General features: G+C 28.8%; 2 protein-coding genes and 2 non-coding genes across 13 annotated transcripts; 2 read left to right on the top strand and 2 right to left on the bottom strand.

Annotated features, from left to right (window-relative positions):
- Positions 1-39,372: 39,372 nt before the first annotated feature.
- Positions 39,373-64,717, top strand: LOC129989416 (wee1-like protein kinase). Its single transcript, XM_056097951.1, has 10 exons — positions 39,373-40,073; positions 54,804-54,867; positions 54,973-55,139; positions 56,669-56,790; positions 57,733-57,879; positions 58,647-58,757; positions 60,056-60,207; positions 60,328-60,435; positions 61,220-61,365; positions 62,947-64,717. The coding sequence occupies exons 1-10, from the start codon at positions 39,505-39,507 to the stop codon at positions 63,059-63,061; spliced, it is 1,701 nt and encodes a 566-aa protein (XP_055953926.1). The 5' UTR covers positions 39,373-39,504; the 3' UTR covers positions 63,062-64,717.
- Positions 64,718-64,812: 95 nt separating this feature from the next.
- LOC129989415 (inositol 1,4,5-triphosphate receptor associated 1-like) lies at positions 64,813-264,664 on the bottom strand. Of its 10 annotated transcripts, XM_056097939.1 has the most exons (12): positions 264,488-264,662; positions 261,314-261,410; positions 198,347-198,561; positions 84,189-84,219; positions 81,523-81,663; positions 81,213-81,344; positions 79,089-79,298; positions 76,229-76,360; positions 72,973-73,205; positions 72,182-72,322; positions 70,708-70,863; positions 64,813-66,432 (listed from the first exon to the last, which is right to left on the bottom strand). In XM_056097939.1, the coding sequence occupies exons 2-12, from the start codon at positions 261,389-261,391 to the stop codon at positions 66,228-66,230; spliced, it is 1,674 nt and encodes a 557-aa protein (XP_055953914.1). In that variant the 5' UTR covers positions 261,392-261,410; positions 264,488-264,662; the 3' UTR covers positions 64,813-66,227. The 10 variants fall into 10 exon arrangements, with proteins under 10 accessions (XP_055953914.1, XP_055953920.1, XP_055953921.1 ...); XM_056097945.1 differs by lacking the exon at positions 261,314-261,410 and having other exon boundaries at positions 264,488-264,661; XM_056097946.1 differs by lacking the exon at positions 76,229-76,360 and having other exon boundaries at positions 264,488-264,659.
- Trnak-cuu (transfer RNA lysine (anticodon CUU)) lies at positions 223,285-223,357 on the bottom strand. Its single transcript has one exon. It is a non-coding gene; the product is annotated as a tRNA-Lys (tRNA).
- On the top strand, positions 256,689-256,772 carry Trnal-cag (transfer RNA leucine (anticodon CAG)). The gene has a single exon. It is a non-coding gene; the product is annotated as a tRNA-Leu (tRNA).
- Positions 264,665-267,270: the final 2,606 nt, after the last annotated feature.

Below are 267,270 nucleotides of genomic sequence, written 5' to 3'. Positions count from 1 at the left end.
CTTTGTTTCTTAGAAATAACTTGAATTTTGTCTGGGCAACAACTAGTTTTTGAAATATCTCTTTGGATCTTCTTGCCTCAGTTCAGATTTGAAATCTGGTATCTACCATTTTAATTTTTTTAGTGACTTGGCTTTATGATGTAAAGTTCGAGAAATTTTACAAGTTAAAACTACCTTTTTAGGTATTAAGAATTAATTTTTTTGGTATTTGACAAGAAAACAGCTGATTTTATTAAATCGAACATATGATTAAAAATAAAATCAATACAAGATCACTTAATCGCTGCAGTCACACCCAGATTCGGTTTTGACTGTAGGTGACTAGACAGCCACAATAAAGGTAGCCTTTGCCACCTAACAAAGTAGCCTTTGCCACCTTCCTAGGGTGGTTATAATTAAAGTTCCACTTTGAAATGGTTATAAAAGAAAAACTACTGGACCAAATGTTATCAAACTTGGTAATAGTTTAAAAGAGAGCATGGGAATTTCTTTTCCGCAAAAAAAAAAAAAAAAAAAAAAATCTCATTATGGGGGGAGGGGGCAGTATGCATATTGTTAAAAAAATAAGACATGATACACCGACATGTGCATAACATTCCTCCTCGATATGCTAAGAATGTTGAGAATGCATTAATGCGATGTAACTTGCTTTCAGAACATGCTTTGTAAAACGTTTCAGAAAATGGTGGAAGCCACATTGAACATGCTTTGTAAAACGTTTCAGAAACGACTAAATACATTTTAAACCAATATCTTCCTGTGTTAGTTTATTTGACAATATTGCATACAGCGCCATTTTCCCATGGTGGTGAGTTTTTAAACTTTTTTTTTTTTTTTTTTTTTTTGCGGAAAGAAATGACTTTTTTTTTAAAACTATTACCAAGTTTGATAACATTTTGGTCAAGTTTTTTTCTTTCTTTTATGACCATTTCAAAGTGGAACTTTAATTATAACCATCCTGTATATTGGTTTGTGATAAATATTTAATCACAACTTTAATTTTATTATTAATTATATTAATAAACCATTGATGCTAAAAAAAGGCAAAGTAAGAAATATTATAGAAAAAAATATTTTGTTTTGGAGCAATTAAAATACCTTATTAATTTAATTATATTTATTAATTAAAATGTTAATTTTTGTTAATTAAAAGTTTAATTTAGCTTAATTAAACAATATTTTTTTTGATTAACGATATATTTTTATTTTTATTAATTTGTAGTATACTTGATAACGTATGTGACTAGGACTTTTCGAATGATTATACTTCTCTGAGGGGTGGCACGCAGAAAGATGAGTGGTTATTTTTCCTCATTTCCAAGAACATTTTGAGTTCACATTTTTGCTAAATGTAAAAATCTCTTCTTTCCTCTCACCTCTTTTTTTGATAAAATAAATCTCTTTAAGCATGCGCAAAACCGAGGGGGTTTCCGAATCGTGAATGAACAGTACATATCAACAATGTATGCACATCCTCCCTTTCGCAGAGGGTGCCTTTGTAATTATTTATTTATTTATTTTGGTTAAGTGTCTAGTGACTGTGTCTCCAAAGTACATACAAATTACAAACGTAAAAGTTATTATTGTCAATTGAGTTATGATAAATGTCGATATCGTAACTTAATTGGATAACTTAACATATTAGTTTATAAAATTTCTTTTTTCCCCCTCAGTGTAGCATTTGAAAAAGGAAACAAAACCAAGCAACTATGTGTGTTTTCAGCAGGCTTATAGTTTGCGCTTTTATCTAGGTGCATATGTTTTTCTTTTTAAGCAAAACAATCAATGATCTGTAGGAACATAAATTGGTGTTTTTTTTATTGATTTAAAGTATTTTTTTCAAGAAAAAAAATGTAGGGTGTAAAGAATCTCTTATATTTGTTAGTGTTTGTCTTTACTTTGATCGACACTTGTTGAGCTAAGAAAAAAAGGAATGTCCCCTCAATATCCTTCAAAACTAACAGAAGTGATCTCTCGAAATCTAAGGATGTACTCAATTTTTTATTTTCAGAATCCTGCTCATGAACATTTTCTGCTTCGTAGCTAGCAAAGAAAACAGAGAATTTTTTGATCGATTTTTTGTAGATTGACTGAAATCAAGAACTGCAAGTTTGGTGACGAGATTATCGACGAAATTTCGTTAATCTAAATCGTTGCATTTTTTAATATTCTCGTTTACAAGCAGTCGAACTGACAGACAGTCAATTCTTTGGAGGGTTTGATTCAAAATTTGATATAGATCTAACTTTAGGTGTTAATTTTATCGATGTAGTTCTCTGTGTTGTGAAGTTTATTTGGCTATTTGAATCTAAATAGATGGACAAGCAATCCTCCACTGAATATACGTTGCAATTTATTTCCACGAGAGGGCGCTCTGCATTCTTTGATGACGTTTAGCAAAAAGAAAATTAAGGTATCTATAGTTAAAATTATGTATAAGCAAGTAGAATTGGTCAGGTCCCCCCCCCCTATCTCTTCGTAATTGCTTTCTTAACTGAATTATTCTGTGCTGCCATCTAGAATAAACTTTTAGTTAGTGGTATTCGAATACCATTCAATACTTTAAAGAAATATCTTTTCTTCTTATTAATAGATGGCGTTGATTTCATGTTTTGGAGCCTTATTCGTTCTGCCACAATAATAATAATAAAACCAGAACCATTCAAACTAAGGTCGCAGCCCTAAGTAGGCAGGCTTCTATCAGAATATCCAACATTCATAAGTAAAAATAACTCATCACAGTACTTTTTTGAAGCAATTCATTAGAAATATCCATACACGACATGAAACCAAATAAAGCCGTAACAATTATTTTATTTTATTACTTGTATGTAAGGAAGAATTGTTATTAAATTCAACCTCAAAACTTTTCAAAGAAAGCAAATATCAAAACTTTGTTTCAAATCTATTTCTATTTGTCGTTTTCAAGGTTTTTTTTTTTTTATATAATCAAAATTTATTTCTTTGTATTGGAATTGTAAGTTTTGAAAGAAAAGAATATCTTTATTTCGGTGACTCGAAAATCTACTCTAATGGTTCTAAAATAATGATTTTGCCAAATACCAAAAGAACATAAAAGAAACAGAAGATGTGAGGATTTTTTTTTTAAATTCTGAATTCATAAGCTGTTATACATTTAAATTCGTTTGTTATACATTACAATTTGGGAATTATATTTCATACCAAATTACTTATGTTCCTCCGGAATTTCTCCTGATTTTAGGGCCATGAAGGATCCATTTTTCAGGCAAAAGTCTGACCCCCCATAGTATTTTTTTCCCTTCTTTTGAATCCCTATCTGAAGGTGACCCTTAATAAAATTTTCAGGTTGGATTCATTTTTATTCTCTTTTTAAAGAAAATCTTAACTATTTATTAATTCATATTAGTTTCTAGGATAATTCACAATTTGCTGATTTCAATTCCTTTTTTTTGTATTTTTTGTGCAAGAAAAAACTCAAAAATCATGCCATTTTTTAAAAAAATTGTTGCATTATTACATAAGCGGTATACAAATATGTGACATCAGAGTTGAACTATTTCATCAAAGGGCTACGGCCTTATGGAATTGTTCTCTTTATGGTCAAAACAAATAAATACTTATCTTGGAGAATGCGATTTGATAGAAGGGTCAGTTCGAAGGGTGATATTGATTTTTGACCAGGTGTTTCAATGAAAACTGAATTTTACGGATCAATTTAATGGCACTCGTCATTGTTTGTCAAGTTTCAACCAAACAGTCAATACGATTTTGAATTTTCTCTCTCGAAATAGAGAAGTTTCACAAAAGCAATGGCATCGTTCAAGCTGAGATTCTCAATATTTCTAATACGTGTTAATTTAAGTATAAATATTATATTGAAATAATATAGTTATAATAGTGGGATACTGTTATAACTGGATTATTGAAATGGTATATTGTTATAATAATAGAATATTGTTATAAAGGAAATATTGACATAATATGTTGATATAAAAGGATTATTGTAATACTATATTGTTATAACATTAGAATATTATTATAAAGAGAATATTGAAATAATGTATTGTTATAATAATGGAATATTGTTATACAGAAAATATTGAAATAATGTATTGTTGTAATAATGGAATATTTTTATAAATGGATTATTGAAATACTATATTGTTATAAAAGGAATATTACCATAATATATTAATATAATAATGGAATATTGCCATAATATATTAATATAATAATGGAATATTGTTACATATGGATTATTAAAATACTGTGTTGTTATAATAATGGACTATTTTTATAAAAGGAATATTGAAATAATATATTGTTATAATAATAGAATATGTTATAAAGGGATTAATGAAATACTATAATATTATATTAATGATTGCATATTGTTATAAGTGGAATACTGAAATAATATTTTGTTATAATGATAGAATATTGTTATAAATGGAATACTTAAATAATATATTGTTATAATGATAGAATATTGTTATAAATGGAATACTGAAATACTATATTGTGATAATGATGGAATATTGAAACACTATATTGCTATAATGATGGAATATTGTTATTAATGGATTATTGAAGTAATATATAAGTATATTGATGAATATTGTTAGAAATGGCATATTGAAATAATATATTGTTATATTGATGGAATATTGTTATAAATGGAATACTAAAATACTATATTGTGATAATGATGGAATATTGAAACACTATATTGCTATAATGATGGAATATTGTTATTAATGGAATATTGAAGTAATATATAAGTATATTGATGAATATTGTTAGAAATGGCATATTGAAATAATATATTGTTATATTGATGGAATATTTTTATAAATGGAATGTCGAAATGATATTAGAATGTGCATTTTATTTGTAGAAAATTATTGGGGGAATCCCTCATCTACTCGTCTTACTTTTGAACAAAACATGCAATTTTCGAGAACTATGGAACCTGTATTATTATGCCTTTATAAACCTAGCTACTACCAAATTGAATTGAAATTTGTTATGTGATCGTTCGACATTGTAGTTCTATGTCAAATATTATTTTCAATCAGTCGATAAAAACGGAGGTCCAAAATATACTTTCGGTCATCCGATACATGAATATTAACCGTATGTCATCGATTAATCACTAAAAAAAATCAAAAAATTACTGCAGTCATTATTACTTAATTACTACAGTATTATTGAATTAATAATATAGACATTTTAAAAATTTATAGATCCTTTTTTTTTTGCATTTATCTTTCTAGAAAATATTATATTCCATGTTTATTTCCTTTGTTATAAACACGTATTGAAGATTATACTTTTCTATGAGTTTGCTGTTAAAGTTAAATTGATCTTTTAACTTGAGCTTTTGTCAATGTGATAGCAACACGTCGATAAAAGTTAATTTTTTCTGTACACGCTTAACGTGATCGAATAGATTAAATTTTATTTTTATTTTTCGTGAAACAAATTGTTAGAATAACATGATTATAACATTTTTTAAAAACTTAATTAAAAGTAGTAACTTATTTTATATGTTAATATTAATATAATGTAAAAACCTTTTCAGTTCTGAAATATTTTTGAGAGTTACTGCGAAAAAAAGGTTAATATTTCACTTAATTTTTAATAAATTAAAACACTAATTAAAATTTCAAAAAATTCGCTACTAGATGCACATTTTTACCTTCCAAAATATACATATGCCAAATTTGGTAGTTGTAGGTAAATGGTTTCGCCTGTGGAATGGCAATGCTGTCATACATTCGTCTTTATTATAAGTAGAGATAAAGATGGTGATGTAAGTATTGGCATTACAAGCTCTGAAATCTCTTAAAATTAGCAATCACTGATCGTCTTATTTCCCAAGTTATTTCCTTTATCATTTCTTATTTTTATTGATTACTGAACGGGAAATAGAAAACTTATCTGACTTATCATCCAAGCCGATAACACATATCTTAATTCTTTTATTTCCCAAGTCAAGTATCAAGTCTTATTAGTTTCGCAATCTATTAAAAACATTCAAATGTTCTTGATTTCTAGATAGCATGAATGAACAAGTTGAAATACGGAATGTTCCGTTAGATTTGCGCAACGTGATCGTATGTATACCGTATAAACAAAGGTTACTTTTAAGAATTAAGTCAACAATTTGGAACAAAAGATAACAAGATGATGCGTATTGTTTGTTGGAATTGGATTGCAACTTAGGTCGAGATTTTAAAGAAATTCTTGATAGAATTTACAATGCGATAATTGTTCTTTTCAACAACTTGTTGATTCTGCTTACGTCTGAAGGGCTTGTAAATAATAGATTATCTATGGAAATATTTGAAATCTTATTCGATTCCAGTTGAATAAATATAAGAAAACAAATTCAGACAAAGGGTTATTCATGCGTCGTTAGATAACATTTTGACACTTGTTCTATCCTAAAAAACATGCACAGACAAGTAAATAGTCTAGGATGAAATAAATTACCACTTGAATTAATTTTCAAAAATGAGAAAATAGAGAGCAAAATTATTACCGTGAAGATTTGTTTATCTATTAAGATGTTAAGCTGCTTTCTATAGGTTTTTGTGAACCATGAGATACTTGGTCAAAAAATGCTAAGAATAGAAAATTTTAACATGACTTATGAGCAAAATATTTTTAATGTGATTTTAATATATTTTTATATAATAAGCATTTCTGCAGCTTTAATCACTTCAGTTTTTACAAAATTTATTGTTTAACTAATGTTTGCGAATATTTGGTTCTTATATCTATCGTGTGTATTTGGTGAATATTTCGGCAGTTTAGACATTAGAATCTGTAAGATTCACTTTTCCTAAAAAAATAATTCTCAAAATTTCAACCAATTTAGGCATATTACTTTTAAATCGATTTTTGCATAATTCATACCAAAAACTATTTCAATAATTTAATTTTATTTCAGTTTTTTTTTTCTCTTAGAAAAGACAAATTTATCATCTTTAATTGCAAAAGAAGATATATCCCTTTTGTGAATAATTTAATTCATTAAAATAACCACACATAAATACACAACCTACAAAGTAAATTTTACTACCTAAGATGCAGCCATTATTGATTTGTATAATAATCTCAACCTCCTATTTTTCCTTTAAAAAATTACATTTTCTGAATGTATTAAAAAAGAAAAACGTTTTTTTTTAAATCCAAATTATGAAAGTCAAAATAAATATCACAAGAGCTCGAGGCCCAAAAAGCTGTGTAAATAAGAATCTTTTAATCAAATTTTTATCTTTCCAGATCCCATTTCGTTCAGAATTATTTTTTCATAATTCCAAAATCGGAAATTAATAAGGAAAAAAATTATCAATGATAACTTAATGGAAATTAAATGAAAAATAATTTTCTAAAAAAAATTATCTTTTTAGAATTATTTGAGGTTTTCTGAACTATATTTATTTGCAGATATCAAAGAATTCGTAAACAAGTGTACCTTTAGCGCTCGCACAATTCTAAATATCTTTCTATTGAACAAATCAGCAGTTTAGGAAGTCATTATTTAATTTATAGATATTACAAATAATTTCTCTTCATGAATTTTAAAGCATTATATTGCATTTTAATCAAATAAAGGTTATTGTTAAGCCTTTTGAATGTAAAAGATACCTTGGATATTTAGTAACAATATGCCAAGAAAAAAAATAGTAATCAATTTAACTTATTTCTTAACACAGCCCTATGGTATCATAGAATTTAGCTTTATAAAGGCGCTTAGGGTTCTATCCCCTTCATTTTTAATTGGTTTCCTTGCACAGAAATCGGAGCTACCTGTTGGAAGTGGGGAGGGGGGGAGAGATAGAAGTCTGAACTTCAATCAAATACGAGGTAGCATTTCAATTGTCCTGAATGACTTAGCTGTCCACTTCTTGTCAAATGATGTTTCACCAAACATCCAGCAACAGGTTCAGCGTAGATTCTCCGATAGGCCATAGACAGGTTGACTACTGTCGGGTCATTCGTAAAGCCCTGTTCCGACAACCGGTGCCCACCTTGAGCCTGGCACATTTTCCCCTCTTTCCCCTCTCTTGTGGTTTTCCGGGGTTCTTTGATGTCTGTTCATTTTACCAACAATTTGTGAGAAGCTCCCGATCGCGGGTGGTGGTCCAACAATGGGTCAGTTGGCAGATTTAGGACCAAATCCGTAAGGCCACAGGTCGTCGGAACAAGGCCTACCATTGACCAACCATTATTGACCGACAAGTCAGTTATGAAAATCTTAAAAGAGAATCAGGGAGATAAGAAATTCTCAGACGGTGAGTTTACTTTTTACACAATTTCTAAAAAGATAAAAATCTTTTCGAGCTCAGTAACAGTAATAACGGATAAATCTATGATATTTATTTTGAGATTAGAAATTCTAATCCTTTTCTAAGAAGGGATTAGAGTTTCTGTATCATTTGCTATCAGAAGCAACTATTGACATTACTTTATACAGTGAAATTATATTATACGTTTCTTTGTTAAAATGTATGAAATGAATTATTGCATTATTTATTCAATATGTGAGTCTTCAAGTCTAATCAAATGCTGCATACTTATTATTTCTTATTTTCATTGATTATTCGATGTTGAAAGAAAAACAGCGAACTCATCTGATTTAATATGGAAACCAAAAACACAAATCTTAATTTTGTCATTTCCCAGTGTCAAATCTTTTTGTTTTCGCAATCCATTAACACTTGCAGTTAAAAACATTCCAGCCTTCTTGCTTCCTGGATAACATGAATGAACAAGTTGAAATGCGAAATGTTCCGCTAGACATGCGCAACATGATAATGTATATACTATATAAACAAATGCTATTTTAAAGAATTAAGTCAACAATTTGGAGCAAAAGATAATAAGATTGGGCGTATTGTTTGCTGGAATTGGATTGCAACTTAGATCAAGATTATTTTAAAGAAATTCTTGAGGGGATTTTCAATTCAATAATTGTACTTTTCAACAATTTATTGATTCTGCTTAAATCTATGCAGGTTTTGAACAATAGATTATCTATGACAATACTTGAAGTCTTATACCACTTCAGCTGTTTAAATATAAAAGTGCAAATACAAACAAAAGGCTATTCATGCATTGTTAGATAACATTTTGGCACTTGTTCGATTTCGAAAATGTGCATAGATAAATAAATAATCTTGGATGAAATAAATTTCCATCTTTGGTATAAGAATTAATTTAAAGAAATAGATAAAATAGGAATCAAAATTGCTGCAGATACTTTTTTTTTTTTTTTTGAGAAGATGAATTATTTTCTACATTTTTAATAGATCCTTGAGTCAAGATGTCATGAAAATTTAACCATGACTTATTATATGATCTTTTATAAAAAAAAATAATAGTTTTAATATGATCTTTTATAAAAACAAGCATTTCCTCTGATTTAGTCCTTTTGTTTTAGTATAACATATTGTTTAATTCATGTGTTTACATGTTTCATGAGCCGGCGTCCTTGCATAGGGGTAGCGCATCTTCCCCGTGTTCTGGGCTTCCCGTGTTCGAATCTCGGTTCGGGCATGGTTGTTCTTCATCTGTGTTCTATCTGTGAGGTGTGTGAATGTGCCCCCCTGTAAAAAGGAGTTGTGCAAGCGAATGTGTGTGAGTTTCATGAGCTAGAAGTCAGACTTCGTCCCTCGGGTGCTCAGGGGTCTTTACCCTCAGAAGCTACTGCTCCCCCTTTCCGTGGTAACGCGGTCACGTCATCATCACATGTTTCATGATATTTGACAAACTTTATAGTAGATACAATAAAATTTGTTTTTTTCTACAAGAAATCATATTTAACAATTAGATTTATTATGTTCAAATCAATTCACAACAAAAATTATTTGAATTATTTTACTTCTTCATTTCATTTGAATTATTTATTAATTTATCCCCCTAATTAATTCGTCATTTAAAGAAAAGGGAAACAATATATCTTTCGTGAATATTTTAATTCAATGAAACAACGACTTAAAATGCTGTGCGAGAAAATAACCATAATTTTTCTACTGAAGATAGAACCATTACTAATTTGCATAATAAATGTAAAACCTTTCAATAATTAATTTTTTTTGGCATAATAAAAAGGAAAAATTACTTTTTCATCAAAAGTCTGAACATCGAAATAAATGTCACAAAAGTTTCAGGTGCAGATAGAAATATTCTAGTAAATTAGAATCTTCTAATCTAATTTTCTATGTAAATTATGTTAGAATCTTTCACGACCCCATTTCGATCAGAATCGTTTTACCATTGTTCCAAAATTGAGAATGTATAAGAAAATCATCACCGATAATAACTGAAAGAAACGTTAATCAAAATTAAATATCTAAAAAAATTATCCCTTTAGAATAATGAGATTTTCTGAACTATTTTTGCTTGCTGATATTAAAGAATACCAAAGCCGGTAGTCCTTTTAGAGTTCTCATAGCTTTTAACATCTTTGCTCAACTAATTTTGGGATCGCTGAGAAAATGTTTAGATAGCCCTTATTTTAGGGACTGCATTTAAATGGTTTATTTCCTTAAATTTTAAAACATTACATTGACATTTAATGAAGTAAAAGTTATTGTTAAGTTTTTTAAAGATAGATACAATTTAGATTTTGGTAATATATCGCTAAAAAATATTGTGATCAATTTGACTTATCCATTCATTTCTTAACAGCAACCATATGGCATCGTAGAATTTTGTTCCATAACGGCGCCTACTGCTCTACCCCTTCATTTTAAATTTGTTTATCTTGCACGGAAGTCAGTGGTTACCTGTCGATACGAGGAGCCGAAGATAGAAGTCTGAACTGCAATCAAATACTAAGTAGCATTTCCAATATCCTGTATGACTTAGCTACCTGCGTCTTATCAAATGGCTTGTCACCAAACATCCGGTAACAGGCTTCTTGTATATTCTCCGATACGATAATAACAGGTAGATAGAGACAGGTTGACCACAATCTGATCGTTTCTAACATACAATGGTTTTTTTGACCAACAAACCACTCGAAGGGGATTCAGGGAGATAAGAAATTCTCAGACGGTGAGTTTACTTTCGACACAATATCTAAAAGAATAAAAAATCTTCTCCGGTTCATTAGCAATAATGGTAGACACATCTTGTATATTGATTTTCATAAAATTGTTAGTTGATGCAGATTACGAATTATAATCCTTTTCTAACAAAATGTGCTGCAAAAAGTTGATTTTTTATAGCAATTCTGTAATATTAAAAAAATCGCTTAGTTATCAGAGAACAGTGTTAGCAGAACTTTTATATATGGTTTTAATAAAATTAGTTTTAAAATTCTTTGGTTCTAAAGATTCCAGCATTCTATCTCTTAAATTATAAAATCCTATAAGAAAATGGAGTTAAAAAACAATTAAAACACATTTTACTTGTGCTTTAGTTGAATCACTTAGTGATGCTGGGGATAAAATTTTGATACTTTCATTGATGAAAAACTTAGGATGTTATTAATCATTTTAAAAATTTCATTTAAACCTCCTCTATACTTCGCAAATTTCAATTATAAATCGTGTACAAAAAAAAAAAAAAAAAAAAAAAGAAGAAGTATCCGCTAAGCAGTAGCATTTAATGGAGCTTCAATACATTTGTATACAAACTGTTTTTAAGTAGCTAATCTTTAATGCAAAATTTTATTTTATGTAGAATCATACAGTTAAAAAAAAAAAAAAAATCTCTATCGTTTGCATGTTATTTAAAAAAATATATTATGTTGAATTCTTTTAAAAGCAATAAAAACACGACGAAAAAGTTTTAAAAAAATCAATGAATAATTTAAAATATTTCAAAAATAAGCAATGAAAGCAATTTCAAATTCCTTCTAGCACTGAAAAATATTACTGAAAGTTATGCAAAATGTTTTTGTAAGAAAATTATCGAAACCCATAGAGAAAATTGAATAACGGCTAAGTTAGTCAGAAGAAAAAAAAATTATAATGTAAAAGCAATTTTTTTAGGATTTTATGACGGGAAAATTCCAAAATTTTGCTTAATTTACAATTAAATAAAATTTTTAAAAAATTGCTTGTAGATGCACATTCCCAATATCCAAAATATATCTGTGTTCATCTGATTGTTTTAGGGTAGATTGTTTGTCTAGTAGAACGCCACAAACACACACATTACCCTTTATTATTATTAAAAATGGAAGCATCATTCCTCATTTTATTTTTCTAAACTTCTAATTGTTGATTTCAACGCGTCCAATACTAAGGTATCTTCCTTTAGCGTTCATTTGTTGCCAAATGTTTTAACTATTACAGAAATTTTACAGTAAAATAGATAGTGCTATTTTGCCTTAATATGAAATTTTGTCCTTCATTTATGCATGAATAACATTTGGAAGCAGAACGAAAAAATGAATCTATGCAAAGAAAAAAAATTGCATCAAAAATTTCATGAAAAATAAAGTATTCGAATGAAATCCATATTATACTGAAGCTATGTTAAGCGGAACATAACGAGAGTTGTTAATGTATCCATCAAAACAATCAATAATCAATGGTTCTTATGATCAAATCCTTATATAATCCAATAAGTCCAATCGTTGGGAGCATTCGTGACTAAATTACATATCTAAGAAATATGCCATAACTCACTTTGCATTCTATGTACAAATATGTACCATTAAAAAGAGGTATTTCTTGTCCATGACTTTATCAAGCAACTTGGGGAGCATGAACGGCAACTTGATGTGACACGTGAAAAAGTACTGGCGTCAATGAGTTGACGCATCGGGCATTCTTTCCTAAAATTCCGATTGGCGACGCCACAAGGAGACATCAAGTACAGACATGATGTCGCCAAAAGGCAGGGAACAAGCAATTGTGTTAAATCGTTAATCCTTCCTCAATACCTCATTTTTACTTTTTCGTATACGTAGTATAAAGCAAATATAGTAATCGTCAAAAATTCTAAAGCGAGACTTTGACAAATCGTCACATTTTAGACCACCCTGAATTCGAAAAATACATTTCTGGAAAATGTCCGTCCGTGCGTCTGTCTTTTGTGACAAAGATAACTCAAAATCCATTCAGAGGAAGTCAGTCTGTCCGGCTGTTCGATTATAAGTTAACATGATACCTACAAAACGAAGAGAGCGGATAGATTAAATTTGGTACACATATTTAACATCTATAGTGTACCCATCATTCAAATTTTGAGAAAAATCCAAGAAGGGGTTGACTGTCTGTCGGTCTGTATCCTCTGAAGCATGTAAACTCGATAACTCAAAAAAGCAATGACTTAAATATATCAAATTTCATATAGGATTTTGTGACTACAAATGCAGTTGTGTGTTAAATTTTTGTTTCAATCGGTTGTGAAAAAAGTGTCTAAAACACAAATTCGATTTTGGAATATTATTAGTGCACGCCAGGGATTAATCGCCAAAGAATTCGCCAAGAATAACACAATAAACTCAATAAAAATGCTGAATTCACGCCAAAATAATTTCATAATTATTGTACGCCAATGCTAGACACAGCGTTCTCTGGGGCAACACCTCTGTTAGAGAGCATGCGAAAAAGTTTTTTTTTTTTGTGGGGAGGGGGCGGGAACAACTCCCATTGTTTATATAATTCCCTAATTTTCGAATTCATCGTATAACGCAAAGTTTCTCATTTTCACTTTGTAAAAAGACTATGCAAAGATTTTATTCCCACCAAACTGTGCATTATCATGTTCATTAAGTACTTTTATTCTTAAAATAATGGTGAGACGGAAATTTTAATTATGTAATAGTTTTCTTTCCCCTTTTTTTTGTGTGTATATTCATTCTGAATTTTTGACATTGACTTAGTATTCTCCATCTTATCAGAATTTCGTTTTTCTCATTGTTGGTAATGTGCTATTATTTTTTAAAAATTTCTTTTTGAAATACATCTGTACCATAAGGTTTAGGAACCACAAGAGTTCTAAAAACGCAGGTGTGGTGTTACGATGTTAAGAGCTATGCTGCTTATTTAATATTCGAATAATTGTGACTTTTTAAAATTAATTTTGAAGAAATTTATTTCTTTCGAATCTCATTAATATTAAATTGAATTTGAATGTGAAACGTGTGTCGGTAATTGTGAAATATTTGTAATAACTTTACGGTATTTTTTAAATAAAAAATAATAAGTAGTTAAATTTATGAAATTTGTATTTCATAATCCTTTTTATGATAATAATTTGTATTCAAAAAAAATATAAAGAGCTATGGTCAAATTGAAATAATTATGATAATTTTTTAACTTGTGCCTTATATGTTAAAAAATATTATTTGTAACAAGAAATTCAAAAATATAATTTTAAAAAGAATTCTATACAAAGTTCAACACGAAAGCAGAAGTAGAAAGTTTGATTTAAAAAATTATATAAGAAATTTCAATGTTGGTAAATATTTATTTGTTTGAAATATTAAATTGAATGATTCTTTTTTATACAATAGCTCACAGATTTTTAATAAAGTCGTTTTGAGCTTGACCAGTGACCCAGGTTCAAAAATAGCCCATAAGCAAAATCAGAAAAGTTTTTTTTTTTTTTTTTCCTTATACATATTTATAATTCTATCACATCCCTCAATTATTCTATCAATTTTTTTTTTACACTTTATATGCTTACAATTATTTTATACTTGATTTCTAATTTCTTTTTGAAATAGAACATGTAATTTGTCAATAAAATGATATCAGACGATATCATTTTATTGATTTATTGATTTTTTTGATAATTATTTGAATTATAAAGGTTATACTTTAAATTAAGTTAATTATAAAGAGTAATATCAAACGACCTAATAAAAATAAAAACAAGAAAAAAATGAAAAAAGTTAGGATCAAAATGAATTTTGATCCTAACTTTTATATACATACCCACAGAATTTTTTCATTTTTTTTAAATGTCTGTAAGACAGATTGAACACTGATTTTAAAATGCTTGTCTTTTCTAGCATAAAAGCAAATATGTTTGTTCTGTTTATAAGTTTATTGATCCTTTACAGAACAATCTGTTGGGTTTTCAGAAAACAAATTCAGTAAAAATAATTTTGGAAAATAAGAAAATATAATTTTGATAGATTTTTCAAATTTTAAATATAATTTCAATTAATTAAAAATCAAACAAAAATTTAGGCTTTCGGCCATAATTTACGAAATGATCCCCAATAAGAAAGATTTTTGGACTTTTTGGAATAAATTAAAAATAATAAAAACTAATTAATAAACAATAAATAATTCAATGAAGCACGTTTGATTGTCGATAAATTTTTTTACTTTAATTTCGGAAATATTTTTTAATATGATTTGCATCTATATTTTCATTTATTGTAATGAAAATCGATCTTATATCATCATTTCAAAATTCATTCAAATCTCAAAATGGCACATCTTTACTTCTTTAAAAATGCGATATAGAAATTATCCTTATTTTTGATACTAATTTTAAAAAGGATTATTTTCTTCCCTTTAATATCATGATCATATTTTGTGTATAATTTTAAAATTTAAAAAAATGATTCATAAATATAATGTATAACATTATCCGCATTTGTTACAACTCACTTTAACTCGATTTTTAATTGATTCTTTTTTTCTCGTACCTCTTTCTTTCGTTATTAACAAATGCAGTTTCAAGAATCTATTTAATTATAGATTTTGAGAGATACACTTAAATATTTTAGTCTTAAATAAAAGAGATGTAATTACTACAACTTAATTAACAACTATAAATGAATTAAATAATCTTAATTAAATGCCATATTTTTTTTGCGAGTCATCTTGTCTCACATTTTTTAATCGATTATTCTGGAAAAGGTTTGAATCACTACTAGATATTAAAAGATCAGGGTACAGTTCTAGTAACGGGTACCATTTGGCGATTTGTTTGGAGTCAAATTTGGCATACCCGTCCCTAGAATTTAGCCAAGATCAGTATAGCACGTTTAATCTTTTTCAGTCCATTTCTTAATATATTTGTGAGAATTGTTGCTTTGATATTACCAAAAATGAAAAAAATTTACTATTTTAAAGTAAGTGCACATAATTAAATGAATGTTACTAACATGATGTAATACTAGCTCACTATTGCACAGTAACTTTGTTTACTAAAACTCACTTGATCAATATCTAGTTATCACTCCAGAGCAATCAGTATCTAGTAATTGTACTGTAAAACGATAATGATCTCTTAAGGCAAACTTGTGAGTAGCGAATTGATAAGAATATTGTTACTTACATGAAAGGGAAAATGTATTGTTAGAATACTTACATCATGCAACAAATAAATAAGTGAATAAAGCACAAATTTCAGCAAACAATAACAATGGATAATTCATTCCTAAATTACTAACAGTGACTTTGGCATATTGTTTTAATTGTTGAATTAACAAACAATTTTGAAAGCAGTAATTCAGTTTTTTATTGTTGCATAAAAATTATTTAGGATACCTTTATTACACATTTTTCTATAACTTCTCTAGCTTCCTGTTTGTATAGACGACGAACTTTGTGACCATTTGGCGACATAGTGACGGATTTGGCGACCAAATAGGAATTACTGGACAAATTCAATTAATTAATTAATATTTGAAAAAACTGCATTAACATCAAGTTTCATCCACTACAAGTTTAAAAAAAATGTACTTGAACTTGAGTGGATGAATAAAAAGTATTTTATAAACGATTGAAAATTTGTACAAGATATATATATAGAGAGAGTGTGAGCTAATAGTGAATTGGAAAAAGAGCTTTGAATGTTTATAGACTGGCCTGTTCCTGTTGATAATACACTGTTTTGACATTTTCAAAGTTAAATTATCAATAAATCGATTAAATTACTTTACCTTTCGATGCCAAGAACTTACGCCAACTGGTTGGAGATTTTAGGAACAATCGATTTCTAGATTCGCAGAATCAATAGTATTGAATTATAAATAAATGGCTTGGATGAAAGTAATTAAAATAAAAAATACTGTCTTTCAATGCACTGAAGAAAGAGTTTTCCAAGAGTTTTCCTTTTTTGTTACGTTTACATTTCTTATTAATATTAAATTAAAAATTATGAAAAAAGCTAGGTAAACATAGTCTTAAAATACTTTGCATTCACTATCTCTAATAAATTTTCTCTAGCATTCTTATCAATAAAAGAATCATACTTTTTTTTACAATTTAAACAAAAAATTCATTTCAATAAAATAAAAATGAAGCACCTTTCAATTATGGGGAAAATATACAACAGAAAATTATCCGTTTCATCACGAAAAGTCAATAGCTTAAAATACTTAATAAAAGCCATTTTTTTAATTAATTCTTTAATCAAATGTATAATTTTTAAAAATTAAATCGTGCCTCATTTTAACTGTCCTCTTATCAAACACTAACTGCGAGCGATAATGACATTATCTATCTATAACACCGCTCCATTTCTTTTATGTTTCATGGGTATGAATGAAATAGGGTAGGATTCTAAAATATGCATCCGAGATTTCCTATTGGAGAAGACAGACGGAAGTCGTGACAAATCATACTGTTCTTATCGTTTTGCGTCTCCAATAGCTAGATAGAAATGGGTCTTAATCATGTTCCTTTGACACTGAACTGCGTACCTAATCCGCATTACGGCGAGACAGTTTAACAATAGTCATCCGCTGGTTCCTTTTTCGAGAAACCCTTGTATAAAGAAAAACCTGGAATGAACATTTGAGATAAGAATAGCCCCTACGGTACCATGAGATCGTTTTCATAACGTGGTTGACCAAAATTGATGAATGGCCATTGGTTAAAAATTTAAAATTCAGTGAAACTCTTTGTTACGTCGTTTTGACTTGGTCTCAGTGTATTGTGGAAGTTTCGAGGGGTGGTGGTGCTAGCTCAGGTATCGTCCTCGTCATTTAACCATGGCTAAAAATTACGAGGTACGTCCCAAAATATCCCTAGTGTTGCTTTAAATACGGGCAGTTAATATAACTGAACTGAACTGAACTTGATTTGGTCTCAGTTCATTCCAACTCTTACCAGGCGTCTTTGGTGACCAACGGATTTACCCTCTCCATATTAAAGATGATCAGTTTCAATTAAATCTCAACGTATAACTTGATGATCATTATTCTGTCAATAAAGTATTTTTAAACCTGAATTACCGATAATTATTAAAGCCGTGTTATTTCAATAGAATAACATTTTTCCTGTTTACTGCATAAATGTATTTTTCTGATAAAGTTGAATCCCATGGCATCTCATTGAAAATATTACTGTCCAATTCACTCTTCTTGCAAGTTGTCTTTCACGTTATTGTTACTTCACTTTCTTATTTTTCCTTTAAACTGCACAAATAATAACTAGAATCATTATTCGACAATCTTTGTCAATGAAAAAAAATCACGTGACCGAATTTTTGATAAAGTAATAAAAACAAATCCTATTTTATTACATCAGTTACATGAGTGATGGAAAATTATGCAATTTTTCTTTTCCTTTTTTTAAATCTGTCCGAATTTGTAGGGGGAGGGAGGCATTTTAACTAAGTCGATAACATTAAAATAATAATTTTATGAATTTTAAAATTATTTTGACAAATTATAGTTTAGGAATTTATCGCAAAGAAACACCAAAATCTTGTTTAAGTTTTAATTAATTAAAAATCTAATTAAAATTTTAAAAAACGTTTTAAGGTTCATATTTTCATCTCCATAGTATATTTGTATCAGTTTTGGTATCATAAGTCAAACAAATACATACACATTACTCTTTATTGTTAGTAGTGATATAGAGTTGAAAATATAATCAATAAAGTTTTCAATTATGTTTCGCTTAAAAGTCCATGATTAAAAAAATTTTTAAGGCTATATAATCCATTTACAATTAAGTAATAAAAATCCAAAATCCTAACATTTCAACAATGAAAATAAAAGTTTTTCGTTAAATAAAATGTATCTTAATTTTTTTTTATCTTATCTATTTATTTTAATAAAATGAGCCAAGATATTTCTTTATATCCAATGATGGTAATTTTTTTTGTTATGCATTAAAAGTAAGAAAAATATCTATATGTAACTACACCTACTAATAAAGGTTATTGAAATAAAAGCGCTGTAATTATCACATTATGCGATTAAATTATTTTTAAAAATGAAATTTAAAAGGGTTTCAAATATTCTAAACTCTATCAGTTAAGCTAATTACAATGCTTTTTCAATTTTTTTTTAAAAAGTTGAAATTTTTAAAAAATATTTTAAATATTTATATACTTTCTGAAATTATACCCAACTTGAACTTATCTTCTGTTGTTTTATTTGATTGCCTTAAAAGAACAGAGGACAATAATACTTGGAAAATAATTTATCGAAAAAGCAACACATCGAGTAGACTCCGCAGATTCAATTTCAAATTCCAAATAAATCGCGCTTAAAATATTGATTTTTGATGAACTTTTTCTAATTCCTTAAATTAAATCCATATAGTACTTTCCTAGGCCGATTGCGGGCACAGATAACTCGCTTTATGGGTGGGCCTATTTCAGAAACGTTCACTAACTCATTGAAAATTGTCGCCATCTTTGACTTGAGAATGTTATCTTGCACCATGTATACAAATATTTGACCTCAACTTGAGCCTTTTGTTCTAGATATTGTTATCAAAGTTGCATTTTACCATTATCAAAGTTGCATTTTACCATTAGTTTTTGGTATATGTAACATGTCGCTATGCATTATCAAATTAATGGCGCCTCTGAAGTTTTCAGATCTAATCTTTCAGTTTTTTCTAATCACAGACCACTAGCTTACGTGTCGAAACGTGAAGAAGTCTTTCATAATCATTGTGGACTTGTGATTCCAATTTTACGACAAACATACTCTCCAAGCCGAAATGTAAATGGTTTGCAAATTTTTTCGCAACATTTCTTGGAATCCTTTCTCTGTATATATATATTTATAATTATCCGCACGATGTTACCAGTGACATGATGGTCAAAGCCAGAAAAATATAAACTGAAGCTAACAAAAAAAATTTTAAAAATTATTTGTAACTTTACATATTTTCGTTGTGATGAGGGCATTGCTTGTTTATCTATAAACGATAAAACTTGATCAAAATAATTGAAAGTAAGGATTCTTTAAAACCAATCTACCAAACGAACCGAATTTCTTACATGTTCACAGGATATAAAAAGAATATAAAATAAAATGGAATATTATCCGAAACTTTCCACCGATTCAAACACGTAAACAATCCAAACTTGTGAACAGTTGCCAAAGGTCAGTTAACAAATTCAGCAAGATTTTGCTGAATTTGCCATATAAATTTTTTTTATATACAAATTTTAATGATCGTTGATTTCCTGTGCTTGGCAACATGCCAAATCAATGAAGAAGCAATAAAGCTAAAGGAAAGCCTTTCTTTCTTCGCTGACGACCGGATTAGTAAAAAAAAATCTGTCAACTCATGTGGAAAATAATCAATTGAAAATCAGTCAATGAAGATATTTTACAGAATTTAATGAATTTTAACACAGATTTAAATTAGAAATAAATGTTCGAGGGATCACCACAAAATATTTGAAAAATGAAATGGAAATAAAATGCTGGATATTTTAATTTCGGTAAAAGTTACTAATTTTTAATTTTTTTAAAAATTCAGTAAATTACGTCAGAAGTCGAAAATAAATAAATAAATCTCCATAGAACGACAAGTGTTTGCTCTTTTTGTGGAGCAAAAATTCGTTTTACACTTTTTTTTTATTATTATTTCTCACAATACCATTAAAGTGCATAGATTTTATTACCTCCATTTGATATGATTGCTATGTTTTGTTTGCAACAGAACATGTAGTTTATCAGCAAAATGGTAAGATATATGCATTTGATAGAACAAAAATTATTCTTTAATTTCAATAGTATTTAAAGGCAATGTCAAAAAAAAACTATAATTTTGGCTTCTTTTCTTCATGTACATACTCATAAGTATGAACAATAATATTTGTTTTCAACATAAATCGAATCTTGAATTTGACATCGTGCCACCACACAATGTCTGTATAAAACTCAGCAGGCCCCTTCATTTATGTACCGAGAATAATCGATGACAAGTTGACTTGCCACGGTGGTTCAGTTGTAAAGCGATAATGATCTCGTAGAGGGGAAGTTCGTGGATTATATTTCGTTGTAAAGAGCGGGAGCCTCTGTGAAAGTGAGAAACCAATGTTTGGGGGACAACTTATTGATATTTTGTTATTGATAATATAACCAGCTATTCAGTCCTTTAAAGACATGACTTAACTACTGTTTGCAGCCTGCTGTCCTCTTCCCTACAACATCCCTCAGGGGGCCGTCATTTGTTCAGAACGGATACTATTACTGCCACTGCGATGAACGGTTATGGGGAATGAAATGTTATGCCGGAGGTCCTTTGAGCCCTTTAAATCGTTATTGAGCAGTAGCGTTTACTGACTAGGCAACTGTCTAGGATCACAAGGCTGAAAAGGAGTCACAGGAAAACTGATTTAAAAAAACTGTTTTCATTCTTGCCAAAAAAAAAAAAAAAAAAAAAAAATGTAGAAAAAAACACACACACATTTGTTAATGATAAAATATTAAGATAATTTTAACATTTCGTCAAATAGAATTGGACTGGTTGCAGTGTTTAAATGGTTATAATAATACTCAAAATTGATGAAATAATATATATATATATATATATATATATATATATATATATATATATATATAGCCTTTTGGAGCTTGATTAAAGCCCTATCCTCAACTTTCAGAATCAGTTATTCCAATTAATTTTTGACTAAATGTGTATGTAAGCATTTTTCAAGTAATAAATATTATGACAAATTAAAATGACAAAATATTTTATTGCAGATCACCTTATTATTTATAATAAGTATTTCGGTATATGCCGTGTAAAAAAAAAATCCTTTATTTTTAAAAATTATTTAAAAAATGGGTAAAAAATTTAAAAAAAGTTTTAGTATAATCTAAATACTTTAATACATGTTTTCCAGAGCTACTGATTCTCGAATCAGTAAGTCAACTGCCCCTCCCCACAAAAAAATAGAATGAAGAGGGTCTTGAGCTAAAAACATGAAAAAAAAAAAAAAAACTCTAGAGTTAATCTTTTGAAATATAAACGATGTTTGATTATAATTTGAATGTTCGAGTAAATAGCTCTTGTTAATAAAATAAAAATACGGAATTATATTAACCTGAAAATAATATTAAATGAATCTTGACGCCTCGGGACCCCCAAGGTTGAGGGTTAAAGGATGAGAATTTGGAACAATTAATGAAGTCAAATATTATTCATTTTATATGGTATCAGCAAATAAAGAAAGCAAATAAAATTTGGAAATATTGAGAGAGAAAAAAAATCACTTTTTTGTTTAATTGCATTTAATTATAGCTTATTTATTTTGTAATTCTTCACTATACTGCATATTGGAATAACCTTTCTAAGTATTCTGAAAAATTTAGTTGAAATTATTAAACCCTCTGCAACTATACCGTAATCGCATTAAATTTCTATGCCTATCTGATGTGCGAATCTGCAGGATTAGTCATAAGTCTATATCCACTGCCGATAAGAAATATCAAGTGCGATTTCCTAAAAATAATGGCTTTCAAGAGATTTTAATCTAATCATTTTCTCAACCAAATTTTTATCTCAAAATTTCGTATTTTTATCTATCAATTATTCTTTAAAACTAATCCCATTCGCTTACCAGAACGTAGTCTACCGTTCTATATGTAAATATTTCACTTCATGATCGAGCATTTGTTTCAGATATTGTTATCAAATGGCATGTCACTCATAAGGAAAAGAAACCAGTTACATGGCGACGCCTGTTAAAAGTAACGGCGCCTCTGAAAATTTCAAAATGTGATTAAAGATAACGTCTAGGCCAGAATTTCCAGAACGCCAGAATATCAGAATTCCAGAAGTCAGAAACCATTCCAAATCCCAAAAGCCATTCCACACGCCGGAAGAATGAATCGTCTAAATGGAATATTGAGCACAACGTATTCTTGTTTCTGATATTTTTATTACAATTCTTAAGAAATTCGTATTTATTATTTTAAACATTTCAGCAAACCATCTGAAAAAAATTGCTTTAGACTGAATTTCCTTTTTATCTAGAATGTTAAACTCCACTCTGTTTCTTTCTATTTAATACGAGTCAACTGAAATTTCAGGAAGAAAATTAGTAAACACAGAAGCATTACATGATAGATAGAGATCTGAAACGATTTCAAATCATCATTATATTTGAAATCATGCCAAGTGGTCATTGATGGAAAAGTGGAGAAAATTTTCAAGTAGAATAGAGTTTTTTGACGACTATAGAATATGGGTACAATAAAAAAACTAAACAAACAAAAGAAAAGCAGTGGGAATAGTCTTTCAAAATTTTCTTGCATCTCTCTAAAAGATCCTCATAAAATTATTGACCTTGGGAAAGGCTGTGAGCACCTCAAGTGCTCAGATTTTTATTTTCATGCGTGAGAATTATGTATTTCGTAGTATAGTAAAATACTTCGTGGAATATATCGGTACTTGTGTATTAGTTCCATGACACTGGCGAAAAATAGATACGAAATATCGATTTTTTAGAGTGAATCTAATGTACACTCTATGGCGATTAACTGATGATATGCGTTTTATACATAAATATCAGAAAATCGAATACATATTTTGGATGCCTTTTTTTCAACACATTGAAATCATAATTAGACATAGAAATAAAAATGAAATCTCTAAATTATATAACAAGCTTCACTTATTTAAGTCATTGCGTTTTTAAATTATCTCGAATGAACGAAAAAGGACAGATCGACAGACGGGCAACTTTTTGTCGGATGTCAACTTTAATACGAATCTCTATAAATGTAATTCTATTTACTAAATTTTATTCATCTAGCTCTATAGCTTTTGTAATTATCGTGTTACGTGCCCTCGCTCAACAGGACAGACCGACTTCCTCTGAATGAATTTTATTCAAAACATGATAAATAATCACAAATTTTGTGCAAAGGCTACATACCAAATTTCATGTATCTAACTCAAAGCTAGAGCTATCGTGGTCACAGACAGATATAATTCCGAAAATGCGTTTTTCAGTCTCATGGGAATCTGAAATTTGGAGTTTCATCAAAATCTTGAGTTCCAGTTTTTTGACGTTTACAGTACTTTCTGTTTGTATACTTCGAATACAAGGAATTAAAATAACATTGAGAATCTTTTTCTTTCTGTTTTCTCCTCTAATGTAATACCCACCGAGAGGTGCCTCAGATTTGAGGATGATTAGCTTCCAGTATCAATTTTCAAAAGTTATTAATGTTTATTTCAAATATTGAAATTCCATTCTATTGCTATTGATTCGCTCCACCCGGGTGGGTACAGAAATAAATGGTGTGGGGCCGGCTACTCCCCTACCTATGACAGGACGTATCTCCCACAAAAGGGATTGTACCGTGGCCAGTGATGACTCTTTTGACTCAATCTCAGTCCCCGCCAATGCTGTCGTGGCAATTCAGTCATGCAGATAAAATTTGATATATAATTTTGATGCTGAAATTACTTATCAAATATCATGTATATGGGTCATTTGAATCATGTAAATGGGGGCACTGTCTTAAAATCACGGCCTTGTCGCTGATGATGAAAATGTTCGAAACTTGATTTTACTAAAAGTATACACTTCGTGCAAGTAAAATGTGATGTAGGTCTTGGGCTTCCTGACTTCCTGTTGCTGAAGGGCTGAAATTTGGAGGGGAGATGCCAACTCAGGAGTCGTTGTCCTCTTACAGGGACACACAATTATGAGGTCATTCTCTAAATAGCCCTTCCTTGTTTCAAAGCGTGACGTAAATATAAGTAAAAATACATGCACATTTGGATAGACAGAAAAATAATTTCCTATTTGGTGGGTTTCGTCTGAAATTTGATAGAAATCGAAAAATTGTATGTTTTTGAATTATTGAGTTCACAGGACATTAGAGTACATTATCTGCAAGTGCCGGTTTTTAGGTGTAAGCTACGCAAGCGCTCACTACTTTCTCTTTGCTCGGATCAGAGATAATTGTCAAAAAATCCGAACTCGAGACTTTTATGTATCTCCACGTTTCAGACATCCCAGTGCCTGAAAAAGCCTTTTGGAATTATGTCTGATTGTCTGTCACCGCTCTGTCTGCCAGTGAACTGGGTAACTCAAAACTGTTTTGAGCTGATTGGATAAAATTAACTCAAAACAATGGTCACTATACGACATTTGTAGAATTATAACGAATTTTCAACGAAATCCATTAAAAGGAAGTCTGTTCATTTGTTCGAATATACGTTGATACAAAACAGAGAAAGCTACAGAGATCAATTTTGGCTCACAGATTTAACATCTAAAATCGTGATACCACTTAAATTTGGAACCGAATGCGTCTAAAAATTGACTGTTTTTTGTTCTATACTTTCAAACGCCCGTAAACGCAATAGTTCAAAAATGCAATGACAATATTTGAAATCGGGTGTGCGATTTTGTGATTACAATTGTAGCTCTTTGGCAAATTTTTGTTCAAATCTATAAAAAAAAGACGTCCAAAATTGGAATTTCTGTTACTTGTGTATTAACCGCATCCCATAGGTTAATCAACAAGAAACGTAAGCTAATAGCCTCTTTTGTAACTATTATTCACTCTAGCATATGATTAAAGCACACAAGTGCATTTATTGGGGATTATACGAGAAAGTTTAGGGAGGCCACTCCCGCTATTTGCGTGTGCGTGCGTGCATGCGTGCGTGCATGCGTGTTTCTTTATACATTGACGTCCCAACTCAAAGCAGTATTTGATAGATATCGATATTCTAAATCTTTATCGGATGACGAGAGTCGAGCATAAGCAGGTAACTAACTGCCTTTCCAAGTTTTCACTCCATGCCTATAACAGCACCCCATTTGGCTTCGACGGATTTAACACGTGTCAGGGCCTTTTATATGTCAAATTATTGGTGAAAAATCAATCAGTTCGGTGAAAGCGTAAGTTTCTTCGAACTTGGAACCACCAAGCCTTTTCACTTTTACTAAACCCTCTCAGTCCCATCGTACAGCAGCTGGAAGTATAAAACAGAGTGTTATAAGCAGGAATGTACAAAAAAAAAAAAAAAAAAAAAAAAAAAAAACATCCTTAACATAAATTGTTAATCAGGAAAGACGTAAATCAGGAATTGACCTTACCACAAACCATCTGAGTCCCATCGTATAGCTGAAAGTAGAAAATGGAGTGTTATCAGCGGAAATGTAAAAAAAAAAAAAGAAAGAAAGAAAGAACGAAAGAAAAGACATAAATCAGGAATGTTAATTGTTAATCAGGAAAGACATAAATCAGGAAAACTGAGTTACCATTCAGATTAGTTCAAATTTACAAAAACCAGGATATGTTTAGCATCGTGAGAAACTTAAAAGAATGAAAATTGTATCAAAAAACTATTTTGAGATATCAAAACAACAACAAAAAAATAGGCGAAAAGAGATTTAAGGTTTATTTCTTTAAGAAGATAGCGACGATACTCCAGATACGTTTATTATCAGCAAAAAAGACACAAAATACCTATACACTAAAAATGATAATTGCACATCCATAGTGCACATGTAAATCAAGTATTCAGACAATAATATGGTTCATTCCTTCTTTAGGTAATGCGCAGTCCTAACACAGTAGGTATATGTATACACAAAAGATTATATTATCAACTGTGTTATCACTAACACTTCGGGATTTTGATCCTTCTTAAATTTGTACTGCTTCAAGGCCCTCTAAATTGTTGATATTGGGTTCAAGTACGATTCCTCAGACAGAGTGCAAGTACTCGTCACTAGAAATAAAGCTAGTGTTTAATCAGCGTACAGGTTTGGAATTCAAGATTCCTTATCTTTAAGGTGAATGTTGAATTCTGTTTTCGAATTTAATCTTTTAAGGATTTTCTGTTTTCGATCGTAGCAATCCTTTGAAAAATATTTTGAGCGAAATTTGAAAAATTTGATTTAAATGTTAATGCCGTACACAGAGAGTGGAGGGACTGGCCCTCGTCGAGAGGTGAAGAGCAAAAATGATCATTTATGAAGTTTAAAAACTTGGTATAATCAAATTCTTAAATAAGAAAAATTCGAAAATAAACTTTTTGGGATTGATTAAAAATTATAGATAAATCAAAAATGTTTTGAGAAAATGCATATAATTAATTTATTTACTGCAGTGATTCGTTTAATTTGTTGTCTATAGTATTTTTCATCTGTGTAGTTTATTAAAGTTTTATTTTCCAAGAATACATCATATTTTATTAAACCTATTTACAAAATTTATTAATTTATATAAAAGAAAATTTCACGCAGATAGTTTTTTTAAGTGGAGGGGCTAAAAAAATCAATAAAATTCCAGCACTAAAGGGAGAGGAGCGCAGTTTGGGAAATTGTACAAGGGGCGCAGACTCAGCTTGGTACGACCTTGTTTAAACATAATATCAATTTCTCAATATGCATCAAAATTAGATTTTTAATTGTTTCAAATCGAAGCTGGTATCATAATACGGTCAAAGAATGAGTAAACCAACAACAACAACAAAAAAAAATTTAAGTGACAAGACACTAATACTAAAAATGAATACACTAAACTTATTTAAGCTAAGAAAAATTAAGAACTCATAAATTATTACTTTTATTATATAACAGTAAATAGTAACAAATATAATAAAAGGAAATGTAGTTATTTGTGCTATTTTGAGACGATATTTTCTTGGCCAAAGATGGAATTTTAATTGTTACAAGAAGATTTAATTAAATGTAGTTAACATGCAAATATTTTATGCTATACCTCCTATAAACTTAGTCACGGGAAAAAATTACCGAACATTCCTATTCTTCCTTTTAAATCCTTTTTTTCTCCTTGTTATCCTTTTCGACACGAGACCACGCGTTTTCGCTGTTATCCATAATCTGTCTTATCACTGCCCATCTCTCAGACGCCCTTCACGATCATGGAAATAGACCAGAGTTCTCACGCGAGCCCATTTCACGGAAGTCACACGCCATAAACACAGGAATCCGAGGAAAACGCGGACAACCGCATTTAGAACACCAAGAAAAGACGGTTTTTAAATAGAAAAAACATGGGCGTGCCGTGTTTGTGCTGTACTCCATATGCAGATATAAAAACCTCCCTGATTTTGTGCGATTTGAATTTTGCTTTGTTCGATCCACTGTTAACTTATATGCTCGACAATAAAGCATGTTAAACTTTTTATATTAATTATGACTTTAAAAAATCTAACTTCAGCAGAATAAGAAAACAAAATGACAAAGCAATGCGTTCACCAACTGTAAATTTTAAAAATAAATGTTTTAATATGTTTAATCCTAGAATTTTAATATTTTTTTACTTTTTTATAGAAGGAATCTGTAAAGAGAAATTATTGGAATCTTCAGAAAAGTTGACTTTCCAAATTTCAGAATTCTTTAAAGTCACGGCCAAATATATATATATATATATATATATATATAACAGAGGAATTTGTTTGTGAGATTCATATATATATATAATTATGTAGATGTATGTTCAAAACTACTTACCAAATTTCATCCGCTTATTTCGTTTCATTTTTGCAAAGAGAAATTATGGAAATCTTCAGAAAATTCGAAGTCGCTTTTTTAATAAATCTCGAAGTTTCAAAATTCCCTGAATCTAAAAACGCCATTTTTGAAATGATACCTGTTGATCCGTATATGAACCCTATAATTTAAAGCACATTTAGCTAAATAGATGAAATTTGGTCTATGTAGGTGCATAAGTAGATATAATTATGTAGATGTCTCTTCAAAACTACGTACCAAAATTTATTCGTTTAACTCTTTTTATTTTTGAGCTATCGTGCCCACAGACGGACGGACTGACATAATTTTACAAATGTGTTTTTATTTACAATATCTGCAAATACAAACATATTTTTATCATGTGAAGATTCATCAAAATCTATTACTCGAATATTTTGTCAATTACAGAACTTCTTTTTCTCTTTCTTTACATTTCTAACTAAACAAATTAAAAAGAAGAAAAAAAAAATCATGGCCGGAGGATTCCCAATATTAATATCTTTAAATTTATAAAAAAAATTAATTAATGTCATTTTTCAAGAATAGTTTTTATATCATTCTATTTTTTATATCATTTGTAAAAGATTGAAGTGATAAATTTAAATTAACTGACATAAGGCAATCTACAATCAATTATCTGAATGATGACTTTGAATTTTTATCGGTTGAGAACGAAAGTGACTGAACATATAGAATTTATTCCTTTTTCTCCCTCTCAGTTTTGAAAACTTTCGCATTCTTGGAAAATATTCGAAAATTGATGAAGGTATCACTTTTTTACCATTTATTCCAGGTAAATTTACAAATTTCGTGACCCTGCGTTCCTCCGCGTCGGTTACGCAAGAACAAAGACTATACAGGTATTGGCACCTACACTCTCTATCTGTAATTTGCAATCCCGGACAACCGTTGGAAAGATCGTTTTCCAGCAATGTTACTGACTTCATGACTCAGATGAGCAGCGGATGATCCTGAAAGGCACAAAACGCGAGTAGGAGACGGCGTGGGTTTCAAAACCTGCTCCTTTTAACTGATTTCCCACGAAAAGGACATACAGGATTTCTTCTAATAACGACTATGATATTTTTTTCAGACATTTTCATTTTACCTTTCTGAAGATTTTGATAAAATCTGCACTTTTAAGAACTTTTTGAGTCCGATAAACACATTTTTAGAATTCTGTGTGTTTGTGAACAAGATAACATAATAAATCAATTAGGATAGAATTTGAGACTTTATACCGAAGTTTATTTGCGGATTTCTGTTAAATTTTGAACGAAATGCGTGCTCAAGAAGTTTGTGTCTCCGTCGGAGAGCAAAGCAACATGATAATTATAAAACATGTATATGGATAAAATTAAGTGTAAAGTTTTAGCACCTAATGTAAAGATCGATATCAAATTTTGGCTCATATCCGTTAAATTTCAGTAAATGTAGATCCGTATCAAATTTTGAACCATATCTGTTAAATTTTACCATCTTAAGTGTAGATCCGTATCAAATTTTGAAACTTATCCGTTAAATTTTACCATCTAAAATGTAGATCCGTATCAAATTTTGAAACTTATCCGTTAAATTTTACCATCTTAAGTGTAGATCCGTATCAAATTTTGAAACTTATCCGTTAAATTTTACCATCTAAAGTATAGATCCGTATCAAATTTTGAAACTTATCCGTTAAATTTTACCATCTTAAGTGTAGATCCGTATCAAATTTTGAAACTTATCCGTTAAATTTTACCATCTAAAGTGTAGATCCGTATCAAATTTTGAAACATATCCGTTAAATTTTACCATCTAAAGTGTAGATCCGTATCAAATTTTGAAACATATCCGTTAAATTTTATCATCTAAAGTGTAGATCCGTATCAAATTTTGAACCATATCCATTAAATTTTACCATCTTAAATGTAGATTCGTATCAAATTTTGAACTACATTCGTTAAATTTTATCATCTAAAGTGTAGATCCTTATCAAATTTTGGACTATATCCGTTAAATTTTAGCATCTAAAGTGTAGATCCGTATCAAATTTTGAACCATATTAGTTAAATTTTACCATCTAAAGTGCACACCCACATCAAATTTTGAAACATATCCGTTAAATTTTAGCATCTAAAGTGCACATCCAAGTTGAATTTTGAACAAAATTCGTCAAAAGATCTGTCTATTTGTGTATTCATATGCATGTTAAAATGGCACCCCAAAAACGCTATAACCTAGATCAATGGAATTTGGAATGTGATCTTGTTGTTAAAATCGTAGCACTGTGCCAAAATTTTGTTTCCTTCGGTCGACAAAAATATCGACATTGATAAATAAATAATAAAAAACGATGAAATATATCGACAAAATATCGACATCGGTCGACAATCAATCAAAACGCATATTCGTTATATATATATATATATATATATATATATATATATATATATATATATATATATATATATATATATATATATATATATATATATATATATATATATATATATATATATATATATATATATACACAACGAAGCACAAACTCTCATGTGGGAGATTATGAAAATAAAAATCCCAAGATTCATGATTTTATGTGGGAGGATTGCACCTTTATTAAAAAGTATGCGAGAAAGTTTCGAGGAGACCATTAACACTATTTCACACAATTCCTTTCTTTTAAATGTTATTGGTCAATATCATTAGTAAAGAAGAAAGTAATTTGCGTTAGCCAAATATTATATATGATCTAGATTTCCCTTTCTTTGCTAGAAGTAGGGCCAAATATTAAGCCTTCTGTGGATCTTGAGGTATTATTAGTTTCTTAGTTCTCTTTTCTTCTTAAATCTGATATTTTTGTATCTTTATTTAAAGTAGAAAGTAGGCTAATTTCTCAATTAAGAAATCGGCTTTGACATAGAGAAACAACAAAATATTTAATTGAGAATCATTTTCGTGAGAGTGATTTCGGCATCTTGCAAATAAAAAAAAATCATATTTTAAATTTTGAAGTAATTTTGTAGAGCGCAGTAAAAATAAGTTGACAAAATTTTTTGAGAAGTCTAAATGATATTTAATCGCAAGTCAAGACATTTTTTTAAAAAAAATCCTGAAAAAGATTTAAAATAATATTTTTCAAAAAAAAAAAAATGAAACAGCATAATGTAAAGTTTTCAAAAGTCAATTAATTATGTATGCTTTTGGAGAAATATTCCAAAAAAAAAAAAATGCCTTTAGAGTTGCGGGGTTCTTAGGCAATTGTCTATTTTTCTTACTTAATTATTCGACCCAGGGACCAAGTATACGAAAAATAGCATTTTTAGTGGTTAAAAAATTTGAAAAATTATGGTCTAGAAATTTTTATAAATTTCTATGTTGCAGATCTTCCTAGGTGACTCATTCGTATAAATATGTCTCTTTCTCTGTTCATGAATATGATAACTCAAGAACGGAGCAAGCTATAGAAATGAAATTTAGTTATTTGGTCTTTATACTAAAATTACATTAAATTTTAGAACGAGTTCCTATCTGAGAAGTTTGTAGTGTGTTTACGAAATTTGCGGTATGATTTTATTCCAAAAATCACAGATCTGAACTAAATTTTAAATCAATCAATCTTTGACTTGACTGTCTGTCGATCCATGTGTATGTGATTTCAAAAACACAAAAATCCAGAAAAGAGAATGTATGCAGTCTTGACATCAAAATTCACTCTCAATTGATCAATGAAATCCCTAGTTCATAATCAAATCTCTTCATTATACAACGAAGCTGCAAATAAAAAACGCTATAGTATACAAATATATACGAAAGTCGAAGGAGAACAATCTCCTTGGTTTATTTCAAAGACGGCAAGATACGTATAACCTTCCTCATAGTTTATTTTGACTTATCTTGCACCAACCACTAAACAACCGATAAGAGTGGAATTCCCGAGACTTTCCTGTTATTCTTGAATGAAGGCTTCATCCCTCTTTCTCCGCATGGAGACTGTGGATACCAGGCAAGGTTATGAATGCCGCAAGTGCTCAGATTTTTATTTTTAGAGTTTCACATATATGCATTTTGTACTTTGTAGCCCAAAACAGATAAAAAAAATACTGAGCATGCATTTTGAGCTCTCCCCACCCCTCAATCAATTCGAATAAATTAAAATTAGCATTGTAAAAACTTTCTGCAAACAAGACTATCAATAGGTGTGCTGTTATAATAATGTCTTTGAATTAAATGGAGCAATACATATTTAATTTTGAAATTTATTAATCTCGTAAGAACTCAACAATATACAGAATACAAAGAACCATACGGAGACTTCAAGTATCTAATAACGATGGGCGTGGTCTCCCCGAAACTTTCTCGCGTACTTTTTAATAAAAGTGATTTTTACTCTCCCTCAATTTAAAAATTGTGAACTTGGAGTAGTGTCGTGAAAGATATGCATGCACAAATATTTATTCCACACATAAGCCGTTTGTACTTTTTAATACAGTGAAAACAATTTATGCAATCTAGATACCTTTTTATCCAATCGATTGAAGCCAACATTTGACATAAAATAACAATTTTAGTTGCAAGATCACATACAAAATTCCGTTTACCTTATTCGTCACGTTTTTGAATTATTGTATTTACATGCATACGACAGATTTTGATGTATTTGATTTAGAAATTGATAAGGACCTGCATTTATTATACTGAAATTGTCAATGAAATATTATCCGCCTAACTTTTTACATTCTGTACTTATCGTGTTTACAGACACATGGACATAATACCAAAAAAATCTATTTTCGGATACAAATAGGTTCTGAAACATAGAAATTCTTGAAAATCTCGAGGCTTGAATTTTTTGACAGTTATAATTTTTATATCAATATAATTCGTATACCAGAAAGCAAAACGAGAAAAAAAAAAAAAAACCGTGTTATTACTTTTTCAGAATTGGCAACAACCCAGTTGGCGTAAATTAGGCGTTTTCCATCACAATTCCTATATATCCAGTTAACTCCAAGTGTGTAATCGAGTGGTGACGATAGCTCTGTAGAAGGTATGGAGCTGAGCTACTGTTAAGCGATCCCCCTTCTCTCTCGATTCTATAAACAACCCCCCACAGATGTTGAAAGACGATGCTATCACCCACCTTTCCCTCTAGGATCTCTGTTGAAGAGTTTTATAAAAGGGAAGGAGGTAAGGGGAGATTTTTGAAAAGAGAATTGTTTGCTATTATTACTTTCATATGGATGTCCTTTTAAAAGGTGCGTGCCCGTAGAATTACAACGTGCAATTATTGTGTATGTTTTTGATTCGAGGTAAAATGCTTCAGCAAAGGGTCATCGGAAATTTTCTATACACAAGAAATTAAACTGGAATCGTCAAAAATTTAACTTCAAGATTTCTACATTTTGGATCTCCTTGAATTTGAAAAAAACATTTTTGAAATTGCATTTATCCATTAATATGATAATTAAAAATCGTAAAAAGGCAGAAAGATGGAATTTGATTGTGATCTTTAAAACGGAAATTGTAGATTTCTATGAAATCTACAACAGGAAATCTGTCTACCTGCAATGGCGTAGTAAAAACAAATGGCGCCTGGGGCAAAAATCTTTATTTTAGCTTCAGTCATCATCAGTGGCCTAACAAAATAATCTTCACGGTTAGCACTTTTTGTTTTTTGTTTTTTGCACTTTGATCATATTTGACTTTTGGCACAAATGCTCTAATGTTTTTTTCCATGTCGTAAGATAGACGACCGGGGTGTCTATACCTACTCTGTTTGATACGCCTCTGTCTGTCTACCTTCATGCATATGATCTCAACAATGCATGTTACATGCATAACAAATTTGATGGTTGAAGTTTGGCATGTCGTTTTTATCTTCTGTTTTTCTAGATATAATTGGAAAAGAGAAGATATTCTTTTCTTTACTTCCCATGGCCATTACCTACATATCTTTGCCGTTTTAATTTGATCCCAAAGGCATTCTGCCCTTGCGGAAATCTTGATGCCACTCCGATTCACTACACAATAGAAATGTAACCTGATTTCTTCCTTCCACACGACCAAGCCAACTTCTGAACTAGAACAAGTTTGGCTCCGTAGTGTTGCCCCTTTCCAAGGATCCAGGATGACAATTCTTCAATAAGTGAATGATTCATCATCTTGGATTCATTCGCGCCTACCTCGTGATACCTTGGATTCATCTTGGATTCGTGTACCTTGGATTCATTCGTGCCTACATGGCCTATCGTGAATGTAAGCCATTACCTACATTCTGGATTCAATCGTGATGCCACTTCAAGATCTGTTTAGATTTACAGAACACTATTCCCAAGAGTAGTAATATACACACATATATTTATTTTCTGTTATTTTCGTGTTTGTACATAGCATTTATTTGTATTAGTCTTTTTTTTATTTCTTGTCCTGTTCTTTTTATTATTATTATTTCTGTCCTCATTTCAAACAGCCTTTTTTGTTAATAATTTTATTATTATTATTTTCCTGAATTTTGTAATCACAAACAAACTGTAAGTCTGGTTATGTAGATTAACATAAGTTTTCAGTTTCTCTCTGATAGTTTACTTAATAAAGCAAAGCCATTTTCCATTTGAATTTCAACCAGCTCATTGCTTTTTTTTAAAATCCAGTATTTAAACCCCCTTACCAAATTTTAATCAATAAATGTCAGACGCCGAACAATATGGGCGATAGTCACAGCGATGGATAGAACAGAAGCGTCTTTCGTTATCTGTCATGCTCATTACACTGTTTAAATAACCAGTGGGTTATAGTTGCAGGAGCATGAAGCGGTGTTGTGTGCTTTCTAGATATGAGCAAAATCTTAAACCGAATCCATCAAAGGGATGGCTGTGTATCTATTTGTGGGTTATCTGAAAATTGTAATAAAATATATAAATGAAATGACTTTACATTGAAGTTATAAGCACGCAACAAATGTTGGATCCAATTGACGAAAGGGGGGGGGGACTGAAAATGAGTTCCCGGGTCTATTCAGTATACAGCGAAATCTAGCTCAAATCACGCATTATTGTATTAGCATACTTGTAAATCAAGGAGAGGATCATTCCAACTGATATCAAATTGAAAATAATAAAAGAATTTATATGAAAAAAAAAGGACTATCATACATAAGATTTTTAGAAAATATTATGATCTATCACGCGATTTTGTCCAAAAAGAATGCAACACGAACATAGGAGGAAAACCAGAGGTAACGGTTTCTCTGAAACTTTTTCGCATATTCTCTAAAAAAGATGTTATTCCCTTTTCTCCGCCTAAAATTGTGAACCTTAGATAAGGCCGCAAATGCTTTTGCACGGCATTCAAGCAAAATAATCGTGAAGTATTGATGCATGGCGCGAATCTAGCATTTTTATTACATCTATTGTGTAATCTTTGGCTTTTTTCTTTTTTTTTCGATTTATGCCTGGCATGTAGTTGTAAATAATAACTTCAAAATCGCATTTGTATTTTGGACGTCTTCTTCTCAATCAATTGAAACCAAAATTGACACCGAATTACTGTTATAATTACAAGATCACATGCCGATTTATTTCAGCCATTGCACCTTTGTGCATGCAAAAGTAAAGACCAACAAGTGGTCAACACTCTGAGGGATTTGATTCAAAATTTGATAAGAACCTGTATATTAAATGCTAAGCCTGTGCATCAGATTTTATTTGCCCAGCCCATTGCGTTTTTTTACTTACCATGTTCACTTGCACAGCTGGACAGACGTTCTTCTGAATGGAGTCCGTTTAAAATTTGATAGAAATCTAGAAATATGATGTAAAGTGTGTATATTAAGTTCTTTACGTCTATTCAAAGCGTTTTTGAATTATTGTATCCGAAACAGACAGACATAATTCCAAAAATGTGTTTTTCGAACTCGAGTAAACGTGGTGTATTCGTTAAAATCTTGAGTTTGGATTTTTGCCACTTCGGATATATAATGTGTTTGTATACTTCGTATGCGAGTTAAGGTGGATTTATACTCAGCCAATTATAAAATTGCAGTAAAATCAGGCATGCTCAGAAGGAAGATATTCATGCACTGAAAGAGCGGACAATAGCAAGTACTTGTCTCAGCGGGACAAGTACTAGCTATTATACAATTTCTGAGCATGCGTGGTCTTACTGGATGGATTGTAGCTGACTGAATGTAAACCCTACTTTAGGTGTGATCCCACTTTTCTCTGCATAAAATTGTTGACATTGGACAAGAAACTGAATGCCACGTGTACTCAGGATTTTATTTTCAGAGTCTCGCCCAAGCCGAATTTGAATTTCGTAGAATAGTTAGCAAAAAATAAACAAACAAACAAAAAGAATATGCATTTTTGATGCATTTTTCGATCAATTGAAGCCAAAAGCGGAAACAGAACTACAACAACAGAAACAAGATCACATAGCTAACTTCATTTAAGTCGTTGGGTTTGGAGTTTTCGAGATTCCAGACAGATAGTCAATTTTTTTGACAGATTTCAATCAAAATTTGATTAAAAAATCTATAAAATATGCTTCCCCGATCTAAACTGCCCAAAAAACCTTTCCTCTACAACAGCCAGGCTACGTACTGGACATTTCAAAGACATGAAGATCTCAGGAACCAATATAAAATCCTATCCCATCTGCTAATACTGTCCCCATTCGCAACTAACTCCAGATCATGTTTTTGACTGCCAGGCCATTATCGGTTCCTTCTTTCAACTTGGAGCACGCCCAATCGAAATCCTCCATAGCCATCGGGCTCCAGAACTTGCAGATCTTGTCATCAAGGCTTTTGGAGGACTGTCATCTTTTGCACTAGCACTGTATGCATAGACACGACGACAACAACAACATAAAACATGCATAACCGTGTACTGAATTTCCCTGAGCTAAGCTATTACGTTCTTTCATTATCACTTTTATATATATGAGAAATTGTGAATGGTCAGACGGCCGACCTTTCGACACATTTGGTTCAAAATTTGATGTAGATCAACACTTTAGTTATTAAATTTGCGAACCAAATTTCATTCATCCAGATCTTCATGTTTTGTAACTATCATATTCACCTACACTCGGACAGCCAGGTATAATCTGAATAGATTTCGCTGCAGTTCGGATAGAATTATAAAAGAGACCATATACGGAATCTCATCTATTTAGCGTAAAACTTTTTGAAAAATCTTGTTTACAGACAGACAGAGAGACGGCAGATAGGCAGGTATAATTTTGAAATTCTATTTTTGCGGATTCAAGGAGGTCTGAAACGTGGAGATTTATCGGAACTTTGAGTTTAAATTTTCCTACAGAATAATTTCTTTTAGTACATTTCCAAAGAAAAAAAAAAAGAAAAGAAAAGAAAAGAAGTGCATATTATGAATTCAAAACGAGATATTAATCAAACTAAATTAATCTATAATAATAGATACGATAGATATATAATGGTGCAGTCTGTTTTGGCCAGTTTCAGTTTTTATTTATACGATTTCATCAATGATTCAATGAGTGTTTTTTTTACCTTGAAAATGAGGTAAAAAAATCATTATTTCAATTCCTAGCAATTTGAGTTACTAAAATCGCTGATTTGCTTTTTTCGATTCAGTAAATCATGCAAATGAAAAGAAACTAAAGAAGTAAATAAAAACAAAGCAAGTTAAATAAATAGAAAAATTGTTGATCGAAATAAAGAAAAACTTTAAATCTTAATTTATTTTTATTAACAGTTAATATGAATCATTTAAAAATTATTTTCAATTATAATTACGTTATTTTCGTTTTATGGATCTCATGTTTGCGCTTTCTTTTTTTTCTGAAGTTTTGGTTTGAGATTGATTGATTGAACGGTTTTGGAAATATTTAACTCCAAAAGTTGCTGCAAAATTCCCATAAAATAAAAGTTTTTTTTTTTTTTTTTTTTTTTTTTTTAATATGAAATTTTGAAGAAAGACTTGGAGATTTTGTTCATTTTCAAAAATTTAATTCATGAGTTCATTCAATTTTAGAAGTAAATTACCTTTGAAAGATTTGTTTGCAAACATTCACTTTCAGTTTCGTTTCTGTTTAAAGCGAATCATGCGCCAACAATGATGAAAAAGTTAACATCTTTGAATGTCTTGACTAGCGACTCTTAAAAAAATATTTTTATTTTTAAAAAAACGAGAAATTTTTTAAAAAGTTAATAAAGATTCATTTTCCATTATTTATAAATCAATAAATGATAAATAATAATAATTTCCATGATAATAATAAATAATCAATAAATTTCAATAAATGAAATCAGAATCACAATTAAAATATTTGTGAATTTCAAGAAAAAATTTAAAAAATTAAAATGAATCACAGTCAAAAAGAATCAATACTATTTCATTAATGAGTAAGTCAATTGAATGAATCTTCATAAAATCCGATTGATGTCAGTAACGAAGTTGCAGAAGTTTTTTTATTTTTCTTCATCTGCCATAAGAGATTTTTAGAATAAAAATTATAAACTGATTCTTGAGGAAAAAAAAACAAAAACAATCCTTCTCTAATAAACCTTCAAAATAATTTTTAAAAAATGTGAAAAATTGCACATTCATTTTCGTCTCGACGGAAAAAAAAAAAAAACCATCTTGAAAGTTTGAGAACCAACTTGCGATAACCTGCCAATTCTGGTAAACTTATCTTTAGTTTCTGATTGGCTCACTTTTGAGCGGTTATCCGTGCGCCCGCCATTTGTGAAAACGTAGTTCGAACAGACCGGTATCTGACTTTTAATATTTTGTCCTTTTATCATTGTTGGTTTCTTTTATCTTGAATGCTGATTCGCATGGTATATTCGTTTATCATAGTTAGCTGTAATCGGGAATGATGATGTCCCCAGGATCGCCATTCGCTGCCGAAGACGACAGTATCATAAAACAACTAATATTCAGTGACAGTGAAGAAACTGATGACCATGGTGACGATTCAGTTCCACCTGCATTATACACATCTTCTCCAGTAAAAACAGCAGGAAGCAGCCGGATCGAAGCAAATACGAGTTTGTCATCGGGGAGTGATGAAGATCGTCTCAATTCATCAACCGATTCAATGACGAATATGAATATAAGTATGAAAAGACCCGCTTTGAGACAGATACGATCCAATGAAGACACTACACCCCCCTACCGAAAAGTGAGGGCCTTGAGACTCTTCGGGTCGCCGAAGTCTCCTAAAACTCTATTGATACGGTCCGAACTGTCAACAGTTGAATGCAATAGGACAAAAACGAAACTGTTTGCAACGGACAAAAATCACAATTTACTTCATACAAGAAATACGCCGATCACATTTCGATCGCCACAGTTAGAAGCGAATATTAATCCTTTCTATACTTTTGATATATTGCCAACTTCTTTGGGAAAGAGACGACGTGATGATAGCGGACTAAACGAGTAAGTTTTGCTTTTATTCCTGGTAATGCGATTTAATTTGATATTTAGAATGCCTTTAACCAGTTCGGTAGCTAGCCAAATGATTCATAATTATAGAACTTTCCTATCAGAGAACTTTATTTACCTCGTTTATATATTAAATCGCCATAGAAAATAAAAATGCTTACGTTTGATAATTTTGAACATCGTTGAATAGTTAAGACCTTTTGCTATTGTTTTTTAAAATAATAAACATTATTTATATTGTTTTAAATAAGTTGCCTTTTAATATCAATAGTTTATTATTTTTGGATTTTTTCATATATTTTAAATATAAAAAATCTTTTACAGATTCTCCTCAGAATTAAGTAAATATATTGTTTCTCTCTTGAAAACTGTTTATTCTGATTTTAAAACAAAAACATATTTGCAATTTTAATACTGACTTTCATCAATAACTTTGGTATTCTTCCAGAATTCTTATGTTTTTGTATTATTATTCATTATTCTTATGTATTTTCATATTCTTATTGGAAAATATGTTTAAAAAAATTATTTCTCTGTTCTTATTTTAGACATTTTTTTAAATGTATAAATACTGAATTCCTCATGTTGTGGTCAAGTGAGGAATTCAGTTTCCTCACTTGACCTCAGAGAAGTTTCATTCGCTTTTTAGTTGCTGTGATCTAAAAAAAAATCAATGTTTTTAAATTATATTCTGATTCTTCTCATTCTTGTAATAGTATTATAATTATCTGATAAGTTGACCTTAAGATTTTGACCTTTTTGATTCTCCTTGTTTTAGATCTCCCTGACTGAAAAAAAGTCTAATTTTTGGTATTTTCCAGTTTGTAAACAGGATCATACTGTAAGTTAAAAAGAGGAAATTTGATATGTAGTCTGTTCAAAGTGTACTCTGACTTGATTGAAACCGTCCAGTTCAGTAGATAGGCTGTTATGAAGCAGATCTTGTAGCTATATGTCAAAGGAAATTACTACCATATGACGAGATTTACAGCTGGCACATACCAGGTTCCTCCAGAGTAACAATTATGAGAAATCTTATCTCGGTGTGCATAGCGTCATGAAAAGTGCTCAAATTTGAAAATCGTTTTTCAGCACTTTAAAAGTGCTCAAATTTGAAAATCGTTTTTCGGCACTTTAAAAGTGCTCAATTTTTAATAAAGGTCCTTAAAAAGTGTTCTATTTTCTTGAGAAGTGCAAAGAAATCTTTTTGAGGAGTGCCATACATATTAAAATAAAATTAAATATCTTTTTTTCCCCAACTCCTCTTTCTTCAATAATGTGCATTAAGAAAGAGTAGGTTATCCTGAAAGGGCAATAGAAAATGCTTACCATGTCATACTTGTTGCGACTTTGAAAAACGTTCGATCTTCAGTAGAATTCAAAGAATGTGAAGTATTGCTTTAGTTATGTCTGATAAATGCATGCTTAACCTTTTTATGTATTATTAAAGAAAAATACACAGATTTGTTCAGCAGGCAGAAAATATGAATACAGCAAAATGAATTTGCTGTCCCAAAGAGATCTAAAAATGCTTACAGTGAAGCCTCTTTTGTTTGTTACTCATTTGATCATTGTTCTCGTTAATATTTCGTTTTGGAGCAATATCTTGTTAAAGGATTTACTATACGATGTATATTGAATTCTTACTCATTGCGTAAAATCTGAATATGGTGAGATTTTAACTTGAAGCCATAGATTTTCAATGATGGTGATTTCTTTCATGGTATTTTTTAAAAAATGTCTTTGTCCATTTGAAAATTGTATTTGTTGCACCAATCTCGACAAATTTTAGTTTTTGTATGCATAAAAAAATGTACTAGATCTGGTACTTAAAATTTCAAAAAAGAATTCACAAGAAAAAAGATTTTCAAAACTTTTATTCTTTAGGATTCATATTCTATTATATTTAACGATTTTTGCTTTTTCTCATACAAATATATATATATTGTTTCCCATTGAAATCTCTCTACTCTTAGAAGTTTGTTCTGATAGACAAATTATTGAAGTTATGAACGTGAAATATGGCAGGAATTTATTTCTAGGATATTAGAAACTCACTAAGAATGTATTTTTTAAAATTTTAACAAGAAATTTAATTAAAAAATAAAAACAGAATTATTTCCACCTTATCATCAAAACATATTATTGAATAAAAAACATTTTTACACCATTTTAAAGGTTTTAAAAAGACTGTTTGAATTTCAGTTTTGCTTGAGTGAATGCTTTTCTTTTTCTTTTTAAAATAATTTTTGAAAAATTAATCTTGGAACACAATTTGTAACAATTTTTTTAAAATAAAATTCAAAATAATGTCATTTCTTCACTGAATTGTTGAGTCATGTTAACTGTGTTAATATGATTTTTAAAAAAATGCTTTCTTTGCTGTTCAAATTCAAATCAAAATTTTAAGACAATGCAGTATTTAGTCTAGCACTAGCTTCAGGTATTATTATTTAGAAAAATACATTAACTGTTTTTTTCCCCCCATTTTACTTGTAACTGCAGAGCTTGTATTTATCTTCGTGAATTTGTTTCCAATATTTATGGAAAATAGGAATTGTGAAATCATTTTCATTTCTTCCTAAAACATATAATCATATTTTTCTTATATTTTTTTAAAGCTAAAGAAATAAAATTTTATTTATTTTTGCATAGAGGTTAAAAAGCAGATTTTTCTAAAATTTTTGAAATGTCACACATTTAAAAAAATCCCTTTACTAAACATCAGAAATAAGAAGTGATGAAATAATTTTTTATTATAATTTTCCATTACATTTCTATTATCATTTTCTATTAAAAAATTAATTTGAAAAATTTGTTTAAAACATTGCATTGCTCTATCATCAATTTTTGCCAATCTTATGATGGTAGCCGTCCTGGTATACTTTAGCTCTTAGCTATAAAAGGCAGCAAATAAAATATTCTAAACTGCTAAATATGGTGAGTTAGAGCAGGAGGAAATTTTAATTTACATCTGAATTTCATTTGTTGCAGCATATATAAAAATCAAATGCGAAATTTTTGGTTATGCTATGCATTTTTATGCCAATGTAAATTCAGAAATGATATATCCATCCAAATTAACTGGTAATTTGTTAATTTAAAAAAAATGTTGAAAAAGAAACTAGATTTTTATTGTTAATCTTATAAAAGAGTAAAAAATTTAACTGAGTGATTAAATCTTGATTTAATTTTTTGGTAATGATAAAACCATGATTTTTTTTGTCAAAACCCAATATGTTTTACAGTAGACACTTCTACAGTGTTGCAGAAATAAATATTAAAATTAATTAAAAAAAATTTCCATAAAAACAAAGTTTTTATAAAACAAAAAACGTCCTACGTTTAGAAAATAAGCAGGCTCGCATAAGCATGAATGTAAAAAGGCTTAATTTTTTTGAGTAAAGGGCTTCAAAAGTACTTAAAAGGGCTTAATTTTTTTTAAAATTATTTTCTCACTACGCACCCTGTATATGTGGGCATAAGAATACAATAACTTATTGAGTTACATCATTGATGGATAAATTGGGCTGTAGACTTGATGAAACCAACTTAAAGGTTCTATCTTCGTCCTCTAAAATTTTAAAATAACTGTATAATCAATATATCCCAGTTTAAACCAGATTTTGAGGAATTATAATTTCAGGCATTCAAAATGCATTTTTCTTTTGTATCTTTATTACATTTTATTATTCATTATATCAGTCCATAAATTTTTACTGGTTTGCTTTTAAAAAAAGTTGGCACATTCCTGAGGTAAATGGATAAAGTTTTAAACATAATTTTACCAAACTTGTAGAAATCATTCAAATCTGTAAATTAGGTGAGTTCTAATTGGCATGATTAAATCAAAAATGAATACAATACGTCAAAAAATGGTGCAAGCTTGTTGCTAGTTTATAACCTAAGCAATGAAATCATAGATCAGTGTCAAATTTTGAGTACAATGGCTAAATGAGAATAAATGCTGTTCTAAAATCATACTGTATTTTTTAGATATTATCAATTAAATAGATCTTATTTGAAGTAATATAATTTAAATGTAAAGTAATTTGTATCTTATTTGGCATTTTATTGGGTATCTGAAAAGTTCAATTCTGAAAATGAGAGACAATTAAAATCTTATAAGAGGGACTTTTAACTGAACATAATATAGTAATTTGTTATATTCTTAATTAAATAATCTTAAATCATTGTATTTAAATGTAATTACATATTTGAACAATATATACTAATATCAGTATCCCAAATTATACAATTCCATGGATTTTAGCATTTTTGGAATCGAGTCATTATTTTTTAAATCAGTTAATTTCTTTTTTCGTTGTTGTTGTACTTCTACAGATTTTTTTTAATATCTCGAGTATTTTTCATATAAATTTATTCATTTTATTGTTGAATTAATCCTACTTTTTTTATAACTTGATGTTAATGTTAGGCACAATTCATTATTTTATGAAATTCAGCTTTTTTACCCCTCTCAAGTGTTTATCATATCTGCAATATTCTTATTAATTAAATTTAAAATTTTATTTATTTTCATGGATTTACTACTTGTTATTGCAATGTTTATTATTGAAAAGATTTTTTACATTTTTTGATATCATTGAATTTGCATTGTTGGATATAGATTTGAAAACTATATTTTCATTAAGCCCATAGAGAAAATACGATTATGTTCATGTATTAATATATTTATTATCCAATTTAATTAATAATTATTGACATTGTGGCCCCTTTTCATTTTCGAGGCATCAAATTGTTTTGGAGACCAATAGCACATGCTTTTTACGAATAAGGTTTTATAAATCAAAAAAGAACTGCGAAGAAAGTACTTTTAACTAAAAATAATGAATATTTATACTACTAATAACATACTAAATACACAAATATGATGAAGTGCTTCAAAATTAATTCATATGTAAATTGAATTGTATACTCATGTTAAAAAAAAAAAGTTTCTGATCAGATCTGAAGTATCTTAGAAAGTAAACTGAACCTTAAACAACCTTAAACAAAATTGCAGATTGAAGCAACAAGACACAAAAAGTGTATTATGTACAAAAAAAGTCTGTTCTTTATATGCATCTGTTTCTTGAAAAAACATTTGCCTTTGTTTCTTCATTTCTTGTCATATAATAGAAATCCTTTTTCTTTTTGTTATCATACAGTTTGATATCATTGTAAATTTCAAAATATATATGCATTCAAGATACTGTTGTAACCCACAGTTTCGGAACCTCTACATAAATGCATTAATATGCTTTTGGTTTTTGAAATATAGTTCAATAATTTTAATCTTGACCTAACCTTTTAACTTTCTCAGCTCATTAAAATTATTTAAAACATAAAGTATTTTAGTATTTAAATCAAAAAGCATGTTAAAAATTTATATACTACAGAAAAAATAAATACTGTTAATGACACTACGTGGAGGAACTTCTTCAGTGTTTTGTTAAACATGATTTTATTCTAAAATGTAAATATTTTTTTGTTAAAAAAGTTTTTAGTACATATTTTGTTAAAAGAGAGAAAATTAGTAAATGAGTTTCTAATTAAGAATTTTTATGAATGATTAAAATTTTATATTTCATCAAAATTAAGTTGGAATATCTAAATTTTTAATTATTTTTATATCATAGAAAGATTTTTAGCATACAAAGTAAAAATTAACTACATAGAATCCAATCTACTCATATTTTTTTATTATTTCATGTTTCATTTATATATTTTTTACATATTTTTTATTAGACATGTTTTATGCATTGAAACACACATTTCTGTGATTTTTCTCTAAAAGTGGTTATAGTTTATTTGCAGAATTAACGCAATCGGATACTTTTCATTTGCCATTTCCCGTCTTACCTTAAAAAGTCTCCATTTTGAACATGCCGCTACTTGACGTTATGACGTTTTCCGGAATCTTGAACGATGACGAAACGATGAGAAATCATTGATTGGTAGAGATGGCATGACGTCGTAGCGAGTGACGTCAATCGTCTTTAATCCTTACGTCATCGCATTCATGCTGTTGAAGGTGATTGTCATTTTATGAGTCATGGTTAGAGTTCACGTGCCTTCAAACGATTTCATTTGTCTGCTGCTTTCTCGTTTGAAATTGTTTTTCAAATATTTGCGTCGTTACCGGGAGGTTTTATTGCAGCGCTGACTGCGCCGTTTGCGCTGCAGGAATATCCGTTTATAAAAATTATCTTTTTTTAAAATCAGTTATATTTTTAAATTCTTTAACTTACTCAGAAGACAGCTGTATAATTTAATTTCTTTTCACTTTGAATTTGGTTATTAAATTTGAAAAGAAATTAAATTTGTTAAGTAATATTTACACCTTGAATATATTTTAAATAGTTAAGAAATTTAGATTCATGAAGGAGAAAAAATATTATTCGGTAATGAATTCATTGTGACATTAAGAACTTTTTGAGTAAAAAAAACTAAGTGAATTGTGCATCTATTTATTAACTACCGTCTGATAAAAGAAAATGTCCTAACTTTACAATTTTAATTAGTTTTACCAACTGAAAAATGTTGTGAAATTATTTGATTATTTCTGTATATCTGTTTTTATGTTATTACCTTCAAAATGAATTAATATTCTTCTGCTTTGTTTTTTGGCAAATTTTGATTACTTTAATTTTATAATATTCATCTCAAAAAATCTCAGCTTTTTAAAAATATCGCTTAGTGAAAGAGGAATATATATTTGTGGGAATGTATATTTGTGCAATAGTGGTAAGGATCAATTTCCACCCCCCCCCAAAAGAATATTGATATCTTCATATTCATTTTTATTTATTTATTTATTTTGCTTGGATCTGCATTGATATTTTAATACTATCAAACAATAAGATCAAGAACTGCCATTCTTAATACTATTAATAATAATTAAAATAACTTAAACTAATATACAATACTATATTGTTTTGATACTTTTTAAAGAACCAGAGGAATAGTGATGTAAAATTCTTACATAACTACATGTTTTATTCACGTATATTTATTTTTTGTAATGAAAACAAGTTAGAAATTGTAGTGCCAAAATTTCTCTTTTAGCTGATCTGTGATCATCTACTCAAACAATTCCTTATTATCCTGTTTTAAAAGTTTACATATTAAACTATAGATATACAGAAATTTAAAATGCTTGCATACGACACACCTTTTAAAATAGTCAGTTTGCGTATAAAGTGAAATGAAATTATTTTATACACTCTTAATAATTGTCAAATACTTTGCTTCATTTAATTTTGGAATACATTGCACTTTTGCCAATGGAACATGGCATAATCATTTATTTTTTATCTTATGTATTTTTTGTTGTTGTTATTTTTATGTTCGACTGTTTTATTTCTCATCTTAACAACATAACATTAAAACCATGCGAAATTTTTGCACATGAAATCTTTGCTCCCACAAACTGTATGCTTTAATATAAATTGCATATACTGAAGAGTCGTTAGAATTCCTTTTCTTCTATACTCTATTCATCGTTGTTTTGTATTAATTGGAAGAAAGAAAGGAATGTTGGCAACAAAAATGATATATAACTTTATTTATGGAATTTAGGAGTCATGTGACTCGAATGAGTGTTTTGTTATTAATTAGTTTATCTGTACTAGATTAATTGCTGTTAAGTTTATGCACTTTTTCCAATTCCTACTATTAGCTCATACTCTCTCTATATAAGTCTTGTACAAATTTTCAGTCGTTAATGAAATACTTTTTATTCATCCACTCAAGTTCATATACATTTTTTTAAACTTGTAGTGGATGACACGATGTTAATATTTTTTTTTCAAATATTAATTAATGAATTAAATTTGTTCAGTAATTTCTATTTGGTAGCCAAATTGGTCGCCAAATGTTCGCAAAGTTTTGCGTGAATTCCCACAAAAATAATCGTGAGAAAAACTTCCACTTTCCTATCTGTCTACCTTGTGTTCACAGAGCCGTGTCTAATGACATGTGCACAGATAATATCGTTGGTCTTCTGTGCTACTCCAAAGCAAACACGTGGATGCGTTCGAAGGTAGAGGGGCATGGGAAGGGGGTTAGCCAAGAAAAACCGTTAGGGTCGGAATCTTCTAATTCCCACATGTTTTGTTCCCTTGAAAGTGTGCCACATCGTTGCATCCACGCCCGTTGTTTTAGATTGTTTTTCTTTTGTCTAGGTATGTCGTGTTTTGGACGGTGGAGGAGGAAGAGGGGTCGGGTTTGGACGGAAAGGGCACTTCCCATTTGTCGGAGTGATATTTAAAAATAACTGATTATTCTGAGGAAGAATTTAAATAATAAATTTACTTTTTATTATTTTGGTTTTATTTTTTATTAACCATAAGTAAAAATAGGCAGGGGATACTTAGATAAAAAAAAAAGTAATAAATGCATTTTTTCTCTATTTGTAAAGTTATCAATTTAAAAAAACGTTATTTGGAACTTAATCAAAATTAGTCTCGTCTTCGGCGGCAAGCTATTGATCTACCATATAAATATTAAATTATTGTGCAACCAATTTTGATGAATTATATCTTATCACAATAAAAGAAAGTTTTAATTTATTTTGACTTGTAAACATAGAGCATTTTTACTGGTTAGTTGTTTCCAAAGTGGAGAATAAGCGAAATCGCTATAGCCGTTGTGGTTGGGGATTGTGCAAAAGTATTATTTTGCGATATCTCAAAAATGGAGGACGATAAGTTTATGTGATCCTTGGTTAGTATATCTTAGAATCATTCAAATTGGTAAAATCGATATGCTTGTTGGTTGTGAGATTGTTAAGGTTTTTTTCCTATAGAAAATGTATATGTTTTTGAAATTTTTCTCAAAAATTGGAAGGGAGTGCAGTTAATCATTGATAATTAATTTTGGGATTGGATTGTAGGGTTTCATATGAAATAAAAATTGGCGAAAACAGACCATTTGTTGGGCCTGGAGATCTTTTCTTTAGTTTTCCTAATTATTTTAACTATATATATTATGGTTAAAAAAGCTTGTCCGAATGGTTTAGGTAGGCACGATTTTATAGCGGAAATGGTGTTAAAGACTAAAATATGAAAAAACAAGAAGAAAAATACTATCCAGGTGTGTATTTCATTGAATGTAATGATGTGTAGCATAGCTTCAAAGTCAGTCTAAACATGCTTATTGAACTCTCAAAGAATTCCTTTGATTCAAATGAAAATCACTATACAACATAACAGATAACAGTTGCCATTAAAATGTCTTTGAAACGTAGGTTATCTGTATATGTTATATACGCTTACTAATTTTTATATGTTTCAAAGTATATTCCAAATTTAATATGGATATCAAGTAATGTTCAAAAATCTATTTTAATTCATAAAGGCAAAATAGACTGTGGTAATATTATTAATAAAAATAGTAATAATGTTTTTATTTCACTTATATTCCACCCACATGAAGGTACCAAATGGTAGTACACCATTTGTTATCAGAAGATCTTTGACTCTTCTTCTTATCCTTCGTTTTGAATAGCAGTTTGTTTTGGTTTTCGAAGCTCTCGAGCGAAAATTCCCTCACACTGACAGCCGGCGCGTGTCAGCTGTGGTTTTCCACACGCGCGACAAGTGATATCGTTCTTCAAAACGGTCGAACAGCTGACGATATTGTGATCTGCTTTCTGCCCCCGTGTTCGATTCTCTTCCCCCCTTTTTATATATAAAATTCCCCCGCTCCAGGTGTTACGAAATTTCCGGAAGCAGATGCTGATGGTCCTCCCCCTCTCGTGTCATTTGTGGGCTTCTTAGTTGAAAATTATCAGCTTTACCAGTGTCTGAATTTTGTAGAACTTGTGGGTGAGGAGGGGGGTGCAGCTGCCTTTTTGGACCATGTGTTCCATTTCTCAGAAATTGGCCGTTATTGAAGATTAGACTTCACATAGTGATAGATGTTAAATTGGAGTGTGACTTTTGTTGTTACACCAGCTTTATAATGGGATCGCCAGGTGTTAGATGAAGGGGGGTAAACATATTGGATCATATATGATTCAAGTATCTATTTATTTATCTTGAAAATTAAGATTAAACAACAGATATTCAATGCTTTCTAATAATATGTGAGATTCAATCTTCATTTTCTAAATTTAATCGCCCTCTTCTTTTGATATATATATATTGATTTTGCCATTTTCCGTTTCAAATGATTTCTCAATTTTTAGCGGTATCAAAATTTTTTTTTTTAGGTGTACAATATTTATTTTTATTTTATTTTTGTAATGTATAATTTTTTAAAAAACAGTTTAGAACTTTTTTCATCATTTTGTGCCACTATTTTTTTTTTTTTTTTTTTTTTTTGCATCCCTTTTGCATTATTTTCTTGCGCTTTAAAATATCTGGATTTGTGCAAAAAGAAGAGTGTATGCGGGTTAAAGGCATTCAGAAGTTGTGACTTATGTTGGGCGCATCATTCATAGTTATTTATAAATTTCAGTTACATTGAATATGACTGTTTCAAATTTTTTTCGAAGGTTAATAAAGTCTAATATAAGCATTGTTAGAGTGGCTTTATATACGCACAAAAGCAATGTTTAATAACATTTGGTGATAGATTGAAAGAGGAACTGCTTGAATTCCTAGACCTCCTGATATAAATTCCACTGCTTCACTTCTGTACTAGATTTTCATTAAATTGATTGTGTATCAACATGTTCACTGGTTTGATGATTTGAGAAAGCATAAGCTATTCATTTTTTGTTACCAAGAGATTAGAGATTAATTATCATTTGGTCATATGCAAAATGAGCTTATATTGAATTTTATTTATCTTCTACTCGAGGATTTTTTGTCTTTTGAATGTAACTGACATTATACTTAATCATGTTCTCTCAGTATAAACTTTTTATATATATATATATATACTTTTAACCTTACACCCTGTTATGTAAAACGGAATACAAAAGAATCGAAATAATTACCTTTTTTTCAGATAATTTTTACTTTTAGCTCAGAATTTAATAGACTTTCTTAAGAAATATATTGATTCAAATAAAATTTCTGTAGTGCTCATTAGATTTTAGACAAGTACAGTTGGAATTTAAGTGTTGTCTTTTAGAACTATTTACTGGTTTCTTCCAATATAATTGTTTTCACGTTAGCTCTATAAATTTTTTTTAATATATCGACCCCCTCTCTAAAAAAAAAAAAAAAAAAAAAAAAAAATGCTAAGGAAAGGATGTTGGTTATTATCACCATCTGAATATTGTTCTTCGATTATTTTTTAAAACAAATATGATTGCTATGATGTTCATGTTTATCCACAGAAAAAGGATTATGATTGTCACTTAAAATCTTTTTCTAAGTCCGTCGAAGTATATCTATTGCTTTTTTTTCATGCAGAAATTACCAACAAATAATAAAATAGGCTTTCCTCATATAATTATAGCATCCAGCTGTACTATATTACTCTCATGTTCTGGTATTTACAAAAAAAGTCAATTTAACTGATCTCACAGCCTTTTACTTCCTGCGAATTATACAGTGTATCCCAAAATTTAATTTTTATGGCATATTTGAGCTGTATCATGTAAATTTAAAAGTAAAAACAACAACAACAAAAACAAAAAAAAAAACCCCAGCCAAGTTAAAATCTCTTTAACTTGGTTATAATAGGCATAAAATAAATTAATGAATCGCTAAAATTCAAAAATAGTCAAATGTTGGAATAATTAAGGTAAAGTATGATACCGTATGATTTCCGTTATATGCACGTTTTTTTCCATTTTTTATTAAAGTGATATTATAACGTTATGAAGGAAGACACTAATTAAATATTGATGCGGAAGTTTTAATTCATAATAACTGACTGCCTATGAAATCTCTTGGATGTGCATGTTACGTTTTATGTTTCTGTTTCCCTTCACATGGATTTCTCTTATGTACTTTTTGCAATTTAACTATTCATCTGAAATCTTCAAATAAACTAGTTAACGAGGGAGGTTAAAAACTGTGTTTTTACTTATCATGATAATTTGAATTCCAGAAGGAAAAAAAGGATGGGGGGGGGGAGTATAAAAACAAAAACTTACGCGCAGGGGATACAAGTAGCGATCTTCATGCCCTCTCTGAGTCAATGGGGAATCCTGTTCCTGGAAACTTCAATATAGGCCGCCGCCTTGACCTTTGGCAAGGCCGTCTGAGAAGAACCGTTGATGGCCTTGCAAATGAAGAGCATTCCGACAGGTATCCTACTAGCTTGGGAATGGAATGGGTGCACTGAGGCAATTTTTAAAATTCGAAAGCAATTCTTCTCTTCATCGCTCTTGAGTTCGTTTTTATAAATTTACTTATTTCCATATTTATGTCGACCATGGCTGATTAATTTTGTTTTCAGTGTATATAACATTGTCTGTAATAAATTCGTAAATTCCAGTTCGTAAATTTTTCCAAGTGTAAAAATCGCTATTAAATCTCCTTCAGCAATATTTTATATTAACAGCATTTCTCTTTTCATGGACTGAGATTAGATTAGGTTGAATATGTGTATGCTGTCTTCGACTCGCGTCTTTGAAAATTATCAAAAGTTTTGATTTTCAGACCTCGCATTTCACTATTTCTGAATTTCAATTTTATATTCTCTGTTGGCTTTTTTTTTTAATTGGAGGAATCAGTCAAAATCTGCTTAAAGTCCAGTCTGATAGTAACCATTGTTTATTTTTTATTATTTTGTCCACAAAAAAATATAGAATTCGAAAAAAAAAACTTTAATATTTTATTGAAAGCTTCGATATTTTTAATGTTAGTTTAATGTTTATTTAGTTTAATGTCGTTATTTGTAAAATTGGTGGTGATATTTACAATTAAAATGATGGGCTTTTCATGGCTTAAAAAAGTTTGCCCTAAGAAGGAGGCTACATCTTTATTTCTTGTACCGTTGTTATTTCGCCTCTAAAGGCGTTGTAACCTACCTCAGTAAATTCAGCATAATCATTTTACTGTAGGTACACGTCACTTCTCTTTCTATACGAGACGCCGTTTCAAATTTAACGTAAAATAGATAAATAATATAATTTTTTTTTTCTAATTCATCAACAGATGTTTAACTCTGTTCCATTATCAACCGTTTTCACTTTTAAAATTCCGATTACATGTTTAAATAGTCAGGGAGTGAGAGGAAGTGTTTTGTTTGGTAAATGAAACTAGACGGAAAATGGGAGTGGGGTGGGGAGAGATCGGATTCGATTCTTCCCAGTAGTAACTTCTATTTATGTACATATCAAAATATATTTACTCCACGCTCGACTTCCGTTCCAAAATTTCCGCTCCCCAGCTCCAGACATCTGTAAACTACGAGCGGTTGCGCCTGGATCATCTTCGTCCCCATCCAGAACATGGAATAAAAAAGAATAATAGTTTTCCTTTTCGGATTCTTAACCGAATCGATTGTAGTTCTGGCACGTGGCAGATCTACCCCCCCTCCCTCTGTTCCCCTATCAACTTCGTCGCGTGCGGACAGGGCAGATGTCTTTTCTTTTTTTTTTCAATCTAACGAACTACCGAAAACTCTTCCAGAGGAAACCATCTCACCTGGTTTCCTTCGAAACCATCTCACCTGGTTTCCTTCAGTCTGCTTGGCAAAGGCGATCCCCATATTGGGGCTTATCCAGCAGAGGATCGTTGAGGTTCGGTTGCTGTCGTGGCGGGAAATTTTGAAAAGGTTGGCAGGAGAAAAGGGAATATAAAATCAGCTGGGTTTACCTGGATGTTTCAATTCTTCCTGTCTCCGTGTGGGGCTCCACACCTCCATCCGGTTCGGGTTTGTTTTTGTTTGGGTCAACGGTTGAGGATCTGTCTCGGTTCTCCTAGCTGTTTTTAGGGAACACGATGGTTTCGTTTTATCCTTGATAGTAAAGTTCCTGGAGTTGATGGCAAAACGTCGTCGGTCTGTTGAGTTAGCTATCTGCTGGCAGTGGCAGTGCAAGCTGATAATTTTTTAATCTGTGATTTTTATATAACATTTAAATAGTGAATTGGTTATAAGATGCGTACTTTAACACACAATGGTGAAATTTATACTCCCACAAAAATTAAAGGGGGCTTTAGAGCTAAATTACTTCGCAGAAGATCTAGATCTTTGAAGTGGTAAGTGTTGATTTGTACAGATTGATTTTTTTTCCTCATGGTTTTATTATTTTTTAAACCTACGTCTATATTTCTTTTGTAAGGCCTTATTTTTTTTATACATGATTAAGGATTATTAATCATTTGCAACATCAATATATCACAGTTTATGTGAGGGTACAATTGTATGCTTTGAGCATTCCAGTTTTGTCTTATCTAAATCTTAATACTAACTATAACCTTGAAATTTAGCAGTTGCTGTACATTTTTTATAAATAGATGATAATATGCTGCTTAATTTTCTCTAGCTTTCTTTGAATGATTTTTTTCAAACTGATTTACTGATGCATTTCGGTCTTAAACTGAAATGGTCGTTGATTAATTAATAAAGCTTAAAATTCATTATGGAACATATATGTAATGCACCAAAATCATTGTTATTATTTTATTATTATCTTTCTCTTTATTACATACCATTTTTAGGAAAGCAATTGACTGAAATCCAGTTGCCACTAAATAACAGTTGCTAGTAGTGGGGTGTTGGCAAAATCCCTTCATTGTAGAAATATATTCTGTAGCAATTTATTAATTACATTAATGTAAAATTATTATTATATTTTTAATATTCCAGGACTTTGAATGAGTCTTCAGAAAAAAGTGACAATGAATTGGAAAATGAAATTCAGCCTACAAAGGTATTTTGCATGAATTATGTCTTAATTTTTTAACAGTGATGTTATTTATTTCACATAATTTTATATGCTCATAATTATAATAATTCGATTTGTTTCCATCTCTAGCGTTTTCATTCAGCAACGGTTCCATCTCGCTATGAATCTGAGTTCCTTGAGATTGAAGAGATTGGATCTGGAATGTTCGGTAGCGTTTACAAGTGCATCCATCGCTTGGATGGCTGTTTGTATGCTATTAAAAAGTTGAAGAAACCCCTTAAAGGCACTTCTGATGAGTATGTATTCATATCTTTTAATTCATCAAAATATATTGCAATCAATTTCAAATTATAACTTTTCAATAACTGAAAAAGTTATTTAAATGGTTTCTGAATGAATTTTCTGTTCAGAGGATCTCAGTCTTATATAATAATATTAATTTAAATTTAATATGAAATCCTTCATTGTTACATGCATTCTTTTATGTATTTGCTTTGCACCAAATCACCTAAATTCATAGGAATAAAAAACTGATAATGAATTTGTATTTTGACATAAGTTTTAAAATTATTAGAATTTTTTAAAGTAAGAAGCAAATGTAATAATCATTTTGCATATTAATATTATATTAAGCAATAATTTACTTAGTTCATTTAAAACCTCATCATCTCACTATAATAAAAAGATGAACATTTATTACCTGCATCATGTAATTTGTATAGTTGTAGTAAAGTAAAAGGGGCCACCTAGCTTTATTCTCCTGTTGGTCATCTTATATCAAAATTAAACATATTTTAAAGCTAATGGCATATGCTGAAAGAAACTATGTCTAAAATTGTTGTAGGATAAATTGTCTATATATGTAAATTTTTACAAACTTTGTAATTTTCTGTGGCAACACTTTTTTTTATGTCATGAATAAGTTCCCTGTGGAAAAATTACCTGGAGTATGAATTTAATTAATATACCGTGATTACATCCGGAGATATTTAACATTTTCTATTAAGGGATTTCTGTATTTAGATATGTAAAATTTAGTTACTGTCAGGAAGTCAATAAAAGAATTTATTTTTTTATCTTGTGATATTTGAAAAGTACCTCAAAAGTTACAATTTGTGTGTTAAAATCGATTCTACTTCATGTGTGATATAACATTTACAGTTGAAAAATTCTGGGAAATTTTTTATTTTTTTCTAGAAAGCAATATTAAAGAGCATTGAAAATTTTGTTTAAATTGCACTCGAGCCTGAATCGTCATTATGCTGAAAAAGTACTATAAGAAAAAGTTTTGTGCTTTGAGTAAAAGAAGTAAAATTAAATGCATTTTTTATTCTTTGAAACAAATATTTATCTTAGCATGAACATTGATATCTTACCAATTGAAGGGGGGGGGAACCTACTTATTTTTATTCTTTTTGTGCTTTATACCTGCATATCTTTATCGGCATATACTATTCTTAGACGAAAAAAATAGGTGTTGCTTCTGAAAATTTTGATTTTTATTCTTATTTCAATATATGGTTGGCCCCTTATGAAATTTCTTATTCAAAAATCTATATGAATGCATTAATTCCTTATTAGTATTTTTTTTTAAATGATTGTATAAGGGAGAATACCAGAATAATGTTGGGTGGCTTTTTTTTTTCCCTGCAACTGTAATTTGAAGAAGGCCTATTCATTTTTTGAATTGAAAAAAAATTTATATTTATGCTTGCATTACTTGTGATTTTAAATAATGAAAAAAAAAAGAAAAAAAAAGAAGCTGTATTGTAGAAAATTATGTAATTTTATATAAAGAAAGGTAATTATTTTTTTTTTCTCATAGGCGTGCAGCTTTAAAAGAAGTGTATGCTCATGCTGTATTAGATCATCATAAGCATGTTGTACGATATTATTGTGCCTGGGCTGAAAATGGCCATATGTTAATTCAGAACGAATACTGTAATGGTTAGTAATTTTTTTTTCCTATTATTTCCAACATCCCAGCCTTTTTTTTCACATTTTTGTCATCTTTATGATAAAGAATGTGATAAAAACACTTAACTTCAAGACTATCTACATTTTAAAAATAACAATTTGAAAAAATTCATTGATTGTTGCTGGTCAACAGGTATTTCTTTTACATTTATATATTGTTTGTACTTGTAGTATTTTTTTAAAAAATGTTGAACTGTGTTGCACATCATGTTTTAAAATAACAAAAAGCTTGTCTCATTTCATTGGAGGATTTTCTTCAATACACACATTCCCATGGGAATCATCCACATTTATTGCTTGATCTTTGCTCACAAAAATTAACAATTTTTCAAAATTGGAGGGGGAGGGGGGAGCAGGCTGTGAAATTCTTAATTTACTACAACCACTTATTTTAGATAAACTTTTATAGCTGCTAAGAGTATCAGTTTTATCTTTAATGCTCAAATTAATTATTTTTTTATCCATCTTGATTTTTAATTCAATTACTAATAGCAGTGTATTATGGCTGTTCAGATTTCAAACTACAACTGGCAGCCTAGCTTAAATGAATCCAGACTGTTCCAGTCAGGATAAAAGAACATGAACCCCATAACATGGGAGAAATTTCATGAATGTCTATGGTTAACACTGGCTGTAAATGATGTATAGTAATTTTTTGTTTTGTTTTAAAAGCTGATAACATTAAACAAAATAGGGATATTGAATGGATACTTTTGCATACATTTGAATATGTCAGTTCGGAAGAGGGGTATTTTATAATATATAGTGCTGATGATAACATCCACCGAAATCACATTAAGCCGCATTTCAAAAAATTTAAGCAAGGTCATTTTCTTTCATTGACATTTTTTTAAAATGCTGTATGTAAATTTACTGTATCCAAAATAAGGTTTTATTATTATTATACTTTAGGTGGTACTCTAGCCCAAGCAATTGAAGAAAGACTGAAGAAAAATGAACGTTTTCCTGAAGCAGAAGTGAAACGCATACTTCTCCATATTGCACAGGGTTTACGCTACATACATTCCTTGAATCTAGCTCATTTAGATATTAAACCTGGTAAGTTATTTTGTAATTTTTTTATGTCACAGTGGTAAGAAATGATGTATGTTAAAAATATGATATAGAAGAGCATTGAAACCTTATTCTATTGCAAAAAACGTTTATCTAAGTAAGTATTTAAATTGAATTTTATAGAATTTAATATAAATGCTGGGCATAATTCTGTTTATGGGCTCTCAGACAAAAACTTACTTAAACTTATCCTCACTGTATGGCACCATTAATCTTATTCTAGTGGTACAATGCCATCATTGAGGATGGTAATCATTGAAATAACTTTGTAAATGGGTAAATATTCATATAGCTAAATAAAATATCTGTAAAAAATCCACAACAATATTGATCTCGTATTCAACTTAAGCTCTAAGGTTTTTTTTTTTTTTTTTTTTTTTTTTTATTGATAATAACGCTTACACAATTTTCAAAATAAAAGATCATGCCCACTCATACACTCAGTGGCATATAAAAAAAATAAACATTTGTTTTATTTTCACATTTTAGCATATTTTCAGCTTAATCAATATTTTAATGACTTATTTTAGATCAATTTTTTTATTTAGAAAATTTTGAAATTGTGCAGTAATTCAGGACTTTGTGTCAGTCCATTATGTCAATCAGATGAATGAAAATGTTAATTATTGCGAAGGAAAAAAGTTTGTAACACATAAGATTAAAAGGCTGGCATGCTTTTTAAAAAAGATTATTCATGCATGTCTGTAAATCTTCTTTCATGCTCTCAACTTAATTTTTAAATATTTTTTCAGGTAATATCTTTATTTCTAAGAAAAACAGGCCTGTCCCAATATCACCTACATCTTCTTCTGATGATGGTTTTGAAGATGGTGAATATGATGATGATCTCACTTATAAAATAGGTATGAAGAGATAATTTATTTTGATCGTCAGAATTTTAACATCTTTTTGTTAAAAAAAAATTCTCTCTATGTGTGTATATATGTATATATATAATATAATCTTTTTATCAATACTCTTTAAAGTTTGTTGGTACTAAAATTTTGAGCAATTGATTTTTCGCTATTGCAGACCTGCCAAGTACTCCGATTTTTATCAATTTACTCTGGTAATCCGAAAATTATCAGAAAACTCCGATTTTTTAAAGTTTGACGGTTTTATTTTTGTATTTCCCACTCTCCCTATGTAATTTGAATAATCTGCTTGCCGAATGCAATTTTTTAAAAAAAATACTACTTTCGGTTTTGAAAAATTATTGTTTCCGATACTGAATGCGGTTTGCTTTTCTTCAGTCGCTAGACTTGCGCTTAGAACACGTGTGCACTCTTAATGCGGAGACATATCACTACTCTGCCATGATGCGGATGTGAAGATCCTCCACGCTTTCCCCGCGAACGAAATCCTAACCAAACTGGATTCGACCAGATGAAAAATTTTCACCTTTTCCTTCAGAAAAGAAAAAGAAAAAAAAAAAAAAAAATTATAAATATTTTTAGCATGATTTGGAAATCTCAATAAAAAGGCAAGTCTTTGTAATATCAATCAAAATTGAAATGTTTAGAAATTTATTAACTACAGTAAACTTCTTAAATAATACATAGTAAGAAAATTTACAGCTAAAGAACCAGTTTTTATATTTAAGAAGTAAAATTATCTATGTGTGTACTTCATATATAAAATAAATTTGATTTGTTTATTGCTATTGTTTATTTAAACATTCTTTGAGTTCCATTGCTTTAAAGAAATCTATGTCAAAACTGTGAAAATAAGGGAGTACATGGGAATAACTAGTAAAAATTTGGTATCGTAGATTTGCTCCTATTTTTTTTCTTCTTTTTTCGTTTGTTTGCTCCTATTTTTCTAGTCTTGTGCTCCTAAATTTTTTTATGTGGGGTTGGCAGCTCTGCTATTGCCCAATGAACTTTTGATTATCAATTCTTGAATTTCACTTTCCAAATAAAGAAAGCATCCCTTTTTAAATTTGTTACCATCTACTTGTTCCTTCATCAGTGAATATTTAAAAGGTTCAATTTTTAGTAGTTTATTCACAAATATTTGCTTTTAAAATGTTTAAATTTTGTGTTAAGTTTAAAAGAATTTCTTTAGCTGCTTTAGGTTACTGTAATTTCTCCCATCTACTATAGAATATTATATAAGGAATTGAAATATATTCTAATTGTATTTATTTTGTTTTTAAAAGGGGATTTAGGTCATGTCACATCCACTGCTAAAGTTCCTGATGCACTAGATGAAGGAGACTGTCGATACATGCCTGCTGAACTCTTGCAGGATAATTATAAACATTTGCCAAAAGCTGATATATTTGCTCTGGGACTAACTATATATGAAGTGGTAAGAAAATGTGTTTTTACTCAGTCTCATTATGCTCATACATTTCTATTTTATCAAAGGAAAGGTTTTGATTGACAAGTGATAATAATGCTCCATTCTGTATTTGTCTTTCTTCTGTAGTGTGATGGAGGACCATTACCAAAGAATGGTGATGAATGGCATTCCATTAGAGAAGGACATTTACCATATCTTCCATATTATTCCAAAGAATTGAACAAGCTTCTTAAGGTATGTGCTACATATTCAGTACTTGATCTTTTTATATTTGTTTGTGAAAATAATATTTGCTTAACATAATCACTGGGCTGATAATTTAATATCTGCTGACTCTACCAAGCAGTAATGCAGGATTTCTTAAGTTGTAGACCATGATGACCTCCATTTCTTGTTTCCTTTAGAATTATGTATTATTTTTTAATGAAAATTTCTCAGAAAAATTGTGTTTTTAGAGGTTTTGTTAAATTTATTTTTTAAATTGCCTTATATTTGTATTTCAATTTTAGAATATGATAAGAAGAAAAAATGTAAAGATGCCTGGTTTAATATAAATAATTATAAGAAGTGTAGATGTGTGTCAGTAATATTGCTACTTTTGAAACAGTTGTGCAAAACTGACAAAAAAATATATTGTTCTCTCTTTGAAGAAAACATATAAATATTTAATCTGGTAGTTTGTTATTAAAGATGGAATCGTGAATTATTTTTGAATACTTGAATAATCACTTTGAAGGATTCCACCAATCAATACATGGCATTGCCTCTAGGCAGTTGATGATTGATTTAAAATAGAACTTCATAACACTGTTAATTACAGGATGACTTTTTCTAAAAAGTAAATGTTTGTGTCAAAAATATTTTACTGAATAAAGAGAGGAGAACTGAGGGAATGCATAAAAATTTTAAATACATAAAATTTACATAAATATTAGCTAATAAAATTCTGAATTTTCTACTTAAGTTGAAAGATTGTATATATGCAATACATTCTGCTTATACGTTTTTACTTTTATAGCAAATGATACACCCTGATCCTGAACTACGACCCACTAGTGCAGCCTTAGTCCATGATAAGACTTTGGTTCCATATGGTCGCAAAACCAAAGAGCAATTACACAAAGAATTGGCAGCTGAGCAACAGAAAAACCATTTACTTTCAATGTAAGCTACTACTGATTGTAGTTATGCTTATTTGTTAATTATTTTTGATATTAGTGTTTTGTTTGTGTTTAGTTTTATGGACCAACAGAAAGCAGAAATAATTTTAATAATAAATTAATTTGAATGGTTTCAAGAAATTATTCAATACATATTTATTTCTTTTGTAATAACTTAACATATTATAATTAGTGTCTCTTAATTTATGTATATTTTTTATGTTACAATGCAATATTAATTTTATTGAAAAATTGCATATTGAAATAGTAAAGTATAAATATAGTATAAGTATAAATTCTGTTTAAAAGTATAAATTCTGCAAAATTTTATATTGCATGGTTTCTTACTATTTCCAAAAACTAAACATAAAATAATAAATTTTTAATCAATTAAATATGAAATAATAAGCCTATTAGAATATTAATGGACTTTATACTCTTTTTATGCTTTAATATGTCTTTTAATGCCTAGGTATAAAATAACATTTTTTATAAACTATGTTATTTAAGCTATGGAGCTTCTTAAAAATTTGGAGACAATAAGATTTTCTAAAACTGCCAATTAGTTTTATTAATAAATTTAAGTAACAAAATAAAATTTGATTAAACTGAGACAGTGACAACTTGAAAGTAAAAAAATTGAATGTTTCATTAATCATTATAAAATTTTCCCTAGAGGGAAAAATTTGAAATTACCCTATTTAATAACTCAGATTTCTCAAGCATACAGTTTATGAACTCAAACATATAGTTTATATAACTATAGAGAGAGTGTTATAATAAAATTCCCCATTATTAAGCATGTGATCTTAAATACTGATATTTAAATAATTTCCCCTATTTTTAAGCCCAAAAGTTCTTAGATTTTTAATTACGAAATTATCATTTTAAAGTATAGTGTATTATTGGCCAATGATCATTATGCTTTCAAAGGTTAACTTTCATTAAATAATTATTAATATTCTCTAAAATTTTATAAGAATTTAATTATTTTGTTCTGTTAACCTTAAAAACAATTTAGTTGCATGTTATGTATTTATATATTATGTATGTTATTAACATATGTATTAAAGAAATCTCATCTTTAATATATATCATGGACATTCTACTATTTTCAAACCCAATAAAGTTTACAATTTTTAATTATTATGGAAAAGTCAATAAAAGTTTTTTTAAAAAAAAAATAACAAAAATAAATTATCTAGCATGCAAAACTGCTAGATATACAATTAAGATAATCCAAGTCTAGAAAATTTCATGGTCATTTGAGAGGATACTTTTGTCTATTCATATCATATAGAATGAAACTTAAAACATAGTAGTTGCACAACACACATAGTTCTGAAAATTTTATATTCATAACTTTTGTCCATCATTTTAACATATCTTTCACAAAAATGTTGGTTGTCTGATGCATTAGTGATCATAAATATTTCTAAATGAATTTACCAATATATTAATATTTTTTTAATTCTAAAATATTGTGACAATAAGTAATTGACATTTTTGTAACTTGTGTTTTAACTTGCATATTATATTTGATATTTTTTAAATGTTCATTGTTAAAAATATTTTCTTTTTGTAGACAACTTCAAGTGGCAACAGAATTAAATCAGTTAAATGATGAATGCAACAAAAAACGCTTGACCAGGTTGGTTGGAGGAAAAGTGAATCGCAGCAGCAGTGTCACAATTTTTTGAACCAGTTCCAGAGTTTTTAGATGCTAAACCACTCTTCATATGTAAATAAAATTTCACAGTTATTTTGATAAATGCAATTTGAATGTTCATGTGCCTTAATTGTTACATTTGAAAATATCAATATTTGTACTTTAATATACATTCCCCAGGTTCCAGCCTGTTTGACAATTCTTTTGAAATATATATTTATTCATCTTGCATTTTGTACATAATAGTTGTTAAGTGGACTTGTTCATATAAATATTTTCTTTAATTGATAAAATGTGTTTTAGATCTTTGCAATTATTTTAATGTAGTTAGCAACAAAATCAACTTAATTTTTTTTATAATCTTCAATACCATATTTCTAATGTTGCATTTTATTTTAACTGCTTTCAAACTGGATATTTAATTTTCAGTAAAATAAGAGTAAAGTATTGCATGCTTTTCACATTTAGAGTGCCATTTTATTCGTTCCTAAGTAGGTTGTAGTTTTGATTGCTTTTATATCGTGCCTTCAAAGTGAAGAAAAATTGACGAACAGAAAAAATATCCTGTTTTGGGTATTTGCTCTTCATATATATTTTATCAGAAATGCAAAAAGTCTCTGGTTTTAAATAATTTTACAGTATTTAATTTGTAGTATTTGTGTGCCAAACATTTTTTTATGCATGATTTGAATACAAAAAAATATTGAGTATTTTTTAAATTTGTTAGTTGAACATTTTGTTTGCCTATTTGTTTGATAAAATCAAACTATATTTTCCAATGCTTTTTTTTTGTTATCTTGTTTTAAATCAAGTTTTATAAAATTGTAAATTTGATAAAATGATTTAAATCAAGTATTAATGACTATAATCGATTTCATTACTTATTCTAAATAAAAACGAAACAAACCCTTAGATTTATATAATTGGTAAGCATACCAATAAACAAAGAGAAAATCTTGCATGAAATTCAGAACTTTACTTAGATTAAGTAAAAACTTATTTATATTAAGAGATCTTGAAGATTATGCAGAGTGGTATAAATAAGCTCGGCTCATATAAAGATGTTACGGTACGCTGAAAGTTTTTCAATGTGTAAGTATGTAAAAATTGTAATATTTTGTACATAAATTTCGGTTTTTGAGATTGTGATATAAATTTTTTAACTGATTCTTTTCAATTTGAAAAATTTAATATATGTTTAAAATAGCTGAAAATGATAAATATGCAATACCTATTTTTCCCTACTCTATAATTACTAAATACTGTAAAGTAGTGTTAATATAAACATTTCATGCTTAAAAATTGGGAAATAATTTCTAGCCATCTAGCAAAATGATTTTATTGGAATTCGAATCTAAATATTTCTGGTTCTACTGAGTTAATAATAATTCATTATTCTATTTGGAACAGTGTGAATGACATGCCATTTGGTTGGTAAAATGTTTTAATTAAAGATAGTGTTGAAATGCATTAATATTTTCTAAGATTATTAAAAATCTTGAAGAGGGTTTTAACAAAATCTCTTACTAAACAAATTTTTTAATTATTGTGGTAAACTTGTCTATGATCATAACATGCATAAATGTTCTCATGTGTTTTCTAATATTAAAACTCAGAATTTTGTTTCTATTCACTTTGCTTTACAGTATGAATTTTTATAGCTAATAATCATGTATTAAAAACCCAAGTATTGTTTCATTTCTTTAAATAACAAAAATTCTTCTCTTTTAATAGTAAATAAAGCCGAATTTCATTTTTATATTGATATGAATTTTATTTGGCACTTTACACAGAATTTCTGTTTAATACACATCAAATACAAACTTAGGTTTTGATTGGAATGATAATTTTTACATAGATACAACTACATAGTAAAATGTGTACAAAGAACAAGCATTTACAAAGCCTAGCAAGGAAATACTATCAAAATATATAATGTTTGGATTTATTTCCAAACATTTGTATTAGCCATATAAAGAACTTTTTTAAAAAGCACAAAATCACATTCCAATAATTTTCGAAATATGCAAAAAGGTTCATTTTTTTTGTTTTTGAAATGAGTTATTTAAAACAGATAAAAATACTTCAGAATAATTTTATTTAAAAAAAAAATCAAGCATTGATTTCAATAATTATCTACATTTTTATAGATATTCTTAAATCTATAAAAATGAAGGGGGGGGGGATGGAGCCCTTACAGAAAAAAATTATGAATAGGATTTATTATTGCATTAACTCGCATGGTTACTGCTAATTTGGCTTAGGCAGTCTTATTTGTTTTGACTTCATTTCCATTTGAAAAGAGGGGAATGCCCTGAATTCACCATGATTAAAATCTCGTGATTCGAGAATTTTGTTCAAAATAAATGACTTTTCAAAAAGAATCCTGGTTACTGTAATATAATTTAGTAACAAACTAAAATCTTTTATAGTGGAAATGCCAGACAGCCCATCAAGTGCTGTTTGGATTTGTTAACATTCTTTTGTTGATCAATCGCATCTTTTGTGGAATACAAATGTTTACTTAAAAAAAAATCATTTATCTAATTTGCTGATACACTTGTATATTGTGCCTATCCTTTTGGACAAATTACATTGCAATGAGATTTCTGATTTAATTACACTTTTAGATTATTCTGCATTTACATTTTAAGTTAAAGCAACAACATATCACATGCAGTTTTACTTTTGTTTCTCAGGTGCAATATATATATAAAGAAAAATGTCACTGCAACACAGATAATAGGTTATGCATCATGGGTCCTTAGTTCTCTAATAAATAAAATTAAATTGCTTTTCAATTCTAATATATGCTGCTATTATCACCATGTGAGTTGCTTGAATGGAGTCAATTTGTAATTGTTTTAGCATTATGTATACACATTGCTAAGATTTCAAAACCATTTTCTTTTGCAATAAGCATACTGTGTTTCAAAATTAAACTTGATGTCACTGCAAATTGACACCATTACAGCATAACTTTCTAAGGGGAATATTACTAAAATTATGTCTTACATTTAAAATGATTGATTACATTTATAATTATTACAAAATTCAATACATGTATACATTTACAAAGAAATTCACACATTGAATTACTCTAATAAAAGTCTAAATGCAAGAATCGTATTTGTGATAATTTAAAGAGTGGAAGATTTGTGCTCACAACCAAAATAATTGTTTCAGTCTGAAGCTTCTCATTCAGGCTTATCTTGCAGTTTGTTTGAGTCGCTCATTGTTTGAGCCAAAACTGGGTTGGGAACAAATGTTAACACCAGTGTAAGCATTGCAGCTGTAACCAGTACTGCACTAAGTGCATAGCGTGCATGCATGAGGAGAGTAGCATTGTCCCACTGCCATATTCTTCGTGCAGAAGCCTTCTGGATCAAGCTCAATACATATCTGTAAAATAAGACTAAATCAATCAAATGTTTCAAAAGGAAATACCTACTCCAAAGATCTGCAAAGAGAAATTATTTGTATAATGGTGATTTCATTCATTTTATTGTTGGGTTCCCATAGTTCTTTAAAATAACTTGAAAAATAAGTGGCATTTACATTCATTTTTTATTTCGATTCATAGACTGGGAAAAAAAAAAATTCTGTTCTCAAAATGCAACTCTTTTAGACAGCATTATAATAGTAAATAAATTTGAAATTAATTTGTCTGACACATTTCTCAATGACACTTTACTACCCCCCCCCCCCCCCTCCATTCCTAATCTGGTAACATATTCAAACCCAAACTTAGAAGAGGCCTGTTTTAGAGAGCCAATTTAACAAAATGTGTTATTTTTTTGCCCTTTTTACTGGACTGTTTGGTTGTCTTGAGAATTCCGCTACCAGAAAAAAGGCATTGATATGGAAATTTGTCAATTTCTAATCTTTTTTCTAAGTGTAGTTTGAAGGAAGGGGAATACCATGCAAAGGAGGAATCTTTCACAGGCCCAGCAGGTGAGGATAATATGTCTCCATAATGCTTAGATACAAAACTAAAATGATCTTTGAAATGCGAGGCAAGTTATTATTCTCGCATATTTTGTAAGAGTGCATCTACATTGGGTATTATTAATACGGTCAGGTTTGCTCTAATTAATAGTCTGTCTGATCTTAATTTATATATTAGTGAGCATTCAATTCTTGAAACAAATATGAATTACAACTTCTGCTTTGAAATGAAATAGAAAACAAGGACATTGAAACTAGAAGTTTCTTCAATTTAAATGGACCATTCCAAGCCGATAAAATCGTACAAAGCTTTTGTATTCTACACGAAAATTAGACCCGAGAAAGATTTTATGAATCTTGATAGATTGGTCATCAGTAAATTAGAAATGTTGGACTTTTTGAGTGATGAAATGCAAAAACAATTTTCAACTTTGTTAATAAATGCAGTTAGTCGTTGTCTGCATGTGACTTACTAATACAAAGATTTGCCAGCAAGAAGACAGAATTATATTTCAAATTAGTAGAGAATGGGAAACTTCCTAAGAATTGGCATTTATGTATGCTGCTCAACAAATAGTTGGAATGTGGAACAATTTTATATGTTGAAAAAGGCACATTTATGACAGCAATATTTAAATTATATAAATTTATTGCTAAATGCAACAAAGATCTATCTGCCAGACAGGTGTTATTCTCATTGATCAAAATTATCCCACCCTTTTTTACATTCTTCTATATATTGTTCAATTTTGCCATTTTTAGCACAGAATGTGAAAAAAAAAAAAAAAAAAAAAAAAAAGATGACTGAAAATTTGAATGCTTAAGAGCTGTCAATAACATTTCTTTGATTTTTCAAATAAAAAAATTTAGCCAATATCAGAAAGGTTGGTAGTGGATTCTTGGGGTACAAAATGCTAAAAAGTCTTATTATCTTTTTTAATAAAAGGCAACAGATTTGAAATGAGAATGTCAAGACTTATCCAAAACCTTTATGAATGAAAGTACATTCTAAGTTTCTTTTCAACTATATATTTGAGGAAAATAATCAAACAAGATCTACTATTACAAGATAAAAGCCATTCTTTTTGTTCTTATGAATTGCAAGTGTGCCTACAAGAAAAAGAATATGTTTCCAATTTAATAGAATTGGACAATGTTTTGAATTATATGATTTGCAATTCACTAGCATAAATCCAAATGGGGGGGGGGGGAAATGGTGGAGTAAAGAATGTTTCAAATCACAAAGGACATATATGCAGAATTCCCATTTTAAACATATAAAAAAAAAAAGAGTATTAACGAAGATTATAACCATGAAATGGAGGGAAGCATAATAAAAGGAAACACACTATTAATAAACTAAATAATTTAAACCCAAAAAGGCAAAAATCGAGAAAACAATTGTTATACTTACTGCAAATAAAGCTAATTGAAAAGACAACAGATTTTCAATGTATAGCAGAATCAAATTGTTTTAAGAATTGAGGCTTAACAGAGTAATTTAAAATATTTTAATGGTTCACTGTTTTCCATTCATTTATTTAAATGTAAATAAAGATTTCTTAATTTGTATCCATTTCTTCCATTTTCCTCTTCATTTTGCAAAGTACTAGTCACGAGTAAGGTTAGAAATTCTGATGTAATTATAAATTTATTTCATTTTTTAATGTAGTTTATTTCAATTAAAGAGTAAATGTGTCTGTTAGTTTGTGTGAATTAATATCCAGAAGTTACTATGTGGTGGCTAATGAAAAGGATGCTTGCATTGTGATCTCGGAGTCCTCTCAGAGCTACAAATTTTAGCTTATTAACTGAAGATGAGCATAACAAGGTATCCTTAGTGCTCTTCCCTTAAGCATTTAGAAATAATAAGCAAGAATTTAATCATGTGTTGAAACATCCATAGTGAGAATATTTTATTTGCATTTCTATATCTAAAAAGCATGTAATCTTATGGTTCTTAAATTTTGTCAATAAGAGTGGGAACCCTGTATTGGGGGCAAATAATTTTTAGACACTAAAGACAATTCTCCTGCATTTATATTAACATTTGTTTTCAAATGAGCAATTTTTAAGTAAAATACAGCTTGTATGAGAAACCTTAATTCCAGCTGTATACTATCTCTTAAGGAAAAATACATGTTTACCATCTTTAGATCATCTACATATTTATACAATCTGAAATCATTTTCTAGCAAGAATCTTAGCTTAATTGTTTTTTAAATTTACACTTTGATAAGTTCAGATTGGGCCAAAACCTGAAAATATTTAATGATAAACTAAACATGTAGGCATTTTTTAAGAAATAGAAACTTATTTATAACGCTGCTTAAAAAATCTTTTTTTGTACGCATGTAAATTTTGTATTATTTTTAATTACTTATAAAGTGGCATTAAAAATTCAGCCAGTTATCTTATTCTTAGAAATATGATTATACCTTAAAATTTTTAAATAAGGTACAATTACATAAAAAGGTTGAATTTTATTGGACAGTTAAAAAATTTTTTACCGACGAAATCTTACAGTAATGAACACAGACATTTTATACAATACATAAGGTGAAGGATGGAAAAAAGGACTTTCTTTTCGATGGGATGGGAACTAAGGGAAGTTTGTAGCAAAAGTAATAATTTTTTTTAATTGCAATTAGATCACAAGAAATAAATGCAATATTCATTGATACGCACAATAATGTAAAAGTGAAACTTAATAATATTTAACAGTAGTTTTTTTAGTTCTGTGCAATACAACAAATTCAAATTGAAAATATGTAAATATTAACACATTACAAGGAAACAAGTTTCGAACAATATAACAAAAGGCAAAAGCGCTAGTGGCATACTCCCCCACCACTGCAATATTTTTAGTTACAGATACTAAAAGAAAAGGATTGACATTTCGTCCATGTATTGCCTGCTAATATTATGCTTAGGGTATCGATTTCCTAAGAAAAATTCAAAATATATATTTCTATTTTTAAAAGTTTAAATGCAGACTTTATGAAAGTAATTTATACATAGAGTATAAAACAATAACCACAAACAGGTTCCAATTTAAAATAGTGGGAATAAAGATGAAGTTGTGCATCATTTTAATTCTCTATGTAACTTAGTTACATAGAGTAGAGCATGACCATAACTTATAGTTACTTATAAACACTTCAAATTCTTAAATTATGGATTCATAGCAGTTGCTTCAAATCAAAATTATAGACCAGGGTATGCATTTTTTCAAATATTTTTTTCTTATAATTTTAAATAAGCTTTTTAATAATGGAATTATTTAAAATTATGAAAACAATCAACAAGTGTTATTACAAATTTGTTTACATCTAAACAAATGATACAAATTAAAGTAATCGAGTCACAACAATATTACTTTGGTTGAATTTACATCTTTAATGGTCATATGTTTGTTAAGACAAAAATAGAGAGAAAGAGGAAATTTATTTATGCCTTCTTAATATACTTTAATGCTATTTAAATTCAAAATATTTACATTCTTTTGATTATAGGAATAATTAAATTTCATTGGCATGTCATATGTGAAATAAACTTTTGATTTAAAAAAAATCAATTTCTATAATGGCAGCATGCAACTATTTGTGTTTCTGTCCTATTACCCTAATTATTGCTAAAAAGGAGCACTACTTAAAATCTAAAAACAGCACATTAGAGAACAACACAGAGGAATAGAGGAGCAGGTAAGAATCCAACATTGGGACTTACAAAGGTTTAGATTTCACTGGTATAACAATCTCTGGGAGCAAGCAGATATCACCCTCTAATTCATTATCACAGGTAGATTCTTGCAAAGAATGAGTAATTTTTGCATTGCTTTCTTTGTCCATGTCTGAAGATATGGATTTTCGATAGCTTAATTCACTGCAAGAACAGAGCATTTATATTCATCTTTTAATGGAAAGTGCAGTTTTTTTTCTTCAAAAGTTTAATATGAATAATGATTATTTGATTTCATAAAGATATAATACAGATTTCGCTTTTAAGAAAAATAAATCAATGATTAAGAGCATTCACCATTGTAATTTTTTACATTTATTTATTTTAAGGCTTTTCTTTTTGGGAAGGTAGCTAATTTAAATTTTCCCATTTGCTATAATGTGGGAAGTGTAACACATTTTCAAAATAAAAATTGCTAAAGGTATTTTTTTATATATACTATGTCAAGTAACATTATTTGAATGCTCTATTTAAAAATTAGTATAATTTAAAATTTTAGCACAAGCAGGAGATCATATATTGTGTGAATAATGATACGATTACTAGATATGAGGTTACCTAATGGCTATCAGATTACCGAAACTGTCATGGGGAGATACATATGATCCACATTTGTTCAGTATCAATTGCCCTTGTAGAAGTTCCTCATTTCTGTCATCAAGGAGTCAAAAGTGCTCAAAAATCAGACATTTGTATCTTCAAAATTTATTTATTTGTACATTAATTATATACTTTCATTAAGTGTTAAAACTATACATTTGATAGATTAATAGTCTTAATTTTTTGTATATGTATATAAATTCTAGACACAATCTTTTCCTATGCTATGTATAATGATTGACAGGTTTCCTAAACAACCAATATACTATATTATAGACATTGACATATGCCTTATTTCTCTGTGCATAAGTAACGTTAGAAATATGTGACATTTCTAATAAAATGGTTCAACTGTGGGAAAAAACAACAACATTTAAATATTTAAGATTTAATACTTTGAAGAACATATTAATATATAGGCCTTCAAAATAGAATGTTATAGCTTTCAAATGAAATTGGTAAGATAAAACAAGTTTTTACAGTTTTTCACAATTGGATAGTAGGTATACACATAATTAAAAAAAAAAAAATTAAATAATATTTAAATGAAAAAAAATGTGTTTAAATAATAGTACTTTAAAGAAATTAATTTTGGAGTTTAGAAAAACTAGCTAGATATTTATTAGCAAATGAATTGTCACTCTAAATTAGAAAGAAAAGAATACTTTTAGAAATCAAGTACGATAATTCACCAAAAATAGTTCTAATATGATTCTTTAAAGTTGATTGAATAAAATATTTGATAAAAATACATAGAAATAAAAAAACATAGAATACATACATACATAAAAATTAGTAACTAAACATAATTAAAAACAATGCATTCCTACCGATATATGTATACTACATATAAAATCCCCACCTACTGTCTTTAAGGGAAGAGCTGTCCTCAGACATTTTCTCTGATGGTTCCTGAAAAGGACAGTCAGCTTCAGGTTTACTGTTAGTTGAATCTTCTGACTCTGTTCTTGTCAAATGACTTTCACGTGACAGCTTTGCATTACTGGAAAAAAAAAATTATTTAATAAAAAGTTAAATATTTTATAGATGGAAAACGGTCAAATAAATACTTCTACAACAAAAACCACAAAGCAATATTCTATTGATTTTTGCATATGAAACAGCAAAAAGGAAAATTAATTTCCTTACTGTTTTAGTAACAGGAGATAAAGTAATAAATTTATCAACATGTAATTAGTAAAACTTTTGGAAGAATAAATTATGGAATAGAAGCTGAATTATTCTGAATTTAAAGTTATAAAAAAACAAACTTAACAGAGCAATTTTGCTGTAGAAATATATTATTTATTTTTTCACACAGTTTTAATATTAAATTACTTTTTAAATTTAAATGATGCAAAAATTACTTTAACTTCTTGCATTCCATTATGAATTGATTCATTTATGAAAACACATATATGTGAATGCCATGAATAAAAAATTGATAATTTATAGGAAGAAAGAAATCAATGCAGAGAAGAGGGAATTTAGTAAAATTAATTTTAATTAAAAAAATCACAAATAATGTCCAAATATATTCAATTCCCCCCCCCAAACATTTAAATGACATTTAGTTAGTCAGAAAATAATTTAACATTGATTTCATAAAAATTTAAAAATAAATAACAAAGTAAATAATGTCATAAGTTATACCTCTCTTTCCTTTCAATATTGAATGCATGTTTTTCATTAATACTAGCATGTGCTCTAACATTGCTGAATGGTGCATTAACATTATTAGATGAATGTGCAAGAGGTCCAACAGGCAGGGAGGCTCGTCTACTTTTAGGCGACACAGAACCGGAGTTACCATTAGAGATGGTACGAGGTGAATCGTAGTTATTGTTCAGTAGACAAACGGCACTTAAAAGCCTAGTCTTGCATTCCTAAAAATAGTACAGGTAAACTTTGTAAACACCATCTTAAATTTGTGGATACTACTTTTATAATTTAAAATGTGTTTAATAATAAATAAGTCTTTAAAGAATAATTTACAACAAAGTGTGTGATGAAACATTTAATTGATGAATTGACATATTTGACTACAAAATCAAATAAAATATCGATTGTTACTTTTAAATATAGATTTTTCTGCATTGTATTTTTAAAAAAAATAATAGTTTCCCCAATATGTTTTTTTACAAATTAATATTTGAAATTTGTATCTCTCTATTTACAGATATTTTCTACAGTAAACACTACAGTGAGATATTTTAGAGAAAAGGGGGAAATATTCCAAAAAATTTTTCTTATAGCAGATAAAACCTCTTAGCTAGTCATTTTGAAGGACTTCTAAGTTTTGATGAGTTAATAAGTTGAAACTTGCTTAAGAATCCAGACATCAATTAATTATCTGTTCATGCATAAAATAAACAAATATGAATGTATCCATAGAATCTTTTCACAAACATTCAGTTAAAGATACATGAAAATGATTGAGAAAAAATAATAAAATGCTTTGGAATGCTATAGATAAATAACTACTTGAGAAGACATCAGATGTGTTGCATCTGTAATACTGGTTTTAATAATTAGCCCTTTTAAAAAGTTTCCTGAAAATAAAAGGAAAATTAATAACAAAACTATTTGCTTAACCTTTCTCATAAAGTTATTAACAATTAAGATTAAGACATTTTTTTTTCTTAATTTCTTGATTAAGATTTAGATTTCTGCAATATGTTTTACAATAACATTTTTCAAAATTTTGTTCATTACAAAATAATAATAACACATACAGATCAAATGCAGAAGTAAAATCAAGAATAATTATCATGTAAACCTACTCTGTATGTTGGAACACAGTCAGAAAGAATACATTCAGAGAATCCTTTACTATAGACAAATATTTCTGTTTCAATATTTTTTTTTTTTTTTTCGTTCTCATTAACAAAACAAAACTGTGAAAATTAACATAAGCATGACAAGCAATGATAAAAATTTTCATAATAGATGATTTTTTAATTATAGAGAAAAAAAATGCAGGGATATTTCACAGATATACATAAACACAAATTAGGCAGGAATACAATATTCAACATTTACAGGACAGTTAGCTTACATACCTGATCCATTTTTATTCCGCAAGAATTTTACTCAAAGATTTCCACACATGCTAGCATGCAACATAAGGTAAATTCTCTTTTATACATCAAAACACATAAGACAGACAGAAAAAATTACAACAGGACATTAGAAGATGATTTTTTTTAAATCAATTGTCGATTTGGATTTTAAAATCATTGGAAAATCTGACTTGTAAAATGATATAATTTTGAATAGCATTTTATCAAGTAGTTAACAATTTAAAATCAAATTAGTGATAAGGATTTTTTTTTTAAATCCAGTATCTTTTCTGAAATTTATTGAAACAATATTGCTTTACTTCAGTTTTTTTTTTTTTTTTCTTTTGGTAAAATAAACAAACTAATAAAATATCAACGGAAATCAAAAGTATTTATTAAATTTAATAAGTTTGAACAGCAGGAATAATTAATTGAAAAAAAATTTAAAGACTTGATCCTTTTGGAAAGATGGAATAAGCATTTAGTTCTGCATCTAAAAGTCATAATATATGTAAAAATATGAAATCAAAATATAACTCATGAAAAAAATATTAACCTGATATCAAAAATTTGGAGATCTATATTATGTCATAGGAATTGCTATATTATTTAAAATTAAAATATAACATTAGATTTAGAAACCTTTTCTATTTTAAATTTTGATTCATTAAACAATAATCAGTATTAAAGCAAACAGTGTTATTGTGTAATTTCATGGCTCTTTCCACATAAAGTTGATTGGAAACAAAAGTTCAAATAATTATTATACTCTGCTAGCTAATAAATTTTTAAGATAAAAAATACCAAACCGACAATTCATTTTAAAACCATCATTAGATCAAGATAGAGCGAGAGAGAAAGAATATAGGTCAAAGAACACAATAGCAAATGGTGGTGGTGGTGGATGTGAAAAACACAATTCCATGATGGTTAATTTAAGAAGTTATAATTGATTTTAATAATAATAATTAAAAAAACTATCCTACAGGCATTTCATACAAAATTAATGCAATTGTAGATTAACAAAAGTTTCCAAAATTTTATCCGAGAATTACAATAACTTATTATATTTTGAAGAATGAAAATAACCATATTAAATAAATGTAAACTTTGCATATTTAAAAACAAGAAACAAAATTGATTCATATTATATACATCTCATTCTGAAGATCTCTGTTCTGATAATTTGATAGTCATTAAAACTACTTTTGAAACAATTCTGATGAACTAGCATTCCAGTTAAAGTATTAGAATGGCAATTCATAGACAGGGGAAAATATATCAACAATTTCAGTAGAAAATAATTACCGTTTCTATAACAAATGGATCAAATGGGATTTTTTTTCAAATTAAAGAATAATTCTATAATATTTTTTTTTAAAGAATAAAATATTTTCTAGGTAATATTTCATAATCAGATAGTGAACTATGCCATTAATTTCTTCACTTAAGAAATGTTAAGACATCGTTTAATTCAATGATGGGAATAATATATTGACACAACTTTTTACAGTATCTTATGGTATAATAGAGATATTAATCCTTTTCTTAAATTTACACATACACATCAAAATTATTTATATTATTTCCCTAGCAAAGAATATTCTATAAGCAACACTAGTCATAAATTATTCATTTTAAATATTTAAAATATCTGAACAAATGAAAACATAAAAAAAGTTACATTTCATACCATATGATATAATGCATTTTTGTTAATTTAGTCCCAAATTATTTTATTAGAGTTGATTATTATTACAAACACGAAAATACCCATTCATGTTAGTAGAATTCAGATAAATTAGTTCATAAATGCATAAGAATGAAAATAAAAGGCAAGTTGATACCAGTTTTTGTCTGATAGAACTTAAGTTCCATGCAGACGTTAAGCCACTGTGGTTTTCCAGAGCAAATATTTTATCATTCTCAATGGCTGGGATTCGTGTAAATGTTCCCAGGCTTCCACGTCGTAAAAATTGCTGAAATAAAAGAAGAGAGGGGAAATCAGTTTTCAAATTTCAAAATTATACATGAAATTAAAATAATAAAATTTAATAATATGTTAATATGAAAGAAAGAGATTAATACTACCTGATAGAGGAAAATAATTTGCAATTATAGTGAGAGATTTAATAAAAGCTAATTTGTTTACACTTATTTATTATTAAGAGCTCAACATATTTTATAAAAAGTTTTTTTTTTTTTTTTTTTAACTGAAGAAGAATGAAAATGACTTTCAAATAGAATATCAAGGAAACGATTTGAGATTTTTTATTTTAATAACTATTACAGTTTCGAAATAAGTTTTTCTTTTAAAGTAAACAGCACTTATTTTTATTATTTAATAATATTTGAAGAACAGCATGAGTAATAACTTAATATGAAGAGAACTGTCATATTGAAACCATTTTTACAAAATATATTCTAACTGAATATTAGAAAAGTAAGGATTATTAAGTTAAACCACACAGGGAAATCATTATATATGAAATTTTCCAACTTTTCATCTATATTTTGTATGAATATGCTTGTAAAAATTTTGTTTTTAAAGTAAATTTATAAATATTCTAATAAAAAAAACTCTATTAATAGCTTGCAAAGCTTAATGTATATTTAGCATTGAAAATTGAATAAATTGCATGGAAAAAATTGGTAAAGGGGGAGGTGTGTACAATGCATATTCAAGCAATCAAAAGAAATAAAAAACATTTCAATCATCCTTAAAGGAAAGTAATTAAAACTGATAGCAAAGCTCATAAGTTTAAAATAAAGTTTTAATTGTCAAATTACAAATATTACCAGATAAAACTCAAACAATAATAACATTCTGAACATTCATAAAATATTCTCAAAAAGTGAAGTTCATATATAAAGAATTAAATGATTAAAATATTAGGTAACCATGCACATTACATAAATTTTAAAAGAAAGAACCAAGAGACTTGATATATTTTAGCTACAAACAAAAATTAATTAACATTACTGTTTAATATTTTCTGAATAATAAAAGAAATTAAAAATTTCTGTTCAATTCAAAATAAAACATTTTGCCGATTCTTGAACATTGCAAGTTTTTTCATAAAGTCGACCCCCCCCCCCCGCCTCTTAAAGCATTTTACATTGAAGAAATATTTTTCAAAAAATAAAATTGGTTCAAAATAAAGATAACAAAAGCAACGAAAATTTGCAATAACAGTGAGGGGGGGGACAATTAAAATATATATATATGTTAAATAACAACTTTAAGCTTTTTACATGCCTATACAAACTATATATAGTGAAATTTATCTAATATAAATAAACAATACATGAAATTATAAAATTCAAAATTAATGGAGTCTTAATTATTGTTACAAATATCAAAGCTTCTAAAACTTTTACTTTTGAAACTTCTTCATGATGAGAAGGACAATGAAACAAAACAGAAATTTAAAGACGAGCGATAATAATTTAAAATTATAATTCAGTGAAATTTTTTAAGCTTATTATGTTTATTACCTTTTATTAGAGCAAAAGACAAAAGATAAAGTAAAATGCACTATAATAAGTCATATTTCCTTGTTTCTATAAACAAGTTCAATATTGATAAAATGTTTAATAATGCAGAATGTATGCATATGGATTAAAAATTAATGTTGTCAAGGTTTTAAATTTATCAAAGACAAGATGTTATGGAAAGAAATTATGTAAAAATATAAATTTTTCTTTTAAGTACATACAAAAGACATTTCATTTAAAAACAGTTTTTAAAGAACAATATCAAAATAATTTCAAATATATTTTCAGAACAAGTTTTCCATTTTTAAAAAAATCTCAAATCAAAGCAAAATTCAGTCAGAAAAACGTACAATCATACTTCACGAATAGTCAAACTGCTTGCAATCTCATATAAAATCAAATCACACTGCTTTAGAAGTTTTGATATGTATAAAAATTAGAATTAAGATATTCAAAACAAATTTAACATCTATAATATCAATAAGTAAGAAAGCCAACTTACCTAATAATATTCTTAAAGCAAGTGATCTGAAAAAGTTAGTATAAGGTAAGCACACATAAAAAATGTAAGAGGATCACCACCTTAGTATGTTAATAGGAGTTATTTATGTTAAAATTATCACAAAACACATTTTGTGAATAATGAATGATTTTTCAAGGTCACCACCACCACTCTTTGCTTTAGAACACATAAATAAATGGGATGAATGCAAAAAGGCAATTTTTCAACATCAGACATAAATGCAATTTATATATAAATATATTTCAGCACAACAACAACATAAAGGCAGGAATTTGGATGCAAATAAAAACAACAATTAAAATACACAATGATTATAGTTAGTCAGGCAAGAGGATTTGGAACATTAATTCTGAAACAAATCAACACCAGCAACACAATACATTAAATTATTTGAAATTTGTTATGTTATAAAAACTTAGTAAACTATTTAAACTGATTAATAAAAAAACAATACATCTAGGAGTTTTTGTATACAAGATAAATGTATTAGTAAATTTATTGAAAAACAAAGAAATAAAAAATATTTACTATTACTGAAATAAAAATCTAGAGTAGATATGCTACCACTTTATATATAAAATAATCAGCTAAAAATTTAAAACAATATTAGTAACTGTATTTCTCATAATTATTGCATATAAGAAATGCATGGCCTATTTTATGCAAGGTATGCATTCCACACTAACCGGTTTAGAGGAACACGAAAGCGACTGTGATCTTGGAGGCAGAATACGTTTTGCATCTTCATCCATGGAATTCTTTTCATCAGGAAGAAGATTGTGTTCTGCCAAGAGACGTCGGTATTCTTCGAGCTCCAAGTGCTCCTTGTCATATAAAAGCTTCAAATGCTCAACATAATTCAGCATTGTTTCAAATGCACAGTTCATTCTTTGTTCCTAGAACATATACTAGATAAAACAAAATGCATCATAACAACAGCAAGTAAAAAAAACGATGACACATATTTTTGGGTCTGCAAATGGTTTTATTATTTATTCTTATTATAAATTTGCTTGTCCTAATAAGAATTAACTTTGAAGAATAAAAAATAAATAATTAATATAAGATATATATGTAAAATTTTCTTCGGAGAAAAGATAAGCTCTTAACGGTTTTTATTCTTCACGGTTTAAAGAAATCAATTCTTATTGATTATTAATATTTTTTTTTAAAAAGCCATGATAAGTGCAGTATAGTGTAATGATTAGGAATGCCAAAAATAGGAAAATGAGGTTGTGAGAAAGTATTTTGAACTTAGGTAGAGAAAATAATAGCCCTTACAATTCTGAAGTTAAAGCTACAGTGAAACCAAAATTCAAATGATTAAGAAATTGTTAGAAAGTATATTAATAAGAAATTATGCCATATACATCTTTTTAGGCATATTTTTCCTTTTTGAACTGCAGATATAAATTTGAATGTTAAAATCTTTATTCCAGGTTTAACATTCAAATTTATATCTGCAGTTCAATTTTTTTTGCTAATAATTTCATCTATATTTGTTAATAATAACATCTTAAATCCAATTACCTATTTTTTGGGTCACTTGAATTTTGAAAATATTTGTATTTATATTTATTACAGATTCATCTACACTAAAAACTATTTTGTATTTTAATAGAAAAAAGTATAATCTACAATTTTTATTGAATCAAAATATATGACAAAATTTTCAGGTTACAGCTCCAATCTATTATTTAAATGTATTTCAAAGAAATGATTCCAATTAAAAAAAAAAAGCTCTTTAGTCTTAATAATTCTTAAATAAAATTAGTTATGCATAATTACATATATTCTAAGAAAACCTTAAAAGCAGAATTATGTTTTTCAACATAATGATAACTACATTAAAAAAAAAAAAAAGAAATTAAAAATTAGTTTAAGACTGATAGGGTCACAGCTTTGTAAACTGTGATTCAAAACTTTGTGAGGATTTACACCCAATTTGTAGGATTTTAAAAAGATAGAGAGGAGAAACTGGAATTTTTTAATGCATCTCAAATAAGCATAAACAGAAAAAAATATGAATTTATAGATTTTAATGAAGCACATCAAATAGTGGTTACTTTAAAAAATACTTTTTTAAATAATATATTACTACTGTATTCTGTTTTTTCTATGGTAGTATTTTGGGAGTAGCAAAAAATATTTTCACTGAAAAATTTCTAATTTTACAGATTCCCCCCCCAAGCAGAAGAAGAATGGAAATAGATAAAAGAGAATAAAATATTGTGGGAAAATTTTTTTAAAAAAATCAAAGGATTAGTTCATGACAATTTATTTAAATTCTCACAGTTGGAATTCTTTTAAAATAGGACAACATTAAAAAAAAAAAAATACAGGAAAAATATGAAGATTTTTATAACGCAAAGGTTTAAAATGGAAATCTTGATATATTTTTTAATTAGAAAAAAATCAGAATATATATATACAAATTTTCAATTAAATGAGTAACATGACATTTAAAATTAGATTATAAATAGCTTCTCATTTAAATTTGAACAATAACAATTTAAAGCAATAATCTATAATCCATTCACATAAAAGCCACAATTGACAAAAAAATTATGTTAAATATTGATGTAGAAGTTATATTGGAAATAAGGTTAAATATGTACAAAACATAAAACAATGGTGAATTAATTTAATGTTATCAAATACATAATTAATTTAATATTATTAAAAAACATTAAAATTTCATAATAGATCATATATAGATAACATTATAGATCAAACAAATTCTAATAATAAATATTTTTACATAGATATTTATTCAAATGTTTTAGTGACATTAGCTTGGAAAGTCATACCTGTTGAATGGCCCCATATGTTTCAGCTCGACTAGACATTCGCATTGTAGCTTGTTGAACTATGTCGACATGCTGTTGAGTTTTTGTTATAATTTCTCGCATATCCGATTCTGTACATAGTTGATTAAGAGCCTAAAAATAAAGAGTTGTATCAGATAAAAATAAAAACAATACAAAGCAGCTAAGTGAAAAAGCATGAAACTCATATTAATAATTTCTTTTCATGTCGAATATCAAAGTATTTAACATGAAAAGTTAACACTATCACCTTTCTTAAAATTTAATTGCATAGATAAATATTAAAACTTACATTTAAAGACTCTCGCAAGTTTTTCAATTCAGTTTCAATATTTTTTTCTGCAATGTCTCTCTGACGCAACTGTAAATCGAGTCGCTTTCCAAGGGTAAATTTATCAGTTTTGAAAGCCAATGAAAGACGAGCAAATTTCTCCTATAAAATTAACAAAAATAATCAGTCACAGTCAATATGACAATAAATCTTTATGCACTAACTCTCATGACAGTGGTTATTTGTATTATAAACAACAGAAAAATTTGTGAAATTAAATTATATTTACCCATACATATCTGCAATTTTCCATTAAAACCCTTGGCACATGAAATATACATTTGATGAATATTAAAAAATGGTTCATTATGCTGGACCAAATTAACAATCTATGAATATTAAGATAATAGCAGAAATACTTTAATTATCCTTAAATGGCTATATAATCATCTCATCAAATAGACTCTAATTTTTATATTATATTCAAAACCTGCCTAACCCGCTAACAGAAGCTACAAGAAACCAGAAAAATTAAAAAAGATAAAAATGTTTTTTTTAATACATTCACTTTTGCTATTCAAAACAAAACAGCAAAAAACATTTATGACTCCTACAAAACAAACTGTGGTTTTTAATTAAGGTTTTAATTAATTAAATTGTTTTAATCTAAAAATTCAATTATTAAAAAAATTCATTCATAATGATTTTAAAAATATTTATAATTGTAAAACAGCTCAATTTTTTGATACAGATGGCATGTTTCAAATGTGAAATAGGTAAAGAATATAAATTCATAAAAACTGCCCTTTTTTTTTATCTTTTTTCTTTTGCATTTTTAGTTATACACAACATAAAAATTCATATAAAATGAAGAAATGATCCAAAATTAAAAAAAAAAAATCTATGGATATAATTTAGAAGGTCCATTTACTCATAAAGTATAAGGTATAATAACATATATAAGAAATGTATGTGTATAATGCAACAAGTAACTGTGATCCTCATTAGGAACAATATTGTAACTATTCTGCAATTTTTTTTCTTCTTCATATTATGGAGTTTTTCCAGAAAATAGAGAGATTCTTCAAATTTATTGAATAAAAGAAAATCTTTCCAATGCATTCAAGTAGTATGCAAATTATCATTTACATACTACTTGAATGAAAATTCCATCACAACTTTTATTATACTTTCCTTTCTTCCAAACCAGTTAACTAAAATATATTGTCATGTACAAAAGAAAAAAAATGCAAAAAAGTAATCAAATGTGATTTACAGACATCATCTTTGTATGGGAGGAATCGATCATTTGGATAAAATATTGAACAAAAGCTGTCACAGCTTTTTAATAAGGACATTTATTTTCAAATGCATGAAATAAAATTATTGCTAGATAGTCAATAGATACAGCAATATAAAGAAAAATTAACATTCACTCTCTGGAATTTCATCAAAAAGTTTCAATTGACATTTTAATATTTAGGTAACAAAGAATAGACATTAGCTAGGGTCAAAAATTAACTATGATTTCAAATGACAGTGAACACTTAAAGCAATAATTCAAATCAGATGAGCAGTAAAGAAAAATAAAACTATAGTATAATGAGTGCAGAAAAAAATGCTTGTATTTGAATGAATTTCCAAGGCTAGATTTATAGTAAAAAAATTTTTTTTCCTATGCAAATTAATAAATTTTCAGTTGAATTCATATTTGATATAAGCAATAATACTTTGCTTATTATTTAATTTGATCACTATATTCCATTTTTATGTGTGTCTGAGTTTAAACGGAAGTGGAAGTTTTTATTAGGAAACATTATCTCTCTCTCTCTCTCTCTATATATATATATATTCCACCATATCTTGTCTTAAACCACTAAACTGTTGGTGATCTACAAATTCCTTGACTTATATAAACAAATAAGGCCATGAAAGTTACAATTTTCATCTTAAAGTTCTCATTTATGTTATATTAATATACCCCCACAAGAATGTCTGTTAGCATAATAAATACAATGCTTCTAAGAGCTAAAAGAAACCAAATCTATCATAATTTTCTAGACACATACAATCAGTGTGGCTAAAACTAAATACTTTGCATTAAAAAAAAAATCAGTACTTTTGAAAATTGATTATTTTCATATCAATAAAAAAAAATTACAATTATTTTTTCAACTAAAATTTGTTTATTTTATTTTAAAATACAATACTCTTTGGGTGTCTTTTTTTTTAAATATTTTTCTGTACATTTGAGATTATGAATAAATGAGGTTAGGAACTGAGGTACATTATTGTAAGGGAAATAATATATAATTGATTTATTTTTTTAAATCAAAAAGTTTTTTTTTTATTTATTTTTTGGAAATTGTCACATTCAAACACAGAAAGGGAATGCATATAAAATTAAATTTTTTTTTTAGAAATGAAACCTGTAAAAAATGACAAATTAAAATATAAGTTACAGAAATTAAGGTAAATTGTTCTTAAAATTCCATAAATATTTTTTTAAAATTAAATAACGAGGTAGTTAAGGGAGAATGATAATTACAAAAGCTTGTATTTATTGATAAGATTTTTACAAGTAAAACTAAAATATATTAAATAAAAAAATTGTTTTAGAACTCCTACATGCAAAAAAAAAAAAAAAAAAAATGTAAAAAAAATATAAAAAAATCAAGAGATCTTACTTCAATATCTGGTTCATTCAAGTTCTTATTGCTAGAAAAAGAAAAAAAAAGTATTTGTAATATATCTTTATTTAAAAGTATAATGTGCTTAATACATTGCAGAAAGTAACAGTAAATACATTAGATTACACAACAATAAAACTTATACTCTTAATAATGCACTCTAGCAATGCATATGCAGATATCTATAGATGCATTACTATAGTGATCAAAATAAATTATGTTAAAACTCTATATTTTTGACATTTTATATTATCTTCTGGGTTATTTTCTCTAGATAAGGTATTAATAATGTAAATTAAATAAAAAGACAAGTTCTAGTTAAAAATAATAACATATATGATAAAAAATCTTCACAATTTTACAAAAATTCAAACATTTAGATTTTGAAGATTTAATACATTTTACCTTTCAAATAAATGTAAATTTTTTATCCCAAAATAATTTAAAGAAAAGTAGCATTTCCAAAGCATGTTCACCAACGAAATTGTTTTAAAATTTTCTGAGGTTGTGATTTTATAACTTTTAAAAGTGCAGAACATTTTTTTTCAATGGCATTCATTTCTTAAGCTACTTCTAAATACCATATTATATAAATTAAAAATAAGTAAAAGAAAATAAACATTTCGTAAAATACAATTTCTTCCTAAAAAATAGCCTCTTAATAATAAAGGCAGCCGAAAAATTTTACTATCCATTAATTTTTTATTAAATTTTACAATGAAGTTATAAAAAAACGAGCATTTGAAAATACTTTTATTTTCGCGCCAACAGCTTTTCAAAAAAAAATTTCACGGCGGCAGAATTTCCTAACTTGGCAACCATTGAAGAAATGATGCCATACCAAGAATATAAACTAAAACAAGAAATTACATTTGATTTAATTAACACTGCCAAATAATCATTCTTAACTTTTTAGATTAGAACAAAATGTATACATTCGTGTTTGAAAAACAAAGGTATCATTTTTTTCTGTACCATCTTAATACTTAACCTATCTGAAGGACAAAGTATGTTCCAGCGCGATATTAATTAAATAGAGTCAATAGCTCTCCATGGATAAGAGGCATATACTGAAAGCGCTTATATAACAGTTTTTGAATCCATTATTTATCTTTCAGGAGGAAGAATGACATGACATTACATAATGCCATAAAAAAAAACATTAGATGTTAAATAGCTCGTTTTCGATATGAATGAAGGATCATACGGATTCACGAATTCTTTAGTTCTGGTTACCAGAAAGCTACTCAATCGAACATAAATTTTCTTCTTTTCGTTTTTTATCTTTCGTTTACAACACGTTGAAATATACTACTTTGAAAGATAAATTTCCTGATATCATCAAAACTCAATTAATAAAATTGGGGAAAAGGATGATGCGGAACTCTTCATAATTTCTATTTCAGGTTATTATCTAAAAAGAATAAAATATAGAAGGATGGCTAATGAAAAAAACTGATATGATTAGGGTTAATTAAGAGAATGTTTATCATTTTCTATCTAGTCCATTTAAAATTACATGTGCAGTAAAACTGCAAATATATAATTTCAACTGAAAATAGAATGTCAAACTTTAATATTAATTTTCCAAATAATTCGAACTGCACTTTTTAGCAAAGATTGTAGGTAAGAATTTTTATTTATATGTCTTTTAAATTTCACATTTTTAAGTCGACTTGTGGCAAAATGGTGCATTTCATCTGAAAGTAATTCTAAAGTAATAGTAGTTTCTGTAATTAAATGCAGGACATTTTAAACTTTCTCCACGCGATACCTTCTGGGGAATGGGGGCAACTATAAATTTACATTCAGGGCCATTTCGAGGAGGTTGAGAGCGGTGCAAGTACACAACCTCCCCATATTTGTGTGGTCCCCGCACCATTCATTGATTTTGTAAAAGAAATTCTCTTCACTTTTTCTTCTTTGAATATGAAATATACTTAGTATTGTAATTGTCAGAAAATTCCAATTAGATATTTTGTCGAATCATTACGCTTCAGACCTACTAAAGTCTGAATTCTGGAATAATATCTGTATCTCTGTCTGACTGCAAACACGATCTCAAAAATGCTTTGAGCCAGAGCCATTTGGGGGATTTTATACCAGATTTGGTGATTTCTATCAAATTCTGAACGAAAAACATTCAAAGGAAATCTGGCTGCCTGAATACCGGTGAGCATAATACTACAAAACTTAAAAAGCAAGGTAAATAAAATTTGGTACACAAGTTTAGCATCTAAAATATAATTCCGTATCAAATTCGAACTAAAAAGGGCAATAGGTTGACCGTCTGTCCATCTGTACTTTCGATTGTATGGAAACACAATGATTGAAATAAATGAAATTTAATTTTATGACTAAAATTGTAGTTCTATATCAAATTTTGGTATCAACGGGCCAAAAGAAACATACAAAATATCTACTCGGTTTTCTGATACTTTTGTATTAACCACATGGCAGTAATTATTCATAGAAAAAAACTCCGCCAAAGATTGTACGTAGAGTGACACTAAAAAATGATATTTTGTAACTATTTTTTACAAATACCATGAAATAACTGTGCGTGCAAGGTTTTTCTTTTTTACACTGTCAAGCACACATAATTCTCAGGTGTGGGAGTTTGAAAATAAAAATTTGAGCCCTCTTCATAAGATAAGAGAAAGCTTTGAGAAACCATTCCCGATGGTTTTCGAAAACATTCGAAAAGTATTACGAAAAAGATGATTTCCCCTAACATTCTTTGACATTCGTGGAATCCCGATTATTGCAAATTTATGCCAGAAAGATTACCTTGCTGCTTATTTTACATGTTTGAACAATGGATTTGCATAGACAATAGTTACATATTTTAATCATTACTAGTCATTTTGTTGGCGCATAAAACACTGATTTGTAAAGATAATAAATACCCCGTTGAAAATTTATGAGACCTATAATATATCTTTATTATTATCAATTCTTCATTCATTTTCCGCGTGCTCGTTTTATAGCTGTTATCCAAAAATCACAATTCGATTTTTGTCGCTTATAGAAGGACAAAATAATTCAGAGAAACACAAAGCCCGTAAGGATGAAATAAATGATAAATTAATGACCAGAATTCTGGATACGACATAATCTCTCAATATATAGAAGGTGTACAATAATTATTGCATAATTACAGCATGGTAATAAATGTTTTAGTGATTTATTGATTATAATTATGATATTGCATATAAGTTTATGATCAGAATGAAATAGAAAGTATGCACATGCTTCTATAGTTTCAATGTCTTACCACGCGATAACATCAATAGCGTAATGACAAAACCCAAACGGACGACAATCTGCTTTTCTTGTAAATTCAATCTGCTTTTCTTTTTAAAAGTGTATAAAAACTTTCAATATATTATTTTTATCATATTTTTCATACAAAGTTCATGTCTGGTCTGAGAAAAGGCTAAAACATCAATAATATAATCAGTTTGAAATCATAAAACACTTCTTTAGTTTTAATTTGTTTCACGTTTCGAGGCTTCATTCAGAGACTTTATGGATCGTCTTCCATTTTGAACACCAGTCAGTCAATTGCTAAGGACGGTATGTGTGTTGGAATTTTATCGTCAATACTTGTACCCCACACAACCGCGTGGAAGTACATCAACGGCAACGTCGTAATGTTTCGGAATTCCACGGTGTGACAAAGTGGTCACGAGCACATCCACATCATAATTTGGAATAGTTACTTTAATTTGTAAGTTTAAGGAAAGATTAAAATTAATTGAACTAGTTTAGACTAGTGCATAATGCTCTAACATCATGAAATTTGGTATAATTGTTAGATTAGAACTTTTAAGATCTAATTATTAATATAAAATAATATTTAGATTATTTTTTGGGGTAAATAGAACTTTAATGGAATTACGTTATTTGAACAAAACTCTAAACTTGGTGATTAACAACACCTGCAACTAAATGTTCAACATCATAGGAAATTCGAACTCGTTCATCATAAAATTCAATCATTTGCTTTTACCAAAGTTAATAAAAAATTGCCTTTTTTGAAGAGGAACTCCGAAATAAGATTTTTCTTTCCGCTCTCATTTTATAGTATATATATTTTTTCTTTGTATTCAAAGCAATTCGTAACATATTGATTAAATTAAAGTTATTTTTTTCCAAGATATATTATAACATAATAGTTGTATTTAATACATCGTATCAAACGAATTTTTTATCTAAGTACATCTACCCATCAATAAGTACATCTTATTCTAAAAACTGAATATTCTGGGGGAGCAGCAAGCTCGTCCCTAAGGCGGCTATTATTAGAGAAAGCTTTCTCGCATTAATATATATATATATATATATATATATATATATATATATATATATATATAATAGAATCATGCGTAATCGATTCCACTGTCTACTGGCTTAAACCGATTCGCAGCCATTATCTAATTGAATCTGTATCAACCAGTTGAAACAAATTTCTCACCATACGAACAAACCACAATGCTCATTCCAATTTACTTAAAAGGCTAAAAAAGTTCCAAGTTCGATACCCAGTTCCACCGAAGAAATCACCGTATAAGCGGTACTGGTACACGGTAAATTATTTGTGATTATATGTCTTACTGTTAATATAATGCAGAAGTTTAAAGAGATGGGTGCCGCCTCAAGTGTCGTCCTCATCATCTGACCACTTCAAAGTTACGAGATCAGCTCTAAAATAGCTCTCAAGCAATTTCAAAGAAGATGCAAATATAATTACTTTAAACTAAATCAATTAACACCGCATACTTAACGGATACAAAAGGAACTGAGAATGGAATCAAAATTAAAGTATTGATCGAGAATTAATTTTACAAAACATAAAAATATTGTATTGTCACTAGAAACACACAACCGTATTTAGAACTTTACTACAACGAGAAGCAGTTAATAATCGATTATAAAATCCCATCAATACAAATGCGAAATAAAGGAATAAAAATAAAAGAGTATAATAGACACTTTTATATCTCTATATAATATAATCAATCCATATATAAAATTCAAGGACTGAGTGCAATTGAAAAAAAAAGCATTAATGCTAAACTCATAAGAATTTGAATAAGAATGCAGTTTTCGAAGGGAATTTTTATTTATTTAGAATATTATCATCACCCAAAGGAAACACTAACAAGGATGGATTTTATTCTTTTTAGTTTTCATTTACGCTATAATTGCGTGGTTTCAATCAGTCAAAATGAAAACAGAAGGCTTATTCCAGTCTTCAAAATTGGCTCATTAAAATGAAATGGGAGGTTGATTAACTCTTGCATGAACTCTGGTCGACACAACCGACATTTGACATCTGCATTCATGAGGTGTTCTCTAACATTGTCATTGAACTTTCGAGATCATTGATCAGAATATATTAACCTGAACACGGGGAAAATGAGAGTGACACGTTGTGTTTAATAAATCAATTATCAGAAGCATAATTACCATATTGATTCATTTGTGTTTAGACATCTTCCGGAAATGGTAAGCCTGAAGCATTGATTATTAGTGTCAAACCCTAGGTTATCGGAAATGATCCCATTAATTTTCCAAACACTAGTTAAAAAAATGTGGATATTGAAAATTGATATTTATACTATATCCTGGGCTTTTAATAATTACCAATTATTTTAATATCTAAAAATGATATCTAAACTGCAAAAATACATTTTTACATAATAATTCTATATATTTCCGCTTGTCTCTTGAAAACGCAACAATAACATGGCGTAAGCTTTGTGCAAGAAGCAATTTTTAAAATACAATGAAAATTAAATAAATTTTTAATTACTAGAGAGTTCTGCGTTTAAGCATTGAATAATTTAGTGAACATTAAAAAAGGCTTTTAAATTACTTTCATAAAAATTATGAATAAAAAATAAAGGAAAAAAAATGTAGATTTAAACAATTTGTCACCATTAAAGTCACAAACCAATCAGAACGTCCTATGATTTTTATGCAAGATAACTTAAAAGTAGCACTTTTAGTTAGTATGCTAAGATGCAATACAGTGGATTAGCATTACTAAATTAATACTATTAACATTTTTCATCTTTCATCCAACTATAAATTATCACTACCATATAAATTGCATTAATTTAGTTATACCATTGGTAACTCTGTCGCCCAAAACATAGAACGTTCAATGAAATAATGTTTTCGAAATTCCATTAAAAATGAATGATAGTGGGTTTAGTTTTAGTTTAGTTTACTTTAGTCCTGTTTTAAAGCAACACTAGGGTTATTTTGGGACGGACCTCGTAATTTTGAACTGCTGTCAGATGACGAGGACGACACTTGAGACCTCCTCAAACTTCCACACTACACCAGTGGGAGGACGTTCGGCCTCTACGGATTTAACGCGCACCAGACCCGCTTACACGACGGTTCTTCGATGGAATAGGGTTTCGAATCTGAAACTCTCTAGTTCTAAGGCCAAAATCTTATCACCAGACCACCGCGGTCCGAATGATAATGGGGAATAGGCGACCAGTAACGATATAAGAATCACACGCTTTCACATGAAATAAAAATTAGTAAAATCGGATCAATAGTTGAGGTTGAAAGCTGGGTTTCTTTTTATTCATTTATTTTAAGTATATAAGACAGTAAGGAAACAGCTTTGCAGAAAGTAACTAATTTACAATAATAAGGAAAACTAAACAACTACTGATTAAATTTCGCCAATTTTTGTTTCATATGAAAGCTCATAGACTTTAGATTTGCTGTCAGTGATCGCTTACTGTCTACCTAACTCTATTTTCAAGAAAAATTTCAAATAAATTATTTCACTGTGCATTCTGTATGGAGAGAAACTGCGACAGAGGTTGCGAGTCATACCATTGTGCCCATATCGCCACTTTTTATTTCATATGAAAGCTCTTGACCCTTAAATACATCATCACTGATTGTCTACTTCTCATCGTAGTAAAGTTTCGAGAAACATTGTAAAAATAAAACTTAAGTAGAATTTTAATATCTGGTCCAATTTTGGCAACTTTATTTGCTAATCTACCTACTTAAAATAACTAAGAAAAACCAAACAATAAGTCTCCCAGCTGCAACTATGGGTTTGATTTCGACAACTTTTATTTGCATGAAAATTCATAACACCTAGATAAACATCGATGGTAGCTTGTATCTCCTCCCCTCTGCCAATCTCCATTTTAGAGAAAAATCACAAAAATCTCTACTTTCCTGCATATTATCTAAGAAGAGAAAAATCACAACATAGTCCCTCAGATAGAAACACTCAACAGAATACCTTAATTTTTATTTCATTTGAAATTTCAAGGACATTTATACATTATCAAAGTGCCTAACCTCTCTCCTTTTCATTTTCTTGATGCAGGAAAACAAAATCTTGACCGAATCCTTACAAGATTTCAACAGCTGTTTTTTTTTTCTTTTCCCCGACGACTTTATTTGCTAATTAATCGCGATATAGTTGCGATTGCAATGTTCTGCAAGATAGAGAATTTGGATTACAAGAAACCAATTTTGCACGTAGTTAGCTCTTGGGTATCAAGTGCTCATTAAGGAAGAGTTTTCCAAAATTTTAATTAGGATTCTAATTAATTGAAAATGAACGAAATCTTATTTTTCTTGAATAATTTCGAAATCTATTAAGCACATATCATTTTCAAAAGCGTAGTTTTCAGTTATACTGGTTGTATTTCCGAACAATTTATTTCTCTAATTTTAACAACCTTTCAATATGTATTTTACTTATTTACAACATGTATTTTACTTCGTTTCAGAATTAATTCCGAAAAACACGTTTTTCTATTTGTGAAGTCAATAATTCAAAAACGCTTTGAGTTAGATGGTTGGAATTTGGTATACAGACTTTGCATCACATTTGTAGATTTCTAACAGATTTTGAACGGTATCCGTTTACAGAAAGTCTACCCGTAACATGCCTACCAAACCGTTCAGTGACCAGAATGGTCACGGATACGGGGGTATGAGACGGCGTTCTGTTCTGTATCTCTCCGGTTGTCTGAATATAAATTAACAACAGTTACCAAAGGAAAACTGATGCACTCAGATGAAACGAAGACATATTGAATAAAGAGTAAAACGTGATGAAGCTACGATCTTTCGAACTTAATGTTTTATATTTAAACGCTTTTTTTTAGCCGACGATAAAAAAAAATATATATATAAAACACGTTTATTCCATTGCCAAAATCTACTTAAACTTTTAATGAACATTTTTTACTTAACAATAATAACCCAACGAATTATTTAAAAAAAGAGTGAACATCTATACTTTTCCAGGTATTCTTTATAAGCATTATCATTTTTTAAATCTTTTAATTGAATTAATGTCAGAAATGTCAAACCTAAGATCATAATACAATATGAGTGAGCTGATTTAAAATGTGATTATTGAAGTTAAAATTGAGGAAAAAATGTAACATAAATTATTTAATTTCAGGTTTAAATTAATAATGTTATGACAAACAAAGTGTTCTGAAATGAAAATAAAAAAAAAGCAAATTAATATTAAAGATATAATTTTGAATAAATATTACTAGAATTGCAACAGAGGGCGCAAGCGCTAGATAAGTAAACTATTAGCTGAATGAAAACATTTGATATAAGTAGTTTTATCATATTAGTCACATGCAGAAAAATTGATAAACAATAGCAAAACAGATGTGATCATTCTCACGTTGTACAAATAATAAATAATAACACATTAATAATAAAACGGTTATTATCTCGAATTTAAAAAAAATCATTAAGGAAAAGTTAGGTGTTATTAGAAAAAGAGAATGATTACATAATATTAAAGTTTCTTATGTAATGAAGTTTAGAGAAATTAAATGATTGTTTTTGTATATGTCGCGTACATGATTTAAACATCTCAACTTAACAATTTCTTAGAAAAAAAAAACGCAAACGATAATTTAAGAAAATTATTTCAAACTCTTTTTTTCTTTTTCTTTTTTTGTAAATATTAGTTTCAGTAAAAAATTCTTTTCTTGCAACTATGAGCGTTATTTTGTCACGCAAGTAAATTTGCCTAGTTCTATATCAGTTTGACAGATTTAAAGATGTTCCATCATTTTGGTAATTAGAGAAGTTTCATTTATAGTATCTTATTGATACTAAATGCTAATGCAACAATATATTTCTTAAACTCAAAAGAAACGCAAATTCGCTTTTTCGTCAATGCAGTACAAGGATAAAAAAGTCGAGCTATATAATATTAGATTGCTGTACAAATATAAATTAGATTGTTAATTCCATATTAGCATCAACAAAAATCCACTGAAAACGATCAAAATTATATTTTTTCCTAAAACAGTTTGTGATAATTGTTTAATATCATGTGTTTCAAAGATATCATTAAGAAATTATTATACGAATAAAATGATTTTTTTATGTCATTTTAGAACTTCAAATATTTTCTATTTGAAAAGTTGACTGTCTTATTCTATTTTTGCTAATTTGCCAAATTAAACATTTTTTTTAAATAATAGCACCAATTTATGCATACTAATAAATGCAACATTTTTACTAGTTGAAGTGACAATATTCATATAAATAATTGGAAAAAAAGTATCTATTTTTCTATTACTTGGGTTACTGTAACAGATAAGTGAATAAATGCAGTATTAAAAATATATGCAAGAAATGGACTGAAGAAATGGGACAAGAAATAACTGGTAACATAAACAATAATTTTATTGAAATATAAAATAAAATGTGTGTTTACGAAAATGCTTCTAATTTTTGATGGATTTAGTCTAAAATATTATAGAGATATAATTTTTCTTTAATGACCACAATTCAGATTTTAGTCATTCTATTTCATTATGTTTTGGAGTTATCATATTTATACGAACAAGGAGACGTGATTTCAAAAATGATTTTGACAAAATGATGTTAATTTTTATATATTTTTATCTAACTTTACTTCGATTTTATATTTGTGAAGATAACACTTTGCAACTGACTTTTCATTCACTTAATGATTTACTAAGGTTCTATAATTTTGTACATTTGTATATTCCTAATAATAATGTATTATTTTAATATTTTCAAAAAGATTTAATGATGATTTAATTAATTGATTTAATTAAAATTTGAATTATTACTAGTGGCGCAACCTGGTATTGAATAATGAATTTATTTCTTCAGTCATAATATTTATACTGATGAATTATAATTTGTCATCATATTTATAAAATGAAATATAAATTACAGATTAAAAAGTAGAAAATAATAATAATAAAAAATCGCTTTAGTATAATAGTAAAAGTGCATTTAATTTTTTTTATCTTGATTAATTTTGATTCAGGGAATTCTATTCGAATATTTCTTTAATGAATGCTTTGTATTCGAGAATGCAAAAATAAAGATATGCATTTTAATATCTACTAGTACAGGTATTTACCAATACAGGTTCAAATATTAGAAAAGTCGAATACGAATTTCAATTCTAAGCTCTGAATTAATTAAGGATTGTCATAATCTTGAGCTTGCCCTTCGTCATTAGTATGAATGTTTTATTCATCTTCTTCTATGAAGGCACAGCTCATTAATTTGATTATTCATACACTGCAATTTATGATTAAAAATACGAATGAAGAAGGTTCCTACTTGTTCAATTATGTGTGATTAACAAAAAAAAAAAAATGACTCAAAATTAAATTTCATTCAATACGATACGTGATGCGACAGAAGTCTAATTAATATTGTATATTTTTATCTGCTGTAGAAAATTAGGGCTTAATTTTAGTATATTTTCTTACTTTGATCAAATATATTATAGCGGATTTGGATATTGCAATGTATCAAAAACAGTAAATTTAATCTTGCAAAAGCTAATATAAAATCAAGCCTCGTTATCACGAAATTCAGAACTAGAAATTTGTTTAATATTTGAGGAAATCAAATATTCTCATTTAATGTCGCATAACATACACATTAGTATTTAAAAGGTAATTGATAAAAGATTTCATGATTTATTTATTAATATTATATAAGTTAATGATGCTATTCCAAACGACTTATTTATTCGGCTTCATTACCTGTACCAATCGCGATGCTGCAAACGATATTATTTATTCGTTCACATTGGATTCATAGTTTATTCATAAATGTTACGCAAGTTAATAATATACGGTTTATTTATTTGCTAATATCATATGAGGTAATCACGATAAAGCAAACGGCTTTATTTATTCATGTCATACAAGTTAATTGCAAATGCAATTATATAATACACCATTGCAAACGTTTTATTTATTTAATTTATTAAAAGCATTTTTATTAAGCTCTAGATAGTAACATTATGAATCAATCAATGCAATTAATTGTGTTTTTCTATCAAACCTTGCAAAAATAATTAAACTTCTACATAAGTTCACAGATAAAAAATATGTTTGTTTCTTAAATAATATTCTGTATTACATATTAATCAGTTTCATACCTTCAGAAGAAGAAGAGAATTAGGACGAGCCGAGTGGAATTCTAAACACAAATGTTCAATTTCTAAATTGAATTTGTGAAGAGATTTATTTGGAATTAATGCTGCACTTTCTCTGAGAACCTTTTTCTCTATATGCCATTTTTTTCGCATAAAGCACTAACAGTCAAAAGGTATAGTAAGATTATTATTATTTATTTATTTTTATGCAGAAAAACAGCGTTTACCAATCGTTTGTATTATTATTTTAATTTTTATTATTATACAAGAACTTAAAAATGTTTATCAAAACTTTATCCTTTTTAGTATTGTAGAAAATTTAAATTTTATAGACTTTGATAAAAATCTGTTTCTAAAAGGTGTTAATTTTATTAAGAAGAAAGCTGGAAGGCAAAAGTAGATTCCTTATTATTTAAAAGCCATAGTTCTCAAATTCCTGTCAATCCTTCGATAAAAAACAATGAAATGTTACCTATGTAAGCAATTATAAATAATGTGTTTATAAAATGTAACATAAGTAACAGATTTATACTTATATTTTGTAGTGTATTGGCAGGTTACTGAGTGGCTAGTGTATTTCAAAAATTACAAGACGAAAAAAAGAAAAAGAAAAAACAGCGCGGTTGGTTTTTCCGAAATGTTCTCGTACTTTTCTGAATAAGTATGTTGACGCCCACCCCACCCTTTCCGGAAGCAAAAGAATTGAAATTTGATATTCTTCAGTTCCTCACTCTCTGTTTTTATGGTCGGTCATTCTGATCACCTCGAATGTCAAAACGAGGTGGTAGCTTCTTTGAGATCGTGGTTTTTATATTTATGAAAGTTATGCCAACGTGTCAGTTTATGAACACGATAACTCAAAAACGTAACGGCTTACACGAATGAGATTTGGTGTGTGATCTTTACATCAAAAATTATTAATTTTTTACGAATTTTGAACGAAATTTCTCAAGGGAGTTGACTGTCAATGGGTCTTTATATTTGTGATAATGAATGTGTACTCAGTAACTCAAAGATTTAGATAAATGAAATATAATATGTGTTCTCAACAAAACTGAAAATCTGTACCAAAAAGTGTTTGGAAAAATTTTGTGGAAAGAAAGATTACCAAAATAAATACTCGTCTTTTCTCTATATTATAAAATGGTAAAAACCAAAATGCATCATTTGTGTGAATCTACGCTGTTTAATACACGAACATAGGATTTGCTAACTAATTACATCAATTTTTTGTATATTAAATCGTTTTAGCTCAACTTATCCAGTACTTCACTAAATAACGAATTAACGTGTTTACACACCAATACTATTCTTATTAGTTAACACGTGCTTTTACTAATTTTTAAATAAAGCGTTCACAAACCAATAGAGGGACAGATGAATTTTGCATTTAAATATCCTCAGGACTCAAGGAAGTCCAATCTATTTAGATTTATCAAAATCTTGAAATCGAATTTCTTACCGATAATACTCTTTCGCTACGTACAGGAGGGAAGATATCTTTTATTCCTATCAGTAAAACTGTTCCATTTTTTTGTTTTTAAATTTCAAGCATAAAAATGGCACATCAAAAAATCTCAGATATTTTTTTCTTGTTTTAAGAGAATTTCTGTTTTTCTATGAAATTTTATAGGTCAATAACTTTTTAAAGTACATCTCGTTTCACTAAAGGTTTTTAAAAAAAAAAGGTTCTTAAGAGCTTTGTGGTGAGTCATGTATTCAAAAATCTTCGAAAATGTTCGATTTTTAGCATCCAATCAACTGAGAGCATTGTGTAAAAACTTTTGTATTATTTTTATATTCGATATAAAGAAAAAAAAATTTAACTGTAACTGAAAATCACTGTCATAAGATAGCAAATTAAACGAAGTGGTTCTAAACCAGGTAGATAAAAGAAACAACGAACGTATCAATATGAAATCTAAATAATTCGAGATTCGTTAAGAACAACAGTTTTTTTTTTCTTTTTCAACTAATAAAGCTGATGTGAAAATAACAGCTGTTTCGTGTTAGCATCGGTAAATGTAAGAGGGGAAAAAATCTTTTTATCTGATACGTAAAGTACAGAAGCAATAGCTGTCAGATTTTCTTAATTTCTGGTCAAAGTGACGCCTTCGTTGTTCTTTTTTTTATATTTCTAATATGATTGGAAGAATTAATAAAAAAAAATTAGAAAAAATGATAAAAAAAAACAGGGAGATGTCGCAAAATAAAGACTTTCTTTCTGTAAATAGTATGCATGTTAAAAGTGTAGAATTATGATATTCTTTGTAATAAGAAATTTAATGTTAACATTAATAATAGAAAAATGATAGTATTTTGAGTATTTTTTTATTTTAGTATCCATAATTTTAAATATTGAAATTAGTGAATTAAACATAAATTGGTAAGATTCTACTTAAATTTTAAATTGACACTTTGGTCAGAGGTTCCCAAACTGTAAAATGCGTAATCTATAGGGATAAATGGCGGATAAGTTAGGTTATGTGAAAGTAATGTTGGTACGGCATAAAAGATTAAAATGAAAAAAAAGTTATAGAAAGGACATACTCGTCTCGCTCGTACGTTTTTTTAAAAAAATTAATTATAGAATTTCTATTATATCAGCCGCCTTTTTAATTTAATTCCATAAAACCAAGTTTCATGAAGGAAGTTATAGGATTGCATTGAAATTGTTTTTTCCATTTGGAGTATTGTTACAACGGTGAATAACTCTTAACTCTCTTCTACAGTTAATGGGAAATTATTTCATTTCCGTTTCCTTTGTGAGCATGCAAACTCTTGTTATATATATATATATATATATATAAAAAAATTGGAGTAAATTTACAATAAAAATGAATCATACCAATACTTCAAATTAATTTGAGTCGTTTGAGTTTTAACCTGACGTAAAAATTAGATTATTATTCATATAAAATTCTATGCGCGCGAAGGAATGGAGTGGGGAGGTATGATAGAGGGGGTAGTCAAAAATCAAAGGAATAATCAAGAAGGTAAGAAATAAAGGTTAGCAACATCTGCCTTAAATATTTAAGCAGCAGATCAAATTTTCATATGCGAATTTTAAATTTTAATTGTACCAGTATATGGATTTCTAAGCGGGAAAATCAACATAAAAATGAAAAAGAATTGAATTATTTTGTCTGGAAGTAACATCTTTTGTATCTATCTCTTATTTATTTATGTATTGCTACTATTTTTTGAGAATAAAAAAATGATGACGCATTTTTCAAGTATTTTGTTTTTCTCGTCAATATTTGGTGTATTTTATTTAACTTAAAATTATCTTGTGAAATTTTGTACTTCTTAATAACATACTATTGCAACAAAAAATTTAAATATAATAACTATTTCTGAAATCAATATTTTTTAAAATGAATATTTGTGATAAGCTTTTACTAAAATTATGAATTTTCCAAAAAAATTTGCACAAATATTTTTGCAATTATTAGAAAAGAGGAACACTTAAAATATTTTCTGTCATATTATTACAATTTACCTCATATCCGATAAATTAACCAAGCTCAGAATTCCAAAATTAGCTTTTCATGAGCGTGAATTTATTATACTGTCTTGTGCAATTTCTGAATGAATGAAGAAAGGACGAGAATATGTAAAGTTGATTATTTAATACGAAGACAATAAGACAGAGAATTTAAAAATTTAAAAACAAATAAAAGAAAACACTTTTCAAGGTTGTAAAATAGGATGTTATGCTATTTCATCATTCATTCTTAATACTATGCTCACACTATCAATTCTTTAAACACAGCTGCTTTTCTATCCAATAAATTTAAATTTACAATTTTCTTCCGGCTGAGATTTTACATTTAATGCCAAAGAATGAAGACATAAAAGACCACTGAAAGTTGTGACATAATGCATATTGTTCTTAAAACTCGAGATTTTAGGAACAAATTTTTGGAAGATTTTAAATGCATAAATATATTTATGCATTTAATAACTTTTTACTTTGGATTAGTTTTGAAAAATGCCGACATAATGAAAATATTTGTTAACAACGTATTAAAGCTATTTTTTAATTTGTCGTTAAATAGTTAATAAAAAATAGAAGCTTAAACAAATTTAGTTTCTATATTCTTTACTAATTATCTTTAAAATAAAAAGCTAAATTGTTATTTCTTTATATTTTAAGAATATTTTGCAAGACTTAGCAAAAGTTACAGTTTGCTTGCAGATATTTACAATTACGATTTGGATGCATTGTACAAAAACAAAATTGCTTACTATAAGTAGCATAACAATTTTAAAATTTAGTACATGATGTTTAATTGAATTATCAGAAATATACCTTTGTTAGTAGATTCTGTGGAAAAAAATATTGAATTTGCGACAAGGCATATAGTAATATTTTGTTTAAAAGAAATCGGTAACTAAAGTCATAATTTGTTCTGAAAATTTACAATGAACATTTTTTATTTTGAAAAATTGATGGTATATTTTAAAAACAGTAACTTTGGCAATGGAAATAAAAGAATTAAGTAGACCAGAAAAGTCGGAAAAGTTACTAAATAATGAAAAAAATTTTAAATAAAATAATAAAATTTCCGGTTACAAGACGTTACTCCTTCAAATTACCATTTGTTCTAGTTCATATAGTATTTCTATTCTTACGGATGCGTATAAAATTGGCTATATCGACAAATCACTTTAAAAAAGGAAAGAAAGAGGATTTATTCCATTGCATATTCTAGTTCTTGAATTTCAGAATCTCCATTCTGATATCGGAAAAAGGATTATATATAAATAAAGTCATTCCATCAGGTCGAGAAATAATAAAAGCTTTTGTGAGAAGTAATAGATTTTCTGAAATATGACTTTTGAAAGTAATCGAAAGAGATTTTGCTTTTTTACTTTAAGAAATACTTTTTTTAATATATTTTTCGGAAATCCAGGATGAAAATTTATACAATAGCCAGGAAAGATTATTTCAATTTATATAAGACGATTATTATTTAAGAAGTATTAGATTAACTGAAGACTGCACTCAAGAAAAGAATTAACTCAGACATTCGAATACTTATTCTCTAAGCAAATTCTCCCGCCTTAATCATTTGCCAAAAAAAAAAAAAAAAGAAAAGAAAAGAAAGAAAAATCTTCTATTCGTTGTTAATTAGAACAAAGAGCAGCGACTGAATACAGCTAAACGAACAACTTTCCCATTATACAAAACGAGGAAAGAAGTTAATACCAACTGACAAAACTGAGTGTTTAATTGTCTGAAAGCTGAAACAAAATTCTGTCCCTCGAATTGTACCGAAACAAGAGAGCTATCGAGTTCCTTGGAGAGCTTTTATTAAAAGGGAAAATAGTAATAACTTTTTCAATAGTTGAAACAATTTAATTCATTCAAGTGCGTTCAATTAAAATATTTTAAGTCGTTTAAATTCACTGCTGGAAAACTCGACTTAAAAAATGACAAAGAATAAAATTTTATAAAAGTGTATATTAGCGATATGAAAAAATCATAATAATCCGAATCAACTAATTTTTTTTTCAAATGAGATTTTTTTCAAAAAGGTAGAATTGAATATGATCAACACTTGGATCTTATTTAATTAAAAAAGTTTTTTTGAAATAAAAGAATATCTAAAATGTTTCCAAAATGTGTTCGGATTGGAACTTTATTGAAATTTGCTTTAACTAATATAAAAATAAATTAACTAATATAAATGATATAAGTTTAGTATCTAAAGAAAGTCATACATTCTGTTACGAATATACAATAGCATGTTTTAGAAAATCAATACAAAAAAAAAGTCAAAAAATTTTGGAGATTTAAAAAAAAAATTTAGCGGCAAAAAAAAAAAAATCAATAAATGTAATAATATTTCGTAATTAAGCATTCGTTGATTATTCTAGATCAATGGGTCCCATACATTTTTTTCTCAATCCATTGGTGAATCCAGATTTTTTTTCCCCAAAAGGTCCTACGCAAAATTCCAAAACGTTCCTTTTGAGAACTATTCGTTAGGTTTCATGTGGCGTAGGTAAAAATAAATAAAATTGTTTTAGGTTTCTTTTAGAAAAAATATTTAATAAATTTTAATAAGTTTTATTATCGGTGGAATGTATAAGCCCGTTGATACCTATACATTTTCTAAAATCGTGAAAGGAAAACTGCCCTCAACCACCTTTAAGACATTATCGAAAACTCGTATCGTACAAATAAGAGCAAATGGCAATAGAATTCTCAGAGTTTTCTAGTACTTAGGAGTGGAAATTAATTTTTTACAGACAACTAAGACTCAATTAATTTATTGACTTTTAAGACTCAATTAATTATTTATTTAGCGAAATGTCACAAGATAATTAAGCCTTCTTTTGTACCAGAAAATACAAATGGAGCAGTAACTTTAAATAAACTTTAAATGCATGCAAAAACAACATCATTTTGAAAAAACGTTTCTCAAATCGGGGGATAAATTGAGGTAAGTTTTCTTCAAAAATGTCGGCATATATGAAGTTGAATATGAAGTTCAATAAAATTGAAAATTATCAAATATCTTTCGATGTTCCTACGAGGAAGTCGGATTTCTCCAAAACGCCACTCAGCACGCTTTGGCAATCATTGTTCTAGAACATGTGCCCATAAAATTCATCAATTTCTTTGTAACTTTTCCATCAACATTTATCTACTTTTCGATCAGTATTACTTTTCGTTCTCTTTCCATTTTTATATCGTGTTTTCATACTTGCTCCAGTTATTTTTAATCTAATAGACTCAATCGGGCTTAAATTGATTTGTGTTTTTGTAATTTCCAAATAGTTTTAGAGACATCAGAAGCGAAAGATGAGAGTTGTGTGGTCAGGAAAGCTATCTTGATAAAAACAAAATTGTTTCTGAAATTAAATTTTAGGCTTAAATCTTAAAATGATTTTAAAATTTTTAGAAAAAAGGGAATGATGCATTATGTTATCAATAACGAACAAATTTTCTATTCTTTCTGTTGATATGCACTATCTTTTTGCATCATCTTAAAATTCGAAAAAAAAATCTTAACACAGATATCAATTTTTTTTATATTAAAAAATACCCTTAAAAAGATATACATTTTTTTAATTTAAAAATACCTTTAAAAAGATATTAATTTTAAATAATTTTTTAAATCATTATTTAGAAATATCTTAAGCGTGTTTTATAACAATAAATATTTCAATGCTAACTCAACTCATTTTTATTGTTGCTACTAATATTTCACCATGGTTTTTTTCTTCCCTTTGTTGATGTTCAAGATATGAAGACTCGGCTTATTTTTTATATTATGTAGGTTTAAATATAAGACATGCTTTTATTAAAATTTTCGGAAGTAAGTTTTATTTTAAGTCTTTAGCAGGTAAGGTTTATCTTCAGAATCAAGCAACGGTGAAAAATATTTAAGTACAACCATTTTTAAATAGTATTTCTGTTTCTTATGACATAATTGGATGTATTAAAATATAGATAGCAAATGAGAGAAATGCATAGCACAATGAACAGAATAGAGCAAGGCCTCTAAAATAGTATGAATTATATTCGTAATAAAATTTGAAGTTAAAATATTTTGGTGAAGCCATTAAGATCAGGTTATATAAAATATTTAATTGAAATTTTTAGCAACCTTTAATTTGGGAGAGCAAACTGGTCCCTAAAGGTTATGGTAAATAATAACATAAAATAACAGTTTTAAAAAAGTTCTTCCTCTGTGTTATGATTTGCTGAGGTAGAAAAAAAATTGAAATTATGTTTTGTGTATCCATTATAATGTATATCTCTACATTATCTTTGTGTTTGTAAACATATTAACTCGAAATGACTGTAAGCTGTGTCTGTCGGCTTATTATCTGTGTTTCTTAATATGTTTACTCCAAACTGCAAAAAACTAAATGGATGTTATTCAGCATATCTTTCTCTTAACAAAAATGAAAAACTGTATGAAAATTTTGAAAGCTTCCTTTTAAGGTAAGAAGTACTTTACCAAGTTTGTCATTTTGGAAACATTGGTTTCTCATATTTTTCGAACAGAATATTGCTTTATAATGATGACATAATAATTAAATCAAACTGCATAAAATTAAATAAACCGAATTATTTACAATAAGTTAATTTGAAAGCTTCAAAGAATAAATAAAAAATCGTTTGTGGTGGAAATTTAATATAAATAAAAGTAATGAATATATAAATCGTTTCAATGGAATACAGATTGATAAAAAATAAAATTTTCTTCATACTTCAAATTTACAAACATTTTATCGAATTTGGATATTCTGATAAAAAAAAGAACTGAAAATTAATAAAAGGGACAGCTTTTTGACAGCAGTTTTCATTTGCAACTAGAAAACATGTGAACATGATATTAAAAAAACTTAAAAATGGCAGGCCAGAACAGAAATTATGAAGAAAGAGCTTTGGATATTCAAAAAATATAAATCGAAATAATCAAAGAACTATTAGGTGATCCCAAAGTTTTTATCAATTTTACCAAGTTTCCTTTTACCCAGAACTCCTTAGAATTTCTTCCTTTCTCCAAGAAAATTATTTTTAAACAAAACATTTTGTTAAAAGGTGATTTTTCACTAAAACATTGAAACGTTCATTTTAACTCGGATTTTATTTTAAACTCAGATTTTTCTCTGTTTAGAAAACTTTTTTTCCTTATTTTCATTTTGCTGTTTCAGGAAGTTTTTTTTTTAAATGTATTTACCATTTCATTGAAATTCATCAAGCAATGTTATAATTTATTTCAATGTTATTTATTAAAGATAATGCGATAGCTTATTGTATCCCTACATAATTAGTGTAAGGTATAATTTTTTAACAATTAAATTGTTAAAAAAATTCTTTTTTTATGGTTGAGATAATACTTTCAAATTTGAAATTAAATGCTTTATAAAACTTCTTTAAGAAAAATATTCTTTTATTCCGGATTTAAAAAAAATTGATTTAAGCATATTTATTTATAAATGGTTTTAAAGGCACATTTTCTTTAAACTACTAATTGTTTTAAAGATGGGAAGAATTCCAACAATAAAATATATGAATATCCGAACCAGCATTCTTTTATTTTTTACTATTATTCTACTTATAATCAATAATGAATCAAGTAAAAATCAAATTTTAATTAATGTATAGTTTGTGGAAATAAATTCATGAATTTATCTAAAATTTCTTTTTCGTTTTCCGTTCATAAAAAAGTCTTTATAACTATATTAAACAAATTTTACAAATAATATTGACTAAATAGGAGAAAAATTCTGTTACATATAAAAATTGTTCTTAAATAAAAGAATGAAAATGTCATTTTGCTTGTGATCGCATTCAAAAGCAATATTGTAACTTATTACTTGTATTACTTGTTCGCATTCACAAATAATAATGTAATTTATTGCTTGTGAATGCGATTTGCTGTATTCTGGAACAAAATGGTATCTATATAGAGTACATTTGAAAAAATACATATATAAAGGACTGTTGACTTCTTTTTATGCACTGAAATATCTGAAATAAGAGAATGCAGGATAACAAACTTTAGGAAAAATAAATATCCAAATTTTAAATTTCACTATTCTTGTATAATCAGGTGAAATTGATTTGCAAAAAGAATTAGTAATAAAGATAATATTTTATAGCATTATATAATTTTGTAACAAAATTTATAACATAGCTATCTTATTCGATTTAATTTCATTATTAATAAAACAAAAAGGAAACGCTATTATCTTAAAATATTTTCCTTCTAAAATATCACATGCATATGAACGTGCGATCACATGTATGGCAAACATAGGAAAAATGTTTAATTCTATGTTGAAGAAAATTAAGCATACAAATGAAAAAATATTTATAAAATAATAAAATAAAGGCGGAAAGATTTATTTTACAGTTCCATTATTTAACTCAAAATTAATGAGAAAAACAAAATTTTCAACTTTTGTAAATCTCTGAGTCATAAAAACTATATTTATTGAACTTTATTAGACGGATAATTTGAAGTATTGACGTAAATATATTAAAAATTTTGAACACTGTTTAAGGAAAACAAAATTTGCAAAACGTTAACTACAGGAAAAGTATTATTTGTCACTGGATCTTATATTTAATTTAAAAAGTAATTTATATTTAATATGAACGGTTTGTGAAAAACTTATAAACAGAAGATTGAAATTAGTTTTTAGAAATAAAATTCTGCAAATCCTAACAAAAATAGGAATGATAAAGTATTATTGTAATGGAATTGTACAAAGATAAGGAATAATATTATAAGGTTAGAAATGATACAAAATATTACAATGAATACAAAGAACGAAACCTGCCGTTCTTCCTGGAACAATGACGTTAATTTCGCACCAGCTGACTTAACGCACTTTCTGTTTTAGACAATTCGCGTGCTTTTTCGAATTAAGTCGACAATCCTAAAACATTTTCTAATTGACTTTCTTCCCACAATTCTTATAATTTTTGGCTAAGGATCATTATATTTTTCAATTTTTATTCCAGAGAGGTTGCATATTCGTATTTTGTGGCATATTTTCTTTTTTCTGTGCTTGGATACCACTTATATCTGTAGCGAATCCATTCATAGGTAAGTTAAGAAACATTTTTTTAAAAATTAGCACACTAAAAGCACATTTTAAAATTTTAATTAGTTTCTATATTTTATTCTTTAATTTAAAATGTAATATTATAAATATTACGTTATCTCATAATCAATTTTTCTCAAATACGCAATTAAGTTTCGCCACAAGAGTGTAATCAAAATTTAATCTCAATTAATCGATTAACTCACAATTAAATTTTGAAAATGATGAAATAATGTATCATTTTCAAAATTTGAGTATATAAAACAATAAATCTCCAGCACATCAAGAAGTGATTTCAAAATTGATTATGTTATGCAATATTTATAAACAGGAAATACATCAAGTTAAGTAATATAACTGCTTAGCTTATACATTCCCGACCTACACATTTCAGAATTTGAAATTCGTTTCCGAATCTCAAAAAAGTGACCGAAAGAAAACTTTTACAAACAGGTAATAAAAATTTTGAATTAAAAAAAATTAGAACACATTTCAGAGATATCCAGTATTTATAGAAATCATTAGATGTGTTTTGCGAAGTATATTCATGATAAACTTATTTAAGCTGAAAGATTTGTAAAGGCAAAGCCCTCTATCATGTAATCGGAATATCAATAATTGATCAAGCAGTATTGGTCTCCCCGAAATTTTCTTGCATAATCGCTTATAAACATGTTATCCATCTTTCCCTCGTAAAAAGAGTAGGAACATTAGGCAAGACTATGAACACTTTCAGTAATCACATGCTTATTTTAATAAGCATTTGCACATGAGCATTTTGTACTTCATAGTATAGTGAAGAAAAATCGAGTATGCATTTTAGAAATGTCTTTTCCATAACTGATTAAAATCAAAATTTGAACACTGAATTATAAGTTTAATAACAAAATTAAATACAAAATTCCATTTATCTAAACCGTTTGCTATGAGTTATTACTTTCACATGTTTATGAATATATAGACAGACAGACGGTCAAACGTACAAGGATTTCATTCTAAATTTGATATGAATCAATATTTTAGACGTTAAAACTGTGTATTAAATTTTACTGGTTCAGCATTTTGTGAATTGAATTTTTGTTTACTCTTATTTGGACATACAAACAAAATTCTTGCAAATGAATGCCGTTTAAAATTTGATAGATACCTACAAATGTGGTGTAAAGACTACATACCAAGTTTCATCCCTCTAGTTCTAAGCATTTTTGAGTATCGTATTCAAAGAAAAATACTGATAGACATAATTCCATTTTTTTTTCTCAAATTCTGGGGGATCTGAAACGAGGAGACACTTTAAGACCTCGAGTTCGAATTTTTTCATGATTTCCATACTTCTCTTTGTATAGTTGGTCTATGAGAAAGTAAAAATGAATTATAGAGGATATATCACTCTAAATTAGTCTACACGAATAGGAAAACTTGATCCCAAAATATGAAAATAATTTGATGGGAAAAACACTAACTTTCTTTTATTCAATACTTGGGTTAGAACAGACGTACTTATTGCGTGATTTGGGTTTTTTTTATGGCAGACGGAACATTAAAAAGGTATTCATAGTACAACAAGGATAGTACAATTCATCAATTAATCGTAAACATGCGAAGTCGCAGAGAGGAAAAGGAATACAAAGACAGACACAAAAAAATAAAATACATTTTATCAGTAGTTGACTTCCGTGCAGATCACACCGGCCTTGAATAAGAAAATATTCAACCATTAATTTTTTGAAATGGAAGAACATAGAATTTCTTCTTTAATTAATTATTTTTGTAAGAACATATAATTTTCCGTTCATCAGAACAAATTTCAGTTTTGGAAATGTTTACATTATAAATTGTTAAAAGAATGTAGAAATATCATTAAATAATTAATTAATAATTATTAAAGAGATATACAATACAGATTAAGATTTAATTTCTCTAATCATTGACTGTCTTTATTGAGAATCTCTGGCAAACTAATAACATCTTTAAATTTGCGTTTTGGTATTTTTACATTTTCATATAAGAAATATACAAAAAGTAAGTATTGTGATTGGTAAAATATTCCATATTTACGAAATTCCACGCTTCAAACATCCATTTGTCCGAAAAAAAAAAGATTTTTGGAATTATGTCTGTCTATCTGTGAATACTATAATTCAGAGACACTTTGAGATAAACGGATGGTATTTGGTATGGGGTATTAACACAAAATTTTGGATTTTTATCAAATTTTGAATGAAATTTGTTCGTAGGAACTCTGGTTGTTCGAGTAAAAGTGAACATGATAATTTTAGAAAGCATAAAACTAGATGGATAAAATTTGGTACACAAATTTAATCTTCAATCTTTCTTCAAAAGAGTATATGCCTATCAAATCTTGTATTAAATCCGTCAAGGAATTGACCGTCTGTCTCGTCTATATTTTCGCATGTTTCACAATCACTTAAAAATGCAGTAAATCAAATAAATAAAATATGGTATAATGATCTTATTCTTAAAATTGTTAATTTGTGACAAATTTTGGTTCCAATTTTGTAAAGAAAAAAAAAGGCTTCCAAAAGGCAAACTCGGTTTTCTTCAATTTATTACGAAGTACAAAAGGCTCATGTGTGAAACTCTGAAAATAAATAACGGGGAGCGTATATCTTTCATAGCTTTGCTCATGGTCGACAATTTTTTTATATGGACAATGACAATGCCTTAAGTATGGAGTACGAAAAGAATTTTCGAGGTTCACTTCCGCTAGTTTTATTAGGAATGTTAACAGAATTCCAGAATATCAATCTATACATGATATTCTGGAATATAATGTACAGATTGATAAGTTTTCCCCCTAATTTTTATATTTATTTTAATTATTTACTTTTGAACACTCTTAAATTCTGGTCATTACTTTCACAGTAACGCCCAACCGAATCAAAACTAAAATGGGCTTAGTTCAATTGGAAAAGTAATGAAGTCATTCAATAACCGAATGACGTCATTTGTCATTGGAGGACACTGTCAATTTTCGGTCATGAGCTTTTGTTTCGGGTCGGAACCCTCTTGCCAATCAAAGGCAGTGACGTTAAACCTTAAGATAATTTCTCTGAATGAAGATCTTAATGAAAAGATAAGCTATCATCTTTAAAATCATGCTGTGACGATAAATCAAGATAACGTAAATTATTTAATTCTGAAAACGGAAAAATAGATGATGCAAAAAGCTTTTTCAAATCTTGACAAATGAACAAACTTTAAATGATAGGACAAACTGGTTTTACGGTGAATGCATGAAAAATATATAAAAATGTAATACATCCCTATTCGAATCAGATGTTGTATAATATAATTACGATGTTTTCCTGATTTGTGTGGCAGTCAAAATATTGGGAAAAATATTAGAGTAGGATAATGGGCAATAGAGCTTATAGATAAAAATATTATGGTGTTATATTATTAATTAATAACACTATAAAATTATTATAATATTAATAATATATGAATTATAAATAGCTAACATGGAAAGTAGAAATAATATAAAATATTAATAATAGAATAATAATATATATAATAATACAGAAAAGAAATATTACGGTTTAAAACGTTCAAACTGAAAAAAAAAATTGAGTTTCATTTCAACAGTTATTTATTTTTTGAAACAAATTCTAAAAAAATTATAAAAATATTTTAAAAGCAGTACAGGAAAATAAGCCGAAAGCCCAATTGCTAGAATTTGCACATTCTAAAAATATTTACCTGATTATTTAAGAGAGTTTAAAAATCGTTTTCTTATAAGATGAGAATTTTAGAACTTACTGATTAGAAAGCACTAGAATTTTATTGATACAAACCCGAATGTAATCACTTCCTCCAAAGTATATGCATATTAACTCGCCAAACATATATTTTCCTTTCCCTTTTTTTAGATTTCTTATGACAAAAGAAAGTAAAGCTTATTTTTATTTTCTTTTAAGTATTCTGTAAATGTAACAAAATAAAATTAATCCACACTGATATGATATGTGTAGAGCGTTCAAATTTTGAATTGTAATTGGAAATTAGAAATTTGGATTGTAATAGGACACATAAAAATTGACCTTTCAATTTAATTATATAAATACTTTTTCCAAGGGACAATATGTGACATGGATTTACCATAAAATTTGAAAAGAAAATAAACACCCTGAATCGAAAATAGGCAATAAAGTTATCGAAATACTATTCTCTTTCAATAATATTATTCTTTTCATATAATAAATAGAGAATTTTAAAAGTTAGTCATAAAACTTTTCGCAAATATTTCTACTTTTATACAATAGCTAGGCTATACGTAAGCTGCATTTATCTTGATCGTTTTCTTCACTAGGGGCAAAAATTTCAATGCAAGTTTGAAATTGACTCGGAATAAATTAGTCTTCACTTTTACGAACAGTGTTCAAGACATTTATTTTAATAATATTCTGAAGCATTACTTTCCATTCCAGTAATCAAGGTTATTATTCTTTTCATTCTTTTCCGTCCAAAATAAAATTCTTTGAAATTAAGCTCTGTTTTATATTATTAATTTATTAATAAGTGTTATAATTTTTCCAAACGAAAAATTATTTTTACTTCTACGGCATTCAGGAACTTCAATCATAATTTTTGTTTAAAATGAAAGATTGTGGTATAAAATTGTCTTTCAACTCTGATACAAAGTTACTTTAAAAAGTATTTCTTTTAATACAATTTCTTCTAGAATAAATTGAACGACATTTTGCATTAAATTGAATTGAATTGAATTGAATTGAATGAAAATAGAATAGAATATTATGTTGTTTTAGGAATGGGATTTATTATGTCGAAAAACAGGTTAGTTATAAACGCATTATAAAAAAATATAACTTCATCTAGTTTTTTTTCCTATTTTCTGTAATCAAATTTTATAATGCAAAATAAAAATGTTCTTCTATCATAAATTCTTAAAATTTATGATAGAAGAATTTTGTTTTTTAATTTGTCAATCGACTTCTGTTAGAAAAGAGATTAATAATTCCACAACTTTATTTTATTAAGAATTATTTGCCTTTTTTGTGTATTATATATATTTGATTTAAAATAAGTTTATCCTGATGAGCGAAAGTCTTGATATGTATTTCAAATTGTAATGCACAACATAAAATCCTTATGATATAAAACTTCAAAACTGAAAATTGCTTAATTCAGAATATTTGATTTAGATCAGTGCGTACAAGATATTACTATTTTTATATCTGACATACGGTTAAAGGAAAAACTATCTGTAAAGATTAAAAACGTGTATTAACAATTTTATGCAAGAAATATACAATAGAACATTTTTAAAAATCCTTCTTTTTCTTTTAGTTTGCTTTCCATAGTAAAACCTTTGCAGTTTTATAATCTTTTGCGACTACATAATAATGGCAATAACAAGGAAGAGAAAAAAAAACCAATGTATAAACAAAAGAGAAATAACTTTACAAACTTATTACTAAACCATCTGTGACTACAAACAAAACAAACATTAAAAAAACCGGAAGCGCATGCGCTTAGCATCCGTTCCGGAACACTGTCCTGACAGTCTTGTAACTCAGTTCTTTGATAACGTTCGCAGCTAAAAGTCGTTTGGTACGGAACAGAATAATAGGGCCATTCTTTTTAACATTCAACTCATGGTAACAGAAAGATGATCAGCATTCTGTTTTGAAGGACGAAAAGGATTTCATTGTTCTTACTTTTATTACATTTTTTAATCACTTGTAAATAAAGACGAAGCGTGTGTGACGCGTTTCGTAGACCAACAGAATTAAATACCTGCAAGTGAAGTGAAAAGGGAACTATGAATCGTAAAAATGATAGGAGTTGAAGAATCGTAAAAATCGCAACATTTCTTAGAAGCGCAAGGAACGAAAAATTAATTCTTCCTCTTCGAAAAATAGCGAGCAATAAAATTTTAACCATAAGTTTGTCAAAGATACAAATTCCTTATAAGAAAAAAATATCTTTTGTCTCCTGAAACCATTAGACACCAATATTCGGTTTGCCATGGTTTAGGAAACAATCAAGGCAAGTTGAATGGAATGCTATAACTCAGAGTTACTAACATTTATTATTACGATGTACAGATGTAATACAGATGTGTTTATGTAGCTAAAAAAGCGTAAAATTGCACGTAAATAACAGGTAATAGATTTGGAATGTTTTGTTTAATTTTTTTTATGCGGAAAAAAGAAAGAGAAGCGTTTTATTATCTTTTTTTCCATTTTTTATGGTGTTATTAATAGTATTCTTTTTTTTTCTTAATTCTTAATATTGCCCATATTGAACAAAAAAACAAAGAATATTATTAAAAACCGCTTACATTGTAATGTAATAAATTAAAAAGAATGAAGTAGAATTTTGATTTCCTGTAAAAATGAATTAAAAAAGTTACGAATATGGAAGTATTAAAATACTTAATTAAATTTAAAATGAATGAATTTAATAAATTAGACACAGAAAAACGTTAAAAACAGTTTTTTTAAATTTCCTCCGATTTTAAAATTTAAACTCATATATTCCTCAAAGGTTGAAAATTGCAATGCATAAGATAAATATAGTAAATCGCACTTTGACATTTCAACGTTAGGCAGCAAAAAGAAGTTAATTAAACTTGACAAATCCAATTCATAAGGCCCTTAGGAAAACTTTAATACGTATATATAAAGATTATGCAAGAATAGGTGGATTGAATAGAAGGTGAACACTAGATTTTTCTTTTTCTAGTAAGAAAGTGTGTTTCAAAAGCAAGTAATAAAATGTTGCCAGTTCAAGAAGAAAAATTCAGATAGAATGTATGTATATTATATGTAATTGAAAGAAGAAAAAAAGTATGTACTAATAGAATAATAATTATTACAAAGGAAAAAGAATATTATAATCTAGAATGGTTCTTAATGGATTTTATAGTTTTTTTAACTCTATTAATTTATCACAAATGCTGTTTCAAGGAGATATTTGGAGAAGAATAAGTTATCTCAAAATATTCTTTAAAATATTGAAACATTTATTGTGTTTTTATAAAAGCATTTAAAATTGTTTTAGGTTTAAAAAAATATGAATAAATTATGTTTTTACACAATAGAATATCTGCAGTTAATTACATATATTTTTAGACTTAAAAAAGTTTTATAATATTAAATTATAAAAATTACTATTATTAAATTAGTAATTTTTAGTAAATAAATGAACATTTTAGATTCCAATATTCTTTTTTTCTTTTCAGAAAAGTCTGTTTCAATAAAAATAACAGCAAATGCAAAAATGCATTAGTTTTTTTTTCTGTACCTAAATAAGCAAAACTTTGCATGATCTTATTTCATTTATTAAGCTATGTAACAACAGGTGGTCCGTTCACACGTGTATCTCGAAGTTAGGCACGCATCTGACTCTTGGTGAAAATTAAAATAAGCATCAAACCCATTAATCTTGTTTCCAGTGTAAGTCAATGGATTCGTGAAAAAATAAAAACACTGAAAGGTAAAAATCTGTTGATGTGAGTATCATAAATGTTGGATTCATGATAAAATAGCTCAAAAAGTGCTATTAAAAATTTTCAAAATTTTGATTAAACTTATGATTTCTATATGGTTATGAAAAAAGACCGGAAGTCAGTAAGTTAGAAAAAGTTGTTACAAAATATGTTGAGAGAATAATATAAAAATCCTTAAGCAGGATACTGTTTATAAGAAATATATTATGTATCAGTTTGATGCCAAAGTCATTTTTATGCCCTATGTCGAAGTAAATAATTCTGCTCCCGCTCGAAAAAATTATTTTAGGATTTTCATTTTAATATTAGAATAGATACGAAAAACAGCGAATTGGTATTGGAATTTTATTGCATTTTTTTACATTTTGTATCAAACTTAAACCACATCACATTCAATGTTCTTCCATACATAAAAACACATGCAGCAAGTTTCATTTTGTTATAAAACATTCAGCACCATTGTATAGTTTGGTAAATACTTTCGTCAATTTTTTTGTTTAAGGCTTTGACTTATTTGAACAAACTAAGCTGAAAATAAAGGAACGTGTGTTTGTGTTGGCGTTCTAAAAGCCAGACCACATGACCGAAAACTATCGAATCCGGCACATTACTCTGAAGAAAGGAAATGTGAACCTCGGAGTGACTTTTTAGAAATTTCAGTTAAAATTTTATTAAAAATTAAATGAAATTTTGATTTTTTTCCCATGATAACTTTTGAAAGTATTAAAATACAAAAATAATTTTTACATCACCTTAAAATGCAAAAAATTTTCGTTTCAGCTATATCAATTAATTTGAGGTAAAATGTTTTTGTTTCCATTTTTAATCAATTAAAAATATTTTAAACGAACTTTACAATGACATATTTTATTGCTGAAGTATAACTTTTCATTATCGTTACTAATATTTCTATAATTGATTATATGTTAATGATCAAGAAATGAAGTTTCGGCTTATTTTCTCATGTTGAGTAGATTTCAATATAAGGTGCGATTCTAATAAATTTTTGAAACTTTTTTTGTCTACGTTTGGCACAATTATATTTAAGCTCACAATAGATTTTATAAGTACTGGAATAACGAAATGAAGGAAATGAAATAGATTGAAAACTGACTAATTATAATTGAAATATAATATAATTTGAAGAATATGTATTTTATATAAATTTATTTATTTGATAACATTGATAATAAAATTTTTTAATCGTTCTGCCTGCTCGCTGTCTCACTCCAGCTAGACAGCTGACTAGCATGTTAAATTGGAAATTCAACATTGGATCACTGTGCCACTAAATGTTGTGATAATGGCCTTCAACAGCAAAGTGGTCGTTCGGGAAATTCAGATGTTATGGACTCGAATGTTTTGAACCTTGAAATCACTATCTCTACTTATATAAAGATGAATTTATGTGTGTTTTGGTGGTCTATAGGCTAGACAATTTTAAGTAAAGCTACTAAATTTGATACAGATATACTTTTAAAGATAAAACAACACTTCTGTAGCATTTTTTAAAAATTTTAATTTATTAAAAATTAGGCTTTGTTCTGATATTTTTTCACGATAACTTCCAAAAATATTTTCTCACAAAAATAATTTGTACACCATGTAGAAATATTTTCAATAATTAATTTAATTGTTGTAAAATTCTTTAGTTTAGATTTAATTAACTTTCAAACATATTTTTTAAATATATTTCACAAAAATATTTCCAGTGTTGACAATGAAACCAAAATCGTTTTCATTATTTCATTAAATATATGATCACGTGATTTTTTTCATCGTTGAAAGCTAAAGATAGATTTTATTTAATATCTATGTAATTTACAAGACGAACAAAGAATGTGAAGCTGCAATACATATTATACGAACTTCCATGGCGAATTTCTTTTAGAAATTGAATCAGAAATGAATACGAACAGTACGATATGATAATACAAATACGAATTCAGTAAGAATGATAATAAGAATTCAGCACGAACTTTAAAATTGGGTCACATAGTCACTTTGCTGTAATTGAGAACCCAAGCTGACAGGAGGAAGCAACGAAAGTTCGCATAATTGACATATAACGTCAGACATGTTTTTATATATCTTGGTATAACAGAGACAGGTTTAAGAAATTAAATTTTCGATTTAAGTATAGAATATTATAAAAGAAAATGCCTACAGAACATACAGTTTGACCTACAGTTACCAAACTTGGCATGCATATACTTTAAAAAAAGGAACTGTGCATTTCGGGCCGATTTTTTTTGACGTTTTACATAAAATTGATTAAAAAATAAGCAAAATTTGGCAGTTTTTTTTTCCCCGAAAACTCCAAAAAATATTTTAGCACAATTTTTATATCATCTAAAAATTAAAAAAAAATTATCTTTTTACAGATACTAATTTAAAAGTATTTCAAATATTTTCTGAATTTCAGCAGATATTTTTACAAATATTTTTCTCTTTAAATTTCAACATTTATTCAGCTTTAACACATTAGTGCGTTAAAATTCAGGCCGTTTCCATTGCTTCATCAAATATTTAATATATAGGAAGTTAAAAAGTAGAAGAGCTGCGAAATTACGTTTTTAATCGCTACGCTATATTTTAGGGACTTTGCTCTATTAGAATGTATTATAAACATAATGAACAGAACAAGTGCTAATGTATTAAACTAACACAAGTTTAATTCTCTCATAATATAATGCTTAAAGATATTATCTTGTGGGAATAACGAATATTAGATTATGTATATTTAGTTGAAATTAAACATTACCAAGGTTGTTGATGAAACAGCTGGTTGTTTAAGACGGCTAGTTAATGATATTTAAAATCAATATGGAAGTAAATAAAACCTAGAGGAAGTGGTCTTCCCGAAACTTGCTTACCTAATGTCCAGTTTAGTTTAGTTATATTAACGTCCCGTTTGCAGCAACACAAGAGCTATTTTGGGACGGACTTCTTAATTTTGAACGCGGTCAGATGACGAGGACGACACCTGAGCTGGCACCCCCCTCTCCACACCACACCACACCAGCGGGAGGACGTTTGGTCATGACGGATTTAACAGACCCCCTTACACGACGGTTCTTCGGTGGAATCGGGTCTCGAACCTGAAACCTTACGGCTCACAAGCCGAGACCTTACCACCAGGTCACCGCGGCCCTACCTAATGTCCAATTAAGATCTTTCCCACCCCTACTACATAAAAGTATGGACCAAGAGTAAGGTTGTAAATATCTGGCATGGTATTTGTGAACAATAGTTAGAAAATATAGATCATAGTTAGAAAATATTCTAATATCTAACAATTTTACTGAATCTACGGAGCGAATATCTATTCTGGATGCCCTTTAGCGGACCAATTCACACCAAAATATGAGACGAAATTAGTGTTATAATCACAAGATAGCAAACCGAATTTCATTGATTTAAGTCATTACTTTTACGAATAATTGTGCTTACACGCATGAGGAAGAAGTATAGACCGACAGACAGTCAACATTTTCACATATTTAGTTAGAAATTTGATAAGAATCTATTTATATTCTAAACATATACCAAATTTTATCTGCTTAGCTCTTTGTGACTTGGATTTATTGAGTTCAACAGCCAGCCAGTGACTGGATTTCGCTCAAAATTTTATAGAAATCTGTACGTCGTTAGTCTATGTGCCAAATTTCATTTGTCTAGTTGAAAGCGTTTTTGAAATATCACACTTTTTTGAAATTGACAAGAAGAATTCTAAAATGTGTTTTTCGAATTCATGGAGGCTTGACAAATGGATATTCGTCAAAATTCGAATGTTTTTCAAGAATACTATATTTCATATACGAGAAATGTATACTTATTCGTTTAGAAAATACTGAAAAATCTGGCTGCATCTTTTTTTTTTTTTTTTTTTGAAGAGTAAACATGGCCAAAACACTCATAATATGCACCAAAATCAGTAGCAGATTTAACTACTTCCTGGTCCTAGGCAGCGTATATTCCGAGGTTCTTATTTTAATAAGATGGCCAATTTATTTAAGCATATCAGCTCATTTTTTAACATGCTATTGATTTATTTTAGATTAATATTTTATTTTTTATTAATTTTGTAAATGTTTTATTTATCTAATATGATTCCAGAATACAGGTTTCCACGTTTTTATATAATAATATCGAAGTAGATGTTTGGCTTTATAAATATTTTAATCACTAAGTGAAACATATAGGATCCTGGCCAATTATGATAAATTGTTAATACAATCACAATACTTAATAATTCATAGAATTTATAATTTTTATTCATTTGGATTCTAAGTATATTGTACATTTAATTCATATGCTTGCTGTCCTTTCTCAGACTAGAGGCTTTAGGCAATAGCCTCGGCAGCCTAATTAGAAATCTGTCACTTACTAATATAGAACAGTAAACCGCCACCCGTTTCTTCTGATTAGATAAGTATTATAGCGTTGAAAATCAATCGAAGGTTCTCCACAAAATAACAGAATAGTGCTTCATCAAAATAACTACTTGCTAAAGATGTATTAAAAGGTTATCATTTTTTTAAATAGTAGAACGTTCAAAAAAATGCTACATGAATGCTCATCAAACTTGTTTCTAAAACGGTATACATTGCTGAATGAATTGGAAAAAGTACATATTTCGCATTGACGTTATTGTAAAATCTCATTATTAATTCAGAACTGAAAGTAATAGTCGTATCTGCCAAAACAAAAATATTTAAAAATCGCAAAATAATAATAATAATAATAATTCGAACATACCGAAAAAAAATTTAAATTAAATCTACGATTGCAAATTTCAAGTTATCATGTGAGAAAATTATTATTTTTTAAGTCATTATTTGTCTTAATTAAAAACATTAACCAGTTTAAACCGGTTTGAAACAATCACGAGACTTCTCTATCGGTTTCTATCCCTCTCTGTATACATAATTTCTTTAAACTTCTATTTTCAATTTTTCTAGCTGGCAAACAAAGTTTTGGAGCTAGACAGATTTTGAGAGAAAATAACAGCTATGATGACATAGTTCTATGTCAACCTTTTAAAAACGCATCTGCTGTCAAAGAAGCATATTTAATAATAATGCAATACAGGTAAAAGCAGGTAAAAATATGCACGATTAAAAGATGATGACGAAAATTGCCATTTATGCTTCATTCATTACCTACGCGATTTCGTGTTTCAAAACTCCCTAACCAAAACGACATCATGTTCTCACTTGATAATAAATAGTCTTCACGCATTCTTTGAAACAACTGTGATGCCTACTAGCTATTATAACTATATACTATAGTTATAACAGTTAGTACTTATTATAACTTTTATAATATAATTATAGCTTACTGTTTAACGTTTACCACATTACATAAAGATTATTCATATGTCTCTTTAACATGAATAAAAATATTTCAATTTTGGAAGGCACTTGCTAGTAGCGGACTACCATTTTCAGTCATATAGATCCAGCGTTGTTCATCCAATTTTGTAATAAAATGTGTGTACTTATCGATTTATTCTCATTATATTCATTAGCTTTAAATGTCTTAAATCATGCACAGATATATTTAATTGGGTTCGATGATACTCTGCTACACTTTCCTTCTACTGTTTGTTAACTTATGTTATCATTGAATACAACAGTAACGGAATTTTTTTTTCTTTTCCTCAATTAGTGATAGAATAAGTTCAAAGGAATATCAACAATCGTTAATTGTGGAAAAAGTATTATTAAACATTATAATAAGCTGACTGTAATCGCAAATGATTTATCATTTCAGTATTCTAGTTCATGTTCTTCCAGAACAAAATTTAAATACATTTTTAGCCAGAATGAAAATTAAATAATTTTCGTAGAAACAAAGTTGGCACGTGTTTCACTGTCGCATGTAGGATCGTTATTTTTTTTTTTTTTTTTCTTTTCTTCCGGCTTTGCATTATTGTTAGTAAAATAAAAACATTTTAACTGACAGATAAAAATGACACACGAATAAAAGAAAGGCGAGTAAGAAAGTTTATTTTATATTCACGATAAAAGCGCATTTAGTTTGAAATTGTGCGATAAAAATGCAAATTTCAATTCATTTCAACAATAACTGATGCGGTTTGGATAACTAGCAAAATGGCCATGAGGAATTTTGAAATGCCTTGAGGGACGACAGTTATTGAAGAAATATCTATACAATGCAACTCTTTAGTGATAATAACAGAAAAAAAATCAGATATGTATAAATCAGGAAATCTCAATTAAATTTTGTTTTATACGTAGCGGGTAATGTTTTTTGTTTCATATACAATCTACGTTCTGATTATTTCATATGCAGCTATGAAGATAATCCTTTCAATAACGATGTTCATTAACTGAATTATATGTTTTAACCAAACGTTGATTTATTATATATTTTTTAATGAAAATTTAGTCCATTCGTATAGAAGATACAAAAAATAAACATAAAATCTGCATAATTTCTTAACATTTAATTATATGTAATAACAACATTGCGTATATATAGTACTGCACTTTCATGCGCTTTTTTCCCCTTTTCTATAAAATATTTTAAGCCTTTTTGTTCTGTTTTGTTTTGTTTTTATCAAAGAGAAAGACATTCGATGAAAACATTCTAATGATTCTCAAAGTTTTAGATCTCTTTGAACCCTGAAGATCCGTTTTGGGGATTATATAAGTTTACCTGTCAGCATGTGAAAGCGATAACTCAACCAGTGGGTGTGGTTTAACCAAAGCATTTTTGTATATTCTCTTATAAAGGTGTTATCCCAAAGAATGACTTACTTGCATGATATTGGTGTATAAAAGTTACGAAATATTTTTAACGAATCTATCGTGTGATCCCTAACAAATGTTTTCGCGATTACTTCCAAGAATGCGGTTAATAGTATCCGAAAGTCAAATTTGTATTTGAGACAGGTTTTTTCCAACCGAATGAAACCAAAATTTGACATAAAACTACACTTGCAGACATAAAATCAAGTTCAAATCTAATATATTCAAGTCATTAAATTTTAACGTTAATAAGTTATTAAGTTATATTTCAGAAAGTACAGACAGACAAACGATCAGTCTAAATTTGGATAAAATTTTTTATATATGTCTATAATATAGATGATAAACCTGTGTATAGAATTTTATCTATCTAGCTCTTTTTATTTTGTGATTATCGTGTTAATTTATATTCGAAAAGCCGGAAAGACAGACTTCATCTGAACGAAATTTGCTCAAAATTAAAAGAGAAATCTATAAATTTGGCGTAAAAACAGTATATTAAATTTTATCCATCTAGCTCAAAACGTTTTTAAGTTATCTTTGTCACAGATAGACATAATGTCAAAATTTTGTTTTTCAAACTTGGGAAAATCGTCAAAATCTCGAGTTCAATTTTTTTTTTTTTTTTTTTTTTTTAACATCCGTCAAAATCTTATCAGACACTGCTAAGAAAAGTCTTTCTATAGGTCTCACAATCCATATGCAATAAACATAACTCAAAAGCTCAAATAAATAGAAAAATAAAATGCTGCATAAGATTTTATTACTAGATTACCAACATTATATAGATTTTAAATCAATTCAAACATTTCCATCGATTACTTTCTTTCTTATCATGTGAATACAATAAATAAAAAAAATCTCCCAAAGATCTAAATGGATGATATTTGATATACTTTGTCATCAACATTGTGGAGCTATATAAAATTTGGACTTAACAAGTCAAAAAGCAGACGCTTGATATGCACATTCAACTTTCTTCACTATTATATTATGCTAAAATATAAAGCAGTAGAAGGGAGAATATGCGAGATGATTTATATAGTTTGGGAGGAATTAAGGCTCTGTCAATGTCGAAACCTGGAAACTGATCATGAATTTTATAGCTTTCCAGTTCTAAGAATATTATGTACAATATATCTTATTATATAATATGTTGTTTGATTTTTTTATGAGGTATTCGTTCTTCGAGCATATTTTTGATCAGAGAAATATTTTGTGGTTCTGTTTCTCCCCTTCTGATTAGTTGGCAGTACAAACAATTCTTTAGTCGATCTTCTACTGTGTATCAAATGCCTAGAAAATGTTATTCATTTTTATTGTCACTTTATCTTCAATTTTTATGTTCAAGATAAAGTTACGTTATTTATTGAAAAATGTTATAGCTTTTTTATCAGTTTAAGAACAAGTACAAATATATATATTTTAAAAATATTGTGTAATCTCCCTAGGTGATTTCTGGCTGACTTCATTAAATCATACACTTTTATACTGGTATTAAATCATTCACTTAATTTAGGCCTAATTTTAATAGCTGAAATACAATTAAGGTTCGATTTATGACTTAACCCTAGAATGTATAATTTTATTTTATTACAAAAGAAATATGTACTTTGAATGATTAAATATTTTCCTCTAACTATATGTAACAAAATTTTTAAATATTTTTTCGTAACAAAATTTTAAATATGCAAAATTGCTACATTATGAATTAAAATATACACAAATAACATTATAATAATTCTACAATAAAAGTAAAAGCTTCTTTTTTATGAATTTATTTTTTATGATGCAATATATATATATATATATTGATAGCATTTTTAATGGTAGAATTATTTGTACAACAGCCATCTTGGTATTTTTTTCCAATTTCCAGTTAAAATCTAATTCTAGTACCTCTATTGCCATATATCGGTCTTTCCTACACATATTAATCAAAAAACATTTTAAAAATATTTCAAGACATTTAAATAAGAAAAAGAACAGTCATGTGCAAGTGATAAATGAAAATAAAAACTTGTAGCTAAATGACTATACGATGCACTGTAGGTTAAATAATAGATTTGATAGAAAAGAATTCCGATAACACATACTTTTTCTTATTTGAAAGTTTACCTAAAAATGGCCTTAGGAATACAGTTTTGTTAACTTGCCAACAAAAAATTACAGCGTTTTTAATAAAATACTCATTTTTTTAAGAATTCCTCCTGTTTATTAATAAAGGTGTATTTCATTATCAGTCGATTTACAGTTTTTCATTCATCATTGGTTTCGCAACCAATATTCAAAATCAACTTTAAAAACACCGGAAATTGATTTTAGTTAAGTCATAAGAAATGAGTCGGGAAAACAAAATTAGCTGTTACTGTAACCTTGAATCGAACCAGAAAGACTCTTTCAGTCACGAATATATTTCTAATGAGCCATCTGATTATTTCCAACGCAGAAAAAAAAATAATTACTGTGTTAAAAAGTTGCTTCTATCCGTTCTTATAACAGTAATTACGAAACTTTTTATATCCTAAAATGTGCTGTTCTTATTTTTATTTCCAAAATCGGAGTCTTAATACAAGTGGAAGAATCATTTGTTATTACTCATTGTTTGGTTATTTAAAAGTTTATTTAGCGATTAAAAAGAATGCGTATTTATTAATCAACATTTTCTTGACTGAAACTAGATATTAAATGTCCCCCCCCTCCTCATTTACGTTATCATTTCTAATTTTATACAATAAAATTTTTTACACATCTTTGAGTTAATTTTAGAAAAATAATCTAAAACAGACTAAAAAATAATGTTAGGAAAAAATTAATTAAAAATTAAGAAAATATCGTTCATATTATAAGAAATGTCGAATTTTGAATAGCCACTATTATAAGGAATAGGGCTATATTGGTATATTCCGAAACCATAAAAAATGATTTATAAAATTCCAACTTCAAGATTTTTTAGTTTTGTGTGAGTGTATTTCTATACAGTTTTTACTTACGACTTGTAGCTAGCTATTTAACAACAGGGAAAAAATAAATCATACAATGACTATTTCTCTTTAAACTGTCAGTATGAATTTTTTCTAAATGCAAATATCAAACAGAATTTTTCAATATCAAATGATTTTCATACGAATTTTTCCGTCTAAAATGTCGAAGGGCATATTGCAAGAAAAGCCACGTTACTCTAGAATTCTGGACATAATAATATAATCGATATACTATACAATCGATACTGAATTTCAATGCTCTTTTTGATGCAAGTGCAAATGATTAAATTTACTGATTAAAAAACAGGTTTCAAAAATTTAAAATATGCTTTTCAATGATCATCATAAAGACTAATAGCAGATAATTTCATAGAAAAAAAAAAGACATAAACGCAGTCTTTTTTTTTTTTTTTTTTTGGAAAGATGAGTTTGCTTAAAAATTGAACTGATGTTCTTTTTTTATTTCATTCTAAATATTCCCTGTTAAAATTGAAATTTTACTGGAAAGAAAAAAACGTAATCAGAAAGAAGAAATTAATAAAAAAAAATTGTTTTATGGTTTCTATTTTTAGATAAGTTTTCAAATATTTAATAAAACGAGATAGTTCGAAATATTTAAATAAATTGAAATATTTAAATATCTTGATATAATACTAATTTGCTTCAAAATTAAATTTATGCCTTTCATTTTATGGAATTTCAGTAGCTCGGTATTTTTAGAATAAAAATTATCAAATTCGTTGAATTGAGAAAAAAAAAAAAAAAAAAAAAAAAAAAAACAACAACATTTTACACAAAAAACAGGAAACTGAAAAAAGTGAAAAAAAAAAAATTCTTTTGATACAGAACTTTTATTTTATATTTGAAACATGCACTATTATATTTGAATAATTTGAATTATAATCTGAATCATCGTAATAAAGTTGCAAAAGCAGTAGAATAACTTTTAATAGCCATTTTACTTTGTGATTCTTTCTTGCCTTTGCATGTATACGATGATTAATATTACAATACGAGACAAAAAATATTTTTTCTATAATTGGAATTCCTCTAAGTAATGAAAAAATTAGTTTACTGTTCCAGATATTACTAACCTCTTTAGAATAAAGGAGAGTTTTTAATATTTAAATTCAGAAAGATAAATATATCCTTAAAAGTTGATAGAGAAGAAATATGTAAGTGTTTTTGATAATATATTTAATTTTTTTGTAAAGTAATAACGATATACAACATTTGAAAAGCTAAAAAATAATACACCAAAAATTTACTAAGTTTTCCTACTTTTTTTTACGAACTGAGCGCAGTGTTAAAGAATCTGTTTAATCAATAATTTATATAGGAAAAAAATATTTTTTGCAAGAACATCTAAAATAACAAATAATTTGGTAAATACAGACATTTTTTGAATTAAAAAAATTTGTTCCAAAGAATGAAATTAAAGTATGAAAATGTTCCTTTCGATCAAAAAGAAATTTTTTAGAGTTTTTCGGTTCTTCTTATAAATAATACATTTACTGCACTTACCTTTCTCTAAGTTCTTTCAACTTCACCACAGCATCTGCTATAGATGTAATTTGCTGATCTTGATCGCATGTTTGATTATCCGTCATTTCAACTAGCTCAAAATCCACGTGCAAAGGGGCAAAGGTAACCAAAAGGTAAAACGTGGATCGATGTTCCACGAAAACAAAATTATAAAAAAAAGTGCAAACAAAATCTTAATCAAATAGCTGAACACCAAACACTTCGAATTACATCTTTTGTGTTTACAAAACTTCGAATGAGCACATTTTCCGAACCGCAAACGATAATTTTCAACCGACCATAACAACAAATGACCAGACGATTTCTCGCAACCTGTTTCCAGTTGATGTTACCAGTATCGATTGAAGTTCCCGGATTTCTGCGCGAGGTCCAATCTCTGCTGCTTTCGCGATTAAGCCAACACAGTCTTGGAATCTGCCTTAAGAACGACGAAAGAGCGATTTTTTTCGGAATAAAAGAACTCAAGAAAAGATCGCGACGAAAGTGTGAAGATGAGTTTTCACTCGTTGTTCCTTACGAACTGTTATGAAAGCAGAAAAAATGATTGTCCGGAAACTGCGCCAAGCACTTATTCTCGCCAAATATATTTTAGTTTCGCGCCAAAAGTATCATTTTTTTTTGTTCCACTTCCCGTTAATATATTCGGTAAACTCGTTTTTATTATCAATTGGCGTAAAGAAAAGAATAGGCATGTTTTTGACACAGTTAATAGTGGGTTGATTTCTCCAGACAAATGCAACAAATTTTCCCAGGGATATTAAATTAATTCTACTGACATCCTGATATTTTATTTTCATGCCTTGATTTTTTAAAAACTTACTTGAAAAACTTTTAAAAGAAAGACAACATCAGGCTTAGAACTATTTTTTTATGCTTATGATTTTCAATTTTATATAAAAATTTCTTTTAAAAAGAAGGAAACGTATCTGCCTAAACATCTTTTTGTTAGTTGTTTTTAAACGTGATCCGACGAATTCATGCATAAAATTGGGATAAAAGAAGAAAACATTTTTATATAAAAGGAAAAAGAGTAATTATCTTTTCTTTTTATTTTAAAGCAATTTTTTTTTAAAGCAACTACTCAACTTTTCATTATCATCTCTTAAATACTTGAGAGGATACACGAATCTTTTTAAATACTTGAAAAATTAAGTACCTTTCACTTAAAATTTGTTTAATGAACAAGCAGGTTTTTAAATATTATAGTTCTTAAATTTTTTTTTATCAATTTTTATAATTGGTTTTATCTTGAAATTTGATATGGTTATCTTTAATTTTTAAAATATTTTATGTAGTTTAATAATATTTATCTAGTTTTTCGTTTAATATTTATGAGCAAAATCTTAAATGAAAAAATTGTGAAGGATTATTATTTTGCATAGTTTTTCTGTAAGTTAAACAAACTCATCGAACAGAATCTATTAACAATCTAAAAACTGCAGAAATGAAATGGTTACTTTTTTATCAGAATTTCATTTATGAGAGCTTTGTAATTTAAATTAATAAAAGGCATTATGAGAATAGGATTTCAAACTTCTTGCTATAATTTTTCCCCTGCATTATCAAAATAATTACTTTCTTAAAAAAAATTCTTTTGTTATGTTACAAAGATCGCAACTGTTCGTGGCATGGCAAAAAGTGACGTTTCATTATTACTAGGATATATTATTTTTTTGTTAATGCTCGTTTTGCCGCGAAGAAATTACATTTATGTGCAAGAAAAATCTTTATCATTTTCTATTAGATAATCAGATTTATCAAAAGTAGTGACTAAATTACATTTTTCCTTTCTCGCATGCGAAGTATAAAAAAGAAAAATTATTCTGACTACTAAAAAGATTTGAATTTGAAAATCAAGACGAATTTACCTTGTTTCAAACTTTCCACGAGTCAGAAAAAACGCCACTTTGAAATTATGAACCAATGAGTTTGTGAACCAATAATTCAAAAACTCCTTTATCTGGATGAATGAAATTTGGTATATGATTTTTATACCAAATTTGTAGATATCTACAAAATTTTGAACGAAATTTGTACAAATAATATACGTCTATCTATCTAAGAGTTCAAGTAAACATGATAGCTTCAAGATACCAAGAGCTAGATGGATACAATGGGGAAAGTTTTATAAGTATATATTTTCACAATCATGAAAATGCTGTAATTCAAAAACTCAACAACTTCAACAAACTTTAAAAAAATTTTTCCGCAATTTTAATTCTAAAATGTATATCTTTATCGAATTTTGAATCAAAATCTGTTAGATTGTCTTTTACTCCATATTTTCGAATGCATATAAAACACAATAATTCAAAAACTCAATGACTTAGATAAATAAAATTTGGCATGTGATCTTATTTCTAAAATTGAAGTCCCGCACCAGATTTTGGTTTCAATCAGTCAATAAAAAGGTGTCAAAAATAAGAATTAAATAATTTTCTTTCCCGTACTGTGAAACACAAAACTCTTACGTGCGCAACTCTAAAAATAAAAATCTGAGTTCTTGTAACATTCACGGCCTTGCCATGGCTTCCAAATTACACAGAGAAGGGAAGGAAAAGAAAATTTATTAGAGAATATGCGATTCCGGAATATCACTGAGACTGGTTTTTCTTTATAAAAATAATATTTGCAACAGTGAAATTCACTATTACTTTGTATTTAAAAGTTAATATTTAGTTGATTTTACGCTAAATAAATTTTTTTATCTTAATTAATGGAAAAACATTCCAACCCACTGTAAGGTAAGAATAGTTATTTTATCAAATAATAAGACCATAGGAAATAAGATGTATTTTCAAGAAAAGAAAATAAGTAATATATAGCGGCAACGATGACCTACAAACTATATTCTCGAAATGACCCAAGGTTATGAGAGGACCTGTTGAACGAGTCCCCGTAACAGCATTTTTCCGAGGAAAAAAATGCAGAGAACTATCATTAATTTAGGAGGTTTTCCTCCCGAATCCGCCCGTTACGTGATATTTTTAGAACCAAACTATGATGGGACACATTGACCTTTTGATATTTTGTAATCATTTTTTTTATGGAAGTGTTATATGAAACTGAAATAAAATAAAATATTTTTACGCTATAATATTTCATTTTTTAAAAAAATTGTTACAATCTTGGAAATTAAATCAAAAACTTCATATTTGACAAAAATGGCTTCATTATTTTTTTTAAATTATTTAATCTGGACATTTTCAAAATATTGAAAGATATATATTTGAGAATACTACGGTTTAGCTGAACAAGGCTTTTAACTTTCATGCTCCTTCAATATGGACTATATTTCTTACATATTACTATATAGATATATATGTAAATATATATAGAAATATATGTAAAAATATATATAGAAATATATGTAGAAATATATGTAAATATATGTAGAAATATATGTAAATATATGTAGAAATATATGTAAAAATGTAGAAATATATGTGCCTTCTCATATTTCTTATATATTTTCAAAATATGACGCTTATTTGGCTTCATTTCATAGTAAGATTCTTAATTTGTAGTTTGCTTTCATTTCCAATGGGTTGAGTTTGTGCGAGTTGCGGTAATAATCCATATCTTTATTGAAGCGATCACATAACAAATTTTATTTATGTAATTCGTTCGTTTCTGTGTCATTTTTAGAGTCATCTTATCCATACACACAGATAGACAGATATACGACAGTCTGAGGGAAACTAACCCACATTTAAAATAGATCTGCAATTTTGGTCTTAAATCACCTGTCATTTTGTATCTGTTCACATTATTGAATTTCTAAATAATCGTGTGTTTATACAAATGAGTTTTTAAATTGATTATTTGCAATGAGATTTTTTTCCAAATGTTGCCACCGACGTGCCGCATACCAAATTTCACCCATTGAGCTCATTTAGTTTTATTCACAGATGAACATGATACTAAGAACTATATTTTCAGAGTCAAGGAGATCTAAAAAAGAAAATTCAACAATTTGATGCTGAATATTCTGATGATTACGCTACTTTTTACATTTCCTATACCAAAAACTAAAAATCGGCTATATGCAAAAATTCATTTTTGAAATATTGCAATTATATATTAGCTCTATTTGAAATATAAACTAGCAAATTAATATGTGACCATAATAAAACCAAGCATTTATTTTAATTCTTTTTTATCTTGAAACCATAATAGTTTTCTTTCATATTTGCATATCTAATATCGTTGAGTTTACCATTAGGATCATGTCCAGCTAACAATATATCAATTGCACCAAGTTGATTTAAATTTATGATCCTTTGCATAACGAAGCAAACAGGAATGATTGTTTAAAATATGAAAAAAAAATTGATCTTAAGATTTCGCCATATGTTTAGAGAATAATTATAAATCAAAGATTAAAAAACAACCGAAAAAGTTAAAACAAAAAAAATCAACTTTCCATTACTTTAATAAAAGTATGTTTTCAAAAAACAGTTTTTAATATTAATGTATACTTTTTCATAAAGACAGTTTTCCAATAAACAAATATAATTACAAAACTTCTATGCTTTCTTGTTTCAAAGCTGTCTAAAACACGAATATTCATCGAAACGCGATGTTAAATTGTTTTTGACGATTACCTTAATTCTTCTTTGTATTCATAGTGACCAAGAAAACGAAAAGTAATTATAAATAGGAGCTATTGCCAATCGCAGAACGAAAATAAACAGTAATTCGTAGTTATAATTAAGTATCGATTTAAGATTCTAGAAAGAGAAACAAAAGCATGATAACACAACAAGTCAACTGAGAGGTTATCATTACATGGCAATCAAATAAAATGACTGATTGAAAATGGCCTGCAGTTCATAATATATAATTAAAATAAAATCCTTTTTTTTATTATAAAAAGGATTCATACCTGAAGCAAAAGGTTAATGTCCATTATACACTATGCTATTGCTAAAGTAATATTATTCTTCGTTTTAGCTTATGAAAAACAAGGATAATTTTCCTGCAATTTTGACACCTGTTCAATATTACGAGCTCGTAACTCAAATACAATTTCCAATTGTTACAATTCTATGTCTCTTCTTCTTCGAACATCCGATTATTGTTTAATATGAAAATTTTCATGCATTAAATTAATAAGTCAATAAACGTGAAATAATATTAATGAAAACTGACGGCCAATAGCCAAGATCTTTTATGTTTTTAAAACTTACCGGAGTGTATTGAAATATTAATTCTTGGAATATTTATATCAATCCTCTGGATATGCCTTTTAGAGACTTTGAATTTTGTATTTCCCATTTATATATATTAGATACAAGAATAAAAAATATTTTAAGAAAATACTATACCTTTTCTGTATTGCTGTATTAAACTACTTAAGAAAAATGTATATGGATACATTAATTAAATATATTATTATTAAGTATGTATAATGCATACTGATAATGCATGCCAGTATGTATAATGCATACTGATTAAATATTATATCAGTATGCATTATACATTCAGTATTAATGCATACTGAATGTATTCATAAATATATGAAATGCAATCACATTAAATGAAATGTATTTATTTATTACATTGTCAGATTACTGTTTATAATATTCCGCAGACAATTACAAGCATATATGACAGGATAAAGCATTTTAAATGACTTTAGGTTTTTTTATTACCTCCTAGTTTCCACTTGCATGGTTAGTTAAACTTTGCATCATCTTTAAAATTTTTTAGTAGTGTATGGAAAAAAAATAGCTTAAAAATTATTTTAGAAATCTTATTTCATACAGTTTAATTCTTTATAGGAGAAGCTATGAGATTTTAGATTTCTTTGATAAATCTAAATTCTCACTTTAATTAGGAAAAATTGTAAAAATTAAAAAGATTGTGTATTATAATATTTAATAGTAACATTCTCTTGTTAAAAAATATTTAAACATATATTTATTTTTTAAAAAGTTGTGTTTATTTATGTATGACCTTGGCATTATGCCAATGGTTGAAATATTATGTTTATTTCAGCATTCGACTTAATATTATTATGTTTATTATACATTGTTAGAATATTAACAACCAAAATTTAAATAATTTTATTTGGGTATGTCAAGTAAGGTAAAGAAATAATTATAATTAAAACCCGAATAATTTCATGCAAGATTTACCTGTCTGAAAGACAATTTGCAGACGATAAATTGACGTATTATTTTATAAATTTTTTTGTTTTTATAACAAACCATTATAAACCAACTTATTAAATTTTGCGTCGTCATATAGCAACAATCTTTAAAGCGGAAAAGAACATCATAAAATATTATTATGTTAATTTTAAAGGAAAAAAAATAACACAGTTCTTACCACAATTCGTTCTTCATATCAGCTAGACAGATCTAGTTTCTAATTCACTTCTTAAAATATATGACAGATAAGAAGTCGTTCGCATTAAAAGTCGTCTGCTTTACCTGCTATCGTTTATCGTTTGCTGCGCTGTGCAGTTTGTCGCGACGGGATCAAAACAAAAAATAATTTCGAGTAACATTAAGAAATCGTATATTTTTCATAATCATTGATCTGAAGAGAGATGTTTTGAAAATGCATCAAACAAATAAATAAAAAATAATAATCGATTTTTTCGACTCGACTTTTTTTTTACATATTTACACATTATCAATGTGTTGCAGTACAAACGTACAATTTTTATAGCAGAATTTAGTACAAACGTACAATAAAAATTGTACAAAATATACAATTTTTTCTTTGTTCACAAGACCACTTACCAAATATTATTAATTTAAGATCTAGATACAAAGGAAAAGTTTTATAATCGTCAAAAAAACTCAAAGTCGAAAATTTAACGAATTTCTATGTTTCAAATATTCTTGAATTCGAAAAGCATAATTTTGGAAATATTATATATCTGCATCGTCTCTGTCTGTGAATATAGCACAAAAACGTTTTGACTTTGAGCAACGAAATTTGGAATATTGTTTTTACATTAAACTCATGGATTTCTATCAAATTTTGAATGAACAATTGAGAAATGTATAGAGCAAGAAAGATAAAATTTGGTAATCAGTTTTAGTATCTAAAGAGTGAATGCTATCAAATTTTGTAACAAATCCATCAAAGGGTTGACAGCTAATCAGTTTATGCAGTTCGTATGCTTGTAAAGTCTTAACAATTTGAATAGAAAGATGTATGGTAAATTATCTTATCACTAGAGTTGTAGTTTTAATTCCAATTAAGACATTGTGTTGTACTGATTCATTGTGTCGTCGCTGTTACTTACTATATTCCTCAAGATAGCCAGATGGTGGATCTTGCGAACAGATGCGAGACCACCCAGGCGGGTGGTCTCGCATCTGTTCATTAGCGACTACAATGAAAGACCATATATGGAATTCCTCGTCCCAGATGTATTGATAGTACGTTCAAAGAGAAAGGGATGTCCAAACATCTGGATGCTAGATGTTTCTCTTTGTGAAAGGACCTTCCCATTACCCACTTCCAGATTTTGGTTCCAAACGGTTGAAAGGAAAATGTTCAAAAACGCGTATTTGGTTTTCTTCACTATACTGCGAAGCGCAAAATGCTCTTATGAAAATCACTGAAAATAAAAAGCTGAGCACTAGTGGCACCCACAGTCTTACTCAAGGTCAATAATTTTTATGGGAGGTAGAAAAAGGTAACACTTTTATCATTAAACATGCGAAAACCACTGTTTGCATTACCATCTTCACACATATACATGCAGCCCGACAGACAGTCAAACTTTAAGTGGATTTGATACACAATTTATACACATTTAGAATTCTTTTGATAAAACTATGTCCCTTATAGGTATCTACTTTTCTTAGTGAACGCTTTCACACGTACAGAAAGTACAGATGGACGGACAAGATCCGTTGAAACGAATTTCGTCAAAATTTTTACAGAACTATATAATTTGGTGTAATGAACACACCATATTTCCTCCTGTCTGCTGTTTTTGAGTTATCAATTTCACAGACAGACATAAATAATACCAAAATCATGCGTTTCGCACTCAGAGATGTCTGAAACATGGAGATTCTTTGAATCCCGAGTTTGTATTATTATTGTTCTTATTATTATTTGAAGATTCTTTCTTTGACTATAGAAGTCTAAAACATTGAATTCAGGTAAGAAGTTTCAATTTGCCTGAAACCATTATTCATACTGTACTCAAATGTCTGAACATTTCGAAGTGACTTCTGATGAGATAATTTCAGATCAATAATCGTCATTTATTATGAAACTATGCCCTTTTTAAGAACAATAAGATATTTTTGCTTTCAAAACGCTCATACTCGAAATTTTTAAAAATCTCCATTTTTCCGCTTTTTTTAAGTTTGAATTTTTTTTTTAATTACGTCTGTATTTCTCTGAACACAATCACTAAAAAGTGCTTTGAGATTAGAAAAATAAAATTTGGTATGTGATTTATATATTAAATTAGGATTTCGTTGAAAACTTGATAGAAATATATCTACATTTACTGGAAAATTGTATATCCAACTTCAAGAAAAACGTTAATGCTAGATTGATAAAATTCGGTACACAGATTTAGCATAGAAAAAAATATATTTGAGAAATTTTAAATTAAATCTGTCGAAGTTTTGACTGTCAATCGATTTGAATTTTCACATGCATGAAAATAAGATAACAAAAAACGCTATGATTTAAATAAATGAAATTTCGTATGTGATGTTGTGATTATAATTACAATTCTGTGTTAAATTTTGGTTTCAATTGATCGGGAAAGGCGGCAACTGAAACGGGAATTCAGTTTTCTTTACTATACTATAAGTCAACCTTCTAACTCTCCGACCCGCCCTAAGGCACACGGATTTAAACCATAGAACTGAATGACCGGACCGCCGCAACAGCAATTGGCGGGAACTGTGGTTGAGTCCTAAGGGCCGTCACCGGCCACGGTACAACCCTCCCCGAAGGAAGTACGTCCCGTCATCGGTGGGGGGAGTTTGATCCCCCACCTATTATTGTACCCTCCAGGGTGGCGAGATCCAACCACCATGCCGGAAGCATCTCATCCTCATTTCGAGGTGCCCCCCCGAGGGTCTTTACTATAAATCTCACATTTGTGGAATTCTAAAAAAAACAATAATAAATTAGATTACTAGTATTGTTTACGGCCTTGCCCAAGGTCCACAATTTAATGAGGTAGAAATGGGGGAGAGGATAAACATCGTTATTGAAGAATACGCGAGAGAGAAGACAGCATTTCCATTGATTTTCTTTTGCTTTAATTATAACGATCCAAATTCGAAGAATAATGCATTTTTTTTTGTACTCAAAATGTAATCATAACATCATAGCACAAATCAAAAATGTTGAATATAAATAAAATATGAGAGTTGAAACTACACTGGTAACTTAATGACATATGTTATTTCGTTTTTCATATCAGAGCGGCGACACATCAATTTATTCCATTCAGAAATTTTTAAAAACCTTTTTGAGCATCTTATTTAAAATAGCATATTTTACATAGATTCCTTAAAAAAAATTAGCATCAGTATATCTGCATAGGATAATGAAAATTTAATCAATACTCAGGTATTAATATCGAAACATAAATTGAAAAATTATTTAACTGTTAAATAAAAGTATAAAACTTGATCATAAATTTTATTCGAATTCCACATATTTTTCATCTTATGTACGCATTGCAAAAAGATATTGATTCTTGGAAAATTGGATAACCGCAACGTCTAAAAATATATATTCATTGAATAGAAGGTTTTTTTCCATACATATCAATACGTTGCATAGTAAAATAATAATAGATATTCGAAGAAATGCTCATTCATTTTATTTACTTTAATCCAAATAAAAGGCAAATTTGAAAATCACAAATCCTTAAAATGAATAAATGTCGGTACACATAAGAGAAAAAATTTAATTTGATTGACAAATCTTTAGAAAAAGTGATTTGCACAGTATTAAAAGAATTAATTTCTTTTGTATTGAATTTTTAAGAATTTTATTGTGAAATATTCTTTAAATGCTAATTGTATGTGATGCGCGAAGTTACATAGAAATTATTTAAATTTTTTTGAAAGCACCGAACAAACAAATTGAATTATGTTTTAATAATTTAACTTTAGAGATGTACCCGCTGCATGACTTTTTAGTGTAGTTATACAGTCTTGTACGTTTTGTGTTTAGTTTCGTCATATTATGGAGATAGAGCATCATGGATCTAACGGAATTCTTCACACTTTCGAAATGTACTCAAAATTTAGATCTAAAATTTTGGTATCAAAAACACATACCAAATTTTATTGATTTTCGCTTGTAGCGATTTTTTACTTTCTCGTATGCTTGGTATATATAAGTATAAAGTAATGTGTACGTAGTATATATTTTTTCGTATAAATAGTATAGAGAAAGTATGATAATTATCAAAAAATTCCAATTCAAGATTTTGACCAAGCTCCACGTTTTAGATGCCACCGCGTTCAAAAAACACATTTTTCGAAAATGTTCGACCATCTGTCAGTCTGCGATAAAAATCAACTCAAACACGCTTTGGTTGAAATTTAGTATACGCTTTTGACTCAAAATTTGCAGATTTCTATCAAATTTTGAGTAAAATTTGTTCAAAAGCAGTTCAATCGGTTGGAAAAAACGTGCCTAAAATAATAATTCGATTTTTGGATACTATTAACGGCATGCCAAGGAGGCTATACTTGGCATAAGAAGAACTAAAAAAGTGTAACTACATTCTTTTAAAGTGACTTCTCAAATTATAAACTTTTACACAATCTATTCTTATATAAAAATCACTTTTACACAATCTATTCTTATATAAAAATCTGTGCACAATTTTCAGTTGCGAACCCTAAACATCCATGAAATTGTGGTTCATTTCCAAACGCGTAGCTATTATCCAACCGTGCCTGCGTTATTAACTCATGTGACTGACTATCTGATTATTTCTTTCGTTTCATTTGACATTGTATTTCTTTATGCACGTGAGAACTTAATAGCAGTTATTACTAGTCGCGAAATTGGAATTTGTTACTTCTCGCTGATGAAGAGGGAAAAAGATGTTTCATCGAAACGAACAAAAGAATAAAATACCGAGGAATCTATTCAGTAGATATTGCACAAGGGATTAAAGGGTCAAGGAAGAAATTAAGCATTTACTTTTATTTTCTCGTTTCATTGTAGCGAACTTTGGAGGCTGTCTAAAATCAGCAATAAAGACAAAATTGATTTGCTTTTTGGAGTTAAAACACTGGATGATAAATTCTTTATAGAATTAATCCTATTTTACCAGTTATCTGTCTCGACCTCTTCGGAAAATGCGTATCTAAATTGTGTCGCAAAAATTTAGCGATGACGAGTGGACTCGTCATCGCTTAATTTCATATTATACGTACACAGAGTATGTATAATATGAAATTCTGTTGTAATGAATTGACTTATTTTTTATTTGAATAATCACAATTATTTATTTATTTAAACTAACATACATTTTTTGCATATGAACGAAAAGAAATATGCAAAGAATGCTGCTTATTACCCCTGACGAATAAACTCATCATAATGCAAAATGTTATACTTTTTCCATGACGAGTATACTCGTCAAAAACAGTTAACAGTAATAAATATTTACATCAATATCATTCCTTTTACTAATTAATTTTTAAAAATTATTTTTATGATTAATAAAATGATTCATTTAATTCAAATTTTACTTGAAGAAATGAACTTTTGATAACTAATTAGAAGATTTAGATTTTTTAAATCAATTACTAAAAAATTTTATACCAAAATTATTTTTTTAAAAAATAATTTTGTATGAATTATAACTGCCAGTTTTAAATTATATTTTAAAGTTAACTGATTCTAATTATGAATTCCAACTTATATTTTAAAATTAATTTTAATTACAAATATAAAATTAATGTTCTTACAAAATAGATTTAATTATCAATTCATAATTTTATATATATATATATATATATATATAGTTTCTTTTAGACATTCGTATAGATTTACCCAATTTTTGTTTAATATTATTAAAAAAATTGCAACTTATGGAACGAGACTTGCTTCTTTAGTATTGCTTTACATACAATCGGGAAACCAAAAACTTTAATACAATCGTATTTGGAACATGGAACTTTTTTTTCTCGAACTCAAAGTAGGAATCAACAGTACAGAGAATCAAAGTTTATAGAAATACCTTAGGAAAAATCTAATAGATAACAAACCTTAAGGAAACTCTAATCAAAACTTTCGTTTCGTTAAATAACATATAGCCTCATCATATTACAAATAAAATATTTTAAGAAAAATGAAGCTTATATTCGAAATTACTTACATACTAGGAATCTCATGAAAGAACATTTTATTAAAGCCTTTGTAGCATCAAATTATTATAAGCAGTCTCGTTCGAGGTCTGTACTTTTGAAGAAGCTCGGTTTCAAACTAGCACATAAGATAAAGTAGTAAAATATAAAATCAAGAATTTCTTAAATCTTAAAATCCAGAACAATTTCAGAACTTCAGATAAATTGCAGCCACAAAACACTGAATACACATCTTTGGTGCCTGCCTCATCAAAAAGTGAGATTGAATTCTACATACTTAATGCCATCGAAGAAATGAAACTTCTGGTAAAATAGGCTCTTATTACTTTTCCAGGAGCAGAGGTATGAAAAAAGAAACAACTTAATTTTATTTTCCAACAACCGACAACAACTGCTCTTCAACATGCTCGAGGTAAAAGCATGCCATCTGCGGTCCCTGGCGGACACAATGCAATTTGTACTTGTCTTAAAAATTCATGGATTCGCAGCGCGAGGCATGAATTTTAAAATACCGCAGACGCCTTCTCATGTTTATGACCGTAACTGACGGTAAGAGATCGCCAGAAATGAGAAAGCAAGCATTAAGGCTGGCCGAAAGTAAACACTTAAAACCACAGCGGAATTGCTCCAGAAACGGGAGTTTTTCATTTAAAGTGGATCGTTTTGAAAGGAAACAGGCATCGGCGTTGAAAAGTCGACTGTATTTCTTTTTTTGCTACAAGGAGAAGAAATGTTTTGAATAATTTTTCTTAAAAGAAATATGTTTATTTCAGTTTTCAATAAACGTCTTTTTTTAAAGGGAATATATGAGTTTTGGAGCTATTTTAGAGCTCTTTTCAGCCACTGGCTTTTAACAAGTTTTAAATATTTTTAAGTAGAAGATAGACGACTGATAGAGTTTTACAATCTGCTTATAAACGTAAAAAGATGGATATTATTTTTACTTTTAAATATTTATAGAAAATGTAATATGATATTTAATTGCAAATTATTTTGCACAATTCTATTGAAAAATCGTATTTCAGAGCATTTAAACATTTTTCCTCTCTATAACATTTATTATCATGCTAGAACATCATGTTTTGATTTGCGGTTTTCGGAATTTCAAAATGAACGGACAGAAAATTGGCGATTTATCGCTTTTGAGGCACCAATTTTTCGCTTTTAGGGTTATTAGAAAATGTTAAAGAAAGTTGTCACACTTGTCGACTTATCGCCATCAAAAAGTCCGCCATGTACCAGATTCTCCTGTCTGCCAATAAAGGGTAGGGTCGTAAGAAGTTATCGGCCGAAGAAGCACAGGAAAGAAAATGGAAATGAACGCGAAACATCTGGAAAAGTACCGAAAGTTATATATTATATATATATATATATATATATATATATATATATATATATATTTTAAATATTCACTTTTTCTAGCTGACAAAAAAAAGTTTTGGAGCTCAAACGGTTTTGAGACATAAAAAAAACACAAAAAAACCATCGCTTTTCTAAAAGTTGACGATTATGAAATACGAGTCATATGAGAACAGGAGATTTTTTTTGTCGTATTGATACCACGTGACTTAAAAAATAATGTTCTCACATAATAACTTGAAATTTGCGATAACCGATTTCAATTTTTTAAAATAATTTTATCATTATGCAAAAAGTATATTCAAATTTTTTAAATATATGTATATTAATGTCTCTTTATAAGAAAAGACTGAATTTGGTGCTCACCCCTTCCCCTCACACTCTTTTTTTTTCTGAGAATGTTTCGATTCTCATGCAAGTATGTTTTAAACTATTAGTCTATTGAAACATATAGCAACGAAAAAGCAAATATAAACTCACGCGCAACTTAAAACATTTAACTACTGAACTTAGAAATTGTTGACAACTCAACTGTATTTAGTGGATTGACTGGTGTTCGAAAGATTTGATATCCACATTAGCGTTACTTCCGTTAATCTTCGATCGTTATATTTAAATTATTATATTTTAAATGATTTATATTATATATAAATTATATATTATATATTATTTATATATTATATATAAATTAATAATATTATATTATATTTAAATATTTATATTTATTAAATTATTATATTAAATTAACGTGCAAAGCGTTATTGTTTGAATTGCAAGTTTCTCAACATAATTATTTACTTCTTCTTCAGAAAATTTGTTGCGTATTTCCTGATAAAGGATGTATCCCACCCTCCACCGTAAATGCCATGATTGCCGAGATTTTTATTTTCAGAGTCCTGTACATGAGAGTACCGTGCTTCGTACCAAAGTGAGACAAAACCGACTATATATTTTAAACTCTCATTTTATCGATCGTTAAAATGTAAAAAAGACAGCTGTATCTGTAGTGATAAGACAAAACACCAATGTTCAGTTATTTCTTTAATTATTCATTTAAATGTCGCCTTCAGCGACCAGTAGTTCGTCAGATTTATTGCTTGTATTTAATTTCAATTAAATAGTTTAGGTAAAACATCATGTGCATTATTCTGTCTCAGTCAGACATTAAAGCCAAATCTCGGCCAAATTTGATAGATCTAGATCAAGCAGCCTGGCTTGACGAGAGCTAACATAAAAAATCCTTATTATAAGAGTCGTACGTTTTTGAAATTCAGCATTCAAATGAATGCTTGTGAGAGTACAGATATTCAAGTTCTGGACGGATTTGTTTTGGTATACGATACGGATCAACATTTAAGATACTAAATCTGTCTTAAATTTCTTCCAGCCATCCTTTATATTTCGTTATTATCATGTGCAATTGCTCTCAGACAGACAGACAGACTTCTGCAAATTTGGTGTACTGCGAATCATCTCACTCAAAATGTTTTTTGAGTTATCTTGTTCATAGCCTGAGTGTAATTTCAAAAATGTGTTTTCTGTGCTTAAAAATAAAGCTCTGAAATAATGGGGATTTGTCAAGAACTCAGGTTCGAATTTTCACAATTACAATTCTTTCTCTTTATAGATTTTGTTGTTGTTTTGTCCAGTAGTGCAATAGGATTAGATTTGTCCAAAGGTGTCTAAAACGGCTTATAGATTTCGTATACAAGACAATAAAAAAGGAAGGAAAAAAAAAAGAGATAATCTTAATCGAAATATATTTTCTATTTTTTCTGAAATATTTTATCATTGCCATCAATAAGTGACAAAAAGTTTCCCCCTCTCATAAATTTTGATTTACATATGCATGAGAGAATACTTTTCCCGGTGATTCAGATTCTTATTTTTTACACAGTTGGAAAAAAAAGTCACAGCAATCAAACCTTTTCATTGTTTGAGATCGTATTTAGGGCTTTATCTTGGCCAATAATCGTTTGAATGTGAGTAAAGAGGTAATGTTAAACAAAAGACATAAGGAAGTTGATGTAAGTGCTAAATCAGCAATTCAAATCATTTTCAATAATTTTCGTGTCTAAGATGGCAACATTTTTCGTTTCTTATTGAATTATTTTATAAAATATGGTCGATATCAATCTTACAGCTGTAATCCTTGGATTTTATCTAAACAACAGCAGGAAATATTTATTTTCGTTAATAAGTATTATTTATTACATAAACATGCGGATTTACAAAAAATTTTAATTTTCGATTTTTATAAAAATATGCAATTATTACGAATGAGTTAATAAAAATATTTTTCAAGAAAACTCTCAACTATTACTCTCAACTTTACCCAAGAGTCATTTTGAGAATTGAAAACAACATTACTCCATACCATACATTTTTAAATTCAGCTCGCTATATAAAAAAATGTTTAATAGTAACTATATTTTCTTCCGGATTTCAAGATGTATTTAAGGCAATACTTACTTCTCTGTTGCCATTTTTTTCCAACTTTGTGAGAAATCATGCGCGCTAAATTTCTTTAAAAAAAATTCTACTTCTAGTCTGAAACATCGTAGTACAATAATATTATCTCATTAAAAAGCATTCTTCATTTTATCGTTTGCGTTTTCATAATTCTATTTCGTCATAATTTCTAAATCAATTTATTGATTAAAAAAATTGTATCAAAATATTACTAAATTCGAAGTATTTCTGTTAAGTTTGAAACATAAATATACAAACGAATTTCAGTAATTTAATATTTTTGGAAAGTAAATTTATTCCTTTTTTTAATTAAAAGCTATATTGTGAAAGTGACTCCACAATTAGATTACTGAGCAGTTTTTAATCATTCTTTCGTTATTAAATTTATTGCATAAGTAATTGTATAATATATTTTGAAAACTTTACTAAAATTAAATGAAATTTTACTTGGAAATAAAATTTGTATTACTGAAAGGCTAATTTTTTAAATTTCATAAGTGTAGTGAAAATTATTACTTTTAGATAATATACTCTGAATTTATTGAAGGAAACATCAGCATTTAGATTTTAAATTAATTAAAAATTAATCAAACTAAAATTTTGAAAACCATTTTCTTTGAAAACTCTTTCTATTAGTAACTATGTGTTAAATTTGATATCTCTAGATCTAATTATCTCTTCTAACAGCGTATCAAACATTAACATTCTCATTAATTTTAAAGAAAAATGCTAATATTTTGTATAATTTTTTTATTAATGAAAAATGTAACTAAAATTAATTTTGGAAAACTCCTTATTAGAAGAATCTAGTACCAAATTTCCAGCTCTAAATCCAATGATCTGCTCCATAGAGCATTTTGAATGGGTTTTTTTTTCACCACACAGGTCACATGATACATCATCCAATCAAAAAATGCGTTACACTAAGGTTAATAACCACTTGCGGTGGCAAGAAATTGATAAGCAGTCCACTGTAACTCTCAGGGGGGGAGGCACACACAACCTCCGATATCTAACAAAAATCGGGAAAAGATTTATATTTTTTAAAGAAATTCATTTTCAATCTAAGACTCTGCTCTTGTAAACTGTGCTCCGGCAAACAATCTCAGTGGACGGGTCGAGGACATAATTTTTACTTCTTTGACAATTCCTGCTGACGTGTGTAGCGCGTCGTTGGCGATTTTGTCACAAAAGCATCTCAAAGTGAGTGGCGCGTTTTTCCACCACAAGTGGTTATTGTGTAAAAAATGAACCAAAATGAGCGTCAGCAACTCTGGACAATTTTTTTAGACACGAAACTAATTTCCTTTTGGAAAAATGTAGATGATAGCTCGCGCAGATAAGTATTTTTGAAATCGGAATTAATTTCATATGTTATTTCCTAGTCATTCCCAAATTTGGCATATGTATTTGTAAACACAAGCACATGTAGGATAAATTTACAGCGGTAATTGTCTTATTTTTTCGCTTTTTTGTGCACAAGTTTCGAAAAATTCAATATCAGAATTTTCATAAAAATTGTTTTAGAGTCCTAGATCGCGAAAAATTTTGGAATTTCGTCCTTTTGTCCAAAATTACAAAACCATGTTTCAAAAAATTCAAAGAGCTAAAAAAAAGATGAAATTTGGTATGTGGCTTTACACCAAAATTGTAAATGTTTATCAAATTTCAGGAAAAATGCGTCAACAAAAATCTGTCTGTCCGCCTGTGTGCATATAATCTCGATAACTTAATATAAATCTATTAGAATATTAGATAATAATCTGGTATGTGATTCGATCAACAGAATCATACAAATTTTGGATCAAATTCTTCATCGAATTGGTTATCTGTATGTCTATCAGTGTGTATAAGAGCCTATATTAACGTACGTATCGTGTATTCAACTATTTAATTAAATTATTCACAAGACATTTCTTTAAAAAAAAACTGACGTTTTAGAAATTAAAAACGTTTATGTAATTTAATAAATACGTAGTAATTTGTGTTCTACAGTATTATTATTATTTATATAATATCCTCCGAAATATCTAGCTATTGCCATTCTATAATACACATTCTCTCTCTAATAACAATAATCATAAAACTATTCTGCTTTTGTCAGTTGCAAATAAAGTATGATCACAGATAATATCTAAAAATCGTTACGCCAGTTATTATACAATATCTTCACGATGTACAGTCGTGGAAAAAAACAGGAGCCACCCAACTTTATTCTGCTGCCAATCATTGAATGTGAAAATTAAAAATATCATTTTAATGCCAGTAACGTATACTGAAAGAAGATGCGCCTGAAGTATTCATAGGGAATTTCTACATATTTAGAACTATATAAGCTTTGGAATTTCTTATGGCAACACTCTTGATGTCACTAATAGATTCCACATGGAAAAGTTGCCCAGAATATGCATTTTGATTAATATACCATAATTGCATGGGAAGACATTTCACATTTTCCGTTAAGATGCCATTTTCATATTCAGATATGTAATTAGAAATATAGATGAGTATTCAAATTTTTTTGGCCAGAGAGAAAAGTTCAAAATGCCTTCTCGGTTTTTTTTTCTTTGTACAACGAAGTTAAACATAAATAGTACCATATGTTTGAAATATAATTGTTGAAAAGGACATTCTATAACCGCTAACTATTTTGTTGTCGAAGCTTTTGCTTTGTTCTTTTTATATATTAGTGAAGATTTTAAGTTATTTTTCGATGTTTCAATATGCTTATAATTTTGTTGTACTTTCAATACCTTTCAGCATTTTTAGGATGGATTGTAGATTTTGGGATAATAATGGATTTTACCATTTTATCGAAAACGTATTTGTCTGAGGCACCATTGAAATGTTTTAATGTTTTATCATAGGCTTTTACTCATCTTTTATTTTACTGAACGCACCTTTTAATTTTTTCTTATTAGCCATATGCATGGCGAAGGCGATGCATGGCCTTTTCTGGCTCTTGTGCCATTAAAACCAACAATCCAATCTAATCCAAACCAACCTTTCAATATTATATTCAATTATAAAGTGCTTGCGCTAAGCAGTCCAGAGTCCGTTGGATCGCAATAAAACGCATATTTATAGCAGGTCTAGTATACATGAAAAAAAGAAGCACAGTAAATTCGAAATGAAAAATGCTCATATATATGCATATGTACTTCAGATAGGAATGAAATACAGTCGATGGAAAATCTTAATGAATAGTCATTAGGAAGAACTAATAAGAAACAGTTAAACCTTATATACAATATAAGCTTACAGTTCAGGAACTAAATGATTATTAATTCATTAATGGCATTACTCTAACCCAAACTGCTTCATGAAACTCTTCTGCTCGGAGAACAGTAAATTTTCTTACTATTTTTAATCAGGTATGGTTTATTTCGCCAGCAGTTACTAATAATTGTGGGTATTCTACTAGGCCTAGGGCAGTTGGACCGAATGGTTGCAGCAGGCAGGCCGGTTTAAAGAATATTAGTAGATTGTTGAAAAGTAAATCAGTTTGTAAAACATACATATTCTATGAATTGTAAAATATTAAGATATTATTATTCGTTAAGTATAATTTCTAAGATTCCATTTTTTGTTATATAGTGTTTATAAACTATAATAATCTATTTGAATAGCTTTATATACAGACACAGAAGAAGCTCTATCATGAGCCATAACTAATAAGTAAATAAAAAAAAATAACATACATTTTCTGAAGAGTCACCAAAATAAATGAATCATAAATATGCTGATTAAGTCGAAAATGTACTGAATGTGAAACAAAATTGGTCATTATTGATAGAGGCATTTCCCTCATAATACCTACTGCCTATATCCTTAAAATACTTAATTTCGTCAAAACATGCCGTTGACTTTTCTGTTCATAGGTAGATAGGTCAAATGGCTGGAAATTTTGAAGTTGAAAGCACATGTAGGATATGGGAACTGTTTTTGCATTTCCAGGGGAAAAATTGACGCACGATATTCGAAGACAGATTGTAATAAAGTTCAGTATAAAGTTTAACATTCACCAAATATTAAGTTTTTAAATAAAAATGGCATTGTAAATATTTATAAATTGCAATAACTAAAACGTTTATTGACCACAATGTGCAAAATTTTCACATGGATTTGAAGGCCAACGGAAGATAATGTACGTCAACCTATTCAAGTCGAAACAGTATTTTTAGCTTTATGACTTAAGAAGTGTCAACAGGAACTGTAAACGTCAAACTTAGAGCTCTTTATAAATCATTTTTTATTGCCAATACATCACCCATCAAGCATGATATGGGTTTCCTGCGCAATGAAATCTAAAAGGTCAAAGCTCTTGCAAGTAGGTATGTCTCTCAAAATATGAATTTTTGGGAGGAAAATATTCTTTGAACAAAAATAATACTAATAGAGACATTACGTAGACGGGAGATAAAAAGACTTACTTAGGGAAGTTATTTGTAAAGATCGAATTATCTTGTTTTTAGCGCATGAAAATATCCTGTAGTGCATGGATGTTTTCCTGCTACGATTGATAATAATGCATGCGTTTTTAAGCAGGATAATGGAAGTTAAATGCAAATGTTTTCGGCAAATGAAACGTTACTGAAGCATTATTCAATCGGTTTGACAAATATTTGCTTAATGTCCTGCAAAACGTGAAAGAACTTCATTGATATATATATAAAAATAAAACGCTTTTTTTGTTGAAAATGACTAAATTTTGACGACAATTATTGAAGATTTATCAAGGTTAAATCAAGTTTTTTTTCCTTGATATCATTTTAAAACAGATTTTGGAATAATATTCGAAAATTTTTGACATAAATATGCAATTTTTTGCTCGAATTTTCCAGAAAATCTAATTAAAATTTAACTCAAAAATTCAAACTTATGCTTTTTTTTTCTGCTTTTTAATGACGTATAATAAATGTTAGAAAATTTTTATCTAGGAAAAAAAAATATTTTTTTTTTCTTCTTTTCATTAAAAATCAATTTGATATTTTCAGAAGATAATTTTAATAACTTCCCAAAAAAAACGATTTTTAATCATTTTTAATCTTTAAAAAATTTTATTAAATATTGTATAATTGTTTATCTGTATATAATATCGGCAATTTCAACAATTTTTTTACATTTATTTCTGGTTTTAAGCATCGCATCATGTACAAAAAATAATGATAAATAATAAATAACCATTAATAATAAAATAATAATATATAATCATTCCTGTTATTTTACAGGAATGCTGGCAACAAAAAAAAAATCAAAAATTTATAATCAAATTCAACTAAATAAACTAATGATATTAACAAAATTCAACTAAATATATATCTTCTATCAATTTCAACCAAATAAAGAAACGTTAGCAGATCAAATTCAATCAAATAAACAAATGCTAAAATTTTCAATGATATCAATCAATATTTATCAATCAAAATCAACAGAATAAAGAAATGCTTACTTATTCAATCAAATCAACAAAGGAATTTCGATTAAACTCGATCAAAAATGCATCATTCTATCAAATAATCAAATTATTATTTATAAAATTCAATTCAATAAATATATTTATTTATCAAACTTAATAAAGAAAAATAAAATATTTATTTTAAGATAAGATTCTTTGTTGTGAGCGGGTACACAAAGTATTCCTACCAAAAATTAAATTAATTCTTCATCTAGTCAAAAAGAATTAAGATTATTAAATAGATTTCACGAGTCGGTAAATATAATCTATTTGTAGAATATTAAAGAAAAATAAAACTAAAGGAATTCTTATTGGAATATGAATCAGTAAGAAGATTAAGGTTTTAAATTAATAATGAAAATCAACTAAGAACGCTGTACACAAAGTTCTTGAGTCTGCTGTTTGTAGCATAATCCTCTGAAACAAATCAAAATCCCACGATTCCAAAATAGTAATAATGATAATAACTCCAGTATAACTAATTCAAAAGGGTTGCCTTAAATTAACTTCTGTTTCAGAGTAGGGTTACCATTTTTGGCGAAATCTATGATTAAATATCGCTACTAAAATCAATGATAACATTTTACCTTCCTGATTAGACTGTTGCAGTTCATTCTTACTCATGAGATTTTTGTTAACCTTACGTGCCATTTTTTTCTGTTCTTGTTATTTTCGGAATTACAAAACAGACAAATTTTTTTGATGCAAGTAATTAATTTTTTTTAATATTGGAAAAAAATTCTCCACTGGGATTTACTCAATTAAATCACTGTGAATTATAAAAAGTGCTGTATTTCGTCACAAAAACAGATTTGATTTCTCGCAAAAGCATTTTATAAAATCGGAGAAGAGGGTCTCCTCGAAACTTTCTCGCATGCTCTTTAATAAATGCCTTAACCCTTCTTTTAAAGATAGGGGAAAACTGTGGACCTTGAACTAAACCATAAATGCCTCGCGCGCTCAGAGTTTTATCAGAAAGGAATCTTAATAACGTGGCAAACCAGCCGACCAGTTGAAAAGAAAATTTAATGCAGAATTGCAATTTTTGCTAAAAGATCGCATATCAAATTTCATTTATCTAAATCTTTGGGTTTTAGAGTTAAAGCATGTGCAAGCTATGACCGACATGGCGATTAACACTTTGGCGGGATATAGTTTAAAATTTGTTAAGTATTTACATTTTAAATCCTTAAAATTTGTAATAAATTTAATTTATCAAGTTCTTTACATTTTGTTGTTATCGTTTTGATTGCAATTCGGACAGATAGACCAATTTACTCTGAATGAATTTCCTCTAAAATTTGGCAGAAATTTAAAATATTTTGGTATATTCCACATAGTAATTTTCATCAGTCTGGCTGAAAACGTTTTTGAGTTAATGTTCACAGACATAATTACAAAAATGTGTTTTTTTAGACTCAATGAGGTCTAAAATGTGGCAGTTCATCAAAATATCGAGTTTTTTTACGTTTTTTGTATACGAAAAAATAAGGCGTATTTTGAATAAAGTTTATAAATCTAGATACATTTAAATTTTTCGAAAGTAGTGACGCGCTACTTTAAAAAAAAGCTATAAACCAGAACTTTATTTCCTCTTCTCTGTGGAACTGAGTTTCGAAATGATCATTTAATGATCGGAGCATGCTTTGGCACTTAGCGTCGAAGTAAAGAAAAAAGCCTTAAAAACCTGAAACAAGCAAATGAGTACTTGTCAGTTGATTTCGCGGCATTTACCGAACTTAAAATATGTTGTTACGAAACTTCCGGGGTTCGTTTGGATAGTGGGAGTTATATGGTGTGAAGAACGCTCAATCCCCAGGCGACAGTAGAAAATAAAACAACGACGTTTATTTACACGAAGGCACACAGGACAGCACAAAGAGGACAACTATATACAGCACAGAAGACGATTATCTTCAGCCGAGACGTGCAGCATACAAAACAGCATAAACAGCAGCATACAAAACAGCATAAACAGCAGCATACAACAGATTATACTGCAGACAGTAGCACGCAGCTTAGTTCAGCACTAGCTTCACTCTGGCGCTGCTCCGCTTATCTCTGGAAGGCCAATTCTTTACCGTCGGTTCCGACTACTCTCCCCTAGCAGCTGCGGCCGCTTCCTTTTATAAGTCTCAGGAGACTGGGCTAGACGCCTATCAACCAATCAGGAACGTTCGAGGCGTATCTCGGTTCCTACTGGAAGGGTCAGGAAAATTCTGGATGTTTCGGGTATAATCTATTTTGGCGCCAAAGGCGACAAATTCGTCGCCAAGTCGCCAAATGGTCGCCAAGCTCTGGAACCTCGGGCGTGACACCGGACTCCGTCCAGTACAGATGACTGTAAAACATTCTTTCCGATGGTGGAACCAACTATGCTGGGAAGCAGCATTACAGATTCGTAACAATATATATTTAGCTGACAAAAAAAATTCATTTGATCGGTATATCCTTTCATTAGTATCTACATAAGTATATTAAATCTACAACGATTGTTTAATTTATTTATTCTTTAAATTAAATTTAAAAAAATTAAAGTACTGAGTGAAATTAATCAGAAATCAATCGTTTGACTGAAGCAAGCACAGTTTGTTTCGGTCATATTTTCATACGAATATCCTCTAGTGTTTTTAAATTGCGTCTTCATTTTGTTAAAATTGTTGTGAACAGCCTGCATATAATATAGAAAGCTAAATGCTACAAAACTTGAAGCTCGAGTCAATATATGGTAAAATGGGCATGTAATCTAAAGGAATTTTTCTACCTCTGACCGATGCCAATATTCTTGAGATTTAAAAAACCCAGTAATCTCTACTAATAATAAAGATGAATATGTGTGTGTGTTAGCAAAACCGTTTAACCTAGAGTAATCAAATCTGGCAAATGTATACTTTGGAGGGTGTGAAAAGTGCCTGTTGGAATTTTTTAAAATCTTAATTAAAAATTGATCTGAATTTTGGCGTTTTTCAGCGATAGTTTCTGAAAAATATTATTGCCCAAAAGTGGATTTTATACTGTTTCAAAATTTTAAAAAATTGCTCTTTTAATGATACCAATTTAATATTCACGTAAATTTATTCTGAGTTTCGACAATTTAAATTTTTTTTTGCCTATTTTCCAACAATAGCCAACATTTTTGCCCTGAAATTCATATTATTTACATTGTTTCATAAAATATTTCACAGCGCAGTTTTCTTTCTTAGTTGGAGACTGAAGAAATCTGTTTAATATCTGTGAAGTTCACAAGATGGAAAAAAAAATTATAAAACCGCGAAATTTAGAAAATAACTGAACCATACAATAGCGCTTTGGTGTCATGGGACTGGTCACCATAGCATAAATTTATAAAACATTCATTGAACAAAACATATGTAAGATAATTAAAGTAACATGACTTTAATATTTGACAGTTTGACAGAATCATGGGTATGAAGTTATATCTAAGCGTTTTTACTCAAATCGCATATAATCACAATTCCGGACGAACCACCTGGTCGCTAAAGGTGACTGATTCTTAAATAAAACACTGTCAGAAAACATATAGAAAGAGTGTTCTTGTATAGAACTATTTGGAATAGTTTTCTCTCGACATTGTCACATACTTAGATAACAAGAAGCGTAGTAACATGCTATTTTTGACCTTATACCTTAAATCCTAAAAGTTACTACTTCCTCATATGGGTACTATGCGATTTTCTCAACTACATATACATTTTTAATTCTATTTCATATGTCGTGATATTTTTGCAGCATATTTATCATAGCTTTTCATCTGGTTTAGGACAGTGCGGTGAAATTTGTTTTTAATGTGCCATGGCTGCAGGACCGATTCGAATGCTTTTATTAACAGCACGATATAGCTTGCAGCGCCTTCTCTGGATTCACAACTATATCGGTTTGAACAGAAAATCCGTGACTTTATCAGATGTGTAACGATTTAAGTCGGTATGAGATGATGGAAGATGGAAGAGTGCGAATGTGGCGCAGACCCCACAAAGCCATGGATTCAAGTTATCAACAAGGCACTGTACAAGCTGGTAGTGGCTCCATAATCGTGTGGGTTGTTTTTCCACGGAATGGACTGGGCCCGCTAACCCAAATGAACGATCACTAATAGAAATGGTTATGTTCAGATATTTGGAGGTCACTTGTAGTCATTCATGGACTTCCATGTACCCAACGATGGTTGATTGATTGAACTGTGTTTTCTGGCGCAAGAGTCGTATTTGACTCTGCTGCGCCAAACACAAGATAATAGAATTACTTCATTCTTTAATTGTCAATTAAAAGGAATAATGAATTGTATGAAAAATGTTTTAAATGAACTTCCAATGAAATGCTAAAAAGGACTCAAGTGAATTTGTCAATACCTATATCTTTAAGAAGAAAAAAGATTTTTTGATGAGGATTTTCTCCCACCAAATTTTTTCAAGGTAATATCTTTCTTACAAAAATGGTTGAGTCTGCTAATATCAAAACTTTGACATTCTATTAAGACATTTTTGTCGAAAGAATACATTGGCAACGTTCTGAACAGAGAAAATGCTTATGTGTCATTCTGGTGTGACCAATTCTTTGACGAGTCAATATAACCTCTTTCTTCCGATATAAATTAAATTTATTCGAGTGTCTGACAGAAGGATGAAATGCATGCAATTTATTGGATTGCTGGTCATCTCATATACTCTGCCATTTTTTCACCATTAAATCCCTGACAATCTGTAGAACATCATTTAAAGGGACAAAGTTTTCAACCACTAGTAAAGGGGTTTTTGAAGCTCGATCAGATTTTTCGTTGCTCAATATCCTGCATGTCCAAGGATCCAACAAAAAGCAATAAGCTTTCCCTTGTTTGTTAAATAATGGAACATCTCTGGTCACTTAAGTCCCAACGATGGACTCTAGACGACTGGAAATCTTTGGCGATTCCCCCAACAATAGAATCTTTATGGATGACAACGCACCATTCACAGAGTTACATCTGAGCGTGATTGGTTTGAAGAACATTCTGAAGAATTGAATGATTTGACCACTTCAATCGTCTAGCATGAATCCCATCGAACATTTATATGCCATTATCGAAGGGTCAGTTCCTGCATCGACAACACTTTCGCTATTATGTATGTCTTTAGAGGTAGCATGTCTCAGTGTTTCGGTAAGGGACTTCTAACGACTTGTTGAATCTATGCTACGTCGCTTTGTTGCACTGCACATTATTAGGAAGTATCCGATTATTTTTGTCACTTCGGTGTATTATATAAACCATCGGGAAGGATTCTCCTTAACGCTTTCTCGCACAATCTCCGATAAAAGTGTGAATTTTAGATATGATTGTTAATGCTTGTCATTGGCAATCATTAAGTACAAAATAAAGAACTTTGGCGTGAATCTAGCAGTTTTACTGAATCTATCTTGCGAACATGCATTTTGGACACGTTTTTTTTCTTGACGAGAAACCAGAAGATGACATGGTACTACAGTTTTACTTACAAGATCACATACCGAATTTCATCAGTTTAAGTTATTGCATGCGAAAGAACAGACGACAGACAGTCAACCCTTTCATAGTTGTGGTTCAAAATTTGATTATAATTTATATTTTAGATGCTAATTCTGTATGATAATACTATATAAATTTTATCTAACTAGAGTTTGCTGTTTTCTTATTATGGATTTCACTTGAACTCCAACAACCAGACAGATTTCTCCTGAAGAGATTTTATTCAAAAATTCGATAGGAATCTATAAATTTGGTCTAAAGTCCGTATACCAAATTTCATCCGTCTAGTTTTAAGTATTTGATTTATAAGTATAGCAAACATCCAGCTTTATTGTCTTTCGAACTAAGGGAGTTCTAAAATATGTTAAATCATCAAAATATAGAATTCATTTTTTTATGATTAAAATACAATCTCTACACTTTGAACGCGAGAAAATAAAAAAATATAAATAAGCAAAGAGATTACACTACTACTGAACTATTGAAAAGAAAATTATTTATAAACCCTATTATTACTAAAAACATTTATCATCAATTTAAAGATAATTGCATAATTTTGCTAGAATCAATACTCTCATTAAATCTTTAAAAATATTATAAACTCATAAATTGATCTCTCGTGAGGGTAAAAATTATATCAATTTATCATATTAATAGCAGGAAATAGGAAATGCTGAGCATAATGGAAGTGAATGATTATTTTAATTTCGCATGTAATGAAATCGTTCGGGAGACCTTCAGAATTCAGACCTTCGTGGATGGTATGAACTATTATTCAAACTTTTCTTAGAAAGAATGAGCCCATTTTTTTCTTGCAGGGTCGATTGATTACAAGGATATTTTCTTTTATTCATTCAGGTGGTTTCTCGAATATTTCAGAAGCACTTGTAAATGTTTATTAAATTGAAAAACATCCATCAAAGCATGTTATGCTTAAAATGATCAACTGTTGCAGAAGATCTGACTATCATTCGCTGACAGCCAAAATTTTATTTTCATTCAAAAATTCGTGTTTTCTATCTCTTTGTATTTTAGCATTTTAACCCTTTCTAGGGCCGTGGGAAGCAAACTTCCCACAAAATTTATCAATTTTTGTATGAATTTATGTAGGTTGGCATAAGCTCTGACAAAATTTTTTAGAAAGACAGAGACTTAGATGCTTCAGTTCTTTATCTTACACAAAATAATGTGTCTTGATTTGTTACTTAATTATTAATTAACCAAATTACTTAATTAAATTTATCTAATAAGTTAAATGAATCCCTTTCCTTATTCTAATTTCAAGCCTAAAAATATTTTAACATAATATCACTATAAAAAAATGACCCTTTAAAGGGTTAAAAAGGAAGGCCGTTTTATCTAATTACCAAATTTAGTATAAAATTACTTTGGAGGTTGAGAATATGTAGGATCTGAAAGGGTAATTGGGAATATAGAGTAATTGGAAACGGAGACAACATAAGAAGCCGTGAGACTTTAGCGAGCTAGGAAACATATGTCATATTTAAAACACTAATGCTTAAAAAAACGTGAGACCAAAACTCTCCTAAATGTCATTATTAGTTCTTAAAATCTTTTATATTTTAACTGAAAAAGTGCAAAAAATATTTTTTCAATTACCTTAAACCAATTTAGGGTAATTGGGAACGAGAAATAAAATAATATGTGGCAATATTTACTAATTCCTCATCAATTTAAATACATCCTCTTAAAATCGACTCGTTATTCCAATAAGAAGCCAAAATACTCATGGGAACAAGTGCTCCAATTACTCTAAAGACTATGAGGTAGTCTTTAGAGTAATTGGGACCACACCGAATAATTATAAAAGTTCTTGCAACTGAGAGTAGTTGATTATTTCTAAAGGCATAGTATCCAAAGACTAATAATGTTATATAATTAATATGGCATTCTACTTGTGAGGGCGCTGCGGATGATTATAACCAGAAAACGAACTGAAGGGAAGAGTGTGGAGAAGGAGAACGGCGGGAGAGAGGGTGCCGAGAAAAAAATGATGGATGTTCGGAGCTCTATGATGTTCTCGTGCTAAATTTTGTTATAGTGTTCTTGTATGTTATGTTTCGTCCTACGTCAATTAAATGTTGTCAAAAAAATTTAAATATGGTGTCATACCAATTATTTTCGTTTATATTTACTTACTAAAAGGGCAGTCTTTGCCTTATTAATTTTTCTGATGAGAAATCAAAAATTAAAAAAAGCTCTGCAGCGCCGACACTACTAATGCCACAAATCCATGCATATTTAAATCGCAAATCTCCTTCAATTATTTGATAATTACAATGGAATTATTAATTATTTTATATAAAAAACTGATTGAAAAATTTAGGTTAATTACATACTTTATCAAGAGCATGGATTCTCTGGACAATTAATTATATAATTTTTGGATAAAGCATCGATTATCGGAAGAATATATGTTTTAATTATTATTATTTATTTTTTTTTTTTACTCACAGAACCTTAATTATTATATTAGTTAAAACTTATTATCTAAAATAATAAATTAAAATACTCACAACCATTATTCGACCCTTTTTCCGTATATATATATAGCTTTTAAATTTTAGTTTTGCCTTAATTATTTGATACTTATTACCATGATTCTTCATTACATGGAACAGAAAATAAAAAAAGAATTGAAAATCTGGATTGATTGCAAATATAACTAACCCCCATCTCCGAGATTATAGATTATCCGGACTGTAAAATTCAGATGAAGCATAGATTATCCGAACTAATTAGAGTTTGTTAATTACAACTAATGGCTTATATAAATTTCAGAATTTCGAACACAATATATATCGCGGAAATTACTATGAAAAGAACGATAATGTTCTTTCTTCATTTTTCCTTCAACTCCCAAATCAGGATGTCTCAACAAAATAGGATCGTTTGGCTATGTATTATGCAACCAAATGATCTTAAATGATTTCTATAAAATAAACACTGAAGCACGGAAGCCTTACTGTTTGTATTGATGACTTTTGTGATTTTCCCATTTTTATGTTTTTCCAATTATAATTATCGAAATAAGAAAATAAATTTCCAATCATTTAAAAGAAATTATCGTGAATTATTCTATTATGGAAACTATTTCCTAATTACTTGCACAAACAAATCCATGCAATATTTCCATAGCACGGAAGGATAAAAAAAAATCAGGTAAATGAAGTAATAAAAATATTCTCAGCATTTTTTATTTTAAGTACAGAAATCTGCATTTTTATATTGGTCACAAATGCCCCCCTCTCTTGGGTAAAAATTTTTAAAAAACACGTTCGTGTTGAATTGTGACTTTGTAGTATATGAATTACACAAAGTGAAAATCTTCAGTTAGTTATATTAACGTCCCGTTTTAAGAAACACTAGGGCTATTTTGGGACGGATTTGAACTCGTAATTTTGAACCGCGGTCAGATGATGAGGACGACACCTGAGCTGGCACCTCCCTCTCCACACCACGCCACACCAGTGGGAGGACGTTTGGCCTTGACGGATTTAACGTGCAACAGACCCCCTTACACGACGGTTCTTCGGTGGAATCGGGTCTCGAACCTGAAACCATACGGCTCAAGAGCCGAGACCTTACCACCAGGCCACCTCGGATCCCAGTGAAAATCTTGAAGTCGTGAGTTTGATGAAGTTCTTCTTTCCAGACGTCCCTAAATCCAAAAAAAACATTTTTGGAATTATATTTGTTTGTTTGTTTGTTGACACAATACTTCAAAAACTCTGAGCTCGAGTGAAGATATTTGGAATGCGGTCTTTGTATAAAATTTACAGATTTCTAACAAGCTATCACGAAATTCATTCAAAGGAATTCAGTCAATCCGGTTGTGGTCTGCTTTGTTGAATATAATTAAACACGATAACTATAAAACGAAGAGAGTGAGATATATATACTTTTATCTACTTAGTATATATAGTATAATATATATACTAGTATTTAATATAATATATATACTACATTCTATGTCTTTGGTATATTTATCTATAACGCAGACATCAATATTTCGTTAGCACAAAATGGGTCAATGTACTTTGTCAAAAGGTATTTTATATTCGTCTGTCGATCTGTATTTTCGAAAGCTTGTAAAAAAAATAACTCATTCGGCTTAAATAAATGAAATTCGATATATGATATTGTAATTACAATTGTAATAATTCTGTGCCAAATTTTGGTTTTGATCGGTATAGAAAAAGGTGTTCAAAGTATATATTTGGTTTTCCGATATTTGTGCATTAACCTCATTCTAAAACCCCCGGGGGGGCACCTGGAAATGAAGATGAGATGCTTCCGGCATGGTGGTTGGATCTCTCCACTCTGGAGGGTACACTAATAGGTGGGGGATTTGACTCCTCCCATCGATTACGGGACGTACTTCCTTCGGGGAGGGTTGTACCGTTGCCTGTGACGGCCCTTAGGACTCAACCACAGTTCCCGCCAATGTTGCTGTTGCGGTCCGGTCATTCAGTTTTATGGTTTAAATCCGTGTGCCTTCGTGGCGGGTCGAAGAGTTAGATGGTTGACTAACCTTATTCTAAAGAATAATCGCCAAAAAATTGCCAAAGCACACTCTAATAGGTCCTTCCGTAACTACTGTTTGCCAATGGAAAGTGGTTATTGCAATAATAAATAAGTACATTTATTTGGAAGTATACATAAAGATTTGGGAAGATCAACCCAGCTGTTTTGGATTTTATATTATATATATATATATATATACACACACAACAAGAGATAATTCAAAAATGTTTTCAGCTATACGAATTAAATTCGACATGCAGGCTTTTCCAACAAATTTGTAGATTTCTATCAAGATTGAACGAAATCCACTTGTTGGAAAATGAATCAATGAAACAGATAAAATTAGCTTTAGCATCTAAAGGGCAGATCCATAAGAAATTTTGAAACAAATTATTTTGAACGGATTAACTGTCTATCGGTCTGCTCATTCGCATTCATGTAAACGTAATACATTGACTAAGATAAATCGAAATTGATATACGATCTTGTATGTAAAAGTTTAAATGTGTGTCAAATGTTGGCTTCAATCGGTTGAAATAAAAGGCGTCCAAAATACATGCTCGATTTTCTTCACCATATTACGAAGCACAAAACGCTCATGTATGGGAATTTGAAAATTAAAATCTCAGCATAAATAGCGTTCACCGCCTTACCCAAGATCCACATTTTTTATGTGAGGAAAAGAGGGGAGGGCTGACATCTGTATTACGAAATATGCGAGAAAGTTTCGAGGAGATCATTCTCGCTGAGTTTGGGTCCACGAAATTCACTTTCCCGCGGTTGCCTTGCCAGTTGTTTCAGATGATTATCGATAGTTTACCATAATTTTTTTTGTCCTGCATTTTTTTTTGAATGCTTGAAATCAAAACATAAATAGGTCAAGATATGTATAAGCCAATTAATTACATCTCGAAATTCTATTTCACATTTCTGAAGAATTATTTACTAATGTCAACTGAATGAATAATGAGTTTGGGAGGGAATTCATGTGGCGGAGGGGGTATTTGAAATGAAACGAGACACCTCGAGCTCTGACACACTAGCTGAGAAGACGACACGTCAGCCCAATACTAGGGCAAGAAAAACAAATGACCGTCTAAGCGAAGAGATAGTCACTTACCGATGCGTCATTAGTGATACATGCGTTGTAGGTTGTTCGTGCTGGAAGTGTCATGGCTTACTTTTCGGTAGATTCATCCACCACAAATTAGAGAATAGGGTCTAAACTGGCTTTATAGCAAAGTCGGAATTTTGAGAAGAGCGTATATCTCAGGTCTCAGATTTTTGCTTACATTCTGTCAAGATTTCGATTCAGAAAATTTTATTTGTCTTGCAATAAAATTTAAATGTTCAAAATATTCACATTTTAAATCTGGTTCAAAACTGTATGAACGACATTTTGATTTTTTTTCTTCATAATTTATAATTGAGATTGTGGCCTTTTTAATGCTATATGGGTCAAATTGTTGAGCTCTGAACTAGCAAAAAATTAAATGAGCATATGCATATCAGAAGGACTTTTAGAAATTTAACTTATTGAAAATTAAACGAAATTTTGTTATTTTTTATGCCAAGCGAAGATTTTTTAACGATATCTATTCTTTTAGTCGCACATTTATCGTAATTTTTAAATATATATATATATGTAATGATATCTCTTAGTTCAATTTAAATCCTAATTAATTTTCTTATTTTTATCTTTATTTAGCACCACATTAACTCCATTCTAAAATGTTCTCTTAATTCCTGATCACTTTTCCTCTATTCATTCCACTTTTTTTAAATTTAATTCTACACACGCTGCAGAAAACTGATGGCTTCAACATTTTCTCATGCTCCGAGTGAAGGTTTAAAAATTTCTAATGCTTACAACATCCTTTGATAAATACCCAAGATTCTCTTTCCTAAGTCAACAGGTATCAAAGAAATCCCTATCAAAGCTGGTAGTAAATCCATTGAAGGGAAAAATTTGTCGCTTTTTCTCTTGTATCACTATATACAGACTGATGCATCTGTTATCATTTGTACAAATTATATTTGCTATTATATTATATATATATATAGCAAAATGTTTAACAATGCTTTTCATTGTTTCAGCAAATATTTATTCACTCGATTCTCTTGCATTGTCGAAAGCCAGTGGCGCAGCTCAGCGACCCTAGGCAACTGCTTAGTCAAAAATTCGCCATTGTTGAAAGGTGGGAAACAAAGATTGTATTTATTATCCATACAATTTATGCATGGAATAAGAATATGAAGTTACAAAATTACAAATGGCAAGAGCCAATTAAGAGGCAGATTACTCGGAAAGCTAGCTTTTATATCATCATGATGTCACGGGACTGGTTAGAAAGGTTCATGTACACAATAAACAGAGCAGACATAAGGCTATTAAGAAAATGAGGCATAATTGTATATTTATTTTGATGTTTAGAAATACTTCGTTGAAAGAATCACGAACATTAAGTTATAAACAAGCAACACAGTTGAAATTAGATACAATCTATAGCTAGTCACCTATGGCAGTTTATATACAGTTTCAACAGTATTATAAGATGAATATCATATCGAGTTCGAAATAGAATAACCGTTCATCAATTTTTTAATTATTCGAAACTTTATCAAGTGGAAGCCAATTATAAATATTTTTGTGTTTCGATTTGTTTAATTTGAAGGGCTTTAAAATTATTGACAAAATAAAATTCAAAGAAAAATTTGCCTAATTCGAAAGGGTAAGAAATATTGACATCCGAAATACTAATTGTGATGATTTTATCGCAAACATCATAAAGAAAAGGATATATACATATATCAATAATCGGGAATAATTCGCCCATTAGAGCTCTTAATACAGAACATGAACTAAAGGAAAGCAGGGGTGAACGGATTTCCTCAATTTTTTTTATTCGAAATATATAAAGAACATCATAATATAAAAAATAAGCGTTTTTCCCACAATAATCGATTACTTATCAAAATTATTTCCTGTACAACAATTGTATCATCTAATAATATAAGAGGAAAATTCAATTCATTCTAGTAATCAGATTTTCCATCTCAAAAAATTCTTGTGCGACTTATCATTCTATCTCTATATAATACAATAGAGTATTCCTGGAAATTTGGATTATTTAAAGCCTAATTTATTCATGACTCAATGCAGATTCAGTCTGAAATCTTTTAACATAGCTATTTTAGAAAAATTAATTTTGAAGTCCAGCATGTTTTTTTTATCAAGAACTAGAAGACAAACTAAAAAATTTTATTCTCTAAGCATCTTTTAAATAAATTTTTATTTTTTGTATTTTTTTTAACCGAAAAAAATATTAAAAGAAAATTGTATAAATTATTTCTTTATAATTATATAAATTTCCATAAGTCTTCGTGAATTTCAAAGATCTGGAAAGATATATTAAAAAATAATTAAAAAACAACGTTTTTTTTATCGCATAAAACTGCTAATCGATTCTATAAGAATTTTTATTTAGAAGAAAATTGCTATTTCTTAAACTAAAAACGAAAACGATTTCATTTTATATTTTTTAATATTTTATGCTTTTTAAAGATGAAATCAAATAATCAATGCAGACGATTTTTATTTCCTGTTAAATGAAATTTATAGTACAAAATAGAATAATGGGTTTTAGAAATGTAATTAGCTATTTATAAAGATGGAAAAATATTGATGTATTTACTAATAGATTAAATTGTTTTAATAAATATATTCTGCGGAAACTTCTTTCTGGATATTCTGATCAAACCTTTTTTCAAAAATAAATTTATCCAAGATTTTATTTTTAATAATCTAATAACAATGTGAAAATGTTTAAATATTTTTTTAAAGTTTCCATTTCTTTTTCACTATTTCTTGATGCGCAAGCAACGTTCACTTTGTCTTTTAATAGTCTAAAAGTCTTTAATTACCCAAGTTAAAAGTTCATAGCTAAGTTATTTCTTTTTCAGATTCCCTCATGGACGTGTTGCTTCAGAATGTCAGAAGTTAAAATATTTTTAGAACTTTCAGAACTCGTTTAACGTTTTTCTGAATTCCATTTGTATTGCAGGAACGACTTCATCGTGCATGAAAGAATTCCTTCCAAAATGTCTTAACGACATTCTGCAGACGAGGCGCAACATTTAAGAAATAATTCTCATTCTCCAAGTTCTGTTAACGATGTAGGTTTCAGTCGTTGTTCCGAGGAAGCCCAACTCTGTCAAGGACGTCATGTAATAATGGCGCGCTTGAGTAAGCCATTTTTACTCCTTTTTGTTTAGATTCTCTTGCTTGTGTTTTCTTTTCTGGGCATGAAAACTGGTTGTTCGTTCTTCCCACACGTGCTCCCACTCTTCTCTCTCTCGAACACACTTATCTTTGTTATTATTATTTTTTTAAATCTCTCTGTCGACTTTCGTTTTCTTTTCTTTTACGGTAGCGTATGTTTGTTTAGACTCTGCATGCCTCACAAGTGGAGGCTCTTGCGACCCAGCCCCTAAGAGGGTTAACTTAAATGGTATGCTTGAATTTTTTGATAAATATGGAAGCTGAATAGTACGAGTATTAAAAAGAATTGCCTGAAATAGACTGAGCTAAGAAGCAAATTGAATTAAAATTATCTATAAGAAACGGCTTTACAGACTTTTTTATGTTTGGACGACGCGTACATAGGTATTGTAATACTGTAATATCCTCAACATTTTTCATGGCTTTAGTTAAATCATACATGATTGTTAAAAATTTTAATTAAATATTTAGATATTTAAAAATGTAATTTTAAGACAAAAATGAAAAAATGCAATCAAAACAAAATACAACAAAATAAAAAAAATACAACAAAAATTCGAATCTCACATTTTAACCAAATGTGAGATTCGAATCTGAAATTCCCAAAATATAAATGGCATTCAGTGATCTTTTCCTCCACACCACGAATTCGCTACAATAACTGTAATGCTAACTGTGTTTTTTATTCATTTATTACTTTGTAATTATTGAGATAAACAAAAAAAAGGCACAATATATTCCTATTTTAGAATGTCAGAGTGCATTCGAATTCTAGTCTTATATCCAAAAACATGGCTTCATAAACACAGTTTTTTTTTTTTAAATTTGTTTCAGCAAACGATAAAGAATCGCTCAAAAGATTTTAGAAATAACTGACTGTAACTTGGTTGTAATGGTTTCGTCGGCAAAATATTTTTCAAATTTTCATAAACATACTGTTTAGAAATTTACTGTTTTGTTCATTGTGTCATGCATTTCCCTAATTTTCCGTCTATATTTTTATGTATCCAATTATATAATAGAAAATAGCTTCAATTTTTAAAAATTAAAAAAAAAATCTCCATTAACAAGTTTTGAAGTTAAGCCTTAAACGTAAGATCAACAAAATTAAAAATATTTTTCAAAACATGAGTTATATTATATTGTAATCGTATACAATATTATCCCTTATATTGTAACCATGTTCCTTAATTTTCCATGTTTTTTATAAGCTGGAAAAATAAACTGCAACTTTCAGTAATGTAAAAAAAATGTCATTATGAAATATTAATGGCAACATCGAAAACAATTTGAGTTATACTTGAACAATGAAATATATTGTTGTAAAATACGTTTTAAATATTTTTGAAAATTATTAATTAAACTAAAAACAAAAATTATGCAGCAAAAATTACTATCATTCAATGTTATATTATATATATATATATATATATATATATATATATATATATTAATTTTAAAACGAAGTAAAAGTTATGCTTGTGCTGTTTCTTGTATATATTGTAATATTTTCGGAAGTTATCGTGTTAAAACACGAAAGCTTCACTTAATTTGTAACTAATTTAAATTCTAATTAAAAGTTTCTTTTAAAAAATCCCTCTGATGTGCACATTTCATAATTCAAAGCATATATGAGCTAAGTTTGTTTCTCTAGGTAAGACGGTCTGGACAGTACTTGCAAATACACATCGTCAAATCAAACAAATACATACAAATCGTCTTTAATGTACGTAGGGATGAAATAAATCGTTGGAAAATTGCTTAACATATTTTTAAAAATGATTTAAAAAAGCAAAATATTTATACAGACAATTAACCGATATCTTTTTTGAACTTTAAGATGAAACAAAAATTATTTTTGTATTGTAATATTTTCGAAATCATAAAAAAACTCTACCAGAATTTAGTCTAATTTTTAATTAATTAAAATTCTAAATAAAATTTTACCCCCTCCCTCCTCCGATCCGAGGTGTTCATCCCCCCCCCCAAAAAAAATGTAAGTGTACCAAGTATGGTAGTTTTAGGTCAAATTATTTGGCCTGTAAAGCACCAAAACACAAATATACATCTTTAATATTATTAAGATTTTTTTTCTTCTAAAATAATGCTTTCTTTGGCCTTGCTTGTAATTATTTAAAATTTGCATATATTTATATACATAGATCCCAGAATTATTTGAATCACATCTGTCTCATAACTTTGGGACATTACTATAATTTAATTTGATTCATATGCAAAACGTGCACCTACTCAGAAAGACAGAGAAAACTGATTGGTAATTTTCTCAGTCACACCTATGTGTGTATAATAAGTTTCATTACATATACTCAAGGAATTTTTATTATTATTCGTGTTTCATTTTAAACACAGCTGACAAGAAAGTGACTTCATTAATTGCTCAAATCTAGATTACAAATTATGACTCCATAACCGATTAACAAGGAATTAATACGAAAGGACATTATCGTTTCAAACCGAATCTTTTAAAAGTTTGTCAGACGATTTATAATTTATTCATTTATGTTTACATCGACTGCTCGTATCTCGTAATCGTGTTTATTTGGATTATGAATATTTATGATTTCGCTCAATGTTTACTTCCTTGTATGCGATAGGTTGAGCATGTCTGGATTATGAAATGCAGAAAGTAAAAAAATAGTCTACCTGCCATTATTTCTATAACTTCCTGTTTACCTTCAAAAAATGGTAAATTGGATTTAGATCAATAAATAATGGAGAAATAATTTCGCTGTTAAATTGGATGGATGATAAAATATTGTTACTTAAAGATACTGAACCTTGATCTGAATCTTATTTAGTATACATCTTGTAACAGATAATATTCTTAGTTCAAAGGACTTTGAGTTGATTCTTAACATGCAACAGACAGGAAAGTTTGGGAGAGATGAAAAACTAGTTTTTCATTTTGACTGCCAAAGCCTCTCTATATCGAGATTCAAATTTGATATCCAACTTAGAGTCGTCTCAAAATAAATGAACAGATTGCTGTAATTTTGATCTATAAGAAAAATTTACGAAATCAAATTCTAGTTAACAGTCCTCCAATTAATACTTAATCATAGTAGACATAAACAGTTTATTATTAGCACCAATGTCTATTTGTTACGATATGTAAGGGTATGATGTAGCAAAAATTAAAACCAGTACATAAAATCTTTCCAAGCAGTCTGTAACGCTGAACGGAGTTAAAAACATCATCGCTTTTTGATCTGCTTCATTACCGGATGCGAAATTCTAACTTCTGCTTTGACATCTAGCAAATGAGACAGATTTTTTTAAATGTTTAAATTGACTGATTTATCATTATGCGAATAAACCTAAGCATGAATAAATAGTAATTTTTATTATTTATGCCGATTCATTATATTCTCCTTTTTAATGCTTACTGCTTATATTTTCTGCCGGCATTTTTTTTTTTTTTTTTTTTTTTTTTTTTGTATTCGACATTCTATTTCTTTCTGTTAGTGGATCATTATTTGTTTCAATGACATTTGAATGATTAGTTTTGTTTTGAGACTCGTGAATATATAAACAGAAAAGAACCCTTTGGAAGAAAATAAAGCTTCTGATGTCATTATATATTTATGTCTAAAGTTACTGAAAATAATAATTTATATATACATGATGATCTAATTTAGGCCTTATTTAATTTCCAAGTTTTTATCATAATTTAGCTCATATTAACTTCATTCTAAAAAATGTTCTCTCATTTCCTCATCCATTCCAATTTTTTTTATTTAATTCTACATGCACTCTAGAAAAATGATGATTTCAGTATTTTCTCATGTTCCGAGTGAAGGGTTAAAAAACCGTAATGCTTGTAACATTCTTTTAAGGAAACCTAAATTTTCCTTTTTTAAGACTGCCCGTGTCTAAGAAATCCCTATTAAAATCTCATAATAAAACCACTGAAGGGAAAAACGCTTAACGCTTTTTATTTGTATAAATTATGCCTTCGGAATGAAATAAATCGAAGTTAAAATTTCACAAGTTTCTTCTATTCTACCACGCAACTACTAAAATATGTTTACATATTATATATTATTTCTTGAGAACTATGACAATGTGCATGGGATTTTCTACAATAACTTTCATCAGTTAATCTGTGGCGATCAGATCTGGGATATTATCAACAGGATAACAACCCATCCAGTAAGACATAACTTCTAGTTTATTATAAACATCTAAAATATAATGAAATTAATGCATGTAAAGAAAATTTTCTTCACTTCGTCTAAGAGAAAGCTCTCCAAAACGACTTACTATTCAATCTTGGCTCAAAAATGCGATTAACTAATGACTATTGCCGCACAATATAGGATAATTCCAAATTATTGGATCGATTATCAGTGATAATAGCTTCCTTGTAAACTACAATAGGACACAACAATTAAACTCGGCACGAAAAGAGAAATAAATTATTTTCAAATACGCAATAAATACTATTCTTGGTCACGAAAACAGAATTCAGACGATATTCATTTCGCTACCAAAGGGGGAGGGTTCTCCTTATATACCCAGGACCTGTCATCTTCATAAAGGATCCTGAATGCAAAAAAAGGGATCTCTAAAATATTTCTTTAAAAAAAAATATTCCAAGTAAACATTAAACAAATTTGAGGAAAAATGTGTTTGTTTAAACATTCTTAATTATGTTGAATGCATTTTATTAGACGGGATGTTTTCACTTTTGCAGTGCCTACGGTAAATTCATTTTTGCAGTGCCTACGGTAAATTCATTTTTGCAGTGCCTACGGTAAATTCATTTTTGCAGTGCCTACGGTAAATTCATTTTTGCAGTGCCTACGGTAAATTCATTTTTGCAGTGCCTACGGTAAATTCATTTTTGCAGTGCCTACGGTAAATTCATTTTTGCAGTGCCTATGGTAAATTCATTTTTGCAGTAGCATAATTATAAAAATTTTACAATTTACAGCTTTTAAAGGCAGTCGAACAAGGGACCCCAGTGAGAGACAGTCTTCTGAAAACATGCCTCTATTTTTTTTTTCTGCTGCATGCTCCTCAGAAACTTTCCCTACACCCACGAAGCGTAATAAATCAGCACGATCATTTCCAAGTGTGCGAATGAGGGAGGTGTCGAAGAAGGTTGCCAATTATCACCGAAACAAGTCGCCATTCAAGCCCGTCAGATTGAATGTATGTGAAATTCGTTGGGATTTACTGTCATGTTTTCATCGCATGCTCTTACAACAACATCAATATCTGAAAGACCGATCTTTTTTTTGTAAAATCGTTTTTTTTTTCGGATAAAATATTTAGATACGAATTTCATATTGATATTTTTCAATCTTACCTAAATATGAACTGGTCATTTAAATTTTAAAAAAATCACGAATGGATTTAGTTTAACATGTTATTCGAAACAATCTGCTAGTTTATAGTATTCATTTTACAGTTTATTCCTTCATTATTTATATTTTTGAATTTATACTCAGTTTTACCATGGTGAAATCAGGTTCGAGATGGCGCTATATGATATTGTCAGCATGAAAGCAGGTAGGAAAAGGCTCTAATAGTTAAAAAATTTTTTTTTGTGTGTGTGTAAAATTTTGTTTTTTTAGTAAAGTCAGTCTTGTTTTTTCAGTAAACATTTATAGATAAACTTAAAAAGTAAAAATATTAAATATAAATACATAAGTAAAAAAAAATAAAGCAAAAAGCGCGACTCGGACCGAGGACCTGCAATACAGGCGCCATTCATCGTGTTCTGACCACTCTAATGCATTGCCTACACTTCGAAGCGAAAGTTGAATATACTTATTTTAATAGTTAGCAATAAAAAATTTGTTTGTGTAAAATCGCGTTTTTTAGGAAAGATATAGATTAACTTAAAATGCAAAACCTGTTCGAGTACATGTGAATTTGGTAATTTCAAAACGAAAAAAACATGAATAAAATTTGGCACAAATTTAGCATATAAAATATAAATTTAAAATTTTGAACCATATCTATGAAACGGTTGACTATTTTTTGGTTTGTACTTTGGCATTTATGAATTTTTGCATGCAAACGCAATGGCGTGAACAATGAAATTCGGTATGATATTGTAATGATTCAGCTTCTTCCCTGGGTGACCACTGTGACATTCCTTTTTCCCACACTCGATAATTTACATTCCGGGCCATTCTTCATCAACGAAACTCCCACAGTGTTAAGTGCCTCCAGATTGCCAAATGGAAGACCCTCCTTTTAAGTACGGTCGTCTGGCCAATTAGTGCTGATCCAGATAAGGAACCACACGTGCGTTTCCCAGGGAAATAAATCGTGTCTTCGAAAGGCGAGAGTGTCAAACACTCCATATGTCCTTCATTTTTCCCCTTGTGGAGGGTGGATCATCAATGGACATTTTCCACGGGCGACCAGAGACGATTCAGGTTGTTCTGAACGGTGATTGGGTAACAGGGAGTGGACAGGAAAGGTGGAGTCTGAGAGAAAGATAAAAGGTGAGATTTTTCGGAAGAAGGGAGAGAGGAGCTTGGTATGAAGTGGACTTCTGTGAAAAATTCAACCCGAAGGAAATTCGGTGGATTCCTAGAGCTAACCCTGGAGTAGCCTGAGACGCCAACCGCCTGTTAGCTGTTGTTGTGAAGGCCTTTTCTCCAAATTTGTTCGAGGAACTATTCTTGTTTAAATTTCGTGCTATAAATAGCATCATTCATTTAACCTAGATGAGAAAGAGTTGTTTTTATGTAATAAAGCTGTAAATAAAGAATTTGATCATAACGCTACCTGTTATTGGATCGAGACTTTACAATATCTTGTGACTACAACTATAGTTTCGAGTCAATGGGCCAGCAAAAGAGCGTTCAAAATACATATTCTCGCAATTGTTTCAGTAAAAATGCTGGATTCACGTCGAAAATTTACACTTCCTTGGGTTCTTACCCTAGATCCACAATTTTATACGGAGAAAAAGGGTTAAAAGCTTCATTAGAGAGTATGCAAGAATATTTCGGAGAGACCACTCTCGCTGGTTTCTTCAGATATATACTTGCACTTTCTTTTTCTGTAAATATTTTACATAAAATAAAATTCTCATGCCATGCTCATTAAATTATTAAGCGCTTTGGAATGGTTATGAAAATGAGATTATAAAACGACATTCTTTTTTTTTTAATAATGATATAAAGATCAATGCTGTATAGGCGAAATACAATTATTATAAAAACCATATTTTTAGAAAACTTATTCAATTCACTAATGACTTGTTTTTTTTATGCTAAAATCCAATAACATCCGAAAACTTTTAACGTTACACCGAATTTCAACTCTTATTTAAACAGCCCTCTTTAGTGCTGAGTATCGGATTTAAAGTTTCTGAGACGTTCTAATCGATTTTTGGCTCCTGAAGGACTCCTCTTATCTGCTAACGATCGCTTTAGCATGAGTGGATGGTTAAAGCAAGAAGGAAAATCGGAGAGATAATATGCGGGTTTTTTTTAAACAATAGTATAGAATTAGTGCGTTATGATGGAACTTTTTAATGGCAATTCGAATGTTTTTTACTCAAATTCGTTGGAGATTGGAATTTTTTTTTCTCTGATCATTCGAATTACACCTGTTAGAATGTTAAAATACCGTCTAATGATTCATTCAAAGTCAAAATTAAAAGTTGTAATTTTTTTTAATAATTGGTATGATGACGAAGGAAAGTGATTATTTCTTTTGGTTAAATGTTACTCCATCTTATATCTTCAATTATCGAAAATGAATAATATTTCCAGGCGCTTAATTCACTTGAGAATCGCACTGCTGTACAGTGTATTCAACAACAAAAGAAACAAAAATTTGTCCAAGAAAAATTTTATATCTGAAATGTATTTTATGCTGCATTGTTGTAATTCAAACAAAGTACAAACTTTGAAAGTGGCAGTTATATAAGTACAGCACATTGTACGATAAAACAGAGTTGTACAAGGTTTATCGTATAGTTGTGACCTACAGAGTGCCCTGTACTGCTTCTATATAAAGTGGTTTCTTAAAAATTATTTAATTTAAATTTTAGTACACATTTTTTGATCACTACTATTATTATTTTATATTAAAATAAGCTACTAAATATTTAGTAATATTAATAAAATCTTAAAAATTAAAGCAATTTTTACTGGCTTTTTTGGTTGAAAAATAGTCATTTTGGTTTTTATTGTTATTTTTAAATCCAAAGTTTTATATAAATTTTTGGGTAATGCAAATTTTATTAATTGCCATCAATTTCAGATAAACCAAGATTCATCGAATAAAATGCTTCTCATTAAATGCGCAGTGGAAATTTAAAAATATTTAAAAAAATGATGGAAGCTTGTTTGGTTATATTAACGTCCCGTTTGAAGCAACACTAGGGCTATTTTGGGACGGACCTCGTAATTTTGAATCGCGGTCAGATGACGAGGACGACACCTGAGCTAAAATGATGGAAGCCTTTCTAGCCTTTTACCAACAATTTGAAGATTCTTTGAATTTTAGTTGGCCGTTGTTTTCTTATGCAAAAATTTGGATAGTTAATGAGCATAATAGCCAGTCACAATAATTCCTGTTTATATTTCTTAGTTCTGTGGTAATGGCGTGACTGGTTGTAATTTTTAAAAAATGCTCAGTATTTTTATTTTGATGAACTCATTTTTGCCATCTTGCCTTATATAAAAATATGAAATATTCTTCTTTAGATACAAATTTATTGTGGATAAAATTTTAAATATTCTTATGAAAACTCTCAGAAATAAATGAAAGCTCAGTTGTTGACTTTAAACATAATTCAATGGCTGTCAAAAATACGAAATCGTTTCCAAATCTTCCATTTCAGCAACTTTTCCTTTAGAGAGTTTAAAGTTTAAAAAAAATCAGGTTTGTCTGTCTTTGCATATAAAATGGAAATGATATTACAGCAATTTAAAACTGCCTTTCAAACTCAACGCAAAAATAAAATTTCAGAACTAAATTGTTTCATTTTAAGGAATTCTTTATTCATCTATTTCTTGTTTATTCAAATATTTCATTGAGAATACAATACTGGGAAAAGCAGCTAAAATAAAAATCACTAATAATATAGCACTCCTAATGGAAATCTGAAGAACTTTTATGTGAGGATACTAATTAGGGCGATATTAAAAGCCGTTTGAGATTTTTCTAATTTAACGAATTAGAAAAGAATAAAGTTCACTGGAAAAATTTTATTAGAGGTAATTGATGAATTAAAACAATAACATCAAACAGAACATTTTAGAATTATTCTATTTTAATCTAATATATATATTCAGAAAAAAAGATATTGTAAGTAATGATACATTTTATGAGATTTATTAATAAAATTATGTTTTATTCTTTGAATAAATTTAACAAGGAAAAAATAAGCTAAATTATTTTTTATCGTTTGCATTATTCAATGTAATCCTTGAAAAACTTAATGCTTTAAAATAGAAAAATATTAGATATTCTTAAATAAAAGAGGATCAACGCCGTTTTACAAAAAATAAAATCCTTTTTTCTTTTTTTTCATAATAAATGAAGCAGAATTGACTCGAAAATAGTTAAAATTATTCGATCCATTTGCTATTAAGATTTTAAAAAAATTTCAAAGCAACTAAGCAAACATCCTTTTCAAGAAAATCTCCATTGCTTAAAGCGGAAGCTTTCCTGATTTTCCTTTTCATTGAATTTGATAAATTTTATATTTAAATAATGGCATAATGATTAGAAACTCATTTGATCTAAAAACATATTTCAATTTGGAAATATTAGATTTATTTTGTGATAGTGATTGTCAATTTAAAAACGTAGTCGGATGGAAAAGAGATTTGAGCTGCCATTCTAATTTGCATATTTCCACACCACATCAGCGAGATGACGTTTGACTTCTACAGATTTAATGAGCATCATACTACCAGTTATAGGGTGAATCTACAATGGGATGGGGTCTCAACTTGAAACATTTCAATTCAGTAACTACTTTTTTAAAGTGAAAATTAAAAGGCAAGAAAGCAAAAGTTTTTACTGATTTTTTTTGCAATAAAAATTCTTTTTGAATAAAGATTCTTAAAATTTTCTTTTAGAAGAATATACAAAATATTTTTTTCTAATTTATTTTCAGTTTTATTAGTATTATTATTTTAGTTAATAATACTAAAGAGCAAGGCAGGGGTATTAGCGAAATTAGCTACATCTAAAATGCGAGTTTTGGAACTTAGTCATTCGATTTCACCCAAAATTGGATTTTTCTCTTTTTTTTTTTCCCAGCTCTAAAATTTCTTTATAGTGATGTTAAAATATCATCAAAAAATTTTTAATTTCAAAAATAATTCCGTTAATAATTTTTTTTTTAAACTTGCTAGTTATATATGACACCGATTATTCAGAAGTTTTATTGTACAACTGTTGCGATTCGAATTTTTGGGTATTACTTTATTTAATTAAAATAACATTTAATGAATTGTTATAAATTCTTAAAATATAATTATTATCGCTTTATAGATTGAAATTACTGTATTTATTAATTAGTTATTATTCGCAAAAAATGCAAATGAATATTTTTATTTGCATTGTTAAATATTACACACACACACGCACACACAAATTGTTATACATTAATTTAATATTATATATATATATATATATTAATGTTCACTCCCATTTTTAGTTTGACAATTATCATTTTTAATCAGAAAGTTCCCCACTCCGAAGATATTAAAATGTCGTGGGTAACTTTTGATAACTCTCGAATGATTGAAGTTTGAATTACTTTAATCGCATTATATATATAGTTTTATACGGCGGAAACTATATTTGACTATAGAGCGTAGATATTACATAAATACCAAAACGGTATAGCGAAACTTATAGAAAATAAACTTTTTTTCGTCATTCCTACTCAATATATCCTCGACCAACTGTGAGAAATGACTGATAATTCTTTCACAATACTTTTACTCTGCTTGTGCTGAGCTTCGAAAATAATTTTCTACTTCAGCTATAAAAAGGAATTTCGAATACCGAATGAATAGGCCCTTGTGTTTGCACCGATTTGCGATGTTTCAAAGAGACAAGAAAAATGGTCAAACTGAAGCGGTACAAAAATATTGCCCAAGTTGAAAAACTGAGAATCCCCTGTTTTCCTACAAAATGGAACTCTTCATAATTCCAGGATTACAACGCAACATTTTCCCAGAACTCGAACTTTTGGTGAGAACTTGATAGAAGATCCAGAGTGTCAATATCAAGTTTCCTTTCTTTCGTTCTTTCTTTTTTTTTTTCTTTTCTCCCAACGCTTGCTCTATAAATTCGTATATTATGTTTTAAAAAAAAGTCGTCTATTTAGTGCAGTGTGTCAAGTGCCGTTAGTGCAATTAGCCCTTTGGTGTAACGCGTGTTTAAATTGCAGATTGGGTTTCGGTCTTTTTCATTTGCTTTTTTAAAAGAACTGTCATAAGGTTATTTAGAACGTGTCATTGCAATTAAATGTTTAAATCGAAAAAGCGTTTCTTAGGTTTCCGTAAGCAGGAACTGTCAGAAATATCAATAATTTCGACCTCGAGATTGGGATGGATTTTCACGTTTTAAACCTTACTCCATTCCGAGGAAAACCTTCTCGATTTCGAAATTACGTCCATCTGTTCATGAATATGTAAATAGAACTTGCAGCATGCTAAATGTATGAATTTATGTGGATTTTTCCTAAATATTATAAGACATGTATCAAATTTCTGAGAATGATACCTCAGAAGCGAAAAAAGTTGGGGAAAAGAAATTTGGTATGTGATTTTTATAGCAAAATTATGCTTTTCTTTCGACATTTGAACAAAATTTGTTGGCAAGTTGTGTTGGCAGACGCATAGCTTTGGCGAAATGTGTTGGCAGACGCATAGCTTTGGCGAAATGTGTTGGCAGACGCATAGCTTTGGCGAAATGTGTTGGCAGACGCATAGCTTTGGCGAAATGTGTTGGCAGACGGATTGCTTTGACCAAATGTGTTGGCAGACGGATTGCTTTGACCAAATGTGTTGGCAGACGGATTGCTTTGACCAAATGTGTTGGCATTTCTGATTGTCTCTGTGTATGTGAACACCATAACTCAAAAATGCAATGAGGTAGGTGCGTGAAATTCGACACATGATTTTTATCATTAGCTATTGATATTATCAAATTTGGATAAAAAAAGTCAAACAAAAAAAATAGATACCCAACAGTCAAATGTTGGTTGCCTTTACATTTTCTTATACATGTGCATGTAAATACATTAATTTAAAAACGAATGAATTGAATAGATTGATTTAAGTATTAGATTTTTATAACAAAACTGCAGATCTGTGTCCAATTTTGGACAAAATTGGCAGAGTCTACTATTTCTGCTTGTATGAGTGAATCGTATATGATCATGCCAACTCCGAAATAAGAGCTGGGTTAATTAAATTAAATATAATATGCCCAAGATTGTTCATTTGCACCAAACATTGGAATCAATTAATTGAAGGGATGATTTCTTTATTGCATACTGAATTCTTTTTAGAATATCAAAAAAAGAAGCATAAAACATGCCATGCCGTAATAAGTCAGGTAAACACTCACAATGGGTTAAAATAACAAGTAAGAAAAATATATGAATTACCAGCAAATATTCTTAAATAAGGTTACGATTATTATAAAATCAATTTTTACATACAAATTGAAAAAAAAAGTTTTTAAATATATTATTATTATTATTATTATCATGACAAATAGAATTTTTTATTTTATTTTCTACTTTTCAGTTTTTTATTTATACTTCATTATTACAAATGTTATAGACTCTTGAAATTGCGTTTTTAAAATTTTCTACCAGATGGCGCCAGTTGTATAAAGTCAAAATTTAATTCAATCAATCGATTCAATTTATCAATTAGTTAAATCAATCGATGACAATTAAATTCTAAAAATATTAAAATAGTATATTAGCTATCTACAAAATTTATTATTCGAACATATCAGAAAAGCGAAGGAGAAATTAAAAAATTCAATCGTGATAAACACACGAGACAAGTCAACTAATGAAAATTATATAAAAAGTTCTTTTCCAGTGAAAATTCAAGTAGAAATTCAGAATTATCAACCTCCCTTAGATAGGGTAATCATTCTTCCAGAAAAAGCACGCAACTACTTTGTTTGTTGTAACCGACAGCAAGAAGAAAATTTAATTATATAAAGAAGAATTCCATTACTTTTGGACAAAATAGTCCTAAAACTATTCTAGTAACGAAGCAAAAAGAAAATAAATTTCAATGGCAAATATATATATTCGATACATAATAAAATGCCTTTATGGCAAAGGTATTATTTCGTAGTCAAATCATACAAGTTAATATTAGGAAAAGATTGAAATTATACAATGCTGATTTTAAAGAACATAAAAGATATTTTAAAAGCGGTAAGAACTGAAGTAGCTGAAATTTCAATTTTTAAAAGTGCAATTTTTTAACAAAAACATTTAAAACAATAAAATTGCTCAGCAGATACATATGTGAAAATAAATTGTTAAGGAATTGAAATGGTACTTATTCTACAAAAAATGATTCTTGCAAATTAAAAAAACCCTATGTTGGGTTGAATTTCAGCAAGGTTGCAAGAACACAATCATTTCAAAGCCTTCTTTTACTTTCTCGCATTCGAAATACGCATAGAAAAAAATTTTATCGTAAAAAGAAATCGAACTCCGGAATTTGACGAATCTTTGATCTCCGTGAATCGGAAAACCACAACTTTGGAATATGCCTGCCTGTCAGTGAAAATATTAACATAATTCAAAACGGTAAAATTAGATAAATAAAATTTGGTACATTGTCTTTGCACATCAGATTTCTATTCTATTTTCCGTCCAAAAGAATTCTATCTACCCCTCCGTGTGCATATAAAAACACACGCATACACAAAAAACATAGAGAACATAACCAGTGAAATTTGGTGTAATGTTTTATCATAAGAATTTGTTATAAAATTTGGATTAAATTAATTGAAAAGGGCGAAAGTTGTATGGTCGATTTTCTTTCATTATATTACGAATCTTCACCTCATGGATAAGTATGCACAACCTCAAAGGAGGACAATGCCGCTGCCTATTAATTTATTTGTAACTAGTCGTCTTTGGCGACCAGCTGGTTCTCTAGGATATTGCTTATATTTTATTTCAGTTAAGTTGTGTTTGATATAACTTCATATCCATAATTCTATCAAATTGACACACATTAAAGGCGTTATTTTAATTGTTCTACATATGTTCTGTTCATTGTGTATATGGACTTTCGTAATGGAGATTAATCCCCTGACGTCATAGCTCTATTAACGTTATTGTCCGGTTTATCCCTTTTTTTTTAACTTTAGTGGTTGTGTAACCACTTTTTTTATTCTCTTTGTAAATTATACAGATCTTAAACAGAATCTTTCTTAGTTTTTAACAAAGGAAGAAAATTTCCAAGTCGCAAACTAGAGTTCTACACATTTCTACATCACAGACTAGAGTTCTACACATTTCTACATCACAGACTAGAGTTCTACATTTTTCTACATCACAGACTAGAGTTCTACATTTTTCTACATCACAGACTAGAGTTCTACATTTTTCTACATCACGGACTAGAGTTCTACATTTTTCTACATCACAGACTAGAGTTCTACACATTTCTACATCACAGACTAGAGTTCTACACATTTCTACATCACAGACTAGAGTTCTACACATTTCTACATCACAGACTAGAGTTCTACACATTTCTACATCACAGACTAGAGTTCTACATTTTTCTACACATTTCTACATCACAGACTACAGTTACATTTTACTACACATTTCAATGTCACGGACTAGAGTTCTATATTGTACTTTCTTTAAAATAATGTATGTATTATTCAAGAAATGATAATTTATAACTTCTTAAAAATTAAAACAAGTCTGATAAACTAATTTCGTAATTATTCTCATAATAAAAGATAATTCCAAACTTAATACTTTCAATATTTGATTTTCAACGTGGATGTTCGTAGTTTCTCATAGATACATAAAACACTGCGATTGTTTCGTAACAGTATTGGAGCTAAAAAAAAATAAATCCCGATTTTTATTTCTATGTGCTGAAACAAAAACAAAGAAAAATGTGTAAAGCAAATGCGACTCTCATAGAAAAACGAACACCTGTGCAGAACAAATGCTTTTTTTCCCCTTTACTCTTTTATTGGAATTCTTCATCTGAAAACTTTTACACTTGTTAGATAATTTAATGAAAGAAAGATTATTTTCCAAAGGGCAACACAAAAAATATCGTCTGCACTGAAAAATGAATTTTTATGACGAATTTTTTTCCTTACAGACATTTATCTATCATTATTTTTCTTATTTCATGGATAACTTCTTTTAGTTTATAAATATAAAAGTCAAAGATCCTTCGTTCCGCAGAATTCATGAATATCTATTTATTAAATATATAAAATAAGGAAAAATTCATTTTCAAAATCCTGTGTACATTAAAGTTTTATATTGATGTGTATATATCCTATAATAAAGTCCGAGAATAGTATATGAATAATATAACATAAAAATATATTTTATAAAGAAAACTGAGCCATTTAGTGGCCTTTTTTTCCATTTTATCTTTCCAACACTTTTATTTAACTTGACTTGCTTCATGTTTGTAAAAATGAAATCTTGTAATCAATTTTTACTCGTTTTCTAATATCCTCGAGCTGTAACTTTTCCACAAGTAAATAATCTTGATGAAAACATATTAATATGTTCATACTTAAATTATCAACTGATAGATTTATTTTTATTTCATACATTGAGTGCTACCTTGTGTTGAATTTGAGAAGTGATTTTAAGATTCCATAATAGTTATGATAAAGAATTACAAATTAAAGACTATAGAGCGAGAAAATATTAAAATTAATCTATATTAAATTATAAAAGTGACATAATATTGTGCTGACAAAAGAATATTTAAAAAAATCCTTTATGATGATTTTTTTAGTCTTTCTGAAAGCGCTCTTTTTTTTTACACCTCAAGGTTTTGAAAGGCATTTTGTGCTGTCTAAGAACATTCTTTAAGCCCTAAATTTAAAGATTCATATGACTTTTCTTGATACAGTTTGTTGTCAGCTTTTATTTATTATTCATTTAGGAAAAGTAACATTTAGGAACTTAAATCTACTTTTAAATGTAAATTAATTGCGACTTCTGAAAAATATTTTTCCATTATATTTTAAAAACGCAATTTTGGTTGTATCTATTTCAACTTGTTACATGAGTACCCCACAATCATAAAAAACTGCAATAGCAAAAAAACCTCTAGGGATTTTTTAAATATAAAACTATGCACTAGATTATTCCCAAGTCTCAATGAAAAACAAATATTTTTCGCACTGTATCTTTCTTTTGATATCCAAATACATTTCTTTAAAAATGCGTCGTGTTATAATATACAATTTAAAATGTAGCCAGCTCATCAAATTTATAGATTTTTGTCAAATTTTTGATAAATTCTGCAATATAAAACACTATCTCTTCCAATCTATGAGATAGCAATCGCTCATTATTGCAAAAAAACTAATAGATCATATAGATTCTGTATAATTATGATCTGTTATTATATTCTATATGAAAAGTATCAAATTGCGACATACATCCAATCGTTATTTTTATATACTCGTTAATTCTAGTAAATCATATTTATTAGAATTGTGTAGATCTCTCAAATGTTTAGCTTATTCTGTCAAAAGAGTGTTTGTCCTTTTATTTTTAACTGTGTGTTCTACCTGTGTATTTTCATTTAAACGTGATGTAAACGAAACCACTTAGAATACGGAAATCTAGTGTGTGGAACATTGTAGATGATGTGCTCTGGCGACCAACTGGCATCCCGGAAATAATATTTTAAAATCCAATTAAATCTCTAAAACATGACTTCCAAGAACAAGATTTCCTTCAATAAAGTATTTTTAAGCATTAAATTGCGAGAGACAAACATTTTAAAATTTGAAACGATGTAAAATTTATTTTTGTACAATAATATTTTCGGAAATTATTCAGGAGAAACACCGAAATTCAACTTAATTTTTAATTAATTGAAATTCCAAAAAATCCCTTTGTGTTGAATAATTCCATCCTCCAAAGTATATATGTTTCAAATTTCATCGCTGTAGGTAGGTCAAACGGTTTGGTCTGTAGAGTCCCAATACATATATACATATTCATCTTTATCATCAGTAGAGATGATTTTCAGGAGGTTGCATCTTCAGAAAAGCATTTCAAGGCTATAACTTTTTGATCCATCAAAGTTACATTTCTGTTATCGATACAACACGGAAAAACAGAAAATTCAATCATTTAAATACGAAATATTTACCATTTATCTAAATTATGATACCAACGTGTATTAAAGCATGCAAAAGGCTTTATGCAACTCTTTTTATTAGCTGCAAAATTTTATTCATGAAACGCACTGTTAAATTGCTTCAGGGCTAATGAAATTTCGGGTCACATCCGAGAACTAATAGCGACCCTCTGATCCAGATAAGCGACCCTAAAAATAAATGAGGGAGTGCGTCGCGCTCCGCATCCAAAGAGGAAAAAGGAAATTATGTTAATGAACATTTTAATGAGGTCTGAGAGGGAAACCATGTTAATATGCGATTGCCCCGAACACGTTCGCGTCGCAGAGTGAGATATTTATTGCTGGGGAATTTTAAGTATGGGAATACTTTAGAGCATGCTTTACATAATATTCACCTAATAAAAAGCACCGATCTTTTTTTTGTGCCAATAATTATTTTAAAATTAATATAATAAAACATGGTAAATTCAAGGCTGGCATAACCACTGTAAAATTCGATTTATTTGAAAATTCGAAATTAAGACAAACATAAGTGCAATGAGATGAAATGATAAATTTTAGTAAAAAAAACCCATTTATTTTGCAGTGAATATTTTAATTTAAATTATTATTAAATACTTTAATATTCATTATTTTAATTTTATTTTAACGTGCAACAATTTTAATTATTTATTTATAATTAAACTTTAAATAATTGTCAGTAATTTTATTGAATAAATTGATGATTATAATAATTACTATTATTGCAAACGATTACAATTGCGTTTTAAATGTCTTATTTTGTAAAATAAATCAAAATTCATCTGAATTTTATATATAGAAACAGTATATAAAATTATTTTAGTATTTTGAATATAAAAAAGATACAATAACATTTCAAAATAAACAATGTAATTAACCTTTATTCAACGTATTCAAAGTTTTTTTTTTTTAATTTAAAAAAATAATTTTTTTTAATTGATTACTTTACATACTAGTGAAAGCCTCGATTGAACTGAATATAGGGTAATGTTGATATCCAATTTTGCTGTATCAGGTATAGACTGATACTCGATTGCACCCAATTTGTCGGCAACTGATTCTTTTCCCCTTCAATAGATCTTGAAATATTATCTTAAAAATATTAGCTTTAAAGATTTTTACCTGTATTCAAATAGCTCCTTTTCTATAATTTTGATTGTTCACTTGAATTTTGTACTTCGTTTTGTTTAAAGCATTATTAAAAAGAAAAGACTTTTATAAAACTAAATTAAAGACAAAACAGGGGATTAGTTTTATTTTTAAGTATTTCTTTGTACTTATTAAGGAAATATTTATATTTAACTTTCGAAATATAAATATTTCCTCATTAAATAAATTTCTTTTATCATTATATTCCGAAAATTCTATTTCAAATTCCATGTTTAAATATCCAATGCCCAATGCATAAAATATAAAAGTATTATTAAAAAGATATGAATTAACATTAGCAATTTTTACCAAACATTAGAATTAATCCTCATAAAGATTGAAAAATCTGAAGAATATTTTCATAATTTTTGAATTCAATAACAACATGCACTTTCTATTATATGATAAAAAGTTATTCTTAATACAATTATGAAAAATCTATTTATTTGATGTTTATAAACAATTCTTTATTAGAATACACTTTTGTTCTGATAAAATGAAAGATAAGAAAAATACAATTTTCAAGAACTGTGTATCATTTAGTCACCATTTCAAAATTAAAAATTCGAGTAAAACTACATTATTTTATGCACCTATCCAAACTTTAAAACATCGTTTAGTAGGTAAATGGATTACTAGCTAAGATGTGCTGAAAAATAAGCAAGTACCTTAAGACTTTCAGTAAATGAAATCGATTGTGCTTTCATAACACAATATCAAAGAAACACATATTGACTCAACCCTAGACAGCTTTTTTTTTTTAAACTGTGGAATTTCCCATCCACACACGTGTTCATCAAGTTTGAAAAACATTACCATTATCTGTGCTATTTAACGAGCAGAATTTGCCATAACATCAATTTATGTGACAACATTATATAGGTTTTTAATCTAAGAAACGGCATAAACAATCTACTCAAATCAACTTAATGGGTTGGGTCATGAACTCAAAACAATTAATTAATACAATTGTACTTTTTAATTTGAATGCAACAATACTTCATTTTCTCTGTTCCAACTTCCTCATACCCAAATCAAACTAAGTGGCCCAACCACTTTCTCATCTTTGACATTTTGACTTTCAAGGTTACGGTTAAAGCCGTGAAAGAAGAAAGAAATTCGCATAAAAGACTTATCGGAAACACACAGGCGCAGAATAAGCAAATAGTGCGAGAAAAAAAAAATTAAAAGAATAATTCCATTCCGAATTTGCAAACGATATTCTTAAGCTAGCAAAACACAGTTCGTTGAAGATCACACAATGAAAATAAAAATAACAATTCCTATATCTGTTCGTGACAAATTGGAAGAAAAGAAAATTGTTTAATAAGTGTTCTGAGTGACAATCAGAAAGGTTAAATCAGTATTTTACTCATATTATGGCTGCCACAGTATTTGAGTTGGAGGAAAAATTGTGGTGGCGTCGTCTGTTTTGACGTGTTATTTTGTGTAGTTGTACGAGCTGATCTTATCATAATTTGTCACATTTGAGCTCTAAATCAAGTCACAATTTTAGTGTCTGTATGTATAGAAGATAATAGGTTTATTTTGTCTCGAAATGTGAATTGCCATTTAAAGTTGCAAAATGTCAAAAAGAGGCACTTTCGAAAATGTTCTCGAAACAGGATTTCTCTCATGAAATACAAGGATGTGTGTTATTGCGAATGATGTAATCTTCTTCAAACAATGTGTCGGCACTTTGAATTTAATATAGACAATTTTTCTGTTTATCAGAAATTCGCAACGAAGTCGGTATTAAAACATAATTTACAAGTTATTTGAAATGTTAAAATATTAAGCTGTTAGAATTTATGCCAAAAGTGACGTTGGAATTATTAAAAAATTAAATAGTTTAATATTTTCGAATATATTTAATTATATCGTGGATAAAATATAATTTTTAGTCAATTAAATTTCCGACAAGTTTTTTTTCCCCTTCATTTTTCTTCCTATGCTAACCTTCTAAACAGTATTCAATTATTCAAACATTAGTCCTTATATTTCCAACAGTTATGGAAAATGGAATCAACTCATATTTCACACGACACAAGTAAAATGAACAACATTAATATAATTTTGTAATTCATCGGTTATCTCATAATGGAGCTGCGCGCCTTCCCCGTGATCCGGGTGTCCCGAGTTCGAGTCCCGATTCGGGCATGGTTGTTCTTCATCTGTATTCTATTTGTGAAGTGTGTGAATGTGCCCCCCCCCATAAAAAGGGGTTGTGCAAGCGAATGTGACGCATGAGTAGCTAAGACGTACTCTTGGCCCTAGATGGCGCTAACGAAACAAGAGACGCTCTCTCGGATTAAAATCGCTGACTTCGTCAACAGGCTTGCCATAAGAAACAAACAAATCATAATGGAACAAATGTAATGAAATCCTAGAATAGACATAAGACAACTACTGTTAAATCTTAGATGCTATGAACTCTTATGCTGCCATGCAGCTGTGGTGAAATATAAATTGGTTCCATTATACTACTGTCGCATTAAAAATACAACAGGTATTTGATTAATTTTGCTCTGATAAACTTTTTGTAAAAATCTTGATTCATTTATTTGAGGAATGCAATTTCAAGGCTTTTAAAAATAAATGAAATTCTAATTTTATCATTAAAATTTTATAAGAATTGTTCTAATTTGCCACAAACAAATATTCCGAAGTAAATAATTCATTCTAAATTAGAATCATATCAAAGACGCACATTAAGAAAGCATTAACAAGTGCAAAAAGTATTTAAAAGGATTTTTATAAAGCGCGAATTGTTAATTTGTGTAATCTCATTTCTAAGTAACAATTATTTTCTTTAAGAACTCCTTTGCCAAATGGAAATGAATTCTTCGCTGTGGATAATTTATGATGGTTTGAGAATTCATTCTGAAGCCGCTGAAAATATTTGAAAGCCATTGTAATAACCGTAATTGGAAAGTTTTCGAAAGAAGGCAAGGAATGATAATTGAATTCATATTCTGGAAAATAAATTCTATCGAAAATGTTTGCTATGCAGTGAACTGTGCTTGCATTAATTGTTAAATTCCTTTAAGCCTAATATTACGATTTCGTGTTCAAAAAGAACGTGTATTAATTGTGAAAAATTCGACTTCGAAACTTCGGTATTTTAAGCTTAATTTTTAACATGTTACACAATTTAGATATGTTTTTTGAAATTATGTCTATTTGTTCCTTTAAAATGATAGCTCCCAAATTCATTGAATTGTCATAAGCATGAAATTTGCAACCTATGCATTTGCTTAATGACCATATAATGTCAAATGGGGGAAATCAAAGAACAGGAAATCTCCGTCTAATTGTGGGCACATAAATACAACAACTAACCAGTGTGAGGGATCTTCCCAACACTTTCTTGCATACTCTAATAAACTCGTCATGCCAGAGAACGCCTTGCATGGTATTGGCGTACAGTAGTTGCAAAATATTAAATTTTAGCGTGAATTTAGCATTTTTATTAAATGTTTCATGCCATCCTTGGCGAGTTATTTGGCGATTAATCCCTGGAATGCGGTTAAATGCATCCAAAAATCGAATTTGTATTTTAGATGCATTTTTTTCCAACCGATTAAAACAAAAATTTGACACAAAACTGCACTTGCAGCGACAAATTCCTGTACTAAATATGATATATTTAAAATCACTGCGTTTTTGAATTATCGTGTTTACTTATTTCTGAAAGTACAGACCGACAGACGGTCGACCCCTTGACTGGATTTGATTCAAAAGTTGTTAGATGTCTACACAATAGCTGCTAAATCTGTGTACCAAATTTTATCTATATAGCTCTTGTCGATTTGTAGTTACATATTCGAACAACCAGACGAACAGATTCCGTCTGAACAGATTTTTCGCAAAATTTGATAGAAATCAACAAATTTGGGGTCAAGACTAACAAATTTCATCCATCTGGTTCAAAACGTTTGCGAGTTATCTTTGTCACAGACAGACGGACGGACATTTCCCAAAAATGTACTTATCGAACTCAGGAACGTCTGAAACAGGGAGATTCATCAGAATCTCGATTTCGAATTTTTCGCCGATTTCTATACTTTCTCTATTCTTCATATATGAGAAAGGAAAAAAACCAGAAAGAGCTAGATTAGTGTAAGTTAATATACACAGATTTATCATCAGAATTGTTAATCCGTATCAAAATTTGCACTAAATTCGTCTACGGGTTGACCGTCTGTCTCTCAGTGTTTTCACATGCACGTAAGCGCTTTAACTCAAAAACTTAAATGAAATATATCTTACTAAAAATGATTTAAATAAAGGAAATTTAGTATGTGATCTTGTAATTATAATAGAAGTTCTATATTAAATTTTGATTTCTCCCGCTTGGAAAAAAAAATCTGTCCAAAATACATTCAATTTTCCGGTACTTACAAATTTACTGCATGTCAGGGTTTAATTTTTTCCCAAAGTCGCCAAAGATCGCATGGTAGATTGAAGCCAAATTTCTATATTTCTTAACTATTGTCGTAAATATCTTGCAAAAGCATTTGTAACTTTACTTACGGACTGCGTAATGCTGGTTTAGTTTAGTTATATTAACGTCCCGTTTAAAGCAACACGAGGGCTATTTGGGGACGGACCTCGTCATTTTGAACCACGGTCAGATGACGAGGACGACACCTGAGCTGCACCTCCCTCTCCACACCCACCACACCAGCTGGAGGACGTTTGGTCATGATGGATTTAGCGTGCAACAGACCCCCTTACACGACGGTTCTTCGGTGGAATCGGGTCACGAACCTGAAACCCTCCAGTTCCGAAGCCGAGACCTTATCACCAGGCTACCGCGGCCCTACATATGCTGGGGGTGGGAAGGGGGAAGGATATACTTTTATTAATTAGTGTGTGAGAAAGTTTTGTGGAGACCACTTCCGCTGGTTTCATTATGTTAAGAAATGCAAAATACATAGTATTGTGTCACTATGCGAGTTAATCAGATAGAGGGGAGGAAGTACTCCTACTTGTGCCATCGGTTTTCCCGACATGCACCGGTCTCTGATTCTGACGTTATCGACAGAGCAATATTCGTAGCAATGCTGCTGACAGAGTTTCGAAAAATTCATGTTAAAACATTCTAGTTGATATTTTAAATTTTTCTTTTTCTTACGAGATGTACACTCAGAAAAAGTGTTCAAATTTTTTAAATCTTCAGTTTTGAGCACATCTGAACATGTTAGACTTTCTTGGAAAATTATATTACACACACACACACACACACACACACACACACGTTAGAATTTTTTGCAATAGAAAAGCCTTTAAAAACATTTTTTGACCTTAAACATTATTATTAAACCTTTAAAACATTTGTTTGTTTTATATACAAGTTGATGTAAAAACCACATATTAATTTCTTACGTCTGGTTGAAAGAATTTTCTAGTTATAAGTTCACAGACAAATTTTCTAACTAAGAGTTCATACACAGACAAAGAGACATTCTTCCATAAATGTATTTTTGGAAGTAGAAAGATCCGAAATATAAAGATTCGTCAAAATATTGAATTCAAATTTTTTGAAGATTAAAAATTCTTATTTCCTATGAGAAAGAAAAAGAAAAAAAGTAGACAGATGAAATTTAATAGACAAGTTCATGTTAATAATTATAAAAATAGTCTATTTACAGGCAATCTGAGCGATTTTTTTTACGATTTATAATGCGATCTAGCATATGAATAGTCGTTGGTATGCAGTTATTGCACAAATAACGGACGCATTCCTATTCACCCCCCCCCCCCAACCAATTGAAACCAATATTTAACACGAAACTACAGATATAATCTCAAATATACCAAATTCAATATATTAAGTCTGAATTTCCATATTCAATAGCTTCAGAAAGAACAGACCGACATACAGTTAACGCCTAGACTGATTTAGATCAAAATTCAACAACGATTCGCACTTTAAGATTCGGGAAAAATCTGTACGATTATATAATGAGTGTCATGAAAAAACAATTTTTTTCCCTTTTAAAACGCTACGAAATTCATTTTTATTCAATAATTGTGCCTGAATTTATTGCAGAAAGACGTCAAAATTCAGCATAATTTTGAATTAAAATTTCAAAACACATGACAAAACTCTGAGATGCACATTTGCACTTTCTAAGAATGTGCTAAATTTGGTAGTTCGAGGTCAATAAAGTTTGTCTGGTCTATAGAGCTCCAACACACTCAGCAGTAAGCAGACAGAGATAAATCACCGAGAAGATAATAAAGATAAATCAACTGACCTAATAGTGTTTATGGTTAAACAACACCCTTTTGGCGCAAAGAAAAAGTCTAGGATATAAGTGGAGGCATAAGAAAAAGATTAACATATAAAGTGTATTAAAAAAGTCCGCAAAATGAATGTCTTACGAGCTAAAGAAGACATTCAAAGTCATTCACTGTAATGGTGATTACCTTGCCTTCATTCTTGCAGAAGTTTCATAATCTTCATTGTTCTCTGCCGTGGATCTTTCATTTCGAGCAACATTTTGTCATCAGGTAGACAAATTCTTAATGCTGGTCGTATGAAATGAAAGATCTTTAACTTTGGGAGGAGAAAATGTAGTGTTCTAGATTGTCTTCACAATTACAATAATTATGCGAATATAAGCCGAACCTATGGAAATGGAGGCAAAAAATTCTAGGTCCTGTGATGAACTCATTGGATTTTGAATTGAAAGAAGCTCATTTAATATTAGCATGCGTTGCGAATAAAAGATCACGGAAAAGAATCTTCAATAAGTTGTATCGTATTGAATATCTATCGTATTTCAAAGCACACTTTTTTTAAAACTTGAATTAGGGGCTCTATCTTGATGTTTATAACTATAATGAGTTGATAGACAAGTACAATCAGTAGTCATATAATGTAATAAATTCCCAATATGGTATATAGTTTTGTACACTTCTGAAATGTTTTATTGTTTATGGAAACACACTGTAACATTCCCCGTTTCCCAGTACTAATAAGACATTCACAGCCAGCTGTATCGTTAATTACTAAACTCCTCAAGATAGCCAGATGGTGGATCTTTTCACCTGGCTGGTTTCGCATTGTTCATTAGTGACTACAGTGAAAGACCACATGTGGAATTCCTCGTCCAAAAGATATTGATAGTACCTTCAAAGAAGGGGTGTCCAAACATCTGGATGCTAGATGTTTCTCATTGTGAAAGGACTATGATAACTCCGTGTTCCAGAATAGTCAGTTATGAAAGGTGATCACTGATAGTCAGTTATGAAAGGACCTTCCCACGACCGACTGGCGCCGCTGAGAGAGCATATTACTGAACCCCAAGTGGCCGAAAGAGAGCTCAAATGACCAATGTAAATTAAGAGGCCGAAATTGTCGCCAAAATAAAGTGCGGTGATTTTTTTTTTTAAATTTTTTTTAGGAAGAGGAGAAGAATCGAATTGCAGGCAGACTGTTGGACTATGCCCACGAGTTCGGAGTCCGAGAACTACCCCTGGAGTGGTCGTGTTGACTAACAACCTGTTAGTTCCCTGTGCTGTTGTTTCTCCGTATTGATCGAGAACTGAGTTTAAAGATAAACCTTCGACTGTTGTGTCTCCTAATACAGGTGTAAATAACTATTTATTTAACCAAGATTAGAACAAGTTGTTCTTTTGTATATATAGGGATGTAAAATAAAGAATTGTCTGGAAATTCTGCTTCGTTATTTAATCAGTCTAGATCAAGACATTACAACACCTATCTGCATATCAACTAGATTAAATTATTTTCAGCTGGACACTTTTTAGGATATTTCTTGTGGCAAAGTCTAAAGAATAAAGAATAAAAAATTCAGACGTTCAATCGCCAAAAGGTTCTATGTATCCAGCCAAATTTATTAAATAATATTTAAAAGGTTTCTTATAGCTTGATTTAGGAAGATCACTTTGGATGTATTTATAATACATTATAAGTTGCTAGATAGGAACTCATAAGATATACAAATAATCAGTACTCATATACGATAATAATATCAACGGGATATGCAATTATATATTTTATATTTATATAATGATATTTTAAAATCTAATTTAAATCTTAATTTACTTCCTAATTTTTATCTTAATTTAGTTCATGTTAACTTTATTTTAAAATGTTCTTTTATTTCCTGATCCAATTTCCACTATTTTATTTATTTAATGTGGTAATTTGAATCCACTAGAGGGCGCTCTGCATTCTTTCGATTATAGCTAGCAGCCAGAATTAGTTCACAGACGTCAGTTGAAATGGGCTAGATTGGAGTTCAGAAAATAATGCTCAAAAAAGGCCGAAATTGGAATTCTTGAGTAGAAGAATTCATCTGCAAATGTCCAGTGCACCACGCGTAGGTGGTAAAAGATCATTGGAACAACATTAGATGTCCGTCTTCATGTAATACAAATTCCTTCATCTTGAATTCGCACTTTTAAAAATCATCATAGTCATCGTTAATCAAGAAATAAAATGATTAAGCTAATCCAAGTGGACTGATGCATTAAAACCCATCACATCTACATTAATTCTAAGACGCGCGTAGTAAAAATGCTGATTCCGTAATTCCCACATCAGGAACAAAGGGATAAAGATCCTTAGTATACATGCATACCTTTCAAAGATACCCAAGATTCCCTTGTCTAAATCGACAAGTGACAAAGAAATCCCTATCAGAATCTTATAGTAAAGTCACTGAGAGGAAAAATTTCTGTCTCTTTGCTTTTATATGGCTATGTAAACAGACATGAATTTGATCATCGCCTCGCTCTTGTAAAAATTATAACTCCCGTGGTGAAAAAAAATCATTAAAATTTGAAGTTTCTTCCTCTCTGCTAAAGAATCAGTATCTTTACATATATACATATTTAATGTTTTATAAAGCTGAAGGGAAACATTTTGATTGCATATAACAATTAGAATAAATTATTTTTCGTTACGTGTTTTATTTTAACATTTTTTGTGGCAATAACGCATTAAAAATTATAAATAACATTGAGAGAGATGAAGAATCGAAATTTCGAACAATGTAAAGGAATTTAAAAATGTAGAGGTACTATATAAATGTGGTGAAAATACTTTAAAAATAGTTTAAGTGATGTTTTAAACATAATTTCTCTTTTTATTACCTTTTATTTACAAGATTTTTTTTTTTTATTTTTCTTTCTGAATCGGAAGGAATTCTGATGAATTAAATTTCATCTCAACCGAGAAACCAAAATAATCGTAATTTTCATTTTCGATTTCCATTTGCATCTGTTAGCCTAAGAAGCACAATATTGTTCCTGAAAATCTTTAAAATCTCATTTTTGTCTATTTAAATCTGCTTCAGTAGCCCAATAGACAGCAATAAAATACAATTTTTTATTTTTATACATAGCATCGCTTCTTCCTTCTATTTGATCTTTGAAGTGTTCTTAATTCGAAAGAAAAAATCTCTCGCACAAGATTCTGATTTATCCAGAGTTTAAATTTTTGATCAGCCAGTCACTCTTTTTAAATTAGTCGGTTACGGATAACTGCTCAGATCGAATCAAATTAAATCTAGCCTTGGAAATATGCTTTATCTACAAGCTAATTTCGAGATATTTCTTATTGTAAATTCTTATTAATTGCTTATGTAATATTGATAAATGTAATAAAAATTTTAAATAGCATTTGATTTTAGAGGTTGAATTATCAACTCGTTAATTCATTCAGAATAACCTTTCTTATTCTTACAGAACAAGAATTTTTGTTCTTGATTCTAATCTAAACCAGTTACTATCTACTTTCATTTGAAAGTTACCACTCAATCTATTGCTGAAAAAAGTCATAAAAATAAATCAGTTTTAATCTTTATTAAGTCAGTCAAATATTGACCCCTTTGATTTATGTGAAGGACGAAACTGTCAATTATTGTTTTTATCAATGCATTGATTTAACAGCCTTTGTCGACCAGGCGCCGATGTAGCAAAGGTAAACTTGTTTAGGTTGAACATTTGCGATTAACGCCCGGAAGTTTTAACAAAGAAACAGAAAAGTAGAAAAAGTAAATATTTTCTTGAAAAGGCGGAGTCAAGAAGAAAAAAGAATCAGGTCATGACAGTTTTCCCCCAAACAATGGAGACATTTTTGATAAATATGCAGCCACCTACTGATAATGCGCGTGGTAAACTTTAGATAATTACCTATTAATGACAGTCATTTCTTATCAGTTTACAATTTGAGTGCTTGAATTTTTTCTAATAAATTGATTAGATTGATAATAAAAGCACGGGGGATGTCCTAAGGGACATTTTGCGGAATGATTAGAAGGGAGTGGTTGCCTTGAGAATATTTCGAGGACAAATGGAGAATACCTATAGAAACGTAGAAAGATTAATAAAGATTTAAAAAAACAAGGAAATAATATTTTCAAAAAATATCAAAGGCAGAATACTTTTTTCCCCTGTATATAAAGTGAAATTATTGTAATCTTCAAAAAATTCTATTTCTAGAATTTAATATTTAGAGGTCAGTTCCAGATCTCATTGAATCTGAAAAAGTCATTTTTTAAAACATACCTGTTTGTGACACAATAATTCGAAAATCCGTGGAACTAGAGAAACAAAATTTAATATGTGGTCCAAATATAAAATCTGAAAATTTGGTTCAAATTTTGAAAAAAAATCTTTTGAAGTATTTTTACTTATTTGATAGTGCAAATAATACGAATACGATAACTCAAAAATGCAAAGCGGTAGATAAGTAAAGTATAATAGATAATTTTACTGCAGAAAATGTAGATATAAATTAAATTTTGGACTAAATTCGTCTCCTGTGTGATCATCTATCTGCCTGTTTATTCGTATGCATGTGTATGCTCTAATTCAAGAATGCAACGATTTAGATAAGTGAAATTTGGTATGTCATTTTGTGACCCTTGTAGATATTCATTATAATTTGGATTTAATTAACTGAAAGAAGGAAGTAAAATTCATTCTAGGTTTTCTTTGTTACAGAATGATATACAAAATACCGAATATTAAGTTATAACAAACGGAAGTTAGATGGGGTGGAATCTTGGATTTGCTGCGATTTAAAGAGTTCTTTATGATCCTCACTTTCTATTCCTACGGCCCGTTTTAAGGATACAAACTTTCTTATCGAGAAGAAAGGGGGGGGGGTATATGCTTAACACTTCACTATAGCGTTATACTCAAATGTTTTCACGTTATTTAATTGCACCGTACCATCTAAATACATTATCATTTCTCTACTTTAATTAAGAGATAGCAAAGGAAGTCCGGATATCACGTGCAAGTCATAGCAGTGAATGTGTTTACCGTTGCCAGACAGATAATTGCTAACGTCTTGTCAATAGAAATTGGTTCTCATATTTTCCAAAATTATATTTTACTAAAATATTTTGAATTATCTTTAAAATAATGCAAATGCAAAATTTTTTTCAAAAAATAATGCAAAATGTTTTCAAAAAATTATATTTTAATGATATTAGTTTCATTTCCGTGTAATTTTTTTGTTTGCTTTTTAATATTTTTTTAATTTAACTTCATACACAATCTATAATAATATTTTTAATGTTATTATGAAATTCAAACTCCATCAAAATATTCAATCGTATGCTTTTGCCAGTGTTAAAGTTACGGTAAGTAAGAATTGCTTTTTTCAGATATTAATACAACGCAAGTAGGATTTAAATTTTTGATTTTATTTTGTGGTAAACTGATTCAATAAAATTCATCCTTTTACGTCTTATCAAATATGGTTATTTTTTAAAAATTTCATTCCATATGAGTAGTTTAACAACCTAAAAAGTCAAGAACTTGAGCGAACAAGCTGGTCGCCAAAGGCGACTAGTATTATTTATTTACTACTACTAAAAATTACTTTTCTTAATATTAAAAGTTCAAGTAAAGCTTTAAAAAACAGCTTCTAGAAGCGAAGAAATAACAGAAAAGTTAAACGAAAAAATTAGAAGAAATGTAATTAAAATAAATGGGAAGAAATTCCATTAAGTGAGGCAAATAAAAAGATTATAGGAAGTGATTAGTGAGAAGTTAGAAGAAGAAACGCCAATTAAAGGATTTCTTGAAATTTATAAAAAGTCTTTTTTATTTATTTAGCAAAAAGTGTTGATTAGTAACCATTACTAAAATGCAAGTTACTAAAAACATAGCGGATTTTTCTTACAAGTTACATCAAAAAACATTCTAAAATAATTAAATCTTTCTGGTTTTTGAACATGAAAGAAAGAAAGTCGTCTGCGAGCACTGAAATAAAAATAAATATCAGACATATTCTAAAGTAATTTGATTTTTTTTCTGTTTCTGAATAAAAAAAATCGTTTTCATGCAATCTTAATAAAAATAAAAATTTGTCAATTTTGGGGATACGTGAATATATTCTAACGTAGGTTGAAAGCTTACACTAATGTGCTACCAAATATAGCACGCTTCTTTATGTCAAAATTTTTGCAGGTATCATTCAGATGATTTGAAATTAGTACTATTATTACAGATCAGCTTTATGGTCCCTGTGGATGCCCCGAGTAAAGATCGAGGGTTCTTTAAAAACCCAGAAGGGAATGGAGATCTTGAAAGTTTTTCAAAGATATTATGTTCTATATTTTTTGAGAGCTATAGATGGATGTAAAAAAATATATAAGTAAATTAATATTGCCATTGGTTTATTAGCCGATCAAAATAACCAATTTTTGACAGAACAGAACTTTAAAGGAATTCAAATGCGCTGTTTTAGTGAAAGACTGTCATTCAAAATATAAAACAAATATATAGAAATGTTGGTATAAATACAAATTAAAAATGAAATAGCCAAAAAAGAGGATTTCAAAGGAGTGTAAAGGAGAAAATACTGCACCTCAAACTATATAAGAGCTTCATGATGCAATTTGCAAATTTTGGTACTGTTTTCAAATTGAAATCGAAATTTTTAGATGACATCTTATTCATTATTACATAAATATAAATTCTACAATTTAATTCGAAATATACATATATAATTTTTTATTTATGCAAAATAAATATAGGATCATTTGTATACTTTTCCTGTTTTTTAAAAATCATTTTGATGGCAATAATATGTTGAATTTCATTCTAAATATTTTGCTACAGCTATATATTTAAAAATTATTTATAAGGGCGATTTTTTTTAAAGAAACAAAATTAAAAGACTAAATAGATACATTTTGTATCTACATATTTTTTAAAAAAATAGCTTCATAAAGATGGAAAATTAAAAGAGCTAACCAGAATTTCATATTAAATATATATGTATCCTCTATAGCATATACGCCATTATTTGACATGCGATTCTTTTGGCAAATTTCCCACAAGAAACGAAAAAAAATATATGTCAAACACAAATAATATATTAATTCTTGAATCGTCTTACAAGAGCTCAAAATTAGCAATTGAATGTGACTGATGTACTGGGGTGATTGGATAATGAACAAGCTATGCAACGAAGATTCACGAAAAATGTTTCAATGTCGTAAAATAAACACATTCAGATTAAAAACAGTACGAAACAAACGCAAGAAGAAACAATTTCAACGTGTGATATTTGTACGGTTGCATATCACCACCGCTTTTTTATCGCCGCCACAAGAGATGAAAAGAAAGTAGTAAACAAATGGGTTGGCCAACGCACTAGCAAACAAATGAAAAAGGGGGAAAATGGAATCGAAATCGAGATGTAAAACATACAAATGTAAATTTGTATGTTTACAAATACAAATTCTGATAATTGCGTACATAATCTTTTGTAGGCTGCACATTTGATTACTACTATCGAAATTTTTCTAAATGCCTATCTACAATTTTGATTTAAAAAATTTTAATATATACGTACAGTACTTGATATAGGGAATGAAATTGGCACTAGGCAAGAAATTCGTATTTTTACTATGTACAGTGGATTCTCGTATAATGGGGAAAGATGAATTCTGTATATTAAGAATTACGATATGGGGGATATGCAAAATCGAACGAATTTAAATCAGTACAAACATGTTTCTGAACTGTAATTCTACCTATTGCTAGTGAGTGTTCTTTTAAAAATTCTCAGTTTAACTTATATTGCTACGAAAATCATATTGTTAGTGAATGGGCAATGTAGTCCAACAAGCTGGATTACTTAAAGAGGCGTTTTATTCCTCGGAAATTACAGAAAACATTAAGAACAGATAAAAATACAACAGCCAAAATGTACACAAACAATAGTACTTGTAGAAGTTAACGACTCAAGCGAACAGCAAATCAATAGTTGAATAACATGAACAGCACTATCAATAGTTTTCTGCTTCTAACAGCTTACCAGCTCGCACTAAGATCTCCAGAGTGATTAATTCTTTTGAGCTTCTCAGGTATTTATAGTTTTCCGGCGGGGCGCGATATAGAATTTTCTGGAAGAACCTTCAGATCTCGGTTCCCACGACATATGGAATCATAAATGAAGTATTTTACGAAGTTTTCCTTTCGTCTCCAAAGTTAGCAAATTGGTCAGTAAATAGTGGCGAAATTTGTCTTTACGATCGTAGGTTCTTAGCTTGGCTCCCGTTAAGAATCTCTGAAAACTTTTTTCTTACCATAAAAGTAAAGTAGAAATGAAATGGAATTATAGATTCATGATTATATATAAACACGTAAACTTATTTCAAAATAAAAAAAAAATCGTATTTCTAAACAAAAAAAATGAATATGTTAAACTTATTTTATGAGTAATATGAGTTAATTTATCATGCTGTATTAGAACTAATAGTAATATTTTATCGTATTATAGGATTTTAAAAAACGTAATGTGAAAGTCTTGTGAACTGAGGCAAGATTGTTTTTTTTTTAATTTATGCAGTTTCGAGATTTTAGAACGATTTAATCAAATTTGCATAAAAATTAATGATAAATCATCGATTGGTTTATAAAGACTTCAGAAAAACAACACCGTCTTGAAAAGAATTATACTGATTAGTAAATCATTATTCATATCTTCATTTCCAATTCGCAGACGATAACTTTCAGCGGTCTACAATGAATGACTAATAAATTCTTGTTAAGATGTAATAAATTATTAAATGGGTAATCTGCATTGTATATGATGTTTGATATAAATTTTATAGACCATTTTGTACGCGATCGTATTTGCAGCTACTTTTAAAAGAGATTTGCAATATAATATATTTCAATAATGAGCAGGAGTGGTCTCTGATATTTATTTTTATACTCCTATATAAAGGCATAATCTACCTCCACATAAAAATGTGAACTCGCCACAAGTGCTCATATTTCTATTTTCAGGGACCCACACATGAGAATTTTGTTCTCGTAGAATAATAAATAAAACTGAATATGCAATTTGGATGCTTTTTTATCGCCGTTTCAAAACAAAATTTGGTACAGAACTAGAATTTTAGTAACACCAAGTTTCTTTTATCCAGTCTTTGAATTTTTTAAAGTATTGCAATCAATCCGGTTGTCAGATACGACTCAAAATTTAATAGAACTACAGTTATTTATGAAAGTATCGACTCATCATGAGATTGCTTCGTCTTTTATAGCTCTCCAATAGGATATACAATTTTGAAAAAGGACTTTCGAAACTTTCTTAGAAAGATATCGCCATAATTCTTGTATTTTTAGAACCTCCACTGGTCACCAAATTTATCACCAAGATAAACCTGGTGGCTCATAAACCTGGCAGCAATTAAAATATCTGTAAATTTCTTTCTATGAGATTCATTGCGCATATTACAGACTCATAAAACTGTATAAAATTAACAAATCATAAGTAAACCCGCATTTTTCTTATTAATTAAAAAATTTTACAGAAATTTAATAATACCTCGAGCATAAATTACAATAAATATCTATAAATTCCAACCGAAATTTATTTTGATTACATATTAACTTTATTTTCAAACGTAGAGACGATAATGCATTCGAGAATAAACTGTTAGAATATCGAAGATTAAATATTAAAAAATCAAATCAGCCACATTGGTTCTGAAAAGAAATTCAAAATATTCTTTAAAAATGCCACAGAGGAATTCAATTCCTTGTGGACTGAAAAATGTATCTTCGATTAAAAAAAGTCCACGATTCTTTCATTTATGAAAAATATTAATTAATCATACGAGAGTAAAATTTTCATCATCCATTATTAATTTTCAACTTATTGGCAAACAAATCCCATTGATCAAGGTTTCAGAAAATATATTTAAAGGTGCAATTTTTTTTTAATGTTCTTTGACTTGTAGAATTAATCATCTCTCGAAGTGAGAACATTTTGTCAAGATTAAAATAAATTTTCCTTTCAATCTCCTTCGGTTTTATTAAATGTAATTAAGCATAATTAATTGCCTGGAAGCTTGAAAATTGTGATAATTGATGGAGAGTTTATATTAATAGCGTTTAAATTTGAAATTTAAAAACATTGATATTTGCCTGTAATTTAAAAAAATATTTAATGAATTCTTTTTTCGTACATGGAATATCTTCTCAGAATGTTCCAATTGGTTAGTTCTTTTTCTTTTCTGTTACTACATTTGGAAATGTTTTTTTGTTTTTTTTGCCGGAAATTGTCATAAAAAAGTTATATTTTTTTACTTTTTTTATATATAAAATGGATTGTAAAAAGATCTACAAAACAAAAAAAGATATTTGGTTTAAAAGGCAAAAATGGTCGAAATATTTTGATAAATATATATATTGGCTAAAAAACAAATGATAAAATTAAAGGATTTGTCCAAAATCCTGTAGATAGGTAATTTAATTCCTGAAAAAAAGAAATAAGCCGTGTTTCTATCCAATATTTGAATACTGAAACTCAACTGATAAATAGAACGGAATTTTTTTATTTTCACATTATAAAGCATTAGAATAATTGTAAAATCTTTAAACTTACAAATTGTTTATTTTATAGTTCAGGACTACTGCAGAATTATTATACGAAATTAAAAAATTAATTTGACTTACGGAGTAAAAAGTTCAAACTTTAGCTTTTAAAAATATGAATAGAATTATAATTTAAATTATTTAAATAGAAAAATTAATGTAACTTTTCAAAAAGAGGATGCAAAAACACGATTCATATATTTTTATGAATAAACCTTTACATAGATTAAAAATATTGAATGAAGAAAAATTGCGATATTTTCGTCATAATTCAATTTTTTTAAATTTAAAATGTATTTAAGGAACAGGAACCGTTACAATATGTGGAAAGGAATTATAAATAAATTCAGTTCTATAACTGGAATCGTTTTCAGTATGTGCAGTTTAATTCACCCATATTTTCTATGCATAATTCTAATTAAAAATTCTTCCTTAGTGAACAAATGCATTACATTGAACTTGTTATTCATAGAATTCTGACCGTTGACATCAAGACATCTCATAAATGGTGTTTTTATAATTAAAAATCCAACTATAAGTGCATCCTCTTTTAATATACAAATTAAAATTAAATTAATATTTATAATAATGTCATAAAACATAAGTTAAAACAAACGCCAAATTTTTTGAGCTTAGAAGTTATTAAGGAGTAAATCACGCTTAACATCAAGATTTTTATAGCATAATTAACATAATACATATAGTTTTTTTAAAAATTAGTTTAATTTTAAAGCTGTCAATCTGTTGAGAAAAAAAAGGAGTCTGAGTTATCAATTAATTTAGGAGTCTTTTAATTAACTTTTGCACATTTTTTTTGTTCATAAAGTAGAGAAGCCAGAAATTTAGAGTCTGTATTGCTGGCCACTTTGTCTAGCATATTTGGTCAAATTCACGAGTCAAGACACGGGGATCAGATGGTAAGATTCAGAGGGTTCCAGGTACAAGAATCAATTTCATCAAATCCAAATCAATTTGTGCGCAGTGGGTTTTAATGGACAACTAATTCCGAATTGCATTATTCTTAATTGATTATTTTATCCTCTCTTCACGTCTTAACTTTGTGTTTTTCTCCATTTTTCGTTGATCATCGGACTATCATATTGATAAATTAAGCACAGAGCATCGAACTCTCAGAGTGGAAAAATTAGTAAACTAAATTTTTTTTTAAAAACCAGAATGCAACTTTAAAAAATAATATCAGGGGATGCTACAGCTATACAACTCTAATAGACTAGTCACCACTGCACCTTTGATACCCTTTCTTGATTGTCAAAGCATAATCCCCAAAGAATTTCTTTAAGCAAGTGAAACTGAGTAACTGCAGGTTGCGCAAACGACTATAGACATGCCATATTCGTGTGCGGCCACATATGAAGTAAACATCAAATTTGGTTTTTGGTTTCTTTTGCTCAATAATGCACATCCACCAATCTTGTAAAGCGATTTCTAGTTTAATATGGAGCTGCTGAGCAATTGCACCCACCGTATTCCCCAAACCTGTCACCCATGGACTATTTTATAACCTTAAAATGACTTTAAAAGACAGGAGATTCGCAGATATTACGCACAAGCTAACTGCTGTGACACAGGAATTGAAAGCTATACGAGTGGGAGTTTTCATGAGCTTTTGGCGATTTGGACACAGTTTTCCTTCAGTATGTAGCATATACATAGAGATTATTTCGAATGTAAATAATTTCCATGCAAGACTTACTTAGTGTAAGAGTTATTTCATGCACCACATTATTTCTTGTCCAAAACTTATGATATTTTAAAATGTGCAATTTAGAAATAATGCAATACTTGCGATCTAATAATACTCACACATGTTTGATGCATATTTCATATTAATCAATTTAATGCAGGCACTTACTTTTCATTGTAGGGCCCGAAGAGTCCAATGTTGATGAGCAGTCTATCGGGCAGACTCGGGAAAGGTTTTGCCTCATCAGTCTCTTCCTCGGATAGCTCGGATTTGAGGCTGGTGCTCTCGTATTCGGGTAAGCTCATGAGGCCGCCGCGGAAGTGGCTGACCCTATCACCCATGTCCATCGTCAGAGCTTTACTCCTCTTCAGTAGACCCCGCTTCTGAAAAATGTAGGAACATTATCAGAGTTTGTGTCTATTCACGTATTTTATTTAACACCTAAACTGTCATGTCTGAGCGTTATGCAGGTACAGAATTATCGCTTCTCATCTATAAGTTTGTATAAAATAGTACTAATACACTATAATTCTGTACAAAAAACTATATGTAGCCCATATATACCTAGAGTATTCTATTGATTCTTAACTGAATTAGTACAACAAAACATTCCTGGAAAAAAAAGTGTTATCTAATCATACATAGTATAAGTAAACCAAATAATTAAGGGTTAATAAAGAATAAGAAACACTTTTGAACTTCACATTTTAAAATTATTATTAAATTTGCATACAAGTAAATGATATTTCAGAAACGTAAAGATCTATATAAATTTTAATATACTATGTAGAGACGATTTTAATATTCGCTAAAACCTGTAGCAATGAGTTTAAAATTGCCAAAGAGTAAACCGTGTGTTTCTTACTCTGTATGAATGTGGACATGTATCAAAACCACAACAAACAAGATAAATGAAATTTGGAATGTGGCCTTGTTACCAAAATTGTATATTGATATCGAATTTTGAATCTAGACATCCGAAGGGAAAATATTCGAAGTGCATACTGGTAAATTTTATTTTAGTCATGTTAAAGTTTCGTTTTAAAGCAACACTAGGGCTATTTTGGGGCGGACCTCGTAATTTTGAACTGCAGTCAGATGACGAAGATGATGACATCTGGCACTCTTCTAAAATACTTCATCATATCAACAGGACATTTTGGCTTAGATGAATTAATTTCCTGAAATTTCGAAGATTTGTTGCGATTATACCTTTTATTCCATTTTGTATAATAATATTTGTTCCAAATCCCGATAATTGTAACGAGCAGTTATATAATTCCACTTATAATAAAAGCTAATGGTAGATCATAATGATAATCTACTATTCAATTAAAAGAAAATTTAAATGCAATACTTTAGATTATTTTATAGAAATGGGATTTACAAAATTAAATTCAAATGAATCTCCTGTCTGCAGCTGAGTCAATTGTGTAATATTTGTTACTTATAAATATTTTTTATTCTTTTGATAAGTTTGTGTCTCTGAAAGATATTAAATATTTTATTGCTTTAACATTGAGCCCTTGGAACTTATTTTTGATTGATACTCAGTGGTCTTTCATAATTAAGCAATTTTCACCTTCCGCATGAAATTATGGAGTTAAGCAACTTACCTTTTGAGTAATCTTTTATGTTTTGAGATTTTCCCACCGAGGGGCATATATGAAGATGAGAAGCTTCTGAAATGGTTGTTGTATAGTAATCGACACCACAGAAATGAGTGGTGTCGACTACCTTCTACCAATGACGGGACATGCTTCCCACGAAAAGGGTTCTATCGTGGTCGGTGATGGTCCTTGGTACTCAAGCTTATTTCCCGCCGGTATTGCTGTCTGATCAATCGTATAAATCCGTGTGCCTTAGTGGTGGGTCTGGGTGTTCAATTATGGTTGTGTTTTGAGATTTCGGTCGTCATCTATATTATTTATGCTTACTTCTAAATCCCATAAAGACCCACAGGGCTACTTCAGATTAGGAATATCTGCTCTCAGTAAACTGAATAACTTGATTCCTGTTATAGCCGAAAAACACTCTACAGCAAGCTACCGAAGACTTTAGTAATTACAAGCCACCACATAATGTCCGGTCAACGATTCATTGACGATGAATAGAAATTCAACGATAGGACTTTTAATCTTTTGTTTTTAATGTATGATTTTCAAGACCAAATGAGCAACTGTTGTTTGATTGTCGACCTTTTAGGAAGAATAAGATATTATATTCTTAATTTTTGTCCCAAAATGAAACAATTATTTTTAAAACGCATCTATTTTGTTTTAGTGAGTTGTTGAATCCCACCGGAGAGCACCTCAGAAATGAAGATGAGAGGCTTCTGGTATGGTGGTTGGTTCTCGCCATCCTGGTGGATGCAGAAATGGCAAAATGGCATCGGCTCCTTCCTACCGATTGCGGGACGTGCTTTCCACGGTAAGAGTTGTATACCATGGCCAGTGATGGTCCTAATGATTCAACCTCAGTTCCCGCCAATGCCTTAGATCGGGTCGAAGCAGTGATTGTGATTCCTCAGAATCTCGTGGTGTCTCGAACTTTTCTTCAATTACAACACTTTCTGTTTATAAACTAACATACGAATGAATAAATAAAATAACTATATGAAGGTTGTTACATCTTCCTCAATCGAATTTATTCAGTTATATTCAAACGATTTTTTTAAGCATTAAGTAATAAATTGGGGGGGAGTAGTTATTGATTTTTTTTAATCAATGATGAGTAGTTGATATTTTGAGGAAACAAAATTTACTTAGATGGTTGCCATTTAACCACGAATTTCACCTTGAGCTCAAGAACACCATGACATTTCCTTCAAGTCGGCAAAATCCGTACATTCCCTTTCCTGCCACACAACTCCAACAAAGCTTACATCAAATATTACAAGATGACTTTCAGCTGCGTCATCTGGCGGAACAAAATCTGTAATAACTTGCTAATAAAGTTGACGTTTTTAAAGAGCTATGATAAGCTTTTCGAATTATTTGAGAACTTTAATTCTTAATTTTTTTAACCGATGCTCCTATTAAGATAATTTTTAAATTCCTTCGAAAATTATTACTTATTTTGGTACTATTTCATAGGCGTTTTTTTTTAATGCTCTCCGGTTCTATATTTATATCAACTGTTGAATCGGCATATAAAAAATCTTCAGCTATATGTGTATGATACACAATTTCCATTTTGCGGGGGGGGGGGGTTGTGTGTGTGTGTGTGTGTGTGTGTGTGTGTGTGTGTGTGTGTGTGTGTGTGTGTGTGTGTGTGTGTGTGTGTACTAGAAGTCATTTCCATGTATTTATAGAAGAAATAGAGTCAATACCCAAGACATCACAGTTACAACGCACACTTAACTGTGCATGCCATCTAACATTAGCTTGCAGTCTAAATCTAAACAGTAATGTCACATCTTTTATTTTCTTTTTATAAGATGCGCGATGGATTCAAAATTCTCTTTACTCGATGCTTTTGATATACATTAAATGAACAAAAATTGACTTAGTGTTCAGTAATTCAAGTCTAATTCATTGTATTATCGTCTGTTATTTTTTTCACTAGAATGAAAAGACAATATTTAAGAAAATTACGTTTACATCATGTTTTATTGTAATTCTAGGTATCGCTTTTAACGAAAAAGTAATTACTTCAATGAAAAATTGCATCCGAATTTTACCAATACACCCCTTAGATGTAGAAATTAACTATTCCTATAACTACTTTCTATAAACTATTTTTCTACTATCCATATCTATGTGTATATATATATTTAAGCGGTTACTAAGGCTTAAATGCTATCTATCCTCAAACCCCATATCTTCCTCCCCTCCTTCGTAGAATTTATGTCCTCCCTTAGTATTAAGGTTCATCCATTAGATGGTTTTGGGAGCGTAAAGTATCCTTGTAAAAGCTCATAAACTCTCATTAACATTGATCCTTTGCGGCAGATGATAAAACCCAACCGACGTTGAGCGAGGGATCATAATATTGATGTCCGATATAGTAGCAATTAAACATCAACGAGAAAGATGTAAACTTGACCTTTAGTGAAGAAATGCAGGATGTTTATTCATTATTACCCTATTTAGATAGTTCTTTCTAAACAGAACCCATACTCGGGAACTTATTTTGTGACATAATAAAGCATAAATAAAATCCACATTAATTAAAATGTTACGCATGCACTAAAAATCCACATTAATTAAAATGTTACGCATGCACTAAAAATCCACATTAATTAAAATGTTACGCATGCACTAAAAATCCACATTAATTAAAATGTTACGCATGCACTAACAATCCACATTAATTAAAATGTTACGCATGCACTAACAATCCACATTAATTAAAATGTTACGCATGCACTAACAATCCACATTAATTAAAAATCTACGCATGCACTAACAATCCACATTAATTAAAAATCTACGCATTCACTAAAAATCCACATTAATTAAAAATCTAAGCATTCACTAAAAATCCACATTAATTAAAAATCTACATACTTATGATTAAATACTGAACCATTTAATAAATTTTTAAAGGGGTCGGGATTTTATTATTTTCATAACTTTCTGAATTGTAAACATTGGTCAGTGGGCTTCCTGGTATAGGGGTAGCGCGTCTTCCCCTTGATATGGGCGTCTCAAATTCGAGTTCGGTCCGGGCATGGTTGTTGTTCTGTGTTCTATCTGTGAGGTGTATGAATGTACAATCCCCCACCCATGTAAAAAGGGGTTGTGCAAGCGAATGTGGCGTATGAAATAGATAAGTAGTACTATTGGCCCTAGTTGGCGTTACTGAAAAAACAAGAGGCGTTCACTCAGCTTAAATCGCTGACAATAACTTAAAGTGCGGGCTCACAGCAGTCTTGTAAAGTGCCATAAGTCACAAAAACACGCACACAGAAACTTTGGTCATCCAATAGTCAAGAAGTGTAATCTTTATTCGATGAAGTCACTAGAGAGTTCTCAAAACAAATTTGGATTTTAATACAGATATAATAAATAACCTCATGAGACATACCAATATGTTGCAATTGATCAAATTCAAACAGATAGATATTAAACTAGCACCTAAGTAAAGCTAAATAATTAAAACAGAATTTTTTGAGAAATGACTCATAAATTAAAAAAACAATATTGAAAAGAAGAACATAAGATTTATAAAAAAAAGATATATACAAAAGTTTTAGCAAATATCATTAATAAAAATTCGTAAAGTGAAAATTACTGTTAATAAATAAGAAAAATTATACAGGGTTAAGTTTTATTCTTATAGAAAGCACTTTTAATTTTAAGTATACTTATGCGAATGTTTTAATTCTAAAAGGAACTTATCACTTATTATTCATTACTTAAAAAAAAATCTTTCGCTTTATTTTATTTTTTGTGATAAACCTGCAGACGATAAAGCTACAGAATTCCCCAACACATTCTTCTCGTCTGACATTTTCAGTTATTCTTAATCACTTACAAAGAACAAAAAAAAAAAATCCGGATCTGGCATTTGCAATTCCTTAGTGACACGTTCTTATTCAGAATTAGAAGGAAAAAAAAAAAAAAAAAATGGCGCACGCGTTGTTTTATCGTCTGCTTCGTTCTGTCAGAACGGAAACAGGCGTTGGTTCTAGAGATAAGCTGGTGTAAAAAGAAGGGAAATTTCCTACAGCTCGCCGGATATCAAGTCGCAGGACTGCACTCGTACCTAATCAATTGAGAGTTGCACGTCTGTTTGGCAGGCATCCCATTTTCGTTTGGTTAGTGGGAAGCGACTGCGAAGGTAAAATACATTATGCAACGAGATTGCCTCCGTCCTTTTTCTGGGAAATAAACACGATGGCCCTATCCTGTTTGCCCTGAAATAATAATGTTTGGATCCGGGTGCTATTATTGTGAGATAGATTCGTGATGTGAAAGGATTTCTGAGCACTATGACTGTTTATCCTACCGTACATTGAAAGCGGAAGTTCCCATTTTTTTTCATTAAACGAAAACAAAATGGGAATTATCTATAGCTGAAAAAAAATCTTTGTAAATAAAAAGCGGGATAAATAAAATCCTACACATTATTTTTCAATGTTTGTAAAAATAAGTTCATTATTGTTCATTTTAATATTAGGTTTAAAGAATTTTTTTTAAAAAGAAAATTGATAGAATGTAAATTACTGGGTATAAATTAAGAGATTCAAACCTATTATTTGAAACTAAGAAGCATAATTCTTCAAGCTTGATTCGCTTGTCTTTATAATATTATAAATTTTTTTATTCTTAATTATAGAAATAATTTGTACACCGTAACTGTAATGTCGTTGCAAAACACATGAGTATGCACGTAATAACCAATTAAAAATCGGCATTTATTAAGAAGAGCTTTTTCAAAATTTTTATTTAAATTTTTTATTAAAAATCAATTGAAATGTAAAAAATTTCTACACAATACATTAAAAATATAGTACTGCATAAACATCTTATTGCACTACTTTATAATAAAAAAAAATAGCTTTTCAACGACAAATTTCTTTAGAATTTTCTTTATAATTTTAACAAATTAAAAATATTTTAAAGAAATTTAGAACAATATTTTCCCCATTATTTGATAGAAGGGATTTATGCTCACAAGGGTTGCACCGATCTGAAAGACATCAATGCGGCTATCACAAAATATAGTAGTTATCATTATATAAGAAACCACAAAATATACAATTAAAGGAATATTTATGAAACTTATAAAGTAAATATTTCCCGACTCAAAAACTGTTAAAAGGAAGATGCATTGTATTTAGAACTCTCAATTGCTGCTACATCTAATATACAAAAGAACTTAACCAAATCAGAGATAAACATTAAATTTCAAAAAAAAAATGAATAAAGTATAATAAAAAAGCAGGGAAAGATTAATCCGGGCTGAAGACTTTATCAAGGGTCACCCTCAGGCAGGGATTTTTTCCAATCTTTGTATTAAGTGAATAATTATGTGTCAAATTACTTTTCAGAGTGCAAAGACTTAAAATTTCTGGGCGGTTACACAGACATCAGAAACTAATGTTTTGAAAATTGTTTCAGGATTACTGTCCTGATTAATATATTTTTAAAGCGAAATTGTTTCCGATGCACAAATTATGAGTTTATACTTTTAAATTACTTTAAATAACATTTTAATAAGGATAATTATCCGTTATGTCATTAAATAAATACCACATTACTCAATTCTGAGGCCAACTTGCATTGTTATACAAGGAAATCTCCAACACCATGCTTCACTGTTCAAACCATATTAAATTGATTTTTTTTAACTCTAAACCATTATATGCAAATCACAATCAAAAATTTTAAATTTGCTTTCATCTGCAAACAGTATGTTATTGCAATAAAATTCCAGTTGTTTATTTTCGATTCTGCGATGGAAAGTTAGATCCTTCTGTTTGTTCTTATCATTCACAAAAACATTTTCTCCTGCTTGAACGCCAATACACGCCAACTGATCTCAATTCTCATCTTACAAATGCCAGCGAAACTGAAATAGGAAATCTGCAAAAATTCTCTAAACTCTATAGAAACTTTCACGGCACTCAGATGTAAATTCTTCTAGATATTTGCTAGAATAAATCTCTGATTACATCGAGTTAGCTTTGTCGGATGAGTACTTTTCTAGTTTCCAGTTCGATTTATCTTTGTAAAGCAATTTTATCACGGAATAAACATAGTCGAATGGAATAAATTTATCAATTTAGCAACATTTTGATACGATTCACATATTTAGCTATGAAAATAAGTTTTAGAAAATCATTGGTTGCTGGCTTGCTCTTTGATTCATTTTTGTTATATGCCAATATGTTAGAAAATTATTGTTAAGATATAATAAGCCAAATTATATTTAAAATATAACACTATGTGCAAAATAAAAATAGCGAGTGATATAATTATTCAGTGAATTTAATCGAAATCTATATTCCCATCACTTTTTTCGATGTTTCCTTTGAGGGTTTAAATTTTTATTTAAAAAAATTATTCCATGCTTAAATTTAAAAATATATGTTTTGATTCATTCAATGAAACCGAACATAAACATACAACTAAATTAGATGACAAAAAGTTATCTAACATCTTTTCAATTCAATACTAGTTATCAAGTTGTTGAAAAATCTTTATAAAATGTTATTTCCTCTGAGAATCGCTTTCAGTGTAGTTTGTATAGTTTCTAATATTTAAAAACACAAAAGTAGGTATATCTAAATACATGTATAAATGCAAATAATATCTAAATATAACTAAATAATATCTAAGAATTTTAAAGTTTATTTGTGAAATATTTCCCAGTTTCAAATTAAAATTTTAGATTTAGTTTTAAATTAGCAGAGATATATTCGATTTCTTATTTTGAAACAATTTCAATTTATTTAAAATAAAAAGAAATAGAACATTCCAAACTACTTAACAATAATAAAAAAATCTCCACCTAAGATCTGAAATTATTAAAAGAATGCTATTTACATTTAAATTAACCAATAATGATTTCTCTATTTAATTCGTAATTTCAGAAATCAAATTCATAAAAGCAAATATAAAAAACTGAGGTAATATGCGAAATTTTTTAAGAAAATATAAATAAGATTTCTTTATGTAATATCATTATATATAAGGCTAAAATAAGATATTTTAAAAACTATAAATAAATGAACTCTCTTGATCTTGTTTCTTCTGAAATGCCGTTTAAAACTAGTATTTTAGAAAAATAAAATCGTTCGTAGTTTTCCACTATTCAAAAAGACTTGCTCTAAAAGTTTCGGTAAAATGTTTAAAAAGAAATCCAAGATAACTGACTAACTCATGTTCCGAAAAAGAAAAAATTCTGCATTGCTACTTTAGCTATTCAGTGTCCAATCATGTTCATATATCTTTTAAAAGAAAGAATTAATGGAACATCGGAACGAATACCACAGAATGAAAGAACTGGAACAGAATCTTAATGAGAAATTCGAATTCGTTTAAGTGGGAAACGGAGTGAAATTGATCGATTGCAATTCTCAAGTCACAAGATTGGATTTTACAACTCATTTGTAATTCTAACCCAATGTTTGAATTCAGAATAATGTGAATTGCAATAGATTAATTCTAAAGCAAGCTTGAAAAACTATTTCTGCTAGTGAAATCTAGAATCAAAAACCACTTCAATGCGCAGACGATAAATAGTGGAAAATAAGTTAGTACAGTAAAAACAAATGATAAATGTTAAATATTTCTATGAAAGGCCAAACGATAATAAATATATTTCTATTTCATATTTATTATATATATTTACAAAAGGTATTAAAATAAATAATTAAATTATTAGATTGCGTTTTTTTTTCAATACGTGAAGACATTTTTACAATAGATTTATTTTATACAAAATGTAGATTCTGGAAATCAACTAAGGAATTCCAAATTAATTTTAATGGATATATTGACATCAAATGAAATAAATACTATAAAGGTGCATTAAATTAAAAAAAAACTATATTTTTAAAGCGAAAATGTGATCTTTTTTCAGTAAACCATTTTAAGAACAGCATTAGAAAATTACATATACCTTAAATGTTTTATATTAATCCAATTCATTCCACAGCACGCATCCAATTTTAAAGTTCGGCTGTCTTGAGTCATCCTTTCTTTGAGTTCGTTAGATTCACTGGCAATAATTCTATTGATAATTTGCGTTTCGTTCCCATATAAAAAAATCAGCGAAATTACATTAGGATGAAATGAAGAGCTTTTTCGCATTATGCTTTGTGGTCAATACTTCAAATTTTGCATGCAGCAATTGAAACTTCAAATCATCCTCTTAAAAACAATTTGTTTGATTGCTAAGATATAACTGTCCAAAACTGGGGTTTATTTTTTAATCGCTCTATAACCAAACTGTAGAAGCTCCGAAATCATTTTGCAGTGAATTTTACTTCTTGATTTCCATCGAATGATTTAGATAAAGCAAAATGCAAATTGCTGTCATCTTCAATGCAAAAAAAAAAGTTTAAAAAATTAAGATGCAGTTGTATTAGTTTTATTATGGTAAAAATGATTAGAATTTGATTTGATTTGTAGTTTATTGGCACAAGGGTCATTCCCTAACCATACTACGTCGAACATGTTAAGGAAGATTCTTCATAGTGATTAGCACATACTTTTGGATAATGTAATTTTTCAATTTTGAATATTTTCGTCATTTTTTTATACAATTTAACCTTGTCATTTTAGTTTACATTTCAATTGTTATATAAAAACGACAAAGCTAAACTTTTGGTATTTCTCTTCAAAATTGAGGATATTCAAAAATTTGGGTACATTTCGTTTCCCTTTAAATTAAAATTGTTTTAAATGAAAAAATATTAAAATCTTTTGGATAAAAATTCAGAATAATAATTATTTACTATAAAAAATTATTATTCTGAATTTTTCAAAATTATCTTTAAAAAATAAAATGCATCGTATTATCATTTAAAAAATTCTTATCCCTGTAGTAGCCAAATAATTTTACGGTCTGCTTTCATCACTCGTGTTTTTCTTTTGTAATTAAATATAAGTAATTTGATATTCTTGATGGATTTTTCATATGATTTAAACTAGTTAAGATGAATAATTTTCAAATTTCAATTTGGTAATTAAGATGACCGTTATTTATTTAGCTATTTAGCATTATGATGAATTAGCAAAATAATTAAACGGTTTTTAACTTTTTAATCGGAGTTTATGTATGTCAAAATAATTATTCGCCAATAAAATTTTGATATTCGTTCCACACAATTAAGGAATTTACTGTAAAAAGAAGGTAGCTCCAATTATTGAAATTTTCATAAGACAGTGAAAAATGTTTGAAAATTCAGATTTTTTAAAATGTGTATTAAGATAAAACAACTCAATTTTTTTTTAAATAAACAGATTGCTTATATTGAAATTCAGGAACTGCAAAACATGGTGAGTGAGTGAAATAATATCAAATATGACAAAAAAATATACATTAGATTTTTATTTATAAGTTTTTTTTTGGGGGGGGGGGAATTTGAGAAAATGACATTTAAATGTGTAATGTAACATAAAAACGTAAATTATATAAAAATGATTACAATTATATAAAAGTGATTGCAATAATACTAAAATATAAAACAATGATTGCAATTAGGAATTAATGATTGCAATAATACTAAAATATAAAACAATGATTGCAATTAGGAATTAATGATTGCAATAATACTAAAATATAAAACAATGATTGCAATTAGGAATTAATGATTGCAATAATACTAAAATATAAAAAAGTGATTGCTATTATGGTTGTAATAATAATAAAATATGAAATAGTGATTGTAATTATGCAAAAATGATTGCATTAATAATAAGATATAAAATAATGATTTCATAATAACAAAATATGAAAATGAAATTCGAAGAATATCGAATTAAAACCTATTCGATCTTTTCGCCAAAACGCCGACTTTTTTTCGTAACCATAGATTTTAAGTGCTAAAATAGAAGAATTATGCATACTAAAGTTTGTTCAAAGTTAAAAGAATAAAAAAAAATGAAGTAACTCTAGTAACTGTCTCCATTTTGCATTAAATTAACGAGGCAAGCAGATCCATTTCATGAAGACACAAAAACTAACGACAGGATCAACATCTTTTTCGTACCAAACAAAAGAGTTTTTTTAAAAAAAGCGAAAAACAAGAAAGTTCGTGTAACTCCAAACTCTCTCAGATTTGAGCCATCTTCTTTTTGCCACAAACGCATCAATTTTAATGTAATATGTCATTATCTTTCATACTTTTCATTTCCTTTTAAATTTTGATTTAGAAATGTTTTAAAAATGATTTACAGAAATTGTTTTAAAGAATCGTTTGAAGAAAAATGTATTCGGAATATTTTTCAAATTTCCATTTTCCTAAAGTTTGTAAATACCAAATGTCACATCCAAAACTAGTCGAAATGATGGTACGTAAACAGAAGAATAGACACCTGTGCGAATCTAAACATCTGTCCCACGCATTCAACGTTATCTATTAACATTTCCTGCAACGATCAGTTTCGCTTGTTGATTTCAATCGATACATACAAGACATAAACATTGACTTTAGTAATGACATAGTATTTAGTTACGCTGAAAGTTATATTAAGATTATCGGCTTTGTTCTGATTGTCAACTAAATGTATTCTATTTTATTTCTGTCCAACTTTAAATTACTGAAATTTTATCAGGATTTGTGATTTAATATTTTTTTTTCTCTAGAGGAAGGAGATATTTCACAAAATATCTAGATTATGTGCAAATACAGCAGTATTTTTTCGTATGATATTATGTAAAATATATTCAGCATTATACATATACGATAATTTGGGTCTGGTTGATCTAAATTTATTCTTAAATTATTTTATTTTAAAATAAAAAAATATATTCATGCAAATATGTTAAAATATATATTAAACGAATATTTTCATTTTAATCAGAAAAATATTTTATATAAAAGATAATGTTAAAATTTTTGCAAATTTGTTTCCATTGAATGTATTTCTTTATTTCAAAATATAAAGGTGATCTTTAAATAATTGGCAAGAATATAAAAGAAGTTTGTTGAAGTGAACCGGTTTTTACATTTGAATATGTGCGCGGAAATGCTGCGTTGAGGTGGTAGAGGGCATTTTGGAACTAGAAAGTAAATAATCAAATCAAATGTATCTTATTTGTGTCAAAAAGATCTTAACATTTTAAAAATTAAATTAAATTATGTAATTGAACTCTGCAGAAAATATATATTTTGAAAAAGTTATTAACGTCCTGAGTGAAATTTTGTAGAACTTTCATGTTTATGATCCAGCAACTCCCAGATCTATGAAAAGGCTTCTTTACTCAATCGACCAAGGGAAATTACATAGGGCAATTATTATATTCTCAGGAAAATTTTAAATTTTTCTTCCAAACTATGTACATTTTTTTATTCCTATCATTGTCTTCAAGGAAGTAAAAGCTATTATAATAGATGCAATTGTTTTGAATTACCAAGTTTAATTTAAATGTAATAAGGATTCTACGCCCCTTTCTTTTGCTGTTATAAGAGACAAAAATTCAGGTGCCTCAGTCAATTGAATAAAACAGAAATTACATCCTCAGATTTAAAATGTTTAAATCAAAATCTAACTGATAAATTTATGCACTTATTTTGTATGAAAATTTATTCCATATATAATCTGACTTTCTTTAAGCATGTGCAACTTTACAACCGATAATATATTGGAATGAAGACTTGTAAAATTAATATTGAACATTTGGGATTTTTTAAAGAAATCTCTTGGAATAAACAGCTAAAAGAGAAAGAAGAAGCGGATGATAAAAGGAAGAAAAACTAGAAAAATTTACAACCAAACAAAAGGCATTTCAAATTATACGAAAAAAAAAACCACTACGCAAATAAAATGCTTGATAAATTTTTCTTTTTATTATTTATTTAAATTTTCATAAGATTTAATTTTTAAAAATCATTCTGCTGAAGTAGGATTTTTAGATAGAAACAAAACAAAGAATGAAGTTACGTTATTCGTTTCCATTTAATTTTCTATGTTTCAATTTGGTAAATCCAAAATCCAAAAATGGTAAATCCAAAAATAAAAGTGCCAAACGATAAATATACACCTGGAAAAAATTATCTGATCTCTTAAAAAAAAGAAAATCACACTTCAGAAGATATTGGTATTTAAAATAAGATAGGGCATAAGGTGACGCAGCAAAACAGCACAATATCAAAAAAAAAAAGAAGCAATTTATAATTACCTGAGGAATTTTAGTGCAGTAGAAATTTTTAATTAAAGAACGTTGTTTACTGCTCAGATTTTGTCATAGGCAAATATTGGCATAAAACGGTGAAATGCACTTTTTTATTTCATTCGGGGAACTTCAGAATTTTTTTGTACCTCTTAGTGATTTATTAGGAACGCAAATCTAATTTTTCTTTTCGCTGTCTAGCGCGACTTCGAAAAATTACGAACCAGGAATTCAATTTAAAAGAAAGAAAATTCGTTTTAGAAGAATTTGCTTTTCTTTAAACAAAACCACGATTATTTAAGACTTGTTATTTTATAAAGGAACTTAGAAAGAAATTCACTTAGAATAAATACAAGCAAAACAAGCTTCATATTAATGAAGAATTCGAATTCAGAATAAAAATTATAAGGGAATTGAATAAAATGTGTAATTAAAAGCATTTAATTGAAAAAGTGGAAATAAATTAAATTAAAATTTATATTTAATTCTTTTTCTATAGAATGATGTAAATATTTAGGAAAGTATTAAAATAAATTTATGTAACATTTTTATGCCCTGACGAACAAAATTGATTTTTTTAAGAAAATTTATTTTACTAGAATTTTATTTAAATTAGTAGATAATTAAACTGGTTCGTTTTTGTGATCTATTTTTAAAAGTTCTACCGTATAATTTGGGAATAACCAAACATTTATGAGTTTTTAATTTTATTTTTTTACTTCTTTTGTTCCTTTTTTTATAATCTTACATAAGAATGTTTATAATTTTTTCATGAAACATATTTTTTTAATGAAGTACATTCTTTATTCATTTTCTCGGATTTGAAGCACACAGTACGAAAATATGAATTTAAAAAATCTAAATAATTGGATATAAAGACTTTGCTGAATTACAATTATTTTCATCTCCTCAATTCATAGATAATTATTTCTAAAGTTATGACTTCACTCTGACTTATCGAGGGGCACCATAATTGAAAAATGCAATCAATTAGAAGCATAAAATTTGGAATGTGATCTTTTCTAAGAAGATCATACATAATACTTTACATTTGTAGAGCTTTCTGACAAATTTTGGGAAAAATCAGTTCTAGAGAACTCTGTTTATCTGTTCCTCCATATGCACGTGGACATTATAACCGAACAATAAGTTAAAGAGACACAAAGAATGTTGGATAGGTTAACGTTATTGTGGTATAAATCACCTTAAAATTACACAAATAAATGGAGGGCTTAGTACTCAATAAGAAGTGAGAAATTATATATTATAACAGTGTGCTTATAAAAACTTTGTCTTCTGGTATTGGTGGTCAAAGAAATGAATTCATAGAACTCCGGCCTATCCGGCTTTTCTGTTATCCGGCCTTTCCGCCACATTAGACCGGATACTCGAGTGTGTACTGTATTTTCATTTTAGAATCTCTTACATTCCAGATTTAACACAGGAGTTGAAATAAATTGTTCATCGGCTACAATTATATATTTTATCGAAATCAAGTTATAAATGGTACACGAAATGCGTATTCGATTTTCTATATTACACGAACGAAGCTGCGTACAAAATCCGCCATATTGCGAACAAAATATCAAAAAGTGGATTCTAGTTTCAAGCGTCATACTGTTGTATTCATTAAAAAAGCATAAAATGCAATATGTAGACACATTTTTAATTAGAAAAACACTTTTCAAGGCATTACTTTTGTAATATTTTATGGCTTAGGAATTCTCGAAGGTATGCCACACGATGAATGCAAACGATTTTTAAAATTCCAAGAAACTCACGATCCATTCGAATGCGCGGGAAACGCAGGACGTGCTCGAATCCATCGATGGCGCTGTGAGCCGAGTTCCTCTGTTAAAGGAAAAAGCAGACGCCGCAAAATTTGCGCCGAGAGAAGCTGTAGTCCTCCTCTCTTATCCCTTTTTTATGAGATTTACAGCCGAGGCTGCAGTTTCGGAACTTTGTTTCATTTGTGGGGTTGGTTGAAAAGAAGTGTTCTTCCGACATATTGTTTCTCTTGCAGGTGACGCGTATCATTTATCAACCAACTTGCGTTAGGGTTGGTGGATTTATATATCTATGTGGAATATCAGCAAGTGTGATAAAGAAACGTATTTAAGAATTTAACTGATAAAACAAAGGATTAGGATATTTTGTGGCGCATTTGTATTTTGGGAAGAGGAATTGTAAATTATTTTTAATGAAATTTGATTGATAATATAAACCAACATGAGAAGTCTCCCCAAAATTTTCTTTCATACTCTCTCTAATAAACTTATCAAGCCAGGGATATCCTTGCATGGCATTGGTGTACAGTAATTACAAAATATTAACTTTTGGAGTGAATTTAGCATTTTTATTAAATGTATCATGTCATCCTTGGCGAGTTATTTGGCGATTAATTCCTGGAATTCGGTTAAATGCATCCAAAATTCGAATTTGTATTTTAGATGCATTTTTCCCAACCGATTAAAACAAAAATTGGACACAAAACTGCACTTGTAGTGACAAATTCCATTACCCAGTCTCTGCATCTTTGAACTATCATATTTGCTTATTTTTGAAAATACAAACAGACAGACGGTCAAACCGGAGTAGGATTTGGCTCAAACTTCGACAGGTGTCGTCTACACGATAGATGTTAAATCTGAGTACCGAATTTTATCTATCTGCACTCTTCGTTTTGTGATCATAGTGTTAACTTAAATCGAACAGTCAGACAGACGGACTTCATCAGAACGCATTTTATTCAAAGCCGGGATAGCCGGTTGGTAGGGCGTTGGACTCGCATCCCATAGGTAGTGATTTCGAACCCCGCCAGCTGAAGACTCTCCATGTGTGTAGTGGCTGGCGCACGTATAAATCTGTCGTGGTCACAAAATGCTCCATGTCGAGATTAATACAACTAGGGGTACTGATTCAGAGCTGATCGTTCTCTGATTCAGGTCAAAATTGCAATCTGTGGATGAGTGAATGAAATGTATGAATGAAATCCACCCCATAAAAAGGGTTGTGACGCGTTTGCAGCTAAGTCGTACTCTTGGCTCTAGCTTTCGCTACTGAAAAAACGAGAGACGTTCACTTGGCTTAAATCATTGACAAATAACTGTCAACGGGCTTATAAAGTGCCGTAAGTTACAACATCATTTTATTCAAAATTTTATAGAAATATTGTAATTTGGTGTAAAGACTGTATACCAAATTTCTAGGTTTAGTTCAAATCATTTTTTAATTATCTTTATCACAGATAGACGGACATTTTCCAAAAATGTGTTTTCCGAACTCCGGGAGATCTATAATGTAGAGATTCGTCAAAATTTTGAGTTCGAATTTTTTGTCTATTATATACTTTCCCCATATTACGTATACAAGAAAATAAAAATAGCGGAATGTGTATAAATTATTTGAAATTTTCGAAGTCCAGACTAAAAATAATTGCAAGCGATAGGCTTCCAATTATCATTTGTGCAATCAGTTAACTCATAAGTAGAGGAAATATTTCTGTTATCTTTGGGGAAAATTAGAAAATTTAGTAATTATAATGAAGATTTGACGCCCAAGATCAATTCGTGGAAGAAACAACAATTAAATTAATAGAGACTAAAATTAAAGAATATTAGTTGAATGACTATCTAATTTTAGCTCACACTTATTACAGTAGACTCCCGATTATCCGCGGGCGGGTTATCCGCGCCTGCCGCACAAAGGGTTTTTTTTGTTTTTTTTGACTGATTTTTTCAAAAAGGTGCAGTTTTACAGTTATGATTTTGTAATTACATAATACATTACAGTATTAAAACAGTACATATGTATTAATTTTTCTGTGTATCCTTGACGCCTCTCGTAAGTACAAAGCACTTTTCTGTTTTCATTAACAAAATGCATTTTTGGTTAGTTTTGAGTGATATACTAAAATATTAAGCGTTAGTTAAACATTTCCTGCTGTTTATTTTACGTTATATTGTACATAAAACGATTTTTCAAAGTTGGAATGACTCTTTTCTCTTTTGCTATACCCGTTTTTAGCTTTTTTCGGATTATCCGCGATTTTTGTTATCCGCGGCGGCCGCGCCACCCAATTCCGCGGATAATCGGGAGTGTACTGTATTAGTTTTACAACTTATGATATATTCTTTATTTTCTAGTAAAGAGAAATTATTTTAATTATCAAAAAATTCGAATTCCATATTTTCACGACTCTCCACGTTTCAAGCTTCCCTGACTTCAGAAAACACATTTTTGGAAAGTGTTCATCTATCTAGCTGTATGTTACAAAAATAACTCAAAAGCTATTTCAGCTAGACGGTTGAAATTTGATATAACGTCTTGACACCAAATTTGCAGATTTCTGTCAAATTTTGAATAAAATGTGTTCGGATGAAGTCCGTCTGTCCGACTGTTCGAATATAAGTTAACACGATAATTACAAAACGAAAAGAGCTAGATAGATAAGATTCGGTACACAGATTCAACCTCTATCATGCAAAACCCTATCAAAGTTTAAGGTAAATCCAACAAAGAATTGATTGTATGTCGGTCTGTACATTTAGAAACTTGTAAACGCGATAATTCGAAAAAGCAATGACTTAAATATATCAAATTTGATATGCGAATTTGTGATAAGTGCAGTTTTGAATCAAATCTTTGTCCCTATCCATAATGTCTGAAGCACAAATTCAATTTTCGGGTACTATTAACCGTTTGTGAAGGATTAATCGCCAAATTACTCGCCAAGGATGACACTGTAGAGTCAGTGAAAAAGCTAAATTTACTCCAAAAGTTAATATTTCGTAGCTATTGTACGCCAGTGTCATGCAAAGCGTTCTCTGGAATGACAAGTTTATTACAGAGCATGCGAGAAAGTTTTGGGGAGACCATCTCCGCTGGGTTTGTTGAAAGCTTTTACATTTGGAAATAAAGATTGACAATATTTTCCCGGAATGGCTACTGTCAAGACCAGTTTAAACGAAAATGGAGATGAAAAGTTGTCAACTCAACGTGATGCAAAATTGATTTCGCTGGCCTTGTGATAAATTTCTTACAGCAGAAGAATAATTTATTGCATTCAGCAATTTATTACATTGAACGTGTTACTGAAATAAAAAAAAAATTCAAGAATATATAAAAATGATAAATAATTAAATGATTTTATCATCAAAATTAACATTTTGATCACAAAGTAAAGTTAAGTAAAGAAGGTGATGGATTTTTAACGTTATTAAATACAGCGTGATATAGGAATTACTAGAACAAGTGATTTTTGTTTCTTATTTTTTATCTATTTTAGAGATAATTCTTGATGCAGTGTGTGTGTGTGTGTGTGTGTGTGTGTGTGTGTGTGTGTGTGTGTGTGTGTGTGTGTGTGTGTGTGTGTGTGTGTGTGTGTGTGTGTGTGTTATGAACCAGATAGGTAATATGTCTAAGAAGGTAATTCTTTCGCAAAGGGACTTCAAGTAATTTACTATTATTTTCAAACTTCTTGTGAGATTCAATCTGTCGGTGAGTGACCAGTGCAGTTGTGGTTGGATTGAATGACACTTCATTAAGCTACTGAATGCATCCTCACAATCTCTTGGTATATGAAAAAAACCATCACCAAGCCGTGAAGAAGAATGGCTGAAAAGAATCGCCAGCAACTTCCTCTCCAGGCAAAAATCCATAGGATAATGAAACTTATCAGTGAAAATAGAGATCTTTTCTTGCCTCCCTAGATTTCAACATCAAGTAGTGTCATACTCACAAGGTCTAAGAGGGGAAAACACACCACTGTTTCTTCACATACATTTGCATTCATAAATTTCAACCAAATAGAAATTTTCTTTTTCACCATTAACCAATTTTTTATTTGTTTTTTTTAAACTGTATCCTCGTTTACAATGTAAACACAAAATTTATGTATTTTTTTTTCATTTATAATATTTTTCTACTTATTATTATTCCAAATAATTTTTCTATAATATTTCAAAGTAGAAAATCTTTGTTAGCGGTTTCATTTTATTATCATTTCTTATATGTTTGTAAATTCTGTACATAATTATTTTTGCTTTTTCTACTTACATATTTTGGTATTTAAGGAAATACCTTTAACTTGCCCATCAAACCATTCAATGACCAGAATAGTTACGGATACAGGGGTATGAGACGGTGTTCTTTTCTGTAATGAGATTCAAAGCACCCAAATTTCTTTGGAATGTTAAACAATGACAAAAAGATTTCTTTGGAATATCCAACAATAAAATTATAATATTCAAAAGCATGTATAGTCGGAATAAAACGAACAAAAAGCGAATATATTTATCTTTTATATGTCAGCCAATAATGCCGGGTCCTCACCCCCAGAATGGTCAGTTTTAGTGCATAAAAACGAAATATTAATGATTTTATGCCATTTAAAAAAAACCTTATAAGGGAGCGAAAGTAATGATACCATACCTTGAATATCTATTCACATTTATTAAACTACAGATGATGAGGGCGAAAAATTCAAATTATACCCCGAGCGCCACTTATCCCCGCTACGCTACTGTTGTTAAATAATTCTTCGTTTAAAATAAATCTTTCTAAACGTAAATGCTCATAAACATTCAAAGAAATTATTCATACTTTGATATCAAGTGGAGCGACTTTCAGACAATTCTTTATAAATTTATGTCTCCCTCTTTATTTGTAAATCAATATCGCATCGATCATTTTCTGAAGAAGATACTGACCCTCTTTCATCTCTTCGCGAGAAACAATGGTTCCAGGTACTCCATTCTCTCCGATATATTGTCGTTTACATCCATTATTCATCCTATAAAACAATCCAGCCTCAGGCCCTCCCCTTCGACAAAGTAATTTCGATAGAAGCTTTCTCCTAACCGAATCTTTTCCCCTTCGTCCTTTATTCTTATTTGTGAGGAAAAACTTTGCTGGAACTTTCACTTTCTTTTCTTCTTCGGCCATTTACAGGGCCATTTTCGCCATTTCCTTGATAGACACCATTTCTTCGGGGCATTCTTTATTATGAAGGAATGCACCTGAAGCGAATGGGGTCGGATATAAACGAAGTCCACTGTATCTGTAGGAGGAGGGATAGCTTATAAATTAGATTATAAGAGAATGGCGGAAATGAACTTAAAATATATAATTTTTTAGAGGAATCATAAACCATATAATAAAAACTAATTGTTTACACAAAGGACGAAGTGGGTCGTTATAAATACAATTTCTAAAAAGTGGATTGAAAGTTTGGGAACCCCCAGAACAAAAGTAAACTCTTTCCCTAATACGAATTTGTAGAACGCGATTTTTTATATTTCTTAACTGTTTCCATATAATTTGATAAATATTCGTATTACTTTTATATATGGAACGATGCAGAACGTCGGTCTGCAAATGTCTGCAAATGCGAAAGAAAGAGCAAGAACTATCTGATTTTGCAATGGAAATTAATCTAAAAAGCAGAAAGAAAAAAGAAATTTTGCGAAAAGCATTTAAAACTGTGTTCTTTACCTCAAAAACTTTTAAAAGAGTTGTAATAGTTTTCGTACTAAGCAAAAATCCCTAACTCACTAAATAAATAAATAAATAATAAAAAGTTGAATCATAAATCAAATTATTAAAAAAATTATTAAAATCCTCTCAACTAATTTTTTTTCCTTTTAATTACAATAATATATTGGTGTGTTTTATATATTCTTCATTTGAACTATACTTAACATATATTTTTTACATAGTTATTTAATTTTGCTGAGTACGATATTACCATAAGTTCTATATATCAATGAGTTAACCCTCAATATTCTGTACGAGTTCACTATAAATCACATAGAAATATATCATTATATTAATTTCCCACTTTTTACAGAAGCTTTCATTCCTATATCACATATTCAATGCCAAATGCTTCACTAAGATCCTATATCAACATTATTTTCAACTACGGATGCATTATTCTTTGAGTAATTCAAGACACAATAGTCCTAACAATTCATTGCACCAAGACTCACGTACAAGCGTAACTACAAGGACAATATCAATTGTGAAAAATATACGTTTTTTTATTCAAATACGTTTTACGTTTTTTTATTCAAAGGATTAGGGAATACGTTTACAAAGGAAATACGTTTTTTTATTCAAAGGATTAGATTACTCGGCTCATACAAATTCACATTCCTTTGCAAGGGGATGTACAAAATTATTTGTGTTAATCGGATTCTATAACTAATAAATAATTAGCAATAGTTAATATATTTGCTTTTAATTTATTTATCTAATAATTTATTTAATTAATAATTTATTTATTTAATATAAAATAATATGGAGTAAAAAATAGCCAAAAAGAATATATTGATAAGTCATTCAGAATTGTTCAAAAAAATTATGAGTTATAAACTACTTAGTACGAATTATAAAACGAGGAAAAGACTGTTAGCTACTTTGTTCAACTATAGTTCAAGATATTCAAGATATCTGAACTATAAATACTCGTTCTGTGTCTGAAATCACATAGCACTTTCATTGACAAATGTTCCGATAAAATACATTTACGCAATTGCAACAAAACTGCCCTTCTATTATCTGATCTTTACTTATAATAAAGATGAATGTATTTGTGTGTGTGTGTGAGAGAGAGAGAGAGAGAGAGTTGGAGTTTTACAGACTAGACCATTGGAACTAGAGCTAGCGAATTTGGCATATATATTCTTTGGAAAGAAGGAATGTGCATCTTGTAGCAGTATTTTTGAAACTAAAAAAGCATTAAAAAGTAACAAAATGTTGATGTTTCCTGTGATATCATACTAAAATATTACAATAGAAAGATAATTTTTACATCATCTTAAAATTCAACAACTTATGATGATGCCTTTAATTTTGCCGCATAATTTTTTTCTATAATTAATCATTTTTTAAAAAATATTTTTAATATATTTTCCATCAAGATTGCAAGGATACGTTAAAATTCTGAAAGGCGTTTATTATCAAGAAAGTACAGTAACATCAGAATTCCAGAAGAACAAAATTTATTGATAAAGTCATTATTAAAGTCGCATATATTTTTTCGTTGTTGTTTTACAATCCGAATTAATATCGATAATAACACAAAAGATAATGAAACATGGAAAATGCTGAAATTTAATTTATGTTCTTAACACAAATCATTATTGGCAGTAAATTTACTTAATTCTGAGAAGGATCTGTAAAAGTTTATAATTAAAATACTATTAGATAAAAATTGCCAAATTTTATATATTTGAGGTCAGAAATTAGTTTATATTGTCACAAAGCTAATAATAACAGAATGTGTACATTTTTGATAAATTGTAGGGAAGCTGACAGAAAATAAGACAAATGCGTAGTAAAATGAACAAAACGGCGTAAGACTTCTAAAATAATACGAATGATATATCTATCGAAATTTGAAACTTTAAAATATTTTACTGGAGAAAATATTGGACCAAATAACATAAAATATTGAACTGAAATTTTAGCGACCATTTGTCTCGGTGAATTAGCTAATCGCTGAAGGCGGCTAGAATTTAATAGAACTGATAATACCAATTCAATCTATACGACGGCCCAAATTCTGCAATTATCTCCGGATGTCTTATTTTAAGACAAAAAATTTAGAATGATTATATATTTATTTCAATATTTCAATCTTGCTTTTCGATCTCTATTCAGTGTATTTTCCAAAATTATTGCACTTGATTAAGCTCCTGAGAGACCTTAGGCAATTGAAGTCTCGAAATCCGTTTTTTTTTTCCCCCTTAAATTCCAAAACCAAATAATTTCTATTTAATCTGATTAATACAAGTAGTTTTAAATAGCAAATTTTGGCAGACTGATATAGCCATTTAATTTTGAAGACAATTTTCAAGGGAGCTGGTTGCAGTATATGGCATATAAAAAATACGAAATTGCAGTTTAAAAGTTATACAGAAAAAAAAATTCAATGAAAATAAAATTTATTATAAGATCGAACATTTCTTTAAATCATGAAGCAATCTATAGATTCAGAAATATAAAGCAACATACTGTAAAACTTATAAAAGGTAATTAATTAGGAATATTATTAGAATATTGTCCAAAATTTCAAAAGACATTGATTTTAATTTGAATAATTTCGAGTACACCACCTTCGTAAATTCAAGGATTTAATTCAATTCAAAGTATAAATATTGAAAATATTGCACAAAATTTCAAGGCTACGGCGCTTCTTCAGATTTCCGGAGTCTTTAGGCGGTTAACTCATTTGTCTATAATTAGTTTATTAAAATAATTTCTTTCTAAATCATGTTTTCATTTATTTTTAACGTATAGCACCAGCCAAAATCCTCGAAAATGAAAGAAAACAATATTTTCGTAAAATTTATTTAATCTCTACTGATACAAAAATTATCAAATTTCTATTTTAAATAAAAAGATTTCAGAATGTACTTTTTGAATATGTTTGAACTCATGTGAATACATTTGAAATACATAAAATGAAAAAACTTTTATCATTCTAAAATGTTTAAAAAACAATTTTATCACAAGAATAAAAAAAAAAAAAAAAACTGTTCGTATTGTTAGCAGACAATAGTTACAAAAAAAAAAATCTAAGAAAATTATTTATAGAACAAAACTTTATCTCCTATTATTTTACATTTGCATGGCATTATTATAATTCGTATTTACAAACATTTTTTTTCATTAAATGAAATAGCTTTTGCTTGTTTCGAAGCAATCGATTTACAAACAAAATTCTTAATGAAATGAAAATGAAATTCTTTTAACGGAAATAATATGAGTCACTTATTTGACTAATTTAAATGTGGAAATTAAAGACGAGAAAATCATTGAAACTGGTTAATTTTTTTATTTAATGATTCAACAGAATGATAATGAAAGAAATAGAATTATTCTTTGTATTGTGTTTGTTTTATGAATCATAACGTGTTAGCCAAGATGGATTTGTGATTGTTGAGTAACAATTTAAAATGAAAATATTTTGTTCCTCCAAGAACACTCGAAGTTTGATGAAAATGATTGAAGTGAAATATTCCACATAAATTTAAAACTTTTTCTAGTAAGAAGATTGAAAATGAATGTATTGCAGGATGCTACATATTTATTTCAAATGATTGTAGACAAACAAAATCACGCAAGTCAATATATTGCATGTCAGTTTTTCTTTTGACAAAAATGGCTATTTAAAATAAAATATATATATGAATATACATATTCATTCGTTACATTTAACTTTTTTACCTTTACCTGTATGTCGATTAGTTGTTTTAAAAAAAAACTGATTTCAGATTGCGGAAAATCAGAGAAAAAAACATGATCGCCCAACGTGGGGCTCGAACCCACGACCCCGAGATTAAGAGTCTCGTGCTCTACCGACTGAGCTAGCCGGGCTTGCAATTTGCATTCACTTTTTGTAAATATTTATTTTTAAAAGTATTTATTTATTTTTACATTCAAGATTTTTATGATTCAATATCGTTTAGATTATTTTAAGTATTCCGATTAGAATTTTAATCAAATATTCAAGTTGCTTAATATGAAAAGCAATATTGTTTTTCAGTTTGATAATCGAAAAAAAAAAATCGACCTCCAAAGTTTAAAATGTTTTCTTGTCTTGATTGCCTTGAGTTCAAAAAAAAGTAGCCTTTTTAAAATTATGCTGTCTGTCAGCTTGTAATGCGATAACTCATGAATGGAATACGTTTGGGAAGTTTTGGTAAGTAACAATTGTCCAAATAATTTAACAAATTTTCGACGAAATCTGCCAATGCTAATTCAACAAATGTAGCGATGAAATTTTGTATATATATTCATTACCAATATTATAACTTTGCTTAGAATTGAAAAGAAATCCGTCAACAAATTGATTGTTTGTTTATTTGTTCTTATTTTAACATTATAACCCTGAAACTACAATAAGCTGCAAAGATGAAATTTAGTATATGATTTTTGCCATAGAATTGTACATATCTGTTTCTTTTTTAACTAAATCCGCCAGCGTCTAGGCACTCATTTGTTTGTCTGCATGTGCATTTATGAATGTGATTAATTACAAACAAAACTTAGATAAATGAAATTGTTATGAGGTCATATCACCATAATTGTTATCTATGCTTATTTTAACATTGTGACCAACTATTCGAACGATTCGCCCACCATATTAATAGCGCTCATTTAATAATATCAACCAATAACCAGAATTACACCTTAGTATAACTAATAAAAATACTATTTCAAATTTTTCTTGTACAATAAGCATAAAGCTTTCTGACTGGATTGTTATGCTAATAAAGTGGAAGAATTAATTCGAGAAATCGGTCCTTTTGTTAAGGATGTCGGTCTGTGTCCTGATTTATTTGGCAATATTTCTCAAAAAACAGAAAATGAAGTGTCAGGTGACCAATATTGACGTATATAGACGTGTTGAGTTTTCAAATGAAAATAAAATTGGCGAAATCAGTACAGAAGTCGGTACTATAGACTCTATAGAAATTTATTTAAAAGAAGAAAATGTACAGTATAATAGTCTCTTTTGTTTTTAGATTTCATCGAATAATGGTGGCTGAGGAGAGACAAGTGGACACTGATGACGTATTTAAACGTTATTAGTTTCCATATAAAATGAAAAATGGTGAAGTCGTACTAGTAATTGCGATTGGGGTGACTGATTTTGTTTGGGGGCCTTTTTCTATTTATGTTAATGTTCTCTGAAATGATTCAAGACTGTGATTTGAACCATTTATTTGATTATCACCTAATTGTAATAGAGAAGGGGTTATCTAGTTGAATCACAATTGGCTCATAGATTTATTAGAAAGCTATGTAAATCACAGTTGACTCACGACTGCGATTAGAAATATCAATCTAATCAGATTATATATTTTATGTTACCATTTAACTGTAATAGAAAAGGGGGTTATCTAGTAGAATCACAGTTGGTTCATAGATTTATTAGAAAGTTATGTGAATCACATTGACTCAAGACTACGATTAGAAGCATCTATCTAATCTTTTATGTTACCATTTAACTGTAATAGAGAAGGAGGGTTATCTAGTAGAATCACAGTTGGTTCATAGATTTATTAGAAAGTTATGTGAATCACATTGACTCAAGACTACGATTAGAAGCATCTGTCTAATCAGATTATACCTTTTATGTTACCATTTAACTCTAATAGAGAAGGGGTTATCTAGTTGGAATCACAGTTGGTTCATAGATTTATTAGAAAGTTATGAAGATCACAGTTGACTCAAGACTGCGAAGTATCTATCTAATTAGATTATACCTTTTATGTTACCATTTAACTGTAGTAGAAAAGGGGGTTATCTAGTGGAATCGCAGTTGGTTCATAGATTTATTAGAAAGTTATGAGGATCACAGTTGACTCAAGACTGCGATTAGAAGTATCTATCTAATTTGATTATACCTTTTATGTTACCATTTAATTGTAATAGAAAAGGGGGTTATCTAGTGTAATCACAGTTGGTTCATAGACTTATTAGAAAGTTATGTGAATCACAGTGAACTCAAGACTACGATTAGAAGCATCTATTTAATCAGATTATACCTTTTATGTTACCATTTAACTGTAATAGAGAAGAGGGTTATCTAGTAGAATCACAGTTGGTTCATAGATTTATTAGAAAGTTATGTGAATCACATTGACTCAAGACTGCGATTAGAAGCATCTATCTAATCAGATTATATCTTTTATGTTACCATTTAACTGTAGTAGAAAAGGGGGTTATCTAGTAGAATCACAGTTGGTTCATAGATTTATTAGAAAGTTATGTGAATCACATTGACTCAAGACTGCGATTAGAAGCATCTATCTAATCAGATTATACCTTTTATGTTACCATTTAACTGTAGTAGAAATGGGGGTTATCTAGTAGAATCACAGTTGTTTCATAGATTTATTAGAAAGTTATGTGAATCACAGTGAACTCAAGACTACGATTAGAAGCATCTATTTAATCAGATTATACCTTTTATGTTACCATTTAACTGTAATAGAGAAGGAGGGTTATCTAGTAGAATCACAGTTGGAAATACGTGAATCACAGTTGATTCATGGATATATTACAGATATGTGTGAATCACGATTGATTCATTTATTATGAAGCTGAATAGAAATACACTATTTAATATATTTATGCTGGTTTTATGTTACCAGCATAAATATTGTTCTTGTTCTAATAGCACAAATTTTATCTATTAAGCCATGTCTATTGACAACAACGCAGAATTCTTTGGGATAATGCTAAAACTGAAAATGACGCAGAAAGCTGAAGTGAAATTTTCACAGTACTCTGTAACTCACGTAATTGCTAAACTTCGATGCAGAGTTCGGTGTTAACGTTTAATTCAATTTCCTTCAGCAAGTGCAACACTCATTTGCTACAAGCCCGAAAGTGAACTGCAAACGAGGCCACCGTCAGCTAATTGGCATTTTAGAAGAGCTCGCAGTCGATAAACTAATTAGCATTCGCTGGAAATAGAGGAGTTTGAGCTCTGGAAAAAAAAATGTTTATTTAATTTTGGATGCTCTATTGATGTCGTAGTGTTGTGACACATGCATTTTCATGAGCACTTTTTAATAAAATTTAGGGATTAATATGCTATTATAACCAGCTTTCTCAACACACATTTATGTTAATTTATTAGGAACAAGTTTTATTAGCTCCCGTAAAGTAGACCCTGGTGTCTTGTGTATTTATTTATTACTAAGGCACTTTTTATAACCAGTTAATTTGTCGGGATTAATTGGTGCCGAAAATTTCTATTAAATATTTTGTGTTATTAATGGCTTCTTCATCAAAATATTCCTAAGCTACAAATTTCGATAGACATATAATTAAGATTATTTTAGAAGCTTTATACGTTCTCTTCATAGTGCTATGCATTTCCTTCATTTTCTATCTATATAAATTAAATTATATCACAGGAAAAGAATAGCATTGCTACAAAAATGGGCATTCTTTAAAATTTGACCACCATTGCCTGATTCTGAACTTAAACCTTAATTGTAAGTACAAAAAAAATTTTGAAATTTTTTTTACAATCGTATCTTATGTTTAAACCTATTTAACATGGAAAAATTAACCGAATATTTATTTTTCTATAATCAATAATGGAAAAAGTCAGGATGAAATATTATTGCTGCTGGATATATAATGCCGAAAACAGCAACAAAAATTATTTGAATCTCATTACAAGAATTAAATATAGTGTAGTTAAAATATTTTTTCAATTAATTGAGAATTGGACGATATTTAAATTAGTTTCATTAAATTACAATAAGTGAAAGATTCCTTTTTGTTTTGTAATATTTTCAAAAGTTAAGGTGGAAAAACGCTAAAATTTCTTTAAATTATTAATTATTAAAATTTTAAAAAATTTCTCCAAAATGCGCATTTTAACTGTCCAAAGTATACATGTGCCAAATTTGATTAACTCTAGGTCACGCTGTTGCGTTGTAAGCTGTCTTGTGAAAGAAGCACATCTGATGATATAGGCTACTTAGATTAAAATAATTTAATTTACAAAATACTACAAATTCAAATATATGAAAAAGTACCCTTAAATAACTTATGGCAAATGTGCGAACCGATTTTGATAATTATTTTAATATTCTATGGGTATTGAGCATTTCACAATTAGAAATACAGTTCTGATGAATGAAAACCATGCCAATTATAATTTTTATAAATACTGCATTATAATTGTGAAGGAAATATTTTTGAATAGAGGATTATTTTAAACACTGCATAATAACAAGACATGATGTATCACCATTTGGGCTATTATATCATTTATAAATTGATTATGTCAGCTTTGCGTTTAATTTAGGAGAAAATCTTTGCTGTGTGTTTTCATTGAAGGCTACTATATAGTGAACAAATGGGAATAAGTCTAGAAATTCCGAAGTACTGCTTAAAAATATAATTGCCTACTTTCATGACATTTAAAGCATTTTTGTGCCGCCGTCCTGGCATAGGGGTAGCGCATCTTCCCGTGATCTGGCCGTCCCGGGTTCGCATCCCGGTTCAGGCATGGTTGTTCTTCATCGGTGTTCTAACTGTGAGGTGTGTGAATGTGCCCCCTTGTAAAAAGGGGTTGTGCAAGCGAATGTGTGAGCTTCATCTTCGTATGAGCTGGAAGTCAGACTTCTGCCCTCGGGTGCTCAGGGGCCTTTACCCTCAGAAGCTTTACTCTTTTCTGTGGTAACGCGCACACTTCATCAACATCAAAGCATTTGCGTGATAGAAATGCATCTTTTATATTATTATTAATATTAATACTCACGCAATTTTGACGCATCTCCGCATTTCAGACCTTCTTCAGTTCGAAAAACATATTTTTAGAATCGTGTCTATTCGTATGTCTCTCTGTGAAAGCGATAATTCACAAACGATTTGAGATATCCGGATAAAGTCTAGTATTTGAACTTTAGATCAAATGTATACATTTCTACAAAACTTTGAACGAAATCATTTCAGAGGAAATCTGTCTGCGTGGGTGTTTGAATTTTCTTTTCTTTTTTTTAAAGATTTGTTTTGCTAGATTTCAAACAATGATTATTTTATCTGAGCTTACATATTTTTTTAAAAAAATTCTTTCTTCAGATTAAGTTGATGTAATTTAAAATAAAGCTTCTGTCTTATTAATGTTTAATGTTTCCTTTTAAATAAGCACTTAGAAAAGTGCATAAATATTTAAGGAAGGATCCGAGAAAGTAATTCTACGAAATAGCTTGTGTTTTAAATTTAAATTATTGCTTGTGTAAATTTAAATTATTTCAAAGAAAAAACTAAGGTTAATTAATTCTCCTTCGTCTTTAAAAAGAATTTCTAAATGCGACTTTAACAAATTCCATTTTTCAAATCTAAGGATTCTGAATGTATCAAAACATTTCAACACGGACGCAACATTTCATTAAAAATTCCATTTCTGAGGGATTTAATCTAAGATTTAATCAAGCAGATGCAACTCTTAAACAAATAACGCATGAAATGTATTCTTGGAAAAATTGTTCATTAATAAAAATGTTATAGTGGTTAACATTGCAAACCAAGATCTTTCTTTAACAAAAATTTTTTCTTCTTTTTGGGTATCAAAGTATTACTTCCAAAATTACAAAATGTCCCACTGAACATTTTTAATATTTAATATAATTTTCAAAAAGCTGTAAAAAAGCAAACTTGACCTTTGAAGTCTTTTTTTTTTTAATTTCATTTATTACATTTCATGTTAAATAAATTCTTATTTTCTCATGAAACATACTTTTGCCAACAGATTAGTTAGCCTGCAACAATCCCTGGAATTATTTTTTTTTACTTTCTCGGATACATAGCATAGAGAAAGTATTGTAATCGTCAGAAAATTCAAAGTCGAGAATTTGAAAAATTTTCTAAGTTTCAAATCTTCCGAAATCCGAAATATATATATATATATATATATATATATATATATATATATATATATATTGAATTATATCCGCCTTTCTGTGAAGACGATAACGCAGAGCGTTTTGAGCTAGACAGATGAAAATTGATAGAAAATTTCTACACCTAATTTATAAATTTCTATCAAATTGTGAACTAAATTTTTTCAGATGAAGTTTGTCTGTCTGGCTGTTCGAATTAAGTTAACACAATAACGACAGAACAAAAAGAGATTAATAGATCAAATTCGGTAAACAGATTATTATTTAATGCTTAGATACGTGTCAAACTGGAAACCAATATGTCAAGGGTTGACCGTCCGTCAGTCTGTACGTTCACAAGAAATGTAAATGCTATAACTCCAAACCGTAAAGACTTTATGAAGCTTGGTAGGTTATTTTGAGACTATAATTGAGTTTTGTGTCAAATTTTAGCTTCAATCGGTTGGAAAAATAAATCCAAAATACTTATTCCGTGCTCTGGTGCTTGTGCAATAGTGGCATTCCAGCGATTAATCGCCATAAAAAGTCGTCGATGATCGCATTTTAATGGGCTACTTTATAATTATTATTCGTGACAAGCATGCAGTTAATGTTCAGCAACGGATTGTAAAACCCTCCTCGCTTTTGCGCATGCGTTAGGATGGGTTTAATTCGTCAACATAGGGGTGAAAGGAAAGATGAAAGGAGGAGATGTTTACATTTACTTGTATCTAATAGGGGAAATCCAAGGTCAAAGGGAATACCGGAAATGCACTCATCGTTTCCGCATTTCACCCCTTAATGAGATGGAGTCGTCGAAATGCGGTCGTCTCAGAATCCGTTGACGAAGAGTAACAATATATTAATTATAAATACCTTTTTACGAGGAGATAGCACTCGCTGTTTTGTTTTTTTTCGCTGTTATCTGGTTATAGTTTCATTTCATATTAACCTGATAAAAATGCAATTACTTTTATACATAACGGTTTTGTTTAGTTAAAAGTCTCTAACAGAAAACAATACGTCGCTAATTTTCTAAAATACAATTATAATGGCAGTTAAAATCTAAAGTTGTTTAGTAGGTGAAGCTGCTCTTTTTATTATTTTATTTTAGTTAGATTTTTTTGATAAATATTTTTTTTTGTGACATTGTTTTTTTCTAAACTGATGAGTCGCCACAGAGGAAAGTAAATGTTTTTTCCTCTAATTTTGATGTATTTATTGCAGTTCATTAAAGCAGAAATACAGGCGCTCGATTCTATTTAAATTGAGTCCATTAAAATATTAGCTGCAACAATAATAACAAACGTCTTTTAAAATATATCTTTGAAAAATTTTTAGCAATAGTTTTTTCTTTGATTATTTAGTTTGTTTGATAGTTTTGATTATTTCTTTTAAATTTGAAGTATTGTTCTTTAAGTCGAAGATTCGCTGCTTGATAAAAAAAAAATGATTTCCTTCTACAAATTAGTAATTTTAAAATTAAGTTGTTTCATGATTTTCAACTTCAGCTTGTCAAATACTTTAAAAAAAAAAGAGGCAATACTCATCATTTTAGAATTACATGTTTTCATCTTCATTCTTTGATATATAATTCAATTGTAAATAATTAAAATACTCATTAAAATATAAGTTACGAGCGAGCATAGCCTTCCCAAAACTTTCTCGTATCTCTCTCATAATGGTGTTGTCCAAGAGCGCATCTTGCATGGCACTGGCGTACAATAATTACGAAATAATCATGTTTAGCGTGAATTTAGCCTTTTTACTGAACCTGTCTTGACGAGTTCTTTTGGAATTAAACCCTGGCATGCAGTTTATAGTCTCCGAAAATCGAATTTGTGTTGTGGACATATTTTTCACATCCGATTAAATTGCACTGGTAGTCACAGAATCACCTACCGAATTCGACATATTTGCGTTTTTGAGTTAACGTGTTTACATGCATCAAAAAATGCAGACTGACAGACATTCAAACCTTTGTTGAATTTGACTCAAAATTTGAAAGGTGTCTATGTTGCTGTTGTTTCTTACCCGCTGTGTCTTAGCCCGCTGTTCGAAGACAGCCGAGTTAAGCCTAAGAGGGAGCGCCTCTTGTTTTTAATGTAGGGCCATCTTGAGCCAAGAGTACGACTTGACTACTCACGCATCACTCATTCGCTTGCACAACCCCTTTTTACAGGAGGGCACATTCACACATCTCACAAATAGAACAGGAAGAACAACCATGCCCAAACCGGGACGCCCAGATCACGGTGAAGACGCGCTAGCCCTACGCCAGGACGCCGGCGAAAGGTGTCTCTACTATGGATGTTAAATCTGTGCACCGAATTTTATCTAGCTCTCTTCATTTTGTAATTATAGTGTTCGTTAATGTTCGAACAGATAGACAGACTTCCTAAGAATGGATTTTGTTCAAAATTTGTCAAAAATCTATAAATTTGGTCGTAATTCGATATGCTATATTTCATCCATCTACCTCATAGGTTCCCAAAGTGGTCCAAGTGGACCCCTAGGGGTCCATAGGAGACCACACGGGGGTCCATGTAGACGTGAAAAGAAAACTGGGGTTCACACGTTGTAAGTGGGGGTCCACGAAAAATTTTCTCGTTTTCATAATAAAGAACAAAAATGTTGGCTTGGATTTACCTATCAACGTAGGCAGGTAGCATCATTCACTAGGTAGGTACTCAAAAATATTCGAGACTCAGTTCAAACACAGAATTGAATAGAACAATAGATAATAGTACAAGTGGGGAATAGTGGGAAATTGCGAGAAAATTTTTGATAGCGTTTCCCTCGTCATAACTTGTCGAAAAAAGTTTTAGTGCCGTTACCAACCTGTTAACAAAAAAAAGGAGCAGATTGAACATCACAGAACGAGGAGATTTGAGATTATTTCTTACAAAACTGAAGCCAAATATTGATAATTTGCTGTCGATTCATCAAGTACATCCATCTCATTAAAAGTATGACTATTTTTTATTGCTGATTTACATTTCAGAGTTCATTGTTGATTTTTTTGTCAATTGTTGATTGTTTGTAATAAATAATTATAATTTTGTATAACCACAAGTATTATTTTAATAAATAGGACACAAGAAAATGTGCTACTTTTTTTTTCATCTTAACACCCCCAATTTAGGGTGATAGTTTTTATGAGTTTTGGGAATACAGTAGAAATGTAGCAGCAGGGGGTCTACCGAAAATAGTAAAACTTTGAAAGTGGTCCACGAGAAAAAAAAAGTTTGGGAACCTCTGATCTAGCTTAAAGCGTTTTTGGTTATCTTTTTCACAGACAGATAGACATTTTTCAATAATGCGTTTTTCGAACTCGGAGAAGTCTAAGATGGGGAGATTTGAAAAAATCTTAAGTTTGAATTTTCTGACGATTACATCACTTTCACTGTAATTCGTATGCGAGAAAATACAAAAATGTAAAAAAAAGGAGCAAGTGACTTATTTTAAATATTTAAAAAAATTTTTATCACTTTAACAGATAACAAGCGATTATCAAAATTTTTACAGAGATAGTAATTTAATCCAGCTCTCAAAATTTTCTTTCTTTCAGGCAAGGAATATGTTACAGTTGACCCTTAGAGACTAAATGGAAGTTTAATGCCATTTTTTGTATTCTCTTAAACTTTAAGATAAAATGCTTTGTGACGAATTCTTCGAACAAATAATAAGTGATGCAGAAACAAAATAAATTCTTAAAAAATAGATGAAAAATAAACTGATAAAAAAAGGACCCTTAAAAAGTAATTTTTCAATCCAGTCTTCTTCTAACATTTAATCCTTTTGTTTACCCAAGGATCAGTATCTTTAATCTCGGATCACAAGATTTAATCTTTTTCTGCAAATAAAATCTTTTATTCTTTTCTTTAGATCGTAAAACTATTTCGAATAATTTGTTACTGAAGATTGTTTGATTTATCGATTAACAAACTGAAATACCTAGCATTGCCTTATTTCAGTTCTTTATTAATTCATTTTTTTTACTAATAAAGAAGCTTACAGTTTAAATAAATATTAAAAAATTCTTTAAAACCTTTCTTCAATACTTCAGTGCTTGCAAGCGAAATTTTAATTATGTGTAGTATGCTATTATCATATAGAAGCAAGAATCTGTTTTAGTTCTTGATGGAATCCCATTGCTTCCATAAATAAAGGCTTTTAAAATTATTTATTTTAGGTAGATACTTTATAGAAAGACTATCTATGGCAATGATTCTCATGATATGACGCAGGAAACGTTTTACAGATCATCAGCAATCAAATTTCGAAGAATTTAATACCTTCATCAGTTCAAAAGTTTATATAAATACTGTTAATTTCAGTATCCCGAGACTCTCGACGATTCGACCCTCCTTAAGGGGTGAGACGCGGAAGGATGAGATATTTCGGGAATTCTCTGTCATTTTTTTTTTTTTTTTTCGCTATACCTATGCTGCGTTCCATGTCATTTATGACTGTACTATTTTATTTTAACTTAAAATTGCGTATTGATTATTTATATGGTTAATTCAAATGACAAAAAAACTTTCTGGAATGGCACGAAGAATATTTCATATAATATCATTAAATGTGACCGAGATTACCTATTGTTGTTAATCTCTAAATGTTATGAAAATATTCAATTACAAAAAAAAAGAAGAGTTTGAACATAAAAGCTATTATTATTTTGAAAAAAAAAATGAACTACCAAATTTTAAGAATAGAAATCATGTATATATTCATCATAATTTAATATTTAGTTCTTTACAATAAATAAAAATTTATCTAAAGTTTTTTTTATTTTAAATTAACACTTTTTCCGACAATATTTCAAATTATCCTCAATTTTTACGTCTCCTAAATCTGTGGGTAACCCGAGTTCACCTTATTGTTAAACGTCACCATCTTCTTTCATACCTCTTCTCATCTCTAATTTGAGTAAATAAATGCACCATGACACATGCGTAAAAGTGCGTAGGTTTTTCAAATTTCTAGAACGAACAATACGTATGTTTAAAAAATATTAGAATCTCAGATGAGTTCGCAAATGTGCATTCAGCTCAGAGGGGGTTGGAAGTGGTAGTGGGTTGAAATTTTCATTTCCCCATAGCTTCCTTATGCTTGATGATAAAAGAATAAACCAAATTATGCAAATTAGCATTTTATTAGGACGAACAGCTTTTGTATAGAGAGTTTTCGATAGCTGTGATTACATAGAACTTGAGGGTTAAAAAAGTAGTTTCAAACTTATGAGTGATTTAGACTATTTTTTACATCATTCACGTTACCACAATAAAAACAGTCTACTCTAAACTTCTTTTTTCTTATTTTGGAAGTGTTTAATTGTGCGTTGAATAAAATTTATTAGCTTGAAAAAAACTAATTATACAGCAATGTAGAGGCAAAATGCAAAATTTATGAAAAAATTATTCATTTTAGAAAATCCCAGAAGCTACGCTTATTTCAGCTACTTCGAATGTATTTTATTATAATTTTTATCATTGAAGCGAAAATGTGAAGATTATTTCTTTGCTTTTATTTCCCCTTTTAAAATAAATCAAATTATTTTCTTATAAACTTGGACAGGGAAATGACGGTGGATATAAATACATTTTTCCTTTTTATCTGGGGACAAATGGCATATATCTTCTCCTTCTCGCTAGCACACAAGGAATTTATGTATAAAATATTAAACTAAAGAAAATCTTTCGATCGTCTGCAATTTTATATCTAGTAAATAATCTTTAAAATTCTTTTTATACCGATAAAAGCGTTGCCGTGAAATATTTAAAGAGTAAAACAAAATTAAGATAGAGTAGAAATATCTAAAAATTAAGATTGAGTAGTTCAAAGTCTCGTCGTTGCCTAGCAACGGAGTATTTATAAATTTCCTTACTTCAAAATCGTCTGAATGTATTCAATTATTTATTAAATTTTGAAATATATATATAAATTGTAGATAATAAAATTTGTATCGTTTATAAATAAAATTTGAATGTTTAGATAATATAAAAACTTTTCTTGTGGGATAATTTGCTTCGAAGTTATAGTGGGAGGAAAAGTAAAATATCGGTTAATTCCTAATTAATTGAATATTTTACTAACTTTTTGCACTTTGGAAAGTTGACTTCATTCTTTCTCTTGTCTTAGGTAATAATAAATTAGCGCAATTTAATAAAACTCTAACGAGGACAAGTGGAACAAGTATACATAAATACAAGCATGCATAGCTGAAATGATTGTTTTTTGTTTTTGTTTTAAAGAATAACAAGCATCTTGTTTTAAAACTAAGGTACATAGATAGATAAGAATTAGTTTGATAATTGACTTGCAAACTATTTCAACATGATGTTAAAACATCTTTTTCCCTACTACTTTAATGGGAAATAAATTTCATTGTTAAATTGGCTTGATGGATTTCGCTTGTCTCGCGAGAATATAAATTTATTTTATTGTTATGCAAGTCTAATTACATCACAGTCGACTAACTATTTATGATAAACGAACAGAATAACAAAAACATCAATTGATATTTACGATATTTGTGAAAGAACAAAAACATCAATTGATATTTACGATATTTGTGAAAGACTGACACATATTGATGACATGCAAGTACTACCAAAATTTCTTTTTTACTTTTAATTATATGAAGTATACAAAGAGGAAGTATTGTAATAGTCAAAAAATGTTAACTCGAGATTTTGACGAATCTCCACTTTGCAGACATCCAAGACTAAGAAAAACCTATTTTTGGAACTCGTCTATCTGTTGACTATCTATCTATCTGTAAACACGATAATTCAAAAACGCTTTAAGCTAGACAGGTGAAATTTGCTATATGATCTTTACAAGAAAAGCGTAAATTTTGAGCCAAAGTCTATTTGTCCGAATGTACAATACAAAATGAATAACTACAAAACGAAGAGAAGTAGATGAAAAGCACTGGATTCCAAGATTTAATTTCCAAAGTATATATACCTGCTAATTTGGAACCAAATCCATCTAAAAGTGGTCCGTCTGTCGGTCTGTATTTTCACAAGCATGCAAACGCGATAACTCAAAAACACTATCACTGGAATATATGAAACTTGATATGTGATTTTGTGACTACAATTATGACTATGAACCGACTATCAAATTTTGGCTACATTTGGATGAAAAAAAAAATGTGTCTAAATCAGAAGTTTTATTTTCAAATATTATTAACCGCAGTAATTAGGAGGGGGGAGGCAATAATAGGAGAGTAATTGCAAATACGATTTTCGAATATTATTAAATGCAGTAATCGGTGGGTGGAATGACTGGGAAAAATCGCCAAAGATCACATGATAAATTCAGTAAAAATGTTAAATTCACTCCATAGATCAATATTTCGTAAATTATTGTTTGATCAATGTCATGGTTTTACCAAATATTCGCAATTATATGAGAATAGTACCTTCAATGGAGAGTTCGTAGGAAAATTTTACAAAAACCATTCCTATTGGTTAATATGAGCTATTTTTTTTTTTTTGATAAAGGAAATCTATAAAATCTTTTCAACAGTTAGACATTCACAATTCAGGACGATCATTACAGAGTTCAATAAGTAGGGACATCTTAACTCTAACCTTAAGAACTGAGCTCCATGTCTAAGCTTTCATGGTTTTGATTACAAGAATTATATCCTTAACAGAATGATCTGATAAGGAAGTTCAAGGTCAAATAGGTTCACGTGTCGCTTTTAAATGCTGTTACACGTGCCATACCATAATCTTGACGAAGAGTTACATTTATGTTCTAACTTCAAGTATCGTGATAACACGACAACAGTTGGAACAGAGGTAATGAACCAAATAGATCCCAAATTTCTATCATAAATAGATGGCCCCATTGTTTTCTACGACTGATGCAATCATTTGAACTATTTTGTAACAACAGAGCGTGTGTTCTTGATCAGTTTTGGGTTACATGCTTTTTGTATATACGACTTTTTTTATTCTATTTGCACGCGAAATCATTATGACGGAAATACTATCCAACACGAATTTTCTTCAAGGATATCTGCTTTATTATACTGAATACTATAAAAAATGATCGTTTTTTAGTAATTATTTCTTAAAATGGCTAAGGTGACTTTTGAAATTTCGGAAAATGTAAAAGTTTATTTCTATCTTAATTGGATTGGTTTAGTATGAACAGCTTAGACCATTTTCATCAAACGTAGAGGAAAACTTTTGAATATATTTTAAACGCTCCATTGAATAACTATTTATGCATTCAATAAATCATAAAATTTATTATAATCGATATTTTGTGTGCCTTCATAATAGGAAATTCTGTGATAAGGTCCAAGAAAAACTAAACTTCACTATAACGTATCAAAATTTTGGGTGAACATTCAAATTCTAGGTATTTTTTTAAAGCAGGAATTTCAAGCCAAAAATAAAGAGAACTAGATCGATAAATTTCAGCACATATTTAATGTCTATATTTGGCAGACATCTACCAAATTTTGAGTCAAATCCAATAAGGGCCTGAACCGTCTGTCTATCTGTACTTTCAGAAGCATTTGAACGTGTTTACTTAAAAACACAATGACTAAATATATCACATTTGGTATGTGATTTTGTATCTACAATTGTAGTTTTGTGCTAAATATTGTTTTCCGTCAGTTGGAAAAAATGTGCATAAAATACAAAATGAATTATCGGGTACTATTAGCTACATCTACGCCAGCCACCACACACACGGAGAGTCTTCGGCCAGCAGGGTCGAACTCGCAACCACCCAAGGGATGCGAATCCAACGCCCTACTAACAGGCTATCCCGGCCCCTCCCCAATATATACAAGGCGTCCCAAGGTTCAAAATGTTATGAGTGTTAAGGGAGATGATAACTTTATTAGAGAGTTTAAAACCACTCTTGCTGGTTTTAAATATACTTCCACAATGAAGTACTTTCTAACCATTGTGGATCAAACATTTCGGCTTTATCCAGTATTTCATACACCATCATACAAAATAAGATAGCACTTTTGACGTGATCTTTTACGTGCTCCCAACATGTTTTTTTTTAAATATTTATTACATTATCGCACATTGAAATTATGAAATCTTTATATCGATTTCTTCTCTTCGAAACACCGTTTCCTACTTAATATGAAAGAAGTGAAGCCAAATTCTAATTTAAATAACAAATCACAGACAGGTTAAAATATTCTGATTTGATCAGCTGAAATCCACAATCACGCATGTTGATGTTTTGGAATCAATCAGAGTGATGTAAATTATCAATTGCAGAAACCCGGAAAAAAAAGGAAGCGAACATTACAGCATGACAAACTTTTACGCTTGACTCATATGCCATACCTTCGTTTGGTTTGATTACATCAGAAGTTGAAATAAATGCGTAAGGATTTTGATTCACACAATTTACAGAAAGAGTGCCTATTTAAAATTACATTTCTATTTTAATAAAAGTGGAACTGAAAAATCAGCCTTAAAATTCATGTTCAAATATTTTTTATCACACCGTTAATACTGGCTCAAACATGTAAGTGAAAGATTTCAAGAAACAATAACCTTTGAACCAAATAAATGAATTTCATTGTAATAATAAAAATCATTGTAGCAAGTTATATTTAAAATTAATTTTCAAAAATTTGTAAAAATTACACGAAAATGAAGCTGGCATCATTGAAAATCGATATAAAAAAATTAAAGTTATAGTTTCTGTGCTATATAATGCTGCAAATTTATTGAAATTTCCCTTTCTCTTAAATAAATTCAAAATTCAATAAAATTTTTAAGTCCTTTTTAATGAATTGCCTAAGAAGTAACTACGCGCCAATTTTGTTGTGTTTTGGTCAAAACCTCTTTCCTATGCAATTGAATTTCCGTTGTTCGCGACCTGCACGACTAGACATAAAACGTAGATTTATATCAATGTACATACCTCGAATACAATTCCCGAAATTGTATTTTAAATTGGTTATTACGCCAAAAAAATAATAAATTTTTTAGAAATTCATTCCAAGATAGAAAATAGGTAAGTGAAAATTTAATATTTTGTTCGAATCCAGATTACTCAAGGTATAAATTTTCTTTTACTTATTATTATTATTTATATTTTTTTACTTCATATTTATATTTTTATTATTATTTATATTTTTTTACTTCATATTTATATTTTTATTATCATTTATATATTTTATTTTACTTTATTTTTATTTATATTTTTACTTTATTGATTGGTTTATTGTTACAATTTTTTTTTTCTATTTCAATTTTTTAAAATCTATTTTACAGAAAATCGCTCCATTTTACAAGAAATGATTTCCTGTCTTTGAATAAATATCCGAACTTCATAATGAGACATGAACTTACGCACGAATTACTCTTCATAGATAATTCTAAAAACTTTATATAGTTCTACTACAACTAATAAGGATAATATAACAAATTATTAGTAACAAAAAATCTGTTCGAATTTCAAATTTTATGCAACGAAATTTAGGGCAAGGACTTGCCTAAAATTTATTTGGTGGAAATCAAAATTCAAGAAAAATTCGAAAGAGAAAGAAAAAGCAGAGCTTTTGAGGTCACTTATTTAAGCATGCAGACCATTTCACTCAGTGCATCCCTTCTAAATTATTTCACCTGCCTGTTGTGTGTTCCACCACGTGACAGAGTATGGCTTGTTTATTTATTTATATCTTTTCACCCATATAAAGTGTTTCCAAACACAGAAGAGAAGAAGAATAAGAAGTTTGTAACAAATGACTATATTTTTGAACCATAGATTTATACATTTTCCTTTCTGCAATTAATTAAATATTGTAGATGGCGCTAACATTTTAGTAAACAAAAACGAAATTAAAATGCAATATACCGTTAATACTTATTTTGACAGTGTTTTCAGAGGAGAAAATGTTCTTAATTTTATTTCATCTTCGAGTAAGAGAATAAAAATTCGTAAATTTTAAAGCATCGAATACTTTTTCTTTTAAAATAATACAACTCAACCGAAAAACAATTACAAAACAGCATAGGTCAGTTCGGCCTGCAATATGAATAGCCGATTTCGAAATTAAATCAACAATCAGCAATTCACATGTGTCATGGGAATGTAAACTGATTCCATTTACACACGAAAGTCCATGCTCAGTTTACAAGCAGGGTAGCATTACAAACTTTGGTAATTCATTTCTCAATACATTAAAAACTTCACTGTCTTATGTGACGTAGATAGCATTTTGTAATTGCTTAGAAATGATCATAAAATTACATAAGAAAATAGTTACTTATATATTTTCGATCCTTTTTTCCAACCTATTGAAATCAAAATTTGATTAATAAATTCAAAAAACCAATAACAATCACAAGATTACATACCAGAATTTTATTTATTTAAGTACCTGCATTTTTTAATTATCGTATTTACATACCTAAGAAAGTACAGAATGATATACCATCAAATCCTTGACGGCTTTAGTTCTGAATTTGAAGGTGATCTGCAAGTTTATATAATAAATCTATTTGCCAACTTTTAACCATTTTGTTCTTTCCGTTTTGTATATGTCGTGTTCACTTTTATTCGACAGCCATACAGACAGATTTCCACTGAATTCCAATTTTAATACAAATCGACAAATTTTTCAAGTTAGTTATATTAACGTCCCGTTTAAAAGCAACACTAGGGCTATTTAGGGATGTACCTCGTCATTTTGAACCTCGGTCAGATGACGAGGACGACACCTGAGATGGCACCACCCTCTCCACACCACATCAGCGGGAGGACGTTTGGCCCGGACGGATTTAACGTGCACCAGACCCGCTTACACGACGGTTCTTCGGTGGAATCCGGTCACTAACCTGAAACCCTCCGGTTCCGAAGCCGAGACCTTACCACAAGACAACCGCGGTCCCTGGCAATTTTTTCAAATTTCATTGTTTTAATTGAAAGTTGTTTCGAGTTATCGCGCACACAGATATACATAATGCATTTTTCGAATTCAGTAAGATCTGAAATGTAAAAATTCGTCAAACCTCGAGTTTGAAATTTTTTGATCGACAAAACTTTTTCTTTGGATTCATCGTATACGAGGCAGTAAAAGAGGACTTATGATGAGTATTTCAAAATTCTTTGTGTCGCTTAAGATTATTCCTACCAATATTTATTATTAATCCCTTTTTTTTTTAACTAAGCCTCATTACTAGCTCGACACATAAGCCTCTGAATTTCTGTCTCAGTGACATTAAGATTTCAAGTTGAACCTCGTTATCATCTGCAAAATATTTGTTTCCAACATTTTTTGTTCTTTATATTACTAGATAAATGAAAATTCTTTGGGGTTAACTCAGAACTGTAAGATGGATTTTGAAAAAGTTTCTTTCTAAATTTTTGAGTTGTCTCCTGTTTTACATGAGCTACATGAATCACCATTTTGAAACTAAACAATCCTGCGTGCAAATGCTAACAAATCAAACTGAAAAGAATATTATGAAGTTCCTATTATAGCTATTACATTGCATGTTTATTGCATTTATTACATATTTATTTCAAAGTAATTGCTATGATGAGTGACCGATTTAGACGTTAGCAATGCACATTATTATCTCCCTCTTTTAATAACTAGTTTATTTATCTTCATATAAACACAAATTTTAATTAAATCAACATGTTACTGATTTATTATCAATACGTTTTAATTTTTTATTACTTAATTAAAATATAAATGGGTTTTTAAAGACTACAATTTGTCTTAAAAATTAACATAATTCTTAGTTAATAATTTATTGCTTACAATTATTAATAATTATAAAATAGCATTATTATGAAAAATTTTAGTGAAATTATAATCTTTAAACAAATATAACTGAAAATTTTTATTAAAAAGGACCTATCAACTAGAATACTTGACTCAGTAATCAATACTGAATGTATTATAAATAAATAAATTTATTTAATCATTGTTTTAGTAATTCATGGCAAACATAGATTGTAGTTTTAATATTTGATGATTCATAAAATTTCTATTTTCTTACAAATTTATATATTTAGCAACTAAGAGCCTTTTTTAATCACTCTGCCCAACTGCGTAGTCGTAAATCCGACACTAGTTACAACTTTGAGATACAAATATCAATTTATAATTTGAGATACAATTGTCAATTTATAACGTTATTTATAAATTTCTTTTAATATACCGAAAATGTGTTAAAAAACACATTTAAATATTTTCTTTAAGAAAAAATATACAAAACTTTCTTGGTAATAAATTTTCTTATCAGTAGGCGACTGCCCAAAGTGCATGGGAGGAATTGAAATAGCACTTATAAAAATGAAAACATGAAGGCGGCAGCAAAATTTGGCCTTGTTGCAGTAAACAACTCAATTAACTTTTTATGACATAAGTGGAACTTCCAGGTCAATAAACGGTGCCCATTTTGTTTTACTTTTTCTGAAAGGAAAATATTACAATGACAGTTGAAAGTCATCAGTTTAACCTTTTCGTTTCCAAATTTTTAATCTAAAACAGTAAATATGCAGTCAATATACTAACTTTTTTTTTACAAACCACCAATTCATTGATTGTTTGTAATTAAATTGGTAATCGGAATGTGAATTCCAAACTAATTCTTATTGACCTACTAAATACCCAATGTTTAATCATTTTCCGATAAATTCTAAAACCTGATCAATTATATATATAACCAATTATATATATATATGCATTGATATATATAGCCGCCACAAGCCAAATTTGGACATCATAGGAAAAAAAATTGCTTTGCCAAAATATTTTAACTAAAATTAATTAGAAAAAAATGCGAAAAGGTTCTTTTTAACTATGAATCTATTGTACAATTAAAAACAAACCAAATAGTGCCAATTCATAAAATATAATTAACCATTTAGACAGCAATCACATTTTTCACGAATTTTACAAAAGTAACATTTCTGAAAAAGAGTTTGTAAGCCAAACTCGGACATATTACAATTAAGCAACAAATAATTGCAATCCTGGGTAAAAATTACTTCCAAATTTATGGTTAACATTGTAATTGTTCAATGGGTTTTTCCAATTGTACTATTTTTATTTACTGTGGAAGTAAATATTAATTTAATTAAAATGTCACGGCAAAAGGGCCAAACAAGCATTGAGTTAAGAAGATTGGTTACTAAACATGTTGAAATCTATGCCAGAAAATGAGGGATGATCCACGGAAGTCATTCAATGGTTTTTGACATCATAAAACGCTTTAAAAAATAATCAGGTGGAAAATCAGCCAAAGACAGCTCACAATAAGATTTTCAACGAAGCAGACAAGCGATATTTAATAAGAAAAGAGAAAGCAAATCCATTCCTTAGTGCATCGAAAGCTATTATTGATGAAAAGAAATTATGAAAAAAAAGTCAGTCTATTAACAATAAGAAATGAGCTCTATAAGGCAGTTCTCAATGGAAGAAAAGCCAGACAAAAACCTTTCATAAGTAAGCGAAACTAAACCGTAAGACTTAAATTCGAAAGAAGCTTGAAAACCAGGATTTTTCTTATTGGAAAAATGTTTTATTTACTGATGACAGCAAATTCGACATTTTTGGATCTGATGGCAAGCCTTACATATGGAGAAAATATGACGAGAAATTGCTTACAAAAAAAAATTTGAAAGCAACTGTTAAGTATGGTGGCAGATTAGTAATGGCCTGGGGTTCGTTTTCTGCTGCGAGCCTGCATTTTATTGATAGGAGAATGGATCAAATACATTTTAAAGAAAAATTTGCCACAATGTGTGTTCAGAAACTTTCTCTTGGCAACAACTGGCGATTATATCAGGATAATGATCCGAAACATAAAGTTTATCGAGTGCGTCCCTGACTCTATATAACTATCCTCACGTCATGAACACTCCATCCTAAAGACCCGATATAAATCCCATCGAAAATTTATCGGAATACCTTAAGAAAAAAGTCCGGGAATAAGCCATTTCTAGTAAAGATGAAATGAAAAGAGTATTGTTGCAGGAATGGGAAAATAATGGACCTAATTTTTGTGAAAAATTGATGCAATCTATGCCTAAACGTCTTAAAATGATTATAAAAAACGAAGGCTTACATATAAAATGCTAGTTATTTGAAATATTTAATAACTTTCTTATCCGTCCGAGTTTGGATTGTGCATTAGTTTTTGTTTTGTTTTGTTTTTTGCCATAGTTTCCTGTTAATATGAATTAATTTATAATTCTTGATAATCGTTTTTATAATTGCAATAAATGCAATATTTAAAATTCTTTTAATTATGTTTATATATATATATATATATTCTATTTTAGTAACTAAATATGAGTAATTATTCTAAATTTGAGTAACAATTCTATTTTAGTAACTAAAAAATCCCTAAATATTTGTATCAAATATGTTTAATTATAATGCATGGGAATATATAAATATATACTGACAAGGGAAAAATTGATAAGAATACCTATAAGACATGAATTAGTCTCCTTTTAAAGACCCAGGAGCCTTGTTCCAGTTATGAACCAAATATGAGTTATCAAGTATGTTAAATATTATTCTGAAAACCAAATGTTAAAATTAATTATCAGATATGTCGAACATTGTTTTAAATATCATTGTAACCAAATTTAAGAAAAGGAAAACTTCTCTTCCAAACTCGAAATGTTATTGAGGAAATCCTATAGATAAAAAAAAAGACTCAGAATTGCCCTTTTATGTAAACGAACTGAAAAAATAAACTCCGTTTATCCCCTTTTAATCTTTAAAGTAGGAAATGATGTTTCAAATTACGGCAATAAATTTTAATCTCGTTAATTTATCATAAATTTCTTCAGACATAGTTAATTTTATGACAGGAAAGACTAAAAAGTGATTGGTTGGAGTGCATCTTTTGAACAATTCTGTCTTTGGACAATGTAGCAATAATCTCAAAAGAGTCAATTTCCCATTTTATAGAGCTATCATAAATCATTAAAATATTATTAAATCAATGCAAAATTTTATTACGATAATTATTTTCTATTTTAAATAGATGCTTCAAATTATGGCAATAAATTTTAATCTACTTAATTTATCATAAAATTCGTTGGCTTTTGAAATAATGCACATTCACTTCTTGATTCCTAGTGCAAAACTGATCAGATAATCAATAGACAATAAAAGGAACCTTCGACAATGAAAGGAATTCACATGGTATAACTTTTGATGAAACATTGAAAATGCTGTAAGAATCATTTTTGTGCAATAAATTTTTTCAGGAATTTTGTTCAATTTGCAATTAATTAAAATATCAAAAAACTATCTGCACATCTCTACCTTACTAAGTTTATGTCTACCAATTTATTATATTACTAGGTCAAATGGTCTGACCCTAAGTCATCAATTCAGACAGTCCTTTTTATTATTAATTCAGATAGAAATAATCAAGTTGAATAGTGACGTAACACATAAAAATTATTTTCGGTAACATATGAACAGGAACAGTTATTTGTTTAATATTGAACATAAATGAGTTTTTCATTATAAATAAATATTCCACAAGTTTAAAAATTTATTTTGTATAATTTATTTTTTCTTTAATTGTGTATCCAAATATCATTCTAGTAGGATTCGCTTTTATTAAAAAAAATCTGTTCTAGGAATAATTTTGTAAAAAATAAGTATATCGATCAATTAATCAAATTCTGATCTTATTCGTTTTGTCGTTCTAATCTTCCCTATCTTGTACAAACAAAAGAAGTTTTGATCGGAAGAGAGCAAATTCGTTTGAAAAAAAACGCACTATTTCATGATACTTATAGGAAGTTCAATTTTAAATAACCCAATATTCACGTTCAAGAAACTTCTCAAGCTGAAATTCAATGTTTCCAAGAACAGAAAGAATGTCTAGAAATATCTCTGATGACTTCAATATTTTCCCCTGTGTTCTGAAATTCAAAAACGTTTTTTGTATTCTTAAAAACCTGATCCAACCGCTAACACAGAAACGCAATACATTATTCGGAATAACTTTAAGAATAAAGTGCGCAGAACTTTCATTGGTTATTTGCAATTATTATGAAATGAGTATTAAAAAAGAATAATTGGCGAATAATAACGAAGGTCACTATTTCGAACAAGATCATAACTAAGGAAAAAAAGAAAACAAAAGAAATCTATTGTTTTAAAAGAAATTGAAACAACAGTTGGAAATTTTCGATCCATTTCATGGAACACCAATGCAGAAAAGTTGAAACATGACAGTTAATTTGCAACCGATTTCGTCTATACATGCAAAAATATGGAATTAAAGCTACGCATTGCTTGTCAAAACGGGTGGAAATCGTCTGCAAGAAATATTTTTCGTGTGGAATGTTTCGTAATGATGACGTAAACTGTGTCAAATATTTATTTTATTCGACATTTTGGATATAAATTATTCAAAATTTCTTTTGAAAAGAATGAAAACTTTATGCAATATTTCCTTCTTTCAAAGAATATTATATTCGGTCTTTGTGATATATCTCGAGTCTTAAGTTTTTATAAAAAAATATTGATCTACTTTATAATAAAATATTTACAAAATATCATTATTTATGTCGTTTAAATTATTTATGTGTTTGAAATTAATACTTTAATTCAGAGTCTTTTGGCAACAAAAGAAAAAAGTCATTTCTTTGAAACTCATTTAATATTAATTAATTAAAATTACTATTCATAAATAATTGAACGGTACAGAAATACATACTACAGAATTGATTTTCTTCAAATTCTGTTAGCCAACATTATGAAGCCAAAAGAAGGTTTTAGGGAAGAATTTTTGATAGTTAATTATATAATTGCTTTCTTATTTCTTAAAAATAATGTTTCCACGTATAGAAAAAATTACTGTATCTTTTGCGTTGTCATTCCTTCCTATTCATTAAAAATATTATTATAAATTTATTTATTTGCATTCATGTTGCCACTCGCACTTTAATCAATTTTGCATCATATATTAAAGAATATTCAACAACTTATGAGGGGGGGGGGGATTACTTTCCGGTAGTTTTTTAAAAAAATCGTTAGGTACAATTTGCAATTTTTTGAGAAATACAATCTCCAAATATCGTTGACACAATTGTTCGTCTCATTTCAATAAAATCGACTGTTCTAATCATTTTAATAAGACGATTTCCTGTATTATAATATTTAATTTAAATATCATTCAATATTTAAAGTCAGAAACAGCTGATTTTATATGTGATAATTATATTTTTTTAAAGGCATGTGTGAAAGTGCGAATTGATAGGCTTATTTATAAGATTCATAAAATTAAAGTTTCAAAACCTAGCTGACGTTAATTATTTCCTCTTATTTTAGGGAAAGGAAATTCAGCTTTAGAGTTGAAAGAATTCTTTCTATGATACAACCACGGAAGCTAGTGTAGTAAAGCTCCAAATTAGGGTCCATGTGCTTCTACATATTCATAATTAATATATGTCAAAGCCCCCCACACCCGTTTGTGCCTCTTTGCAGGTGATGCCGAGATTTATAATACCGACTGTCTTCTACTATCTAATTGACCACTTGACCGAAATGTTATGATGGTTGTGGTTCAGTGAAAAATTAAAATTAATTCTGATAAATGTTAGACCATACTGTTTACCAAGAAGAATTCGAACCCTCTCCCACCCAAGTATTCCGACGAGAAACTAAATGGAGTGATGAAATTACATACCTCAGAATTACCTTGGACGAAAAAAAATTACTTACAAAAACCATATTAATAATATAGTAAAAAATGCTGGATGAGTAAAGGATAACTTTATTCCCAGCTAAGAAAAAATTCCTAACACCCTTTAACAAACAAATTATTTTTGTACATATCATTCCTCAGACGGTTGATTGTCTCCTTTGCTAGGAGGGGGGGGGGCAACTAAATAGCATACAGATGCTATGGTACGTTAGAAATAAAAATAATATATATAAAAAAATGTCAGACTCAACCATTATTAGAGAATATTTTAAAAAATAAAAAATAAATTCATGGCAGTAATAACTCAGACACATAGAAAATCCCTGTTTATGATCCCAGAAGAAACAGAAAAAAAACCAAACTGCAATTGTACTTGAGACCAAAAGACAGCTGTAAGGTGAAGAGTGAAAGGCTAATGATTCATCAAGACATCTGAATTGTTGATTTAGTTTTTTTTAGTGATTGATTATAATCAACCACTTTGCAAATTTTATTTAAAAATTGATTTTTATATTTCTAAAAAATCTTTGAAACATTTAACTTAACTTGGGATTGTCACGAAGCTGGATCTTCCGACATGATAATGATCCCAAACACACAACAAAGATTGTGAAGAATAATTACTCTTATTGTATTGCGAAGAGTTTGGGCCATCTTCCACATATACCAGATCTAAATCCCATTGGAAATTTATGGTCATATCTTGCGAAAAATGGCTGCCAAAGAACCATTTCTAATTAGGAAGAGTTGAAACAAATTGTCATAGAAGAATGGCAAAAAAATCCAACCTGAACTAACAGCATCTATGCCTAGATTATTAAAGGCAGTGATAAAAATCTAAAGGACTGCAGACAAAATATTAATATTGCGGCTTTCATTATTTTTGTCGGTAGAATTCAGTTTACTTTCTTTAAGCCTGAAAATCTGATGTTCTTCCGTTTTAGTTGAATGATTTCTTTTTGTATTTTGATTTAATAAAACGTTTGCAAGTTTTTGCATCCTACATGAATAAGTTAACAATTTTATGTATCTACTTTATACTATAAATCAATAATGTATTTGAAATAAAACATTTTCTAAATCAGTCATGGGCGTTTACTTTCTTTTGACTATCACTGTATATTCTTCCCAATACCCCTCTTTCTCGCATTGGCACTATACATTACATTTCAATTTCTGCTTATAAATACTAAAGGAAAGAGAACGTTTTAGTTAATGTTTTAATTAAATCATATTTAGTTAATTTTTTATTAATAGAAGACATGAAACTATCTTCACCTCGAGTAGTTGGAACAGCTAAACATTGAATACCAATAATTTTCTTTCAAGAAAAATAACAAAGGATTTTGCATGATATTAAAACCTTTTCTGATGGTACTGTTAATCAATTTACTCGTGTAATAAATGAGAAAGAAAACTCGTGCTGTATGAAAAATAATTTTTGTGAAGAAAAGTTCTGCCAGGTGGGATAAAAATTAATTAAATCGATAAAAAACTATTTACTTCAACATTGAATACTAGTTGACATTGAAATGCATAGTTTATTAAAAGAAACAATGATTTCCCTTGATTTCCTGATAAAAAAAATTTATCTTTGATTAAAAAAAAATCAATAATTTATTTTTTCCGTTTAGTGCAAATTCACGTCAAAAGAAAATGGATTCTAATTTAAAAATAAAAGTTAATGAAATTACAATTTTTAGTCCCAAATTTAAAATTTCAAAATTTTACGCACATTTTATTTATTTTTTAATTTTTTCATAAAATATATGATGATATATTTATTTTTATTTAATAGTTTAGTTTTCATAGAAATTTTTTATTCAAAATCCTCCAGTATAACTCTTTCAAAAGAAGCAGTGGTTAACTTTCAATGGAAATTTTCAATAAATTATTCCACTAATAAAATTTCTAGCTGAAACTAAAATACTCTCTAACATTTATTTTTCTTATAAACTTAATCTTCAATTTCATATTCATATAAATCAAATGTTTACTTGTTATAAATAAGTTTAAAAGGAAAATCATCTTAATTACACAAACTTAAGTAATATATTTCTCAGCTTTAAAATGAAACATTTTTCAAATAAATAACAAGGAAACTTAAGAACAATTATAAATATAGACAAATGAACTTCTTAGGTATTAAAACATTTTATATTGTCAACTAATTCCTATAAATTACTTTTATAATTGATATTAATAATATTTCTTAAAATTAATATTAAGTAATAAAAACTGTAAGTAATTAAAACTGATTTTTCTCCGATATATGCAGAATTCTTTATTTTAGTGTTATTCTAATTAGTTTTGAAAGAATGAATACACAATTCTTATGAATAATAAACTTTCCTTGGGAAAAACGGTAACAAATTTTCTGCCAGTTATTTGAGTGAAAAATAAACTTTTTATTTTTATTTTTAACCTATTTACACTGATGCCAATTAACATGCTATAAATATTGCATAATAAACTTTAATAAATTCTCTTTCGTGCTTTGAAGGAAAAAGAAAAGATTTGTTATTAAAAATAAAAAATCTTTTTCTCTTTATTTATGAATAAGAAAAATTTTAATTCTTTTCTGATTTTAATTTCAAAAGATTAATCATTAAAAGTTTAAGCCTTCCTATGAGACGATAGTTTGATCGAAAAAAAAATAATCTGGTGAATATAGTTATTTAGTTATTCGTTTCCCATCAGTTTGAAAAAACGTAAAAGCTTCTTAAGACATAAAACAACAGTATCAATCAATGTTTTAAAAATAGTTAAAAAGGCTATTTAGAAAATAAAAGATTTATTTTTGTTGATTCAAATCTTATTCAAATGTTGTTATGGCGAGGGTTTTTTTTATCTTTATTTATTTCAGCAAACTGTTCGTTTAATAATGATCTAAGAATTTTTAATGAATTTCAGACAAAAATAATTTTTTCAGCTGGTTTTGTTCCAAAAACAGGAATTAGTTTTAAACAATATTCTGTAAGAAGCAATATATGATAAAAGATTCCTTTAGTGAAATCACATTTAAGGCATATTTGCAATGACTATTTATTAAGAACAATTCTTTTAAAAACTCAATAAAATTTATTTGATTAGCTTACCATATTCGCAAATTCCCTGAAGAGAGATTAATTTCAAAATCTAGATGTCACGTGACGTAACGGGGCACCATAAAATACAAAAGGCGTCGCGAAAATCTTCTGCTCGAAATCTCTTTTGTCAACAACGGAAACTGGAGGCGAGAACCGGTGCTTTTTCGTCAACCAGAAGTCTACTGTTTACATGCCAGCAGCTGGCCACATTGTCGAGCTCTGGTTAACATGCAGCCGGTTACGCGAAAAAGCATTCACAGAATATTTAATTCAGTGTGTTGAAATAGGATTGTAGGTGAAAAGAGGAATTTATAAGCGAACAGAAAAAAAAAAAAAAAATGGTACTTTTGTTCAGGTGTTGGTGTTTTTTTATCTGGTTTGTTTTTATTTGCAGGTGAAAACAGACTAACTATTAAAACTATTGTATTCCGAAGCAAATTAGAAACTCGTTTGGTTTTTAGAGTATAATTATCTAATTTAGTGTTTTAATGAAAATTAAGAGCTGAAAATTCATCATATTTTATATTATTCAACTTGTATTAGTCGGTTTTAAATGGATAACTAGATATTACGAAAAAAAAAAAAAGGCTTCAGAAACGAAGATATGACTTTTTAAAAAGTAGTTTTTAAGTTATTAGGAACACAAGTACAAGATGTCCTTAAAATTCGCTTGCAATGTAATCCTATTTGAACCCAATTATTTTTATTCTAATATTAGATAGATATTCTAATATTAGTTTTGAATCTTTGCCAGTTTTTGGTATATATTGAAAAGATTTTATGTGCTAAATTTTTATATACTAACACTGAATTTATTCAATAATTATTTTCATTTTCTGAGAGATTTTAATATCTCATTCTTACATAAATTATCGTTAAAAAAACGACCAACAACATCACTAACTAGCGACTAACGCGACGAAGCATTGTCAGTCCTTAACGTAAAATTTATCTTTCTGAATTCTACAAACCATGTGTGTAGAATTCACACCAGTAATTCACATCAGTAATTCACACCAATAAATCCCCACAAACTGTAGATGTCTTTTTGGTGGCTCGAAAGACTTTTGTGATAATAAAAAAGCATTAAATACCAAACAACCACATTTTTGTTCTCTATGTTTACATTGATATCGAATAAACGCAATAAAACCAGTACTGATGATAAATAGACAATAATATTATTTTGCGTTCCTTTCCCCTATTGGAATTTGTATTACAGGCTTGCCAGAAAACTTTTCCTAGTGACTCTAAAATAAATCCGTAATATATAATTTTTCGTTTAAAAAAATGTTTTAAAAAGTGGACATTTTGTTCTTAATGGGCATAGGAACACCTTCTGAAGTCTCTGGACATCAGATGCAGCGCCTCCTTCCTCGGTGACCAACACAAATTACAGCAACAAATATCTTTTAGTGACTGAAAATAGCATTCTGGCGATTAAAAAAAACATTAAATGCCGAACATTGATGTTTTAGTTTTCTATGTTAAAACTAATATCTAACAAACACAATAAAATCAATGGCAATGGAAAATAGATATAAATATTGGTGAAAAAAATCATCTTTCAGAATCTATATAATTTTAATGGTTGCTAAAGGTTTTTCTTCCAGGACTGATCATCTCCATAGAAAAGCCTGGGTGCAAATTCTTTTGACTTTAAAATATTTTTCAACAATAAAAATAGAAAGATCCAAAATAAGCGGCAAACAAATTTGGTGGGAAAATGTATTGAGTTAAATATTCTTATGCATGTTAGATGACTTATGAAAAAAAAACGACTTATAACTTTTTCTGTATGTTGAATCATATTTAGAAAAGTTTTTATCTACTCATTTAACAATTAAGTAACAATTTATTTCTTTTGAAGTTGTCGAACAGGGGGCACCTGTAAGAGACAACCAGTCTTCAAAATTTTTTTATACTGTATAATCATTAAAAATTTCCCCTACACCCACTATGGGTAATAATTCAGCATGATCATTTTCAAATGTGTTTAAGAAGTGTTGTAGAATGTTGTCAATAAACAACGAAATGAATATCCAAAATCGCCAATACTGATCATAAGTGAAATTCGTAGGGGTTTTATCACTATGGCTCTGTCGCAACTGCTAGAAAGAACATTATTTCCAAGTCTCTTTTCCCTGCTGGAATTTGAATTATCGGTTCACTAGAAACATTTGCTAGCGACGTTAAATAAACCATTATTATATAACTTTTCGTTTTTTAAAATGTAAGAAAAAAAGTGGAAGTTTAGTTCTTAAAGGCATGGCGACACTTACTGAGATCGTTGACCCTGGGCCCATTCCACCCCCTACAGGGTCCCAGTCAAAGCAGATTTTCTTTTGATGGCTAAAAAAAGCATTCTAGCCTTTACGGTAATAAAAAAAAATAAAAAAAAAAAAAAATTAAATGCTGAACATTTATGTTTTAGTTCTCCATATTTACACTAACATCTGACAAACGCTCTAAATCCACTGTTGATGGTGAAAAAAGCACAATTATTGGTAAGAAGGAGTCATCTTTTAGAATATAAGTTATTTCATCGGTTTATAAAATCAGTTGAAGGTCCCTGTAATAATTTAGACAAATCATTGGAAATCAAACTGAACTTTCTTTATAACCCAATTAAAATTATGAAATAAATATATTGTTTTTCTTCAATGTTTAATCAAATCTTTGAAATATTAAGAATGTTTTAAATGGGGTTTAAATATACATTAAAAGATTAATTATCCGCTTTTGTTTTGAATAAGAAAAATAAAAAAACCCATTTGATCACTTAGAATGATAACATAGCTGTTATTTGTTATAGGAAAAAATTTGTTAAAGGGATTAGAAAACATTTTGTATTTAGGATCACTAACAATACTCAGATTCATTAGAGGGGAAATTTAAATTTTATACTTTTTTTTTTTTTTTGACATCACTCAAATTTCTGTCATCCAATTGGAAATGGAATTCTTTTGCCGTATTCTATTTTTTATTTTGTGCTTTAAACCTTCTTTGAACCGCAGACAATACATTTCAGCTATCCATATAGCATGACCAATAAAATCATCTGACTTAAATCAAATACAACACATTTGGGATGCTTTTGGAAGCAGTGGCGTAGCAAAGGAGATCAAAAAAGGCGGCAATCTTAAGAGTTACCATGGAGACAAAACATTAGTGCGATTATTCCAGCTTTTAAAGTTAAATAGAATGAGAGGAGAAGATAATAATTTCGACACGGGCATCATTCATCCTAACTAACCAATGATGACGGATGGGGAAGGAAAAATCAAATTACGCCCCCAGGCGCCATTTACCTTCGCTACGTCATTATTCGAAAGAACAGTTGAATAATGTTAAAGCCTTCACAGAACTTTACATTTGTTACAATATTGAAGTAATTTATTTAATTTATATATATGTGTGTGTCCCATTCTGGAACAGCAAGAGAATCTTTTCCGGGAACGCACCGCATAAATTGATCCGTGTTCTAATAACGATCGTTTTTAGTAGGATTAAATTAATATAAGCAATCCCTTTTACACTATAATTATACAATTATGCAGAATTCTGTTCACCAATTGTAAAAATTGAGATTGAAATCCTGATAAAAAAGATGCCTGATTTAAAATTTTCAATATATATATATATATATATATATATATATATATATATATATATATATATATATATATATATATATATATATATATATATATATATATATCGTATTGCAGCATGTTTTTCAGAAATGAATTATATCTTCACACTTATCATTAGTATCTTTATGGTGGGAGTGTTTATGCGTATGCATGTTCCCAAGTACAGAGACATATTTCGCGTTTAGAGCCATGAAACATGGCACTTAGACTCAATATACCTTCGAAAACCAATTTTAAGCATTAAATAAAATATTTTTTTAAATATTTTTGCTTGTGGTAAGAAAAAAAAGTCGATATAAGATCGGATAGAAAAAAAAGAAATGAAATTTGTTTTAAACATTTAATTTAATGCATTTTCAGGATTTTTTTTAAAAGATAGACCTTTAAATTTTCCAGAAAATTTTTTGTTAAACTAAAAATTCTGCATCCTAATTCCTTTATTTTTATCCATGGTTCTCAATATCTCCAATATTCACAACATAAGCTTTATTCTCTATTTTCAGATAATACAATAGGTTACTCTTTATAAATTTAATTTAGTTAAAGATCTAAATGACATTCCTAGGTATCAATCAGAAGATTTACTGTGGACGTATTCTTGATTGCTTATCGAGTATGTATGCCTATGATGAGACTAATTCACATGACGTTGCAATCACATGATAAGTGTTAATGTGTCATTTAGCATCAATTCACACATTATACTGCACTCATAACATGTCCCTTCTCCGATTACAATAAAACTCAATTAAACACCGAAATTCCAGCGGAGAGCTTGAGGAATACCATTAGAAAAAATACATTTCCCATATTTAATACAGAACACCAGACAAAGCACCGATGTTTAAATTATTATTATTATTATTATTTTGATGAATTCGTTATCAAACGACATCCATCTTATATTGGTTTAAAGAAGGTTTAATAAAAATGTATCCATATAGCATAATTATTCTTAAAAAATTCTTAATTGTTGTCAAATAGCAATATTTGTTTTAAAAGCTTTGGCAATAATTAAGACATAGACGAATTTCTATATATATTTATTTTAATTTATTAATTCAGGATTTTTTAAATTTTTTATCTTAATTTAATATTGCAATTCTATGTCGTCTGAAATATCTAAGGGTTTCAATTATTTGACATAAAAAGAAAATAAAGAAAAATAATATCTTTTTAATATATCGAGTTTGAAGCGCATTCATTACACACAAAATAATTTATTAAAAAAAAAATTAATTTTTAAAAATTTGGAATCCAAAAAATATATTTTTATGGCTACTAAAACTAATTTTTTATTAAATCTTGTATTATTAATAATATCAATTTAAAAACAATTTACTGATAAAAATAATTTTTAAAAAATAGCCCTTTTAACTAAAAATTTCATGCATCACGAATTTAGGAAATTAAAAGTGTTTAGAAATTCGATTTACTTAAAATCTTTCATTGAATGACTTTTATGTATAAAAACGTACAAAAACGCTGCTCATTGTGAGTTTCTATTTTTCTAAACGTTTTCTGCAAAACAGTTACAATAAAAATAATTTGAGAAGTTATGCTTAGAAACGAAGCGATTTATTACAACTCCCGTGGCGCCATCTATTATCTATTAGCAATTACAATAAACGAAGAATAAAATATGGTTTACATTGATCCTTTTACTTTCTCCTTCAATAAAACTTTTGAAATTTGTATGCAATAAACTACTTCACGAAAGATTATTACATGGTTCCACGAGATATTTACACTTTTCAAATATAAATAATAAAAAAAATTATTAAAAAATTGCCTCGGGTTCTCTTTTGAATTTCACCTCACATTGGTATGTCAGGATGGCCGAGCGGTCTAAGGCGCTGCGTTCAGGTCGCAGTCCACTTCGGTGGGCGTGGGTTCGAATCCCACTTCTGACAGTAGTATTTATTTTACAGAAATTTAAAATTACACCAGCTGGGAAATTCTTTCATTGACATTAGCCGTGAACGTATCTTACCTTCAAAGAAACAGTATATTTTTGAACAGTATTTTATAGAATGAATGATAGATAAATTTTATTCAAGAATTAAATTGCAGCAATTTCATAGATACCTATCTCATTTTTTTTCAAAGTATAATTATGCTTTTCACAGTTTAATGCCTTAATTATGCCTTTATTAGGAAGGTTTAGGCTTTTTTATTGACTACATTTTAATCATATTACTTTGATGTCTGTCGTTCAAAATTCAAGTTTACGAAATTATCAGTGGTTAACAAAAATTCATGTTGAAAAGCATTATTTATTTTATTATCTGAATTTTTATAATAATAACTGAATAATTTTATACAACTCAAGGTCGTTTCTAAATATAATTTAAAAATAATAGGGAATGCGAAATATTTTCATTTAATTTAAAACAGGAAAACGCAAGTAAATGTTGAAGATCTTGACATTTTCGGAAAATAAATTTAATTTGGATTTATATGAAAGACTACAAACACAAAACTACAATTATTACAATTAGGCTATTGAGTATTTTAATAATGAACTAGATGTAAATATCTATTGTATCAATCGTTTTATAATAAATTTGAAAAAGAAATTATTTATTTTAAAAAAATCCATTCGAATAAAATTAGAATATCTAATTCTTTAAATTTCATAATAGTATAAAAGTTGTTTTTATACTTATGATAATTTGTTACAAGCTATTCAGGAAAAGAATTAAAATTTCTAATAATTTTTGATTAAATAAAAATCGCTTTCTAACCGAATACCGACTTCCCAAGAAGTAATTATGAGCTAAATTTAGTGGTTCTAGACCGAACCATCTGTCTCATCAAGCATTTTGAATACTTTTTACATCATGCAATTTATAGAAAATAGTCAAACTTAAAAATTTTTATCGTGTTAATTGTTCGATAAAATTTTATCATGTCAATAGTTTGGTATATAAAACTGATATAACCGAATAAATAATTTTTAGAATTTTAAAATGGTGTCGCAATGTTTCATTACACATAAAAATTCCAGAAATATTATTGGAGAATATAAAATTAAGCAACGAAAATTCCTCTGTGAAAATTCTTCATTAAAAAAGATAAACTCTAATATTCTTTTGAAATTTGTATTAATGTTGAAAATGAAAATATTTAGTCGCATATCATTTAATTAAAATAATTTTTCACCACTCATATTAAATTTTATCAAAAAAAAATTTTTTTCCTTTAATAAATTTTACAATTAGATCAATAAGGCCTAGACTTGATATAAATGCATATCACTGTTATAAAAATAAAATACTGAATTCCAATCTACTTAAAAGAGTAAAACGAAATATCAGTAAGTGAATCAGAATGGGCCAATACGAAAATTTTGTTCAGGGTTTATTATCAATCTCAATGAAAAAGAAATAAAGCTTCTATTAAGATCTTCACTTCTGAAAGTTCTAAAAATTACTATCATCTGTTTATCTGCCAAGAAAAGCTGATAGTTAATTCATTTTAATTTTTTTTCAATACATATATTGAGATCAAGTTAGAAAACAAATTTGAAAATTGATGAAGTGATAATTATATAAACAAACAAACGAAATTAAAGATGGATGATCAATTACATGTTGCAAAGTATTTGTTAATTTTATGAAACATCAATATATTTTCTTAACGCAATACCAAGAATATCAAAATTTAAATAAACACCACAACTTTGTAAATTTTCAATATATAACTGCTACGACATCAATATTTGAGAATGCTTGGTAAGAAAATAATTAATTCAGTTTAATAAATGAAATTTATAAATATTTTTAAATATCTTAAAATGAAACAAATTGATTCATCCAATTCATTCAATGAAATTCAATCCATGATTTAATTTGGGTGAAGATTTATCTTCAAGAATTGGAAATGCGATTAAAATGAATGTTTATTCGAAGTTATTCACTAAAAACAGACTAAATGAAACTTAAAAATTTTATTTATAAGAAAAATCTCCGCCGTCAGATAGTATCTTCAAGATATAAATTTTAATAATTCTATTAAATTCATCTTTATCAAGAACCTGCAGAAATTTTATCTGAGCACTTACCAGTTTCAATGCGAGAACCTATTTCACTCTTCCTGGCTTCAAGAAGTATTATTCTAATAGAAAAATATTCTTCTAAAAAATCGTTTGATTTATCTCCTTTTTTGCGACTTTAAAACAATGCTGCCAATTACTCTTTATTAAACATGGTAAATAAATTGAGATTTGGCATCTACAACAAATTTAGATAGAAGACTTTGAGATAAAGAAGACATTAATGTGATATTTTTGATTTAATGGAACAAAAAACGATAACGAAAAAGTAAACTTTCTAATTTAGATTCTCATAACAAGAAATTGCAATTGAATTCAATGATGTCAAAATAAAAAATATGCTATAAAAGATACATGATGTAATAATTTCGAACCTTCAAGATTATTTTCCTACAAATGGTGATAAAATATTACAAACTTAATGTTTATATGCACATCATCGGATCTTTGATAATAACTAACAGTTTGGAGTTATTATGGTTGAAAAACTGCATCAAAATAAAAATAAAAATAAAAAAGGCACTGCTGCAAAATAAAAATAAAAAATGTTTTAAAAAGGCACAATTCTTGGAACAGAAATTTAGAACAGTTCTTAATTAAACTAAACTGAAGTCCTTCTGTTATTTGGGTTCTCTTATAAGTATCTAATTCCTAACAAATTCTAAATGCAATAAAAACATTTTTTTAGTCCTAAACTGTATTATTAAAATTTAAGATTTATTCATTGATAAATTAACCCTGTATTTACAATTTTTTGCTCGTATTTTTAGAAATGTTGAATATGTCTTTTCATGTTTCCATTCTGTTTCCAAAACCGCTTCAGCTCATAACATTTCAGTTAATTTAAAATCATAGAAGACAGAAAAGGTGTCAGAAACATAGAACTGATTTGTTGGTTTGAGTCAGAAATAAATGTATGGAAATACTTCAACACTTTATTTAACACATTTCATTCATTCGATTTTTTTTTTTTTTTTTTGTTCTGATTGAGAATATTTTTTTTTTCTAGTAGAACTCTAGATTAAGATTTCATAGTCAGATCTGCTACCACTTAATGAAACAATTAATATGATAAAGTATTGTAAGCAATTAAATACTTAAAGCAAATCACTGACCTGAAGCCTGCTGAAACAGCGAATCTCAGACATATTCTTTCATCAAAATAACACTAGACTATATGAATTTTTGATTACTCGGTGGAATTTATTACAGCTTGACTGGAATGTTCTATACGACCCTTCGTATATTATTGCGTTTTAGCTTTGCCAATCATTTAGTAAGTTTATTGCGAAATTCGCTAAAGAGAATTTCAGCTATCTCAAAGATTGTAAACAACAGTAAGAGCGTTTTTTTTTTTTTTTTTTCGTTGTTGTTGCTTTTAACCACAGGCAAAAGATATAAGAGTTGAGATTAAGAAACTTATCACAAATAATCTGTACTAATAATAAAGTTGTATGTGAGTGTGTATGTACATATATGTTGTCGCTCTACAGACTAAACCGTTTGACTTGAAGCTAATAAATATGTCTTTTTTTTTTTAGGGTAGGACCTCTAAGCGATACTTCTGAAATTTTAATTACAAATAAAGCAAAATTTTAGCGTTCTCTGCGATCCGAAAGTACTAGTTACAATTCAAAAATGATTTTTACATCGTTCTAAAATTCAAAAATTATGTTTCAATAATACCTTTTATTTCCTCGTTTAATTTTTTTTTCTTTTCTATCATTGTTACCGAATATGTCAAGAGATTATGTATTTTGGACTGTTTATTGCCAGCCAATTGACACCAAAATTTAACATAAATTTACTGTTATAGTAAAGATAGCATATTGAAATTCATTGATTTAAGTATTGACGTACAGACAGACAAGAGATCCTTTCTTAGATTTAGTTCCAAATTTGAGAGGGATCTACAGTCTATAATTATATGGTCTACTTGTACTCGAAAAGACAGACAAATGGACTTCAAATGGGTCTCTTTCAAAATGTGTTAAAAATTTGCAAATTTTATCGTAAATACATATACCAAATTTTATCCGTGAAGTTTAAAGTGTTTTTCAGTTACCGTGTTCTGGATAGACAGACATAATTCCAAAAAATATATTTTTTGGGTTCAAAGAGGTCTGAAACATGCAAATTTGAAATTTTTTTTGTTAGAGATTACAAAATTTCTTCTATATTTCCTATACGAAAAAATATAAAAAGGAATTTCAATCTTCAAAGTTTGGGAAACCCTGGTCAACAGTCTTTTAGAGTAGAATGCATGCCGGTTTTCTCGTCACAGTGCAAAAAAAAAAAAAAAACCCCATGTAATTACGAATTTTCTGAAATTACGAACTTGCAAGAATAGATAATTTTTTAATTTTACATATAAAGTAAGAAGCAAAATGGTGGTACCATTTCCAAAGTGAGAACAGGTTTCTTTTCTTTTGCAGGTAAGTCTTTTTGCTCTTTTGGTGCTTTTTCTTCAGTCATACTGGCAGACTTTTAAACACTGCGATGGTAAATAATCCAACGTTAGTTTGATTTCATCACATAAAAAATACATCAGCAATAAATCAGCTTTATATTTTCCCATATCATATTTTTAAAAGAATAAAACAATCACTAAACTGATCTCGCGTTGCTGTTTTCTAACGACTTTTATGAACATAAACTTATTTCTTGCATAATATTTAAATTCTTAAATTAATAAAGTGAATCTTAGACAAATACTGTAATAGTCAAAATAATATTATAGAAATTACAATAATATATTTAAAAGAAGTATTTCGTAGAAACTGACTCTTTTGAAGCTTTGACATTTTATCGAATATTTTTTGAAATTCAATACTTAAATTTGTGTTATTGATATTTTTTTTTGAATTCCATTATTTGTTATTCTAAATTTTATTCTATTTTTTTTTTTTTTTTTTTTTTTTACTATTTAAGTATATTCTTATTTTTAAGTGTATTAAATATATTTTCATTTATGCAGTTTTGAAATCTACCCCGTCGGCTTTCTTGCACTTTACAGAAACTAAATAATTGTTTTAAAGATGAATATCTATATATTATTTAAAAGATAATATAGTGCTAAAATAATTAATTTAGAAATTTATAAAATAGTTTCGTCTCAAAAAGTTGCAAAATTAAAATAACAAACTTGACATCATTAACCATAATTTACATAACTGTCCTTTTTTTTTCCAACAATGGAAATTGAGATAATTAAAAAGTTTTCAATTTTCTACCCAAAAATATGTGTACTTTTCTTTAACAAATATCTTATATTCTTCATTTAATATATATATATATATTTCTGCTGGTGGTACATTATTTTATGTACAAGAAGATGTACGCGGCTGTAATATCCTGCTAACAATATCTCGGATATGATTTTCATAAATTAACTGGCGAAATTTTTTGTAGAAAATCTCATACACATGGTCAGAGTGCTTAAGAAATACATATATAAAAAATATTCTTTGTAGAACACTTTATATCTAAATATATATTAATATTAGGAAATAAAGCGGGATCTTCTGTATCTATAACGTTCAAGAATACTCAAATCAAAATTAATCTCTAGAATCGGTTTGAAACAAATAATGATCCTCTAATAGAAAAAAATACAATGTTAAATACAAAATAAAAAATAGTGTTGAAAGAAAATATTAGCACTAAAATCAAACTAAAGTGGAGATTTGAATAATCAGACCTCTGCTCATTAACCGTTACTACAAACCAACAAAATAAAATATAAAGTTCGTGATCCCATAAATAACCATCGTTCCCTTTAGTTTTATTTGCACACATAAAAAAACAGAACTATCTACTCTCTAGCCACCAAAACAGATATCGGGTTATTTTTAAATTTCCCCAGTGTTACAGACGGCACTAGAAAATTCTATATACTGATTAAAGTACATGGATTTTTATATACTGTAGATTCTAATTTCAACTCCTCTCTCTCTTTTTTTCAAAAGTAATCGCAAATTTTATCCTGGACAATTTTTTTTCAAGCTGCAGAAAGATTTTTTGATATGAAGTGTCTTTACTGTACCATTGTTGGAAGTATCTGTACACAAAAAAAAAATTTTTTTTTTTGGTTTTTTGTTTAAACAGATTACAATAGGCAAAACAAAATATGTACATATTTGCTGTTTGATGTTATTGATACTCCATTTGTGAAGGTTAGCAGATATATGAATAATTCGAAACACATATATCAGAACAGGTTTCCCTTCATTTTACACTAATAAATACTTTTTTTAGTAGAGAAAACAAGCTACCCACATAGAAATTAAATAACATGAAACTTTCTGTTTTCTTTCTGTTTCTAATAGATGTTTGGAAACCAAAATATATATGTTAATGTGAAAGAACTGAAAAAAGAGAATGTCAATATTCTCCGCAGAATGTCGACAATATTTGGTTATATTCTTATAAGTTCGAAACATAGCTAGTGTAAGTCGACAGGCATGAATAAATCTGATGAGAAGTGAAATGAGAGGCCAGGAAGACACGGCCAGAGAGATGAACAATAGCTTTAGTTGCTCTAATAAATAAGATTACATAATATTCATAGTATAATTCTTTGTGTAGTTTTAATTCTGGGATAATTTTTTTATTCATTAAAAATATAATGTTCTTTTAGGTTCAAAATATTTAATTGTGATGTTACTTAAATTTTCTCCTATTTTGATACATATAGTGTGTTCACTATTATCGTACGTAGTGTGTGTGTGTGTGTAGTACCAATTGGAAAAATGCTTTAAAAGGCGGTAAAATATATTTTATGTCGTTTGTATCAAAAATTTTATTTCTGAAAAATTACAAAATTTAATTTTTAGAAAATCTGCCAGTCCTATCTATCATATGTATCACAGTAAAATATTCTTGACACTTTAACAATTAAACAAAAAAAGTCATTTCTTTGCTACTAAAACTGGTCAATTTATGAAACGCTGAAAATCATTATTTTACTGACATATTCTGGCGTTTGAGAGAGATCTTAAAAGAGCATTTGCAAACTGAAATTATGTTTCTTAAAATAAATTTGTAGACGACCACTATTTAGGTTACACAACTATAATTCGGTTAATTTTAGTCGTGAAAGGATAGAATTTTTTTAAATATTTTAGAGTGTCGATATTTTTTTATTTAACATAATTGATAGGACTGGAGGGCGGGGGGGGGGAGCTGGGACTGTATAAAAGAAGTTTTAACTTTTTAAAAAATATATTTATTGGGTCAAGCAGCATGAAATGTAATTCTATTCGCCTTTTAAAGTATTTTTCAATGTGGGTCCATATGTCTATCTTTAACGATTTAGAAATTTGGAATCGTGTATATAATAATAACATTTGTAAAAAAAATGAAATATTTACGAAATAACGAAAATATTTTCATTTAATATTATCTCAAACTCACACCAAGGTACTGTGATAATGCTGACATTCACCGGCTAATATTGACATTTGACAGATATCACTATCAGTATCATTTCACAGTAATTGTCATAAAATAAACGATTTTATTTCCAAAATTTCTGAAAATAAATTTAAGAAGTAAAAATATTTCACTTACCCTTTTAAATGCAGCGCACCTGTAATATGAAATGGATGACTTTTTATTTTTGAAATCCTTTCCAGATTATGAATATTTCCTAACACTTCCTCCGAACCATTTTGAATGAAATTCGCTTACTTGCCTTCCGCAATGTTCCATCTATGAAAACTAGACTATTATTATCAGCTACAAGACGCTAACGTCTTCGCGAAGATCTTAAAGTGATCAACCGATTGTAAATATAAAAAAAGGAAGTTCGAAAGGAAACGGAAGTAAACATTCTCAGTACCTAGAATCTTGTTACTCAATCCATTGCATAGTTCTAAGTTTATTCCAGTAAATTTTTGTTCTGTCTCATACAAGAAGTACACATAGAGAAAATATTTTAATTGCAAAAAAAAAAAAAAAGACCCTCTATTTTGAAATTTTGAGGAATCTCCATAATTTAAATCATCATGAGTCCGCAGAATACAAGGAAGTTTGAAGAATAGAAATGAATCAAGATTTCCAGGGCGAATTATTCAAAGATTACACTTTCTTTTTACATATTTAGTATTCGACAAAATAAAGAAAGAAAGAAGAAAGAAAAGAGAAATAAATTTCTAGAGTCGTTAGCATAGAGAAGGAGACAAGAAAAAAAAAATTTTAGTCAAGATTTCAATCAAATATAAAAATTAAAATAGTATTGTATCATAATATTTTAGACATTTGATTTATTTATCTTTATTCCGTTCTTAAAATTTGCTCTTAATTACGTAGCAGTAATATCGTACACATGACGACGACGTGATGTGTATTTCGACGGAGCACCTGGACTCGTAGGTCCTTAATCTCCGAAACCTTATAATAATTTAGTACTAGTATTTATGATTTAAACATGAATATTTAATTGCCTGGATATCTATTGGACTCTGTAAGGGAATATGGTTATTAAGATTAAAAAAAAAAGATAACATGCATAAAAATATTATATTACTAATTATGATATATAACTGATTAATTTTAATTAGGTATCCATTACCTGCTGTAGGCACGCCTTCGTCGATTCTGTCCGGTCTGGTTAGGTAGTCAAAGGGTTATCAAAGGGTTAATGATCACGACTTTCCTAAAATACATTTAATATCATCGCAAATCATTTAAATGAAAGTTCAGTAATTAAAACAATGAAAAAAAATTATCCTAAATATCTTCAAAAATACTTCTAAAAATTTATATAAATTAGACAAAAGTTATATGAGAATATCATTGGAAAACTTATCTTCGAAATTTAAAATTAGGAAAAATAAAATTTATGCAAAAATATATTCTAAAGTATTGAGAAAAATTTTTAAATCTAAATCTAATTTAATAAAAATCTAATCAAAATTTAGAAATACTTCCTTGTTGAACATTGACAATGCAAGAATAAATTACATGACACATTTGTTAACTTTAGATTCAAAAGTCAACACTGTAGACTGTTTTGGATCATTTTTTCAGTATACTTGTCACATGACTCAGTTTACAGACAATATGTCTGTATTACCAGGCTAAAATTCTATTTTCTATAGCAAATAACCATTGATGGAATATTTAACATATTTCTTTCATAGATGGTCCTCACATTGTTATCTTTATGTCCCCTACCGATTTTACCAAAATGGTAGAGTCCTTGTAATTAACCTATGTTTTTGAATTATTTCCATAATTTAAAGTTTTATTATTATAGTGTGATCAGATAAATCTTTAGATTTTTAACATTTGCTTAGACCATTGATTTAATTAAAAAATTGTTGAATTCTATTTAGAAATTGGCTGTGTAATATAATAATTATTATAATAAAATAATTTTATGAATTTCAATCATTTTTCTATCCAATTAACAATTGTTTCCACTTGAAAATAAAAAACCCTCCTTTTAATAAACACCGATATTTTCATTGGCTTAAAATGTCTTTACGATATTCTCATCTTCGCGTCTCACCAATCAGCAGTTTTTTCCCCTCCCCCCCCCCAAAAAAAAGTAGGTTAAGCAACGTATTTCATTCGTCATAAAAAGTAAGATGCTGTTAATTTCATAGGGCAGGACCAATTAAAATGGCTGAATGATAAATTTATTTAAAAAGGAATGGAAATATTTCAATATTTAAATAAAAACAAAAAATATTTACAATATGAAAAATTAAACTCATATTAAGAATAAATTTAAATCATGTTTTTTTTTTTTTTTTCGTTTTTTTTCTTCTGAAACTTCTATGAATAAAAACAAGGCATTTTTTTTCTATTAAAAAGCTGCGATTTCCTTCCTATCTAAATAAACTTGGCCTTTTAAGTTATTTCCATCGATACCGAGTTTGTAAAGATATGATAATAATTAATAAAGGTATTCAATTTTTTTGTTGTTGATGATGGGTGTATATGAACAAAACAAATGCAATTAAAATAATGAATCTTTAATATCTGACATTTTGTCAAAATCATAGACATGAAGTCATATCTAAACGATTTAATAGAAATTAAATATAACCAATATCTTCGACGAAACAACTGGTCGCCAAAGACGAATAGTGCTCAATAATGAAATATGTGAGAGTTTTATGTGTTCAAATTAACAAACAAATTAATTTATTCCAATTAATTAATTCACACACATGAGAAATTTTTAAGATCAAATGAATGATCTTTAAAGAGAAATAGTTATTTTAAATAAAGGACGAAATCAATTATTAAAATTGCAGTAAAAAGATATAAAGATAAAAAAAAATGACGAATAACTAAAAAAAAAAATGAGTATGTAAAATTGTCTTTAATGGTATATTAAG

Source organism: Argiope bruennichi, chromosome 10 (assembly GCF_947563725.1).
Source record: "Argiope bruennichi chromosome 10, qqArgBrue1.1, whole genome shotgun sequence".
Classification (NCBI taxonomy): Eukaryota; Metazoa; Arthropoda; class Arachnida; order Araneae; family Araneidae; genus Argiope; species Argiope bruennichi.
This window is presented reverse-complemented; position numbering and strand designations above follow the sequence as displayed.

Coding starts and splice junctions, on each gene's coding strand:
- LOC129989416 (XM_056097951.1), top strand. CDS start 39,505: ATGATGATGTCCCCAGGATCGCCATTCGCTGCCGAAGACGACAGTATC. Junction 54,868..54,972: donor ATGAAATTCAGCCTACAAAG/GTATTTTGCATG, acceptor TTCCATCTCTAG/CGTTTTCATTCAGCAACGGT. Junction 60,436..61,219: donor AATTGAACAAGCTTCTTAAG/GTATGTGCTACA, acceptor TTACTTTTATAG/CAAATGATACACCCTGATCC.
- LOC129989415 (XM_056097939.1), bottom strand. CDS start 261,391: ATGACTGAAGAAAAAGCACCAAAAGAGCAAAAAGACTTACCTGCAAAA. Junction 81,664..84,188: donor TGAATGAACCAGATATTGAA/GTAAGATCTCTT, acceptor TTAATTTTATAG/GAGAAATTTGCTCGTCTTTC. Junction 79,299..81,212: donor CATATGGGGCCATTCAACAG/GTATGACTTTCC, acceptor TATATGTTCTAG/GAACAAAGAATGAACTGTGC.